The 288,358-nt window shown below is 41.2% G+C and overlaps 2 protein-coding genes and 1 pseudogene across 5 annotated transcripts; 2 read left to right on the forward strand and 1 right to left on the reverse strand.

Moving 5' to 3' along the window:
- Positions 1-1,985: 1,985 nt before the first annotated feature.
- Positions 1,986-4,708, forward strand: Usp27x (ubiquitin specific peptidase 27 X-linked). The gene has a single exon (XM_021153713.3). The coding sequence runs from the start codon at positions 2,236-2,238 to the stop codon at positions 3,550-3,552; it is 1,317 nt and encodes a 438-aa protein (XP_021009372.1). The 5' UTR covers positions 1,986-2,235; the 3' UTR covers positions 3,553-4,708.
- Positions 4,709-59,917: 55,209 nt separating this feature from the next.
- On the forward strand, positions 59,918-232,806 carry Clcn5 (Cl-/H+ antiporter 5). Of its 4 annotated transcripts, XM_029473283.2 has the most exons (15): positions 59,918-60,073; positions 62,317-62,480; positions 79,364-79,432; positions 168,899-169,045; positions 202,352-202,503; positions 205,050-205,149; positions 208,197-208,384; positions 215,352-215,474; positions 216,082-216,288; positions 220,144-220,224; positions 220,458-221,000; positions 223,048-223,234; positions 224,575-224,973; positions 225,119-225,335; positions 226,796-232,806. In XM_029473283.2, exons 2-15 carry the CDS (start codon positions 62,465-62,467, stop codon positions 226,884-226,886), a joined length of 2,520 nt encoding a protein of 839 aa, XP_029329143.1. In that variant the 5' UTR covers positions 59,918-60,073; positions 62,317-62,464; the 3' UTR covers positions 226,887-232,806. The 4 variants fall into 4 exon arrangements, with proteins under 4 accessions (XP_029329143.1, XP_021008539.1, XP_085694428.1 ...); XM_021152880.3 differs by lacking the exon at positions 79,364-79,432; XM_085838302.1 differs by lacking the exons at positions 59,918-60,073; positions 62,317-62,480; positions 79,364-79,432 and adding an exon at positions 124,447-124,461.
- LOC115030210 (small nucleolar RNA SNORA40) lies at positions 151,185-151,265 on the reverse strand (annotated as a pseudogene).
- Positions 232,807-288,358: the final 55,552 nt, after the last annotated feature.

Raw genomic sequence — 288,358 nt, forward strand, 5'->3', positions numbered from 1 at the left:
GCTGTTTGTTCTGGACTCATTCTTCCTGGGCTCTATGATGCTCTTTTCCATACAGCGGGCCCCCAGACTCTCTCCTCACTGGCAGCTCCAAATTGGCAGCTTCCTACGTGCTGCCCACCCGAGACTCTGCTAAATCTTAAGAGTCTTAGACTTTGTAGTTTGGGTTCCTTTCAGCGTAAGGGAGGTGCAACCTGTAGGAACAGCCTTGCAGTGTCTGGTTTCCCCTGCTGGCCTTGGAGTGACGGTTTCTGCCCACAGGCTGCTCAGTATCTGGAGTGCTGTATCTGGAGGCCAGCTGTCAACCAGTCATCCCACCCCGGGCCTTTGGAGCCTGAGTGGGAGGCAAGGAGCCAGCACAGGATGGGCTGATAAGTTACTCAAAGAGACATGTCCCTTCAGGTGGAGCGGCCTTGGGAGCACTGTTGTCCCTCTAGATCTGGGGTCCAGGCTGGTCCCCAGTAAAGTTTGAGCTTCATCGTTTCTGGGAGAGCAGGAGCTGGACCTAGAGGGGAGACTGAGACATGTTGGGGGCACGTTCAGCTGCTGGAGGCAGGTTCAGCCGCTGGAATGATGGATGTCGGAGCTCCCGCCTTTATTCTCAAGTACCACCCTGTGAAGGGATATTTTATGGCCTCAGAAACGTTTCTAGACAAGACAACCCTTCGGCCCCCCGCCCCACAGGCTAGGGGAAGCTGCACCCTTGAGGGCAGTACTAGAGGGGAGGAGACCGCTTAGGGGGTCAGAGCAGCGATTGGAGCGGAGAGCTGGAAGCGCCTTAAAGAGACTGCGCGGTCCCCGCCCCACTTCCCGCCAGCCTCAATGAATTAGAGCTGTGTTTCCCAAACTTGCCTGATCACTAGCAGTTTCTCCGGCCCTAGTTAGAGATCCAGGTTCCGGAGTACCTCCCTTCAAGAGTCTGATTCAGTAGGCCTGCGGGTGGAGCCGAGGAATCTGTAATTTTAACACGCTCCCCCACGTGATTGTCGTGAACCAGCAAGTTTGGGAAATATTGAATTAAAGGAAACGGGGCCTGGCTGCAGAAGCGGCCTCCGCTAGGGGGCTTCGGCGGGAGCATTCCCGGGGGCGTCGCCTGCTTCCGCTGCCGCCTCCTTCAGTGAAAGTCCCTTTTGGGTCCAGCTGCCACAACCACCGCGCTCCCTCAGTCCGGACGGGGACACCCCAGGTCTGCGTGGCCCCCGCGCCACCACGCCCAGTGGCCGCCCGAGCCCCACGAGCAGGGGGAGGAGCCGCAGCCAGTGGAGGCGGAGGAGGCTGGAGGAGGCGGAGACGGCGGAGACGGGAGAGAAGGCATAGAGGAAGGTGGAGGCGGAGAAGGTGGAGGGGAAGGTGGAGGCGGCCGGGAAGGTGGACGCCACCGGGAAGGTGGAGACAGCAGGGAAGGTGGACGCCACCGGGAAGGTGGAGATCGCGGAGGGTCCGGGCCGCGGGGCTGAGCTCAAGCTGGAGCTGGAGCAGGAGCCCAAACCGGAGCCCGAGCCGGAGCCCGAGCGGGAGCCCGAGCCGGAGCCCCAGCCAGAGCCGGAGCCGGAGCCCCAGCCAGAGCCCGAGCCGGAGCCAGAGCCCGAGCCCGAGCCGGAACCCGAACAGAAGCCGGAGCCCGAGCCGGAGCCCGAACCCGAGCCCTTACAGGAGCCTGAGCCTGAGCCTGAGCCTGAGAGGCAGCCCGAGAAGGAGCCGAAGGATGAGAACCCAGCGCAGAGCGGTGTTGGCGGCAGCGGCGACGAGGTTCCTCCCCCCACCCTTCCCTCCGACCCTCCGCGCCCCCCTGATCCCTCTCCGCGTCGCAGTCGTGCCCCGCGCCGCCGACCCCGGCCCCGGCCCCAGACTAGGCTTCGTACCCCGCCGCAGCCTAGGCCACGGCCCCCACCCCGGCCCCGGCCCCGGCGTGGTCCTGGGGGCGGATGCCTGGATGTGGATTTTGCTGTGGGGCCACCAGGTTGTTCCCACGTGAACAGCTTTAAGGTGGGAGAGAACTGGAGGCAGGAATTGCGGGTTATCTACCAGTGCTTCGTGTGGTGTGGAACCCCAGAGACCAGGAAAAGCAAGGCAAAGTCGTGCGTCTGCCATGTGTGTGGCACCCATTTAAACAGACTCCACTCTTGCCTTTCCTGCGTCTTCTTTGGCTGCTTCACAGAGAAACACATCCACGAGCACGCTGAGACAAAACAGCACAACTTAGCGGTAGATCTTTATTATGGAGGCATATACTGCTTCATGTGTAAAGACTATGTGTATGACATAGACATTGAGCAAATTGCCAAAGAAGAGCAAGGAGAAGCCTTGAAATTACAAGCGTCCACCTCGACAGAGGTTTCTCAGCAACAGTGTTCAGTGCCCGGCCTTGGGGAGAAATATCCCACCTGGGAAACGACCAAACCTGAGCTAGAACTTCTGGGGCACAACCCACGGAGAAGAAGGATCGCCTCCAGCTTTACCATCGGCTTACGAGGACTAATTAATCTTGGCAACACGTGTTTTATGAACTGCATTGTCCAGGCCTTGACCCATACGCCAATACTGAGAGATTTCTTTCTCTCTGACAGGCACCGGTGTGAAATGCCCAGCCCTGAGTTGTGTCTGGTCTGTGAGATGTCTTCGCTCTTTCGGGAGCTGTATTCTGGAAACCCATCTCCTCATGTGCCCTATAAGTTACTGCACCTGGTGTGGATACACGCTCGTCATCTAGCAGGGTACAGGCAACAGGATGCCCACGAGTTCCTCATCGCTGCGCTAGATGTCCTGCACAGGCACTGCAAAGGTGACGATGTTGGCAAGGTGGCCAGCAACCCCAACCACTGTAACTGCATCATAGACCAAATCTTCACAGGTGGCCTGCAGTCTGATGTCACCTGTCAAGCCTGCCATGGTGTCTCCACCACTATAGACCCATGCTGGGACATTAGTCTGGACTTGCCTGGCTCTTGCACATCCTTCTGGCCCATGAGCCCTGGGAGGGAGAGCAGCTTGAATGGCGAAAGCCACATCCCAGGCATCACCACCCTCACGGACTGCTTGCGAAGGTTTACAAGGCCAGAGCACTTAGGAAGTAGTGCCAAAATCAAGTGTGGTAGTTGCCAAAGCTACCAAGAATCTACCAAACAGCTCACTATGAAGAAGTTACCAGTAGTTGCCTGCTTTCATTTCAAACGGTTTGAACACTCAGCAAAACAGAGGCGCAAGATCACTACTTACATTTCCTTTCCTCTGGAGCTGGATATGACACCATTTATGGCGTCAAGTAAAGAGACCCGGATGAATGGACAGTTGCAGCTCCCAACCAATAGTGGGAACAACGAGAATAAGTATTCCTTGTTTGCTGTGGTTAATCACCAAGGAACCTTGGAGAGTGGCCACTACACCAGCTTCATTCGGCACCACAGGGACCAGTGGTTCAAGTGTGATGATGCCGTAATCACCAAGGCCAGTATTAAGGATGTGCTGGACAGTGAAGGGTATTTACTGTTCTATCACAAACAGGTCCTGGAACCTGAGCCAGAAAAGGTGAAAGAAATGACTCCACAAGCCTACTGAAGCACCACACAGGCCTACCTAGAATGGAAGATGACACTAGTACTACACCAGGCATCGAGATTTAATTGATTTATGTGACTGAGGCTGATGGGCCTTGCCGAGTAAGAATTGAACAGTATCCAGTGTCCCAAAAAGTCCTGATCAGAAGAGAAATAAATAGGAGGGGAGGGAGAAGAGGCTCTAGTCTAAGCAGTCATGTGAAGGAAATTAAGTGGCAGGAATGTTCTGGATGGGGAAGGGTAGGCAGAGCAGGGAAATTGTGACACTGGTTCATATCCTATATTCCTCCAAAAGATTGTGTGGGAAGGTGTAGGGGGGAGGGGGGTGGTGTTGGGGTGTGTGTGTGCTCTTGTAACCGTAAAACATCTTTCTCCATGGGTGTTTCAGCTTCAATTGACCAATCATGTAACAGCCACATGTTTGTGGGGGGAGGGTACTGAAAAAGTTTCTTAAAATGTAGCCCATTGTGTACATGGGGATGAAAGCAGAGACATGGAGGAGACCAGGATATCTCATTGACAAACACCTTTGCCAGTTTCTTTGTATTCGTGATTTTTGTGCTATAAAATGCAGTATTAAAAACAAGAAAGCTCACCTGGGCTAGCGAAAGAAGAAATAACCGGGCTTATGGAAGGGGAGCAGCAGTTGCTCCAAAAGTAGAGAGGGCTAGAAATGCTGTAAGATAAGCAATTAACAAGGACAGGCCTCAGCTGACAGTGTAGGTGTGTGTGTATGTGTGTGTGTTTATGTGTGTGTGTGTATTTTTTTTAAGCTGTATGATATACTTGAGCAAATCAGTGAACCTCTTTGTGATTCTTTTCTCATCTGTATCATGCAGATAATTCCTACCTTAAAGGGTCGTTGTTAAAGATAAATGATATACAATGTGTCAAAGTCAAAGGCTTGAAACTTTGTAGAGACTCAGTAAACTGTTTGTTGGCTCTGAATCTGAATTTTATTTGGACTGGGCCAGAATGTATCGGAGGTGAATACCAATCCCACCTGAGACCTGTGGACAGAAATGACACCACCATGTCACATGCAGTCATAAACAAGATCAATCTTAACTCTTCCCAGGGCAGTGGACCCCACTGTTGTGTATAGGCCACCATAATCAGTGTCATACCTCAGATTGATTGGGGGCAGAGGAGCACAACTATCACATTTTGTCCCTTTAGAAAGACAATGCCATTGTTTTAATGACTCAGGCATCCACCCAATAGTGTTTGGTGGTTTGGGGTGTTTTGTTTTGCCTTCAGAAAGCATTGTGAGCGTAGCTTCAGTATTTACCAGCAAGCAGAGATCAGAAGACTTCCACAATTCAGGGCTCCATCAGCTTAGCGATGCTGGCAGAATGGCTTGCTCCACTGGACAGAGCAGCCTGCAGAGAGGTAAGCTGAAACAGATGGGAACACCTAGGGATAGGGAAAACTCCGTGCATCCTTTCCTCAGCCCTGGAAAGTCCTGGGAGTCAGCTCAATGTGGATCAGATGCATGGGCATTGGATCCGTTGTCTCTAATAGAAGGGGTGGGGTTCCCAACAGCTTCCCAAGTTTACTTAGTGGCCAACTCATTTGGAAATAGAGACTTAGATGGCTGTGGGTAGAATCCATTGATCTCATAATTTTTGTTTATTTTGATATAGGGATTGAACCCAGGGCCTTGCATATGCTAGGCAAGCACTCTGCCACTGAGATGTATCCCCTAGCACATCAGAGTCCTTGTGAAAGCAGGAGCAGCGTTTTCTTTTGGATCCTGGGTTACATCTTCAGCTCCTGGCACATAGTTCTTGGCATATAATGAGCAGGTACTTAAAATATTTACTGGATGGATGGATGGATGGATGGATGGATGGATGGATGGATGGAACATACTCCTTCCTTCCATTATCCAAATGTTTTTAGCACCACAGTCCTCAGAAGAACATGGTTTGCTGTTGTTTGGGGTTTTTTTTTTTTGTTTTGTTTTTTTAGGATGGGGAGATAAATGGACAGTTTCAGATACCATTTGGTCAGTTATTTGGCCAATCTGGGGGGATGGGATTGGTAGCCCTGTTGAGGAAGACACAGCTATGTCCCCATTCTTCATATCTGCCATGTGAAGAATTCACTCAGATGTGTGCCAGCAGATTTTGACTGCTTGCACAGAAATTGTCCTTTAACATTTCCAAGTGTTTAATTTGGAAACAAATTCAAACTCACAGAAAATGTATAAAAATAATAAAAACACCCTTTTGCACTCCTCCCATTAACATACCCTTGATCATCTCATATGTGCATTTATGTGTGTGTGTGTGTGTGTACAAACCCAATATGGATAAAGTACATATTTCAGGACCCTTTGTGCCAAAACACTTCAATGGGCATTTCCTAAGAATAGACATGTTCCATATATCACCATGTGAAACTTTAGACAAGAGAACATTTTTTTTTTTTTGAGACAGGGTTTCTCTGTGTAGCCCTGGCTTTCCTGGAACTCACTCTGTAGACCAGGCTGACCTTGAACTCAGAAATCCGCCTGCCTCTGCCTCCTAAGTGCTGTGATTAAAGGTGTGTGCCACCAGTGCCCGGCACAAGTGAACATTTTTACAATGTTTAATCTGTCATTTTAAAGCCATGTTTCTCCCTTGACCACTAAATATCCTGAATATCATTTCTCCCATCATAGGATCTGGTCTAGGGTAAGGTGTTAAGGGTTTGTCAAGTACCTTCAGTCTCCTTCAACCAGGAACATTTCCACAGCCCTTGTCTTACAGCATACACATTCTTTAACAGAAAGTTCCTCATTTTGAGGTTTTTCTGATATAGAAGCATTCATGTAAATGTCCTGCACTCAGGAATAGTTGTAAGTGGAATCCACTGATTGATGAGCAGTGAAGCTGAACTCCTTGTTCCTTTGGTAGAAGGCACAGACCACCAAGGCATCTATGGCTGGTACTTCCTGGCCATACCTCACATCTGTGTCTGAAAAACAACAACCAACACCCTGTCCTTCAGCAACAGACCAACTGTCCCACTGCAACACCTAGTCCTATGTCTTTGCTCATTACTAACCCCCGAGCTGAGTCATGGAAATATGATGGTGGTCCAGGGAACACTTTTAAATCATGCCACTGTGGGACCCAGAACAGCATCTTTTCAGCAGGTATGTATTAGCCTGGAGTCCAAACTGAGATTCAGGCATGGGCATGCCTGACACATGACCAGACATCTTCACAATTGGGGGTGCCAAGTGGATCAGAAGGTAACACTCAGGCATATTCACTAATGTTCTCATGTTGAGTACACAGGTAGTGGTAGTGTAGGGGAGAGAAATAACTACATCTTAAGCAGCTATCTGGACAGAGTACACAGAATAAGGAAGAATGTTCTGCAAGATGGCGAAAAATAAACTGCCTTGTGACCTATTGAGCTATGAAACACAACTGGGTTATTTTTACCTGAGCTGGTATTTCTATGTGAGCACATAGGTACAAAATCCAGTAAAGCTCATTCTTTGCTTCCACATACAATCATAATTTGCAGAAAGAATTGGTTCCTGTATATATGATCTGGCCCTAGAAGAACACAAGTAAAAGATGGCTGCTTGTGACTAAGATGTTTAGTAACCCACAGAACTGACAATGAAGGACCACAGGATACAGTCCTACATTACACCCATTACATGTTCTTTCTACAGTTTCTTGGCTGTAATCTGATTGGAGTTCCAGAGTTTTGTCACTGCCAGTTTCCTGGAATAGCCAGATGCTAGAACTGACTCTGGCCTGCAGGTCACTTTGGTAAATGCCTCACCATACTCTGTGAGGGCCCATAAAGGATGCTATCAACTAAAAGCTCTTTCCAATCAGAAAACAGTGGCATCCATACACCACAGGTCGTCACTGTGGTAGAACCAGTGCTGGGAATTGCTTGCTCCAATTTACATTTCACACCTAGGAGTGAAGGCTCAGATCCTCTTGACAGTATGCAGCTCAGGACTCAGAGTAGTCTGTCATTTCACAGTTAACAGCCCCTGCAAATTGCCCATGTATTGAGCAGTTTTTGTGCTGGAGTGCATTAAACAGACAACATGCACATATTATTTAGAACATGATGAATTTCTGCAAAATGAACACATCCCTGTAAAGAGCATTCAGGTTGAGAAACAGAGTATGCTGGTGACTGGGAATTGCCAATCCTAACTTTGTTTGGTGTGGGTCAGCATTGCCTGGCTTTGTATGGAGGCAAAATTAATTGGTCAGGATGAAATCTTTTATGTGGGGCTTCTTTTGCTCAGTATAGTTTGGTATAGTTTACCAATTCCAAGGAATCCAGGCTGTTATGAAGTTGGATTTCAGGGGTATCTATAATATCACTCAGGTACCCCCACCCTCTTTCAGCAGAAGCTTGGGTAAATATCCAGAAATATCACTCTTGGACAATATTACCAAGTTTTCCCTGATAAGTGAACAGGATGCTATGCATAATAAGCTCTCCAACTAACACATGTCAGAGTCACAAGAATTATATAGTTATGAACTGATGGCTCACTCATAATCGGAGGGTTTGAGGTTTACTAGGTAGGGAATGCATTTCTGCCACATTCCCAGGTGATGGTCATGTTGACTCTCAGACCACATTTTGGGAGCCACTGATCTTGCCTTTTTGATTTTACTTCGTGGTACTTTGAAACCTAAGGATTCTACAAAGATGCTCTTGGGGACACCTTAGGAAACAAGGGTTGGGGGAGGAGTGGTTTAGTAATCGAGGACCAAACAGCTCAACCACATTTCAACCACAGCAGTTACTTTTGTTTTATATTTTGGGGGCTCCTAGGAATATTTGAGGAAAGGACTCTGCTACTAAAATGTTTAAAGGTTGCCAATCACTGTGCTCAGAAAATTTATACCTTGGGACAATGATATAGTTGAACTACATGGTTAGTAGCTCTGGAATATAATCCAACATCCTACAGAGATCAACATTTTATATGCCTGTTATCTAGATGCTTCTGGAGGGGGGCTGCTTCTTTGTCTCATAAAGAAGTGTTTTTTTTTTATGTAGATAAAATTGATAAGGAAAAAGTGTAATTATAAAGGTGCAAAATCATGTGTGTGAAGTAGGGCTTCTGGCAACATTGCCATGATATGAATAGCACCTCCCCCAGTACCAACACATATTAACATGAGATGAACTGGAAAGAAAATTTAAATTTCTGTAAAATGTCTAGAAAAACAAAAAGAAGCCAGCAACACTGCAACCACGCAATATGGTTTTAGTTCCAGGTATCAGACCCTAGGGGCTAGATGCTTTGAGCTGTGAGTCAGTGCTCACAGAGGTATCAGCAGCACAGCTTCAATGCCACCAAAGCAAGAAAAGTTGCAGCTGCTATCTTAGGTTGAAACCTTTAGTAGATTGGCTTGTCCATTAAATGGGAGTTAGACAATAAGTAATTGCTGGTGCTATGTTGAGTAACCAAGACAAAGAAAATCCCTGGGTCTGTCATGTTGTGAATGTGGACGTCTAAATTTACCACCCCCCCACCCTGTGTCTTATGGGATCCAAATGTTGAAACATTAAAATATATAGAACATAAGCAAAATCAAACAATACATTTTGACAAACCAGGCCATGTAGAAGCTTCATAGAAAAATAAATATCTGCTGAAGATGTGCTTAGAAACAAGCAACAGTAAGCATACAGTCCCTGCAGGATATATGCACACATGTAAATGTTGCAGTGAAACCTATTAATTACTACACTTAATATGTGTTAATAGTAATAGTAAGAGAATTGGTTGCTTTCTGGGACCAAGTCCAACAGATTTTGTTCAATTTCAAGTGTTCAGCCCTGGATGCATGCACATATGAGCAAAGCTAAATCATGGGCTATATACACACTATGTGCATATATGTGCATATATACATATAAACAATCATTCTTTTTAAAAAGAGATCATGAATTTGGGAGGGGGAAGAGTGGTGAGAGTAATGCAGGTGTGATGCTCAAATATGAAATTCTCAAACTAGAATAGATGAAAAGAACATAAGGGTGGGGTGCGGTGGGAAATTCAGGTCTCACAAAGATACGATGTGCCCTGAAGATGAGTCACCAGTTGGCACAAGGAGAAGAAGTACTGATGAATGAAGTAAGTACAATTTCAGAAAACCAATGCTATGAACCTTTAGCTAATAACAGACTCACATGAAAATACTGAGAGCTGCACTTCACATAGAGAGAAATGGAAAGGTGAGAGGAGTGAATGGGAGACAAGGGTCAGGGAAGAAAAAAAAACCTATAAATGTGAGGAAAGCAAACTGAGTAACTATATAAAACAAAAATGCTATGATGATATGCACCAAATGTCCCAACTACTTGGGAGGCTGAAGCTGAAGGATTTTCTGGAACTCAGAGGTTAAAAGTCCAACCTGGATAAAATAGCAAAACTCCATCTCAAAACCAAACAATATCTGTTGTAGTGGCAGCTCATTTCAGCATGTGGGAGGCTGAGGCAGGTGAATCAGGATTGCAAAGCTAGCCTTGGCTATATAGCGAGTCCCAGACTAGCCTAGAGCCTGAAAAACAAAAAAAGACAAAACCCAACAAAACAACCTAGTAAGAATGCTGAATAAAAGTATAAAAACAAGCTGCCACTAAAAACACTGGAGTGCAAAACCATGCCAGACAATAGAAGATTGCTAATATTGGGAGCATTTTAAAGTTCTCATATTGTTTGAAAGACAGTAGGAATATTGCCTGAGGTTGCACTGTATTGTCAAGAATGTTTAAGCATCTAAGAGAAGGGACTTTTTGTGGCTGGCAAAAGCAGAGTTGGTAATTTGATTCAACCTTTCTAGTAAAGTAATGAAAATTGCTGGATAAAATCCCTCAAAACCACTTTAAGGCAACAAAGCACAGAGAGGACAGAAAGTTCCAGGCTAATTATTAGATGGAAGCTTGTAAGCAGACAGGTAAGATGGCCACTGGAGTACATAAACCAATTTGTTCGAGGGCATTTACCTATATTGTATGTCTGAGCACCCATACTTTCTATGTATCTAAGAGTTAATAATACACATTTTCCCTCAAGCACACTGGGATATTGAGCACATTCTTTGTTATGAAGAAAAGTTCAGCAAATACCACAGAAGTGGTTTCATTCTCACAATTCCCTAACCATATTTGTGATTAAGTTAGAAATAAAGAGCAACAGTAAAATTCCTTAATGTTTTAATATTTTAGAAACTCAACTGGGTTGAGGGAAAACTCACAATGTAAACAGAAACTATTAAGAACAGATGAAGATACAGGAGTCAAAACTTCTAGGAAATAGTTAACGTACTGCTCATTACTAAATAATGTAATTTCACAAGGTAGGAAATCCATACAGGAGCTTCATGAAAGCTGAAGACGAAGTATAATCCCTGTGAGATCACACACGAATGGAACAGATAAAGTCACAACACAAACAAGACAGATTTCTGAATAGACAAGGGGCACAGTTCTAGACTCCATAAAAGAACAGAGGGGAAGGCACATGAGAAAAGTATGGAGACATAACAAGAAAGCTAAAAATAGCTGTAAAAAATACTACAGCCAACTTGTTTACCAATAAGTATAAAATAGTTGGTAATGTGGACAATTTTTTTAGAATATAACTATAAAACTTGAAAATCATGAAGTCTAAAAGGCAAATATTTTTAAAACATCAAATCAGTAGTGTAAACGCACTCTTTCTTAGAACTGTAAAAACACGTTTTCTAAATTGGTATCTGCCAAACCTTTCTGTGTAAAAGCTATTCCAGGAAACTGAAGGAAACCATTGCACATCATCTGATGCAACTATTCTGTGATCTTTTCAAAAGTGGGTAAGAGCTGTATCAAGAATATTTTCGCTAATTTCATTTATAAATAATAAAATGTGAAAAATACTGGCAAGACAACTTAGTGGTGTATATGAGAATGCTATATTATGATGACATTTTATTTATTTTAAGAAATCACAGGAAAGCTTAATGCTAGCAAACCTAATGAGGCTTTGGTTAGCCTTTCCTCCACCCCTAGACTTCACTATTATGATAGTAAAGGGATCCCAAGAGGGCACATGCAGCCAAGAGGAATGCAATGATAAACTAATGTGAACCTATGAAACAGCTCTGCTTTCAGTTCTGACACGTAAGAGACTTAGACATCAGCACTAAGTTCCCTACAACATGAGAATTGAGTAAACTGAAATGATTCACCTGGAGCCTAGCAGAGAATTGAAATCATGGCAGAAATCACTTGCAAAATTTATCCTGAAATCTGGAGAAGGCAGATCCAAAAAAATTCAGTGCCCGAGATGTGTGTAACTGCAACAGGAGATTGTGGAATCTGTAAATGAATGGTAAGACCATATACTTGACTGGTAATTTGGACAGTTGCTGGAAAGTAAGTGTGGAGTTGCATAAAGCTGAGATCATCTGACAGGCAGTGGGGGCCACAATTCCAGAAGCCCCACACTTTCAAAGACTTTCCCTACAATAACCTTACCTAGTTTTCATGGTGTCTGGGACTTTGATTAGTGTGACAAAACACCATGACTAAAATCATCTTACTAGGGAAGTTGGGGCAGAAGCCTGGAGGCAAGAGCTGATGCAGAGGCCATGGTGTGTGTGTGTGTGTATGTGTGTGTGCTGCTTACTGGCTTGTTCCCCATGGCTTGCTCAGCCTGCTTGCTTGCTCTCTCTCTCTCTCTCTCTCTCTCTCTCTCTCTCTCTCTCTCTCTCTGTCTTTCTTTCTTCCCCCTTGGATATTTTCTTTATTTACAATTCAAATGTTTTCCCCTTTCCAGGTCTCCTCTTCAGAAACCCCCTATCCCATCCTCCCTCTCCCTGCCTCTATGAGGGTGCTCCCTCACCCACCCACTCCCATCCTCCCACCCTGGTATTCCCCTACACTGGGGCATCAAACACCCTCAAGCCCAAGGGTCTCTCCTCCCACTGATGTTCAACAGGCCATTTGCCACCTATGTGGCCAGAGCCATGGGTTGCTCCATGTGCATTCTTTGGTTGGTGGTCCAGTCCTCCGGAGCTCCGGGGGGTCTGGCCTGTTGACACTGTTGCTCCTTCCATGGGACTGCAAACCCCCTCAGCTCCTTCAGTCCCTTCTCCAACTCCTCTGTCAGGACCTCCGAGCTTAGTCCAGTGGTTGGCTGCGAGTTTCCTCCTCTGTATTTGTCAGGCTCTGACAAAGCCTCTCAGGAAACAACCATATCAGCTATATCAGCAAGCACTTTCCAGCATCCACAATAACGTCTGGATTTAGTGGCTGTATGTGGGATGGATTCCCAGGTGGGGCAGTCCCTGGATGGCCTTTCCTTCAGTCTCTGCTCCACACTTTGTCTCCATACTTTCTCCTGTGAATGTTTTGTTCACCCTTCTAAAAAGCACTGAAGCATCCACATTTTGGTCTTCCTTCTTCTTAATACTTCATATGGTCTGTGAATTGAATCTTGGGTATTCCAAACTTTTGGGTAATATCCATTTATCATTGAGTACATACTGTGTTTGTTCCTTTGTGACAGAGTCACCTCACTCAGGATGGTATTCTCAAGTTCCATCCATTTGCCTGTGAATTTCATGAAATCATTGTTTTTAATGGCTGAGTAGTACTCCATTGTGTAAATGTACTACATTTTCTGTATCCATTCCTCTGTTAAGGGACATCTGGGTTCTTTCCAGCTTCTGGCTATTATAAATATGTCGGCCTGCTTTCTTATAGAACCCAGGACCAACAGCCCAGGCAGGGATGGCATCACCCACAATGGACTGGGCCCTCCCACATAAATCATCAAGAAAATGCCCCATAAGCTTACCCATAGGCCAATTTTGGTAGGGACATTTTCTCAATTGAGGTTCTGTGTTGCAAAATAAAAGTAGCTTGTGTTAAGTTGGCATAAAACTAGCCAGCAATGTGAACTTGGGAAAAAAGCAAATAGGCTACCAACCAAAACCAAACCAAACCCCAACAAAACCCGATAGGGCCTCTAATAGGTATATAATTTAATACAAGGTATTTCTCTACAACAGAAGTCTACCCTTTGGATCAAGGAAGCTTCATCATAGGATAACGCAGAGACGTCATCTTAGATGACTTCTACCCCACTTCTTGAATAATCCCCTAGTTGTAACAGAGAAAACTTATTGGAAATAAAGTTAAAATGCCACACGAAGGGGGACAGTTATTATGGAAGATACTTCAAATTCCTGAGAAAAGACAGAAACATTCATGTAGGCCACAGTGGTTAAGACTCGAGCACACAAAGAGCATAAAATGTAATCAGAAGAGTATAGGCCAATGCCTTCCCCAGCACTGTACTGTCACATCAGCTAGCCTCCTACACAGCCTTAACATGGAAAGAACTGCAGGACAGATGCTCTCTGAGGAGCAATATGCAAAGAAATCCCAAAGCAAGGAAGGGAAACTAAAATAAGGGCATTGAAGGACTTGAAGCCTCTTGTCATTTCAGCCCCAACTGGCAGTAAACAAACTTTATATCTATTGTCTGTCTCCTGTTCATTCTGGCTCCCTAGAGAGCTCTCACTAAGAAAAGGCAGAAGACTTATCTAAAACACGGATGGCTCAGATATACAAAAGCAGCAACAGGCAACAAATCACAAATCCAAGAAGCACAGGGAATACCAAGAAACAGAAAAATATCAAAGCAAACTCCCTGAAGCTCACACCTAAGCATACCCAAGAGAACCAAAGACAGTGCCCACGTTGAAAGAAAGCAGAGAGAGAAGCTGCATGCACAAGTGACTTCACAGTTCTGGGGACGCCATGCAATGGACATTTGCAAGTGCAGATGTGTGGACAGAGGGGCATAATGTAGGACACACTGTGACACACTACAGCTTCCATGATGAGATGTTTTCTATGCTTTGTTTTGTTGTTAGTGTGTGTTTTACTTTGTGGAGGAGGTTACAAGGATGTAGGGCAGATATGAGGGAACTGGGAGATGAACAGGACCGGGGTGCATGACGTGAAACTCACAAAGAATAAATAGTTAGAAATAAAGAAAAATAATACATGTAAAAATCTTCAACAAAATAGTAGTACTTAGAGAGGCAGCATATTAAAAGGAATGTGTACTGCAGCTAAATGGGATTTATTCTTTGATGCAAAGTTAGTTCGAGTTGTGAATATCAGAGACTGATTGCCTGGTATGCACAAGACCCTGGGCTCAAAAATCATTGCTACAAAAATGATATGGAAATAAGTCAATATAATGTACAGTATTAATATAGTAAAGGGGAACATGTTATTACCACAACAAATTCAGAAATATACTTAACACAAACCAGTCATGAACAAAAAATGAAATGATAAGAAAAAATTAGAATCCTCATCCATTGGCAGTAGGAATATATAGAGAACATCTGCTTAGCAAACAGCTTGTCATTTCCTCAAAGTGTTAAACATGGAGTTACCATATGGTCTAGCAAGTTGACTTCTAGGTATATTCCCAAGAGAAACAAAAACATATACTCACACAAAACTTATGTGTGAACATTAATAGCAGCCTTATTCATAATATCCAACACGTGGGGAAAAATCCAAATGACTGATGAATAAGGAAACATAATGTGCTATACCTATGTAACAGAATGATGGGTATATCAAGGACAACATACTGATACAACCGGAATAAATCCTGAGAACTTCATGTTTGGTGAAGAGTTAAATACAAAAGGCTTCAAATTATATACTAGTAGTTGCTTCACATTGACAGAGAGGAAATAAGAATGTCTGGCAATACTGCTGGAGAGATGGTTCTGTGATTAAGAGGACTTGCTGCTGTTCCAGAGTACCTGGGTTTGATTTCAGCACCTTCTTGTTGGCTCACAACTGCCTTTAACTCCAGTTCCAGGGGATCTCACAACATCTTCTGGTCTCCTATGTATGAGGCACACACATGGTACATAGACATACATGCAGGCAAAACATCCATTTATGTTAACACACACACACAAAGAGTGACTGGAAATAAACAGAATTTCTTTGGGAGTAGTGATAATATTCTGGAAGCAGTATTGATTTCTCCACAACCATAAGGACATACTAAAAGTGTGAGTTTTGTGGTATATAAATTATATTTCAATATAAAAATGTGGGCTATACTAGCAAGTTTTATCCAAGAACTGTGAAGATTCAAAGAAATGATACATGTATGTTCTTTAAGGTACTTCCTGGCACCATTCCAAGTGCTCTTTTGAGGAGGAATCCTGGGCCTGGGCACAGTGGCATAGGCCTGTAATTCCAGCGCTCAAGAAGCTGAGGAAGAACTGGTAATAAGGACACATGCTCCACTATGTTCATAGCAGCCTTATTTATAATAGCCAGAAGCTGGAAAGAACCCAGATGTCCCTCAACAGAGGAATGGATACAGAAAATGTGGTACATTTACATAATGGAGTACTACTCAGCTGTTAAAAACAATGAAATTATGAAATTCTTGGGCAAATGGATGTATCTGGAGGCTATCATCCTGAGTGAGGTAACCCAATCACAAAATAAGTCACTTGATATGCACTCACTGATAAGTGGATATTAGCCCAGAAACCTAGAATACCCAAGATACAACTTCCAAAACACAAGAAAATCAAGAAGGAAGACCAACTCTTGGATACCTCATTCCTCCCTAGTATAGGGAATAAAATATCCGTGGAAGGAGTTGCAGGGACAAAGTTTAGAGCTAAGGCGAAAGGATGGACCATCCAGAGACTGCCCCACCCAGGGATCCATCCCATAATCAGCTACCAAACGCAGACACTATTGCTTATGCCAGCAAGATTTTGCTGAAAGGACCCTGATATAGCTGTCTCATGTGAGGCTATGCCAGTGCCTGGCAAATACAGAAGTGGATGCTCACAGTCATCTATAGGATGGAACACAGGGTCCCCCAATGTAGGAGTTAGAGAAAGTACCCAAGGAGCTAAAGGGATCTGCAACCCTATAGGTGGAACAACAATATGAACTAACCAGTACCCTCAGAGCTCGTGTCTCTAGCTGCATATGTATCAGAAGATGGCCTAGTCGGCCATTATTGGGAAGAGAGGACCATTGGTCATGCAAACTTTATATGCCCCAGTACAGGGGAATGTCAGGGCCAAGAAGTGGGATTGAGTGGGTAGGGAAGCAGGGCGGGGGTTGGGGGGAGGGTATAGGGGACTTTTGGGATAGCATTTGAAATGTAAATGAAGAAAATATCCAATAAAAAAGAAAGGAAAATGTTTATTACATAAACTAAAAAAAAAAAAAAAGAAAAAGAAAAGAAAAGAAGAAGAAGCTGAGGAAGGGAGGCTGGTTAAGAGCATTGACTGCTCTTCCAGTCCAATTCCCAACAACCACATGGTGGCTCACAACCATGGGATCTGATGCCCTCTTCTAGTGTGTCTAAAGACAGTGACAGTGTACACATTAAATAAATAAATAAATAAATAAATAAATAAATAAATAAATAAATCTTTTTTAAAAAACAAGAAGCTGAGGAAGGAGAATCAAGAGTTCCAGGCCCCTGTGGTACAGATTGAGACCCTCTGTAACCTGACCTTTGGCTACTTTATGAGTTCCTTATTCTACCACCATTTTCCATCCCTATTCCATTTTCTCAACCCCTCCCCACCCCCAGCACTAGGTAGGCAAGAGGGAAGCCTAGAGGGGAAAGGGGCAGTGATATCATTAGACTACTTCCTGCTGATTCTGGATGTTAAGTTCTTTGGCGCAAGTTTGATCTTTGTGTCAGGCTATCTAATTTCTTCTTGTTGTCTCTTTGTGCACAACTACTTGACAAACTGCAACAACAACCAGCAATCATCAGCCAGCAGCAGCAGCAGGTGGAGCAGCAGCAGCAGGTGGAGCAGCAGCAGCAGGTGGAGCAGCAGCAGCAGGTAGAGCAGCAGCTGCACTCCTCTCGGGGCCCAAGCATTTATATACCCTCTCCAGGAGTCCCCAAAATTTCAAGCACACTCTTGCAGAAAACTAGCTGCAGCTGGAAAAATCATAGCCCTGCTAGAGTACGAGGCAAATCATAGTTAGGTGCTGTGGACAATCTGAAGCAGCCCTGTATCCCACACCTGGGATTAAAATAAAACATATTATGATATTTGTTGGTTTTTTTTTTAAAAAAGAAACCAACATGCTCACAACAACCCTCTCTTTAAAATGTGAAGGAAAAAGAAGAAAAGAAATAAAATGTACAATTTCTAGGAATTTATCTTCCAGTTATTCATTGCCCAGATGTAGATAAGCTTCTGTAGATACATCTTTGCACATACATGAAGTTATTAAAACACTGGAAACAACCAAAATTTCTTTCAGTAAAGGACTGCCTAATAACTTATGGCACTAAAATGCAGCTGTTAAAAATGAGAAGACTCTGTCACTAATATAAAATAATTTACAAAATATATTAATTGCCAAAAGCAAAGTGTATAAGAGTAACCATGAAATGACACTATCACACGTGAGTGCATTACCTATTTTTAAAGTGTGGTTTTTGTTATATGAACTATATATGTACATCTGGTATGTCTGTCCACATACTTAAATGAAAATAAACAGCTTTACTTTCAATAAGTCACCTAATCTGTGTACCTGAGCCTCCACCTCACCAGTTATTACTTTTCTGATTTATCCAATGTAGTGTGACAATCTTTGGAGTACAAGGATATCAAAGATTAGAAGCTAGTTTTCCATCATCTGTCTGTATAGTGCACTTCTTCACAGCCCAAATGACCTCAGTGTATCTGTAATGATTCCATGCCATATTTGGGACACATAACTTATTCATAATGCTGCATATAATTCTATTTGTTGAGAATCACTATGTGGTAAGACAGAAAAAAATGTATGATCAATTGCTGGATAGAAGGGCAGATAAATGAACCCATTATGTGTCAGATATTATACATGATTCTAGGTATCTAGCAGTAAACAACAAAGGTGAAAACCTTTGCCTTCAGGGAGCTGATGTGGGAGAGGAAGAAGCCCAGGACTAGGAAAAACAGGTACAAGGAGGTTGGAGTCATCGTACAAGTATAGGCCTAGATAGAATTCGACCATTGATAAGAATAAGAAGTTGGTCTGAAACAGAAAAATGAAGTAAATTTGTCTATGGAACAGCTTAGTTGAGTCTCTTGCTCATCCTTCCACCCCAAATGAATACAAAAATCCCAGAAAAAACTGGATGACTCCTCATGAGGTATGGCATCAAGGGCTTGAATTAGATGGATCTGATTTAATCAGTGGCTCAGGCAGCATGGGAATGGAGGCAATAGAGCATTTCTTTTGAGAGTAGAATCATTTTGATAGATATTGTTTAGGATTTCTGGTGCTTGCTGATAATAAAATCCAGATCAACTCTTAATAGTTTTCATTATTATTTTAAAATGATTTCAAATTAAGGACAATACACTTTTTCATTACCATGCCATCCAGTCAGAAGGCTGGCACCTGCACCCCTGCCCTTGGTAGCTGTATTAGTGCCTGTACTGGCTGGTCTTGTGTTTCAACTTGACACAAGCTTGAGTTATCACAAAGAAAGGAGCCTCCCTTGAGGAAATGCCTCCATGAGATCCATCTGTAAGGCATTTTCTCAACTAGTGATTGGGGGGCAGGGGGACTAGCCCATTGTGCCACCCCTGGGCTGATAGTTCTGGTTCTATATGAAAGGAAGATGAGCAAGCCAGGGGAAGCAGGCCAGTAAGCAGCATCCCTCCATGGCCTCTGCATCAGCTCCTGACTCCAAGTTCCTGCCCTGTGTGAGTTCTTGTCCTGACTTCCTTTGGTGATGAACAGCAATGTGGAAGTGTAAACTGAATAACCCTTTCCTCCCCAACTTGCTTCTTGATCATGATCTTTTGTGCAGGAATAGAAACCCTAAGACAGTTCCTTTTCTTTAGTTTTGATAAAACACAACAATGGCACCTTATAGAAGAGTCTATTTGGACTGGAGTTCCAGAGGGTTATGAATCAATCATGGTGGAGAAGCAGGGCAGCAAGCAGCAGGCATGGCTTCTGTAGCAGAAAGCTGAGAGCTTACATCTTCAAAGACAAATGGGAAGCAGAAAACAAACTGTAAGTGGCACAAGGCACAAGTGGGCATAGGCATTGAGGTGTCAGATGCTCAAGCCAGACCTGCTGACTGCGGGTCTGGATGTAGAACTCTTAGCTCTTCCTCCAGCACCATGTCTGCCTGTACATCACCATGCTTCCCACAGAGATGATAATGGACTGAACCTCTGAACCTGTAAGCCAGCTCCAATTAAATGTTGTCCTTTATAAGAGTTGCCCTGGTCATGGTGTTTCTTCACAGCAATAGCAATATCTAAGACAGATACCCAGCCCACCAAATTATGAATGGTAATCGAAAAGGAAGCAGTTCAAGGACCACGCATACAACCTGTGGGAAATGAGGAAAAGAGATAGCAACCCAAGCATAGATAAGGGGAGGCTCTTCTCCAGGAAACACTGGAAATATTGGAGGCATCAAATGCAACAGATACATGATGGCTCTTTAGGAGGGTCCAATGTGAGATTGTAGGGGTTCATTTAAGGTTCAGATAAGACACTGACATATTCAGAAGTCACATTTATAAATCTCAGAACAAACAGGAGAAGAAAAATAAATTACAAAGCTATAATAGCCAAACAAAAACATAATTTAAAAAAAAGATGGAAACCACAAGGAAAAGGCAGGAGGAAAGCATACAAGCAAATTGAAGATTACCAAAATCACCATGGTAACAGACAAACTACAACAGATAAAAAGTAGATAAGGCTGTTGTGAGGAGTCACACATTCCATGTCAAATACACAAGTTTGAGGTAATAGGTCTATCCTCCTTCAAAATCAAGAAAGGGAGACCGTACTTCCAGGGATAAAGAAGAAAGATAGCAGAAGTTTGTTCAGAAAATCTGAAGTGAAGCTGAACTGCTTCAGATGGGCATCAGATTTGGAATACATTTGAAACGATCACGAAAAGGGACTTTTGGAACCTCTGCAAGACCACAAACTCCTCCTGAAAATGCATGGAGTCAAAGCTACTGTTACAACAACACTCTTATCATTCTCTCAATCAAGCGCTCAGAGGAGTTTTGCTGAGGCTAAATGACCAATAATATTATAAAGGATTGTATGTAGAAGCAGATGTGAGCATCCAGCTGTCTTCTATTGAGCCAGATAAAAAAGAGCTTTGCAAAACAATGGAATTAAAGTTTTTGCTTACTTCTGAGCCACAATTAATTTCTCTAAAAACACTTATATAATGTACGATGTCTTTCTGGTATGATCATTTTTAAATGAATTAATGAAATAAAATTGGAAGTTGTTATTACTTTCAACTTGTAGGATGGAAAATATCAGTAGATATAACCCACAAAAAGAAAAGATCTTTAGACTGTTCAATAACCTTTCATTTTTTTTTTTAAAATTGACATGGTAAATTCTGACTTTGTTGGTATACAGTTTGACAAATTAATCCTTGTATAGGTTCATGTAACTATCACTACAATAAAATAAAGAGGCTCTTTCCTTCCTTTCTCTTTTCTTCCCTCCTTCTCCTCCTTTCCTTTTATCTTCTCTCCTTCTTCTCTTCCATACCTTATTTCCTTTTCCTTTCTCCTGTTCTTTCTTGTTTTGTTTTAATACAGTGTCTCATTACATAGCCGAGACTCTCCTCAAACTGTTTTTTTTTTTTTTTTTTGTTTTGTTTTGTTTTGTTGGTTTTTCGAGACAGGGTTTCTCTGTATGGCCCTGGCTGTCCTGGAACTCACTTTGTAGACCAGGCTAGCCTCGAACTCAGAAATCCACCTGCCTCTGCCTCCTGAGTGCTGGGATTAAAGGCGTGTGCCACCACACCCAGCTTCCTCAAACTGTTTTGACTTAGCCTTCTGAATTCTGAGGTTACAGGCATGTGTGCCATGTTCAAACCAAAAATGTTTTATTATCCAAGCAAGACTACATTTTGCTGTTCCTTTGTTATACCTCTGCCCTAAGCCCTGAAACCACTAATACCTTCTCTGTCATTACAGTTCTAGGTTTCCGCATGCTACATAAATGGAACTGCAGAATATGGAACATTCTGAGACATACTTCTTTCCTTCAGCATACTGCCTTTGAGATTCGGTTTGTTATGTTTGCCCATCTCAGTGTCTGACTAGTACCAGTTTGCTTATCCACTCACCCACTGCAGACCATTTAGATTGTTTCTGCTTTGGTGCTATTACAAACAAAACTATGGTGACCATTTTCGTTTGTCTCATGTGACTATTTCCTGGAGGGAAATGCCCAGGGGGAGGATTGCTAGATCATATGGTAAGCATATGTTTAACTTTGTGAGGAATTTGAAATTGTCATCCAAAGCAGCTTTATCATCTTGCACTCTGAAAAGCCTGTCAGTGCTCTGGTGGCTCTGCCATATTGCTGCCAGTTGGTTTGGGTCCATATTTTTAATTCTCATCATTTTAGTCAGTGTGTGTAGTGATATACACACACATGCCCTCTTTGTTCACAAGAGTCTTCAAGTCCTCTGGCCAGATTTGAGTGAAATTTTAGTTGTCTTACTGTTATGCTGTAAGTGTTGCTAACGTATGCTACAAATATGCCTTCAGTCAGGTGTACGATTTGAAACTTTTTTTTTTCCTGTCTTCAGCTTCTGTATTCTCTAAACAATGTCTTTTGCAGAATCATAGGTTTTGAGAAAGTCAGTTTTAGCTCATCTAACATCAGGTTACTGCAGTGTTTGTCCTTTGTTTGCTGTGGAAAGTTTCATAGTTTTATGTTCTATATTTAGGTATCCCATTGATTTTGAATTAATTGTGTGTAAGACATGGGGTTAAGGTTGAAGGTTAATGTCAATTAAAGATATATAACAAAGTAAAATATAATAAAATACAACAAAATATGACATCAAAGTTGGGTGAGACAGACAGAAGAACAATAGCCCAAGAGAAGGCATAGGAATCAAAGGCTCACTTGACTGCGTGCTCAAGAATCCCATAAAAACACGAAACTGGAAGCCATGGCATATGACATATAGCAGAGGATCTGGTACAGACCTGTGTAGGCGCTGTGTAGTCTTGTGAGTTCATATGAGCTTTGGTCATTTTGATTTAGAGGGCCTTAAAAGCAAAAATTCCTGTGGTGATAAAATGAGTCCTAATGGCATTCTGCTACACTCAGATCAGTGTCTTTCTCAGCCATCATCAGAGAAGCTTCCTCTTACAGCAGATGAGGACAAATAGAGAGGCCCACAGATAAGCATCACACAGAGAGTGAGACACCTTGGAAAACACGGCCCTAATGGGATGTCTACATTAAATCCCTCCCCTTAGTGCCCAGGGAACTTTGTGGAAGAGGAGGCAGAAAGACTGTAAGAGCCAGAGAGTTAATAGTTTTGTTTTGTATAAAATAATTTGGTTGTGCCAAAATCATTTGTTGAAGAGACCATTTTTTTTCTCCACTAAATTGCATTTGTATCTTCATCAAAGATCAAATTACCATTGGTGTGGGTCTTTCTGGACTCTATTCTGCGTTAATCATTACATGTGTTCTTTTGTCAGTACAACACTGTCTTGGTTTGTTTAACTTCATAGTGATTTCTCTCTCTCTCTCTCTCTCTCTCTCTCTCTCTCTTCTTTCTTTCTTTCTTTCTTTCTTTCTTTCTTTCTTTCTTTCTTTCTTTCTTTCTTTCTTTCTTTCTTTCTGTTGCTGTATCCAAATTCCTAACAAGAGACAACTTACAAGAGGAAAGACTTATTTTGGCTCACAGTTGGAGCAGAAACAGTACAGAATGACTGGGAAGATGGCAGTGGGAGTGTGTGCAAACTTCTTCATATCTTGGTTGATTAGGATCAGCAAAGAAAAAAGCAGAGTCAGGCTACAACTCCTGAAGACTTACCTCCTGCCCCCACCAGTGGCTCACTTTCTCCAGCTAAGCCCCCATCCTCAATGCTTAAGAGCATCCCCCAGCTAGAGAGCAAAGATTCAAACATGATCCTGTTGAGGATATTTCACATCCAAATTAAATCTTAAAATCAGGTAGTATGAATATTTTGACTTTATTTTTTTTAAAAAATGGTCTTATTTTTGTTGTCATTCTTTCATACAAATATTGGTAATCATTTGTCAAAGGTGATAGAAAATATTGTTTGGATTTTCATTAGAATTGTGTTAAACATACATCAATTTGGGAAGCATTGACATTATTATGTTGGTATTCTAATAAATGAAGTTAATATATTCTTATATTTATTTTGGCCTTTGCTAATTTTTCCATTAGCATGTTAAAATTTTTAGCATATACTTTTGGGTTATAGATTGCCAAGAATTTTAAAGTGGTAAACACAATGAAAAATTCCATGATACTATGATATTTATCTTCCTGCTCAATCCATTCTCTACTTCTAGACTTTTCCAGTAACGGCTCCCTGAATTCTGTCTAGATTTTATGGAATTTAGCATGAGAGACAGGACAGACTATGTTTACTTTATATTACCCTGAACAAAAATGTAGCAATTTCTCAGTGTCTATGGCTCTTAAGGTGAAAAAGCTTGAGAAGCAATAGATCTGGGGGCTAGAATTTTACTCTATTTCTTTTTTTGTTTGTTTTTTAATTCAGGGTCTCATATAGCATAGGCTGGCCTCAAACTTACTAAGTATCAAAGGATGACCTTGAATTATTAACTGTCCTGCCTTTACCTCCCACGAGCTCTGATGACCAACATGTACCAGCATGCCCAGTTTATACAGTGCTGAGGATTGAGCTCAAGAGCTTGCTCATGTTTCACAAACATCCTACTAGCCGAGCTATATTTCAAGCCACTGGCACTGGAACTTTAATATACTTTCAGAGGTAGAAGATGAGTCTATGGACCAAAAACTGATTTCCATCCATGGATCCATGAAGTAGCCTTTCTTACAAAGGAAACTGGCAAAATTTTAACCACAGTGCCTAAAAGTGGCAAGGAAGTTTCCCAGTTGTCCAGGACAATGAGTGAGGGGGAAAAAAAGAAATTCAAAATAAATTAAGAAACAGAAAAAAATCTTGTCAGGCAGTGGTGGCACATGCCTTTAATCCCAGCACTTGGGAGGCAGAGGCAGGCAGATTTCTGAGTTTGAGGCCAGTCTGGTCTACAGAGTGAGTTCCAGGACAGTCAGGGCTACACAGAGAAACCTTGTCTCGAAAAACCAAAATGAAAAGAAGAAAAGAAAAGAAAAGAAAAGAAAAGAAAAGAAAAGAAAAGAAAAGAGACAAAATTCTTAAGTGACTATTCAGAGAGATTTTAAAATGGAGGGAAGAAGGAAAACTATAGTTAAAAGAAGACACAGGATTTTCTTCTCTTCACTTGACCAAGGTTTATCTTCTTGCCATAAACAACTAAAAAGAATGGAGGAATTATAGTAAAGGCTTTGTGCACCAGGCAGCAGAGCATATTGATACTTGAGAAATAGAAAACTAAGTGAGCCCATGAGCACTGCCAGGATCTCATCAGAGTTTAACTGTCTCTCTGCACCAAGGAGACACTAGTGAGTGCTGGAAATCTAATGTGTAGGAGCACACTGACTAGCTAACAATGTGTACTGTATACTTGAAATTCACCAAGAGAGAGCTCAAGTGTTCCAAACACATGCTCTCTCTCCCTCTCCCTCTCCCTCTCCCTCTCCCTCCCCTCCTCTCCCCCTCTCTCTTTCACACACACACACACACACACACACACACACACACACACACACACACACACAAATCATGTTATCCACACTTGAATAAATCTGGAAAAAGAAAGAAAAATAAAGTCATTAGACTCATAGGGTATATGTGGTATGGCTGATGAAGAGTTGTGGAAAAGGGCGGAAGGGAAAGAAATAGAGGAGGAAAGAGGGATATTTTAGAGTTTCTATTGCTGCAATGAAACACCATGACATGACAAAACAAAACAAAACAACAAAGTTGGGAGGGGAAGGGACACTTAGTGCTATGAATTTTCCTCTTAGTACTGCTTTCATTGTGTTCCATAAGTTTTGGTATGTTGTGTCCTCATTTTCATTGGATTCCAGGAAGTCTTTACTTTCATTCTTTATTTCTTCCCTGACCAACTTATCACTGAGTATAGAGTTGTTCAGTTTCCATGTGTATGTGGGTTTTCTGTTGTTTTTGTCATTATTGAAGACCAGCCTTAGGCGTGATGCTCTGATAGGATGCATGGGATTATTTCAGTCTTCTCATATCTGTTGAGGTTTGTTTTGTGACCAAGGGTAAAGTACAGAATTCCCAGGATACAATCCACAGAACTTAAGAAGTCTAACAAGCCAAAGGGCCTAAGTGAGGATGCCTCAATACCATGTGGGAGGGAGAAGAAAGCAATCACAGGAGCTGGGGGAGGGATCTGGGTGGGTATGGAAAGGTGACAGGGAGGGGAAAAGGGAACATGATTAGGTATTGATGGGGGAATGGGAATGAAGCCCCGAGGGCCAGCAGAAAGAATGAAAACAGGCAACCTTAGGAGGTAGGAAGTAGGGGGACTCCCTAGAATGTACCAGAGACCTGAGAGGGTGAAACTCTGAGAACTCAAAGCAGGGACCTTAGATGAAGTGTCCTACAGTGGGAAGAGGGAACTTGTAGAGTCCATCTCCAGTAGAAAGGCAGGGCATCAAGTAGAGGGATGGGGTTGCCATCCCACAGTCAGACACTCTGACTCAGAATTGTTTCTGTCTGAAAGAACTGCAGGAACCAAAATGGAGAAGAGCCTGAGAAAAAGGGTGTATGCCGCAGACCCTCTGGGTCCCTGTGTCTGCGTGGAATGGGGTCTCTCGTCGCGGGTGGGCAAAGTGTGGATGAGCGAGTGACAAACAGGCACACACAGGAGAGTTCGTGTGTAGAATCTGAATATAATTTTACAATTTGAGCTTCAGACTTTTTATACAGAAGACAATAAAGAAGTTGGGTGACATACCCGCAAGGTACAAATGAGGTAACCGGATGCTTAATGATTCTTACACAGAACAGAGGAATGAAAACACAAAGATCGGAAGGAACTGGGCAGTAAAATAATTGAGACAAAGTCAGCCCTATCTAAGGTCAGCTATAGTCTTAGAAGCCAGGTGTGAGAACTTTTCACTCCTAGGGCAAGGGCTTTCACACCCAAGTCATGTTTCTAACTAGGGAGTTCCGTTCTAGCTAACCATCTCATGAATAATGCAATACTCTAAAACCACAGCCTGATCTGTTTCCTAAACCATAGTAAATTCCTGTAATAGGTGTAACTCAGCTATAATACTAAGCATCTATTCTGGTTTCCCCTACCGTCAGAAACTTCTTTCTTCCTAGGTGATGGTAGATTCCTGTGAAGGGCAGTGACCTAACTTTTAGTCAAAGAGATAGTGTAATACCAGGGGCAGTACTGAAATCCAAGCCCAAGGTCTTGCTAAGGACAAACTAGGACTGTTGGAACACTGGTTTAGCTATGTCAGAATTCAATCTTAAAAGGCACTTATGATAGGAAAACACTGAAAGAGAGCATGTGGATCCATACACTAGACTAACACGGGAATGGAACACGGGAATGAAAAATTACTGTATGGGTAGGGAACGCTAGACTCCAGGAGGAGAGCTTCTTTGAAACTCTTTTGCCTCATGAGTGACTTTTAAGCCTCTCGGCTTGTCCAGTTGACTCGACCAGAGAGCGTAGCAGGTGTACAGGCCCAAATTGAGATCCAGCTCAGGGGGAGGCCCCAAGGCCTGACACTATTACTGAAGCTATGGTGTGCTTACAAACAGGGGCCTATCATGACTGCCCACCGAAAGACCCAACAAGCAGCTGAAAGAGTCAGATGCAGATATTTGCACCCAACCAATGGACAGAAGCTGGTGACTCCTGTGATTGAATTAGGGAAAAGATGGAAGAAGCTGAAGAGGAGGGTGACCCCATAAGAAGACCAGCAGTTTCAACTAATCTGGACCCCTGGGATCTCTGAGACACTGGGCCACCAACCAGGCAGCTGATATGAGGCCCCCAACACATATACAGCAGAGAACTGCTGGGTCTGTGTTCAGTCAGAGAAGATGCACCTAACCCTCAAGAGACTGGAGGCCCCAGGGATTGGGGGGGGGCTGGTGGAGTTGGGGGTTGGGGGTTGGGGGTTGGGGACGTACTAGTCGAGATGGGAGGAGGTGTGGGATGTGGAACAGTCAGAGGGTGGACCAGGAGAGGGATAAAGTCTGGACTGTAAAAAAAAATTAAAGAATTAAAAAAAATCTCCAAAAATTATTCATTGATCCTGGCTAATAGGGAAATGGAAATCAAAACAACTGTGAGATTTCATCTTACCCCAGTCAGAAGTCAAAGTCAACAAAACAAGCAGTAACAAATGCTTGAGGGGTTGTGGGGGAAAGGGATCTCTTATCTACCCTTGGTAGGAATGCAAACTGGTCCATCCACTCTGGAAATCGGTGTAGAACAGTCTTAAAAAGATATACATAATGACCCAGCCACATGACTTCTTGGCTTGTACCCCAAAGCCTTGACATCTTATTCCACAGACGCTTGCTTAGGGATTTTCATTGCTGCTCTATTTGCAATAAGTAAAAACAACCGAAATGTCCTTCAACTGATGACTGTATGAAGAAAATGTAGTACATATATACTAGCCAATACTATTTACCTGTAAAGAAAAATGTAATCATGAACTCTCCAGGTAAGTGGATCAAACAAGAAAATCTCATATTGAGTGAGCCAGACCCTGAAGAACAGGCATCACGTGTTCTTTCTCACATTGGCTTCTAGCACCAAATCTTCAGATGTGAGTACACAGCCTGGAGTAACCATAGAAATGAGGAAAATTAAAAAAAAAAAAGACCACCTTTGGAGTGAGGGAATGGGGGAACAATAGAGAGGGGCATAACATACAATTGATATGAGGAAATGGGGGACACTAGGGAGAAAGGGGAATGAGATATATACAGAAGAAGGAGTGGGGAGGGCAAGACAACAGTAAGGGTGTCTAAAAATATATAAAACACATATGTCTCTTTCTTCCCCTGCCCTGCACTATTTTATTAAAAATTTACACGTGGGCTGACAGTGCTCCCTACAAGTGCCAAAGACCATCTAACCAAACCCCAACACTAGGCATGAGAAGCCCTCTTTAGAGCTGTTGGTCGGAATTATCCAAGAGACCTTCCAAGCAGTCCAGACTGTTATTGTGGCTCCTGATTGTCCCCCAGAGGTGGAAGACACCATGTACTTCAGATGCAGGGCCCAGAGGCCCCTGAAATGGAACTGACCTGAACGCCTCCTCTTTGAGAACTAGTTTTCATGGTACCAGAAGGCTTCATGCAAGTTTCCAAAGGAGGGAAATGTAGTGGTAAAAATCTCCAACCCAAATATACCCTGGCAAATGAAAACACAGCTCAATTCATGTGACTACATGCTGCTTGCCTAGATTGGGCAGATCTACTGTTAGACCACATCTTCCACATCTACGAGACCCCTTAGAACTTGTGGTTTCTCCAGGCCTTCTGCTTCTGCTTCATTTTTCTTCTTCTCTCTCCACCTTCCCTTTATCTGCCCAATCATCAGCTCTCCTTTATTTGACAAATTAAGGTGGGAGCAGGATTACAGGAAGTCACCTGAGTGCTGACTTGTTCGCAGCCCCTCTCAGGAGAACGGAGTTAACATCAAATGTAATTAACCTCAGGGCTATCCACAACAGGGAAACAACCAATCCTATGCAGATATGATGCTGATGGACCACAATGACCATCATGACACAGTAACTCAAAGGGTGCTGTAATGGTATGCATAGGCTGGTGGTTACCAAAATCTCTCTGATTTGACTTAGCAACAAGAGGGAGACCATGCCTAGTACTGGATACCTAACAAACTACCCAGGACCTTGGAAAGGGGAACTTACAATCATCACTTTACTAGGGTTATTACAAATAAAGCAGAGAAAAACCATGAGGTCATCTTAGTTTTAGGTAAGCAACTAAAATTTAATTCCTGTTCATAGTTTAAAACCAGCAAAATGCAAAAGATACTGAAATGAAAAAGTATATCTACCCCAACTTACAGTTATTATTAACTGTAATATAATAATAACTTAATATTATTAACTATTGATGCCGATGCTCTTATCATTGACACAGAGTCTCACCATGTAGCCCAGGCTAGCCTCAAGCTCACACTCCTTCCCCAGCCTCCCAAGTTCTGGCATTACAGGTGTGTCATACATGACTGGCTCAGTATCATTACTATCGAACATGATACTGGAAGTTCTAGTAAATGAACTGTGCTGGCTTCCCCCCACTCCACTTGACACAAGCTAGAGTGATCTCAGAAGAGGGGCTCTTAATTGAGCAAAATGTCTCTGTTAGATTGCCTGTAGGCAAATCTGTGGTGTATTTTCTTGATTAATGATTGATATGGGAGGGCTCAGTCTACTGTGAGGGGTGCCACCCCACCCCCATGAGGTGATCCTTGGTTATATGAGAAAGCAACTTTAAAAAGCCATAGTGAGAAACCCAGTAAGTAGTGTTCCACTTAGAGTTCCTGCCTTGACTTCCCTCAGTGATAGAGTGAAGGATGAAATAAACTTTTTCCTCCTCAGATTGTTTTTGCTCATAAGGTTTATAACAGCAATGGGAAAGCAAACTAGGACATGCACTAAGAGATAAAAGGAACAAATATTTAACAAATTAAAAATTATAATTTAAGTAGAATAAGAGATTAGGCTGGGCAGTGGTGGCGTACGCCTTTAATCTCAGCACTTGGAAGGCAGAGGCAGGTGGATTTCTGAGTTCAAGGCCAGCCTGGTCTACAGAGTGAGTTCCAGGACAGCCAGGGCTATACAGAGAAGCCCTGTCTCGAAAACCAACCAACCAAACAAACAAACCAAAAACCAAAAACAAAAAAAGATTATATATGATATATATAATACAAATATATTATATATATGATGTATGTATCATATATATGATTCCTAGACTGTTGCAATTCATTAACTATAATTTAAAAGAAGGGTGTAGGGGCTGCAGAGATGGATCAGCCCCTAAAGGTATTTGCTCTTTTTATAGAGGTCCTGAGTTCTGTGCCTAGCACTCACAAGGTGGACAAAACCACTCATAACTTCCGTTCCATGGGACTGTGCATGTACATAATGCACATACAGACGTGCAGGCAAAAACTCATGCACATTAAATAAGTAAATCTAAAAGAAGGATCCAATTTTCAGTATAATAGAAGCTACAAAATATCTAGAATTAGCTGTAAAACCATAATCTCTCTCTCTCTCTCTCTCTCTCTCTCTCTCTCTCTCTCTCTGAATGGGCCTAATTTTATTTTGACCAACCTATTTATTTATACTTCTGTTTCCATTCAATAAGAGTTTTTGAACACCTAGTATATCATAGATACTGTTCTGGATCAAAGAAATGTAATGATTAATGAAACAAAGCTTTAGCCATGATGTTATATAGCAAAGAAAAGACATAAAACAGAGACCCAGAAGCGGGGAGCTTGACAACAGGATGTCTAGGGGAAAGGGAGAGATTTCCATAGAGAAAGAGTAGCAAGTACAAAGGCCCTGAGATGAGAAGACCATGGCAAGTCTAAAACCAGGAACATAAAAGCACTGCATCTACAAGAGTGGATGAAGAGAACAGCTGAGATGAGACTCTGGAGTTATGCGTGCAATGAGTTATAAGTACCTCCCTTGTAGCGCATCCTTTTGTTTTTTCAATGATGGGAATTTAACCTAGGGTGCCACACATGGAAAGCAAGCACTCAGTCAATCATTTATAAACCTCAGCCCCTGAACTTTCACTTGAGTAAGATGGGGGAAGGTATTGAAGGGTTTTGAACAAAGAAATGGCATAATTCAATTTGTGCCACAAAAGACTTCTTATTATAACTTCTTTCATGTGAAGAGAATATACAGGGCAGCAAGGCAGAATACAGAGCAGCTAGGAGAATACTGGAGTCATTCAAGCTAGAGATTATGATGTCTAGGAACACTGTGCTCATGATGGAGAAGGTGGAAAGTAATACAGCCCGAGTGTATTTGGAAGTGAACTCAGAATGTTTTGGCAATATGGAGTTTGAATGCAGGAGACAAAAAAAAGTGTCAAACTGAAGAGATTTTGGGATGGAACCAAGGTTAAAGTTATGGTGGACATATTTTGGCTTGAGTGACTAGAGGGACAGTTTTCTAGAAACAGGTATGGGACATATTGGATGGAGCTAATTAAGTTTGAGATATTTATTAGACATTCAAGTTGAGATATCAAGAAGATAATTACATATGGTCAAAATACTAATTATATATGTGTATATATATGTATATATATACTATCTATCTATCTATCTATCTATCTATCTATCTATCTATCTATCTATCTATCTATGAAAATGTCCCAATGAAACCCGGTACTGTGTACAGAAAGGTAATATACATATACAAACACATGTATGTATTATGTACACATGTATATATGTATGGTGGTTTGAATAAGAATGGTTTCCATAGGCTCATATATTTGAGTGCAGTATCATCAAGGAGTGACACTCTTTGAGAAGGATTAGAAGGTGTGACATTGTTGGAGGAATCATGTCATGGAGATGGGCACTGAGGTTTTTTTTTTCATTTTTTAAAAATTTTTAATATTTTTATTACATATTTTCCTCAATTACATTTCCAATGCTATCCCAAAAGTCCCCCATAGCGCCCCCCACTTCCCTACCCACCCATTCCCATTCTTTTGGCCCTGGCATTCCCCTATATTGGGGCATATAAAGTTTGCAAGTCCAATGGGCCTCTCTTTCCAGTGATGGCCGACTAGGCCATCTTTCGATACATATGCAGCTAGAGACAAGAGCTCCGGGGTTCTGGTTAGTACATCATGTTGTTCCAACAATAGGGTTGCAGATCCCTTTAGCTCCTTGGGTACTTTCTCTAGCTTCTCCATTGGGAGCCCTGTGATCCATCCAATAGCTGACTGTGAGCATCCACTTCTGTGTTTGCTAGGCCCCGGCATCGTCTCACAAGAGACAGCTATATTTGGGTCCTTTCAGCAAAATCTTGCTAGTGTATGCAATGGTGTCAGCGTTTAGAAGCTGCTTATGGGATGGATCCCTGGATACGGCAGTCTCTAAATGGTCCATCCTTTCATCACAGCTACGAACTTTGTCTCTGTAACTCCTTCCCTGGGTGTTTTGTTCCCAATTCTAAGAAGGGGCACAGTGTCCACACTTTGGTCTTCATTCTTCTTGAGTTTCATGCGTTTAGCAAATTGTATCTTATATCTTGGGTATCCTAAGTTTTGGGCTAATATCCACTTATCAGTGAATACATATTGTGTGAGTTCTTTTGTGATTGTGTTACTTCACTCAAGATGATGCCCTCCAGGTCCATTCATTTGGCTAGGAATTTCATAAATTCATTCTTTTTAATAGCTGAGTAGTACTCCATTGTGTAAATGTAGGGCACTGAGGTTTTAAAGCCCATGTTCCACCCAGCTCTCTCTCTTGCTGTGGCTTGCAGATCAGGATGTAGCTCTTAGTTAGCACACCACTGCCATGCTTGTAGTCATACTCCTTGCCTTGATGAAAATGGGCTAAGTGCAAGTGTAAGTGTACGTCGGTAAGTGCGTGTCCCTAATTAAATGCTTCCTCTTATAAAGTTGCTGTGGTCATGGTGTCTTTTCTTCCATGTGGCATTTAGAATAGTGACTAAGACATATGCACATGCATACTCATGTATATATGCATGCACATGTAAATATATTGTAGAATTTTATTCAGCTATGAAGAAAAATGAAACTATGTTCACAGGACAATAGATGGGACTGGATAGCATCATGTTAAAAAAAAAAACAAAACAAAAGCCAGACTCAGACAAATACCGTGTCTTCTCCTCCATGTGGAATTTAGGGGTGTGTGCAAGAGCCAAAGGGAAATGTCATAATAAATCTTATTATTTTGTATAATTAATATACACTAGTCAAAAAAATCTCAGGCTAAACAGAAAATAAAAATGAAACATGTAAAAAAAAAGCTCAAGGACATTCTTTAGAAGAAACAAAGATATTTATTTCTTTAAAGGTTATGCTTTTTAAGTATAATAGCATGATTTTTCCTTAGATTAATATGAAGTATTTTTAGCAATAGTTTCTTATAATAAATTATCACAACATTATTTTTTAAATGAATACAGAGGACTAGAGAGATGGCTCATTGTCTGAGAGCACATAGTGTTCTTGCAGAGGATGGAGTACAGTTCCCAGCACCTACAGTGAGTGGCACATAATCACTTATAACTCCAGATACAGAGCATGTGATGCAACCCTCTGGCAATGCACACACACACACACACACACACACTGAAAAAAATAACTAAAAGAGATATGTAATATGGAATTTAGAGGAGAAATTGGGCCTAGACAGAGACTTTCCTTATTTTTTTGCAAGTGGTCAGCGATATTTATTTTTCAATTAGAACAGTGTCTTCTAGGTTCACTTCATGTGTCACAAATGGCACAATTTCCACCCACCCATCTACACATATATTATTATATTATATATTTTTCTATATTAATGTGAATATTCCCATGTTCATTAAGATCTGACTATATATATATATATATATATATATATATATATATTTATACACACACACACACATACACACACACACACACAGTAGGAGCAGGAGGAGCTGTCTCTGACTTTGTTGCCTGCCTTTGAATCCCTTTTCTCGAGCCGAACTGCCTTGTCTAGCTTCAATAGAAGAAAATGCACCACCCAAAAGAATATATAATGATGCTTTGAGATGCAAATGCTTTAAAAATTATTATCACAACCAATCTAGGTAGCATATTTACCACCTCATATAGTTACAGTCTCATTTTAGCAAAAATACTTCATGTATATTCTCAATAAATTTAAAGTAAATAACATTATTATTGATTCTAGTCATTCTGTGTAATAACTTTCTATGTATTCATCATATTTTTAATTTTGTGTACTTTTTGGCTAAAAATATTCTCCCTTCTTTCATCTTCTATACTTCTGAAATAACTCATTCAACTCTCTGTTACAATTGGGTCTACTTTTCAAAAATATTTTATAATTATTTAAAACAAAATTTAAAATATAAATATATTCTGATCATTTTATTCCCTTCCAAGTCCTTCCAGATACTCTCCCCATTCCTACCCACCCAACTTTAAATTCCTTCTCAAAACACACAAACAAACAAACACCCTACAAAAATGACCCCCCCCCCCAATGAAGAAAACAAAATAAAACAACCTTGATATATAAAGGGAGGTTATTAGAGTGACTTACAGGCTGTAGTGCTAATCCTATATTTTTCCTCTTTTGGTTTTTTGAGACAGGGTTTCTCTGTATAGCCCTGACTGTGCTGTAACCCACTCTGTAGACCAGGCTAGCCTCAAACTTAGAGATCTGCACACCTCTGTCTCCTGGGTGTTGTGATTAAAGGTGTAGGCCACCACTGCCAAGTTTAGGTCTCTTAATCCAACAATGACTGTCTAGGAACAGAAAGCCCAAGAATCCAGTTGTTGCTCAGTCCAGGAGCCTGGACAACTCAGTTGGTCTTCAGCGAACACTGCAATCCTGTAGAAATAGGCTCTAATGCCAGTAAAGGAAGAAACTTGGTACAGAGGAAAGAGTAAGCAGGCAAAGAGCAAAACCTTCCTTCTTCCATGTTCTTCCATGCCCAGTAGACGTGTGTCCTAGTTTAGAGGGGGCTTTGCCAGATCAAAAGATCTGGATTAAAGGTTTGTTTTCGTACCTCAAAGATCTGGATTAGAAATGGATCTTCTGACTTCAGATTAAGCAAGACCTCCTCACAGTGTGTCCTCCATTTCTGGGTTTTAGTGAATACCAGATATTGTCAAGTTGATAACTAAGGACAGCCATCACAAGTCCACTCCTTATCATTTGATACACAATCACATCTCCTTATTTCACAATTAATTTCCAAATGAAAACAATAACCAGGTCATAATAATGCCAAAACATGATATAACTATCCCTTGTAGATCACAAGAGGCATTATAAATTTAGAATAGGTGGCAATGTCTCTTGAGTATTTGAAATGTCCTTTAGTATTTGAAACTTAAGCATAATAAGCATTGATAGTCTATACATTGATGTTATGTCACATGGTAAACGAAAGGGGTCTGAAACCCCATAGGAGGAATAACAATATGAACTAACCAGTACCCCCCAGAGCTCCTTAGGACTAAACCACCAACCAAAGAAAACACATGGTTGGACTCATGGCTCTAGCTATATATGTAGCAGAGGATGGCCTAGTCGGTCATCAATGGGAGAAGAGGCCCTAGGTCCTATGAAGGTTCTATGCCCCAGGATAGGGGAATGCCAGGGCCAGGAATGGGAGTGGGAGGGTTGGGGAGCAGAGGGAGGGGGGAGGGGATAGGGGATTTTTGGAGGGGAATCTAGGAAAAGGAATAACATTTGAAATGTAAATAAAGAAAATATCTAATAAAAAATAAAAATAAAAAAAGAAAACTGAGGAAAGAAAACACAAATATCTGTACAAATGCATTTTTGACAAAATACGATGTAAACACTCATGTCAGTTATAATCCTCACTTCTGCAAATGGTCTCATGACCTTAGCTGGTATTTATAACTACCTTCCTCTACTACCCATTCTGTATTTTCTCCACCCTCTGCAAGCACCTCAGCAGATCTTAGCTCTTTTTCTGGAGGAGTGACCCATACCTCTATGCTCTTAGTCATCCTGCCTGAATTAGGCTACTGTGGTTTCCCACTGACTTTAATCACAGGACATGGTAGCACCAATAGATGCCCTAAAGGATTTCCTGCACGCCAGGCATAACCTTTCTAACCTCCATTGTGGAGAGGCGATCCAATTTCCTCATGGTGATTTGGATCAATCACCCCTCCTAACGTTGTTATTCTTTTCTTAACCTGTTGGCTTAAGGGCATCAGAAACCCAAAGTGTCCAGGGGAAGTCTGAGATTCCAGTTCAATGGGAATGTTTGCTGTGGATCCTGGCTGGAGTACTTCCTGCTCTGGAGCCAAAACTTCTAGGCCACCAGAACTTAGGTTTGAGGGAACTGGAACTTAAAATTTCCCCAGTGGGTGACAGTGAATGGAACCATTTCCTTTTCTACCCCTTAGTTCTTGGACCCATGGATCCTGGATTTGGGAAAAACCATACCATATACTGGATGCTGACTTAAAGCATATAGTACATTCTGGTGAACTCCACCCCAGCCCTCCAGGTTGCTGCATCCTAATTAGCTCTATAGATTTATAACTGGGCCTTCAAAGGCTATCTTTCTATCAGACCAGATGCTTCAGGATGATGGGGAACATGGTAAGACCAGTGGATTCCATGATTGTTGGCCCACTGTCATACTTCTCTGGCTATGAAGTGAGTTCCTTGGTCAGAAGCAATACTGCAGGGAATACCATGATGGTTGGTGGATAAGGCACTCTGTAAGTCCATGGATGGTGTTTTTGGCAGAAGCTTTGCATGCAGGTAAGGCAAATCCTTAACAAGAATAAGTATCTACTCTAATAAGGATAAAGTGTTGTCCTTTCCAAAGAGGAAATTGTCCAATGTAGCCAAACTCATCAGATTGCTGACTGGTCACCCTGGGAAATGGTACCATATCTGGGGATCAGCAGCAGCTGTATCCAGGTAAGCCTTGGTGAGTGGAAGTCCATGTTGTCAAGCCCATTCATAACCCCCATCTCTGCCACCATGGCTACTTTGTTCATGGACCCATTTGGGCAATGACAGAAATCGCTGGGTAAAGAGGCTGGCTGTTCACAGATAGGCTATCCTATCTACTTGATAATTGAACTCCTCAGCTGAAGTCACCATTTGCTGAGCATTTACATGGGACACAATTATCTTCACAGCCTTTGCACATTCAGAGAGGTCTCTCTACATACTTATTTCCTGGTGTCTTTCTCACCAGTTTTCCAATCATACCCTCTCCAAGTCCCTGACCATCCAGCCAATCCATTGGCTATAGCCCATGAATTTGTGAACAGGCTATTTCTCTTTCCAGACAAAAATGTATGAGCATGTCTATTTCCCAAAGTTCTGCTCACTGTGAAGACTTCCCTTCAGCAATGTCTCTCAGAGTTGTCCCAGGGAGGAGTTGTAATGCTGCAGCTGTCTACTCCTGGGTGATGTCTGCATCACTTGCAGCCTTAGTCATTTCTTTCTCAGTCAACCAATCATAGGGCAGATCCATGAGTCTATAGGTGCCTGTTCGACAGCAGTGTAACAGGAGTAGAAACCATAGAAATTTGAGCAACTTCTACACATAACTTGCTTGTGCCTTCAGGATCTGCTTAGGGCTGATCAAGTATATATCACTTCCATTTGATAATGGGTTACTGTTGTGCACATCTTTATGACTTAATGGGTCAGATAATACCCAGTTTATGATGGGCAGCTCACATCACATGGTAACTTAGTGTCCTATTGTCAAACATTCAGTTTCCACTAATGTAGGCTCAGATTTTTCAAATTCTTCTTTTAATAAGGGTTCTTAAATGATTTAACCTCCCTTCTAGCCCACCACCCATAAAGGTAATGGAAAAGAAACATTATTAGGATATGGGGGGAAGTGGACCTGTTTAGAAATAGTTTTTGGGAGCATTCTAATCTGTGTTGTCAGGATGTATACCAGCAGTCTAGTTCAGTAGTGTCAAAATAGCAAACATGAATCAGCAGTGGTGGTAAAACCCAGCAGAAACAGCCAGGCCTTTGCCAAATTGTCACAAGTCAGCAGGAGCAATCAGGACCAGCATGGATACCAGCAGAAGTTCTCTGCTGTGCCTCCCTCAACGAAGTGAAGATTGGCTAAGACTCAAGACCAACAAAGCATTGCAAAGCTAGCTATGCATACCCCCCCCCCCCGTCACTGTCCATTGAGTCCTATTTATACTTCCTCCAAACATCATGTGTCCTCCTATGGGTCTTGCCTCACCACGTGAGTCTGTCTTAGCAAAACTTCATGTGAGTCTATATCAGCTACCCTCTCTCTGGCAATTGGTTTGAGTCCTGGAAAGCAGCAAGAAGCCACCAGAATACCATCAGAAGTTTTTTGGTGCATTTCTTTCTATGAAGTCATGACAAACAATGACTATTAAGGAGTGGCAAGGCATGCCAATACCATTCAGTGTTGTCCATCATGTGTTGGGGCCTTCTTAACCTCATGCATCCCTTCACACGTTTGCTTTAGCAAAACATCCTTTCACCTATATCTGCTTCAGGAAAACACCCTTTGACATAACTGACTTTCCAAAGAAACCAGAAGTTTCCACTTCACACTAAGGCCCAATAGCAAACAAATAGCTGTTTTTCTTTTTCTTTTTTTTTTCTAGAACAAAGTAGGACATTTTATTTAAAATTCACATTTATCTCTTTATATAGTACTCCAATAGAAAATAGAAAATAACTCCATTTTCTTCTTTTTTTAATATTTTTTATTACATATTTTCCTCAATTACATTTCCAATGCTATCCCAAAAGTTCCCCATACCCTCCCCCCCACTTCCCTACCCACCCATTCCCATTTTTTGGCCCTGGCATTCCCCTGTACTGGGGCATATAAAGTTTGCATGTCCAATGGACCTCTCTTTCCAGTGATGGCCGACTAGGCCATCTTTTGATACATATGCAGCTAGAGTCAAGAGCTCTGGGGTATTGGTTAGTTCATAATGCTGTTGCACCTATAGGGTTGCAGATCTCTTTAGCTCCTTGGATACTTTCTCTAGCTCCTCCATTGGGGGCCCTGTGATCCATCCAATAGCTGACTGTGAGCATCCACTTCTGTGTTTGCTAGGCCCCGGCCTAGTCTCACAAGAGACAGCTATATCAGGGTCCTTTCAGCAAACGCTTGCTAGTGTATGCAGTGGTGTCATCGTTTGGAGGCTAATTATGGGATGGATCCCTGGATATGGCAGTCTCTAGATGGTCCATCCTTTTGTCTCAGCTCCAAACTTTGTCTCTGTAACTCCTTCCATGGGTGATTGTTTCCAATTCTAAGAAGGGGCAAAGTGTCCACACTTTGGTCTTCGTTCTTCTTCAGTTTCATGTGTTTTGCAAATTGTATCTTATATCTCGCTATACTAAGTTTCTGGGCTAATATCCACTTATCAGTGAGTACATATTGTGTGAGTTCCTTTGTGATTGGGTTACCACACTCAGGATGATGCCCTCCAGGTCCATCCATTTGCCTAGGAATTTCATAAATTCATTCCTTTTAATAGCTGAGTAGTACTCCATTGTGTAAATGTACCACATTTTCTGTATCCATTCCTCTGTTGAGGGGCATCTGGGTTCTTTCCAGCTTCTGGCTATTATTAATAAGGCTGCTATGAACATAGTGGAGCATGTGTCCTCCTTACTGGTTGGAACATCTTCTGGATATATGCCCAGGAGAGGTATTGCAGGATCCTCCGGTAGTACTATGTCCAGTTTTCTGAGGAACCGCCAGACTGATTTCCAGAGTGGTTGTACAAGCTTGCAATCCCACCAACAATGGAGGAGTGTTCCTCTTTCTCCACATCCTCGCCAGCATCTGCTGTCACCTGAATTTTTGATCTTAGCCATTCTGACTGGTGTGAGGTGGAATCTCAGGGTTGTTTTGATTTGCATTTCCCTGATGATTAAGGATGTTGAACATTTTTTCAGGTGCTTCTCTGCCATTCGGTATTCCTCGGGTGAGAATTCTTTGTTCAGTTCTGAGCCCCATTTTAATGGGGTTATTTGATTTTCTGGAGTCCACCCTCTTGAGTTCTTTATATATATTGGATATTAGTCCCCTATCTGATTTAGGATAGGTAAAGATCCTTTCCCAATCTGTTGGTGGCCTTTTTGTCTTATTGACGGTGTCTTTTGCCTTACAGAAGCTTTGCAGTTTCAAAGGGAGAACAGTTGTCTACAGATGATAGTAGAGCTTTGCTCCAAAATCCCAAAGGTCTCTTCTGTGATTCACCTACAGAGGCCTGCCAGAAGCTCCAAACAGCATCTCTATCTGCCACTGACACCTCAAGTATCATCAGGTCTGCTGGATCATATGGTCCAAGTGGTAGAGCAGCCTTCACAGCAGCCTGGACCTGTTGAAAAGCTTTCCCCTGTTCCAGGTCCCACACAAAGCTAGCAGCTTTCTGAATTACTTGGTATATGTGAGGAATGTGCTGCCCCCAGAATCCAAATAGGCCCATTAAATGTTGTGCTGGTGGGAGGGTAGATAAGATTAATAACTTATCTGTCACCCTAGAAGGAATCTCTCTCTCTCTCTCTCTCTCTCTCTCTCTCTCTCTCTCTCTCTCTCTCTCTCTCTCTTTCTCTCTCTCTCTCTCTCTCCATGCTCCATACCACTGGATTCGTAAGAATCTCACTGACTTCGAATTTTGGTTGGATTTATTTTCCCATCCTCTGATACTCATATGTGTTACTAGTGAGTCCAAAGTGGTTGCTACCTCCTGTTCACTTGGTCCAATCAGTATAATGTTATCAATATAGCACACTAATGTGTTATTTTGTGGAAGAGACAGATGATTAACATCTCTTCTAACTAAGTTATGACACAGGACAAAGAGTTGATATATACTTGAGTTAAAACTGTAAAGATATACTGCTGGCCATGCAAATTGCTGAAAGCAAATTGCTTCTGGTGGTCCTGTGGACAGGTTCCATGAAAAAGGCATTAGCTAGATTAATAATTGGACATCATGTACCAGGAGATGAGTTAATCTGCTCAAGTAAGGACACCATGTTTGGTACAGCAACTGCAATCACAGTTACTACCTGATTTAGTTTTCAATCGTCAACTGTCATTCTCCATGATCCATCTGTCTTCTCCACTGGCCAGATAGGAGAAGTAAAGGGAGAAGTGGTGGGAATCACCAAGCCTGCATCTTTCATGTCTGATGATGACAACACTGATTCCTGTAGTTTCTCCAGGGATGGGATACTGCTTTTGATTCACTATTTTCTTTGGCAGAGGCAACTTTAAAGGCTTCCATTTATCCTTTCCAACTATAACAGCCCTCACTCCACAGGTCAGGGAACCAATGTGAGAATTCTGTCAACTTCTAAGTATGTCTATCCCATATACAATCTGGAACTGGGGAAATGACCACAGGATGAGGTCAAGGACACACTAGATCTACTATGAGTTGAACTTTGCCCAAACTCCATTAATCACCTGTCCTCCATAAGCTCCTACTGGAGGCCACAATGTTTCTTGGGATCTCCAAGAATCAGTGTCAATTCAGAAATGGTATCCAATACACGCTGGAAAATCTGATTGTTTCCTTTTCCTCATTGTATAGTTACCCTTGTAAAAGGCCTTAGGTCCCGCTGCAGAAGAACTGGAGAAAGGCTAACAAAAAAGCTTTTAGGTGTTTTATGAAGGCCCTTCCTCAGGGAACCTGGCCACCCCTTCATTCAAGAGGTTCTGGGTTGGCAAACTGGCTCAAGTCTGGAAACTGATTCACAGAGATTCCCTTTTGCCATGATGTAGCCTTTCTTTCATTTGAGATTTTTTTCCTGCTTAGACAGAGTTTTAAAAATAAGTAGGCTTCATATCTATTTCATCCCTGAAAACACTGTGATTGATTAGCCAGTACCAAAAGTCCATATGAGTCATAGTATCATAAAATTCACTTTGCTTGTGCTGACCATTACAGGTTAGGCCATTATGAACACTTGTTTTGTCTATGCTGCCCATTATGATAAGATCACCTTGTCTTTGGCAATTCAGGGCTGCCACTTGGTCCCTGGTACCTCAGGGGCACAATTAAACCCATTGCATTTAACTTATTCAACTGTGCAGCATTATCTCCAACCCTAAGGTCTGGCACAAGGAAAAGGGCACTGACAAAGCTCTTCACATGTTTTTGTGCCCCTCTCAGCAGTTTGCATCTTATAGGATTAGTGAAGAGCATGTCTTTTGGGCCTTTCCATTGTGGAGGATTAGGCTTTACACAGTGTATCCACTCTAACACTGCAATTTCCCTGAGCCTTAAAATCCCTTCATCAACACTAAGCCAAGAGATATCAGGCATCTTCAATTCCTTTTCATAGACCTTTTTTTTTTAAACAAATGAATGCTTCAGCCAATCATTCTAATAAATGTTTGACCGCATTTTTAACAGTGTGGGTTTAGAATCTCACTCAGAGAGTCCATGATCAATAAACTCAGCCTGATACAGTTTTGTGTTCCTTTCACCATTGTAATAGGTATTCCTGGTTGTCAACTTGACTATATCTGGAATGAACTACAATCCAGAATTGGAAGGCTCACCTGTGATCCATATTTTGAGGCTGGGAGATACAAGTTTCTGACTTGGATCTTGGCATGGAGATCTTGAGGCATATTGGCTATGAATCCCAGGAGACTAAGGCAAGTAGATCAGCCTGGAACAAAGCAAGTCCCAGATCCAGGCATAATGGTGCACATCTTTAATCTGGGCCACACCTTCTGCTGGAGACCTACATAGGAACATTGGGAGAAGGAAGATTCACTCTTCTTCGCTTGCTTGCCTTGTGGGACTGAGCAACTACTGGATCCTTGGACTTCCATTCACAGCTGACCATCGTTGGGGAGTTGACTACAGACTGTAAGTCATCATAAAAAATTCCCTTACTAAATAGAGACTACTCATAAGTTCTGTGACTCTAGAGAACCCTGACTAATATAACCATTATCCCACACCATTAAAATCCATTCATACACATATTCCCCAGACTCCTGTTTGAATGAATTAACAAACTCATTAAGCTCTTTAGTAGTGTAGTGCAGTTCCTCAAGGACTACACTTTCCACTTCCCTCTAGGGGCCTGATTTGTCTTAAGTCTGGTTATAAGTGTAGAGGCAACTTTTTGGACCTTGAGGCACATCAGTATTGTCTTGTCCAGCATTTTCTTCAGAGTAAGTCACTTTTGGCTTAGCAGACAATGAAGGATTAGTTTCCTCAAACAAAGGTGAAAAAGGAAATATTTCAAGGGATAGGGCATAGGGTAGAGAGACTCTTTCCTCAGGTGAAATAAAACCTTGAGAATCTGATGGTTCAAAACTGTCAGCTTCTGTAGAGTCCCCCCACATTTCCCCATCCCACGTTACAGGATCCCAACTAATGCCCTGACTTTAATCATTGAAACCCTCCAAGGTTGGGACTTGAATTTTCACTGTACTTTAACCAACCTTATGCTAAGGGCTTCAGTATGATTTTCTAAGGCTTGAGGTCTGTGGCTGCTGGATAAAAGAGTCTCTTCCAGGACAGACTTAAAAACCTTTAGACTGTTGATGAACATGAGGATCTGATCAATTTTATCACTGAATTTACTGTTGTCCTTCACCATATTCTGAGATGGTAGAAGTTAATTTTCTCATGGAGTGCATTCCTGTCCTTTGTCAATTTATTCAGAGATGCTAGGAGCAGCAGACTGGCATCGTCATTTGCCTTATGTTTTCAAATTGTCAAAATTTTTATACACAGAGTCAACAAATCTGTTGCCACCCACAATTGAGAATCAGGATAATCAAGTGCATTTATCTACTTAAGTTTGTAAAACATTTCACACCATGGGCTTTTAGCATTATCTGAGATCCCAGGAGAGGCATCAGTAACTGGAGAGGATTCAGTAATCATAAGTGTTAGCAAATTGGAAAGCCTATTCCAGATACATAAAAGATTCATTCTTATATTTCCGTTGCTCTAGAAATATTCCTCGTACCAAAATCTGTATTAGTCAGAGTTCTCTAGAGGAACAAAACTTATAGAATGAATCTATATCTATATACATATAGAAAGGATATTTATTAGAATGACTCCCAGGCTGTGGTCCAGCTAATTCAGCAATGGCTTGCTATGAATAGAAAGTTCAAGAATACAATCTACGAATTGAGATATATCAACTGGTCTTCAGTATATTCTTGGATCCCAAAGAAGTAGGATCTAATGCTAGCGAAGGTATGGACTTGTTAGGAAGGTAAGGGCAAGCAGCCAAAGTGCAAAAACTTCCTTCTTACATGTCCTTATAGGCTTCCAGAAGAAATCTTAGCCCAGATTAGAGGTGAGGCTTTTCAGCTCAAAAGATCTAGAATACAGGTGTGTCTTCCTATCTCAAAGATCCAGACTAGAAGTAGATCTTTTGCAGACAGGCATATGGACATAGAGTCTAAACTGGAGGTCTCTTGATAAAGTCCCTCCCTTCAGAGCTCCCCTCAGAGCTAGGGGAACCCCACGGAAGAGGGAGAAGAAAGACTATAGGAGTCAGAGGGCATGAAGGACACCAGGAAAACATGGCCCACTAAATCAGCTAAGTAGGTCTCAAATGGGCTCACAGGGACTGAAATAGCAAGCACAGAGCATGCATGGCCCCGCACTAGGTCTTATGCTTACATGTTATGGCTGTTAGGTTTCTACTTTTGTAAGACTCTACAGTGGGAGTGGGTATAGCTCTGACTCTTTTGCCAGCTCTTGAGACTCTTTTCCTTCTATTGGGCTGCCTTGCCCAGCCTGTATATAAGGGTTTTGCCTTGTCTTATTGCACCTTGTTCTGTTCTGTTTGGCTGTTGTCTCTCGGAGGCCTATTCTTTCTGAAGAGGGAACTGGGGGAGGGGTGGGTCTAGGGAAGAGGAGAAGTGTGTGAGGGGAGCTAGGAGGAGTGGAGAGAGGGGAAATTGTGATTGTGTTGTATTGTATGAGAGAAGAATTCACTTTCAACACAAAAGTAGATCTTTTAGTTGTAGAAAATTTTAATCCTGACCTGAGGTTTCTACCCAGCCTTGATCATTTAGTTACCAGATAAAAGACATATACAACTTTTGTTATTTACAGAAAGCCTTAAGCATCACAAGAAATGGCCAGATATCTGCCCTCTATGTTATTAGAGTCTACTTTTGTATTGATACCCTGGAGGTATAACTCTGTCTCATCTGGCCAGCCCCCAGGGCCACGCTTTCATGACACACCTAACTCTCCCTCCTCTTTACTTTCTTCTCTTTCCCCTGGTTCTTCTCCAACTGACCCCAAACCAGGAATCCTAATCCACACCCATGTCTCTTATAAATATAAAGTTTGTGTGTGTCTTTTATCTGGGAACTAAATTATCAATGCAGGGTAGAAATTGCTGGGTTGGAATTAAGTAATTCCTACACCATCTTTTGACTTCAAATTAAGCAAAAATTCCTCATAGGTATGCCTCACTATTTGGGGGCTTTCATTATTTCCAGATGTAATAAAGTTGATAATCAAGAATAGCCAACCCCCCCCCCGTCTTAGTCAGGGTTTCTATTCCTGCACAAACATCATGACCAAGAAGCAAGTTGGGGAGGAAAGGGTTTATTCAGCTTACACTTCCACACTGCTGTTCATCACCAAAGGAAGTCAGGAGTGGAACTCAAGCAGGTCAGGAAGCAGGAGCTGATAATGCAGAGGCCATGGAGGGGTGTTCTTTACTGGCTTGCCTCCCCTGGCTTGCTCAGCCTGCTCTCTTATAGAACCAAGACTACCAGCCCAGAGATGGTCCCACCCACAAGGGGCCTTTCCCCCTTGATCACTAATTGAGAAAATGCCTTACAGTTGTATCTCATGGAGGAATTTCCTCAACTGAAGCTCCTTTCTCTGTGATAACTCCAGCTGTGTCAAGTTGACACAAAACTAGCCAGTACACCCCCAACACACACACACACACACACACACACACACACACACACACACACACACACAGGGAGAGAGAGAGAGAGAGAGAGAGAGAGAGAGAGAGAGAGAGAGAGAGAGAGAGAGAGAGAGAGAGAGAAAACAATCAATTAACTTACCAGCAAACCAACCAAGTGTAGAGTCCATTGTTTGTTAGTTAACCATTTACACTTTCCCAGTAATTATAAATGCCAGTTCCACTGTTAACTTTTACCTTAGTGTCTAGGTTTTCATTCATTCATTCATTCATTCATTCATATTAAAAAATAAAATATAATAAGATAAAAAACTACCAAAATATAATAAGATAAAAAACTACCACATTGAAGTAGGACAAGACAAGACAACAGAAAATCAGCACCCAAGAGAAGGCACAACTCTCAGAGACTCACTCATTCACACTCAGGAATCCCATAAAAACACTAACCTGGAAGGTATAATATATATCCATAGGACCTGGCACAGACCTATGCAGACCCTGTGAATATGCCTTAGTCTCTGTGAGTTCCTATGAGCTTGGCTTATGTTGATTTATAGGGCTTTGGTTTTTGCTTGTTTGTTTGTTTTTTTGGTTTTTTTGGTGTCCTCCATTCGCTCTGACTCTTACACTATTTGTACCTCCTCTTCCACAGGGTTTCCTGAGCTCTGAGGAAAGGGATATGATAGAGGCATCCCATTTAGGGCAGACTGTTCCAAGGTCTCTCATCCCCTGTGTAATGTCTGGCTGTGACCCTCTATGTGTGCTACCATATGCTGCAGAAGGAAGCTTGTTGAATGATGACTGAACTAGGTGCTGACCTATGGGTATCGCAGAATGTCATTAGGAGTCATATCAGCACTGTTCTTTTCCCCCTCCTTTTGTTAGACCAGTATTATTTAGTTTTATCCTAGTTCCTTGGGCTATTTAGTCTCTGATTCTTTATCACCCAAGCAGTATCAGGCTTCTCACGACCGGCCAAAGTTCTCTGGATTCAAGAATGAAAAGACACACAAGTGCAGGGTTATTTTTAATATGCCTTATTAGCTCAATGACTGGGCCACTCCTGAACCTCCACGTGGCTAACACACTCCCCTCCGATATTATTGAGTTGATACTTGCTAAATCAATATTTTATCTCTGCTACCCCAGACCCAATCAGCTGAGTGGCCCCTGGGGCCACTTTCCTGGCTTCTTCCAGGTGGTCGGGCTCTTAAGTCTGATCTCTCTGCTTCCCTGTCATAGCGATTCTGCTCTTTCTCTCCTAAGTTTTCTCTCAGGAATCCTCAAAGTCCCGCCTCTATTCCCGTGTCCAGCCATTGGCCATTGGCTCTTTATTGATCAGTCAAAAAAGCCAGCTGTTGGCTGGACCTGCTGTGGACCTGCTGATTCGCATGTAAGCACAAATCAGTCTCACTTGGTGTTTACTCTTGTTTTGTGGCCACATGCAGAGTAGTTTCCTGTACGAAAGCCATTAGAATGTAGGGGTGAAGGCTCTATGTAGGTGCCAGCTGCTCATCTTTCCCATGCTTGATGTAGTGTTGTCTTCAGCAATGGGGCCTTGCTGTCAGTTTGTGGAGAGCAACCTTTAGTCTTGGCAACAGCCTGAAGTTTTTGGTGAGTCCCATGGGACCCCTTTGGTCAACAACTCAATTAGATGTAACTCAGTCCTGGTATTGGAAGCTTATCGGTGAGTTGTGACTTTGTATCCCCCATTAATTGATAGTTTCCTTTATACCACCTTCATATATGTATATATTTTAGGAATATTCTTCTGCATTCAGTTTCCATACTACCCCTCAAATGGCTCTTAATTTTACCTACTTCTCTCTCCCATAATCCCCCAACCCCTACTCAATCCTCCTGTTCCATCTCTGTTATGCATTAATAACTATTTTATTTCCTTTTTCTCATGAGCTCTATCTGTTCCCTCTAGTCCCCTGCTCTGTATCTACCTTCTGTGGCTCTATAGATGGTAGGTTGGTTATCATTGACTTAACCACTAATAGCTACACATAAGGAAATACATACCATATTTATCTTTCTGGATCAGAGATCAGGATCTATTCCCCTATTTCCCAACCAGCAATAGATGAGTGTTCCCCCTTGCTCCACATCCTCTCCAGTATGAGCTGTCACTTAGGTAATTGATCTTAGCCATTCTGACGGGTGTAGGATGGAACCTGAAAGTAGTTTTGATTTGCTCATGTCTGATATTGCATCTTTAAGTGTTTTTCAAACACTCGAGTTTCCTCTACTGAGATGTCTCTGTTTGGATTTGTGCTCTATTTTTATGGGATTACTTGGGGTTTTTTGGATGTATAGTTTCGTGAATTTTTTTAATATATTTGAATATTAGCCCTCTGTTAGATGTGAGGCTGCAAAACATCTTTCCACATTCTGTAGGCTGCTGATTTATCAAAATGAGAGTGCTCTTTGCCATGCAGAAGTGTCTCAATTTCATGAGGTCCTATATATGAATTGTTGATCTTAGAGCCTGTGCTATTGCTTTTCTGTTTATGAAGTTTTCCCCTGTGCCAATACCTTCAAGGTTATTTCCCAGTTTCTTTTCTATTAGTTGTACTGTATCTGGTTTTATGTAGCACTCTTTAATTTGTTTGGAATTGAGTTCTGGGCAGGGTGATAAGGATGAGTCTATCTGCATTTTTCTACTTGCAGCCATCCAGTTTGACCAGAACCATTTTCTCCAGCGTGGATTTCTGGCCTCCGTATCAAAAATCAGTTGTCCATAGGTGTTTGAATATATGTTTGGAATTTCAATTCCATTCCATGGATCATTGTGTTGATGTTTATGGCAACACCATGCTAGTTTTATTAATATAGCTTTGTAGTAAGTATGACTTGAAATTGGGGATAGTGGAGCCTCCAGCAGTTTTTAGTTTTTGATTGTTTTAGCTCTCTCTCTCTCTCTCTCTCCGTCTCTCTCTCTCTCTCTCTCTCTCTCTCTCTCTCTCTCTCTCTCTCTCTCTGTCCATATGAAGCTGAAACCTGTCATTCCAAGATCTGATGTTCCTGTTCCTAAATTTATTTCTATATTTCCCTCAGTTTGAGTTTTCTTTCTTAATTCTCTCTTTTCATTTTTTTCGGGTCTTGAACTGTTTTATTCATTTGTTTTATTTACTTCCTTCCACTGTTTCTTTGTGTTTTCATAGATTTCTTTAAGGGATTTACTAATTTCCTCTCTAAGAACTTGTATCACATCCACAAAGGTTATTTTAAGGTCTTTTTCTTGTGCTTTAGCCATGTTGGAATATTCAGGGACTTCTGTGGCAGGGTTGCTGGGCACTAGTGGAGACACAGTGTCCTGGCTGGTATTGATTGTGTTTTTAAGATGGAACCTAGGTATCTGGGATTGGGAAGATTGTAATTTTAGGTACTGAATTAAGGTCTTATCTTTAGCTCTTTGGTTTTTGTTCCTTCTCTGGTCCTTAGGAATGTGGTGGTTGTGTCTTCCCTGGCAGAAAAGTCTTGTGGGATCCTGATAGGTGTGGGCACTGAGGGTTCCAGGTGAAATGCTTCTCTGGTTATTGGGACCTGACACCTAAGAATGGGGATGGACAAGGAGTGGTGGCGCAGCTCTACAAGAAAGAGGAAGGCAGCATGTTCTGCCAGGATCTGCTTAGTTAGTCCCTTTGGAATGGTGCCATGGAGTGAGGAGGCTTGACAGCAGAAAGTCTGTTACAGAGCTGGGGATAAGACTGGGGCATTGGATTTGGCGGAAGAGGTGAAGATCTGCAGATAGTGTGTTTGCTTCCCTGGTCAGAGTGGCCTGTGGGTTCTTTGGAAATGTACGATGGATTTGGGGGCTAGGATAAAGCAATGGGCAGGAGGAAAAGAAGTTTGGAGGGGCAGATCTGTATGATCCTCTGGAGATGGGTACAGGAAGAGAAGGGGGGGCTGCAGTAGGTGTTCTGCTGCACATCTGAAGATGAGGTTTGGGGATTGGATTTGGAGGGTCAGGAGTTTCCTTGGCAAGATTGGCCTATGACTTCCCAGTGAGTGCCTGCTGGAGTTTTGGGTCTGGATAAAGTAAGAAGGGGCAGGAGTGAGGTTGGGGAGATTTGTGTGATCCACTGGTAATGAGGGAAGGGGGAAGAAAGGGAGGCTGTAACAGGTTGCTGTTGCAGAGCTGGGGATGTGACGGGGGCTATGATTTGGAGGACCATAGGAGAGGTGAAGGTTTGCTGTTCATCTACCTGCTGGAGTGGCCTGTGTTGTGATCTGTTTATCAATAGCAAATAAACCTATGAGGCTCAATGAATTCGTCTGAAGAATGCGCATAGAAATGTAAACAGGTTGTCAGAGAGATGGCTCAGCAAGGAAAGGGCTTGTAGCACAAGTCTGACAACCTGAGTTCCATACCTGGAACGTATGTAAAGGTGGAAGGACGAACTAACTCCACAAATTGTTTTCTGACCCCCAAACATGAATGGAAACATGTATGTGCCTACATATACATATCACACACAATTATATTAAATATTTTTAAAGACTTAGGAATATTTTCAACTGTTGTGTTCAAGAGGAAGACTATACTTTCTCTTGTTTGGGCAGTTATTTCCTATGTAGCTATTTGTGTGGTACAGTGTGGCTTTTATACATGTGTGCAATATATAATGATTAGTTCAGGGTAATTAGCATGTTTATCAGATTCAAACATTTAATTTCTTTACTTTGAAAGCACTTAAAACCTTCCCTCCTAGCTATTGTGAATTTGCCAATAGTTCTTTTTAAGTGCCCTGAACACACGCTACACTTGTAGCTACCTTCTGAGGAGCACCAGAACTCTTTTTTTATTTGACTTCCTTCTGTGTCATATTCTCAAATGGCTCTCAGATGGAAAGAGAGCCCAAAGCCACAATCAGAACCCACTCGAATCCTTTCCTAGTTTGCTTATCTTCTTGATCCAACTCAGACCAGGATTTATCAAGAATCCCAGAGTTAGAGTCTTTCACGTCGGCTTTCAGATTCGCTCCCCCCTCTTTTCATCCCTTAAGCCCCTGTCTGTTTTTCTTTGGCACAGAATATTTTATCTACTCATTTACATTCAGTTATTATCAAGATTCTGACAGGTACCTGTCTTGTGTTTCAAAGACTTTAGTGCACACTTCTAATATTGAAACTGGAGATGCTGAGGCAGGAGGAGCATTGTGAGTTTGAGGCCAGCTAGCCCATCTATAAAGTGATAACCCATCTACAAAGAAACAAACAATAGTAACAGTAGAAACCCACTAAACAAACAGAAAGTATTTTAGTTTCTGTCTCCAATTAATTCTGTTTTTACCCATCGTGATTTCGTTATGGGGTTACCTGATCCTTCCACACCCTACCCTCTCAGTTCCCTGACGTCCTCTTTTCAAGTCATTTCCCAACCCTTTTGCAGCTCCTTGTATCCATCTTGTCATTATCAATTTCTCTTACCTCTTTCTTACATCCTTGTAGTTGAACATAGCTGGGGGGGGGGGGAGGGAACCAACAAAAAAGTGCACTCTCACTTTAAATTCAGGACCATAAACCTCAAGTGGGCACTTAATGTTGCCAGGAAATCACATAGTATTATCCTAGTCCATTTGCACTGCTGGTTTCCTAGACAACTACTTCATACCTTCTCCTCTCCCTTCAAACCTTTAACACCTCCGCATACATCCTCATTTTCAGCCCAGGACCTGACTTCCGGTTTCAGAGAGAAAATAGAGGCAATCAGAAAACAAAGCTCACAAATTCGGGTTACCGAATCTCCTCACACACTTAAATCAGTGCATATATGCTGCCCCCCCCAGTACTGCTTGGAGAGAGGTAGCCCCTCCACTTTTCATGACATTGCCTCCTGGCAATTTTCTCTTCTCTTGCTTTCTTCAGGTTCTTCCCCATTAGCTACAATCATGTTATTGTCTCCCCCATTAAAAGCATTTTTTTAAAAAAAAATTATTTTGAGTCAGTATGCTTTAGCTCTCATTCATCCCACTTTTTTGCCCCCCCATTACAGCAAGATTACTTGCTAAAATTATCCATTGCTAAAATATTCAATATCTGTAACTCTGCTCTTTCCATTTTTTGTACCCATTTATTTTGAATTACATAAATCCATGGAAAGTTGCAAAAATAACACAAAGAAGCCTTTTGTAAATTTCACTTAGGCCTTTCCAGCAGTTACACATTGCTGGCTATACAGTGGTGTCAAATCTGAGAAATCAACATAGATAATAATGCATATTCATGGTTCTACGCCACTGCATCACATATGTAGATTGGTGTAGGCTGATGATAACTAAGACACAAGTGTGCCAAAAACCATCATCCTTCTCTACCCAGTTAGAGCCACATTCCTTCTCTCCCACTGTCCAGTCCTAACTCCTGGTAAGAATGAATCTCTTCTCCATCTCTGTAATTTTCTGATTTAGAAAATGTTGCATAGGGCCAGTGAGATGGTTCAGCAGCTTACTGAGAAAGCGTGATCCCCTGAGTTTGTTTCCTGTAATCCATGTAAAGGTAGAAAGAGGGATGTGACTCCACAAAGTTGTCCTCTGATATTCATACCCTTGCTATGATATGTACTTACATGTCCTGCATGCATGCATACACACACACACACACACACACACAAAAACAACTATGCATTAAAGAAATAAAATGCTATACAAATGAAATTCTACAATAAAATAACCTAGCTAACTTAAATTTTTTATGTGTATAAATGATTTGAATGCATGTATATCTATGTATCATATGTGTGCAGTACACATGGATTCCAGAAGAGGGCAGCATATCCCCTGAACTGGAGTTACAGAGGGTTGCTAGCTTCCATGTGGATGCTGGGATCAAACACTAGTTCTTGGCAAGAGTAAAAAAATGCTCTTAAATTTTCATTCAGTGTATTTTGATTATATTCACCCTTTCTCTCCTAACTTCTTCCATATTCTTCTCCACCTTCCTACCATTTTGTTCTTCTCCTTTATATAATCTATTCATTTGCTAAGAATTTCCACTTTTATTCATTTGAGCCTATTTGTGATATCAGTTTGAAGCATTTTTTCCATAGAGCAGTTCAAAATCCTTTGAATTATCGTTTCAACACCTGTGCCACATGGACCATAGTATTGGTTGACTTTTCTTTTAGAATTTGAGTTTCTCCTGGAATGTTTTATGGCCCTGCTCTTTCCTGTTCTCTCCCTGCTCTTTTACCCATTTCATGGTGGGTGACAAACAAACAGTTAAAGAAAACCAAAGTCTGACCTCCTCCTTCCCTGAATCCACTTGGTTTTTGAAACTCCCAGTTACTTAGGACACAAACCGTGGCCATTCTTGTTTTTTTCCTACTATCGCACATCCAATCCATCAGCAAATCCTGATAGGGCAGCCTTGGATGAAAATGCAGGCTCTGGCTACTTCTTATCATCGGACTGCAATCGTCTTGCTCCAAGCTTCCATTATCGCAGAGTTGTTTTCTCTCTCTCTTTGTCCTCCCTTTGTAACTCAGTAGCCAGAATAGATCTTGCAGTCATTTCAGGAAAGAAAGCACATCTTGTTGTTGTTGTTTTCCTACCTGCTCTCATGCCTCCCAAGCCTTCCAAGCCTTGGATGAAACATGAAAAATAGCTAAAATCTTAACATGGCTGGGCAGGATCTGGGAGGCTTGGAGTTTTCTAACCTTGGTACCAACTTCTGTTTTCCTAGCTCACTGTTTCTACCATGCTACTTAGTCCCCATCTTGTCAGGCAAGATTGTATCTGACCACCTTCCCACTTTTTTTTTCTCCTTTACCTGAACAATTAGCAGCAAGCCCAGGTTTCTGTGCCACTCACAGACTCTACACATTGAACTACATCCATGGCCCTAGAACTCAAATTATCTTTTTGTAAGAGCAGAAAGCTTTGTCTACTCTCTCTCTTTCTCTCTCTCTCTCTCACACACACACACACACACACACACACACACACACACAGAGACAGAGAGACAGAGACAGAGACAGAGAGAGGGGGGAGGGAAAGGGTGAGGGAGAGGGAGAGGGAGAGAGAGAGAGAGAGAGAGAGAGAGAGAGAGAGAGAGAGATTTATAGGATAAATACATCTCTTAAGTCTGAGCCCACATGTTTGTAGCATTGCATAGCATGATTGCATGTGCAGTTAACAAGGTGTTGTTAACCAAGGCCACAGTAAAAACATTTAGTGCAACACAAGCCAGTATTGCTAGATACCCTTAACTCATTATTTGTCTCCTCTTGAATTAATTTTTGTTTGTTACATATTCAGAAATCCTTTACTGTTGCCAAGTTGTTGTTGTTGTTTTTCCTGATCCTCACATTCAGCTCTGTGACTCCCATATAAAGTAGTGACCAACAGTTTAAGAAGCTGCGAGCTAGGGAAATCTGTTCATTGCCTTTTATTCTGCCTCATTTTTCTCAAACTAACCTTGACATTTCTTGAGCACTCTAGATGTTTGGCTTTAAAATTAATGTCCCAGCTGGTACAGTGCATGCTTAGCAAAGTTTAACCCTTAGCATCACAAAAATGAAGACAAAAGTGGCATTGGGAGATAGCACAATAGTGAAATACAAATAATACCAGAAGCATTCAGGCTTTCCCTTTCATGGCCACACAGCTATCTCTTTGGGCCTTTACTTGCAGTGTTAATTTGAAGGTGAAAGAAGTGCTTGTAGCCATGATGGTTCAGAGAGCACAGTGATGTGCTTTTGTGACATGAGTGCTTTTTCGTTATGTAGACGATTTCATCATATCACTTACTTATAATTGACTTTTAACACATGTTGTCAACTCATTCAGCATTTCATATAATTTGTTTTGATCGTATGCACCTCCCTCTACTCCTTTCTCTACTCCCTTCCTTCTCCACTCCACCTCCCTACCTCCCCTCAACTTTGTGTCCTTTTTTCCTTTTTAAAGCAATAAACGATCGAGTCCAGTGTGTGCTGCTCATAAACTCTCAGGTACGGAGCCATCTTGTGGAGCATGCTAGACCTACCATGAGCTATGCTCTTAAAGAAAACTTGACTCTCTCTTCTTCAGAAACCATCAGCTTGCCATGGCACGTTGGTCAGGGGTGAGCACGTACTCGGGGACCCCTTCAGAGTCCATGTTGAAATGTTGAATAGCTTGATTTTGTGGGTCTTACGTATGCAGGCAGCCACAGTGGTTGGAGTTCCTGAGTGTGGGGACCCTGACGAATTCAGAAGACACTGTTTTACTCTGCTCTTCCCCAGGCTTTCTCCGGCTCTTATGATCCTTATGCTCCCCTTTTGTACACAATCCCTGAGGCTTGATGTGCATCGAGGGTGTGTATGTGTGCACGTGTGCACGTGTGTGTGCTGTAGACGGCCCCTTTTCTGTCTGAGCCTTCCATTCCCTGACATTTACTTTCTGCATTTTGACCAGTTGTCTCTGCACTAAACACTGTCCCCTCACAAAAAAACTTCTGAAGATGTCTGAGAGCCATGCTAATCTATAGGCAGGGAGAGGCTTTTGAAGGCACTCAGGTACTGTGTCCATTTAAGCAGAATCAAACTCATAGCTTATTATATAGGCCACACTGGCCTGGAGCTCAAGATCGCCCTGCTTTAGTCTGCAGAGGAGTGGGGTTACAGGAATGAGTCACCACATCCAGACCACAATTTGTAGCTTTTAAAGAAACCATTAACTTTGCTTTATTAGCAGCACAATTTAATTTCTTCGCTTAGAAAAATAGACATTTACATCATGTCTCTACAAATATTTCCCCTTAAATCTAAAGACCTTAATCAAGGAATCTTCCTCACTACCACCATCACCGCCGCTACCACCATCATTATCATTATCATTATCATTAGTACTAGGTAACATTTGTTAAGTGCTGATTGTTAAGTGTTTATTGATACATTTAAACATTATATAAGAAACCTGGAGAGTGAAACCTGGGAAGAAGAAGAAGAAGGAGAAGGAGAAGGAGAAGGAGAAGGAGAAGGAGAAGGAGAAGGAGAAGGAGAAGGAGAAGGAGAAGGAGAAGAAGAAGAAGAAGAAGAAGAAGAAGAAGAAGAAGAAGAAGAAGAAGAAGAAGAAGAAGAAGAAGAAGAAGAAGAAGAAGAAGAAGAAGAAGAAGAAGAAGAAGAGAAACAGAAACAACTAATACGTCTCTATGGCTGGGTTGTTTTGAGCCTATGCAGTCTGACTTTAGAGCCCGCTGTCACGAATCTTTTCTTTTTTTAGCTCATAAAAGATAAAATGAAATGAAATGTGTGTGTGTGTGTGTGTGTGTGTGTGTGTGTGTGTGTGTGAATTGGGTGTGTTTAAATATTAGAGCCCTCCAAGCTGTTGGCGGTCAGTGGCGACACCACGTGGCCATATTTATGTATTGCAGCCACGTCATACTCTTTATGAGACTCTAAGCCTCTCAAATAATCCTACAGATCAAGCAAAGGCTCTTGCCTTGGAGGGATAAACTTGCTTCCAGTCAGCCTGCCCTTTTTCATGCCCCTTTATCAGAGGAGACTCTTTTGACCGTTACTTGTATTGTAGTTCATCAATCCACAAGCGAGGTCTGGTTTTTCTATCCTGAAGTGTTGAGAGGGACAAAAAAGACAGAAAAGAGAAACTTCTTCAAAAAACCAAAACCAAACCAAACCAAACCCAAAACCAAACCAAACCAAAACAAAACCACACCTGAACCTGATTTCTGTTCTTAAGGACGAGTTCTAACAAAAGGATTGCCTTGTTCAAACGTTTTTACTATTGGGCATATTGGTAAAGTGCGTATTTACCATGCACAAATTGTATGTGTGTGTGTGTGTGTGTGTGTGTGTGTGTTGTGTGCTCACACATCACACATCAAAGCAAACCTCCTCAATTCTTCCCCCAATTGTTTCTGAATCAAGTAGGAATGTCTGTCCAGCATTCCCAGTCCTTCTAATTTAGCCTCGGTTCCTTTCCATTCACACCACACACAACCTCTATGCTTCAATACTGTAGTGTGGTATGTAGTAATAGGCTGGAGTGTAGGTGACTATGGTGGTTTAAAAATCCCCTTTGTTCTTTACAGTCACAAGCTAGCAGCATCTTTACTGTCTGCCACTTGTCATCATCCACTAGTATTGTCATCACTAAATCACTCCATGTGTGTGGAGGGCATAAACGGAGCTGGCACACAGAAGCAGCTTTGATTTGGGGCTCAGGTATAGAGCTTTAGATAAAGGCCTACCTGGATCCAACATTTCATATCTACTCCAGGGTTCCCAAGAATGCAGAACTCTGGATTCACTCCACAGTCCAGATCCACACAGTGATGATCAGGTGACAACCCTGCCTTGTTTTGAGCTTATGGAAGCATGGCTTCTTTTGAAATTCATCTAACGTTTAGTCTTCTCCCATGACCCTATCCTTTTTCTCTGTGTGATGACCATTTTTTTCCTGTTAGGCTTTGTATTAAAATAAGCCAAAAGCTTCATTGTGTTTGATTATAGCTTTATCTCTGGAAGCTTTGCATGGCTTGGGCTCAGATACAGGTTTTATATTTCCAAACCCTTAACTTGTTCAAAGTAGGCATTCAAAATTCACTGTGCATACATGGCCTTACTGAATTTTGGTCCCTTGTGTTAACATTGCTGATCTTCCAGGCAAGATGCGCCTACTGGTGTAATAGTGGCATGATGATGGCCACTTTCTGATTGAAACCTATATCACAGGAGAGAATTTTATGCCTGATACTATAACTCCATGTCTGGGTGAGTCCTTGGGTAGAACCTGCTATTTTAATTTAGCTAAATGATTGCCTTCCAAATATTAGTGTCTATAGCTATAGATTTGGGCTGTTCTCAACCTTGGTCCGAGGAGCTTCTTGTTGCCATGAAACACAGAAACTCACAAGTGGTCAAAGTTCTGAGAAGAGACTGAGTGCTCAGCCCCAAGTCTAAATGACAGAATTCTCAACCCTACCCCCCACCCCCAATTAGGCCTAAGGGCCATCTTAGAAGAGGAGATTGAAAGAATGCAGGAACTGGAGGATGCACAGGAGTGCTGTAAAAGACTGTCCTTTGTCCACAAGGTCACTGAACTCCTGAACAAGACCAAGCCACCAACATTCCTACAGAGATGGGAGAGGTGATATCCAGGCTCTATTTCTTACCGAGATGCCATTGGTAGTTCGTAGCTTCCCACCTGGGGAGAGAGAATTGCTCTTCTTTGAGGGTGTGACCTCTGGTAGGTTTTTCCTGGTCTGTCGAATGATCCCACACTCTTGCAAATATGGGCAACACTAACTGGATTTATTGGGTTACTAAAACAAGAAATTTGAAATTATGAGGGGAGGTGTTGGGGGAAATATGGATTTCTTCGGGAGAATTGGAGGGAGCAAATGGGAGCGTATAAGATTATAGTTTATTGTATACTTGTATAAACATCTCAAAGAAAAAAGTCTACGGGTGTGGCACAGGTCTACAATCCCAGCGCTTGGGAGGCAGAAGCAGCTGAATCTCTGTGATCCCAAGCCCAGTTTAGTCTACATGGTGAGTTTCAGGCATCCAAGGCTAAATAGTGATTCCCTGTTGCAAGAAAATTAAACAGATTAAAAATTTTTTTAAAAATTAAAAAAAAATACTATTTACTACAGTGGGTTCTGAATTTGAAGACTTGGCTTCTAGGTAGATTACTTGTGTTGGTGATGTGGATTCCAATCTTAGTTCTTGCAATAAATTAATAGCTGCGCTCCATTTGTGTAACCTGTTCATTCCTCACAAGGATAGGATATTTCTTCTAATTATTTGGAATGGCTTTGGAGACAGAGAGACCTCAGTTGGAATCTGAGCTTTATTTTGCGTTTTGTTTGTCTGTTTTTGAGACAGCGTCCTGCCTTTAAACTTACAATATAGCCTAGGATGACCTCGCATCGATTCTCCTGCTTCCAACCTCAAAGAATCGGGATTAGAAGTATATGTCACCTTGAGTTTTCGCTTGGCAATGATTAAATTGGCAATAATACCTATAAGTAACTGCACTATAGATTTCCCTGTGTTGGATTAAATTGGCCCCTGCAAGCACCACTGTATTTGATCACTATTCCTGTTGCTACTACAGTGTGAGATTGGAAAAGCTATGCAACCTTCCTGTGCCTCTGTATTTTTATGAGGGAAAACGGATAATGACACACTCTTCATGAGTTCTTGTGAGCATTAAATGCAACGAATAAAGTATAGTAGCCAGAACAATGCCCGTCATATGGGAGGCTTAAATTTGTGGTCTGATGTCCGCTGTGGGCAAGATGCTCAGGATAAACAGTTTGTTCTAAAGACAAAAGCAAAACCGAGGTAGGCAATCTGCAAACAATGAAACCGAATGGAGCATTGCTTTTTTTTTTTCTTCCCCAAATGCAACTGACACGCCCCGCATTTGGGTTGGATCCGCCCAGTCCTCATTAAATATGGCTGCAAGCCCGACTACCCTATTGCGGTTGCGCATGCCGAAGCTCCTCCCAGCTGCTGCTTCTCGGTGGCGCTTTCCCCCCTGGCTGGCCCGAGGTGCCTGGAGCGGGCCCTCCGTGGCGCGCATGCGCAGACGCCGTCTTGGCAGAGCTAATACTCCAAGGCGCCTGTCACATGAGCCTCGCTCCCTCTCCGCTCCCCCTCCTCCTGGCTGGGCTGTGTGAATGAAGCTCTGCCGGCTACGTGGGGCGCTAGCTCTACTCGCCGTGTGGAACGCCAGAGCCGACTGAGCGCGCTGCCCACCGCCGGTGGACACGGGCTCCGCCGCGCCGGACCTCGGTGACAGGTAAAGGCAAATGGGCTTCCCTTCCCCAACAGGTCCTTCCCTGCTCACCGGCCGCCGGCCCACCCGAGCAGCCCCCCTGGTACGGCGAGCAGGGAAGAGTGCTCGCCTGCCACCGCGGTCGGTCCCCGGAGCTGGCGTTCCCTCTGCCCGGCCGCCACTGAAGGAGGTGGTGGACAGGCTGGTTCCTGCCAGAGCGGGGCGGCATCTCCTCGGCAGCCCAGCCCTGTTCTGGGGAGCAGGGTCCCCAGGCTGCCGATCGAAGTTTCCTTGCCAAGCGGCGCCAAGCCCACCCAGCTTTGAAAGCGGGGAGCTTGGCTGCCCGCGTCGCTTCTCCAGAGGACAGGGTTGGGGCGGCGTTCGCTGGGAAAGCGCAGCCGAGGCCAGGTTCGGCTTGCTCCTGCTCTGGACCCGCCACAGGTTTCTAGGGCTTCTTAGCGAAGTGCAGTCCAGACGGTCTGGGCGAAGAAGTTGGTGTGCGTTTTCGCCCTTTGCCGCCCAATGCGCTTAAGCTGCTGCTTCCAGACGTTGGAGCCCTGCGCTCCAGCTCCTTTCCAAGTAATGGAAAGAAAGCCTTAGCTTAACTTTGACGCGCTTTTTACCTTTATGAACGTTTCAGAACAAATCAGTTGACTGAAGTTGGACGTGTGTCCCTGTGATAACGTCAGTGGAAGCTGCGCCGAGTAAAAGAGGGGAAATCCAGAAGGTGAAGCATTAAAAACCAGTGAGACTCCCCTTTACACATACTTCATAAATGTATTAGTAATTTCCCGGGTTGAATTTCAGAGCTGTTAAATTTACTCTTGTTCCACGACGTGCTGATCAGTACTTCTTAACAGTAAAATAAGAGGGGGATGGGGAGCCGGCTTAAACTAAGCCATGTTCCAGGTAAACTCATTGGAGCACTTTTTCCTGGTGAATTCATCCTTAGAGTTTAAGTTTCTTAAGCTCTCTTTTTCTTGGATTTTAGGAGCCTCTCCTCATCCAAAGCCCAGTCTTTGTTGGAGTTTTGAGGACTGGCACACACATGAACCCTTTTTGTTCTTTAAAGAAAAAGAGGTCATTAAAGAGGGCCAACACTATTCTCCAACTAGTATTAGCCTTGAGCATTTGGGCTTTAGCTTTTCCACTTCAGAGTTGCACACGTTGGTTATGTAAAAATCAATGGAAATAGGAATTCACCTCAGGACAAAAAGGTGAGGGCCTTTCTGGAAAAAAAATACAAATTAGCTTTTATGCCCAATGAGGAAAATAAATTATTAAAAAACTTGTTTAAATATACCGGGTGCTTAATATATGAAACTTCCAAACCAAACTAAGACACCCCACCCCCCAAACTGGTAATCACACCCGTTAATTTTTCCTTTGCTTTCTAACTCCTGTCATATAACTGGAAACTATTGTTTTGAGACTGAATTTAAAGATTCCAAATTGATCAATACGTGTGTATGTGTGTGTGCTCATGGGTGGGAGCTTAGCTTTATATAGTCACTTCTTTCTTCCCATCTTTCTTGGGATTCTTGGGATTGAAGTCAGCCTTGAGCGCCAAGCTCTTTTTAACTGAGGAACCTTCTCAACAGCTTTGGATTTGAAAATGCATTCCTGGGAGTTAGCTAACTTACTTTGATTGTATTAATATTAATATTCTAGTTTTATGTTTTTCTTTGTCCTTGACTCATTCCCTCATTATACAAACAATAGAATATGTTCACGATAGGAATTTTGCAAAACGAGGAAAGTACAAAATAAAGTGGAACAGAAGAGCCTCTCCCGCCCCTCAACTGCTATCATCGCTTCTTACTTTTTATTACGCTCCCTTTTTTGTATGTAAGGTTTATTTTAATACTTTATTCACAGAGTCTTCTCTATTTTCTACTGATGTGTTCATGTAACACTGCATCTTTATGGACAGAAGAATTCATTCACTGGAGGGTGGAACTTTAACATAGGCTATCACAATTCACCTCAACCAACCCTTTACTCAACCCATGATGAGTGTCCAGCCCCATTTACAGCTCCAGTCCCAGTGATACATACAGGATCCTACAGCAGTGAATGACAGTGTTAACTGATGGGAGAGCTCCACTCTCTCACCAGCAATACCTCACTGCTGCGAAGGGGGGAAACTTGCCGCTGCTTATGTATGCTGTCTTTGAAAGAGAGGTTGGGGGGGGGGGCAAGGGCTCAGTTTCAAGAATTTGAAATTCTTCTCTTGCAATTTTTATTCTTCTGTTTTACATTTTCAGGTTTGGGGCCTTAGAATCTTGCAGAAAGCAGAATCACACAGTTGCATCTCCATCTATACCCTCCTTTAAGTCCCCCTCCAAAACCTGGGGGGGGGGCACTGGAAAGCTCTGAGCCTGTGACCCCAGTGTGGGAGAAGATAAGTACAAGATGGCCATGTGGCAGGGTAAGAAATTAACACTTATTCCTCTAACTGGTTTTTCCTCCTGCTGTCTTCCACCCCCACCCCACCCCCAGTGCCAGTGGCTGCCAGCCAGCTGTTTCTTTAATTTAACCCTTTCTTTACCAGGGCAGTGCACATTCATTTAAGAGAAGCTAGAATATTCAATTGATTCTCAAGTAGATGTTAGTGGGGAATCAGACAGATGTTTTGAGAAGAATTTCCTTCCATTAAACATGTATTCCTGGGGATTATTTGTGAGGCGATGATCCATTTTCCCCTATTTGTGGTTTTCATTTGTTTCAAGCAAATTCATATTGTAAGATTCTTAAAAATAGACTTTTTTTTTTGGCGGGGGTGGGGATTGGCAGTTGACTAGCTCATTGATTTTATATTTTGGTGCTAGAAGGAAGATGCTCATTTTCATGTTATAACGTACCCAAGAGCCAAGCTCAACAATATTTTAGGTGATAAATTATATCTCTTGTTATGAGTTTCTATCTCGTGCAAAGTTGTTATTTTTAGTGAGGTTGGATATCAGTCTTCAGGATGATCAGAATTTTCATTAACATGTTATGATGACTACAGAAGAAATGCGAGTTTAAGAAATTATCGACAAAAACTACCGAGCTATGTCTGTGACCCACAAAAGGTTCAGGACTGCTTACACGAAATAGAGTTTTAAAAAGATAGCTTCAATATCTGTGAATGGCCAGAAGCTAGATTTGTCTGGGAGGTGCAAGAGCCTTTTAAAAATGTTCTCTTGGGTTTGTGATTTAAAACATGCACATACCCAAATGTAACAAACAGTTTTGATATACATGGATTGTCAGTTTAAAGATGTGTTTTGAAAGGAGATTTGGCTTGGATGCTGGATTTGATGGGTATTTCTCACAGTGAGGTGGCTCAGTGGGTAGAGGTGTTTGCCACCAAGGCGGACAACTTGAGTTCTGTCCCTGAGATCCATATATGATGGAAGGAGACAACAGATTCTCACAAATTGTCCTCTGACCTCCTCATCTGTGGCATGTGGTGTGTGCATGTGCGTGTGTGTGCGCGCGGTTAAATCCTAAGACGTTCTTTTCCTTCACCAAGCAGACTAGAGACAGGAGGAAAGCGCAGAAGCTTGGGTTCTTCTTGCTCTGGGAAAGGCAGACTTAGGAATAAGCTGTGCCCCAGTAAGTATTACCATAGGGAAAGGTGTAAAGTGAGATGCAAGCCTAGAGGAAAAGCATGGCGAACTTTGAGGTTTGAGTTGCTCTAAAACTGAGTAGGAGGTGGCCATATGGCTACGTGAGAGAATCGCGTTCGAGGCAGACAGAGCGGCACTGTTCAGGAACTTCCAGCTTGCTTTGTTTGCCTGGTGTGAGATGAATCAAGGAAAGGAGTTGGAGGCCAGAAAATAAAGAACCTTGTATGTTCTAGGAAGGCTTTTTATACTCTCTCCTGGAGACAAAGATTCTAAACAGGGAAGTAACAGAAGCAGATTTGGTTTTAGAAAGATTCCCTTTGGCAGCAGTGCTGAGCTGAGGGGGTGCTGGAGACAGGAAAAGGCTGCACTCATTGAGAAGCTTTCTCAAGTAGAGGTTCAGGGGAGAGGTAGTAAGGGTCTGAGAAGAGAAGCAAGGGGAGTGCACTTCGAAAGCGTATGGTGAGTTCCTGCATGCTGCAAGACAGGACTGAAGAGGTGACCCTGGACTGACGGCCAGCTTGGGTGTGGAAGCTACAGTGCCCTTCTCTGAGATGGGAAACATGAGAGGTGGCTGGAGGGGAGGCTAGCTGCTGGTGTACTAAACTTTTGACCTCCTTAGCTCCTTTTGATTCCTTTGGGCTGTCAGGTTGATGTTTCAAAGGCATTTTTTGAAAAAGTATCCAGTCCAGAGTGTGTGCAAGTGGGGACTGCTTTTGTTTCTGGTGATGTGTGTGAAGTTTGTAGTTTTCCACTCCAGTTGTTCTGATAGTTGTTAATGATGTCTGTAAAGTGTTGATGATGACTGTAAAGTGTTGTCATGTCTAATGATTAATAATTATTAATAAATGAAATGTCATATTTTCTTAGCAACATTTCTTAAGAGCTGAGGCTCTGCAACATGATCTGCTTAACTTTAAAATGGACTGAAACCTCATTTTTTTGATTGTTAAGAGGGAAGGGTTCTACATAATTTAGCATTTAAGATCTCCGCAGTTTAGTGGCTGTTTGGGGGCAACTTTTAAAGGGGAAATGATAGTTCCAAAGTTAGCCACGTGAATCTGGATCGAACTATTGGCTTTATGGCTTGAGAGCTGTGAGGCTTTGGGCAATGTATTTGAGCCCTCTGTGATTCATTGTCCTCCTTTGTAAATGAGCATGAGAATAGAACTTACTATATACGGTTGTGAAGATGGTTTGAGTTAAACTTAATACTATACAGCTGTATACCCATAATCTAATCATGAGACACTTAGAACGTAATTTAGTGTGTAAATGTATTCATAATTTAGTAATAGCTATTCCTACTACTGCTGTCACCTGATAGTACTATTGTTTTACTTTCGTTTGGATGGGACTGGAGCCTCATTCTGAAGATGTCATTTCAGGTTGTCTCTGGAAGCCTAGCAATATAATAGTCTGTTTGGCTCTTCAGGTAGAGGCTGAGATATGAGGAGATTCTTAGGAAACAAGAAACTCCGTTGTAGAGTCCAGAATGGCCAAGATCAGATAGGTATTACTTGAGCGGAAGGAGAGGACTTGAAATCAGTCTTGGGATTCTCTGTTATGTTCTTTTCATGGGTTTATGGAAGAGGGAATGTGTGACTCTGTCCTCAGTTCAAGGAAGCTTTTGCATTCATTTCTTGAGGCAATTAGTTGGGAAATCTTAAGAGCTAAAAATCTCAAACCTTCCCTTTTTTTTGGATCATTGTTGACTAATTCTTAATGGAACATCTGATCAGAAATCATGCACCTCTTCGACATGGCCAATGGTATTATTTTGAGCTCACTCAATGGAGTGCTAATGCATAGTCTGGCTACCTTAAACAGAATATGCAGAGGGTGCATTCATATTTCTGATAACTGAAAGTCAGTTATCAGGGGGTTTGGTCTAATGATTGAGAAAACACCAAAGAGGAGACTTGCTAGTTCGAAGTTATAAGGAGACTCGCGTTCGTTATTTATAACTTTACTGAACCCAAGTTACATACTGGATACTACTGGGCCCCACAGATGCAGTAGTCTAGGAAAACAGCTACAGACTCTGAGCTCCTGGAATTTACCAACTAGGATAAAGGTAACATTTCAAATTAGTAAAATAGTTTATTTAACAAACTTGCTAAAGTAATTTTGAAAAAATATATATCTACATACATTTAGAAGGATTCAAATAGTTTTTAGTACTAAAGGAGGGAGGCTAGCAAAATTTTCTGTGCTTTAAAACATATTTCTGCTCAGGTCTCACCCGCCCCTCCATTGGAATTCATTCCTAAGACTTCAGCATTTAAAGGAGCCTTGTGAACAATTCTGATGTCTAATCTTGTTTAAGAACTGCTTCACTAAGTAATTCAACGTTAAATGAGAGTGAAATGATGAAAGAACTGAAAACTAGGGAATGACATAATCTCGAAGAAGATATTTATATGCTTAATAGCAAAGGTAGACATAATAAAGAAAAAGATTAATATCATTAATTATGTAACAATTTAAAACTTCTGCACATACCACAAATAAAGTTAATGAGAAAACTAGGAAGAATTGCATGCGGTCCATTGCATTTAACACAGGAAGAAAAAGCACGTGACTATTTTACTAGAAAGGCACACAGTGGCTGGGAAGGAAATCTGCACAGAGAAACATATAAACGAAAAGCGTACTCTCCGTGGTTGTGGAAGAAAGGGGAATTAGAGTAGCATACAATTTTCTCCAGTATAATTTTGCAAAGATTAAAAAAAAAATGAATGGCAGAACTCAGAGTTGGTAAAAAAAAAAAAAAAAAACATGAGGAAGCAGCTGTTCTCACACACGGCTCCTGAAAATGTCAACGGAGAAATACTTTTAAAATGTTTATAGTTTGAGTGGCTGAGTAGGTAGTTATTTTCTTCTCTCTCTCTCTCTCTCTCTCTCTCTCTCTCTCTCTCTCTCTCTCTGTGTGTGTGTGTGTGTGTCTTCTCAAGACAGGATTTCCCTGTGTAGCCCCAGCTGTCCTAGAACTCGCTCTATGGGCCAGGCTGAGCTCAAACTCAGAGCTCTGCCTGCCTCCACCTGGAGAGTAGTTTGATACATATTAATTTATCCTAAGGAAAGAATTAAAGATGGTGCTCCAAGGATATATGAATGAATATATTAACTGTAGCATTTTCAGTGTTTGGAAAATTGGTGACATTTCTCTTCTATTAAAGTAATACAGTGGAATACTGTAGTTTCTAAAAGTGAAAAGTGACAGTGCCCTACTTAGTGGCTTAGAAATTGATTTATGATCTAGTGTTACCCGAGGAGAAAAGCAGATTTCAAATGATTAATAGTTAAAAGTCTGGTTCAGTGTGTGTATTAGTATTTCTCAACTCCACCCTCACTAAAATAGTAATTGATAAGATAGTAGCTAGGCTAATAGTTCCCAACTCCTGTGCTCATTAGTATCATTGTGGATTTAAAAAAAAAAAAAAACCCTTGAAACTGGGGCTGGAGAGATGGGGCTGGCTCAGCAGTTGAGAGCACAGGTTGATCTTCCAGAGGACCTGAGTTTGATTCCCAGCACCCACATGGTGGTTCACAGCCATCTTTAACTCTAGCCCCATGGGAATTTAACACTCTATTCTGGCTTCTGAGGGCACGGTGGTACAAAGGTGAACATGTGGGCAAAATAGCCATACACATAAAATAAAATAAAATAAAATAAAATAAAATAAATTCAGGCCAATTTAATCTGATTCTCTCTAGGTGTTGTGTATGTTTTTGTGTCCACAAATGCATAATACCAACAAAAGTCTGAAAGGAAAGCCAGGCATGGTAATACAATTCTATAATCCCAGCCCTTTGGAGGATGAGGCAGGAGGATTGTCCTGATTTCAAAGACAGCCTGAGCTATACCAGATAGCCTGGGCTATACTGTGAGGCACTATTTCAAAACAACAAAACCAGACAAGAATTATCTGCAAGGATACATACAAAATTATTTAATAGGTGTAGCTCATTAGTAGAATGCATGTTTAGCATATGCAGCGTCCTAGGATCTATCCCCAGCACTGCAAAACAGTATTAAATTAAAGATACTGAGATGCACATGTCTACAGTCTTAGCACTCAGAAGGCTGAGGCAAGAGGAACACCTGGGTTACGCTGTGAAATCCTGTCTCAAACACAAAACAAAATAAATTATACATTTACTTTATTACATGGATTACTTGTTAATTAAAAAAACTTAATTTCTGAAGGAAGTATACACACGCACATATGCACGTTTTTACCATATGATATTTATAGTACAAAAACTAGATATAGTTTCAATAATGGGCAATGCATATAAATTATGGCAGGTCTATATTGTATTGTATTTGGCCATAAAAAATGAAGTCTAATGGCCTGTTGTTGTGATCCCAGTACTTGGGTGGTTGAAGCAGGAGAAATAAGAATTCTAGGCTATCCTAGGCTACAAAGCAAAACTTGTCTAAAAAAATATCACGACTGATGTGGTAAATGCTTAGGAGAGAAACCCACACTAGAAGGAATGCTCCAAAGAAAGCGCCTTTCTCCAAGTGCTAGGCTGAGCTTACGTTTTTCTCTTTCTTTGATACATTAGCTTATTTTTCAAATTTTGTACAAGCAGTGTGTATTGCTTTTAAAAGCAGCGAACAAGTAATTTGGAAAGGAGACAGAAAAGACTGTGGACTTCCAAAGAATGCCTAAAACAAGTAGCCCACAATTGGGTGTCTGCTTCAGTTATGTGTCCCATCATACCTCTGAATAAGAAGAAAAAAAGAAACCAGGCCCCAGAGTGTTTGGTTAGAGCAGGCTTTTTGCTATTAATACTTCCACAAGGACACTTAATTTTTTGGCTGCCTCTACAATTGATTTAAAAAAAAAAATCTCTTGGGAGAGTGAAAGTGGGGACAAAGTGCCTGTGCAAAGCAACATGGGAACTGACAGAGCATCTGATGAAAACTACATGTGTGAAAAGAAAGCAGCTTGTACTAGAATTCATAGTTGCAATGGGAAACAAGTCTGCAGGCCTCGAATGCGAAAACTAGAAATTTAGACCTTGTAGGTTGTTCTTGTCTTTCTCATCATAGTGTATTTGTAAGTATTCCAATACTCTAGTGATTTGGCTAACACATGGTAGGCCAAGATGGAGTGTTAGAAAGTAGTTCAGGAGTTGATTGCAGAGGTTTGCTGTGAAATCTGGATCGTCTGGCTTGCTAATTGGACCATTATTACCTAGAAAAACCCATCTGCTCCCGACTTGACCAAATAGTAGCATTCTTTTGACTCTCAGAGTCAGGTTTTATGGTAGTGGCAAAGAAGCAGCATCCGCCCCATTTCCCTCTCCGCCTGGCACAGTGCCTCCCTGTGGCAGGTGCTCAAGAATTGAGTTGTCAATTACAAAAATACAAAGAAGCACTTGGGAGGCAGAGGCAGGCGGATTTCTGAGTTCGAGGCCAGCCTGGTCTACAAAGTGAGTTCCAGGACAGCCAGGGCTACACAGAGAAACCCTGTCTCGAAAAACCAAAAAAAAATATATATATATATATATATATATATATATATATATAATCAAAATAAGTAAACAAAGGCATTTTGTCTCACTTTATCACTTTTCTCCAATTCCTCAGAGGGCTCAAAATGAATGGGGAATGAATTTTGATGGCAAGGATTGAAGCAGAAGTAAAGGAAAACACCTTTTCAGAAATGTTATTACCATCTAAGGTTCTTTCCCAAGCACACAGCTGTGGAGGAAACCCAGGGCCTGGTATCTGATATGACTGGATTTGAACCCACTAAAATTATCTCCCTTTCAAAAGACTAAGTTGTTTCATTGTGGGTCAAATATAGTCTTAGGGAGAAAGTCGCTTGGCTTCTGTCCTGGCTCTGTCACTGTTAGCAGTTAGCTGTTAGCTTTGAGCAAGTTATTTAATCTTAAGTGCCTCACCTTCATCACCTATAAAATGGGGTCAGTAAAAATAGCTACTAATTAGTCTATTAGTGTAACAATTGTTAAAGGGTGACTGGAAGGATTGAATGAGTTAATATACATTTATAGCCCTTTCACCGTTGCCTGAATATTGTTCAGAAGTCACAAATGCTACTAGTATGCAAAAGATACATATAATATATATTATGTATTTATGAACGATAATATTTACTCCATATAATTGTAGATGTGATTGAGTTAACCATAGAATTGTCAGTAGCTGTAGCATAAGAAATACCTATTGAAGGGTATTGAAGGGGCACTATTATTCTGGAAAGTGATCTTTCGTGTTATCCAATTCAAATGTTTAATCTTGCAAAGGAAGCAGCTGAGACCTAGTGAGTTACTCAAGGCCACACAGTTGTCACAGAGTACCTACAGCCCAGTCCTGGGGCTCCTGATAATGACTCCCCTTTTTGTCTTATTTGTCTATTTATCCCTATATTACTGTGTTGTCTGCATTTGAGGCTGTGCTAAGGTGTGTGTGTGTGTGTGTGTGTGTGTGTGTGTGCATGGTAGTGGGGTGGGATTGAATCTAGGGCATTAGACACGCTATGCAAGTACTCCAGCTCCCTACCCTCGAGCTCTATCTCCAGAACATTTACATTTTATTTTCACTTTGAGGCAAGGTCTCCTTCACTTGCTTAGGCAGGGCTTGAACTTTTGGTTTCCCTCCCTCAGCCTCCTGAGTCTTGTTGGAATTGCATGCAGATTGGGTATCTGCCAAATGTTGATCGTTCCTTACTGTGTCTTACTGCTAGTGTGGAGAGTTTTCCTCTAGCTCTGAAAAACAATTCTCCTCAAGAGGTTTCTGGGATTTTTGTGTGTGTGGGGGGGTTGTTAGTATGCTATCATTTTTGAGATAAGTTGTGGTTCTTAGGTTTTAGCCAGAATTATGATTCAGAACTTCCTGTTTCATGTAATGCTGCTGTCTGTCATGGGTAGGGCAAGGCAGGACCTAAATGCTTTGCTTTGGGTGGCAGCAAATGGCAGATTCTTTTTCCTACCCCAGTTATTTATAGACTTGAGGTAAGACTAAAGATTGTATTGAGTAGCTAATAGTGTGAGCTAAAGATCTTTGTAATATATTGATGAAGCATATTTGATGCTTTTCAACAACAACAACAACAACAACGAACAACCTGTCTGGCATTAAGTGGCATTCTATTGTATTTATTTAGGATTTCTGTCCTGACTACTTCCATGAGAAGTAACATGGGAATCACAGCATAGAGCGATTAGAAAGTATTCCAAGGTAGGGACCATCCTGTAGAGGTGAAGAAGTTACTTTAGGTAGGTGAGACTCTTTGACTCTGAGTTCTCCTTTCATTTAGTTATCAGCTTGCCCACCTACCTGTTCTTTGGTAAAACCAGCCTTTTGATTCTTTGGGTGTGTTATGTACTCCAGTGTGTAGCCCTAAAGGGCACTGGCTTTATTTTTCTAGTACTTCTCTTACCAAGACAGAGAGCATTTAGGACAGGTACCATCCACTGATTTGCTCACAGAATCTACCTTTAATTAGTAATAGCTGCTTGACCTTTCTGTCAGAATACCATGGTAATGAAATGACATAAGGCATGCTAAGGTGTTTTCTTAAGCGAGAAGCAACCAGTGTTACTCCCTCCGGTCGTCCATTATATTCTATGCAGGGATGCTGATAGACATTTAGGGTCACTAGGAAACCTAATTCTCTGTTATACTAGCAAACTCTCTCAATTAGGCCATCCCATGCCATAAGTACATGGGTATATTAAGTTCTTACATATTCCAAACCTGTCTCCTTCTCTAATGCTGTTATAACTCATCACGGGTGAGTGGGAAGTACACTGTGTCACACTACTATGTAGCATGCATCCTGGTGTTAGAGATAATTATGGGTACTGTTGCCAGGGAGTTAGGAGTTTTCTCATCTACTCGGAATCTACCCACTAAATCTTTGAATCGAAAAACAAAAGCCAGGTGGTGGTGGTGGTGGTGGTGGTGGCGGAGGCGGCGGCAGCGGCGGCGGCGGCGCACGCCTTTAATCCCAGCACTTGGGAGGCAGAGGCAGGCGGATTTCTGAGTTTGAGGCTAGCCTGGTCTACAAAGTGAGTTCTCAAAAAGAAAAAAGCAAGAAAAGAAAGAAAAGAAAAGAAAAGAAAAGAAAAGAAAAGAAAAGAAAAGAAAAGCCATCATTTAAGAGCTGGATTAGTACTGGAGAAATCTCACCCCCTGAATTTGCATTTGGGTGGAGGCAGGGCAAATCACAGCAGGGTGTACCTGCCACAACCATAGTTGGTTTGTAAACTGTTAAAAGAATTGTTAACCAATGTAAGCAAATGGTCTGTAGTTTGCTATTATTGTGTTAAATAATCTGGTTCCCCATTTCTGCTTCAGGAAGTTCAGACCTGAGAGTTGACTTAAAAGCCTCCCCCCCCCCCCCCCCCCCGCACATTTGGGGACAGTATAAATAGTTAGACTCCATTGGCTTGGAAGTCATTCTGAAAATGTAAACTGTAAGTACCTTTTGGCTCAGGGAATATGTTTTAAAGAGGAACTGCAGGAACATCACTTACTACAATTAATATAGCTGGCAATAATGAAGTAACCAACATCCTTGCAATAATAAGTGATATAATAATAAGTATATATATATACACACACTAATAATAATAAGTGTGTATATATATAAATACATATACACACATACATACATACTATAGAAGCTGTTCATTTAATTAAAAGGGGCACAGGATATCTATATCTAGTGATAGGGAATGGTAACCAAGATACATTTTTTTTAAAGAGAGATGGCTTCATGTGGTCAAGTCTTAACCTTCCTACTTCAGCTTCTCAAGTGCTGGGATTGTAAGTGTACAACACCATGCCTGGCTTATGATACATTTTAAGTGGGGAAAAAGATGCAGAACACTGAATTATAGGACCCTTTTGGACAAGTGAAAGAGAGGGAATATTATGAGATAGGGCTTTCTAAGTCTCCCTTCCATTCTTCTCACTTCCTTCCTCCCTTCTCTTCTGTTGGGAATAGAACCCATGGCCTTGCACATGCTAGACAAGCACTACTGAGCTATACACACCTCCAGTCCTCTTAGCATGTCCGTGTGTGTGTGTGTGTGTGTGTGTGTGTGTGTGTGTGTATGTGTGTGTGTGTGTGTGTGTGCATGCATGCTTAGGAAATGTGTACAATATTGCAGAAGTACCAGTTCCAAGTTCCCTTGAATTAGAAGTGACAGGGTTAGGGATTTTCAGTTTTCTCTCGGTGTGTATTACTACTTGATTTAACAACACTCATATCGGCTATATCTTTGAATAACAAAGTTTACAGGAAAATTATTCCTGAAACTGGTGAATTGGTTGAGCTAGGAGGTTACTTTGAGGCATAGGAAGCTACGTCCAAAAACTAATGGCCTCTAGAAAAGCCACCAAGGATGATGGCTGGACAGACAGATTAGGGGAAATGTTTATTAACTATTAATGCTTAGAAAAAAAAGTAAGGGGGCTGGTGAGATGGCTCAGTGGGTAAGAGCACCCGACTGCTCTTCCGAAGGTCCTAAGTTCAAATCCCAGCAACCACATGGTGGCTCACAACCATCCGTAATGAGATCTGACTCCCTCTTTGCAGTGTCTGAAGACAGCTACAGTGTACTTACATATAATAAAAATAAATCTTTAAAAAAAAAGAAAAAAAGTAAGAATACATTGTTGAAATTATGTTTTTATTAGCCTTTAAAAATGAAATCATTGTAATTATAGCATGACTTTGATATCTGGGTGTTTTAATATGTAAGGAGCATAGTAAATGTATTCCAGATCAAAGTTAAAAGTTGAATGTGTCAATGTCTGGAGTAGTAGCTGCCATTCCTTTTTTTTTTTTTAAAGCACATTTTTTATTAGATATTTTCTTTATATACATTTCAAATTTCAAATGCTATCCTGAAAGTTCCCTGTACCCTCCCCCCGCCCTGCTCCCCTACCCACCCACTGTCACTTCTTGGCCCTGGCATTCCCCTGTACTGGGGCATATAAAGTTTACAATACCAAGGGGCCTCTCTTCCCAATGATGGCTGACTAGACCATCTTCTGATACATATGCAGCTAGAGACACGAGCACTGGGGGATACTGGTTAGTTCATATTGTTTTTCCACCTATAGGATTGCAGATCCCTTCAGCTCCTTGGGTCCTTTCTCTAGCTCCTCCATTGGGGGCCCTGTGTTCCATCCAATAGCTGACTGTGAGCATCTACTTCTGTATTTGCCAGCCACTTCATCAAAATCTTGCTGGCATATGCAATAGTGTCTGGGTTTGGTGGCTGATTATGGGATGGATCCCCGGGTGGGGTAGTCTCTGGATAGTCCATCCTTTCATCTTAGCTCCAAACTTTGTCTCTGTAACTCCTTTCATGGGTATTTTGTTCCCTATTCTAAGGAGAAATGAAGTATTTACCCATTGGTCTTCTCTCTTCTTGATTTTCTTGTGTTTTGCAAATTGTATCTTGGGTGTTCTATGTTTCTGGGCTAATAGCCACTTATCAGTGAGTGCATATTTAATGACTTCTTTGGTGATTGGGTTACCTCACTAAGGATGATATCCTCCAGATACATCCATTTGTCCAACAATTTCATAAATCCATTGTTTTTAATAGCTGAGTAGTAATCCATTGTGTAAATGTACCACATTTTCTGTATCCATTCCTCTGTGTTGAGGGACATCTAGGTTCTTTCCAGATTCTGGCTATTATAAATAAGGCTGCTATGAACATAGTGGAGCATGTGTTCTTATTACAAGTTGGAACTTCTTCTGGGTATATGCCCAGGAGAGGTATTGCTGGATCTTCCGGTAGTACTATGTCCAATTTTCTGAGGGACTTTCAGACTAACTTCCAGAGTGGTTGTACAAGCTTGCAATTCCACCAGCAAGAGGTGTGTTGCTCTTTGTCCACATCCTCAACAGCATCTGCTGTCACCTGAATTTTGATCTTAGCCATTCTGACTGGTGTGAGGTGGAATCTCAAGGTTGTTTTGATTTGCATTTCCCTGATGATTAAGGATGTTGAACATTTTTTCAGGTGCTTCTCTGCCATTCGGTATTCCTCAGGTGAGAATTCTTTGTTTAGCTCTGAACCCCATTTTTTAATGGGGTTATTTGATTTTCTGGAGTCCACCTTCTTGAATTCTTTATATATATTGGATATTAGTCCCCGATCTGATTTAGGATAGGTAAAGATCCTTTCCCAATCTGTTAGTGGCCTTTTTGTCTTATTGACAGTGTCTTTTGCCTTACAGAAGCTTTGAAATTTCATGAGGTCCCATTTGTCAATTCTTGATCTTACAGCACAAGCCATTGCTGTTCTGTTTAGGAATTTTTCCCCTGTGCCCATATCTTTGAGGCTTTTCCCCACTTTCTCCTCTATTAATTTCAGTGTCTCTGGTTTTATAGTAGCTGCCATTCTTGTTTAACTTGTTTGAATATTGTTCATGAACTTTAAGTTAAAATTTCTTGATCCTCTGACTTAAGGATCTGAGATGGAGTGTAAGTATAAACTTATGCTTGAAGTCGAGACAAGTAGCCTAATATTTACCTTGTAAGATTTTGATTAAATCTTCAAATCTTTCTGGACTTATAGGGGGCCATATGCCCCCCAAAGAAGACTGTGGCATGTGATAAAAGGAATCAAAGGGATGTCTCTCTGAATGTCCCTTTGATTTGAATATTCCCTTGCTGAATTATGGGCATTCAGAAGCAGGAATGGTTAAGCAAGAGATGAACTATAAGAAAGCAACTTTGATGAATTGATTAAGAAGGAGGACACGCTTTCCTCCCGTAATTGACAAAGCTCTGTAAGAGGTAGATGCTAGAAGCTTGAGTGATACGCTTAGTAGATGTTAAAAAGAAAAGGATGAAGTCACTTAAGGCTGTACGTGGGAATAGAAAGCCCATAAACAGAGTGTAACTTTTGCTAGGTATGGTGGTATATCTTGTAATCCTAGTACTTGGGAGATAGGAGGATCATGAGTTCAAGGTTATCCTTAGCTATACAGCAAATTCAAGACAAGCCTGCATTTCCTGTTTCAAAATCCCAATAAAACAACTGTGTAACTTAGGAGGATTTTCTAGGGGAATAAGAGGACTGAAGGAGCTTTCTAGAAGTGGTTTGGGGTTGCACTTGAACCTGGACCTAGAGGTTATGCATAGTGAACAAGGATAGGAAGTGCTCACCTTTCCCAGTGATAGCAGAAGCTTTTGGCCCCCGTTTAGACCAGGTGAGCTATAAGTGGGCTGACTTTATGTGTACTTGAAACCTGTACTTGGCTGTCCTGGGTAATGGATGTTGCTTAGATTTCCCACCCTACAGTAATGTATTTTGACTCAAAGAGCATCAAGAAAGAGGAATACCAACAACAACAACTAACATTTATTGAGTACTTACCAGGGGTAAGTTAAAGTGGTTCATGTGGATTATCTTTAATCTTCACAATAACTATTTAAGGGCCAGGAAGTAGGGCATAGAGTGGTTGCATTTTATTCTGCAATTGGAACTGGTGGAGCATGGCTCCATGGCTACCTCATTATGGATCCTGTGCTCTTGGTGACATTTTATTCCTAGGAGCACAGTGCCCAAATTCCTGTTTCCACTGCTTCCCTCACAAAAAGGGTGACGGCCAGTTAACAGACGTAAACTTCCTATTGTAGCCCTGTTGTGCTGGTCTTGTAGTTTGGGTTGTTAGCCTAGCCTTTAACACCTGAAGCCATCTCTCCAGACCATCTTGTTGTGGTCTCAGTATCAAATGAAAGGATGAGGGCAGGTGTGTAAGAAAGGTTACAGAAGCTTACAGGGTCTGTGAATAACTGGACTCTATGTCTGTGGCAAAAGTCTTCATTCTTTCTGAGTTTAATCTTGTGACTACCTTGTATTTGTCAGACTTTAGTAGATAGCATATGTAGGACCAGGCAGATTCAGAAGCAGACAATGCCCTCCCCCGAAAAATGCTAGTCTGAGGAAGTTCAAACACCTGCACAAATATCCATAATAAAATTAATGTGAGAGATGCATCTCAGGAACATTTTGGAATTCTGATTTTTTTGGAGGGATTTGGAATGTCCACCAAAGGCCCATATGTTAAAGGCTTGATTCTCGCTGGGCAGTGGTGGCACAAGCCTTTAATTGCACCACATGGGAGGCAGAGGCAGGTGGATTTCTGAGTTCGAGGCCAGCCTGGTCTACAGAGTGAGCTCCAGGACAGCCAGGACTATACAGAGAAACCTTGACTCAAAACACACACACACACACACACACACACACACACACACACACAAATTAAAAAGGCTTGATTCTCAGCTCATGGTGCTGTAGGGAGGTGGTAGAATGCTTAGGAGGCAAATCTAATGGAAGTTACATAATTTGAAGATATGCCCTTTAAAGAAATTTTGATTGCTTTGCCTCTTTTTTTTCTTTCACTTTTTTTTCTTTCAGGCAGATAGTAGCCTCCTCTGTCACCTGCTTCTGCCATGTGTGTACTGTGCTTAAAAACGGTGTACAGGCTTGAAAACGGTGGGCCAACAATACATTGGCTTAACAATACAGAGTTAAGTGTAAGTCCATTCTTCTCTGGTGTTTGTTCCAGTACTGGATAGGTGACTAACCCAAGTGCACAGAAGCTTGCCAGTTCTGCAGAGGCGGCATGTCAAGCCCACTGTGTAACCTTTCTTTTAAAACTTGTGGTTATTAGTGACTGAGTACAGGGCTTAGTCCTTGGGAGCCAGAACATGTGAGCACGAGAATGATGTGGGTGACAGGTATCATATAGTGGATGCTTTGTTCAATAGTTCAAGCCAGTGTACTCATGTTAAAAAAACATGTCACAAGTCCTAGAAATTAAATATCTTACTCTCGAATATTAGCTACAGAAGTCATCAGTTGTGTGAAAACATTTTTTTATTTTTGTTTGAAAAACATACATGGGTCAATTCATCTTGCAAGAGTATATTTCACTATGTATATATTAAATGCAAATTAACTCGAGGCTTTGCCTCTGCATAACCCAGGTTGCCCATGAAAGTTGCACATTATGTTATATATTATTATAACGAGTCTGTGTCAAAATTAGTGACACAGTGATACTTGATGATGCTTGTATCAACTTAATTCCAAAGGAATTGAAGGTAGCGGTACTAGACAACTTATAAGTGGTTTTCAGCCAAGGATGGTTTTAGTCTCTAGGGGCACTAGCAACATCTAGAGGCATTTTGGTTCTCACAATACTGGAGAGGTCTTACTAGCAGGTAGAAGAGCAGGAAGAGACTAGCTATTTTATATTTTACTGGCCAGCCGTCTGCAACAAAGAATTCTTTGTAGATAAATAGTAGTGTCAGTATTGGCTAGAGCTGAGGGACCTAGATTTGGGAGATCTTGGTAATGATCCTTGATGTCCTTAGTGTTTTTGCCAGTATCCTAGAGTTCTAAGCTTTGCTACCTAGTTGAAAGCTGGGGGGTGGGGGTGGGAATGACCACTGTTTAGATTTCTGTGATCGCAGCATCAATACAAATCGGATAGATGAACCGTTTGTTTGTTTTCCTAAATATTCTGGTTATATGGTGATTATTTACCATTAGCTTATCTGTAAACATTATCAATATTTATTCCACCCCCCAGGAAACTTTATTTCAGAGCTAAACAGGGGAGCTAAGACTTGATGAAATGTTATTTTGACGTATTTTCATATTTAATAGATCTTATCATAAACTGAGACACAACAGCTCCAGAGTGGCCCAGCCATGCTAATGATTTACTCAAGATTGAAGGCAGACATCAAACTCTTTGATGCCAAAAGCCATAGTTCCTTCCCTTCAATATTTGGCCTTGGTTTCTGTATTTTATCTTTGTTTTTTTTTTGTCTCCTAAAGACCACAATAACGTTTGACAAAAGAGTGGATATTCTTGGGTTTGGACATTGTGTAAATATGGACAAGATTATTCAACCTGCTGTGTTTTACAAAGCATGAAAACAACCTAAAATATTTCATAGTAGATATAAGTTACAGTATTCACCCATTGACACAGATGAAATATTAGAGCAGATGCTGGAGAGTTGGCTCAGCGGTTAAGAGCACTGACTGCTCTTTCAGAGGTCCTGAGTTCAATTCCCAGCAACCACACTGTGGCTCAGAATTATCTGTAATGGGATCTGATGTCTTTGTTTCATGTGTAGATATATATGAAGACAGAACACTCATATACACAAAATACGTTAAATAATAAATCTTTAAAAAAAGAAATATTAGAGCAAATAGGGATGGAGCTTAAAGGAAGTTTTAGCGTAAAGTGACAATATAACATAGCTGGATAACATTGCTCCAAGCTTCCATTTTGAAGAAAACCTGTTGGGCTGACTCCCAAACTCTATTTGTCTAGTAGTTTGGATTTTTAAATGTGCAAAATAAGAATTTTTTCCATTGCTTTCAGCTGCTCTGCCTGCCTTAACAGATAACTACTGAGACAAAAAACTAGAACTGACATTAATCTGCTTTATGAACTTTGAAGACATATTGTTTTTTAGCTATTTTTTAAAAATGGATGATTATTGTGGTAGTTAATAGTTACTAAGCTCTTACAGTTTTCCACGTACTATTTTAATTATAGTTAATTAATTAATTAATTAAGTGTGTGTGTGTGTGTGTGTGTGTGTATACAACTTGCTGCATTTGGTTTTCTCCTTCCACCATTTGGATCCAGGAATGAACTCAGGGAGACAGGCTTGGCCGCTGGACCATTTACCCACTGACTCATCTCGCCAGCTCCCAGGTACCATTTTAAATCCTTTATACACATTTCCCAGTGCAATCGAGCTGTCAAAGGTTAGTAGTAATATTCTTCTTTTTAAACTGCAGAAAGTGGGGCAAAGAGAAACTAAGTAAAAAATTTCCATAGCTAATAAGTAATTCCTGGTATAAATGAATATATGCTGTAAGTATAAAATGTACAGTGGATTTCAAAGACTTGATATATAGAAGAATCTAAAAGCTATAATAATGTTTTTATTGGCTACCTATAGAACTGATACCATTTTCTATGTATTTATTCAATAAAATACAGTGTTATATCTCATTTCACTTATTATTTTCTTAATGCAGTATCTAGAAAATTTAAAATTGCCTGAATGGCTTTTGTTTGTGTTAGACAGTATTGCCATAGAGTGTTTTATCAAGCCAGCTCTGAGAAATGTGCAGGATCTCACCCTTGTATCACATCATATACACGAGACGAAAGCAGAGGAAACAGAAAAAAAAAGTTCATTACATTGGACTGAAGCTAGATGCTGCATTCATTCATAGGAAGATATCACACCTACTCTCTAATGACTGTTGTATTAAGGGGTGAGGAGCAAGAGAGTTTTAAGTTTAGTTTACTCCCATCTATTGAGCAATGGTGTAAAGCATTGTGTCAATATCGTGGCTCATCCAAAATCATTGACTTGAATCTTTCCATCAAGAACTTAGAGTCTAGTAAAAGGATTACACTTGTAGAAAGAGTAGTAGAAGAATGCAGACTCCTAAGAGAACAGTAATTTGAAGCTAGATTAAGGATGGAAGGCTAGGGAGGAGGTGACATTTGAGCTGGTTGAAGAAAACTAGGTAGTGGTACCCTCCTTACTCAAAGGGAGGTGCAGATATTGGTGACAGGTCCCTGAATTTGGATGGTTGCTCACCAAATGGAGTTTCAGTGTGACACATGTTAGAGAGAAGTCAGAGAGCTTGAAATGTGCATTTGGGGTGATCTCTTTGTATTGCCTGCTACACATTCCCCATCTCCCTGCTTTCTTGTACTCACATAGGAACTTCCTATTACAGAATAGCTGTTTGGATTTGTGAACTCCTGGATCAGCCAGGCTGCAAGGGTTCGTTAGATGCATAGCTCATGGTTTCACTTACGTTTTTGGGTACTAGAGATGGACAGGTGAGCGTGTAATTCCATGTGTGTTTTTTTAAGCTAGGGTCTTACTGTGTAGCCCTGGCTGGCCTTGGGGTCCTTTATGTAGACCACGGTGCCTTTGAACACCTCTGTCTCCTGGGATGAAAGGTATGCACTGTTATGCCTGGAAGATGACTTGTTTGTTTTAAAACTAGTTAAAATGGCCCTGTCTTGAAATTAGATTTAATTTAGATTTTTTTCTTGTCCAATCTCTTAGGCAAATTGTAGCTCCCCTCACAGGAAGCAGTAGGTAATAAGACAGAGAGGCCAGGAAGGCTACTCTAACAGAAACTTCTTTACGTTGGTTGAAGTGGGAAGGGTAAAAAAAGATCTTCTTACTCCACTAAGACTACTTTGTTCAATTCTTGCCAGCTACCAGGTATTTAACAAATTGGCTCATTTACTGTTCCTGTATTCCTTTTTTTCTTTTTTGAGGCATAATGTAATGTAACTAGGCTGGCCTAGCATCTTCCTTCCTCCATTCCCAAGTACTAGGCTTATATGCATGAAGCACCGTGGCTGGCTGATTGCTTTGGTTTTGTGTGGAATATATTTGGCACTTAAAAAGCAGCTTTGAGGAGTTGGAGAAATGTCTTAGTGGTTAAGAGCACTGACTGCTCTTGCAGAGGACCCAGGGTAAGACGAGTCCAGTTTCTAGCTCACAATCGTCTATACCTCCAGTTCCAGAGGATCTAATGCTCTCTTATGATGTTCTTCTGTTCATGTATGCATATTGTGAATGCAGATACACATAGTCACATACACACCGATACATAAAATAAAATAAGGGAAAATTTAAAACTTTGAAAATAAAAGAATATGGTTTTCAAGATTGAAATTTGGAGGGAAAAGAACTTTATAATGAACTAGTAGTGGTTCTTCAGTTTCTAACTGCAAGCAGGTTGTTTTATTAAGTTTTTGGCTTGTTGGTTTTATGCTAATAGAGTTTTGCTTCATTAATATAGAATCTGCTACATTGATTCCCTCCTGCTCTCCAGAGGATAGTACTCAGCTAGTTGATTTTTTTCCTTTTATAGAATCCAAAATGTTAAAGCTATGAGATGTTACAGTAGCTGTCTCTTAGTGAGAAATGATAGTGTACTTCTTTCCTTTTAGAAATTAGAAATGATTATATAATCTATTCTTGTTAAAAATCAGGTTTTTTTCGACAGTCTCATATAGCCCAGGCTGGCCTTTAACTTGCTATATATCTGAGGATGACCATGAACTTCTGCTTGTCCCTCCCAAGTATTGGGAATACAATAGTGCACCACTGTCCCCAACAAGTCTTTCATTTTATGTAATCAAGTGTATTAGCCTTTGCTTATGTAGTTACACAGTTTGCGATTTTTAATATATGTTGCAACAGTTGGTGGAAACAAGGGTTGGAATAGGAAATAATACATACACACTTTTCCAGGCATACCTGTAGTTTCATGAAGCTTATTATTTTACAACATAAAATGGCACTAACGGACTTTCAAGCTGCAAATTGTGGCACAGCCAAAGTCTAATCTTTTTTTTTAATCTCTGTCTGTCTTAGTTTCATATCCTGTTGATGACATAAAATATCCTGACAAAAGCAATTTAGGGGAGAGTTCATTTGGCTCTCAAGTCCATCGTTACAGGGAAATCAAGGCAACAGGAACTTAAAGCAGCTACATCCATAGTCAAGAGCAGAGAACAATGAATTAATGCTTTTGTGCAAGTTCTCACTGTTAAACAATCTAGGATTGCCTGCCCAGGGAATGCTGCCAACCACAGTGGGCAGATCTACTCAGTAACCAAGATAATCCCTAAATAGACATGCCCACAGGCTAGGTAAGTATAGATGATCCCTCATTGAAATGCAAATGTATTTAGATTCTATCAGTTTGACAAAACTGAATACCGGCCACCTCTCTGTCTGTCTATCGACTATCTACCATTATACCAAAGGTCTGTCTTAACCTGCCTGATACTCTTGTAATGTACTTTCAAACAATATGATTGGGAGCTTTAGAGCTAATATTAGCTATATCCTGAAACTGTGTAGTTTTTTTAGTTCAAACTGACCTATCATTCAAAATTCCTAGAACCCTGTTACCTGTGTATATCTTGGTTTAGTGTAGCCTTCGGCTAAGATGAATAGACCACTCACCCTGCAGTGGCCTTTGCCAGTGACTGTGGTGATTGTTGTAGTTATTCAGAGGCATTGGCTCTGGAGTGGGCCTGCCTGAATTTGATTTCTAAGTCTGACACTTGGCTAGCTGTAGCGATAGCCTAGGGCAGATCAGTTAAGTCCTCGATGTTGTAATTGAGTTCTCTCATCTGTAAAAGGATAATAGTGTCCACTTCACAGGACTTTTATGATGGTTACATCAGATAATGAAATGTACAGTGCCTAAACTGTCTATTAGTTTGTCCTGAGTGCTTTTATAATAGTTATTCCAGTCTCGTGAAGATTAAAATGTTGGAAAGTCCTTCTTTATGTCAGGCAGAGCTCCAGTCTATTTCTGATCTCTCTCTAACCTCTAGTGCCAAGCCGAAGAAAACCGTTTTCCTTCCTTTTCTCCCTTTCTATGTTGTAACTGGGCATAATGGCCCACACCTGTAATCCCATCACTCAGAGATTGTGACAGGAAGAGTGAGGTGAGCTGGAGGTCAGCCTGCTTCCACAGTTATAGGGCAACCTAATCTATAGTTTGAGACCCTGTTTTAAACCTAACCCACCTCCCCATACACACAAAAGAAATAGGGGGAAAAGTATGCTGTAAATGGTAAAGCATTATGTTGTCAATAATGAAGTTTAATAATCCTACCATTGTTTTATGGCATATGTAATAGACTAACTTGTCATGTTTACTGGTTATATTTCATTTTTACCAGGCTAAATATCTTGTATTACTTTTAGTGTTTTTTTTTTTTTTTTGAGACAGATCTTTTGTATCAGTCTGGCTTCAAATTCTCTGTGCAGCCAAGGGTTGCCATAAACTTCTGATTTTCCTGTCTGCACCTCCCAAGTGCAGATTATAGGCATGTATCACCATGCTTGGCTACTATGTTATTTGTACAATAGGATCTTTAAACACTTAGTTGTGATTCTTTTCTCCAAGACCTGATTTATTGTATATATTCAGAGCACAATGATGATATAGTAGATAACTCCACTCCACTCTCTTTAATACACACACACACACACACACACACTTTATCGCTGGGCATGGTGGCCCATGACTGTAATCCTAGCTGAAAGGCTGAGGCAAAGAAGATTTTAAGTTTGAGGCCAGCCCGAACAATTAAGCAAGAACCTCCAAGAAAAAGAATACGTACTTTATTAAAGAGACTGAGTGTTGTAGTAGTTTGAGGAATATTATCGTTCTGTCGATTACAGAGTCTTTTGCAATGCACGTTCACTAATCTTAAATTTTCTTGGAAACAGAGTCTCACTATGTAGACTAGGCTAGCCTTGACCTCACAGCAGTCCATCTGCATGTCTCTTGAGTACTGGGATTAAAGGTGTGTGCTATCGCATCCTTGACTGTTTTAAAACTTTCATTCACATATTGTTTTTTTTAAAGACATGTTCTCCTGAATCCCAAGATGACATTGAGTTGCCCATCTCTACCTTCTGAGTATTGGGACTCGAGGTTTGCACAGCACACCTGGTTTATGTAGTGCTAGGGATTAACCTCAAACTTTTTGCGTTCTATGAAAGCACGCTATCAACTGAACTACAGATGCAGCTCCTTTGGATGCTGGAGACACATCTCGATTAATTTTTTCAGATTTTTTTTTGTCCTCTTCTTTGTGTCAGACACTGTGCCCTAGGTAGGAGATTTAAAGTGGTTCTTTCTACCTTTCTCACTTTTACTTTGCCTGTCAACGTTTTTGGATTCTAGTTCTCTTTGAAAGCAGATCACCCGTGTCTCCCTCTTTTATACATGCTTTGCTTCTGGTATTTTAATAGTGCTAAATGCAGAGTCCCGAGGCCTACAAGCCTGTGAGGTAAACATTGATCTATTAGTTACTATTCTTTAAAAAAACATCTTTTTACACTGTTAGAGTGACTATGCCTTTAATCCCAATATTTGAGAGGCAGAAACAGGAAGAGCTCTGGAGTTTAAGGCCAGCATGGTCTACTTAGTGAGTTCCAGGCTAGCCAGAGCTACATAGAGAGACCTTTCCCTCAAACAAACAAACAAACAACCCCAAACAAAAAATGCACTCTTTTTATTTTAAAATAATTATACATTCAGGTAATTATAGGAACTGCAAAGAAGTTACAGGCAAGGTCCATGCACTTCTTCCTAGCTTCTTTCAATAACAATAATAACATCATATGTGAACTCTATTACAACAGCAAACCAACAAATGGACATTGGTAAACTCTACAGAGGTGTGAGGAGGATGAGACTCAAGTCAAAGAAAGCTTTAGTATGTGTATTGCTGTATGCAGCTTTATCACATGGCTGTTAAGAGTGGTTCCTGTAAAGAAAAATTGTCTAAAAATATTGGAAGTCAAAATACTGAGCCAGTGACATTGGCCCAGTCTACAGTTCTCACGACCAGAGCCTCTACCTCATAGAGATCCACCTGTCTTTGGCTCCAAAGTGCTGAGATTAAAGGCATGTAATACCACACTGTCCACTTTTGTTTTTAAGGTGTTTTGGAAATGTTACAGCTTTGGAAACCTGGGCTGTTAGTTATCAAACTATAGCCTTCCTTCATCATTCTAATCGGCCATATTGTGTGTGTGTGTGTGTGTGTGTGTGTGTGTGTGTGTGTGATACTTGGCATCAAATTCGGAGTCTCACATGTGCTAGGCAAGTACTCAACCACCATGATTTTTTTTTTTTTATTTTTGCAGAGATCACCAGCAAAAACTTCTTAATCAGGAATGCAGGTTACCTTCTAACCACAAGTGCTATATTTTGTTAGGGTCCATGGAGCCAAATTCATTTGAAACTGCACGATTGCCCATAGGTTAGCATCTTTTTCATGTTTGTCCTGCCATTACCAGTGTGAAAAATTAGCCCTGTCATATAAGGTGGGATAGAAATAGGAACTGGATCATTCTGCTGTGGTCCTTGCTCACTTGCTGTCTCTCCATCACCTGTTCACATATATTTTCTACTCAGGGTAGATTATCTTACATGGAAGAATGTGCACCTGTTATGGCTACATCAGTTCCTGTTGCATATTAATATGATTTCTGTTTAGTCATGCTGTGGTCTTTAGTTGCCTCAGCTTTTTTTATTTCTTTACAACTGGGGGGGGGCAGGCGATGTGTGGATACTAACATTATGAGACTGCCCTTCTACTTTTTATTCTTCTAAAACATTGACCTACTAAAGGGTCCCTGTGATCACTTATGGAAATTCTTACACCCAATATTCGTGGGGTATGTTCATACCTATGTCTTCGTTGTTCTGTCTATAGTTGTTACCAAGAAGTGTTTATGATAATCTGGACATGGTTCCTAAAGTTTCTTTCACTTCAGCTTTTAACTAATCACTTCTTCTTTCTTGGCCAAATTCACTGAGTTTCCAGTTCCTCTGTTGCTTCCTCAGCATCCTAAAGGATGAAATGTCTCTGGTGTAAATTCAACACAATCCCTTCCCATTTCATAACCAGAGCATTTCCTGGATGACACTATTTTCCCCTCTGATCTCCTACATCTTCCTGAATCTGTGTTCTTTGGTTTAAAAAAACCAACCCACGTGTTTACAACCATTTCTCTGAAGTTTTTACTCTTGGTGACACTGTTCCCCACCCCACCTCACAACTCTCTCAGATGAAGCTGTTTAGTCTGCAAATTCCTTATTCTCAAGAAAGCTTCCAGAGCCAGAGTGTTTTTCAACACTCCCCCGACCCCCACCGCTTTTGACATTCATGTTAGCAGGTACTGGGCAGGCACAGAGCAAATTTTTGGTTCCTTGCTTGACTTTTTTCTTTGATTCCCTTGGCACCTAAATTAGTCTTGTATACCATGCTGACTCCGGGCATCACTGAAGAGTTTCCAGATGCCCCACATAACTCTTCTTGATTTCCAGTCATATGACCTTCATTTCGACTTTGCCCAAGCAACCTCATTTGGTCACACCAATGCATCATGTCATCATCTGGAGCTGTTCCACCTCTGTTGTTCCCTTTCACAGAGTTTCTTTGAGTGCTTATACACTTCCACTCCATCTTCTGTTCTCCTTGACTTCTAGCCTCTCAGTCCCATGTCCATTCCCACCCAACGAACATTCCCTACTTTCACTTGGCTCCGCCAGCCATTTGATACTAATTCCCACAGTATCCCCAATTCCCTCACGTTCTTCTTGTTCCGCTGCACCTGCCCTGCCAATCCCCAAACCTAAATGGATTTTAGCATCTGTTTTCTTCTGTCTGGTTCCCAGGCTTCTGAGTAAATACTAGGGAAAATTGCCTCACCATGCTCATTATATCCATGACCAAACTATGATTTCTAACCACAGCTGGATCCTGAACAGCCGCTTACTAATCCCTTTACACATTCCTAGTTGGTGTCTTTTTCAATTTCCCACAGCTGCTGTTCCATTTTCTTACCATGTCTTCCAGCCCTTTAATTTAGTCCTCTCTTTCCCCGACTCTGGTCACCATGTAATCCAGTTCTCTACCTCCTTGCAAAGAGAGAGCCATTGGTCACAGATGCTCTTTTCTTTCAGACATATAGATCCATGGCTGCTTTGCATTTATGTGGTCTTTCCCAAGCCTGACGTTGCTCTTCACCTTACCTATCCTCTGATGACACCTCTAAGGTAGGCTGTTCCACTGACAATCTTTCTTCTTCCTTGTATCTGTTGTATTTTAAAAACAGCTCATTTTCTTTTGAGTTGCAAACATATTGAAGAATTTACTCTTGAACTTCCTCCAAATCCGTTTGGTTTTTACCAGTGTCAGAGACAAATGGGCTATCTGTTCCCTTTGCTTTATTTTAGAATGCATTGAAAGAATCATCTATATTTCCTCCCCTTTCAGTCTACACATAATGCAGTATGGTTCTCCAGTAGTGTCTCTACTAAGAATTAATTTTTCACGGTTATCATGGCTCACAAGTTCAGAGTAGGTGTCACAGGATACAGAGAGCACAGGTGGGAAGATGTGTGTGTGTGTGTGTGTGTGTGTGTGTATGTGTGTATGTGTGTGTGTGTGTGTGTGTATGTGTGTGTGCACTTGAGGTTCCCTGTTTCTGTTTAGGAATTAAGAGAAGTAGGGGAGGTATGAAATTCAATAGTGTACTTTTCTTCTGTTTCAAGGATGTTCATAATGTGCTGCAATACCCACAGTACTTCTTTCTCTTTGCTTTTCACTCCCAGCCAAATATTATTTACCATGGTTCTTTGGTTTTTTTGAGTCCCATAAGAACTACTTTTTGACTACAGGTGATGTTGGTATTGATGGAGGTGGTGATGATGATGATGATAGTGTTTGTGTTTTTCTTTGTTCTTGTGGGAATTATGTACAATGTATTTTGATCATATTCATCCCTCCCTACTCCTTCCAGACTCACATGACCTTTCTTACTTACCCAACTTTGTTTTTTAAACCCATCAAGTCCCATGTGTGGCTGGCCTGCTACTGAAGTATGGGTAACCTACCAGGGGTCACACCTTTAAAGAAAACTGACTTTCCCTCTCCCAACATCGATAGATTCCTAATAGCTCTTTAACTAGAGCTGGGACTTTGTGCTCATCTTTTCTCTCCATGTTGGGATTTTTCTGGCTTGAGCTTGAACAAGTCCTGTTTTGGATACCTACTGTGGTGGTGTGGTGTGTGCAGTCTATAACCTTTAATTTAGTAAAGTAACTACCTAAGATTTCCAAGTCAATAGAAATAAAGGTGAAATATTTACTTGCCAATGACGGTTCAGAGAGGGCAGATGTCTTGACTAAGATTACATAACAAATATGAAGGTGCACAGAAGTTGAATCCTGGTCAGTGTCTCTCCAAAGCACTTTTCTTTAATCAATATACCACTTCCTTCCATGACCCAAGTGCTAGATACTGCCTCAGCAATTCTTGATAACTGTGATGTCCCCTTTGTTTTCTTTTTGAAAAATGATTTGTTTTTAATTATGTCTATATGTGTATATCTGTGTATGGATATGTACACATTAGTCTAGGTACCTGTGGAGGCCAAAGGGATTGGAAACCCCTGGAGCTGGAGTTGCAGGCTGTGGTGAGCCACCCAGACTTGGTGTTGGGAAATACTCACAGGTTCTCTGCAAGAGTCATATGCATTCCTTACCAAGGAGCCATCATCTTTCCATCCTACCTTTACTTTTTTGTAATCTAGGAATTCTAGTGACCTTGTTACCTGTACACTAAAATCAGTGTCTAGACTCCTCCAGTTCTAGGTCAGGTCTTGAGAAAGCAGGGATGCTCTTCTGTGATGAGTTTTCATTCTATTCATAGTTGGCGTTTGTTTGGTTTGGTTTTTTTCTCGACATTTCCATTTAAGTTCATATTCACCATTTTAGCAAATCTATAGCAAAATGATTTCTTCCTGGTGTCTGTGAAATTTCCTCCACCCCTTATCAGAAATCCACAATTTTAAGATCTTAGTCATCATCCAGAAAAATCATATCTTGTTCTTCAGCATTGTCAAAGTAGCAAGATGTTCATTTCCCGTCTCCTTTCTTCTGGTCACAAGCCATGCCTCTCAACATCAAAAGGAGAAACTCTTCTTGGGAAAAAGCACTCGTCTTTGATGAGGCCACACCCTAGCTTCATTAACCACATCCCAGGGAGAGCCTCATGCTTAGGAGTAAGTCTAGCCAGCACAAGTTGGAACCCATGCTGTTTGTTTTTTAAGAGGGACAGAACATGAAGTTGGGTGGGTAGGGAGGTAGATGGGAGGCCCTGGGAGGAGTTGGGCGAGGGGAAAAATACAACAAAATATATTGTATGACATTATCAAATAACTAAACAGAAACAAACAAAGTGAAAATCTTCCATATGTTCCTAGGCCCTTTAGTCTAAGACCTAAGATTTAGTCTAGACCTAAGATTTCCAAGTCAATAGAAATAAAGGTGAAATATTTACTTATGTAACTGTATCTCTGATCTTAATATCTGTATGATTAAAGAGGAACTAGAAGATTCTCAGCATCCATGCCAAAGCCACTGAAAGAATAAAAAAGTGTCTGTGATATGAGAATCAGATGAAATGAAAAAAGAAAGAAAATACTTGCTCTGTTGCCTGAGCTGACACAAAGAGAAAAGCCATTCCTCTCGAGGGCTTGAAGCAGCTGTAAGATGCTACAGAGGTCTTTCTCTTTCAGGGACTATTCCTTCCTTTCTTTATGATGTCTCGAGGTCTGATTTACTTCTCTGTTTGTTGTGGGCATCCCCAATTCCTGAGTTGTGCTTGCCTCTTAACAGACCCAGTTTCCAGTGTATGACAGCTTTTCCTAGCCCTCAACCAGTGACCATCTAGAATGGATTCCACTGTCCTTAGGCTCTCCTTACAGTTCCTAAATAGGCAAGCACAGAAGCTCACTTCTGCTCTCGTGTTAAATGGCATTCCTTGAGTGCAGTCCTTTGTGAAGAGCAAACAAATCTGACTTTGTCAGACTACAGGCCTGTCCTTGATGATCTTTAGATGGCTACTTCAGCCCCCTTTTAAATTTAACTGTTTTGCTAAATAGATCAGGCTGGCTTCACACTCATTAGTGCTGAGGGTAGTCATGAACTCTGCATTCTTCCTGTCTCAGCAGGAAGTTTGACATTTGTCACTCCGAATCCTGCTGATTTTGCTTAGCCAGCTGGATGGAGGACCTCAGTATTTCCCTCCACAAAGGACTGACTAGTCAACTAATGTCAGAATTATCCTGAAGCCCCGTTATATTTTCTACTGAGGCAGTTTAGAATATAGTATATTCTTCCTGTTTGTATTTATCTTCTAAGGAGTATCTGCATTCATTACCATTTTGACAGAAATTAAAGTTGTAAGTCTGCAGTTAAATAGTACTAATATTAATCTTGCGCAACTTTATTAAAGTTGATTAACTGGTTAGGTGGTAACTGTCTTATATGAAGCCTTTATTCTCTACCCAAAGTTTTAACTGACTGTATAAATAACAACAAGTATGTCTTTTTGTTTTGTTTTGTTTTATTTTTTGGCTTGGAAAGATGTCCGATGAATAGCCATTTATTGAGCTCCATGTGTGTGTCAGAAATTGTCAACTAATTGTTTCTTAAAAATGAATTGCTTTCTAAGCACAAGGTCTTTGAGCTGGGTCTCTGTTTGGTGAGGTGGGGAGTAAGTTGTTATCAGTTCCAAACAGAGCAGCAAAACTACATCCTGGATAATGTTCTTTAGGAAGAATCACCATAAGAGAAGTAGGTAAGAGGTTAGTTTTTGACTGGAAACCTCATTAATTCAGTCTGGTTTTAAGTAAACAAACTATATTTTAGTGAAAAGTGCAGCTTGGATAAATGTTTGACAGTGGATACTTTAATGAATAAGTGGCAATATGTTTATTCTCATTTTGCTTAAGTAGGATGGACTGTTCTAGGCTTCTAATCACCATACAAATATTAAGTTATTCATCTTCACGACAACTTTATAGAACGAGCTATTTTGGCCTCAGCCCCATCTTTCTATGGTTTTAGGGATTGAGTCCAGGGTCTTCCACATGTTAGGCTCTACTGTATCCCCCAGACCTCGTTATTTTGACTTCTTTGGAGCCAGGCTCTCATTTGTATTTTCCAGGCAGGTCTTCAACCTATGATCCTCCTGCCTTTCATCCTCCTCAATATCTGGCACTAGAGGTATGTACCACCATGCTTGGGTCACTCTGGCCCTCCATCTTTACATGTGAAGGAACTGAGTCACATAGAATCAGTATCTTGCTCTGGTCTCTGTGGCTATTAACTATGCTGGGATTTGAGTTCAGTCTGTTTGTTTACATAATCTCTGATGCTGCAATAAACTGTAAAATGTTTTCTTGCCTGTGAGGTTAATTTGCTTGAAGATATTTCTTTTGTCCCTTGAAATCTTGCCTCTGCTATCAATGAGTTTATTGGAACTCCTTTATTCCTGTATGAAGATTATTTTGCATTCAACTCTAATTTAGATTAGGGCAAACTCTTTATTGCTGGTCTGTGATTAAATTTGATGATTTTATGACATTGCTTGAGCTAGCTTTTAGAGTGAGTGCACTTGATATGTGTCAGGTACATGTCTCCAAGGCTGCTTCTCTCAAGGCCAGCACAGTAGCCACTTCCTGAGCCCGGTCTTTTCCATGGCTCTTACAACAACAGATTCCCACAGATCTTACTTTATCCTGCCTCAGTCTCGTCATGACTGAATCTCCAAAGTCCAGAGGTAAACGTTTCTTCAACTTTATCAGTATGTACAGCGACTGAATAATACGTCACCTATAAGTGTCTGTGCTCCTGAGGTGTTCAGCAAGATTGAGCTAGGTCAGTCAACCATCAAAATCTTGCTAGGTCAGTCAACCATCTTGTGTTATTTGGAAGGTCAGCATATCAGGTCATACTCATATCAGGTCATACTCATATCAGGTCATACTCATCCTGTTCAAGACCTAGCACACTGAAGTCACAAGCTAGAGGATCTATCTATCTAGTGTTGGTCTGGTGATTTCTGAGAGTTTGGCCCCGATAATACCTGGAGTCTTATCTACTCTTATCAGCTGTACTCAGACATAATAGCATACAGTAAACCTAGGTATGTCCATATAGGATGTCCTTTATTTCCCACCAATATTTTGTAGTTTTCAGTGTAAGTATGGGTGTTAAATGTCTCTTTTCATGTGTACTCCTTGGTTGGTGGTTTAGACCCTGGGAGCTGTGGTTGGTTGCTAGTGTTGTTCTTCCTATGGGGTTGCAAACCCCTTAAGCTCCTTCAGTCCTTTCTCTAACTCCTCCATTGGTGACCCCTGCTCAGTCCAATGATTAGCTGCCAGCATATCTGCCTCTGTATTTGTCAGTCTCTGGCAAAGCCTCTCAGGAGACAGCTATGTCAGGCTCCTGTCAGCAAGCACTTGTTAGCATCCACAATAGTGTCTGGGTTTGGTGACTGTATATGGGATGGATCCCCAGGTGGGGCAGTCTCTGAATGGCCTTTTCTTTATTTGTCTCCTTATTTGCTTCCATGGATGACCTTGTTGGGCATCAGTGGGAGAAGAGGTCCTGTAAAGGCTTGATGCTCCGGTGTAGGGGAATGCGAAGGCAGGGAGGCGGGAGTGGATGGGTGGTTGGGGGTACATCCTCATAGAAGCAGGAGGAGAGGGGAATGGGATAGGGGATTTCTGAGGGAAAAATCGAGAAAGGGGATAACATTTGAAATGTAAATAAATAAAACATCCAATTTAAAAAATGTCTCTTTTCAGGTTTATCACTAAGTGATTTAAAATGACATATTTATGTTTTGTTCATAGTATGTTGAAATAGAATTGATCTGTAGATGTTGTGCCAGCAAGTTTTTATGTCAACTTGACACAGGCAAGAGTCATTTTCTTTTTGGTTTTTTCGAGACAGGGTTTCTCTGTATAGCTCTGGCTGTCCTGGAACTCACTTTGTAGACCAGGCTGGCCTCGAACTCAGAAATCCGCCTGCCTCTGCCTCCCGAGTGCTGGGATTAAAGGTGTGTGCCACCACGCCCGGCTCTAAGAGTCATTTTCAATGAGAGTACCTCATCTGAGAAAATGCCCCCAATGGATTGGGTTGGGGACATGCCTGTGCAGCATTTTCTTGATTGATGATTGATGTGGGTGGGCCCATCCCACGGTGGGCGGTACCACTCATGAGTGGGTGGTCCAGGAGGATATGATAAGGAAGCAGGATGAACAAACCATGGGAACAAGCTAGGAGGCAGTAGTTCTTCTCCATGGCTTCTGCATCTGCTTCAGCCTTCAGTTCCTGCCCCTCCCCTCAAAGATGGAGTGTGACCCGAGAGTCATAAGTCCTTTGGTCCCCAAGTTGCTTTTGTTTTTTTCGTGGCATTTCACCGCAATAGTAAACCATAACTATAACATATAAACTAAGACAGTTGTTACCTTTATATCCTGCAACATTATGGAATTCAGTAGTTCAGTAGCTGGTCTATAGATTCTTCATAGAGATAAGCATGCCTCTTGCCAATACTACTTTGCTGTCTTTCTCATCTACATGGTTTTATTTCTGTCTTACCTGATTGCACTGGCTGGAACTGCCAGGACAATATTGAGAGGTCGTGAAAGCTTGCGTTCTGATCACTAGAAAGGAGGGTTTTTGTTGTTGCTGTTGTTTATTTTTTCCTTCGTGCTTTCTCAGGTTGGAGAAGTTCCATCTGTCAGGTGAATGTTCTCATCTGTTCCTAGTTTGTTGAGCGTTTTTAAGTATGAGACACAAATGTTAGATTTTCAAGTGGATTTTCTGTCTTTCTATGATCGGACACTTTATTAAAAAATCTTTTAATCTGGTGAATTAAATGGATTTTCCTCAAAGTGTTATCAATCTTATATTCCTGAGGGACCTTACTGGGTCTTGATTATAAGTTTTACATATTGTTGTATTACAAAGGATTCAATTAGGAATCTGTACACGTATGTTTATGAAAAGTGCTATTGGACTTTAGTTTCCTTAAAATATTTTCCCCAGGTATTGATATCAGGTTAATACTGGTCTCATGGAATGGGTAAGAAAAAAACTCTCGACATCTTCAATGTTGTGAGGCAGTATAGCTGGTGTTTTCTCTATTGTAATTATTTAGGAGAATTCCCTAGTGAGGCCAGCTGGATTTCGAGTGGGATGGTAAGGGCTGTATTTTTAACTATCAAGCCCAGTTCTTTAGTAGGCATATTATATTCCTATATTTCTTATTTGCTCTCTTTTTGTAATTTGTGTCTTTAATGAAATTTGTCCATTTTGTCTGTGTTTTCAAATCTATTATAATAAAATTTTTCATAGTATTTTTCTACATTTAAAAATGTTGTGGAGTCCCAGAATGATTTTTCCTTTCTCGTTCCCAGTAGAGTGATACCTGTCTACTCTTGGTTTTTCTGGGTCCTGTCCAAGGTTAGAAGATGGTCTATTTAACTGAGAGTCTCACTGAACTGCCTTATCATTTCCTTGCTTTTCTTTCTTTCTATGCTTTCCTTCTCATTGGTTACCACTGTGGTATTTTTAGCTTTTCATTTTATCTTGGCTTTCACTTGCTCTTTTTCTGTTAGTTTTACTTTTCTTCCTTCCCTTCCCTCCTATACCCTCCCTCCTTTTTCTTTATAGAGTTTCATGTAGCCCAGGCTGGCCTCCAACTCCCTATGTAGTTAAGGCTGACCCAATTCTTTATCCTCAAGCCTCCACTTCCTAAGTGTTGGTTGGTGACCCATCTGCATCACTGTGCCGGCCTCTGTTAATTTCTTTGGGTGTAAGATGTTGAAATGAGAGTTTCGTGGTGTAAATGTCTCCTCATGTGCTGTTTAAGTTACATCCCTTAACTTTTACCTTTCTTACTGTTTATTTTTGGTTATTTTTTTCTTGAGAACTATAGCTCATACTGGCCTGAAGTTGACTTCCAGACTTGAGACAATTCTCTTCATCTTCCCAAATGCTGGGATTATCAATGTGAATGTCTTATGACAGTCACCTGTTAATGGTTTCTAAATATTTAGAGTTTTAGTACTTGTCTTTTATGCTTTTGATTTCATATTTAGTGTTATTTTAGATTGAGAATAAACTGTATGCTTTGGATTTTTAAAGCCCATTCAGACAAAAATTAAGTTCATTTATATTTGCATTTGGACCCAAGATATGGTTTATCTTAGTACATTGTCCACGTCTATTTGAAGGGAACAGATATCCTATTCTTAGGCGGAAGGTTTGGTAAGTGTCAGCAGGATACAATTGTTTGCTAGAAAGTTTCAAACTTTCTCTCTTTTTCTGGTTTTCTATTTGTTCTATTAATTGTTGAAAGAGTGGTGTCGAAATCTCCAACTGTAATTATGTTGTGGAGTTATTCATCTTTGTTCATAGTTTTAGCTTCCCATATTTGAAGCTTGGTTGTTAGGTACCTACACATTTAGCATTAGTGTGTTAATTGATTGTGCCAACTGATCAGTTTTTGTGCCTGCTGGTATTGTTTGTTACACAATCTACTTTTCAGCATTCTTTTGGTTAGTGTTCATGTGCTGTTTACTTTCTTGGTATTGTACTTTTAATTATTTGCATCATTATATTTAGATAGCCTTTTGTATATAGTCAGTACATTCTTACTTTTTAAATCCAGTCTTCAGATTTCTACCTTTAATTCAATTGTTTGGAGCATTTACAATTTGAAATAACTTTATTGAGATGTACTTTTCATATTATACAATTTGCCCATTTAAAATGTACAATTGATTTATTTGAGACAAAATGGTTTTATGTGACCAAGACCATATTATGTAGCCCAGGTTGGGCTATAACTCAAAGCAGTTTGCTTGCCTCTCTTAAGTTCTAAGATTGTACTATCTGCTGTCATGCCCAGTTAAAAGTGTACAGTTGAATAGTTAAAAACTACATTTATAGTCGAAAAACCATCACAAACTATAACTTTTAAAAGAAAATTTGTACTCATTAGCAGTGAGTTTTTATTTCCTCAACCCCATCCTAGGCAACTGCCAATCTACGTCTTGTCTAAAGACCTGTCTATTCTAGACATTTCCTATAAATGGAACCATATGCTATGTGGTCATTTGTGCCTAGCTTCTTTTAACTGAGCACATTTATTTTCAAGGTTTACCCGTGCTGCAGCAGGCAAAGTACTTCATTTTATGGCCAAATAATACACCATTGAGCAGCAGCAGCACACTTGAGCTAGCCATTCATCACTTGATGGATGTTTGACTTGCTTCATTTTTCGCCCATCATGAATGATGCTACTATGAATATTTCCCTATAAAGTTTTGGGTGGACATAGGTTTTCATTTTTCTTGGCTGTATATCTAGGAGAGGAATTTCTAGGTCATGTGGTAACTATGTTTAGTATTCCTGAGCAATTACCAAGCTGTTGGCTAGAGCAGCTGCACACTGCATCCCCAGCAGCCATGTATGGAGGCTAGAGCAGCTGCACACTGCATCCCCAGCAGCCATGTATGGAGGCTAGAGCAGCTGCACACTGCATCCCCAGCAGCCATGTATGGAGGCTAGAGCAGCTGCACACTGCATCCCCAGCAGCCATGTATGGAGGCTAGAGCAGCTGCACACTGCATCCCCAGCAGCCATGTATGGAGGCTAGAGCAGCTGCACACTGCATCCCCAGCAGCCATGTATGGAGGCTAGAGCAGCTGCACACTGCATCCCCAGCAGCCATGTATGGAGGCTAGAGCAGCTGCACACTGCATCCCCAGCAGTCATGTATGGAGGCTAGAGCAGCTGCACACTGCATCCCCAGCAGCCATGTATGGAGGCTAGAGCAGCTGCACACTGCATCCCCAGCAGCCATGTATGGAGGCTAGAGCAGCTGCACACTGCATCCCCAGCAGCCATGTATGGAGGCTAGAGCAGCTGCACACTGCATCCCCAGCAGCCATGTATGGAGGCTAGAGCAGCTGCACACTGCATCCCCAGCAGCCATGTATGGAGGCTAGAGCAGCTGCACACTGCATCCCCAGCAGTCATGTATGGAGGCTAGAGCAGCTGCACACTGCATCCCCAGCAGCCATGTATGGAGGCTCCAGTTCTCATCCTTGCTCACAGTTGTTACTGTCGATCATGTTATTGTTCCATTTGAGTAGGCATTCCTTAATTTCTTTTAACACTGGTTTGGAATTTTACCAATACAAACTTTGTCATTTTTCTAGTACATTTACTACTAAGTATTTTATTTACTTTCATGAAATTCTTAAGTAGTTGGTTTTTTTTTTTTAATAGTTGGTTTTTTAAAATACCATTTCAGATTGGACAGTGTATAAGATTGCATGGAGTTTTTTTTTTACTGGCCTACTGACCTAGTAACACACAATCCTAATGAATTCATTTACCTGGTCAGATTGGCTTTTTAAAAAGTGAATTTCTGAGGACTTTCTGTATATTAAGATCACACCAGCCTCCGCATGGTGGCTCCCATTTGTAACTCCAGCACTTAGGAGTCAGGAGTTCATTGTCATCTTCAGCTGCTCTTGGAAGTCTGGCTGGGTTACCTAGTTAGATCCTATTTCCAAACAAACACAACAACACAAAAGCTTATGGCAGCTCTAGTTAGAGATACTTTCGCTCTTTCTCCTACCTAATTGGCCTGGCTAGAACTTACAGCACCGTATTGAATAGCTGTGTGACTGTTTCTGAAGCTAGCATTTGGTCCTTTAACCTCTAGGCTTTTCAGAGATAAGTCTTTAATTAATTGGTTTTATGTTGTGAAAGGGTATGAAACCTGTGCTGTAGAGGGAGCTGAGTGAGTGTGATCAGGGCTCAGTGATCTTAGCCCTGTGTAGAGCTACCCCATAAGTGGAAGATGCTAGGATGAAGGGAGAGCTGGTCATTTTTGCTACCAGCCTACAATGGAACTCTGGTGCTCTGGGGTGTGGGGAAGAACCAGAAACAATAGCAACCCACTCCTGATTGGGAGCTGGGAGAAAGAAGCATCCGAATCTTCTTGGCTACTCGGGTTGGCATCATTGTAACCTAGAAATGAGGGCTGATGGTAAAAACAAAAGTAGGTTAAGATGAGATTCCAGCCCTGCTCCCTGTTCATGTTGAGATTTACTAGATTTCCTGGAATGTGTGCTTATCTGCTGTCTGAATATCCTTGGGAAAATCTCCAAACACTTGAAGGGATTGCCTTTAAATTACCTTTTCTTAAAAACCAGTTAAACTGTTGTTCTTCTAGCAAGACAAGTAGCCAAGGTCCTTACTCTGCCCTTGTTGAAGGTCCAGGGAAAGCCTTGAGCTCAGAATTTTAAAAATGGAAATTACTTAAAAATCTGGACAAATGGAGCCAAGAACACCCTTCCGTCCTTTGCTCAGATTCCCCTATTTTATTTTTACTTTATGTTCTCTGTGACCTGCTCTGCAAATTCTTTATCTGAAGATAAAGGCATACAGTTCATGACTAGTTTATCTTCAGACCATTGCACAAGTGTGCGGTTCTTAGGAATAGAAGCTCTTTTCCTATATAACTATAGTAAAATGATGATTTTTTCAGTAAATCAGCATTGACTGATTTCATTTAGCATAAAAATTTAACTAAAAAGTTTTTATTGTTTGAGAAATTCATACATGTGTACAGTTTTTCCTTTGTTTTTACATTTTATTTTGTCTATACTGTAAGTATTGTGGTACAGTCATTGAGGACAGACACACTTTAGGTATTTTTCTGCTGAACATATGTGTCATAAAATTCTGAGGCAACCAATCCAAAGGTTGAAAAAAATACTGTCACTGTATCAGCTCAGCAGATCCTGCCAACATCATCTGTGACAAAGGCAAAATGCATTTTCCCCACTCATATCCAGTATGAAGAAACACTGAGGAATTTACTAAAGATAAAAAGCTCAGGAAATATTACATCTAGGCCTCAACCCAAGGATTTCTAATCCCCAAGTCTAAACTTTTCCGGTCACAATTCTTTGCTGAATAAGCTTTCAGGTGTCTACATGTGACTTTTTTTGTTATTGTTGTTGAGTTTTACAGCAAAAACAAAACAGAAAAGGAAAGGAAAAAAGAACCCCATTCCCTATCTGTTAGCACTCAGTTTCTAGCCACAGCTAACCATCTGCCCACTTCTCAGTCTCTATAAATTTACCTACAGTGGATGGTTCACATAAATGAATAATACAATATGTGGCTTTCATGTCTGGCTTTTTTTCATTTAGCGTAATGTCTTCAAGGCCCCTCTGCTGTAATACGTATTGTGTGCCTCATTCTTTTTATTGCTTAATATTCCAGTTTTTGGATAGACCATATTTTGCTTGTGGATATGTGTTTATTTGTGTTTTTAAACTATTTGCTATTAACATTTGTACATATTTTTTGGTGGAGGAACACTTTGATTTCTTTTGTGTAGTAATCTATTCCTGGATTGACTAAATACCATGTTAAATTTTGAGAGCAATAGCAAGGGAGAAGTATAACGCTGGTAGGGTGTTCTTCTTTGTCTTTCAATATTATCTTTCTCAGTCAGTCCCATTTTATTTATCATCTTTGACTTGGCCTTTCTTTTTTCCTGTTCACTTCTTTCCTTTGTGAGAGATGCTCTGAGGCAGAGAAATAGCCATCAATAGGAAGTCTTGGTTTTATTAAATAGATTTAAAGATGGAGAAATTAAGACTCTGAGAGAATACGTAACTTGTCCAAAGTCACTCACAGCTTAAAAGGCAGATGTGACATTTGAGATATGCTGACCTTTGCCTGGTTCCATAGCTCATTTATGTTGCCTGTGTCCCAAATGAGGTGTTTATGAAGTATTCAAAGACAGATCTTCCTTGAGACAACAGAAATGGATGTATGAAGGAAGAAGAATGAACCATCACTGGATGCCAGAAGGAAGAATGAATGCCAGGATTCTGAGGAGCATATGGGAGTGGAATATGCAGGAGGTAGAAGGAAGCAGCTCTGGGGTGTTGAACACAGGAGGATTTGATTGAGAGAAGCGATGAGTTCATGAATATTTACAGTATTCACTTAATTGATAGTTGAGGCATTTCATTGTGCCAGGGAAAGTACAGGATGTTGGCAGTACATTCAGGAACACACTTGCCATGGCTCTTGCTGTAGTAGAGCATGTGGCTTTAGTAAGGCAGGCAGATTAGAAACAATTGTAATCAAGCATAATGAGTGTGCTGCCAGGAGGCGAGAAGACAGTGATTCCTTGAGGGTCTGAGGTTGATAGAGAAGTTGACAGTGGCACGAGTTGAGGGCACAGGTGGAGGCCTCAGACTGTTAAAGACAGGTAGTTGGAGATAAAAAGATGGAGGAATCCCTCACAAGGAAGCATAGTTGTTAGTGCTGTTTTCTTTCACTTTTTATTTATCTACAAGGGAAAGGATAGGATTGCCCTCAGCCATATGGAAGAAATGATGGTTTTTAAATCTCATTTTATTTGCCCTTGTGTCTTTAAATATAGCATATCTATTGTCTGGAGATCTCATCTCCCATCAATTGTGTATTATGGATGCCTGCCTATCTTTATTATCTCCTTATAGAAAGCATACCATGAGTCCTAGCTCCATGTCTCAATAGTCTACTGGGCTTGCTGATCACATTCTGTCTTCGAATCATTGTGACTATGCTAAAAAAATAGACGTGTTCATCACCTCAAGTCTCTTCATAGTACCTGATACACCACAGTATGGATGTGTGGACAAATTCAAAAGGACCAGATTAGGAGAAAAAGTTCAATTTTTTTTTTTTAATAAAAGGAGGAGCCACCATTGCTTTGTTGAAAGAAAGTTAGGTTGTCAGTCTAATAAACTATTTTTTTATATAATTTTTTCGTGAGACATGCTTTTTTCTGTGTAGCCTTCTCTGTCCTGGAACTAGCTATATAGACCAGGCTGGCCTGAAACTCATAGAGGTCTGCCTGCCTCTGACTAATTTTTTCTTAAATAGGAATGATTTTGCAAGGAATTTTTCCTTTTATTGAAAATATTTTTTCCTCACATAATATATCCGGATTATGGTTTTCCCTCCCCATTCTCCCTCCCACTGGATCCACTCCCTTTCTGTCTCTCAGAAAACAAACAGGCTTTTGTGGGATAGTCATAAAATAAGGTAAACCAAAGAGCTCACATTGGAACAGGGCAAAACAAATAAATGCAAGGAAAAGAGCCCAAGACAAGGCACAAGAGTCAAAGACCCCACTCAGTCACATACCCAGGACTCTTCAGGGACCTTTTGACAATTTCCAGTTGTCTGATAGCTAGGGACATCTAGTGACATCTTGTCTGAGATAGCCTTCGGCATCAAACAGTATTCAGTCAAGGTTGTGAAATCTACTTTCTCTCGTTTCCTTAAAGCAGTGGTTCTCCAAGAGTGGGCCTCAGCAGGGGCAGCAGCACCTAGGAACTATTCACAAGGAAAATTCGTAGGGCAAAACCCCGACCTAGTGAGGGAGAAGGTTCTGGGAGTGGGGCCCAGTGCTGTTTTGACAAGCCCTCTAGAGGGTTAGGATGCATGTTCAAATGTGAGAACCATGCAGAAAGTGAGAAATAATCTCTTTAGTAACAGAACCGCAGGGAAGCAAGCCAACAAAGGAATGTCAAAGGTGGTATATTAGGAAAATCCACAGGAAGCAATGGCTTGCAGGTTGAAGTGCTTATTGTTATCAAGTGTTCCTGGAGATTTACTAAACTGGAGAAGAGCAAAGGAAGGGACATGGTCCTAGTTAAGACTGCTGAAATGGATGGAGATGATATCATTATGAAGTAATACGTTTGAGCAGGGAGGGGTCCTGAAAGCTTTTAGTTTGCAGTCATATCTGTCAGAGAACTTACTTTAGAATTTATATTTAATATTAGTCATGTGGGAATAACTTGCCAGTATGATTCCCTCCCACACAGCTGGTGTTAATATTTCTGTATTTTCTTCCAAGCTTTGTCTCTGTGTATAAATATTTCTAGACAGTACATATCAAGGCATTCTCAAAAGGGCAGGACTTTGGTGTGGCAGGAAGGGTATACTTGACTCCACGCTCAGTTTATCCTGCATTGGAAGAGGGTTTTGTCTGTCTGTCTGTCTGTCTGTTTGTTTTTAAATTTGATGTAACAGGTGAAGCACACCTCAGGTAATTTTGTCATCTGAGAGAAAAGTAGGAAAAACTTATGCCTTAAAATCCAGTTTTTCCCTAAGTCCCAGTAAGGAAGAAGAGAACATAGATATGATTGTGAATCAATAGGCCTCCTTTATGGAGGGAGCTTGCATCATAAATAGCAGCTACACACCTATACTTCTCGTAGATTATCCATTTAGATCATTTTCTAAAGTTTTGAATTGAGGGGAGGCTAGGGCCAGGGAAGGGGTTTAGAATATGTGTGTCTGTAGAGAGGGGGAAGCTAGGACACAGGGAAGAATTTTAGGATGTATTTTTTCATGGGGGTAGGCCAGAAGGGAAGGATTTTTTTTTTACCCTAATATTGCACACACACTTGAAAGAAAGTAGTAGCTGTACTTAGACTACCTTTTCTCTCAAGATCTGAATCTGGCAACAGTGCAGTGAATGTACGTGTCCTTCAGAACCCAGGGAAACTGACAACTACCCACTTTATAGACGTGGGAACCTGCAGTTCATTGAGGTGAAATACTAGGGTCTGACGTCAAGTAATTGTCAGTGTTAGAATTTTAAAGTGTGATGTTTTTCTCTAAGCCTAGTATAATTTCCACAGTTATGCAGTTATGTGGTAGAATCCTTAGAGTATCTAAGACTCCTCTGTTCTTCCCTTTATTAGACTAAATCAGTGGTCCTTACCTAAGTCTGTATATCAGGACAAGAGAGCATTCTCAAGTTATCTGTGTCCTCATGGACTCAGTGCATCTATGCAGGGATCCAGGAATGGAGGGAAGGAGAGGAAGAGGTGATGGATGGATGGATGGATGGATGGATGGATGGAGAGGGAGGAGGAGAAGGGGGACATCCCTCTTGTGCCTTTTCTCTTTTCCCAGAAGTCTAGGATGCTAGAAGGCTGATTTTAAATTTGTAGAGCAGGTGGTGGGCAGGGCTAGGCCAGCAGCAGTGAGCCAGTTCAGCTGTGATGGTGACAGCTGCGCCTCTTCAGTTGCCCACAACCAACTGATCTCAGTCACTTGGAGGAGGGACGGGGTGTAAAAGGTTCTTTTGTGTCCAAGTGCAACTGGCGTGGAGCTCCCTATGTTCAGATTTTATCTCTGCTACAAACCAGTGGTGTGACCATGGGTAAGTTGGCTCCTTAAATTCTCCAAAGACATAGAATATGTAGTGGATACACTCATAAGATCTTTGTGGTCCGAGGGAAGTAGTTTAATTCGAAGCCATACAATTCTTAGTAACTGTATACCCAGTGTTCATTTTGCAGGCATTTGACCTGTGCTGCAGCTACAGGCCTGACACTCAGGAAGGCTTTGTATGGTTTGAAGCTCTACTGTTGTTAGTTGAAAATTCTTAATGATTTTGGAACAAGGGGTCTTATGGATTCATTTAACACTGGGTTCCTCAAATTATGTGCGACTTGTGAAAGTGCTTAACTATTTTGAGTATTTCAGCTGTTGAATGAGGAGTGTCTTGAGATATATGAGTGTGTGAACTGAAGATCATCCAAAGGAGCTACATTTTTAGCTTCTACAAGGCTTAAATTTTATTGATTAAACACTGTTTCCTTATGGAGAGGGGAAGTATTATTTAAGAAACCTAAGTTTAGGATCAACTCGGCCCCTTTGATAACCATTTGTCATCTGTCCCTACAACTTGTTTATCATTTTTGTGTAATTTTGAATCTTGTGAAAGGATTCCCCTTCCTCCCTCCCTTCCACCCTCCCTCTCTTCCTGTCTCTCTCTTTCTCTCTCTCTCCCTTCCTTCCTCCCTCCCTTTCTCTCTCTCTCCCCCTCTCTCTCCCCCCTGCCTCTCTCTCCCTCTCTACCCCTCCCCCTCCCTCCCTTTCTCCCTCCCTCCCTCCCTCCCTTCCTTCCTTTCTCCCTTCATGTTGCAGATCAAACCCAGGGCTTTGGGCATACTATGCAAAATGCTTTACTGACCTACATCAATGGCCTTCACCGTTGCCTACCTGATTACTCTATCTGCTTACTTCTTGGGTCTATAAAGGTGCCTTTCCTGAGCTCATGTTGTTGACTTGAGTGTTTCCAGGTATGACTGTTCATGTTGGCTGTCAATCGACACTTCTGTTTTTCAGATTTTGTTTTTCTCATTAGTAATTAGCTTTGGCTTGCATACATGCTACACCAATGTGCTACTAATGATTTATATCTCACTCTTTGTTTTTCTTTAAAAACACTTGAGACATGGTCTCACTAAGTTGCCTTGATGTCCTTGACCTCACTTTGTCGCCTAGGTAGGTGTTGAGCATTGCAGTCTTACTGCCACAGCTTTGAGCTGCAGAGATTACAAGTCTATGTCACTAGACTCAGCTTTTCCTCCTCTTCCTCCTTCATCATCGTCTTCTCTGTTGTCTCTTTTTAAAAATGCTTTTGACAAGAGAAGATATGTAAAGAATTTATTTGGTGTAAGGTGAGGCTCTTAGCTTTTGCTAACAAAAGGCTCTCCCCTTCGATGCCTATATCTGCAAAATGTGTGAGACTGTCTACAAATATCTGCTTATAGTTTTTCTTGAATGCTAACTAATAGAAAAACGCTTGAAAAGCATAAATGGCTGCTCCACATCTTTTTGTTTTTGTGGTGCTGGGGCAGAACCCAGGGCCTTAAAATTCAAGGTAAGTGTTCTCTACTGCTCAGCTACATACTATCCCTGCTGTTTAAGTGTAAGTGCTCATGTCCTTTCTTTACACTAGTAATTGATTTGGGTGTTGGGGATTGAACCTAGGGCCAATCTTGACTTTTAAAAGCCATGTACATATATTAATTGCTTCTGCTTATAGCCTCGATCTGCCTGTCTTAAAAATCTCCCTTGAAAATTCTTATATAAAAATTTTAACCCCTATTTAAATTTAAGTGTACCTTTTGTTTAGGTACTGTCATTTGTTGAAGAGAAAGATTTGGCTTGTTGACTACCCCTAAATGGCACATGTGTGTGTGTGTGTTAGAGAGAGACAGATAGACATGGAGACAGATGGAGACAGACAAAGGGAGACAGAGACACAGACTCACAGACTGATGGAGACAGACAGAGAGAGCACTTTCTTTCTATGTAGCCCAGCTAATTTGAACTTGCATTCTTCCTATTTCATGTTCCTAAATATTGAGGTCATAGTTTTAAAAGAAAAACGAAGAGTGAGATATAAATCATTAGTAGCACATTGGTGTAGCATGTATGCAAGCCAAAGCTAATTACTAATGAGAAAAACGAAATCTGAAAAACAGAAGTGTCAATTGACAGCCAACATGAACAGTGCTACATATTTTTCTGAAAAGTAAGTTTTAAATTCTGTCCCTCCCTCCCCCTCTCTCCCCCTTCCCTCCTTTTGTGTGTATAAGTGTGTATAAGTATGTATATCTATGTGTACACACATGAATACAGGTATCCATGGGGGTCAGAAGAAAATGTTGCATCCCCCAGAACTAGACTTACAGACAGCTATGAGGTGCCAGACATGGGTTCTAGCAATCAAACACGAGAGAGAGAGTCATTGCAAGAACAGTATGCAGTCTTATGCTCTGAAGCATCTCTCAAGCAGTCAAGGCAAGAGCGAAATGTATATGGAAAGGTGGATTCCCAGAGAGGATAGAAGGATTAGTGTGCATTACTGGAGGCGTTGTAGTCTAATGGGAACAACTGAAGTGCAAGCTTCTATGGTGGTTTGAAGAAGAGTGGCCCCCATAGGCTTATGTATGTGAATGCTTAATCATCAGAGAGTGGCACTCCTTAGAAAGATTAGGAGGTGTGGTTCTCTGCAAAAACAGCAAGCGTTCTTAACCACTGGCTTTCTCACTGTGACCTTCTTTCTAGCCCCTTGTTCCACTTTGATAGGCCTTCATAATTATAAATTTGGATCCTTGTCTCGTTTAAAATACATTTTAATCATTTTCCTTTCCCTTATAGAACCATGATTTCTCACGCTGTGACCCAAATGCATGGTGTGAACTTGGCTTTCTCTCTTCAATCTTTCATACAGTTGAAGTTGCTTACATCCTATTCTAATTTCCGATTTCATGGTTGTCTTAGTCAGGGTTTCTATTCCTGCACAAACATCATGACCAAGAAGCAAGTTGGGGAAGAAAGGGTTTATTCGGCTTACACTTCCATACTGCTGTTCATCACCAAAGGAAGTCAGGACTGGAACTCAAGCAGGTCAGAAAGCAGGAGCTGATGCAGAGGCCATGGAGGGATGTTCTTTACTGGCTTGCCTCCCCTGGCTTGCTCAGCCTACTCTCTTATAGAACCCAAGACTACCAGTCCAGGGATGGTCCCACCCACAAGGGGCCTTTCCCCCTTGATCACTAATTGAGAAAATGCCTTACAGTTGGATCTCATGGAGGCATTTCCTCAACTGAAGCTCCTTTCTCTGTGATAACTCCAGCTGTGTCAAGTTGACACAAAAATAGCCAGTACAATGGTTAATGCATTGCTCTGTCTCTAGGCCTTATCTGTGTCTTACGCCATTTTTCCCCCTGGAAGCTGAATCATTATACTGTACTCCCCCCCCCAAAAAAAGAAAAAAGTAATGATAAACAAATCATAAACTGGTGTTGAAATTGCAACAAAAGCCACCATGATACTCAGTTTGTCCGAGCTCAGAGTTAATGCTTTAGTCTGAGCAGGTTTTCACTCTACTTACTTATTTGTTCAGTGAATTCTTTTTTTTTTTTTTTAAGTCTCAACCCTACGTTTTTATTCATTCCCAAGATCTAAATAACTTTAAAAGTTCCACAGTCTTTACAAATTCTTACATATTAAAATTTCAATCCGGGGCTGGAGAGATGGCTCAGTGGTTAAGAGTACTGATGCTATTCTAGAGGTCCCGAGTTCAATTCCTAGCAACCACATGGGATCCGGTGCCTTCTTCTGGTGTGTCTGAAGACAGTACTCATATAAATAAAATAAATAAATCTTTTTGAAAAAATGTCAATCTCTTTAAAATATCCAATATCTTTTAAAATTCAAAGTCTTTTTACAATTCAAAGTCTCTCAACCAAGGGCTCCACTAAAGTACTTTTGTACTTCAAGAAGGAAAAATATTAGGGCACAGTCACAATCAAAATCAAAGTCTAACCATCCAATGTCTGGGATCCACTCATGATCTTCTGGGCTCCTCCAAGGCCTTGGGTCACTTCTCCAGCACTGTCCTCTGTAGCACTCTAAGCTCAGGTTGATCCACTCCACTGTTGCTGCTGTTCTTGGTGATCACCCTAAAACACTAGGGTCTTCTGCTGTAACTAGGCTTCATCAACAGCCTCTCATAGGCTCCCTTCATGGTGTCAAGTCTCAAACACTTTGCATGACCTCTTCAGTCCTGGGCCATCAACTGGAACTGAGGCTGCACCTTCACCAATGGCCTTCCATAGCCTCTCACAGTGTCAAGCCTCAGCTGTTCTTCATGACCCCTTCATGCCTTGAAAACCAGTACCACATGGGTGATTCTTACACATTACCAAGTCCAGCTGCAGCAGGAGGTACAACTTTGGCTATCTCTGGAACACGGCTTCTTTGTGCTCTCAGAAAACTTCTCAGAAGATTTCACCTCAGTGATGCTGGTCTCTTCCTAATTACCACTAATTTATTAGTTCCAGCTAATCAGAATCATTGTCCCAGTATTCTTTTCTATTCTGGACTCTAAAGCCAGAGCCATGTGGCCAAAGCTGCGGAGTTCTGCTGTTTGCTGGAGCTGGAACATGGCCCCCTTGTTCTATTACATTATTATCAGTTTCCTGTTTTCCAACTCCTTTACTGCCTAAGCTTGGCTGTCCTGGAACTTGCTCTGTAAACTGACTTTGAACTCAGAGACTGCATGCCTGTATCCTAGGTCCTGGTATTAAAGGTGTGGTCCACCAAGCCTGAATTTAAATTTTCCTTCACCTAGAACTTGCTCTGTTCTAGGCTGGTCTTGAACTCAGAGATCTGCTTGTCATTGCCTCCTGGGATTAAAGGCTTGTACTACCATGCGTGGACCTAAACTTAGCTGGGTGGGACCTTGCCCCAAGGTCACTACTCCCTTAATTCAATTTAATATCCTTGAACACAGGATTCATCTCCATTTTACTTCCTGACTCCCATTTAATACTTAATGTTAGCATTCTGTCTAAGCTCCACCCCACAGTCACCTGGCAACAGCCAGGTATGCCTGACCGACTATAAAAGGGGCTGCTTGCCCCCCCTTGCTCTCTTGCTCTCTCTTGTTATTGCTCTTCCCTTTCCCCCTCTTTTTTCACATGCTTATGGCCAGCCTCTTCTCTACTTCTCTTCTCTGTCTCTCTCTCTCTCCTCATCTTTCTCTGTCTCTAGTACCCTTTTAACTCTCCCATGCCCTTAATAAACTCTATTCTATACTATACCATCATGTGGCTGGTCCCTCAGGGGGAAGGGATGCTTCAGCATGGGCCCGCTGAGACACCACCTTCTCCCATACCTGACTACACCTCCATAAAACATATCTCCCCTATCTTTTTATAAACACATCACTTAAACCCCATATTTTGTATTTTCCTTTTTCATCTTGCTACACTTGTTCAAACTGCTCTTAATGAGACTTAACCAGAGAACAAAGTCTCTGCTGGGCTTTTTTGATTCATCCTTTGTCAATACAATTAATATAAATCTCTTTACCTTAGCCTCAGGTAGATTCTTCAAACAAGGGCAAAGAGCAGCCACATTCTGCACTAAAATACCACAGAAACAGTCTCTACACCACATTCTGAAATTCTTCTACGCTGAAACTTCTTGGACCCAGTCTGCACAGTTCAAATTACTCTCAGCAACAAAGCCTTCCATAGTCCTACTAGGATGACCCATTCAGCCCCGTTTAAAGCATTCCACCACTTTGCAAAGTCGAAGTCCACATTCTTCCAAACAAAAGGATGGTCAGGCCTATCACAGCAGTACCCCAGTTCCTGGTACCAACTTGTCTTAGTCAGGGTTTCTATTCCTGCACAAACATCATGACCCAAGAAACAAGTTGGGGAGGAAAGGGTTTATTCAGCGTACACTTCCACATTGCTGTTCATCACCAAAGGAAGTCAGGACTGGAACTCAAGCAGGTCAGGAAGCAGGAGCTGATGCAGAGGCCATGGAGGGATGTTCCTTACTGGCTTGCTTCCCCTGGCTTGCTCAGCCTGCTCTCTTATAGAACCAAGACTACCATCCCAGAGATGGTCCCACCCACAAGGGGCCCTACCTTCTTGATCACCAACTGAGAAAATGCCCCACAGCTGGATCTCATGAAGGCATTTTCTCACCTGAAGCTCCTTTCTCTTTGATAATTCCAGCTGTGTCAAATTGACACACAAAACCAGCCAGTACACACCTAGTCCTTTAATCACTGTGGTAGAAATAGGCTAGGCAGGGATGTGCCAGCTCCTTCCTGCTGTGATTCTTCCATGGAATAATGCTGGATGGAGGATCTTTGATCAATGCAGGTATGAAGCCAGGAAGCCCTCTGTTGTGGATTGCCCTGGTGCTGTGTGTATTTTGACGTTAATTCCGCTTCCCCAAGAGGGGCTGCTTGGGGTGAGGAGTGAATCCTGTCCTCCATCACATATTCCCAGTGAAGTCTTTAAAGTGGAAAGAATCATGAATCAAGACTCTTGAGCGAAATCCAAATGCTAACAGATTTGTTTCTTTCTCTGACTAGCACCTGAAAAGAGCAACAGTTGACCTTTGAGCAGAATAGCGAAAGGGTACTGAGAGGAGTGCTTTGTGCTATGGTTACTTGTATTAAAGCTAAATACAGAGCCCCAGCAGCTCGCATGTTCTCAATTTCCAAGTCATCAGATTCTCAGAGGCATCATTTAGGAAACTAGTATAAGTCCTTGGGCCCAATTTATTTTGCCTTCCAGTGTCATGACTTTGAGCTTCTTAGAACCATTAGGCTATGTCCTGGCAGGAAGGAGGACAATTGGACTGGTTTCTCTGTTCAGCGAGTGTAGTTTTTTTTTTCTTTTTCCTTTCTTTCTTTCTTTCTTTCTTTCTTTCTTTCTTTCTTTCTTTCTTTCTTTCTTTCTTTCTTTCTTTCTTTCTTTCCCAGAGTGACAGTGATGAAAAACTGCCATTAATGCAGATGGCCTTTAGGGACATAATGGAAAATTTTAGAATAAACATTGAAAAATCTCTTTGAATGTCTTAAGGGGCCACAAGGAGCACAGATGTGAAGGATCCCCTTGCTCCTCATGTGGGTCTTTCCGGTATCTGCTTTCAGGATTTCTTTTTTAAATTCCAACAAATACAATCATATGAAACAGGATGGGAGAAGTATTTTTCCTATCAAGGGCTGCTGATCACTGAAAGGATTCACTGAAGGGTCACGGGGGAATAACAGCGGGGAGCAAGTTTTAGGAAGTAAAGGCATAGACCAGGTTTCATCCATCTGTCTGTCTGTTAAATTAGGAGAAGAACATAGAGCTCCTCCCAATGAGCAAAGCAAGTAACCTGCAAGAAGAGCTTCATTTTAGGCTACTGGCAGCTAGGAGAGAGAACAGGGAAACAGCAACATATTGAATGACTTCCGTAAAGACTGCTCTCTTGCAAGAAGAGCGCGTGCAGCTAGACCATACTAGCTCTTGCTCATCAAAGCATTCTTTGAGTTGTAGCACAGGCACACATACAAGACAACTTGACACATTTGAAATCCCAACTGTTTATATTATTATGTCCACGGTCACAAATTCTTCTTTTGTTTCTACTTGTATGTGTGCCAAATGAGGAAGTCTTGTTGCTTTTTATTGCTTGTTAGGCGTGGATTTTTGTTTTGCTTTTATTATCAGCACTCTCTCCTTTTTTTTTTTTTAAACCGGTCTCATAGCCAAGACTGGCATTGAACTTACATCCTTAGCTGTTTGAACTCATGATTCTCTTGTCCCTATTTTCCTAATCCTGGAATTAGAGGTATACATTAGCACTCCAGGCCTAGGTTTTTCTTTCTTTTCTGGTGTTTGTTTTGAGACTCTGATTCCTTTGACCTGGAATGTCATAGTATGTAGCCTAGACTGGCCTTGAACTCCAAGTGATCCTTGCCTCATCCTGCAGAGTGCTGTGGCTGTGAGAACCACCATTGTAGGAAGACTTTTTCAACTAACATTTTATTTAGTAATTTCTGTGCATCAGTAGGACACAGATGCCTATTTTGAGGGCTGAATTAAGGGGTTGCCTAAGTTCCTTAGGAGTCTGCACAGTCTTCTAGATCTATTGAAGTATAATTGGAAGAGAAAAATATCTGTAGTTATTATAAATCATTTGAGACAGAGATTATATGTTTTGTTCATGTGCAGATACCTCAAATTGAGGCACCAGTGAATCAAATAAATTGAAGTAATGGTTTAATCACATTTGGGGATTTTAAAAACATGTGAATGAATAGAGCTGTGAGAGAAACGTGCTTGGTACAGAGTCCATTTGATAAAGAAGTAAGGTCTATTTTCAGGCAGGCATGTTCCCTGAACTGGGAGTACTGCATCAGAACATATGTTATTTATTTGATAGGCTCTTTTTCCTACCTAACACTGTAGGTGTCCCTGATACATCATAATCATTTACTTGTGCATTGTTTCATTAGTTCTTCATTAAAAACATCTGTCTGTAACCTTTGAGGCGCTATCATTATATTTTGAAGGCAAGCTTTTGGGGTGTCATATTGTCATGAAACAGTGAAAGGATTTGAAAACTATCAGGGTAAAACTAAAGGCCTAAATTACTGTCATCTTTGCCATACTTAGTCCTCTCAGTATATATGTGCTCATCTAGAATAATTCTGAGTAGGGTGTGTGTATATGTGTGTGTGTTGTTCTCTTTGATGTGGTAAAAGGGATTTCTGCCCCTTCCCAGTATTGGAAAGATGTTTAATATAGGAATAGGAATGTTGTTTATTTTTGTAATTTGCTTTACTTTTTGAACATATTATTTTAAATTTTTGTTCTTAAATATCTCAGCATTTATGCTACATTATTCTATGGTGTGAGGATAGTGCTCTTTAACTCATATTACTCATTATTTTTCATACTTGTTTATAATGATCAAACGATTAATTAAGAATTGGGAATATACCTCAGCGGGAGCCATCTTGGATCCGGGACTCCTACGAAAGTAGTCTGCACAGGTGAGAGTGTAGACTACAGAAGCTAACAGCTTCTGGGACAGGCGGGAGCCACAGAGCTTCTGAGGCAGCCCCCTTTTCGGGCTCCAGACATCCAGGTACCTTCCCGGCCAGAGGATAGGTGTCCGCCCGGCCCTGGAGGGCTTTGCCTCAGCATCGGCGGGAGACATCTTGGTTTTGAGACACCGCCGAAAGTAGTCTGCACAGGTGAGAGTGTGGACTACAGAAGCTAACAGCTTCTGGGACAGGTCCTGTTTTGGGCCTTCATCTTTGGCCAGGAGGGAGGTACGAACGCCAGATATCTGTGCACCTTCCCTTTAAGAGGAGAGCTTGCCTGCAGAGAGTGCTCTGACCACTGAGACTCAGAGGAGAGAGCTAGTCTGCCAGGTCTGCTGATAGAGGCTAACAGAATCACCAGAGGAACAATCTCTAACCAGAGACAACTATAACAACTAACTCCAGAGATTACCAGATGGCGAAAGGTAAATGTAAGAATCTTACTAACAGAAACCAAGACAACTCACAATCATCAGAACCCAGCACTCCCACTTCGCCCAGTCCAGGGTACCCCAACACACCCAAAAAGCTAGACCTGGATTTAAAGGCATATCTCATGATGATGGTAGAGGACATCAAGAAGGACTTTAATAACTCACTTAAAGAAATACAGGAGAGCTGCGGCCTAGCAAACACAGAAGTGGATGCTCACAGTCAGCTATTGGATGGATCACAGGGCCCCCAATGGAGGAGCTAGAGAAAGTACCCAAGGAGCTAAAGGGATCTGCAACCCTATAGGTGGAACAACATTATGAACTAACCAGTACCCCAGAGCTCTTGACTCTAGCTGCATATGTATCAAAAGATGGCCTAGTCGGCCATCACTGGAAAGAGAGGCCCATTGGACTTGCAAACTTTATATGCCCCAGTACAGGGGAACGCCAGGGCCAAAAAGTGGGAGTGGGTGGGTAGGGGAGTGGGGGGGTGTATTGGGGACTTTTTGGATAGCATTGGAAATGTAAATGAGGAAAATACCTAATTAAAAAAAAGAAAGAAATACAGGAGAACACTGCTCAACAGGTAGAAGACCTTAAAGAGGAAGCACAAAAATCCCTTAAAGAATTGCAGGAAAACACAACCAAACAGGTGATGGAATTGAATAAAACCATCCAGGACCTAAAAAGGGAAGTAGACACAATAAAGAAAACCCAAAGTGAGGCAACGCTGGAGATAGAAACCCTAGGAAAGAAATCTGGAACCATAGATGCGAGCATCAGCTACAGAATACAAGAGATGGAAGAGAGAATCTCAGGTGCAGAAGATTCCATAGAGAAAATCGGCACAACAATCAAAGAAAATGGAAAATGCAAAAAGATCCTGACTCGAAACATTCAGGAAATCCAGGACACAATGAGAAGACCAAACCTACAGATAATAGGAGTAGATGAGAATGAAGATTTTCAACTCAAAGGACCAGCAAATATCTTCAACAAAATTATAGAAGAAAACTTCTCAAACCTAAAGAAAGAGATGCCCATGAACATACAAGAAGTCTACAAAACTCCAAATAGACTGAACCAGAAAAGAAATTCCTCCCGACACATAGTAATCAGAACAACAAATGCACTAAATAAAGATAGAATATTAAAAGCAGTAAGGGAAAAAGGTCAAGTAACAAATAAAGGCAAGCCTATCAGAAGTACACCAGATTTTTCACCAGAGACTATGAAAGCCAGAAGAGCCTGGACAGATGTTATACAGACACTAAGAGGACACAAATGCCAGTCCAGGCTACTATACCTAGACAAACTTTCAATTACCTTAGATGGAAAAATGAAAGTATTCCATGACAGAACCAAGTTCACACATTATCTTTCCACGAATCCCGCCCTTCAAAGGATAATAACAGAAAAAAAAACAAACAAACAAAAAACAATACAAGGACGGAAACCACGTCCTAGAAAAAGCAAGAAGGTAATCCCTCAACAAACCTAAAAGAAGACAGCCACAAGAACAGAATGCCAACTTTATCAACAAAAATAATAGGAAGCAACAATTACTTTTTCTTAATATCTCTTAATATCAATGGACTCAACTCCCCAAGAAAAAGACATAGACTAACAGACTGGCTACACAAACAGGACCCAACATTTTGATGCTTACAGGAAACTCATCTCAGGGAAAAAGATAGACACTACCTCAGAATGAAAGGCTGGAAAACAATTTTCCAAGCAAATGGCATGAAGAAACAAGCTGGAGTAGCCATTCTAATATCTGATAAGATTGACTTCCAACCCAAAGTTATCAAAAAGACAAGGAGGGGCACTTCATACTCATCAAAGGTAAAATCTTCCAAGAGGAACTCTCAATTCTGATTATCTATGCTTCAAATACAAGGGCAGCCACATTCATTAAAGAAACCTTAGTAAAGCTCAAAGCACACATTGCATCTCACACAATAATAGTGGGAGACTTCAACACACCACTTTCACCAATGGACAGATCATGGAGACTGAAACTAAACAGGGACACAGTGAAACTAACAGAATTTATGAAACAAATGGACTTAACAACAAAAGGATATACCTTCTTCTCAGCACCTCAAGGTACCTTCTCCAAAATTGACCACATAATTGGTCACAAAACAAGCCTCAACAGATACAAAAATATTGAAATTGTCCCATGCATCCTATCAGATCACTTTTTGGATCACTTTTTGGATCGCATTGGAATGTAATTGGAAATGTAAATGAGGAAAATACCTAATAAAAAAAATAAAAAAAATCCAAAAAAAGAAATATACACTTGACTTCTATGTGGTTCAATTGTATTGCTTCTCTTTCATCATAGTCTCTTTCTGTGTAAACATATGACCATTTCATATTTATTATAAATGCTTTCACATCTTCACTCTGAGTAAATAATCTTTTTTTTTTTTTTTTTTTTTTTTTTTTTTTGAGACAGGGTTTCTCTGTGTAGCCGTGGCTATCCTGAAACTCAGAAATCCGCCTGCCTTTGCCTGCCAAGTGCTGGGATTAAAGGTGTGAACCACCACCACCCAGTTTAAGTAAATAATTCCTATGAAAGAGTACATTTCCACAAAGTTTCCTTATGTTAAACCTGATGATTATATTGCTTTGATTGTCTTATTTAAGCACATGGATTCTTTCATCATTTTTGTTGCTAATATGTTTTTTCTATCATAACAACAATGAAATAATTCTCCAAATATGTTTACATTTGTTTCTGTTGTGTTGAGTTAATCACTTTACTATTTTGTAAACAATAATTAGGCTTTGATCTTGACTGGTTATGTAAAGATCATTTCTAGTGTCTTTATCATTGTAGAGTGTTCATATTCACTGGTTTATAATTTATTTATAATTATTGTATAATGATAAGTATCTGAAAGTTTCAAATTTTCACTTGGCAGTGAAAGTTTTGTTTAAATTTATTTTTTCAGTTGATTTCAGGGATGGTTGAATGTGAAAAGATACTTTCAGTTTCTTAATTTATGGTGATCTTTCACTTTTTTACTGTTGTGTGTAGTGATTCATTTATTTCTAATATTGGGTGAATATGTCTGAAACCAGAAATGTTTTAGATTTCAAATTTGCAGGTACTTATGGTACCTTGGGGATGGGATTCATTCATTTATGCCTTGTTAAATAGCTTTAGATACATTAGTCTGAAGATAATTTTACATAATGTTTTTACTATTTTTCATGACATGAGTTTCATGGTATAGGCTTGTCTTACAAAGAGTTAGATTTGGAAGCATTGCAGCATTCAGATGAGGGTTAGAGCCACTGCTAGGCTGTAATCTAATGGTCCTGTGCTTTAGAACCATCGTCTCACGTGCTTGTTAGGTTGTTCATCTTATTCTGTTTGGTTGTCTTGTGTTATTTCATAGTATCTTTTTGTGTGTGTGCCTATATGTTGTTGGCATATCTGCATGTGGAGGTCAGAGGACAAGCCCCAGGCATTGGTTCTCTCCTTTTACCCTGTGGGGTCAGTTGTCAGGCTTGCCCGCAGGCGCCTTCACCTGTTGAGTCATCTCACTGGCTCCATGTGAGGAAGAAGAGTCTTCGGAGTTATAGTTTGATTCCATCTTTTTTTTTTCATTTTTAGTTCATATAAAATTTAGTTATAGGATAAATTAGGAATCTATCATTCTGTCTCTTAGATCATTTCCAAAATGAATTAATGAAAAATTCAGTGTTTCTTTTTGATACATTTTTAGACAGGGTCTTACTGTGCAGTTCTGCATGGCCTGAAATTTTCTATACAGACAAGGTTGGATTCGAACTCATAGAGGTCACCTGCCTCTGCTTTCTGAGTGCTGAGATTAAAGGTGTGTGCCCCTGTTCCTATCTATAAATATGTTTCTTTAGTGCTGGATTTCTGTGCATGTTAGTTTCTTTTCTCGTCGCTCTGACGGAAGCAACCTAAGGAAGGGTTTGTTTGGATGTATGATTTGAAGGGAAAGGCAAGATGCAGGGAGCATAAGGAAGATTGTCATATTGTCTGTGAAGTCAAGGAGAGGGGGGATTCCTGGTTCTCAGCTCGCCTTATCCTGTTCTTTTTATTTTCAGTCTGTAACTCCAGTCCAAGGGGGTGATACTATCCCTATTTCAGATGGATCTTCCCCTCCTCATTTGAACCCCTCTGGAAATGCATAGGTAATCTCAAGCTAGTCAAGTTGATAGTAAAGATTAACCATACCAGTATGTTTACTATGTTGCTAATGTTCCAAAACAGAAAATTCCACAATAAGGAAAAGTTGGAGGCAGGGTCCTGAAAAGGTAACAGACACAGAAGCTGATGAGAAAACCAGCTGACATGGCCAACACACTTTGGAAGTGATATAATATATTGTTATATATACAGTATGTATATATACAGTCATATGTACATAAAATACCCCATTGGCCAAAATTCATCCATATCATCTGCTTATTGAAATTTCAAGAAGGTGACCTGTTAGAAACTGAAGCCACATCATTGTTTGCTCTTCCTAAGTTTGTCAAAGCTTGCTCATAGATTCCTTATATGTAGGTCTTTTCTTATCTTCTGCAGCTATCTCCGTTGGGGATTCAGCCGTGCATTTCTTATACAAGATATATAGTATCTCATCTTGTAAGACCATCTCTTAACTAGATTCAGAGTCGTGTGTACCTTTGAGTTACTAACCCCAAAGCACTGTTAAAAGAAGTCTGTGATACTTAAAATGTGTTTATACATGTATGAGATTATCAGAGGGTAAATTTAATAAAAGTTAAAAAGCAATCTTTTAAATGCTGCTTATTAAATTGAGCCCAGCCAGGCACAAGTTTAGCAAGGGGAAAAACAAGCACTTTCCTCTGTGATGCCCTTGGCAAGATCTCCATGCCGCAGATTGAATGCTTCCAGACTGCTGCAGTTACTTTATGTGACAGTGTTTCCAAGGACTCTTCAAATGCCCTTCTGGAAGTCCTCATGGAAAGGCGCAATCTTAATCCTGCTCGGTTTAAAATCTCAGGTACCATGCTGTTGGCTGTGTCTGAGAAGGAGGACCAGGGAGGCAGGGCCCATGGCCATTTTAACATGCACTCACTCAAGTGTGAGGGGATGTCAGGGAAGAAAGGATGCAGGCTAGTTTACAGATTACTTCGATTTCAGGAGTTTTCATGTTTTAAGTGTTGCTTTTCGAACCCATTTTACTTTCTGTGCTTACAACCCCAATCCATCTCACCTCGCAGAAAATCACCTCCATCCTGCAAGGCAACCTTCTGCCTCTCCTAATTTCTTACTGTGTGTCCCTTTGTTAGGACTTAGTTTTTGCCTTTGGTTCATCAACAGACCCTGGGTTCCTATTATGCTTTTTTATCCCCATATAGTCAGCAAATCTAAGCATTACCCCTCCAGGGCTATTACTGTCCATCACCCTGACCAGGAAGTGTTTCAGGTTCAGATGGTGCCTCGTATTTCCAAGTTACTTGAATCCCATTAGGGCTGACTAGGTTTCTTTTCTCTCTTTCAATTAAACCCAACAAACCTGTCCTACAAAATAACTGGTTTTGTCACGTCCCTTCCTTATCCATGAGTATTTATCGACTGAACCAGAAACTATTGTAATTTCCTTAACTTTCAAGGCTATCAGCATCTCCCCTCACTAATTGATCTTTTCTTAACTCAGCACTTTAAAATACCCTAGAGTCTCCAGTTGTAGGTGGAGTCACCACCACTCCTTGAAACAGCTGTGCTCAAAGACCCGCTGTTCTTAATTACGGTTTTAGCTTCTTTAAACCATTACAGGTTGTCATTTTTGCAAAATATAATAAAAACCACTGTAGAGTAAACTTATGAAGCCACATAAAAGATAAGGTTCATTATTATTAGATTTATAAGACATAAACTCACTGTCAAATTGCTGTAAAACTTCCGTAGTGCTTGTTGATGTCTGTACTTATTTCCATAAACGTAGATAATAAGGAGCTTGGGACTGGCATAAGCCTTGAGCCGCACATTGAGTAGCATTGGCTCTACCTTTTGCCTTCTCACCGTGCCTTGGTCTCTGCTGAGTCTCCTCCTCTACCCTGGTCTGCCCTGCGAGGCCCTGTCTCCTTTCAGCTGCTTTATCTGCGTGGGTTACCTTGCAACTCCATGAAGCTATATTGAATGGATCTAGTTTTTTTCAACTCTTATACTGCTCTGGAATCCCTTTAATACTATAATGCTCAGCACTGTTATTTTATTTTTATACAACAATTCATTCTGTTAGACTACCCGACTTAATGCCTTTGTAAGGAGTCTGAACTCCTACAAATAATGAAAGATTTCTTCCTTTCTGAAACCTACATACTGTATCTTAGCAGCTGGCCATATAAGTCTTTCAATACATATAAGCCAAAGAAATGAAGCAGTCTTTTTTCAAATGAAAGTATCTCATTTTATTGCCTCTAAAAATGTGTTGTCCATAATATATAAGTAGGTATTTAAGACATGTATTTCAAAAGTATACTAAACTGATTGATTATGGTCTAGGCACATATAAAACACTTAACCAATATTATTTTTTATGGGACCTTTTGGTCTCTGTAGAGTTGACTACGGTGTAAGATTTCCCTGGGGTATTGTACCTGTCTTAGACATTTTATCCTGATTCACACCAGTTATATTTACTCCCAATTTTATAGACTGTCATGTGTTAGGAGTGTTGTGAGACTTCAAATACTTTTATTTGTCCGGTTTTTACCTGTGTGTGAACACACAATTCTTCTTAGAGCCTAGAGAAAGCAATAACCCAAGAGAGTATCAGCTGAGAGAGCTGAATTGGCCTGTTGCAGGTTAGATCATCATCCAGTCTCCACCCCTGCTGATTGGCCAATAGTTTCTTCTTTATGCATTAGTTGTAAGGTCAGGATTTATTGCTGGTGTCCCATTGCTCCATCTCAGCCAGTGAATTCTCCTGTGCCATTTAAACCCTTGTGCATCAAGGCATTTGATGATGTGACCACTTTGGACAAAGGATACTGAGAAATTTTGAAACTTGCAAATTAAACTCGAACACGCATGCACAGTAGTGGTCAAATCCACAGTTACAGCTCAGCGATTGGCCATAAAGTGAACATAGGTGTGTAACCACAAGTGGTGAGAATTTGCTTGGGAGCTTTGTTTACCTTCTTTCACAGCCCTAAGAATGGCTTCTTAACCATATGGCATTAGTGAGGGTGTAGCTGATGATGAACTGTAAGCAATAATCTGTGTGCAGAGGTGCTGCTCGCTGGAAGGAATGAAGCCCTTGACTTGTTTCTTTGTCCTAAGAGCATTGATGCCATCTGTCTGGCAGCCCAAACTCTGACAACTGCCCAGATCTGTAGGGTTTTTTCAGTTCATTTATTTAAAAGAAAAAAAAAAAAAAAAGACTTCCAGGTGTTTTCGATTATATTTAGTTGTGGTTTGTGGCAGATTTACGAGCTGGCTGTCTACATCTTGACTTGAGCCACAGAATCTACAGAAGGTTCTCAGTGTATTTCTTCTTGGTTTTTTTCTCTCATATCTATGTACACATACATAAAATATTCAGATAGGCAGGGCCTCTGTGTATGGATTACTATTAACACTTAATAATAAATTATACAGAAAATATTTTTGCATCTCAAATTTCAGTATGAAAACAAAATAGCAAAATTCTCACTTTCCAACTATGAACTTTCAAATGGTGAGTTTTCTCATGCTATTTGTGTCCTATCCTAGAATTAGACATAACCCTCCTGAGGTTCCTGTGGCTAGGAAACCTGCCTGTTTTCTTGCCAAAGACCTTGTGTGGCTTATAGGGTTGGCATTTTAATCAGCACACAGTAAAATTCCTGGTGATCACCGAGCTAGGTTGCACATACCTGTAATTCCAGTGCTTGGAATGAAACCTGATCAGGAGTTGAGATCATCCTTGGCTATCCAGAACCACCTGAGACCCTGTCTTAGAACAAACCAAAGCAAATTAAATTTAAAAGCTTACTGAGATACAGACTTAAATTACCCTAAATCTTAAAAAGAAAAAAAAATCTAGCAATGATCTGAGCGCATCACTGATAGGAAACTCTGAGATCTCTGTTTAGGAAGAAAGAGAACATACTTAAATGTCATTGTTAGCATTTGACTCAACGAGAAAAGTGCTCACACTGATAGTCTGACATAGTTTGAACACTTTACTAGGCCAGTCTGCTGAATGTTTTGCCCATTTCTTTCTTACCCCTCCCCCTGCAATAATTTCCTAGCTAAATGTTACATTAACCTTGAGATAAACACTAGCAGGTTCCGAGTTTGCCTGCCTATATGATTCATTAAGGAATATATTGTAATCACAAGGGTTGGCGTCTGTGGGGCTGTAACTTTTCCTTGTTGTCGTAAGTAGTTAACTAAGTTCTGTTTGCCCGTGAAAAGCCAGCGCATGAAGTTACATGAAGTAGAGTACAATCGGGGTGTGTGGCTGCCAGGCTGTTTCCTTGACTTAACTACGGAGGACTTGTTATTTGGTGGCTGAGTGATGTTGAGCAATAGGATAGTTTAAACAGACTTAAGAATCCAGCAAGACAAGTTAGAAAAGAAGACGGCTGTGAACTTCTGGCCTTTGAGAGATATGTGCTGGGCTCCAGTACATTTGGGCCTCTTCTTTCCTTGATTTAAGCTCTTGAATTTAAGGTTTCTTCCCACACCCACCTCTCCACCACCAGGGTCATTTTTAGAGCAGTGTTTCTCCAGAGATGTAGAGAAGGAAGGGTTTCCGGTTTTCCTTGCCTTTTCTTTTAAGGGCTTTGTTTAAACCAGGATGGGGTCAGGGAGAAGCAGTTTTCCCATGTGTAAGGGGAGTATCTAGTTGCCTTTTGTGATCTTTTGTTACAAAAGTTCTATAGTTGTACATGTTTAACATTAAGTGATGTGTATTTGTGTGTGTGTGTGTGTGTGTGTGTGTATGTATGTTAAATTCTATAACATCAGGAGAAGCGGAAGTTGGATGAGTGTAATAAGCCTCATGGGGTCTTTTTGATTCAGTATGTGATCACTAAGGAGAGAAAAAGAAGTACAATTTTTTTAAATTAAGTGATTTATGTGTGAAATCCTAGCACATCCTTGGCTGAGGCAGGATTAAGTGTTCCAGGTCAGTCTGGACTACATAGTGAGTTCTAGCCCAGCCCAATGTTTGAATTATAGCAAGACTTTGTCTAAAAATATTATTATAGTTTGAACAATCATTATCATATGATCCAAAAACTTTTCTTGAGCAACCATTGTGTGTAGCACTGTGGAGGATGCTAGAGAACTATGCCTTGAATTCTGCTGTACAGTAGTGCTGATGTCAATATAATGTAGTAACTGCCATGGTCCAAAGGGAGGTTAGGGAAGGAAGAGAAGAATATCAAGGAATAAATGAGACTTGGGCTTACCTTTAATTAACACTTGCTATTTAGACATGTGGAAGGAGGGGGTGACAATCCACTGTGTCTGAGAAATACAAGTCTGGTTGGAGATTGATGGTGGGAGATGACCAAGGAAGTAGGCTTCACTGGAGAAGGCTGTGGAGAGCTGCCAGGCAGGGAAGGAATTTAGCTAACAACAGGGGATGAGGTTGGAGAGGAATAACTGAGAAAAGGGTGTAACACAGTCAGATCCTAGGCATCTGAGCAGAAAGTAGTAATAGAATGCAGAGAGATGGGGCCTAGAGAGACGGTTCAGTGGTCAAGAGCACTGGCTGTGTTTCCAGAGGAGCTGGGTTTGATCTCAGCACCCACATGATAGCTCACAACTATGTTTAACTCCAGCCTTATGGGACTCCACACCCTCCTCTGGCTTCCACAAGCAAAAGACAGTCACACAATACACAGATGTACTATAGGCAAAATACTAATACGCATAAAATAAATATGTTTTAAAAAGAAAGGAAAGAGATAAGAAAATATTGGACACAAGCAAGTCCAGAGTTAGTGATAAATTACATTTATGAGACTAAAGGGGGAAGGAGCAAAAAAAAAAAAAGACCCACCTAAATAGCTAAAACAAAATTAACACTAGTGATTGCAGGGAACATTGAGAGAGAGAGAGAGAGAGAGAGAGAGAGAGAGAGAGAGAGAGAGAGGAGTCTGCCTTTGAGGAAGTCTAATGACTTCATCTTAGATATGGGATTCAGGTCCCAGCCTTGTTATTTGGTGGTAAATGGCTTGAATTAGGCTGTGGCATGAATGAGAGAGCAGGAATTAGATATTTAGAATTTGAAAGTCATTAGCGAATAATGATGTCTGAATGTCAGAACAGAACTTTGAGTTGATTAGGAAGATGTATTCATCTCACAGATGAGGCATATTAGGAATATTGAGGGGGAGATGGCAACAGAAATTGAAAGGAAAGAGCATTAGAGAGGTGCACAGGAAACCCAGAAAGCCTTGCGAGATTTACACAAATGAAGATGAGAGAATTTTAAGAATTAGGGAGCTATTATAGCATAGTCAAAGAAGGAATTAAGGGGAATAGCAAGTTGCTTGGTTTGTTTTTAAAAATCATTGTAGCTTATTGATATTACTGCTTTATTAAACCCTCTTTGTAAAATGATAACACAACTAATAATACTGTATTATTTGATACAGCCCTGTTCAGTCTTATATTCCATTCTGATTGAGAAGATATTCCTAGAAATATCTATGATTTTTTTTCTTGCTGCTGAAACCCTGAAAGCAACATATTTTAAATTTTTATTGACTTAATATTTATTTATTATTTATTATCTTTGGGAGGCTTGCCCTTTTCTGAAGGGAAATGGAGGAGTGTATGGGAGGGAGCATACACTTATGAGGTGAAGGGGGAGGGACTGGGAGGAGAGGCGGGAAACTGCAGTCTGGTTAGAATATGTGAAAGCAGGAAAAAAGCAAATGGAATTTATATGAGCATTGTATTTCTATCATTCTTTCTTCCTGTTCCTCCCATCTTCTCCATCCCTTTTCAAATACATCTCCTCTTATTGTTTCATTTTTGTGTTTATGTATATAAGTTTATAAATAAACCTGCTGAGATCATTTACAGTGCTGTTTGTATGTGCTCAGGGCTGACCTATTAGGAGTGGCTAACCTATCAATCAGGGGCTCATCCCTAGAGAAGGCTTATTCTCTTTCTCTCCGTAACCACTAATTGCCCATAGCTCTTCATATATGGATAAACCCGTGTGAAAATTTCCCAGCCACATTGGCTTGTTAATTGGTGTTGTCATTTTTTTGTTTAGGTCTTATTTAGGGAAGCATCTTGTTGAGATTTCCTGGGGGAAGTTTCCCTGTCATTTATAGAAGGTGGTATCTTGAGTCTGCTGTGGAGCAAACACATATGTGTGGCAGAAGCCTTTATATACTCTCTTAAAATATATAACACCAAGTCACAAAATTCAAGCAAAATAGGATTTGTTAAAACAGTTTCAGCAGATTTTCTCCCCCTACTGAAAATATTTATTCATAATATCTTTTTACTAGGGAGCTCGGAGTGGAACCCGGGACCTTACATGTTAGGTAAGTGCTGTATGGGCACTGAGCCACACCCCTAGCTCTTTATCAACTTTAGGATGGAGGAATTAAGGTGTAGAAGTGTCAGGCATATATGCTCTTAAGACTCAGCTCAAATCAGACAGGGGTGGGAGAATCTAATTCTCCAGATTATTTAATATTTTTTCTTTTCTCGGTGAGTGAATGAAGAGTAATTTTTAACTCAGTGTGTCTTATCTGTTGGACATCATTTCAGATCAAGACTTATTCATAAACTTGTATCATTATGGAGTAAGATGTGGGCAGTATTTGTCATGTTAGTAGCCACCACACCTTAGGTGGGTGGCTAGAAATGAGACTGAAGGATGGAGCTTGTGTCATGCAACACGACACACCCTGAAACCCTCTTGAATTAGCAAACCACTTTATCCATATTGTGCAATATGGATAAGGAGAAATGACTTGACTAGCTGCTGATAACACATTTGGGAGCTCTTGAAATGGCAATACTTATAAGAAAATGGGAACCGAATAGGTTTATTTCCTAACAAGTTAAGGAGACCCTACCTGTATCTGAGGTCTGGAGCAATAGCAGTCAGTCTCTTCCCTTGGGGAAAAGTAAGGCACAGTGCAAATAACTTGAATGCAAAGTAAGATGTGTGGAAAAGCTCTATGAGACATTCTGAACAAAGACATACTTAGAGTTTTGGAGGAAATGGGAAGTGCAGAGGACTGACGGCTCCTAAGAAAAAGCCTAAGCAGAGAGACAATGAATCTACTCACTCTGCCCCTTAGCCAAGTGGTGAGATGTAATGCATTTATGTACCAAGTGAATGATGTAACTGTCTCTATTTTTAGAGGGGACTTGAGCTCATGAGTAAGCTCCTTCCAAGTTGTCAGGATTCTTTTGTTTAAGTTTCCCCCGAGTAATAAAAATGAAATTCACTCAGATGCCATTGTTATCATGTATCATGTTTTGGCTTTAGAATTACTGGCATTGGGAAATGAGAAAGGTATTAGTGTTTCATATTTTTTGGGGGGGATCACCAGCACAGCACAGGTAGCCTGCCCAGGGCCGGCCGGAAGCAGCAAAATACATTGAATGCCTTGGTGCATGTGCAGTGTACAGTATTGTACTCTCTATTCATAACAGTGCAGCATGAGCTTTACTGCAGGGTGCTAGGACCACCCCACTCCTGCTGCTCATCTCATTGTTGGCTTGAGCCAGTTTCTGTGTTAGTGCTGGAGTCCGTGGCATTTTCTCTCTCTGTCTCTCTCTCTGTCTCTCTCTCTCTATATATATATATTTTTTTCATGTGCATGTGTGTGCATGCATGTATGTGTGTTATGTACATGTGTGTATGTGTGCAGGTGCATGTACCTATGCACATGAGAGGGCTAGTGAGATTGCTCTCCTCTGTTACTGCCCACTTGTTCTTTTGAGGCAAGATCTCTCACTGAGTGACATCTTGTATAGTGCATCTGGTCTGACAGCCAGCAAGCTCCAGGATTCCTTCTGTTTTTATTCTTTTCAGTGCTGGGGTTACAGGCCTATGTGGGAGCATCCATCTATTTATATGGATGCTGAGATCCAAACTTTGGTCTTCATGTTTGTGCATTAAGTGCTCTTAACTGCTGAGCCACCTTTCCATCTTTCCTTTTGGCATTTTTTCTGTAATCTTGCTTAAGCTTGACCATTCAAGGTCTGTAGATCATTGAAAGTATACCTTGCACTCATTTCTGTTATATTGGTTTGGTGATCATCTTTATGGCAGAATGGGTTGCCAGTTCAGGAAGGAGTTTCTGACATCTCCTGAATCATTCCTAAACTCTCTCAATTTATTCTCCAACTTGAGAAACTTTGGTACTGCCCATTGCCTGTAGCCTCTCTCTCACAGCCAGCCTAGTCATTTAAATATCGTCATCAGAAACTGCCTGCCCATCTGGACTAGCTGCCTTGCTTGAATAACTGATTTTAGTCTTATCCAAGTAGAGAACTCCATAGATAGGTCCTTCTCTTGACATAAATGGTCTTTCCCACCATCTTGGTTGTTCTTTACTCAAACCTATTTGGTTTGAGCAGCTCTAAATTCTTGGGTTTTTATTTCTTTGTTTACTTACCCACTGTTTTGTGTAAGTAGTTCAGGTTCAGCATATCCTTTTATCTAGGGTAATTCTATCCTTGTATTAGGAAGTCATCAAATCAGGCTGACTCGTAGCTTTTCATAGGACCATCACTTGAGGAGACACTTTAGGCTCCTCAAGGATAGTGACTATATTATACATATCAAGTCCCAAAATGTATATCTTGCTTTTAGGGTATTCCTGATTCTGGAGGGACCATTATCTCAAGAAATTTTAAGAGCTAGTTTTCTGGCTTGTTCTGCTGGTATGTCCCTACTACAGGTGTCAAAGACACACTTTTAATATTTTGTCTGGCATGTGTCACTGTTGTATAGATCCATCCTCACAATGTACCCAGTACCTTACCTCCTGGATGCATGCATATGGCTTTCTCAGTCTCTGATCTATTTTTGCCATATTATCCCTCAAGATTTTAATTGAAGATTCCACATCTAGGTCTGTTTCCTTAGTTCTCTTTCTCTCTCCTTTAATTGCATTTGTTGAACATAAAAGTGTGAATATATCTATAAGCAAGCTGCTCTTGGGATCCCAGATAAGAATGAAGATGAACTCTTGGGGTACAAGACATTTGTGGGTATCTTTTAGTGACAGATCCCCAGAGAGGCCTATTTTGCTGCTCCTGGTGCCAACACTGATGGGTCATTATTAGCATTTATACTGTTCCAGATACTGATGCTGGCCATAGTGTTCCGGCTAGTCCTTACAGTGACTCTAAGAGTCCACAGCTGCTGCTATGTCCATTTTATTGATGAAAATGCAGGTATGGAGAGATGAGATGTGGCTGTTAGTGGCAGAACAAGGAATCCCAAAGCCTAGGCTATGTTCTGCTGCTTGAGTGACACAAATGCTGGAGGTATGTGGAAGCTTCGGTCCTATTTCTTACTGTCATCTTTTTTGCTTAGACATGCTTAGATATTCTTCACTCTTCCATGACACATCCTCTTTCCTGCCATGAAATAGGCATCCATGTGCGTGAGATGAACCTTCTCATGAGCAGACATGCCTATAAGTCACAGATCCAAACCCCTCCCACTTCCAGTCTGCTTGGCACCTCACAGATCACTCTCCCATGTTAGTTTTGCATTCCTTTTTCCATACATAGTGTTTATGGATGAATGAACCTTGCTGTGCTTTTCTGCTTGAGCAAAGAACCTCCCATCCTTTCTGTATGTCTAACTGTAGGAAAGGGAACATTACAAATTCTCCTTCTAACTGTGCAGTTTGCAGGAGAGCAAGATCTATCTGTCCATCTGTCTGTCTATTCATTTGTCCATTCATCCATCATCTATCATGTCTATTTGCCCTTCCGTACATTGGTCCAGCCAGCCACCCAGCATCTGTCTGCCTGCCTGTCCATCTGTCCATCCATCCATCTGTCTGTCCACCCACTGGTCCATCCGTTGGTCCATTCATCCATCCATCATCTGTTTATCCATTCATCTGTCTGTCTGTCCATTGGTCCATATACCCATAATCTATCATAGATTATATCTGCCTGTCCATCTGTCCATCTGTCTGTCAACCCATTGGTCCACCCATCCACCATCTATCATCTGTCCTTATCTCTGTCCCTCTGTCCATTGTTCCATCCATTCATCATCTATCATCTCTGTCCATCTGTCCTGTCCATTGGTCTGTTCATCTATCCATCCATCTATCTACCATCTGTCTATCTATCATGCCTGCCTGTCTATCTGTTCATCTGTCTGTCTGTTGGTCCATCCATCCATTCTGTCCATCCATCCAATGATCTGTCTGTCTGTCTGTGTGTGTGTCTGCCTGCCTATTATCTATCTATCTATCTATCTATCTATCTATCTATCTATCTATCTATCATGAGATGGGACCTTGCTATTCAGCTGTCCTGGTATTCTCTACTTAATCCAGAATAGCTCCACTTAAGACAATTCTCCTGCCTCAGCCTCTGTAGTGGTAGGACTAAGCCCAGCTTCAGTAAACCTTTTTGTTATTTTTCTTACTTATTCACATTTTCCTGACATAGCACAAGGTTTACTGGGCTTGAGCCTTTGTACGTGTGTGTGTGTGTGTAGGACCACAGATACATACAGTCTAAGGCATCTGACTCATTCATTCTCATATCTTGAATGGTGAAATAAATGTGTGTATTTTTTTCATCCTCCTTTTTATACCTGGAGCTTATAGGAGGGTGAACTTTGTAGTGTCCCTTACACACACACACACACACACACACACACACACACACAAAACAAAAACAGAAAATACAGTAGTAACACCAGAACAGAGAAAGCCCAGGCCCCTTTTCTGTTCCCTGGAAGCAATGAAGACTGGGAGTTATCAGTGCTTTTCGTGTAGACTTGGTTATTATGATGATACCCTTCTCAGCCTCAGGTGGACACACAGATGATATACACATAGGTATAAGAGAATGAGGCCACGTATCACCCCATGCCTCCTTATTCTGATGTCTGTGCACATCTTCTGTCAGTGAGGGAGACAAGAAGAAACCCATTTGTCTTACATGTCTCACATGCTGATCTGTGAGCTGTATTGATTCTGTCCCACACATGGAGTCTATGGATGTATAAGCTCTCTGAACTGCACTCTTGTCTTAAGTGTGCTGTCTGAGTGTCATGCCTGCATGCATGTAGGATGATGAACTTAAAAGAAGTTATTTCTGAAACACATATGCATTTTCCCTGTCTCTTGCCTCCATATACACACCTATACATGCACATGCATTGTGGTGGTTTGAATTCGTATGACCCCATAAGCTCATATATTTGAAAGCTTAGTTACCACGGAGTAGAACTCTTTGCAAAAGATTAGGTAGTGTGATCTCTTTTGGAGTAGGTGTGGTCTTGTTGAAGGAGTTGTGTCAATAGATATGAGCTTTAAATTTTCATACACTCTCACCAGGCCCAGATTGATTTTGTCAGCCTGTCACTTGCAGATCAGACAGACGTGAGCTCTCAATTCCTTCTTCAGCACCATGTCTTCTTCTATGCTGCCATGTTCCCTGTCATGTTGATAATGGACTAACTCTCTGAAACTATAAGTCCTGAATTAAATGCTTTCTTTGATAAGTTGTCTTGGTCACGATGCCATTTTACAGCAACAGAACCATAACTAAAACAAACACACATTTATGATAGTCCATGAGATTTCTTTGATTGTATTTTTGGTCCTGGTTAACAGGGTATTGCACTCATGGCCCTGCACATCTTAGGTGCATACCCTACAACTGACCTGGACCCCAGCACTCCCTCCAGCTTTCCTGTTGTATTTTTCCTCTTTCATTTCTCTTCTCCACTCACATATATGAGTCCAGTTTTCCAGAAAGTAGATCCACATCACCTTTTGTTCTCATCTACTTTTGAGTATACACAACTTTGGGGTTTGCTAGATAGGCACAAATATTCTAGCTTGTTTTAGTACTAGCCTTTTGATCTTGGAATAGCAATTTACCTTGTGTCTCAAAGTTTCACAGTATATAAATATGGGTAACTAGGTGTACTAACCTTGTGGTGTTGTAAATATTGAAACATGGAATGACAGTATTCAGTTCAGGACCCCAGCCCACAGGATGGTCCAACTCACAGTCAGGATGGATCGTCTCTCCTTGGTTAAGCCTTTCCAGAAACACTCTCACAGACATGCCTAGAGATATGTCTCCTAGGTGATTCTGAATCCAATCAAGTTGATAAAATAATGAAGATTAACTATCATATCTGGTTTAAGCTTTGGACTTTTTCCACTTCTCATCAATCCTGAGCTAATCTGGTCTTGCAGCCGTAAGTACATACCTCCTTCGTAGGTATTTACTTTCATATTTATGTTGCTGAATTCCATATGTTTTCATTCAATTGTATATTAGACATCTGCCCCAGGTGTCTCATAAGCATCTAAAACTTTAATGCATCCAAAGCTGAAATCCTGGTTTTCCTCCCTTGCCTTTCAAAAAAGACCAGCTCCCCTTCCAGTGTTGTATAACAATAGCTGCATCCCCTAGGTGCTCGAGCCAAGACTACAGAGCATTTGAGTAGGCTAGAGTCTCTGGCAGTATCTTTGAAATTTATTTTTTTTAGACTTTAAGTCCAAGGCATTATGAAATGTAGTTGGCTGTACTTTTAAAACGTATGTCCAATCTAACACACATTAGAAGTGGCTAATATCCCATTGCCTCTGGTACGTCCACCTTCATTACCTCTTCCCTGGGCTCAAAAGCCTTGTGCTCTACCTTTTGTGTGAGCACACAAATCTGATGAGGAGATAAAGCCCACTTTTCCGGCTTTCTTTCTGATGGCTCACATTACACATTCTCAGTTTTCTTTTTTGTTTGTTGAGTTTTATTTTGATCACATGATTGTACAATGTAAAGCAGACAGGTCTCCAACTTGCTATTCACCTGCCTCAGCCTCTCATTGCTGAGATTATGGAGGGTGTACTGCTACACGCAGATTATATCCTATAACCATTCTTTCTAGCTGTTCTTTAAGTATGACCTGGTGTTGTTTCATCTGTAGAACAGGGAACATGATCATTACTTCATAGATATTTGTGGGAACAAATTAGCTGTATATGAAAAGTACTTAATGTTGCAGATTGGTTCTAATGTTATTTGTGTTAATTTGGCTCCTGAAATCATATAGGAACCCACATGTCTGTGCTGAGGGTCTCTCTCTGCTCCTAGTTGTCTCTGATTGGGAAATAAAGTTGCCAGTGGGCAGTGACTGGGCAGGGAGACAGAAGCCAGACTTGCAGGATTCCCCAGCAAGAAGCACAGCAGAGAAGGAAGAGGGGATTCCACAATGACAAGGGCATAAGTGACAGACTATTCAGGGAAGGTACAGGAAGGAGAGACAGCTGAAATGTAGGTACAAAGGGGAAGGTGGCCCCAGAAGGGCTGCCCAAAAGGGTTCAGGACAGCAAAGATAAAATGTAGATTTAATAAATGTTAGCTCAGGAATGTGGGAGGGGAGTGTGTTAGCCATGTGGAGGTTCAGGAATATCCCAGCCATTGGACTAGCTTAGGACATATTAAAAATAAGCCAACATGTATGTGTCTTTTAGTCATGAATCCAAAGCACTTGTGCAGGTATAGAGGAGGCACGCACACTCACTGGAAATATAGAACAGCTCCTTCAGCTCCTTTGGTCCTTTCTGTAACTCCTCCATGGGGAATCTTTGCTCAGTCCAATGGTTGGATGAGAGCATCCACCATAGCGGGAACAACAATATGAACCAACCAGTACCCCCAGAGCTCTCAGGGACTAAACCACCAACCAAAGAGTACCCATGGAGGGACCCATGCATCCAGCTGCATAAGTAGCAGAGGATGGCCTTGTTGGACCTAAATGGAAGGAGAGGCCTTTGCTCCTGAGAAGGCTCGATGCACCAGTATAGGGGAATACCAGGGCAGGGGAGTGGGACTGGGTGGGTTGGTGAGCAGGGGGAGGGGGATGGCAAAGGGGGTTTTCAGAGGGAAAACCAGGAAAGGGGATAACATTTGAAATGTAAACGAAGAAAATATCCAATCAAAAAAAAAAGAAACATAGAAGAGCTTAACAAATTACCACAACTTAATACTCTACCAAGAGAAAATATAAACTGGCATTGGGAATAAAAAGAAAAGAAAGAAAAGAATATTAAAAACTGGAAGAGGGAGCAGTGAGTGGAATATAAAGTGAATAAATAAAATGAATAATTAAGAGTATAAAAACAAATAGTCCATAGGAAGTGAACATTCCTAAAGGCATATATGTGCATGTTCACAAATACTTTTTCATTGTGCTATGTCTAAGGCAGTCCTCATACCTTTCAGGACCAACATACAACACAGACAAAGACACACTGTTGTACATGCATGCTGATTTGTACACAGGAGAGCACGTCTACAGATTTGCTTTTTCTCTTCCATGCCTTGAGTGTAGGACCGTTGACATCTTAATTACCCTCCCACACCCAAGGCTTGCAGGAGAGCAAGCCTCCTCTTCTCTCTCCTGTGCATAGGCATGACTGCATATACATCTACAGCAAAGACACGTCTCCTCTCTCTCATGTGCTCTCTCTGTGTGGCATATATATATATATATATATATATATATATATATATATATATACATATATATATATATATATATATATATATATATATATATATATATATACACACACACACATACATACAGCATTGCCATTTGCCATCTCTTCCAAGTGACTTTCCTGCCTGTAATGCCCCTCTTGGTCCGCATGTGTGTGTTCCTCCTGCCTTACCCACCATCAGTTTCATGTAGCTGGTTTGTTGTCTCTGTGTGATGCCTGGGCTGCTTTCTGTTGCTTTTTCCATAGAAAGTACCTACCTGTTGTGCCAAGAGAGTGAACCCTTCCCTGCTCCCTCTCTCACATCCCTTGCATGGTGGAGGGTGAGCTCTCTGAAAACCCCTCCCACATGCAGGGTTTGCAGGATGGTGAGCTTCAGCTTTCCTTGCTCTCTTGTGCATGGTGGACATATGCATACACAACTTCATAAAGAAACTCCCTCATACCCAAGGAAACAGCCATCTGTCCTTTCTTCCACCTGACATGCACATCTCACAGTTTTCTTTCTCCAGGGAGGGCTCATGTGTCCCATGCTGCCTTCGAACTCCCTGCATAGCTAAGGATGATGATGGAGCATTTTTTTTCGAGACAGGATTTCTCTGTATAGCCCTGACTGTCCTGGAACTCACTCTGTAGACCAGGCTGGCCTCAAACTCAGAACTTCGCCTGTCTCTGCCTTCTCAGTGCTAGATATAAGACTGGAGTGGCTATGCCTGGCTTGATGTTCCAATTCTGATCTTCATGCCTCTTTGTCCTGAATGCTAGGATTATAGGAATGTACACCTGGTTTCTGCTGTGCTGGGGATCGAACCCAGGGTTCATTGAGTTCTAGGCATACTTTTATCAACTGAGTTATATTTCCAGCCTTCTTACCTTCTAATTCCATACTGTATTTTGTACAGAGTATGGACCCTTACCTTTGGTGACAGTTATTGCTTAGAAGGAAGGAAAGTCTTTTGAGCAGGTCTTCCTTTTCCTGTATATAGGGGAGCAGAGAGAGCCTTCTCGGGACTCTCATTCTCAAGTTAGCTGGAAAGAAAGCCATCTAGCTATTTATTTCTCATAAGCTTATGCTATGAGGAAATTTGCACCTACTTCTTTAGATCCATTTGTTCACATATATACTAGATTTCAGGGAGTGGAAAAAACCCTCACTGTGTCATGCTTTCCCACATATATTCTTTGTGCAGGAGAGTGTATGATAGCTTTTAGACATTTATTTGGATAGTTCTTTTTTGTTTGACACTGAAACTCTTTCTCTTGAAAGTTGGAACTTTTTTCCTCATTTTCTTCCAGACCTAGGGTTCACAGCTGATTTGTTTGGTAGGCTATTCAGCAAATGTCGCTTGGTTATCTTTTTTACTTTGAGTATTTCCCTATGCCCCACATACACAGGAGTATTAGGGAGATGAAGGCAGTAAACAAAATGATTAAACACACAGTGGGTCATTGTTGCCCAGGAGAATGAAAAAGCAAGGGGAACAGGTATGTAATGGCATGGAGGGACAATAGTAGGGAAAGTGGTGGCGTTTCAGTTTCCAATGGAGTCTTTAGGAAAGGCTGCTGTGTTCTGGGAGCATCAAAGCCATTGAAGCAGCAGCAGAAGTACGTGGAAAGGGTTCAGTCATAGATGGAGGGAGGAGTCCTGATGATTAGTGTGAATCCAACAAAAGCCATTGTGCCATTCTCATGGTTAGAAATAATTACCGATTCTTTGACATCATATACCCATTGTTCAAATTTCCATTTCTTTTGGAGGTATCATAAACTAGGTTCTAAATAAGACCCTTGCATTAATTTCATTGGCCAGTATTTTAAGTGCCTTTGAATTATAATTCCATCTTTACCTTTTTCCTCATAGTTATTTGTTGGAAGAAAGTAGGTCATATATCTGTGTGGCTTTCCACAGTCTTGTGTTTTTATGAGCACATTCCTCTGATGTAGTTTCCATGCTCCTTTTCTTTGCATTTCCTATTAATTGAGAGTTGTATCTAGGAGCCTTATTAGATTCAGGCTTAATTTGTGGGGAGGAAAGAACTGCCTCCATTCAGAGATACAGGTCTTTGTGTGGTACGGTAGTTTGCCATTGATGCTCAAATCCTAGAGGCATTATTTCATTAGCAGTTGTAGAATGATGGCATTCCACTATTCACCCTCCTGTTAATTGTTGGATAACTTCTGTAAAGTAAAACTTCCCCTCATTTACTATTTGATTACCTACTAATAACAGTTTTCCTAAGAAAGAAAAGCTAAATGCTTGACTTTCTTATCAGGGCTAAAAATGAGTTATTGTAAAGATATGCATTCAAAAACTATTTTGATAAACACAGGGATTTAAATGTATTTAGTTTTTCCCTCATTGCAGTTCTTCTCTGCAGTGAAGCTCAAATTTTCCATCTTCTGCCAGTGTGAGCTTCTTCAAATATGGTGTCACGTGTCTGTACTGCTGCACTTAAGGTATGCAGACAGGACTATTATTGCAAGTTTCAGGCTACCATAGGCCACTTAGTGAGTACTGTGCCAATATAGACCCTGTTGCTGAAAGTCAAGCTTAGTTGGCCTTCAGTCCTTTGTCTCCAGTAGTTACTTGATAACTTCTCTGCCTTCAAGGATGCAGCAGTGCTTCTTACTCATTGTCATCATCACTCTGACATATGACATGCTTTCAACAAGCGTTTGTTTCCTTAAGTCAGATAACGTATTAGAGTTCAGATATTATGTGGGCATCAGAGTTCTCATTGCATCTGGATTGCTAGTTGTTTTTAAACTTCTTCATGATCAACAGTATTAACAAAATGTTTGTCTCATACTGTTAGTAATAGATAAAATATATTATTCAGCTTAAGTTCTTATTTATAATTCAAAGTTAGAGTTATTAGGGATTTAGATAGTTAATTGTTTCATAACCCTCATTTTGACTGGGCAAATCAGGAGAGTTCCAGAGGCTGACTAGGAAGCCACTGAAATAATATAGGTATTGTGAGGTCTGACAGAGGCTTGGGGCAAGGTGGTGATGCTGACAGTGGTGAAAAATAGTTATGAATGTACTTCAAATGTAGAGCAATTTGGATTTTCTGAGGTTGGATATGAAGTATGAGAGAAGTAGCCAAAGGCAAACTTCTTTTTCTTCTTTCTTGTGAATGATTGTATGCATGTCTGGGTACCACCTCTACCTCCTCTTTAATCCTTAACACCTTGAGCTTTGCCAGTGCACAGTACCTGGGCAAGGACTCACAGAGAGCAAGCATCGTCTGCACAAAGAAAGCATGTATTTATCATTTCTCCTAGTGCAGAGGTTTTTGAGCATTTCTTGAATTTGCATGTCCAAAAGTAGGCAAAGCATGAGGGCTTATGAATGTATTGTGTGCTAAGGTTTGTATCTAAGAATAAATTTCTTATTCTCATAAAGCTTCCTCCTTTCATATGTTCAAGGGTTTATAAAAAGTAAATTTTGTCTTAATTTCTCTATGCAATCCTTATGATCCACCTATTTTGTCTTCTCCTTCCATGTGATACCTGCTGCTAGTGTTTTCTACATGCAGTATATAGAGCTGGGATTCAGAAAGAATTTAAAGATGGAAGGCTCTCTTGTTTGCCTGTGTGTATTTATAGCTAAGTATTTCTTAACAATGGGAATTTCTGAGAAATATGGTTGTTAAGTTATTTTTGTCGTTGTATGAATATTATGGAGTTGCCTAGTTACTGTTCAATTGCTGAGAAGAGACACCATAACCAAGGCAACTTATAAAGGAAACAATTTAATTGGGGGCTTATTAAAATTTCAGTGTGAGTCTATGACCATCATGGTAGGGAACATGGCAGCAAGCAGGCAGGCATGACGCTGGGGCAAGAGCTGGGAGCTCATATCTTATTGCAAGTTATAGGCAGAGGCAGGGGAGATATTGAGAGAGAGAGAGAGAGAGAGAGAGAGAGAGAGAGAGAGAGAGAGAGAGAGAGAAACACAAACAAGCTTGGGCCTGGCTTGGGGTTTTTGAAAGCTTAATGTCTACCCCTAGTGATCTGCCTCCTCGAACAAGGCCACACACCTTCTAATCCTTCCCAAAACAGCTTTACCTACTAGGGACCAAGCACTCCAATATATGAACCTGTGAGGGCAATTCTCATTAAATCACCATGGGAGTGTATAGTTAAATTAATAAGGATCACTAGGTGATGAAATCTTATGTGACTACTATTGTATATGTACTTTGTGGTTTACCAAACACCATGAAGTATGTGACTATAGTTCTTATTGTATGATAGTGTGCTGATGTGTGGAGCCAGGGGTAAGTTGGGCAGTCCAGTCTTTGTAGCAGGTGCATACAGGAGGATGAGAACCATCCTCACTGTGTACGATCACATATACATGCCTGAGAAGCTGCAGAATGAACCTCCTTACTTTAGCCTCCACTTTCTAAGTCTCAAACCTGATTCATCACGTTCTCAACACACATAGGCAACCTACAAATGTCTAGGCACCTGAGACATCCCACTGACAGCTTAGCAGGAACAGAGTCCTGCTACCCTGACTTTGTTCTCTTACACCTCTAAGGAAGAGCAGTGGGCTCTCTTGGTTTTCATCTTTGATGGAGCTGTTATAGGAAGGTATACTTGTTTGTTAACACTGACACTTTTGTAAACACATACCTAGACAGTCATAGATATGCTTTTGCATAAGCTGGGTACATAGGAGAACAAATATGAAAGAAGCCCATCTATAGCTAGGTATACACCATATACAGGCCCATGAGCATAGAAGGTTTCTTTTGTTGTTTGATACACTTGTTTTCTCATAGAGAAAATGCCTTACTGTCATTCATTTATATTCTCTCTCCCCCTTCTCTACTTCCCCCCTCTCTCCTTAGTCCTGACTCTCTTCCCTCTCTGTGACATATACTAGGAAAGTGAAAGATTGAAACTTGTGATTTTGTCTTTCATATCCCTCACAGGAAGGGGTGTGAACTTCCATTGATTTAGGCACATTGAAGAAGAATTACCAGAGAGCCAGTCCTTGCATTGTCTTTTACAGATTCTCCATGTCACTGATATTCATGCCTCCTTCACCTGGCTTTTGCATATATGAGTATGACCATACTATTGTAAACAGGACATTCATTTAGACACATATGTACAAAAATGGGAGTGTAAGAGGTAAAAATAATAATAGCCAGGGGCCAGGTACTGCATCCCACTCTAGGCTTGCATCTTACTTAATTTTCTTGGTACTCTTTAAAGAGATAGCATTTGTTATTCTCATTTTTTAGAAGTAGTCCCTGACCTTGGAGAAAGCAGGTAGATTCTTTAATCCAGTACATGGTGAAGTATAGGTTTGAAACAGGGTTTGTAGATACCAAACTCCACAGTTTCTCTGTCTTATCCATGATGGTGGTAAGGTCCCCAGCATCACCCAGCCCCTTTTAGAAATACAAAATCTTGAGCTCGCTAATGAGAAACCTCTGTAAGCTATCTTATTACCAAGTCCTCCAGGTATCTGAAGTAACTTTAACAAGATGCTGATGTGTGTTAAAGGATGCCAATCTCTACTGCCATCTTGTGAGCTTATGGCCTCTTCTCTCTGTCTCTCTGTCTTTTTTTTCTTTCAGTATTTTGTATCTCTGGCTTTATATTTTTATAATCTCAGAACAAAATATGAATGTATTTATTTAGACAGGTTTCTCTGTCTCTGTCTGTCTATCTGTCTGTCTGTCTCTTTGTCTCTGTGTCTGTCTGTCACCCTGTCTCTGTCTCTCTGTGTCTCTGTCTCTGTCTCTCTCTCTCTCTCTGTGTGTGTGTGTGTGGTGTGTGTGTGTTTGTGTGTGTGTGTGTGTAGGGTGCAGAGGTCAACCTGAGGTGCTTCCCCTTTGGGGACATCTACCCTGTTTTTTGAAACAGTCTCTAATTGGGACTTGGCACTCACCAGTTAGGCCAAGGGATCCACCTTTCTTTGACTCGTCATGCTTGGCTCTTTTATGTGGAGGCTGGGAGTTGAACTCAGGTGCCTAGACATACTTAATGTGAAGCTCAAGAACCTTGTCTTCTTTCTCATCACAAATAAGTACCTTGTGTCAAAGGTGAGCCCATGCATTCATTTGCTGTGAGCCTTTTGTCCCGCTTCAGTTCTCTGATCCTTGCTACCTGGGTGAGAGTGTTCCTCAGCAAGGATTCTGAGAGCCAGACCTTTGTGTTTGTAAAGGACAAAGTGCATCTCTCTTTTCTCCTTTAGTGTGTTGTACGAAAGCATATTGACCACACACAGGAAGGGCAGGTTCCTGAGCCTTCTTGCTTGCTCCCCCTCTCGAATCCTTGGAACCTAGGTGTGAATGCTGCTTCAGTGCAACACACCTGTTCAAGGATTCAAAGAGGCTGAGCCTTGTCTGCGTGTAGAATGGCCCATACTTGCACATCTCACCTGCCACCTTTCCTTCTCCTCCTCCCACCTGGCCACCATTTGATTTTGGTTTTAGCTGTCAGACTTCGTTCTACACATTTTCTAACGGGAAAATGGTCTTTATCATGTTTGGTAGACATGCTTCTATTCTCAGCATGAGCTTTCTTGATTCCCAGTTTGCTAAGTGTCAGATCATGTGATGAGGAGCACACATTAGGTGCTGCTACTCAGGCAACCCGTATGTTACATCCAGTGATAACCCCTGTTCCACAAAGCTTGAATTGCATAAAGGCATTGGAAAGGAATGGAGTATCCTCCTCCACTGTGCCCTCTTTCAGCATGTATATGCATTCTCAGATCCCAGCCTTCTTGCTACCTTCCAAACATAAATCAGGCCCCCACAAGTTCTCAAGTATGATCTGGGAGAGATACCATTTTGTATACATAGAAGTTTTCTCTGAGAGAGGATGCTCATGGTGGGGAGGGGGCAGATACATAAATAAATCAGGGATGTCAAGCTTGGGTATAGGTGGTGATGCTTGGCTGAACCAGGACCAGGAAAACTAAATATTATATACAGAACCACACAAACATGGTATAGGTGCCTGGACCTTCTGCTCTGCTCATCCTCTCTAATCCTTTGTCCCTGGGTGAAAATGCTATTTGTATGCAATGCACCCGGGCAAGGATTTGGGGAAGGTGAGCCTGATCTGCATGGAGAAGGACAGGAGGTCTGTGCATCATATTTCATCTGTTTGCTGCTTGCATACTTCTTTTATGCCTCCCCCCACCTTCTTTCCTTCTACAAATACAAAGGGCATGGTGCATGGGAGAGTGAATGTGACAAATTTGGCCTCTTCCCACCTAGATTTTATAGGTAGAACTTTATTTCCACCTATGACCCTAACAGGTATCAAGAACAAGTGGGGCACATAGTAAACTCTGTATTGACATAAGTGCGCAGCTTTTCATTCTAGTTCTCATACCGACACCTGGAAGAGAAATTCTTCTTTAGTTCAACTCTTGGAGGAATGCACAGGGCAAGAACAGTAAGCCTTCTTGTTGAACCCACATGCCAAGGGCATAGGTGCAGGCTGTGCCTTTCTAGTACTTGCTCCTTGGATGAGTGTGCTTTCCGAATGCAATACACCTGGGCAAGGGTTCAGGCATTGAGTTATCTTCATGTAGGACCTTTATGCCCCCTTCCACTGTTTCCTGTCTATTTGTTCAGTATGGCAGGTACAACTAGGGAGTTGGTCCACAGGAGTATGAACCACATGTGGTTCCTTCCTTCAGGGAGCAAATGGTCCAGGGAGAGTGAGCTGTGTCACATCCATTATGCCTGCATGAGTGGACTGTAGACTGGGACTTCATGTACACTGTCCACATGGATTCTTGCATATTTTCACACAGTCCCATATAAATGCAGTGTATACAGAGGAAAGGATTCACAGATTTGTGCCCACAGAGAGGATTATCTGACCTGATTCATCAGGAGCATTAATCCTCAGCACAAGTGCTGTTTTCAATAATAAGTCCTGTCCAAGGAATCCAAAGGGTGGCACTTCGCCTGCACTTTAAAGGACAGAGCCCCTGTATGTTCACACCCCTGTTCCTTTCCTTCCTTTCACAAATATTCAGGTATTCACTAGATGATACAGGTCTGTTAGTCATAGAGGATGTAGCAGGAAACAAAATGAACAGAGGTGCTACTCTCTTAGGAGACTAATAAACACACAAAAGATCCTTGACTATTATAGACTCACCAACTGCTGTTCAAAAGAATGACCTAGGTCTATTGTTCCTTGTTTTCTATTCTGTATGAATGACTCAGTGCAGGGTCTGATAGATGAGATTTCTCAAACTATTCCCCCTCCTATGGCCCTAGATATGCCTAAACACATGGGCCTACGTGGAGAGGAGTCACTCGCTCACAGGAAGAGTGGATATGGAGCCGATTGTGTTGTTCCCTCTCCTGCCATCCTCATCCCTTCAGCCCGAAGACCAGTAGACTAAGTGACTTCCTGTCAACTACCATCACTACTCCCATTTGAAGACAGGAGCTTACTGTCTTACTGTGTAGCTCTGTCCCTCAAGCTGATTTTCCCATATCCACCTCCATAGGTCATACTTTTCTACACACATTTGCAAGCTGGCCTGGGCAACATGTGATCCAAAAAGAAAAGTGAATCTCTTTCATGTTAAAAATAGTAGTCTTTATATCATGTATATTTTTTATTCAGACGAGGGAGGTCTTACTAAGTAGCTTAGTCCAGCCTGGAACTTACTGTCTATTCCAGACTAACCCAGATCTCTTGGTTCATCTGCCTCAGGCTCCGAGTGCTGGGATTATAGGTCTGATGTGCCACTGTGTCTAGATGCTTCATGTTCTGAATGACCATTTACAGTGGTGCTTCTCAAGGCAGGATCCCTGAACCAGCAGCATCACCGTCAAAGTGCGGAGTTCTACCCCTGACCTATCCGGTCATAACACATAGCAGTTTATATTCTTTTTAAGCCTTCCAGTTGATTCTGATGATCACTCAAATCTTATAATCACAGAATCCAGCCAGGTGAGGGGCTAGAAAGGAAAGAGTTCCCTTCTTTCTTATATATGTTCATGCAGGCTGTCTGGGAGAAGCTCATCTTGTCTCTTCTGCCTTCTCATTCCCACACTTGATGATGGCATGTGGCTAAATGAATATGCAACAAAGAGAGAGAAACTGTAGCATGATTTCTGTAGGCATGTACCTAATATTATAGACAGACACATAATTGGTGTACAAAACCAAAACCAACACAAACACTTTCTGTGTGCATGGATTACACATGAGAGTGAGCCTTGTCATCATGAATCTTCTGCCAGGTGATTTAATTAGCACATGTTGACTGTTCACTATGCTGTGCTATGTGTTGTTGCAGGAGTGTTCCGCTGAAGAGCATAGCTTTCTCCAGAGGAGAGATGTGTGGTGAAATTTGCTTTCCTACTGAGAGAGCAGCCATTCAGGGAGCTAGGAAGTAAGACTTCTCAGTCTCGTGTGTGTTTCCATGTGGATGCACATGTGACATATGGAAGTATAGATGTAGTTCTGAATACCTAAAAGGCAGGAGGGGAGACATAATCACAGTCTATGCTTATGTGCATTGAACTTTCTTCTTACACACTAAAACCCCAGGTTTTGTTCACCCTTGCCTGTTATTAAAGACCTGGCATGCATGTTTTTTGTTTTTTTTTTCATTTCATTTATTTTATTCCTTTTCAGATAAAATCTTACAATATAGTCTGGCTGGCTACAATTTCATAATTTTCCTGTTTTACTCTCCTGAGTGCTGGTATTTAAAGGCTATGCCATTTTGCTTTGCATGGATGCTCTTATCAGTACACTGGGACTATGCAAAAATACAAACCCTGAGCCTTACATACTTATAGGAGAAGCTTATGCACCACTTCTCATTCTTTTTCTTGCTCTTTTAACAGGTTGCTTATATTTGTATTTTGTTCTGGTCATCCAGGTTGATTGAATTCCTAATGTTTGGTAGCGCTGCAGTGAACTAAGCTGTCTGAAATGCTAGCTCTACTGGGCCTATGGAGATTAAGCTTCTTCATGATACAGCTTCCAGGGTTAGAAATGAGCTCAGGGTATTGGAATGTAGGCCTTTTCTTCATTAGTTCATACGTAGAGTATACCTGTGCACACACATGGGGTATGTACGTCGAGATAAAGCCTTCTGCTTGCCTCCCCCACTCTGTTGTCTTTGTCATCTAGATATGAATGTTATCTTGTTGACAACATTCTGCTCTTTGACGGTTAGAGGGGCCTTTTACTTCCTTATAGAAGGGCAATTACCTGTGAATCAGTGCTTCCTCATTTCTCCCCCAACAAGTCCAGGTTTGCTGACACCATGCTGAGCAGGTGGTAATCCCCAAGATAGGCTAGCTCTTACCCTCAAAAGAGATGTGGAGGGAGTGGCATCTCCATGTTTTCAGTTGATGGTGGGTCACAAAACGGGACTTTTTCTCTACAGGAACACACAAAGTGTAAGACTTTTCATTTCTGCTTTCATATTGGTGTACAGTACAGTGCTTCCTGCCCCCCCCCCCCCGCACATGCACATTGAGTACTCAAGGCCCTGGTCCTTCTCCTCTGCTCCCCCTCTCTAATCCTTGCTATCTGGGTGCTTAGTGCTATCTCAATGCAATGCACCTGGGCAAGGGTTCAGAGAAGGTGAGCTCATCTGCATCAAGAAGGACCAGAGACCCTGTGTGTCAGCCTATCCCTCCCTCCTTCTTTCCCTCCCTCCCCCCTTCCTTCCCTCTCTTGAGTAAAATAGTTGTTTGAGTGAGTCATATATATCAGGGAACCCCCTAACAGATTATTTAAGAGATTTCAGGTACTCTAGTTGGCTTCTTTCTACAACTAACATAAAATACTCAGGTACCTGGAGCGTGTAGGCTTTTTCTGTATTCTGTCCTGTATGGTTGGTTATACAGGATGAGGTCAGGAGTCCAAACCTGATATGTTTCTCTACTTCCTCACAGCCTAGAGGTGAGTATTGTCGCAGACATGGTTTCCAGCTAAAGATTCACTGGAAGGACAAAGAACTATTAGATCTGCCTTCTCCCCTCCCCATTGTCTAGTTTCTACTGTATATCGGGCATTCAGTTTAATGTTGAGAGTATGGTAATGGATGTATAATAAGGGCCAGATTACTGCATGTAGTCTCTGGTGGGCACCTTTAGGGAACAAACTCCTTCTGGATCAACAGTGTACATGGACACAGTGATGAAGACATCAAATAGTGATAGCTGTAGAGTACAAGCTCAAATGCCTATACAACCTGCAAATGTGCAAATTCCCCACACATGTACATATTTTTCTTCCTACAACTATTTTTCTTCACCATACCCTTGGAGGAATATTTTTTTCTTTTTTCTTTTCTTTTTTATCCTTTTCCCAATTTCTTTTTTTTTAATTAGGTATTTTCTTCATTTACATTTCCAATGCTATCCCAAAAGTCCCCCCATATCCTCCCTCCACTCCCCCCCCCAACTCCCACTTCTTGGCCCTGGAGTTCCCCTGTACTGAGGCATATAAAGTTGGCAAGACCGATGGGCCTCTCTTTCCACTGATGGCCGACTAGGCCATCTTCTGATACATATGCAGCTAGAGACATGAGCTCTGGGGGTACTGGTTAGTTCATCATGTTGTTCCAACTATAGGGTTGCAGATCTCTTTAGCTCCTTGGATACTTTCTCTAGCTCCTCCATTGGGGGCCCTGTGATCCATCCAATAGCTGACTGTGAGCATCCACTTCTGTGTTTGCTAGGCCCCAGCATAGTCTCACAAGAGACAGCTATATCAGGGTCCTTTCAGCAAAATCTTGCTAGTGTATGCAATGGTGTCAGCATTTGGAAGCTGATCATGTGATGGATCCCTGGGTATGGCAGTCTCTAGATGGTCCATCCTTTCATCTCAGCTCCAAACTTTGTCTCTGTAACTCCTTCCATGGCTGTTTTGTTCCCAATTCTAAGAAGGGGCAAAGTGTCCACATTTTGGTCTTCGTTCTTCTAGAGTTTCATGTGTTTTTCAGATTGTTCTTGTGTCTTGGGTATTCTAAGTTTCTGGGCTAATATCCACTTATCAGTGAGTACATATTATGTGAGTTCCTTTGTGATTGGGTTACCTCACTCAGGATGATGCCCTCCAGGTCCATCCATTTGCCTAGGAATTTCATAAATTCATTCTTTTTAATAGCTGAGTAGTACTCCATTGTGTAAATGTACCACATTTTCTGTATCCATTCCTCTGTTGAGGGGCATCTGGGTTCTTTCCAGCTTCTAGCTATTATAAATAAGGCTGCTATGAACATAGTGGAGCATGTGTCCTTCTTACCGGTTGGAACATCTTCTGGATATATGCCCAGGAGAGGTATTGCTATTCTTAGAGACTCTGTATTTACAGGAGGTTTTACAGTTTGAGCCTGTAGAATACCCCTTTATCATTCAAGACCTGTAGGCAAGAGATGGAAATGCCTTGAGATGTCTACCATAGGTTGTTCTGGAGTGAGGAATAGGGAGGTGTCTATCTTTTTGCTAATCTTATATGCAAAGCATACAATGTGGAAATTAAAAGTTCCTAGACTTTTATATCGGCATATAGTGTAGTATTATGTCTTCACTTCTGTCTGTCTGTCTGTCCACCACTTTCTTTGTCTATTGCATTTACTTAGGGTTTTGTTCCATAAAGGCCTTTGCGTCTACTCTCTTATACAGGCTGTACATACATTCTAAGATTGTATTTTCTCCCCTCCACTGTTCTTGCTGCTTAGCACACTGTTCTGTGATAGGAATTTTAAAAACAGGATTCTTATCTGATGTAGACAGTGCATAGTATCCTTAGATTACACCCTCATTCATTTATTCACTCAATAATTCATTTACTTGTTTGTATTTTGGAAACAAAGGGTCACTATGTAACCTAGACTGGCCCTGAATTCATAGCACTCCTGCTGGATGCTGGGATTATAGGCGTAATTACCACTGCCACTAGATCCATTCATTTTTTTTTAATTTTTGTAGTAACAAGATTGAATGAGTGTTTTATCTTTACATTACTTCAAGATTCTGTCATCCTTTCCATGTTAATAAAGGGCAGTAGTTCATGACTGTAAGCACAATGGAGATCTCAGGGCTTCCATTCTTAAATTACTACAGGAATTTCTGCACGGAGGATGATGACTTTTTTTGTTTTATTTTTAAGATGGAGTCTCGTGTAGCCTATGCTGGCTTTAAGTCCCCTGTATAGCTAAGGATCTCTCCATCTTCCTGGGTCTACCCCTGGTCCCACCCTTGCAGGGTATTTGTTTTATGAGCACATATATGAACCATGCGCATGTTGTTAGAGCTCCTGAACTGGAGTTGCAGATGATTTTGCACCACTAGGTGGATGCTAGCAACTGAAACCGGAGGAACAGCAAGTTCTTTTAAAGACTGGGCCATCTCTCCAGCCCCCTTACAGGGTACTTTTTAACACCAGTGTTTCCTTATGAGTAAACTGCAATTTGGTCTACTTAAGTTTTTTTTTTTTTTTTTTTAAACTAACAGAATCAATTAGGAGGGAACAGTCTTAGGTTTATCTCAACAGCTGACTGGAAAATATCAAAGTTTCCATATAGTTCTTACCTCAGCATTCCTTGTTCTTAACATCTTCTGTTAGTGTTTCACACTTGTTACTAACAATGAACCAATGTTAATACATTGTAATATGTTGCAAAAGTTCATAGTTTATATTAGAGTTCTCTTTTTAAAACTTATTTGTTTGAGACATTGTCTTGCTGTAGAGCCTAGGCTGGCTTGGGCCCCAGGATCCTCCTGTCTTAGCTTCCTGACTTTACAGGCCTCCACCATTAATCCATGCCATTTTTTGGAGACAGGTTCTCACTATACTGCCTAGTTTAGACTGGAGCTTATGGGCTTGCGCTGTTAAGTGTTTGGGCACATAGGCAGGCACCAATGTGCGTGGGGAGGGTTTCCTTCTATGCTGTGTAGCCTATGGGTCTAGGCAAATATATAATAACATATATTTACCACCTACCTTTTGTTTTTTTTTGTTTTTTTTTTTTTTTTGGTTTTTTCGAGACAGGGTTTCTCTGTGTAGCCCTGGCTGTCCTGGCACTCACTTTGTAGACCAGGTTGGCCTCGAACTCAGAAATCCGCCTGCCTCTGCCTCCCAAGTGCTGGGATTAAAGGCATGTGCCACCACTACTCAGCTTTACCAACTACCATTATAGTATCCACTGTACCCCACCTCTTCACTCTGTTCTCCTCTGCTACCCTAAATCTTTTGTAGGCACTGCTCATTTTATTGTTTCCACAGTCTTTGGAATCATACTGTGTGTCTGTCACCTTTTCCCAAGGTCTTCTATTTTAACTCATCCTTCTGCACTTAAGGTTCCTCAATGTCTTTTCATGCTCTATGATTCCTTTGTATGTATTGTTGTATTTGATTTTATAATGATCTGTTCAATACTTTCACATTTATGGTCATAAGAGATACTGGTTTATGGTTTTCTTATTTTGTATGTAATTATGGTCTTAGGCTAATCCTGGCTTCATAGAATGGAGAAGATTGTAAAGAACAAACATGATTTCTGCTTAAGTGTTTAGTACAGTAGAATACACTGGTGAACTTGTTTGTGTTTTCTAGTTTGGAGTTTTATTACTGATTCAGTTTATTTAAATAAATGCAGGCCTGTTTTCACAATCTAGTGTTTCTTGTATGAATTTCAGTGGATCAATTTTATTTTTCAAGAATTATTAATTTCTTTCATCTAGGCTATTGTAGAGGACCTTTAATGCAGCAACATGACTGCTCTGATAAGGGGTCTCATTCTAAACCTTCTAAGTTGTGTGATCTGCTGGAATACAGACACACCTTTAGTCCTAAGAGCAGATGCAAGTACATCTAATTGAGTTCAAGGCCAGCCCGCTATAGAGCAAGTTTCAGGTAAAGAAAACTTAGGTACATGCCTTTAATCCCAGTATTCAGGAGACAAAAGCATGCAGATCTCTGAGTTCTAGTAGAGTCAGTTCTGTTTAGTCAGTTGAGTACAGTGCAACAGAGTTCAGAGTCAGTTGTGAGGCAGTGCAATGCAATTGGAAGTCAGTTTTGAGGCAGTGTAGTAGAGTTAAGTTGGTGGCAGTTGAATTGGTGACATTTCAGTTCCTCGAGTTCAGAGACAGCTTACCTGGACAGTTTTACAGACAGATTGCAGAGAGAACAAGGTAGACACAGGAGAAGACAGAATGAGTTACAGAATGAGAAGGAGCCAGAAGATTAGATCAGATTGCTAAAGGTAGTTTGAGGCTTGGCAGAGCAATTAAGTCAGAAGCTGTGAGAAGCAAGTTTGAATCAGTTTGGAGAGAAGTTTGAGCCAGAATAGCTGCATTGAACCAGCCAGCCATAGTTCAGAAAGAGCTAGAGAGGGTGACCTATTCAGCAGTAACTCTCTGACACAACAGTTGTATCAGGCAAATAAAAGATACTTTTACAGGATATAATAAACATCTAGACCTAGAACTGTTAATAATATGCTCTATTATGTTTGAAATGTCCATGCAGCCAATAGTGATGGTCTTTATCTTCCTTTATTTTTAAGATATAGTCTTACTATGTAGCTTCTTAGTCTGGCCTTGAACTTCCTATGTAATCTACGTCGGCCTTAACTCAATGATCCTTTTGTTTTTACCCCTCTAAGATCTGGGATTGCATGTGCTACCGTATTCAGCTTTTATTTTGTCTTTGGCATTAGTGATTATAATTGCTATTCCTGGTTATCAACATGATATATTTGGAATGTATTACAATCCAGGATTGATCCAGATCTTGAGGCTGGAAGACACAAGTTTCTGACCTGGATCTTGACATGGAGATCTTGAGGTATAGTGGCCATGAATAGCTTAGGCCCAGGCAAGGTAGTACATTCCTTTAATCCCAGGATACTGAGGCAAGGAGATCTTTGAGTTCAAAGTCAGTTTAGGACAAAACAAGTCCCAGATCCAGGTGTGGTGGCACACATCTTTAATCTGGGCCATACCTTCTGCTGGAGACCTACATAAGGACATTGGAAGAAGGAAGATTTGCTCTTCTTCGCCTGCTTGCATTTACTTGCCAGTATATCTCTTGGAATCTACTTGTACAGAAGACCAGCTGAAACCCTTGTGGGACTGAGCAACTACTAGAGTCTCGGTCTTTCCATTCACCACTGACCATTGGGGTAGTTGGAATATAGACTGTAAGTCATCATAATAAACTCCCTTAATATAGAAAGACATTCCATAAGTTCTGTGACTCTAGACAACCCTATTACAGTGATTTTTATCTTTTTTTATCCATCTGACTAATTTATTAAACTTATTAAACTTGTTATTCTTCTTTTCAAAGGACAAGCATTTTATTTTGTTGGCTTTTCTATTGATTTCTGTGTTAGTCAGATCTCCATTACTGTGACAATATATTAGTGAGAAATCAACTGGAAGAAAGGTGTGTTTACTTTGGTTCATATTTCAAAGATTTTAGTCAATACTTGGCTAGGTCCACTGCTTTGGAGGCCAAGTAAGGTAGAACATAGAACAAAACTGCTCCTCCCATGATGGCTGGGAAACAGAGAAAGCAAGGAAGAGGCCAGGTCCTGGATATACGCTTGCATGGGATAGTCTCAGTTGATAGAGGGCACGCCTCACGTATGAGCTGGCCTGGGTTCAATCCCAACATTAAAAAAATAAAAGGTGCATTCTTCCAGGACATGTAGTGATGTAGGCCCACTCCTCTGGTTTCTGCTGCCTCTCAGTAATGGCATTAAAATAGGAATTCGTTGATGGGTTAATCTGTTTATAAGGTCAGAGTCTCACAGTCATATCACCCTGCACAAGCTCTACCTCTGAATCCTTCTGGGAGTCAGGTTTTCAACAGTAAGCTTGGGAAGCTTTCAAATACAAACACTTACTCCTCTTCCCCTTCTCTAATTTTGGTTTACTTATGCAGTCAGTATATTCTAGTTTTCTAAAGTAGAAATGTGAATGATTTTAGATACTTCTGCTTTGCTTTGCTTTGCTTTGATTTATCTATGTAGTGTTAAAATTTTCATTTTACCACATACCACCTTCTTTTCCACTACTTCCCATCCTTTCATTTTGATTTCCTGTGTTTTGGCTTTGATATATTTATATATAGGCTTTTTTGTTTGGTGTGTTGGGTAGAGGCATTTATCATCTTCACTGTATTTTGAGCTTTCTCAACTTATTTTTGCATTGATCATTAATTTTAGGGAATTTTTGCTTATTATTATTATCATTATTTCTTGTGGGTGCATGTATGTGTGTGAGCACATGTATGTGTGTACATGCGTGTGTACATGTATGTGTGTGTTTGCATGTGCCTATGTACATATGGAGAGGCCAGAGGACATAGATACCATATTCTATCACTCTCCACCTTACTCCTTTCAGACAGGATCTCTCACTGAGCCTGAAGCTTGCCAATTTGGCTAGGGAGGCTGACCAGCATACTCTAAGGATGTGCCTGTCTCTGCCCTCTAGTGTTGGGGCTGCAGACATGCACAGTTATGTGCAGCTTTTTCGCATGGTTGGTGGAGATTTGAATTCAGGTCTTCATGTTTGCTGCTAGCACTTTTACCCACTGAACCCATTCCCTAGTTCAAGTCATTATTATATCACACATTTCTTTTGTTATTTATTCCCCCTCCCCAATACTCCCACTGTGTCTTCCCTATTTATATCACAGTTCTTGGACAGTCTGAATTTTAGAAATGTTAATTTTTAAAGCCCACTCACTTTTCCCTTTGTTGTGTCCAGTTCATTCATGAACCCATCTAACGAGTTTTAATTTCTCTTCCAATGTATCTTATGTCTAGCATTTCCTTTCCTTAAAAAGTCAATAGATTTTTATTTAAGGGATTTCACATGTAATTCCTTCACTGTCCAACAATGTCATTGAAGTTCAAGGTTTTGTTAGACCCTTTCTTGATGCTTTATCCAGTTGTCTACTACAATAAGCTTGGGGAAGCCTATAATTCTTTCATTCTTTGATTTCTTCATGAATTAAAGATACATAAATGACAACTTCAGAGTTCTCTGTTAGAGATATTTAGAAATAATTTCTTCAAATAATTCACTTTCAGAATAATTTTTAAGATAGATTTACCTCTCACTTTCTGACATCCCATATATCTCTTTTTTTTTTTTTTTTTTTTTTTTTTTTTGGTTTTTCGAGACAGGGTTTCTCTGTATAGCCCTGGCTGTCCTGGAACTCACTTTGTAGATCAGGCTGGCCTTGAACTCAGAAATCCGCCTGCCTCTGCCTCCCGAGTGCTGGGATTAAAGGCGTGCGCCACCACGCCCGGCTCCCATATATCTCTTAAGAATTGAGCTCAGAACATACTCATTCCAGACACATCAGAATACAGTGGATCTGTGAATAGAAAGAAAATGGCAGTACTACAACTATACTGAAACAAGCATCCTTTCACAGTAAGACAGGCATCTTCAACTCCTGACCTCATGCTGGAAACAAGCTGCATTGTCAACACTATTATTCTTTTGAATTCTTTTCTGTATCATATTCCTTCTTATATGTATCAAAATTCATGCTGAACAATGGATTCTCGGTTGCAAGAAAGGATTTATTTATTTATTTAATATTTATGTAATTTTTGAAATTATAACATAATTACATCATTTCCTTTCCGTTTCCTTCCTCCAAATCCTCCCTGTGGGTATAAGAACAAAGCTTAGCATATAGTTAGGGATTTTTCTGGTTTTGTATAGTGGTGGTTGTAGGTTCTCTCCCAGGATCTATGATCTCACCAGCCCCGATTAGTTGAGTAGGTTTCCAGTAATCAGCATGATTTCCCTCTTGTGGAGAGGGTCTTACGTTAAACTAGACAGCTGTTGGTTACCACAAACACATGTAAGCTGCTGCTACACTCTTAGGTTATTGTACCATTCTGATCATTGTTCTGGTGACACAGCCGGTTAGGACTGTTCGTTTCTTTCCTCCTGTGCAAACCTGCTTGATGGTTTAGTCATTTAGTGGATTCATTGCAGCTCTATTCACAATAGCTAGGGAATGGAACCAACCTAGATGTTCATTAACAGATTAGGAGATAAGAAAACTGTGGTACATATGCACAATGGAGTGTTGGTCTGCTGAGAAAAAGTGAGATCGTGAGATTGGAAGGTAAATGAATAGAACTGGAAACGGTTATGCCGAGTGAGGTAACTCTGGCTCAGAAAGACAAATGTTGTATGTTTATTCTTCTATAAATCTAGCTTTAAATCTTTTGCATGTTTTACCTAAAAACACAAGCAGAAGCCAAGAAATTAAAAAGGCATCTTTTAGAGGCTAGGGCATGATAAGGGAGGGAGGATGGTAGATTATAGGTCAAATAAAAACAGGGAGGAGAAATACTGGGGGTAAAAGGCTTAAGTGGGCAGAAAAGAATGAATATTGAGGATGGTAGGGGGTGAGAGTAGAGGCCTAACCCAAAGGATGGGTGTACAAACCCTGTATGGAAGCCTACTTTCTCACGGCTCAATTAAAAATTGCTTGGAAAACAGTAGAATACATGTGAAATGGCAGAAGACAGGACTATGTTGAGATAAAAAGATTAAATAGGAATGGGAGAGGGAAAGGACGTGAAGAAGTAGTGGGAAGTTTATCTAAAACTAAGTATGTAAAAAACAAGGGTTCAAATGGAATTACTGTGTTTGCATGAACAGTGCTGCTCCCAGAAACAATGATATTAGTTGAGATTTATATGCCTTTCAATACAAGGCATGGGATAACTGTGAGTTATAGGCTCTTCATGTCTGGAATAAATATGATATTCCATGTTCTATTAGAGTTTGCTATATTTTACTTTACTTTTTAAAGACATGCTCTTACTCTGTGGCCCAAGATGCACTAGAACTCACTATGTAGCCAAGACTGACCTTGAATTTCTATGGACCCTTCTGCCAGTCATAATGGCACCCACTTGTAACACTAGCAACTTAGGAGGCTGAAGCAGGAGGACCATGAGTTCCAGACCAGCCTGGGCTATATATACAGTTCTGGGTCTGTCTAGGTTGCATAGCAAGACCTATCTCAAACAAAACAAAATAATAATATATAGATCTAAAATAATTCAAATTAGATGCTTTTATTTTTGCTACAGTTAGACTTTCTAATGCATTGGTTGTGTGATGACATTTTAAAGCCCTTTTCTTTATCTCTTGACTCATATTCTTTCCACTCCATCCTTTACTTTGTTCCTTGAGTCTTTGAGGGTTGGTATAAATGTCCTAAATGTCCTTTGGGGGATAAAAACCCCACCTATAACTTATTTCATGAACCTTAGACAGGCTTGTGTCTTGGTATTCATTACCATTTGTTGTAAAGAGAAAGTATCTCTGATTAGGACTGAGAGTGTGAATATAGAGATAGATATTTAGAAGGCAGCTTGATGATAGGTTCATTTAGCTAAACAATAGTAGTAAGTTCTCCCATAGGTTATAGGACCTCCTCAGCCATGGGTCATTAACTGTATTTTTAGCCAGGCATGAATCCCCTTTGGGAAGGCTCAGAACCAAACAGAGAGTGCTTGGTTGCCCCTCTAACAGTTATTCTTCTATTGCACATTTTTACACATCTTGCCTGGTAGGTTGTAGTTCCCAGGGTCGTCATCTGGTAAGACCATTTATGTCTTTCCCCCCCATCAGTTTACATTGAAGCATCTGGGCTGATGAGAGCTGGCTAGCATAGAGGAAGCTTTCAACACAGTTACAGTTTGACTTCTCTGTATTACAAATAAGGTCAGTGGTGAGTGACTTCAGCATGAATCTTAGCAGCTAGTTCTGATGGGCAACCAAAAGATATGTTAATATCCTGAATTGTTTTGGGAGCTTCTGTTGTCTCCGTTACTAACAGCTTATGAAGAGGTACTCCATACCTTTAATTGGAAGTTTTTTTTTGTTTTTTTTTTAACTATCTCATGGCTATTAGAGATAGCATTATCCAGCCATGCATAATGGCTATCACCTTTTATAATTTTTAATGGCTTTCCAATTAGTAGGTTTCTATATAGATACACACCCTTCATTTTGGTTAACCCTCTCTCATTATCCCCTTATCTCTTCTATCCTACTGTCCTTCCTCTTCTTAAATTTCCCCTCTGCTTTTACATCACCTGTGTTCTGTTATGCCCTCTCCCTTGAACCATACTCTACCTCAATGACTGTATTCTAGTTTCCTGGCTTTTGCAGCTATCCTAATTTAAACACACATACACATAAACTATAAAGATTAGAAGCTAAGATCTGCACATGAGGTAGACTATGCCATGTCTGTCTTTCTGGATCGAGGTTACCTCATTCAGTATAATTATTTAATTTCCATCCATTGACTTGAATGTTTCATAATTTCATTGTTTTTTACAGTTGTGTAAAATTCTGTTGTAAGTACCACATTTTCATTTTCCATTTATGTGTTGCAAGATAGCCTGGCAGTTTCCATTACTTAGCTATTGTGACTAGAACAGCACTGAACGCTGTTGCAATATCTCTTTAAGAGGTGATAGGATCCTTCGGGTATATGTTAAGGAGGACATAACTGGCTCATTTGATAGATTGGTTTTGAGCTTTTTGAAGAACTTCTATAGTGATTTGTATAGTGGCTGTAATAGTTTGCACTCATCTCAGTAAATAAGGGTTCATATTCCCCATATCCTCTCCAGCATTTTTTGTTATTGATTTTTTTACAATAGCCATTCTGACTGCATATGAGTTTCAACGTCAAAAATTTTTTCACGCGCAGTTCCATTATGGCTAATGATGAATATTTTAAAAACGCTACTAACCACTTGTATTATTTATTTATTTATTTATTTATTTTTAAAGACAGGTTTCTCTGTATAGCCCTAGCTGTCCTGGAACTCACTTTGAAGACCAGGCTGGCCTCAAACTCAGAAATCCACCTGCCTCCACCTCCCAAGTGCTGGGATTAAAGGCGTACGCCACCACGCCCGGCTTTATTGTTGTTGTTTGTATTTTGGGTTTTTTTGGTTTTGTATTTCTTATTTTAAGAATTATTTACATAGATCCATGCCCATTTTTTATTGGTTGGTTTGTTTTCTTGATGATTAGGTTTTTGAATTTTTTGTATATTAACAATATTAATCCTGTGCTGGATGTTTAACTGAGAAAGACTGGAACTCAGCTAGCTGAGAGTAAACTCTTGACCCTTCTACCCTACCTTCCTGAAGTGCTGGGATTTCAGGCATATAATTACAGGCTTGCCTTTCGGTATTAAGTGTGATGGTATTTTGTTTGTTGGATTAAATTCCAATGTTCTACATCATGTCTAAAAAAGAAACCCTCTACATGGACTAATTTAGCTCAGAACGAAAGTAAATTAAAAATTATTAAAAATATATTCTTGGGACTGGTGAGATGGCTCAGTGGGTAAGAGCACTGACTGTTCTTCTGAAGGTACAGAGTTCAAATCCCAGCAACCACATGGTGGCTCACAACCACCTGTAATGAGATCTGATGCCCTCTTCTGGTGCGTCTGAAGACAGCTACAGTGTACTTATGTATAATAATAAATAAAATCTTTGGGCCGGAGCGATAAGGGACTGAGTGAGCGAGGCCGACTGGAGCGTGCAGAGGTCCTAAAATTCAATTCCCAACAACTACATGAAGGCTCACAACCATCTGTACAGCTACAGTATACTCATATACATAAAATTAATAAATACATCTTTAAAAAGATCTATTCTTGACATCTGCTTTTTGAAACTGGGTCTTGCTGTATAGTCCAAATTTGTCCCAAACGTAGGCCCCAGACTCCCAAGAACTGGCATTATAGGCATATTCTACCACACTCAAATGAATTTGACCTTTTCTTTTTATCTCTTTAAGAATTTTTTGACATGTTGGCTTTCTTCTTTATGAGGGTAGAAGGCTTTATTCTGGCTTACACTATGATCATTCCACCGTGCTCGGGAAGGCACAGCCGCAGGACTAAGCCTCCAGCTCCTCACACTGTATCTGTCAGATAACTGATGCAGGCATTCTTTACCCTGAATCCAGTCCTGCATTCCTGAACTAACTCCCTGTTAGATAGGGCAGCCGTCTTTCAAGGAGATTTGATATGCAGTTTGTTAAAGTCTATTTAGGAATTTTATATGTAGATGACAAAGTGAAAAGCATTTATAAATGTAGCGTCATCTTTGTCAGGCCTGACAGTCCCTTATTCTTGACCTTCTAGATACTACATTGTCACATTTACTTTAATTTTGCTTTTTGAGATAGGATCACACCACACTTGCCTCCAACCCAGTATCCCCTCACCTTACTTAGCTTCAGTTCTGGTTGTCCAGGCACGTGAGACTACCCTCAGGTTATTTGTCACACCTTTGAAAGTCTGTATGAGAAAACATGTGTTGCTTTATCTAAACAAAAACATCTAAAGAAAAGCTACTCTTCTAAGAGGAGGTAGCATAATGTTTTATCTGACGTTTTAAAGCCACTTAAAGTAAATTATCTCTTGCTTATTTATCTGTTGGGAATGATCCAAATGCTATAGACCCAGGTTGTCAATTCTTTTAAAAGTATTTACAGAAAAGATTAGCTTGTCGTTGGCTTCATTTCACAATTGTCTCTGGCTGATATGACTTTTCTCCTTCTTATCAAATTCTTGTCCAAGTCTGGCTTTTCCCAGCTTAGCTCTTTCTCTATGTCAACACATTTTACAGTGCCTTGTCCCTGTAACTGAAGTGTACACTGGAATATTCTAGGGGTTAGTTTATGTTTGGTGAAATGCAATTACTTTACAAAACATGGTAAAGTTTTGGGTTGAGTATTAATGTATTTTATTTTCTTAGTTTTCATTTATTTGTTTACTGAGGCAGGATCTCCAAGCCTGGCCTGTAACTTACTATGTAGTTCAGGATGGCTTCAGAATTATAGTAATCCTCCTGCTTCAACCTCCTGACTATTGGGATAATAACTGTGAACCATCACACCCAGCTTTTTCCATTTTAAATAACTGAATATATATATATATATATATGAGAAATGCTTATATATATATATATATATGAGAAATGCTTATATATAAGCATTTCTCAGCTCTTGCTTTAAGTACTATAATTACCTATAGATATATAATCCATATAAATAAAACCTTGGTAGAGGATGAGCCTCCAATAAAGACCACAGGGTGAAAAGCATCTGAAATAAGCATTTTATATGGCATCTCAGAAATGAATATCAGATATCCACAGTTCATTTCTGTTTCTCAATATAAGAGAATCAAAACAGAAATTGGAGTATAAGCTAGAGTGTTTTTGAGCCTTCTGTTAGTGACAGGCACTGAAGAACACAGGTTTTATAGAAACCTGTGCTAGAAAGATACTGAAGTTTGAAGACATTTGTTGGGACTTTACATTCTCGTTCTTGGGCTTTTTTTTTTTTTATTGTTTTTTTGTTTTTGTTTTGTTGTTGTTTTGGTTTGGTTTTTTGAGACAGGGTTTCTTTGTATAGCCCTGGCTGTCCTGGAACTCACTTTGTAGACTAGGCTGGCCTTAAACTCAGAAATCCGCCTGCCTCTGCCTCCTGAGTGCTGGGATCAAAGGCGTGAGCCACCACACCGGACAGGATTAAGATCTTTAATCCCTCCAGGTACTAGAATCTTTTGGGCCATTTGCATGGCACGGGCTTTTCCCTACACATGTTTTGCTACCAGTTTGGGTTGATGTAGAGAAGTTTCTAGTTCTTGTTTGTGTCATTGGTTTGTTTCTTCCATATGCTAAACTTGATACTTCTGAGACACTGTCCCTCCCCCACCCGACCTGTTCTTCTTCAACCCTGACAGACGGTTTCCTGTCTGTGCTGCCATTACCTTTTCTATCACAGTTAGGGACATTTTCAGATTTCATTTTAAGTAATACCTGTAATTGCATTATTTAAAATCAGTGTAATTAATGTATGCGATGCCTCTTTCCCTGTGTCGTGAAGAGACACCACGGCGAAGACCATTTATAGAAGAAAGAGTTTATTGGGGCTTCTAGTTAAGAAGTTGAGTTCATGAACATTATGGTAGAGAACATGGCAGCAGGCAGGTAGACATGATGCTGGAGCAGTGGCTAACAATTTAGACTCTTGATACGTAAGCAAGAGACATAGAGAAAGGCAGAGGGATAACTGTCAGTGGTGTGGGCTTTTGAAACCCCAAAGTGCCCTTAGTGACAAACCTGCTCCAAGAAGGCCAGACTTTAATCCTTCACAAATCCTTCACAAATAGTTCCACCAACTAGGGACCAAACAATGAAATAGACTGTAGGATGTCTTTCTAATTTAAACCATCACCCTAATTTAAATACCCCACCTACTTCCTCTATTCACAGTCTCCATTTTCCATATTTGAAATATCTAGCACCTGTAGTTACTCAGAATGTCATTCACAGGCCAATAAATATTTTACTGGAACAAAAATGAGAGCTGAAAAAGTCTGATGCTTCTCCTCGCATGTTAGTGCTGAAATACATACTGCACTCAGTATTTTAATGTAAGGGATTGTGTGTGTGTGTGTTCTTAGCTGACTCACATATTGGCTTTTATATACTTGTTTTTGTTAAATAAGTTAGTTGTTATGGGAATATTAATTTATTTAAACCAATATACATCAGTCCTTACCGTAAAATAGGAGGACAGACAGTCATACCATAAACTAACACCACCCTGTCCACACCCACCAGCTGGCCCTTGTTTTGGTCCAATACAAATTCTGGGAAGGTGTACGCCTTCCCTTTTCCCTCTTCCTCTTTTTAAAAAAATAGTTATTTCATTTTCTTTATGATTTTAATATGATTTAATTATAATTATTTCCCCTTTCCCTTTCCTCCCTCTAAATTCTCCCTTATATCCCCTTTATTCTTTTATCAAATTCATGTGCTCTCTTTTCATTAATTATTGTTACACACACACACACATATATATGCATTGTATATACACACATATTCCAAAATACATAAATTGAATATTAAATTTTACTGTCAAATGGCTTCAATTATCCAATCAAAAGACACAGTCTGAACAAATCAAGAAACAGAAGCCATCTTTCTCTTTTAACTAAACCACCAGCATTGAAACTAGAAGTAGCAAAGGGTTTCCCAGCTGGTTCCACCTCTCCCTTTTTTAGCATACAGCTGCCACGTTTGCTGCCTAAAATAATATTTTTAATCGTTTTTCTTGGTGGAAACCATAGTGCCTCCATTTGGCCACCCACGTCCTCCAGTTTCTCACAGACTCCTTCCCTGTATTCTAGTTAAGTAAGAGTAAATGCTAGCTTCTGGCTATTATAAATAAGGCTGCTACGAACATGTGTGGTACATTTACACAATGGAGTACTACTCAGCTATTAAAAAGAATGAATTTATGAAATTCCTAGGCAAATGGATGGACCTGGAGGGCATCATCCTGAGTGAGGTAACACAATCACAAAGGAACTCACACAATATGTACTCACTGATAAGTGGATATTAGCCCAGAAACTTAGGATACCCAAGATATAAGATACAATTTGCTAAATGCATGAAACTCAAGAAGAACGAAGACCAAAGTGTGGACACTTTCCCCTTCTTAGAAGTGGGAACAAAACACCCATAAAAGGAGTTACAGAGACAAAGTTTGGAGCTGTGACAAAAGCATGGACCATCTAGAGACTGCCATATCCGGGGATCCATCCCATAATCAGCTTCCAAACACTGACACCATTGCATACACTAGCAAGCGTTTGCTGAAAGGACCCAGATAGAGTTGTGTCTTGTGAGACTAGGCCGGGGCCTAGCAAACACAGAAGTGGATGCTCACAGTCAGCTATTGGATGGATCACAGGGCCCCCAATGGAGGAGCTAGAGAAAGTACCCAAGGAGCTAAAGGGAACTGCAACCCTGTAGGGGGAACAACATTATGAACTAACCAATACCCCAGAGCTCTTGACTCAAGCTGCATATGTATCAAAAGATGGCCTAGTCGGCCATCACTGGAAAGAGAGGCCCATTGGACATGCAAACTTTATATGCCCCAGTACAGGGGAATGCCAGGGCCAAAAAGTGGGAGTTGGTGGGTAGGAGAGTAGGGGGGAGGATATGGGGGACTTTTGGGATAGCATTGGAAATGTAAATGAGGAAAATACCTAATAAAAAAAAAGTTACCCCCCCCCGAAAAATAAAAAGAGTAAATGCTAGGCTGGCATGGATCGCCAAGGCTTGGCTCACTTCATTTCCCGGGCCTGGAATAACCTCTCTCCTCCATGCAGCCTTCTTTACCATCCCACTTTCCCTCCATTCTCCATATGCCAACTATATCCTTACTCTAGCAGTCCAGCACAGCCGTTGTGTCATTTAAGGCTTTTCCCTACCTAGATCATAAATTCCTTGTCAGTTAGTGACAGAGTCATAAACTCCTTTTGTATCCCCAGTTCCCTTCCCTGTTAGTATAAGATTTGTGAAGTGTCAGCCATATATATGTGCTGATGAGCTGTTAACCCTCCCTCCTCAACTGCAGTAAACATTTTATTGAACACCTATTCTGAGACAACATGAAATTGCTAGAACAACATAAATGGGGACACAGACTAAAGTGAAAGAAGACTATGCAGTCAACATGGGAGTCTGAACAAGGGAGCATTGAAGGAAAAGCCTGTTTGAGCTGCCCTTACATGGATTCAGTAGCATTCCCCAGACTGAAAAGAAATGGGGACGAGGCTAGTCAGGATTCCACATAAAGCAGCTAGCTTTTGTAAGGACACTGAGGCATAAAAGTACAGTAATTTCTTCCATATCTGTGGAGAACTGGTTTCAGTGCTCCTGCCCAAGATATCAGGTTCTTTATAAAAAATGGCATACAGTACTTACATATGACCTATATACGACCTATATTCATCTATACTTTGAATCATTTCTACATTATTTGTAAATGTTGTGAAGTTATAAATTTCTTTAGAAATTTGAAAATTATTAGTAAAATGTAAATGCTATGAAATTCTTTGTTATGCTATATTTAGGTAATAACAAAAAGTAAGTCTGTCATTTCATCACTATAGAACTGATTTTAAAAATATTTTTGATCTATAGTTGGTTGAATTGGCAGACACAACACTCAGAAATATAGAGAGCCAACCAGATATGGCCTATCTGTAGGAGTAATAGTAGGCATATGTCAGTTCTGCTACAAAAATAACAACCACATAACACTCTCAACACTTTACCTCTCTTTAGCCTTCTATTGCTTGACTGCAACCCCAGTATTAGATGGGAGAATGAAGAAATCAACCCCCCCCCCCCACTTAGGTTCTTCCTGGCATGCCACCAATCCTGGCTGACTTCTGGCTTTTAGTTCATCTGCAGGCTTGATTTAGTCCAGGTATACCTTCATTGGACTGAAAACATCATAATCAAGTCACAAGGTATTATGGCTTGGAGTTGTATTACACATGAGTCCAAATATCAACTTTAAAAATATTATTTACTGTTTGTGTATAAGGTTGACCACTTTGTATTGGTTAAACAGCAAGAGTCAGTAGGTTTTATCTACATATTTGTATGTTTTTCTGTGTATATATAATAATAATAATAAACCAGTTTGAAAGAGAGTGAGGGGATATGGGAGGAGTTGGAAGGTGGGAAGAGAATGGGAGATGATGTAATTGTATTTTAACTAAACTATATTAAAAGACAAGGAAAAATTTCATTTGTTTGTTTGTTTACTGGTTCTGGGACTTGAACCTAGAACTTCACTCATGATATTCAAGTGCTGTACCACTGAGATGTATTCTCATGCCTTCTAACACTTTTTCTTTCGAGACACACCTCACTAAGTTTTCCAATCTGGCCTTGCACATACTCTGTAGTACATACAGGCTTTGCATTTGTAATCCTACTGCTATCTGCCATAAATAGGATTATAGGCTTGAACCACCTGGTCCAACTCAAATGTCAACTTTAAAGAATTTTGTTTATTCATTCCAATGCTTTATTTTTTTCTTTTGAACATCTTTACATCTGCAAAATAACTGTAAATGATGTATCAAAATGAATTGGCTACAGGCAAATTGCACATTCACCTTTCCTGATGGTATATATTTCCTTTGTTGAACTCCTCCTCATTCATCTGTTTAGCTTGAGTTACTGGCTGCGGCTTTCATTGGCTCTGTCTTTCGGTGCATTTACTAAGAAAACACTTTACAGTGCAAACATGGAAACAAATGGCTGCCTCAGGAACAGTTTCATCGTAGGTAGCTCACTTTAGCTGTGTTGTTCCATGTCTGTGCATTATAGGAAAGAGTTTGTAAGGTTCCTGTGGGGGAAAATGAGAAGTTTTCCAGCTATTGCTTTATTGAGTTTTCTCCTGTGTTATTTTGTTCTAACAAATTCTCAACACAATAGGTACACACATCTGAAACTGAACACAGGATGCATTCCAAAGCCAAACATAAATTATTTCTGGACTTCCCATACTTTCTTTCCATGATTTATGTGGTTAATAGAGTTGCTGGAACGAGGTATCTTAAATCATGTTCTAAATGAAACAACCACTGGGAAGGAAAGAAGGAAAGGATTCTGTCACCTTACACATTCTTTTGCCTTTGTTCAGAGGTATCCGCCATATCATTCTCCCAGGCATTTCATATTATCTCCCTCTCACTTGTCTTTCTTTCTCTCTCTCTCTCTTTTCTTTTCTTTTCTTTTCTTTTCTTTTCTTTTCTTTTCTTTTCTTTTCTTTTCTTTTCTTTTCTTTTCTTTCTTTCTCCCCTCCCCTCCCCTCCCCTCCCCTCCCCTCCCCTCCCCTCCCTCCCTCCCTCCCTCCCTCCCTCCCTCCCTCCCTCCCTCCCTCCGTCCCTCCCTCCCTCCGTTGTTTTGAGGCTGAGTTTCATGTATCTCATACTGGTTTTGATTTCCAAATCCTTCTGCCTGTTCTTAAGTGCTGGTATTAATGACCTATGCTATCGTGCCTTATTTCATTTAATAAATTTAAATTGAGAGAGAAATCGAGGTATATTACTCTGTTAGCCCATTTTTTTCTCATCAACTAAAACAAAGTTTGTTTCCAATTGAGAGTTTTAGAAACCTAGAAAACCCTACTAATTGAAATTGAGGATTTTTTGTAGGTTCATTGAAAATATGAATCCTAGAATCAGATAGCCATTAATTATGAATATTGATGATACTTTGATTTAAAAGGAACATTGGTATCTGGGGTTGGAGAAGGGTAAGGACCATGCCTTCTTTGGCTTTTATGATCTGTGTATAATTTAATATTTTTAGTACTGTTCTGTTTTTTTCAGTCTTGTTGAGTTTGAAGTAGCAGCAAAGTGTTATGTGGAATTCTTATGAACTTAGTTAGGAATGGTCTTGAGGAAGAGGTGAATAAAGTCTTTAGATACAGATTTCATATCCTTTAATATCATATCAAAATTCTTGAGAGTAATAGAGCATCATGGTACATGCCTATATTCACTACTTGTGAGACAGAGGAAGGATAATTACAGATTCAAAGCCAGCCTGAGCTACATAGTGAGAGCTTTGTCTCAAAAACAACACAAAACCAGAAATGCTTGCCACCAGAAGCTTCATATTTTAAAATATTTGAGTATATAATAAAATATCTTTGAGATATGACTCAAGTCTATACACTAATTTGCATTTTATATATACCTTATACATGGTTCAAAGATCATTTTATACATTTTAGTATACCTCAGGTTGACTGCAACCTATCAGAGGATACCAGATGTTGGATTTCCATTTCTGGTATCGTGTTGAAACTCAAAATGTTTCAGAGTTTGAAGCATTTCACATGTAAGATTTGGGGATCAGAAACAGTCAATGTACAGTAGGTTTCGTTAAAGGACAACTAAAGTAAATGAAATTCAGGCTGGGACTCTTATCACAGTCAGATGGGAACTGAGATCTAGTTTTGAAGTTTATTGTTTCTAGAGGAAACCTATGCATGTAATTGGCCTAGGTTACAGAATTAAGGCCAAGTGATGTGAGAAGGTATATGACCGGGGTGTTGGAGACTGTATATATATGTATATGAAAATAGTTAAGGAAAAAGGAAGATATAAATTTGAGGGAGAGCAAGGTGAAGCCACCATGAAGAAGTTCCTACTGAACAAATTTGAGCAATTTGAACCTAAAAATGACAGCAGTTGATTAAGACACACTGGCTAAAAGAATATTGTGCTTACATGCAAATACATAATGATTAAATTAAATATTTTATAAGAAAGAGTTTATTAGTGCCAAAATATCACATCATAAAATAACCACTGTTACAAACTGACATTCTGTTGTTGTACCTCTTGGTATAGGCCTAATCCCAGTGCTTACACAGTAGAGGCAGGAAGATCAGGAGTTCAAGGTTATCTTCAGCTTCATAGTAAGTTTGACCTAAGAGTTTATATGATAACAAGTAGGAGATTGCCTACAAACCAGTTGTGACCTCTAATCTTCGAAACTGTCAAATCCATGAACCTCATGAAAAGGCTGAGGAAGTACCCCAAGAAAACATTACATATGCTACCCTTTCTGTCACTTCCTGTCAAAGGACATTTATTCCTTTTTTTCCATACAGGCCAGCCTGGAAACCACAGCAGTCCTGCTTCCCCATCCCCCCCCCCCAAGTATTGAGATGATATATGTATGAACTATTTCATTTGGGTTATTGTTTTCCTAATTTTGAAACCCTCCAAAGGTTAGTTGAAAAAAGTACAGAAATTGAAAGAATTAGCAATTAATGAAGAAATATTTTTTTGAAGAAATCTACTGAAGTCAAATTTAGAGCAAATACAGAAAACACAGAGCTATGAGAGAAAACCCATAGGTAGGTGTTGTAGCTCGGTCATAGTGTGTGTAAGGTTCTGGATTTAATCTTTAGCATTACCCTCAAGCCGCCCAAAATACTGATGGAAAACAAAGGTTCAATACAGCATTTCCAGAAAGGGGGCTATGTTCTTGAGGAATGGAACCAGTAGAATGAATATGTGCATATAAATGGGATTTATTAGATTGGCTTACAGGATAAAGTGTGGATAGCACAATAATAGCTGTCTCACATCTGACAGTCTGAGAATCTAGTATTTGCTCAGTCTATAAGGCTAAGATGGATGTTTTAGCAGTTCCAGTCTGGCATTGAAGGCCTGGAGAATTCCAGGAAAACTACTGGTCTTCAGTCTTTGTTGGATATCTGAAGAAGTTGGTTCCAATATCAGCGAAGGAATGTAGTAGTTGCAGAAGCAGAATAGATGAACTTGCCTACAACAGTGAAAGCAAACAGGCAAACTCCAAGTTTCCTTCTTCCTTGTCCTTATGTGCGCTGCTACCAGAGGGTGCCACCCACTTTTAGGGTAGGTCTTCCCACTTCAAATCAACTCATTGAGAAAATCCCTCGCAGAAATGCCAGAAGCATCCACACTTTGGTCTTCCTTCTTTTTGAGTTTCATGTTGTCTGTGAATTGTATCTTGGGTATTCAGAGCTTATCAGTGAGTGCATACCATGTGTGTTCTTTTGTGATTGGGTTACCTCATTCAGGATGATATTTTCTAGGTCAATCCATTTGCCTAAGAATTTCATGAATTCATCATTTTTAATAGCTGAGTAGTATAGTACTCCATTGTATAAATGTACAATGTTTTCTATATCCATTCCTCTGTCGAGAGACATCTGGGTTCTTTCCAGCTTCTGGCTATTATAAATAAGGCTGCAATGATCATAGTAGAATATGTGTCCTTGTTCTAGGTTGGAGAATCTTTTTTTCTGTGTTGGAGAATATATGCCCAGGAGTGGTATAGCTGGGTCCTCAGGTAATACTATGTCCAATTTCTGAGGAACCACCAGACTGATTTCCAAAGTGGTTGTACCAGCTTACAATCCTACCAACAATGGAGGAGTGTTCCTCTTTCTCCACATCCTTGCCAGCACTGCTGTCACCTGAATTTTTTTTTAAATATTTTTTTATTACGTATTTTCCTCAATTACATTTCCAATGCTATCCCAAAAGTCCCCCATATCCTCCCCCCCCCACTCCCCTACCCACCCATTCCCACTTTTTGGCCCCGGCGTTCCCCTGTACTGGGGCATATAAAGTTTGCATGTCCAATGGGCCTCTCTTTCCAGTGATGGCCGACTAGGCCATCTTTTGATACATATGCAGCTAGAGTCAAGAGATCTGGGGTACTGGTTAGTTCATAATGTTGTTGCACCTACAGGGTTGCAGATCTCTTTAGCTCCTTGGATACTTTCTCTAGCTCCTCCATTGGGGGCCCTGTGATCCATCCAATAGCTGACTGTGAGCATCCACTTCTGTGTTTGCTAGGCCCCAGCATAGTCTCACAAGAGACGGCTATATCAGGGTCCTTTCAGCAAAATCTTGCTAGTGTATGCAATGGTGTCATCGTTTGGAGGCTAATTATGGGTTGGATCCCTGGATATGGCAGTCTCTAGATGGTCCATCCTTTTGTGTCAGCTCCAAACTTTGTCTCTGTAACTCCTTCCATGGGTGATTGTTCCCAATTCTAAGAAGGGGCAAAGTGTCCACACTTTGGTCTTCGTTCTTCTTCAGTTTCATGTGTTTCTCAAATTGTATCTTATATCTTGGGTATTCTAAGTTTCTGGGCTAATATCCACTTATCAGTGAGTATGTATCATTTGAGTTCTCTTGTGATTGTGTTACCTCACTCAGGATGATGCCCTCCAGGTCCAACCATTTGCCTAGGAATTTCATAAATTCATTCCTTTTAATAGGTGAGTAGTACGCCATTGTGTAAATGTACCACATTTTTTGTATCCATTCCTCTGACCCTAAAAATGCCACCAGAGAACTCCTAGACCTAATAAACAGCTTTGGTGAAGTAGCTGGATATAAAATTAACTCAAACAAGTCAATGGCCTTTCTCTACACAAAGAATAAACAGGCTGAGAAAGAAATTAGGGAAACAACACCCTTCTCAATAGTCACAAATAATATAAAATATCTTGGCGTGACTCTAACTAAGGAAGTGAAAGATCTGTATGATGAGAACTTCAAGTCTCTGAAGAAAGAAATTAAAGATCTCAGAAGATGGAAAGATCTCCCATGCTCATGGATTGGCAGGATCAACATTGTAAAAATGGCTATCTTGCCAAAAGCAATCTACAGATTCAATGCAATCCCCATCAAAATTCCAACTCAATTCTTCAATGAATTAGAAAGAGCAATCTGCAAATTCATCTGGAATAACAAAAAACCTAGGATAGCAAAAACTCTTCTCAAGGATAAAAGTACCTCTGGTGGAATCACCATGCCTGACCTAAAGCTTTACCACAGAGCAATTGTGATAAAAACTGCATGGTACTGAGTTTTTGATCTTAGCCATTCTGACTGGTGTGAGGTGGAATCTCAGGGTTGTTTTGATTTGCATTTCCCTGATGACTAAGGATGTTGAACATTTCTTTAGGTGCTTCTCAGCAATTCAGTATTCCTCAGTTGAGAATTCTTTGTTTAGCTTTCTACCCCATTTTTTATAGGGTTATTTGGTTCTCTGGAGTCTAACTTCTTGAGGTTTTTGTATATATTGGGTATTAGCCCTCTGTCGGATGTAGGACTGGTAAAGATCTTTTCCCAGTCTCTTGGTTGCCATTTTGTCCTATTGACAGTGTCCTTTGCCTTATAGAAGCTTTGCAATTTCATGAGGTCCCATTTGTCGATTCTTGATCTTAGAGCATCAACCATTGGTGTTTTTTGTTCAGGAACTTTTCCCCTGTTCGAGACTTTTCTCCACTTTTTCTTTTAAGGGGGAACAAAATACTCATGGGGGCAAATATGGAGATAATTAGGAGCAGATACTAAAGGAAAAGCCATCCTGCGACTGCACTACCTGGGGATCCATCCCAGATACAGTCACCAAACTCCAACACTATTGTGGATGCTAAGAAATGCTTGCTGACAGGAGACTGATATAGCTGTCTCCTGAGAGGCTCTGCCAGAGCCTTTCATATACAGAGTGGGATGCTTGCAGCCAACTATTGCACTGAGTGTGGGGTCCCCAATGGAGGAGTTAGAGAAAGGACTTAAGAGGTTTGTAGCCCCATAGGAAGAACAACAGTATCAACCAACCAGACCCCCACAGAGCTCCCAGGAGTACACATGGCTCCAGCCACATATGTAGCAGAGGATGGCCTTGTCAGGCATCAGTGGGAGGAGAGGCCCTTGGTCCTATGAAGGCTTGCTTGATAGATGCCCCAGTGTAGGGGAATTGAGGGCAGGGAAGTGGGAGTGGTGGGTGGGTGGAGGAAAACCCTCACAGAAGCAGGGGAGGGGGATTGGATAGAGAATTTCTGGGAGAGGAAATCAGATAAGATGATAACACTTGAAATGTAAATAAATTTAAAAAATAAATTAAACAAACAAAAGAAATGCCCAGAGGCTTGCGTTTTAGTTGATTCCAGATTCAGTTGAGTTGATACCCAAGATTAACAATGGTTAGTGATGTGATGACAGGGAATGTGGAGTTATAAGAGGAAAAAAAAAATCATGATTTAACCCTTAGTTGTAGCTGTGCCATATATTTGTTTCATTTTTAATTTTAGATTTTACATTTTTTAAAAGATTTATTTATTTATTTTATGTAAGTACAGTGTAGCTGTCTTCAGACACACCAGAAGAAGGCGTCAGGTCCCATTACAGATGGTTGTGAGCCACCATGTGGTTGTGGGATTTGAACTCAGGACCTCAGGAAGAGCAGTCAGTGCTCTTAACCACTGAGTCATCTCTCCAACTCCCAGATTTTTACATTTTTTTGTATCTGTATGCACGCTTTGTTTGTATGTATGTACATGTATCACAGCAATGCTTGGTTCCTGCACAGGTGAGAAGAAGGCATTGGCACCCCTGAAATTAAAACTGTAGATGGTCGTGCACTACCATGGGAGTGCAGGAAACCTAACTCAGGTCCTTTGCAAAGCACAAGTGTTCTTAACCACCAAGCCATCTGCCCAGACTCAATTGTTATATATTGTATGCATTGCCCTGTATTGTGTGGCCCTGTCTGCTGCTAATAAGATAAATAGTGGTAATTTTATGCACAGTGTGAGTGCCTTGAGAAATAACAAGCTTCGAAAGTGAAATAAGCCCTGAAGTTGGCGATTTTACCATGCAATTATGTGTACTTACCACAGTGAACAAGTACACTGGTCAGGAACTAATTGTTCATTGTTATAAGGCCAATACTTTTCTTTCTACACAGGAGCCATGGATAACAGAGGCTTTCATCAGGGGAGTTTTAGTAGCTTCCAGAGCAGCTCTAGTGATGAAGACTTGATGGACATCCCAGGGACTGCTATGGACTTCTCTATGAGAGATGATGTGCCGCCTTTAGATCGAGAAATAGAAGGTATTGCTATTGCTACTTTTAAAGCTATTTTTAATTTGTATACAGTAGGCACATAGCCTTGCGACTTTTAGTACATTCTTGTAGCCAACACCGCTGAAAGGATATAGAATTGTCTTGACCCGTAGAAAAATTCTTTCTTGCTATACCTTTGTTGCTCTTAGACCTCTGTCCTCCCTAGTCCTTGGTACCACTGGTCTTTTCCCTACCCTAGTAGGTTTTTCCCCTTAAGGAGATCATATTAATGAAATCTATATTATTTTACCTTGTGGGGATGTGGGGTGTGGGGAAGGTGGAGCATGCATGTGGGCCATGGCATGTATGTAGAGGATAAGTTAAGGTATCAGTTCCTTTCTTACACCAGGTAGATTCTATGGGTAAAATTATAGTCACCAAACTCAGCAGCGAGTGCCATTGCCCACAGAATCATCTTCCTAGCCCTCTGGCCTGTGTCCTTTTTGGAAGACTAAATTCTTTTACTCATCTCACTGCCTTGAAGGCTTATCGTTTTCTTGCTTAATGCATACCCAGGAGTGGAAGCCTTGAGTCACATGGTAAATGTGTTTGATTTTCAAAGAAAATGCCAAAATATTGTTCAAAGTGCTCATGAAATTTTGTATCTTAACTTGCTCTATATGAGCATTCTGTGTGTTCTACATCTTTGGCAGCTCTTGTTATTATCAGTAATGTTTATTTTTGTTTTCCTAATAAGTATGCACCATTATCTCATGATTTCAGTTTTCTTTTCTTAATGGTTAATGATAAGCAGCGTATCATATGTTTATTGGCCAGCATTATAGATCCTCCTTGATGAAGTAGGTGCTCAAATCTTACATTTTTTTATAAATCTCTACTTTTTATAATTTTACTTTTCATTAACAGGAAATTATCAGAAAAGTTGGGTTCTGTTTCAGTGGTTACCTGGTTACCTACTTACACTGCCATTTCTATAGCTATATACAATGCTGTGGTATGCACATGCTTTGTTCTCACGTAACCAAGCTTCTAGTGATATACATTTTAGTTACTCCCAACTTTGTCATTACACATAATACTACAGTGAACAACCGTATTATATGAGTGTATGTGTCTAGATTTGTGTGATTTAGCTACTTATCTGTAGCTGTGACAAAACACTGTAATCAATGAAACCTATAAAAACATGTTTAGTTGCCTTACAGTTTCAGAAAGTTAGAGTCCATGACGGTAGAACAAAGGCATGTTGGTAGCAACAGCTGAGAGCTCTCATCTTGATCCCAAAGTAAGAAGGGGTGGGGAGGAAGAGAGGGAGAGAGAAAGAATGAGAGACAGAGAGACAGAGAGACAGAGAGAGAGAGAGAGAGAGAGAGAGAAAAGAGAGACAGACAGGGAATCGAGAGTGTTTTGAAATCTTGAGGCCTACCTCCTGTGACACACTTACTCCAACAGGGCCACACAACCTCCTAATCCCTCCCAATCAGTTCCACAAATTGGGGACCAAGCATTTAAAAACATGATTCTATGTGGGCCATTATCATTTAAACCGCCAGGCCACTATGTATATGTGTATCTTTTAAGCATCTAAGAGAATTTTTTTATAGCATGAATGTATGACTGTTAATTTCTTCCACCGCATTGGTATAAAATATCTTAATTTTCATCTTTACAATGTGAATAAGTTTTATTGTTAGTTTTCTTTCTTTTTTCCTTTATTTTTTGAGACAGCGTCTTACTGTGGCTCTCTGGTTGACCTGAAACTTGCTATGTAGACCAGGTTGGCCTTGAACTCATAGATATCTGCCTTTTGAGTGCTAGAATTAAAGGTGTGCACCACAACCTCTGGCATCTATTATTTCAAATTTCAGTTTTAATTAGTGAATGTGAACATACTTTCTTATATTTGCTAAATAGTTTACTTTATTTTCCTGAAAGCTTTCTGTTCACCTGATGTTCTTGTTTGAGCCATTCAAGTGTCACTAATTTTTTTGTCTAATATTGTTTGACTATATTTTTCCTCTTTTGCTTTCTTTTTCTTTCCCTCCCTCCCCCTTCTCCTTCCTTTGTTTGAGATAGAGCCTCACTCTTTTACTCAGAGAGGCCTAGAACTATGCAACCCAGGCTAATGTCTAACTTGTGGCAATTGTTTGGCCACAGTCTTTCTGGTGTTTACTATAGCTATGAACCACTGTATCCAGCTGGTTTTTCTTTCCAAACATTTATTTTGAAGGTTGGCCTTAAATTTATGATGCATCTAAGAGTGACCTTGAATTAGTGATCTTCGTACTTTCATATCTGGAGTCCTACGGTCTATAGGTGTGTGCCATCATGCCCACCTCAACTTTGTTTTGTTTTGTTTTTAATCTGAAAGAACTTTTTATTAGTCTTTTCTTTTGACATCTGTATTTCTTGTTGTAATTAGAAAGACCTGGGCCTAGGAGTATGATGCTAACTAAGCTTGACGACATAATTAGGCCCTATTTTCAAAGAAACTCTGTATGTATCATTATTATTATGTGATTATTTATGCTATAATCTATAAGTGCTATAGCTCTTACAAGAATTATTTCATGTCCATTTGTCTGTGTAAAGAATCAGAGTTTACAGAAAAGTGTATTTGAGCAGGCATTATGTGACAGATACTATTTCTGGAGAGACCTGAACAAATCTCTCCTTAGTCCAGATAGGGAGCCCATGATAGATCCCACCAAAGGCTAACTTGGTGAACTAGTGAGTTTTATTGGCATACAGGACTATAGGTGAGGGGTTATTTATAGGAGTAAAAATGATTCAGTGACAACTGTGTCAGTAAAGCCCACTCCAGCATGGGTCACGGCTTATGAAAGCTGGAGCTCCCTATGCAATTTGCAGGCAACTCAACAGATTTGGAGTGGACTGTAATCCCATCACTTGGGACATTGAGCCACAAGGATCACCAGTTCAATGTCAGGGAGTGGGCTACATAAGGAAGACTCTACATCAAATGCCAACAGCAGCAAAATAAAATACATCAAGGATAGAGGAATGGCATAGGTATTATAAGCACTTTGTTGATCTCGGAGAAGATCTGGGTTCAGTTATCAGTAGCAACATGGCAGCTTACAACCATCTGTAACTCCAGTTTCATGGAATCTGATGCCCTCTTCTGGCCTCTGTTGGAACCAACATACATACAAGCTAAAGACCCATGCACATGGGCCGGAGAGATGGCTCCATGGTTTAGAGCACTGGCTGCTCTTCCAGAGGTCCCGAGTTCAATTCCCAGCAACCACATGGTGACTCACAACCATCAGTAATGGGATCTGAAGCCCTTTTCTGGTGTGTCTGAAGACAGCTACAGTGTATTCATATACATAAAGTAAATACATCTTTTTTTTTTTAAAAGACCCATACATGTTTAAAAAAGATACACCCCATCACTTTTTTAAAGGAAAGATAGGGAAGGATTCCAAAGATGTGTGGTGATTTGAATAGGTTTGGCCCCCATAGAGTCATGTGTTTGACTTCTTGGCCCTTAGGGAGTGGCAATATTAGGAGGTATAGCCCTATTGGAGTAGCTGTGGCCTTGTTGAAGGAATTATGTCACTGTGGGGGTGGGCTTTGAGGCCCCGTATTCTCAAGCTACACACCCAGTGTAGCACTCAGTCTTCTTCTGCTACCTGTGGATCAAGATGTAGAACTCTTGGCTCCTCCAGCACCATGTCTGCCTCCATGCCATGCTTCCTGCCATGATGATAATGGACTTAACCTCTGAAGCTGTAAGCCAGCCCCAATTAAATGTTCACCTTTATAAGAGTTGCCTTAGTCATGTTGTCTCTTCACAGCAGTAAAACCCTAAGACAACCTGACAAAGTTGGAATGAACATAGCAGTATGAAAAGGGTTTTCAGGCATGTGATGCATGTCTGTAATCCTAGTACTCCAGATCATAGACAGGAGAATTTCCAGAAAATTGAGACTAGCCTGGTCTACATAGTAAGTTATAGGTCCGCTAAGATTCACTAATGAGAGCCTACCTAAAATAGCCAATCTCCCCTCCTCCCAAAAGGAAGGAAAGTACAAAGAAAGATAACATAACCTTAGGTTCAAAGGCAAGATGTGTTGCTGCACACTGGTAATCCTAGCACTTCAGAAGCTGAGGTAGGAGGATGGAGAGTTCAAGGACAATCTGGACTATAGAAGTAGTTCAAGCTGTAAAAGACGACCTTGTCTCAAAAATCAAAATGAAATCGGAAGCAAGGATGACAAGAAATTTGAGTAGGAAAGGTACCTCAGGAGCTAGCCTGTGAATTTAAAGTTCATAAAAGAGGAGGTATTTATGCCTTTATAGTTATGGGTTTTCTTATTAGCATAGTTCTGAAAAAGCAAACATATGTATGTACATGCATTTACAAGCATAGTATGTTAGTTATAGCAGTAACTGGTTTTAGTAACTGGTCATTAGTCTATCACTAAACTGATACCTCAATATATGCCCTCAATATATGAGACCAAAACTCACCTATCAGTGTAGTAAAAAGAGTTGCTTATGGCATTCTCAGCAGGACCTTTCCTGTATTCATTTGGTAGCAGTGCATAATCAGGGTAAGTCATTACTCATTATTGCCATTTCATGGGCTAGAAAACTGAAGCCAACGATGCCTTTTGATATTGCCTATGATCATATAATATGTTTTTAAATAAGTAGTCCTCCACCACTTTTCAGTAGATTCTTAGAAGCGTTACTGCTTACAGTTCATTCAGATCTGTCCACAAAGTAAAGAGGCTTCTTTTTATGAGACACATGCAAAAATTAGCTCACTTACCTTATATTCTGTTGTGGTGCAGTTTTCTTGCTTTGCTTTCAAAGTCTTTCTTCCTTATTTAATGTCTTATAGGATTTCCTAGTAAAGAAACCATTAATAGAAAAAAAAAAGGCCAGAAAGTTACTGAAACGTGGTGAAATTATGTAGAAAATGCCAGATTTTTTTTTCTTTTTGCTTTTTTTTTCTTTTTGCTTTTTTTTAATTTTTAATATTTTTATTACATATTTTCCTCAGTTACATTTCCAATGCTATCCCAAAAGTCCCCCATACCCTCCCCCCCACTTCCCTACCCACCCATTCCCATTCTTTTTGCCCTGGCATTCCCCTATATTGGGGCATATAAAGTTTGCAAGTCCAATGGGCCTCTCTTTCCAATGATGGCCGACTAGGCCATCTTTCGATACATATGCAGCTAGAGACAAGAGCTCCGGGGTTCTGGTTAGTACATCATGTTGTTCCGACAATAGGGTTGCAGATCCCTTTAGCTCCTTGGGTACTTTCTCTAGCTTCTCCATTGGGAGCCCTGTGATACATCCAATAGCTGACTGTGAACATCCACTCCTGTGTTTGCTAGGCCCCGGCATCGTCTCACAAGAGACAGCTATATTTGGGTCCTTTCAGCAAAATCTTGCTAGTGTATGCAATGGTGTCAGCGTTTAGAAGCTGCTTATGGGAAGGATCCCTGGATACGGCAGTCTCTAAATGGTCCATCCTTTCATCACAGCTACGAACTTTGTCTCTGTAAACACCCTTCCCTGGGTGTTTTGTTCCCAATTCTAAGAAGGGGCACAGTGTCCACACTTTGGTCTTCATTCTTCTTGAGTTTCATGCGTTTAGTAAATTGTATCTTATATCTTGGGTATCCTAAGTTTTGGGCTAATATCCACTTATCAGTGAATACATATTGTGTGAGTTCTTTTGTGATTGTGTTACTTCACTCAAGATGATGCCCTCCAGGACCATCCATTTGGCTAGGAATTTCACAGATTTTTTTTAACTGAGTATGATAGCATGCACTAAAAAGTAAGTTCCATGGAACTTAAAAGTTAGTAAAAATGGTTCTTGTTTTCCAGATGGCTATGTAGGAATTGATTTATGAAGAATGAATATATCATTTATGCATGGCAATGCTAAACACATCCAAGATAGTCTATAAATTAGGAAAAAAAAACCCACTCAGGGTGAGGGGAGTGGAAGAGGAGTCGGGAGTTACAGGAAAACATTTGGAGCTGTGCTTGTCCTCCATCTGTTCTCCCTTACCTGGGCAAGGCTGGCAGTACATTCATTTATTCTTTTCTTTTCTTTTCTTTTCTTTTCTTTTCTTTTCTTTTCTTTTCTTTTCTTTTCTTTTCTTTTCTTTTCTTTTCTTTTCTTTCTTTCTTTCTTTCTTTCTTTCTTTCTTTCTTTCTTTCTTTCATCCATCCATCAGTATATATGGAGCGCTCATCCATACAAGAGGTTAGCACTGGGCAGTCTCATATTGCTACTGAATTACAGAAATGGAACCTGTCTTTTGGAGGTTCAAGCCTTCCAGGGTGAGTTGTGTGGATAGATGGTGCCACTTAGAGCAGCAGGGGTCAGAGTGGGTATAAGGAAGGCTATCTAGCTAGAAGTCTAGATGGCATAACATTGTGTACACTTGGGGTTCTTCTCTTAGAGCCAAAGCATCACCAAGTGATTTAAAAGCAGAAGAGTGATATGATCAGATTTGAGTCATAGAAAATTGACAGTGCAGAGGGCAAATTGAGGGCAACTCTGGAGATGGTGAAATTTTTACTACTTAAATTCTAGGCAAAAGAGCCAGGCGTGGTGGCACACACCTTTAATCCCAGCACTCAGGAGGCAGAGGGAGGCAGATTTCTGAGTTCAAGGCCAGCCTGGTCTACAAAGTGAGTTCCAGGACAGCCAGGGCTACACAGAAAAATCCTGTCTCAAAAAACAAACAAACAAACAAACAAACAAACAAACAAAATTCTAGGCAAAAGATCAAAAGGCCTGAATAAAGGCAAGAAAACCCAAGAGGACAGGATAGTGGATTCTGGAGAAATTGTAGAAGAGACATTAAAAGGGATGACAGTACTGGGGTGAAATAGAAGAAAATCGGGGTACCTTCAAAGCCAATGCTGGTTCTAGAGTTCTCTCTTACCAGCTACTGAGTCTCTGAAACTTCCTACTATGTCAGAGCAGAGATTGAATATAGGTGATAGAACAAAAAGCTTCACGGGACATGAAATCCACTAAGGAGACTACAAAGCAGTTTTTGTTTTTCCAAACTGTAAAGAACTCATGGTTCTTTAAAAACACAACAAACCTTGGACTCTAGCTCCTGATGAAACCCACCTTCATCACCTCAGAGCCCTGGCCTGAAATCCAAGCACTCAGGGAAGATGAGACTAGTGGGTTCTAGACTAACCTGTGCTTCATGCAAAGATTGTCTGAAAAAGCAACAGACTTCTCCTCAAACTATGTGACCTGGCCAAATGTGCGTAACTCTCTTAAACAGATGTTCTGGGAAAATGGGTGGTGAGGTCTGAGTCAAAAGTACCATGGGGACACAAACCACATGAGCCTTAAACAGTAAATCTTTTTGGCTTTGTTGCTGTTTTGGGGTTGGTGGTTGTGATACAGGGTCTGACTTTGAAGCTGAGGTCGGGCTGCTACATACTGTATGGTATAGGTTGCCCTCAAATGCTGTGCATCCCTTTGCCTAAGTTGTGGGTTATATGTATAAGCTACTAGGCCAGGCCTTCATTATGCATGTGATGATATTCACAGGCTTAAAGCTGCCTGTACTTTACTTCATAGGAAAACGGGGAGATTTCACACCCCATATCCGTTAGTGTTTCATCTATCTCTTTATGTTTATTAAAGTTTATATTAAACTCAGATTTACTTGGTGTTACCTCACAGCTCAGCCACATTATCACTTTCACAGAGACATAGTTTTGTCACCTTAGGCCCCATGTAGTTGTGACACATCCTTGGGTTTTTCCTGTTTTCAGTGACCTTAACAGTTGTGAACAGTAGTCAGGTATTTTATAAAGTGCCCCTCCTTTTGAAATTTACCCCATGTTTTCTCCTGATTAGGCTTCGCTTGGGGCTCTGGGAGAAGAAGACCACTGAGATTAAGTGACCCACCAACATGACATACTGTTGTTGATGGTAACTTTGATCACCTGACTGAGTTTTCCTTCCTTTCTACACTGAACTCCTCAGAAAGGAGTGGGAAGCCCACTCCTTGAGACTGTCCAGGGGAGCTTTGTCTACTCTCCCAGTCATTTATTTATTCCATCATTTGTATTGTTCTATACTTCAGGTTCTAGTCTATTCCTACTTTCTTTTGTTGCTTACCTTGGTTAAGTCATGAGGATCAAGGCCAACCTGGGCTACATAACAAGCTCCTGTATCAAAAAGGCAAAAGGATTCATCAGAAGTGGTGAGATATCTCGGTGCATAAGGGTGTGTGTGCCCAAGCTTGAAGCCTTGAGTTCCATCTCTAGGTCACATGTGGTAGAGGGAGAGAACTGACTCAGGTTTTTCTCTGAAATTTACATGTGTACACAAATGTACATACACACAACATAAAGAAATGGTTTTCTAAGATTCCTTAAAGTCTTTATGTGAGTTAATAGCTAATCCATTTCTTTTAATGGATGACAGTCCATTGTCTAGATATATCACTTTTTAAAAATCCATTCACTTACTGGGGAATATCTTGATTGCTTCTAGGTTTTTATTTTTTGCAGTTGTAAAAAAGGTGCTGTAAATATCTGAGTGAAGTTTCCTTTTTCTTTGGGGGGGGGGGAGGAAAGGGGAAGGGGAAAGGGAAGGGTTTATTTCAGTCACACTTCCGTATAACAGTTTATCATCAAAAACAGCTCGGGCAGGAACTCAAATAGGGAAGGAATCTGGAGGAAGGAGCTGGTGCAGACTCCATTGAGTCCAGGCTTATTCAGCTTGCTCAGTCTGCTTTCTTATAATGAACCCAGGACCAGTGTCCCAGCGGTGGCACCACCCACAATGGGCTGGATCTTCTTCCACTTATGGGTCACTAATAACTAGTTCAGAAAATACCATACAGACCTGCTTACAGTTCTGTCACTTAAAAAAAAGAATACAATAAAATATAATGAGATAAAACAAAAGCTAACACATTAAAATTGGACAAAACAAATAAACAAAAAAAGGGGGAAAGAACCCAAGAGAAGGCCTAAGAAATCATGGCCCACTCATTCACACACTCAGGAGTCGCATAAAAACACTATACTGGAAGCAATAATATACACAATGGATCTGGTGCAGACCCTGTGAGAGCTACGTAGTCTGTGAGTTCATATGGGATTTGAGCATGTTGCTTTACAGGCCCTTGTGCTCCCAGTGTCCTCCATTCCCTCTGGCTCTTATACTCTTTCTACTTCCTCTTCTGTGGGTACTCTGAGCTCTGAGGGGGATGAATTGGATGGAGACATCCCATCTAGGAGGAGTGTTCTAAGGTCTCTCACTCTCTGTGTAATGTCTGGCTTTGGGTCTCTGTGTTTGTTCCCATCTGCTGCAGGAGGAAGCTGCCATCTAGTTCATTTTGATAAGGGTTTGTCAATCTTATTTTCTCAAATAACCAACTCTCTGTTTCAGTGTTTTCTTGGTATTTGGTTGGTTTGTTTTATTGATTTCAGCCCTGAGTTTGATTGTTTTATGCTGTTTAGGCATTTTGGGTGTACTTATGTCTTTCAGTTCTAGAGCTTTCAGGTGTGCTGTTCCTTTGCCTGTATGCGATGTCTCCAAGTTCTAATGCAGGCACTCAGTGCTGTGAACTTTCCTCGTAGCTAGCACTGCTTTCACTGTGGTTGCTCTCGCAAGTTTGGCTTTGTTGTCTGTTCCTTTTCATTCAGTTCCAGAAACTCTCTCTTCCTTTCTGTTTTGACCCATTTCTCACTCAGTAGAGTTACTCAGTTTTCATGAGTTGATAAGGTTTCTCTTGTTGATATCCAGCTTTAATCCATGGTGTTCAGATAGGATGCAGGGTATTATTTCAGTTTTCTTGTAGCTATTGAGACATGTGTTGTGCCTCAGCATGTGGTCAGTTTGGGATACATTTTCTTTTCTTTTTTTGGTGGGGGTATTTATTTCAATTACATTTCCAGTGCTATCCCAAAAGTCCCACACACGCTCCCTCACCCACTCCCCCACCCACCCACTCCAACTTCTTGGCCTTGTCGTTCCCCCCTGTACTGAAGCATATAAAGTTTGCACGACCAATGGGCCTCTCTTTCAACTAATGGCCAACTAGGCCATTTTCTGATTAATATGCAGCTAGAGACACGAGCTCCAGGGGGTACTGGTTAGTTCATATTGTTGTTCCACCTATAGGGTTGCAGATCCCTTTAGCTCCTTGGGTACTTTCTCTAGCTCCTCCATTGGGGTCCCTGTGATCCATCCAATAGCTGACTGTGAGCATCCACTTCTGTGTTTGCTAGGCCCCGGCCTAGTCTCACAAGACACAACTCTATCTGGGTCCTTTCAGCAAAATCTTGCTAGTGTATGCAATGGTGTCAGTGTTTGGAAGCTGATTATGGGATGGATCCCCGGATATGGCAGTCTCTAGATGGTCCATCCTTTCGTCACAGCACCAAATTTTGTCTCTGTAACTCCTTCCATGGGTGTTTTGTTCCCAGTTCTAAGAAGGGGCAAAGTGTCCACACTTTGGTCTTCATTCTTCTTGAGCTTCATGCATTTAGCAAATTGTATCTTATATCTTGGGTATCCTAAGTTTCTAGGCTAATATCCACTTATCAGTGAGTACATATTGTGTGAGTTCCTATGTGATTGGGTTACCTCACTCAGGATGATGCCCTCCAGGTCCATCCATTTGCCTAGGAATTTCATAAATTCATTCTTTTTAATAGCTGAGTAGTACTCCATTGTGTAAATGTACCACATTTTCTGTATCCATTCCTCTGTTGAGGGGCATCTGGGTTCTTTACAGCTTCTGGCTATTATAAATAAGGCTGCTATTAACATAGTGGAGCATGTGTCCTTCTTACCGGTTGGGACATCTTCTGGATATATGCCCAGGAGAGGTATTGCTGGATTCTCCTGTAGTACTATGTCCAATTCTCTGAGGAACCGCCAGACTGATTTCCAGAGTGGTTGTACAAGCTTGCAATCCCACCAACAATGGAGGAGTGTTCCTCTTTCTCCACATTCTCACCAGCATCTGCTGTCACCTGAATTTTTGATCTTAGCCATTCTGACTGGTGTGAGGTGGAATCTCAGGGTTGTTTTGATTTGCATTTCCCTGGTGATTAAGGATGCTGAACATTTTTTCAGGTGCTTCTCAGCCATTCGGTATTCCCCAGGTGAGAATTCTTTGTTTAGCTCTGAGCCACATTTTTTAATGGGGTTATTAGATTTTCTGGAGTCCACCTTCTTGAATTCTTTATATATATTGGATATTAGTCCCCTATCTGATTTAGGATAGGTAACTATCCTTTCGCAATCTGTTGGTGGTCTTTTTGTCTTATTGACGGTGTCTTTTGCCTTGCAGAAAAGCTTTGCAACTTTATGAGGTCCCATTTGTCCATTCTCGATCTTACAGCACAAGTCATTGCTGTTCTATTCAGGAATTTTTCCCCTGTACTCATATCTTTGCGGCTTTCCTCAACTTTCTTTTCTACAAGTTTCAGTGTCTCTGGTTTTATGTGGAGTTCCTTATTCCACTTAGATTTGACCTTAATACAAGGAGATAGAAATGGATCAATTCGCATTCTTCTACATGATAACCGCCAGTTGTGCCAGCACCATTTGTTGAAAATGCTGTCTTTCTTCCACTGGATGTTTTTAGCTCCCTTGTCGAAGATCAAGTGACCATAGGTGTGTGGGTTCATCTCCGGATCTTCAATTCTGTTCCATTGGTCTACTTGTCTGTCGCTATACCAGTACCATGCAGTTTTTATCACAATTGCTCTGTAGGTCAGGCATGGTGATTCCGCCAGAGGTTCTTTTATCCTTGAGAAGAGTTTGTGCTATCCTAGGTTTTTTGTTATTCCAGATGAATCTGCCGATTGCCCTTTCTAAATCGTTGAAGAATTGAGTTGGAATTTTGATGGGGATTGCATTGAATCTGTAGATTGCTTTTGGCAAGTTAGCCATTTTTACTATATTGATCATGCCAATCCATGAGCATGGGAGATCTTTTCATCTTCTGAGATCATCTTTAATTTCTTTCTTCAGAGACTTGAAGTTCTTATCATACAGATCTTTCACTTCCTTAGAGTCACGCCAAGGTATTTTATATTATTTGTGACTATTGAGAAGGGTGTTGTTTCCCTAATTTCTTTCTCAGCCTGTTTATGCTTTGTGTACAGAAAGACCATTGACTTGTTTGAGTTAATTTTATATCCAGCTACTTCATTGAAGATGTTTATCAGGCTTATGAGTTCTCTGGTGGCATTTTTAGGGTTACTTATACTATCATATCATCTGCAAAAAGTGATAATTTTGACTTCTTCCTTTCCAATTTGTATTCCCTTGATCTCCTTTTGTTGTCTAATTGCTCTGGCTAGGACTTCAAGTACAATGTTGAATAGGTAGGGAGAGAGTGGGCAGCTTTGTCTAGTCCCTGATTTTAGTGGGATTGGTTCCAGCTTCTCACCATTTACTTTGATCTTGGCAACTGGTTTGCTGTAGATTGCTTTTATCATGTTTAGGTATGGGCCTTGAATTCCTGATCTTTCTGAGACTTTTATCATGAATGGGTGTTGGATTTTGTCAAATGCTTTCTCTGCATCTAACGAGATGATCATGTGGTTTTTGTCTTTGAGTTTGTTTATATACTGGATTACATTGATGGATTTCCATATATTGAACCATCCCTGCATCCCTGGGATGAAACCTACTTGGTCAGGATGGATGATTGTTTTGATGTGTTCTTGGATTCGGTTAGCAAGAACTTTATTGATGATTTTTGCATCGATATTCATAAGGAAAATTGGTCTGAAGTTCTCTATCTTTGTTGGGTCGTTTTGTGGTTTAGGTATCAGAGTAATTGTGGCTTCATAGAATGAGTTGGGTAGAGTACCTTCTGTTTCTATTTTGTGGAATAGTTTGTGAAGAACTGGGATTAGATCTTCTTTGAAGGTCTGATAGAACTCTGCACTAAACCCATCTGGTCCTGGGCTTTTTTTGGTTGGGAGACTATTAATGACTGCTTCTATTTCTTTAGGGGATATAGGACTGTTTAGATCATTAACCTGATCTTGATTTAATTTTGGTACCTGGTATCTGTCTAGAAACTTGTCCATTTCATCCAGGTTCTCCAGTTTTGTTGAGTATAGCCTTTTGTAGAAGGATCTGATGGTGTTTTGGATTTCTTCAGGATCTGCTGTTATGCCTCCCTTTCAATTTCTGATTTTGTTAATTAGGATGCTTTCCCTGTGCCCTCTAGTGAGTCTGGCTAAGGGTTTATCTATCTTGTTGATTTTCTCAAAGAACCAGCTCCTCGTTTGGTTGATTCTTTGAATAGTTCTTCTTGTTTCCACTTGGTTGATTTCACCCCTGAGTTTGATTATTTCCTGCCTTCTACTCCTCTTGGGTGAATTTGCTCCCTTTCGTTCTAGAGCTTTTAGATGTGCTGTCAAGCTGCTAATGTGTGCTCTCTCTAGTTTCGTTTTGGAGGCACTAAGAGCTATGAGTTTTCCTCTTAGAAATGGTTTCATTGTGTCCCATAAGTTTGGGTATGTTGTGGCTTCATTTTCATTAAACTCCAAAAAGTCCTTAATTTCTTTCTTTATTCCTTCCTTGACCAATGTATCATTGAGAAGAGTGTTGTTCAGTTTCCAAGCGAATGTTGGCTTTCTATTATTTATTTTGTTATTGAAGATCAGCCTTAGTCCATTGTGGTCTGATAGGATGCATGGGACAATTTCAATATTTTTGTATCTGTTGAGGCTTGTTTTGTGACCAATTATGTGGTCAATTTTGGAGAAGGTACCATGAGGTGCTGAGAAGAAGGTATATCCTTTTGTTTTAGGATAAAATGATCTGTAGATATCTGTTAGATCCATTTGCTTCATAATTTCTGTTAGTTTCACTGCGTCCCTGTTTAGTTTCTGTTTCCATGATCTGTCCATTGATGAAAGTGGTGTGTTGAAGTCTCCCACTATTATTGTGTGAGGTGCAATGTGTGCTTTGAGCTTTACTAAGGTTTCTTTAATGAATGTGGCTGCCCTTGTATTTGGAGCATAGATATTCAGAATTGAGAGTTCCTCTTGGAAGATTTTACGTTTGATGAGTATGAAGTTCCCCTCTTTGTCTTTTTTGATGACTTTGGGTTGGAAGTCGATTTTATTAGATATTAGAATTGCTACTCCAGCTTGTTTCTTCAGACCATTTTCTTGGAAAATTGTTTTCCAGCCTTTCATTCTGAGGTAGTGTGTATCTTTTTCCCTGAGATGAGTTTCCTGTAAGCAGCAAAATGTTGGGTCCTGTTTGTGTAGCCAGTCTGTTACTCTATGTCTTTTTCTTGGGGAGTTGAGTCCATTGATATTAAGAGATATTAAGGAAAAGTAATTGTTGCTTCCTATTATTTTTGTTGTTAAAGTTGGCATTCTGTTCTTGTGGCTGTCTTCTTTTAGGTTTGTTGAGGGATTACCTTCTTGCTTTTTCTAGGACGTGGTTTCAGTCCTTATATTGGTTTTTTTCTGTTATTATCCTTTGAAAGGCGGGATTCGTGGAAAGATAATGTGTGAACTTGGTTCTGTCTGGAATACTTTTGTTTCTCCATCTAAGGTAATTGAAAGTTTGGTTGGGTATAGTATGGCAATACCTGGGCTGGCATTTTTGTTCTCTTAGTGTCTGTATAACATCTGTCCAGGATCTTTTGGCTTTCATAGTCTCTGGTGAAAATTCTGGTGTAATTCTGATAGGCTTGCCTTTATATGTTTCTTGACCTTTTCCCCTTACTGCTTTTAATATTCTATTTTTATTTAGTGCATTTGTTGTTCTGATGTATTATGTGTCAGGAGGAATTTCTTTTCTGGTCCAGTCTATTTGGAGTTCTGTAGGCTTCTTGTATGTTCATAGGCATCTCTTTCTTTAGGTTTGGGAAGTTTTCTCCTATAATTTTGTTAAAGATATTTGCTGGCCCTTTGAGTTGAAAATCTTCATTCTCATCTACTCCTATTATCTGTAGGTTTGGTCTTCTCATTGTGTCCTGGATTTCCTGGATGTTTCGAGTTAGGATCTTTTTGCATTTTCCATTTTCTTTGATTGTTGTGCCGATGTTCTCTATGGAGTCTTTTGCACCTGAGATTCTCTCATCCATCTCTTGTATTCTGTTGCTGATGCTCGCATCTATGGTTCCAGATTTCTTTCCTAGTGTTTCTATCTCCAGCGTTGCCTCACTTTGGGTTTTCTTCATTGTGTCTACTTCCCTTTTTAGGTCTTGGATGGTTTTATTCAATTCCATCACCTGTTTGGTTGTGTTTTCCTGCAATTCTTTAAGGGATTTTTGTGCTTCCTCTTTAAGGTCTTCTACCTGTTTAGCAGTGTTCTCCTGTATTTCTTTATGTGAGTTATTAAAGTCCTTCTTGATGTCCTCTACCATCATCATGACATATGCTTTTAAATCTGGGTCTCGCTTTTCGGGTGTGTTAGGGTGCCCTGGACTGGCCGATGTGGGAGTGCTGGATTCTGATGATGGTGAGTGGTCTTGGTTTCTGGTACCTTTACCTTCCGCTATCTGGTAAACTTTGGAGTTAGTTGTTATAGTTGTCTCTGTTTAGAGATTGTTCCTCTTGTGATTCTGTTAGCCTCTATCAGCAGACCTGGCAGACTAGCTCTCTCCTCTAAGTTTCAGTGGTCAGAGCACTCTCTGCAGGCAAGCTCTCCTCTTACAGGGAAGGTGCACAGATATCTGGCGTTCGGACCTCCCTCCTGGCCGAAGATGGAAGGCCCAAAGCAGGACCTGTCCCAGAAGCTGTGTTGCTTTGGCCTGTCCCAGAAGCTGTTAGCTTCTGTAGTCCACACTCTCACCTGTGCAGACTACTTTTGGCAGAGTCTCAGAACCACGATGTCTCCAGCTGATGGTGAGGCAAAGCCCTCCAGGGCCGGGCAGACACCTATCCACTGGCCGGGAAGGTGCCCAGATGTCTGGAGCCGAAAAGGGGGCTGCCTCAGAAGCTCTGTGACTCCCGCCTGTCCCAGAAGCTGTTAGCTTCTGTAGTGCACACTCTCACCTGTGTAGACTACTTTAGGTGGAGTCTGGGATACATTTTCAAAAGGTGCTGAGAAGATGCTATACTCTTTGAGTTTGGGTAAACTATTCTGCAAATATCCTTTAGGCCCATTTGGCTTACCACATCATTTTTCTCTAACAATTGTCTGTTTAGGTTTTGTGTGGTTGATCTGCTGTTGGTGAGAGTGGAGTATTAAAGCCTTCCACCTTCAGTATGTAAGGGTCAGTATGTGATTGAAGCTGGAGAAGTGTTTCTTTCAAGAACTTGGGTGCCCTTGCATTTGTGGCATAGATGTGAAGAACTGCAATATCCTCCTGGTAGATTTTTTCCATTGGTAGGAATTAGTGTCCTAGGAAACTATGTCTTCCTGATTAGTTTTGGGTCTATTTTGCCAGATACTAAAATGGCTACACCAGCTTGCTTTTTAGGTCCCTTTGCTTAGACTGTCCTTTTTTCCCCCATTAATTTTATCCCTAAGGTGATGTCTGTCCTTGATATTATGTGTGGTTTTAGTCTTTGTCTTTTTATTGGGAGAATTGAGAGTACTGATATTGAGAGAGATCAGTGACCAATAACCATTGATGCCTGTTATTTTGTTGTTGTTCTCTCTCTTCTCTCTCTCTCTCTCTCTCTCTCTCTCTCTCTCTCTCTCTCTCTCTCTCTCTCTCTCTCTCTCCCCCTCCCTCCCCTTTCTGTGTGTGTGTGTTTTGAAAATATTTTCTTTGACCTGGGATTTTTCTTCCTGTATTCCTATTGTTCTTAGTTTTGGTCTTTTCATAGTGTCCCAGATTTCTTGGATGTTTCATGCCAGGATTTTTTGTTTTGTTTTGTTTTATGTTTTCTTTGACTTCATGTGTGTCTACAGAGCCTCAGATTCTCTCTTCCATCTCTTGTATTCTGTTTGTGAAACTTGACTTGGTGCTTCCTGTCACAGTCCCTAAATTTTTTCCTTCCAGATTTCCCTTGGTTTTGGTTTCCTTTATTAATTCTATATTGACTTTCAGGTCTTGAATGGTTTATTCATTTCCTTCCACTGTTTGTGTTTTCATAGATTTCTTTAAGGGATCTCTTTGTTTCCTATTTAGGTGTCTTCTACCATGTTCAAAAATGCTGTTTTACAGTCTTTTTCTTTCTTGTGTTTTTAGCTATATTAGAACACTCAGGGCTTGCTGTGGGAGGGTTGCTGAACTCTAGAGGAGACATATTGTCGTGGCTGTTATTGATTGTGTTTTTATGCTGGCATGTAGGCATATGGGTATGGGAAGATTGTAATTCTAGGTCTTTGGTGGGTGTTTTGTTCCTTGGTTTCTGTTTCCTCTCTGATTCTTAGGAGAGTGTTGTCTGCCTGTTGCCTGTGGGAAAATCTGGGGTAAAATGTGTTTCTGGGCATTGCTCCCTGAGACTTAGGAGTGGGGTTAGGCTTGTGGTGGTGGAGGGTCTGTACAAGGAGGAAAGTAGGGTGTTCCAGCAGAATCTGCTTAGTCCCCTGGGAATGGGGGTAGAGAGTGAGGAGATTTGCCCAAAAAGTCTGCTTCAGCGCTGGGGATGTGGGAGAACTGAAGCTCTTCAGTTTGCCTGACTGCCTTCCTGTTTGGAGTAGCTCCTGGTTTCCTAGGGAGTGCTTGCTGGAGTTGAAGGCTGGGACAAAGTAATAAGTTGGGGGAATAAAGTTTGGAAGTGAAGATCTGTGTTATCCTCTGGAGATGGGTGTAAGATGGATGGGAAGGCAGGCTGCAGAGCTGGAAATGAGACTGGGGGATCAATTTGGAGGAGCAGAGGGAGAGAGGAAGATCTAATTAGCTACCTGATTACCAGCCCAGCCCGGCCTGTGGCTTCTCAGTGCCTGCTAGAGCTGGGGAGGAGGTGGGGGTTGGGAATGTCAAATAGAAGATTTGGGGGAGGGAGGGAAGATCTGTGGGATCCACCATGAGATTAGGTGGGAAGAGCCTGCTGCAGGTGTTCTGTTGTTGATGTGGGAATGAGACTAGGTTTGGAGAATCAAGGGAGGGGGGTTAGATCTGTATTTAGATCCTGCTTCTCTGGCTGGAGTAGCCTGTGGGCTAACTGGGAGTGCCTGCTGGAGATTGGATCCTTATCACAGCCCCAATCTCCAGCAATTGGGGAGGGAGGTCAGGAGAGGAAGATCTGAGGGCATCCACAGTCTTGGAGCAGGGGTGGGGGTGGGGTTCTGCAGGTATTCTGTTACGAGTTGCACGTGGGACTGAGAGATTGGATTTGGAAATCCAGAATGAGAGGTGAAGTCTGCAGTCGGCCTACATGCTCCCTCCGCTGGGCGATTTCTCACTGCTGAAGTTTTCCTTATAGGTTTTTAACTCTTTTATTGTCTTGTTAATGATTACATCACACTTTTATAATGATTTTTATGCATTTTAAAAAATTCTAATTCTACCATTTCACTCATCCTTTCCCCTCTCCAATCCCTCCCATGAACTTATCAACTCTCAAATTCATGGCCCCTTTCTATACTTTTATATATTCTTGTTCCACCTCCCCCCCCCCCTCTGCTGACCCCTTGGGACTGGCTAACCCTTTCCAGGGTATTTCTCTGGGGGAAGATCATATCCCCTGCTTTCAGCATTTCCTTAATGCCCATAATTATTTGTTACGATTGAGTCTTAAGGGCTCTTTGTGCTGTGAATCCCACCCCTTTATTAGATCTATGCTTTTCAAGCTCATGGCTTGGCTTTTTATTCTCTTAACGGTAGTTTTTGAACTGGAGAAATTGAAAATGTTTTAATTGTCATAGATCAAACCTAAGCCTTGTGTGTATTAGACCAGCATTCTACCCTTACACTACACCCCCAGTCTGCATATTTTAATGTAATCATTTTTATTGTTTGCTTGTATTACTTATCTCATGTATCATAACTAACCTAAATGAAAGATGTAAAACTTCCAGGAGCTAACATAGAAGAAATCCTACCATGGTCAAGGATTACTGATACTTTTTAACCTATAATCTGAATGGTATTATCTAGTTTGAGTTAATGTCTGTGCCATCTCTTTTTCCTTGAGTCAGTGCTGTTGCCCAGGTTGATCCTAACAGGATAAATGTGTCCCCCGCCTTCTTCAGGCTACCTGGGTAATCAAGCACAGCTGGATGTGGTTAATGTGTGCCCAGACTTTGCAGTCCTTGAAAACAGTCTTTGCTGCGTCCATTGAATTAGTTCTCCGTTTTCATCATAGATTGGGTACATCATATTCATGAGTCTTTTGGGCTCTGTATCCTGTTCCCTTTATCTGCTGCATCATTCCTTTTGTCGATACCATTCTGTGTTCCCTGAGTTTGATCCCTTGTAATGCCAAAAACAAAAAATCACCTTGTTTTGATTATCTATAACTTTACAGTAAATGTTAAAACTGGTTTGTGTGAGTCCTCCAACTTGGTTTATCTCCAGTACTGTGTTGGTTGACTGTTCTACTTGTTTTTCTTTTCCACATGAGCTTTGAAGTCAGGTTATAGTGGCAACAGAATCATTTGCTTGGTATTTTTACTGTTGTTTTTATTTTGAGTTAGGGTCTCTCTACATAGTTCACTCGGGCCTTGAACCTGTGGCTTCAGTCCTTAAGTACTAAGATTTCAAGTGTGAGACACCATGCCTGGCTTCCCTGTTTTTTCTAATAGACACTTTAAACTTAATGATATAAATTTCCCTCTAACACTACTTTAGAAACAGGGTGTGTGTGTGAGTGAGTGAGTGAGTGAGTGTGTATTTGCAGTTCTTGGGTCAGAACACCAGGATCTCATACATGCTAGGTAATCACTCTGCTATTGAAGTTGAAACTACTTTTAAAATGTATTTACTACTTATTTGGTGTTGGGGACTAAAGCCATGGTCTCATACCTGCAGATCAATCAATTCTACTGTCTCAGCATCTTTTCTTTCTTATTTTTTTCCATTTTTTATTGGGTATTTAGCTCATTTACATTTCCAGTGCTATACCAAAAGTCCCCCATACCCCCCCCAACTCCCCTACCCACCCACTCCCCCTTTTTGGCCCTGGCGTTCCCCTGTTTTCTTTCTTATTTTGAGACAGAGTCTTTCTAAGTAACTCAGGCTGACATTTAATATAACTCACTGTATAACCTATGTAAACCTCAAACTTGTGATCCTCCTGCCTCAGCATCCTGAGTAGCTGGGATTCAGATGTGCATGCCTACTACCTCCTATAATATTGATAGTTTATTTTTCATTTCATATAGGTACCTCTGTGTGTGTGTGTAATATTGAGAGATGGTCTCATATAACTCAGATTGGCTACAACTTTACTATGTAGCTATGGCTTGCATTGAACTCCTTGATACTTCCATCTCCCAAGTGCTAGGTTTACAGGCCTGTACCACCATGCCTGGCTTACTTGCAAAAAAAAAAAAAAAAAAAAAGATTAAATTTATTTGGAGAGCTTTTAATCCATAGTTTAGATGAAAGTATGATGTATAATTTTCAGGGATGAGGGAGTGGAGCTCAGCTCTTCTTCTGTTGCTGTTTTATAGTTTAATTTCATTGTGTTGGGATTTATGGCAAATAACTAGGCATTGAGATGTGTTTACTACTCAGGATAACTAGGCATCACAGGGGTCAGATTCCTATTGTACCTTTGTTTCTTTCCCTTCTTAATTCTTTGTTTGCCTACATCTAACTCCTTTAGAAATGGTGTGTCTTGCAAATCTTTCAACTGTAATTTACCCTTAGGATACCAGAGCCCTGTTGGAGTGGTGCTTAAGCAATTGGATTCTTAGTGTTTTACTGGGACTGTATCTTGTGACTATGAACTTCACAAGTTCTCCAAGTGATACTTCGCACCTCTCTCCACCCTCTAGAATTCACAATCTACTTCCTTGAAGCCCTGGCCCTGCTGAGTATGTATTTCCCCCCAGGTTAAACTGGAAGGCTGGCTGGGGGATGGAATGGCAGGAATGCCCTTCCCTCCAACCAGGAATAAGGTTCAGGCAAATTACTTTCCCTCGGAGCATATTTGTCTGTTGTGTAGAAATCTCTGGGCATATTTCACAAGGACTACTTATCTCTCCCCTAGTCAAGGTCAGCAGGTCTTTCTAGGATCTTCACTGTGAGAACTTGGGGAAGATTCTGGCAGTAGAGCTTTGGTGTGGGACTGGAGACCATGGGTTTCTCAGATTGATGCTAGTCCACAGCTCCAGCAGTTCATTCGCATTGCTATTTGAGCATAGCTACCTTTTGTTATTCTTCTTATGGCTCTAACTCGCTTTATTCCAGGTAAGCAGATCATGGCTGGGAGTCTTCGGATAAACTATCTCTTCAGACTTCAGTGTGACAGTTTCTTCTGTAGCCTCAGTTCTCTGACGGGTCCAGTTTAAAAAAAAATGACTTTTTTGTATATCTAGCCTTTTCTATTCTAAGGATAACAGTAAGAGTTTCTAAACTGTTTGCTTGGGAAAAGTGAATTTGGAAGTTCTGTATTTACTGTTATTTTTGATTATATTTAGTTTTGGAGTTTTTGAGACTAGGTCTCATTCTATGGCCCAGATTAGACCAGGCTGCCTTTGAACTCATGGCTTACTCTCTGGGGTACTCCTAGCTGATTTTTTTCTGTCCAAGGGATTGAGGCTCAGAACTTTTGCATGCTACCATTTGGATTACCCCCACCCCAGCCCCCTATTTATTTACAAACAGTGAATCATCCTGTAGTGATCCTTTGATAGTACTGAAATTTGTGAGATTATTGTCTACATTACTTTGTTCAATTGATGTTAAATGGTAAAGGAGAAGAGTATTGTAGTGCTTCAGGGGCATGGACTGTATGGTACCGGGGGCAAAGATCATTGCTGTCATCAGTAGGTTCTCAAAATGTATCTGGTAACCACGTTACCATGTACCTGGAGCTCTGGTTAATCATATGCCAAACATGCTGGATCCCAGTGAGGGACCAGGTTGTTCTAATCCCCATCAATGAGCTTTCCTTTTCCAAGGATTGGTAGTGCCACTTTATAACTTTGCCAGAAGAGTTCTTTCAAGTAACTATACTGTTTTGAATTCCTCAAAGTTCAGGTCCTCTCAAATGTTTCTCAGTATAGTATTAGTGACCAAATAAAAGCATGGCTAAAATATTACCCAAAGCTCTAAGGCATCCAAAAATATAATTGTGAGAGGCAGAGGCAGTAGACAACTCCAAGGAAACAGTGTTTTTTGGGCACAGCAGGGCAGCTGCAATATGAACTCACAGTGGTTGTGATAGCATACATAAGTCCTATGCAAGCCCAAGTCTGAGCAAATCTCAGCATGGGGCTGAAATCCCAGCCCAGCTGCAGGGCTGTTCTCACCTGTTACCTGCTAGAAGATGGAGAGAGAGTTTTAGTAGATTCCACACATTCAAGAATATTGAACAGCATAAGGGAAGCTGTGTGTGTGTGTGTGTGTGTGTGTGTGTATGTATGTTGATGGGGGGTCGGAGGGAAGAAAGGGAAAGAAAAAATGGTGCAAGTATATCATCATGTTTAAAAATAAAAAAAAAATATTTAAAAAAGGATACAAAGTTGGGTGGGTACATCTTAGAAGAGTTGTGGGGGGTAAATGTGATTAAAAATCTAAGAAATTTCAAGAACAAATTTTGTGTTGTGTTGGATGTGTATTATAAAAATAATATGAATATCTGCTTTGCTTTAGTGCTGACAGATCTGTAAAATCCACCAATATTAAGGCAGTTGTATACAGCTAATGCAGTGTGGAGCTACAATTATAAGTTATACTTTCTCCCTATTGGTTGATATGTCCCTCCACCAGAAAGAGTTCCTCATTTACAAAGCCACCTTCCTGTTAAGGCTATCCTTCTAGTGATCACAGAAATTGTCTCTGGATCTGTCCCTAAATACTCCAGTGCTCTGTCTCCTGGAACATGCTTCTGCTCTTTGCATGCCCTGTCTCTATCCCTCTGTGTTACTAGTTTTCTTTGTTTGTTTGTTGTTGCTGTTTTATTTTCAAGACAGGGTTTCTCTGTCTAGCCCTGGCTGTCCTAGAAGTCGCTCTGTATACCAGGCTAGCCTCAAACTCAGAAATCCGCCTGCCTCTGCCTCCCAAGTGCTGGGATTAAAGGTGTGTGCCACCAGTGCCTGGCTCTTTTTCTTCTTTTAAAATTATTCCTATGGGCTCTGGAAAATTAGCTCAGTGTTGGGTAGAACACTTGCCTAGTGTGTGCAAGGCCATGGGTTTCATTCCTAGCACGTAAAATACTGAAATTCATATAGTCAATGTCATGTAGAAATCCCCCTCTTCTTCCTACTCCAGATATAACTAACAGGGTACCTGTCAGTTCAGTTCTTTCTGGATCTAGTTATGCCCATAGACTGACTGTCTCTGACTCTTTCAAGATCTTTCTCTCTGATTTTTGAGGGTCTTAAGATGAAATTTGTGCTAATCCTCCTGCCTCAGCCTCCCAAGGCTAGGATTATGGGCATGCATCATCATGTCAAACTCTCTTTTTCTTATCCCCACCCTCCCTCCCCGAAATGTCTCAGAGCACATCAGTCCCACAGGACTGGACTGTTTCATTGATCCCAGATTTGTAGTACTCTAGTCAGCACTGCAGTGAGCAACATGTATACTGCTGTGTCCAAATAGAGCTGGCTTTAAGAATAATTCTCAGATCAGTTATATATGTGACTTTTTTGGTCATGTTTTGTTTGCCTACGCTTTGTTTTTGAGATAGGGCCTCTTGTAGTCCAGGCTGGTATGGAACTTGCTATGTAGCTGAGTCTGGCCTTGAATGCCTTCCTTATCCTCCTGTTTCTTCCTCTTAAACACTAGGATGACAAGAGCATGCCAATATGAGCAGTATTTTTTGTTTGGTTGGTTTTGTACTATTAGAGATTGGATCCTGCGCCTTGAAGAGCTCTAACAGTGACCTAGAGCTCCAGCTATGGAGTTTAATACTCATTTTCTATACATGAGATCACATTCTTCTTGTGGATTTTGGGAGAGTCTCCTGGTTGGTATTCTCTTATTGGCAATCTCTTGTCACTATGCCTTTTTTGTTGTTGTTGTGTTTTGAATATTGATAGGGAAAACCCAGATGTAAGTTACTAGGCAGAGTCATGCTACCCAGATGCTTTCTTAGCACTGTGGTTTGTAATGTGTATTTTAGGACTGTTTTTCCCTATCCATTACATTACAAATCCTTATGTCAGCATCATAAATGTGTAACTTTCGGAATAAAGAAGGAAAGAAACACAGGGTACTGTCTGGAACAGGCCTGGTGAAGCAGGCTTGTAATGACAAACAGCCGAGGAAACTGAGACTGGAATAATGCAGGCTCAAGAACGCTGTGACCCCAGACAGCCTAGTGAGATGTGGCCTCAAAATAACCAAAAGTGGGACTCACTGATAGAATACCTGAGTCCCATGTGTGATGATGCTATAGGTTATCAGCTAAGCTTCTTTATTGCCAGTTCTGCATTTGTTTGTGTGGCATCCCAGCTAGTAGAAGCACAAGGAGAGCAATCCTCATGTTGTTTGTCCTAACATTGGCTAGTAGCACCCTGGCTCTACTGTTAGTGAAACCATGTTAGATCAGGAATGTCCAGATTCAAGCAGATGCTGGGAGGAGGACATAGAGATGGAAACCCCCACAGCTGCGAGGCAGAGGGGTATATGTAGTGGAGACAATGGATGAGTACCAGAATTTATATCCCTGCTCATCTTCAGGATTCCCCTGTTCTTTTCTGTTATGCTTTACATTCTCATTTTTGTCTCCTAATCCTCAAAAATCCCTTTAATGGCATGTATATGGAATGTGTTGCAATTCGATTATCTAGTTCCCTCATAACTCTTTCTATCGTTTGACTCTCTTTAGAGTTACAGTCAAGAGTTTTGTCTTCCCTGTCTTTCCCATGTCTTACCTGCCAGTTATAAGCTGTGCTGTGACTAAAGCCCAGCTGAAGATTCCTAAGTGAAGTGAGTACAGGGGTGTGATACTCAGATCAAAACAGGACACTGCTCAGTTGATTGCTTGTTGGATCCTGTACTGGTGTGCTGTCTAGGTATATTTGTTGATGCCAACTGCTGGACTGTGGGAAAGCTCAGGCGTTTTCAAGGGATGTAAAAGGCACTCTTTTTTAAAATATTTTTTATTAGGTATTTTCCTCAATTACATTTCCAATGCTATCCCAAAAGTCCCCCATACCCTCCCCCCCACTTCCCTACCCATTGCCATTTTTTTGGCCCTGGCGTTCCCCTGTACTGGGGCATATAAAGTTTGTGTGTCCAATGGGCCTCTCTTTCCAGTGATGGCCGACTAGGCCATCTTTTGATACATATGCAGCTAGAGTCAAGAGCTCCGGGGTACTGGTTAGTTCATATTGTTGTTCCTCCTATAGGGTTGCAGATCCCTTTAGGTACTTGGGTACTTTCTCTAGCTCCTCCATTGGGGGCCCTGTGATCCATCCAATAGCTGACTGTGAGCATCCACTTCTGTGTTTGCTAGGTCCCAGCATAGTCTCACAAGAGACAGCTATATCTGGGTCCTTTCAGCAAACGCTTGCTAGTGTATGCAATGGTGTCAGTGTTTGGAGGCTGATTGTGGGATGGATCCCTGGATATGGCAGTCTCTAGATGGTCCATCCTTTCATCTCAGCTCCAAACTTTGTCTCTGTAACTCGTAAAAGGCACTCTTTGGGAAAGAGGTTATCGAGAGATACGATAGTATTTTAGTATTTAACCACCTGAAGATAATTTATAGATGTGCAGCAACAGAACAACAGAATTACCCAAGGTCCATGGAAGTATTTCAGAGTCTCATATATTCAGCAGTATTCTTCAGAGTTTAGAGGTGAGGCCCAGTTGGCTGACACGTGCTTTTTGGCCACTGCCTTTGGTAAGTGGGGAACCAAAATAGAAAGCAAGACACACTGCCGATGAAAAAGTGCCACAAATGTTGACTAATTATTAGAGTGTTGCCTAGACTGTGCTCTTAAGCATGTAGATGAAGTGGAGTGTGAGCCTGTATGTTATGGGGTGATCACCAGTGGAAGAACCAGGGGAAGACTGGAACAGGGGAAATAGGCATGGGAGTGAGAAGTGACCCATAATGGGTTCCTCATTCCTATTGTCAAATGGGTTCCCCTTAAATGACCACAGCATGAGTGTCTCATGCTAGGCATCTTGCTGCATTTATATTCATACATGGAGTTGTGTTGCCTATAACATAGCCCCATAAACCCAAAACACAGCTTTAAAAATAACTATTTTATGGACAGCAACCCAGTCCATTTCTTTAAATATTTATTTGATAGAGTAACAAGTAATGTTACTTAAAACAATTCTTCAAGGTCTACACAGGAGTTGTTTTTTCTCCTTTCTTGTGTTTTTGTTAGTGTTTAACTGGTTCATTTAATCAGTTACTATTCAGCCCCCTAGGTAAATTTCTAATGGCTTGTTGCTTGGGGATTGGAATAAACATTATTCCCCAATCAGAATTTATAGTCCTGCATGTAAGGGGTTTTCTAGTTTTAAGCAAGGTGATTTTGTTGGGAGGGGAAGCCTGGAAAAGGCCTTCTATAGTACAAAGTGGGTTCAGTGATTTCATTTGTATGCCGCCTTTTTAAGGTAGTGTGTTTGTAAGGACCATTGCTGAGTCTTCAGACATAAATATAACTTATTGAGAGGCCAGTTCAAATTTCACTCCCCCTTTTCTGACTGGCTTACTGTATGCTTTCTCTAGAGTTGGGCAATGCAAATCAGTCTTTGAGGGAATTTTTCTTTTTATCATTTAACTGGATTTTAATGTAAATCATTTTCCTTTTAGAACATCAAATTACTTTGTGCATGCACCATTCACCATGCTATCAAAGCTTGAGACAATTTTTACTGTTTCTCACTTATTTGAGGCAAAAATCTAGACTCACTTTTCTGCCCTGATCTGGAATGTCGCCTTTATTAATTTTACTCTGCTTTCTTCTCCCTGCATGGATACATTAGATGAATTCATAACACAGAGTTTTTAAAAAGGCACTTGCATTTTGTTGCATTAATCACACCTTGCTAGTTGCTCCTCCTGCCCCCTTTGACCAGCAAGTTTTATGAGTTTCCTTTGTGTAGTTGAGAAGTCAGCCTGCAGCGGGGCATGCACAGGAGCCTCAGTTATTTGTCAGATCAGTTGCAAAGAGTTAGTGAAAGAGTGTAAGCTACTTAATCGGGCTCCCCAAGGAAAGCTCCGACGAGCAGCACCATTGCCATCTTCTTCACACATCTTAGATATGTTATACTTACCATTCTAACCCTTATGGTGAATATTTTTAAATCACATGTCCGCACTTGTTCTAAATGTTCTTTGAAAGGTCATCATTGCTCAGAGTTTTCAAAACATCACAGTAGGAATCACAACTTTGAAGCTACCAAACGATCCGGCTAGATCTATGTTGTGGAAAGATAACTCTGCTTGGCTCTAAATATTTACTTTATTATGTTTTTAATCATATGATACATCAAAAACTGGTAAGCATTTTGTGTTATTTCCCAGACTTTCAATTGATCTACACTGAGCATTCTTTATGGTGAACAGAGTACAAATCTGGCAGAGAAGGGAATAGAGGCAAGAAAAGACTCAGCTTGTCAACTGAACCCGGTGACTCATTTCTTAATCTAAATTGTAATTAAACCTCATTTTAGCTCAAAGCTACACCATGCCTCCTAACCCTCTAGTACTCAAAAGAGCTTTACAAAAAAAAAAAAAAAAAAAAAAAGGCTGGGCAGTGGTGGCACATGCCTTTAATCCCAGCACTTGGGAGGCAGAGGCAGGAGGATTTCTGAATTGAAGGCCAGCCTGGTCTACAGACTGAGTTCCAGGACAGCCAAGGCTACACAGAGAAACCCTGTCTCGGAAAACCAAAAAAAAAAAAAAAAGAGAGAGAGCTTTACTTGGGATAGAAAAGGTTCCTAGTATAAAAGTGTTGTTTACACCTTTGTTAAATCTGTGAACATCATGAGAAATTGTCAAATTAATGTTGTTAACATGGGCCTACCTATGCAAACTACACTGATATATAAACTACTTAAGTGCCCAGACATGTTATCTGTGCTAACCTGGCTGCTGTGTTCTATGTCTGCTGAAATGTGAAATTCTTTAAAACCATATGTCCTGCTTGATAATATAGGTGGCTATCAGTGGTCTTCAGATACTATAGTTAAAATTGTGATTAATAAGGACTAACTTGTAGGAGGCCTTTGAGTCTGGGAATATAATTTTCTTTTAATCTGACAAAGTAAACATTCAGTTGTGTATGAGACTCACCCTGGGCTTACAAACAACTCTTGCTTTTTGCAATGTTTTAACTCATTGCCACGTAAATATAGTTTCCACCCCGTTTGAATTCTGTTCATTAATGATCTGTTAGTTCATCAAGATGTAATTATGATGAACTAAATGAGTATAAAGTTCATGTAGAGTCTTGCACTTCATAAAATGGTGTTGCATTAACATTTCAGGATGCACTGGGCTGAAAGAACCAACTGGATTAATAACATTCAAAGCTCCACATGTAGGGTCTGATTATTGGAGCACACTGTAACTGGGTCAATGTTAAATGGCGGCTGTCCTGCTGATTCACTTAGGGAGTTAAGAGATGACAGTTTTATTCTTCTTTACTGGACTGGCCTTACTGCACAATTAATTAAGACCTGCTTAAAAATAGCCTTCTGGATAGGGCCAGAGATGGAAAAGCCTCTACAGTAATGGAACCTTAGGAGTGAAGTTACTATCAGGGCTGCAGTAGCTGTTCAGCCAGGTTGGATTAATGATTACAGAGCATGCTGCTTTCTTTTTACAAAGAGCACTCCTTCCCCCCTTCTCTACCCTCCTATCTACTTGTCTCCCTGCCTTCCTTCCCAACTTCCTGTTCCTCTCCCATCTTCCTCTGTTCCTGCCTTCCTCCCTCCCCCTTTCCCCTTCCCCCTTCTTTCTTCCTTCCTCCCTTCCTTCTTCCCTCCCTCCCTCTCCCTCTTTCTTTCCAAGACCTCACCATGTAAATTGGGCTGTCTTCAAGTTTGCAGCAATCCTTCTGCCTCAGCCTCCTGAGTTACCAGAGTTATAGTTCTGTGTTGCTATCCCTGGCATTATTTTTAGTAGCAAGGATTGAATCCAAGGCCTGCCAGGCAAGTGCTCTACCGACTAGTTTATAGCCACAGCCCTTTCTATCTTCTCGGTTGTACTCTAGGGTTTCCAAGTGGTCGGGTGCTAGTCAAGAACTGACTTTGGGGCTGGAGATGTCAATCGTTTGGTAGAATGCCTAGCATGCATGAAGCCCTAGATTTAATCCCCAGTACAACATAAAATTGGGTGTGGTAGCATATGTCTGTAACACCAGCACTCTATAATTTCAGTACTCAGGAAGTAGAAGCAGGAAGATTAGAAATTCAAGGTCATTCTTAGCTATATAGGAAGCTTGAGGGCTAGCCTGTGCCATATGGAAGCCTATATTTTTTGTTAAAAAATGGTTTTTGTGGTAATTTGATATGCAACTCAGTTTTATTGCATTTTTCTTTTAAAAAGTGTTGTACTGGGGATTTAACTCAGGACCTTGGGCATGCCAAACGTGCTACCTCAGAGCTACATGTCTAGCCCCCAAAGAACTCTTTGTATTTGTGTGTGTGTGTGTATGTGTGTACACATGCATGAGCATGCACACGCACACACACACACACACACACACACACACACACACACACACACACACACAAGAAAAGGGGAGAACAGAAGAAAGATCTCAAGTGCCATCCATCCTGTTTTCCTCTTTGCCATTTGCTTTGTCCCCTTTGAGACTAGGCTTTACTCAGCATGAAGCTCCTCTCAGCTAGGCTGGCTGAACAGTAAGTAGCTCTGGAGATGCCCTTGCTGCTGCGGGCCCCATTCAGCTCTACCAGAGGGAATGCTGAGGATTTACTTCTCAGGTCCTCATGCGCCGAGGGGAGGGGGGGCGGCATGCACTCTACCCACTGAGCTACCTCCCCTAGCCCAAAACAATGATAGCTTTGAAACAGAGGCTTGCTATGTTGTCCAAGCTGACCCAGAATCTGAGGCTCACGTCACCACCCTCACAAAGGAATTGAGACTTCAGGTATGTTCCGGGGCACATGCTTTTACAGTTTTTTTCTTTAATTATAGTGTGTACATATGAAAGGACACACAACACATATGTGTATTTTTGAATATACAATATATACATGCGTGCTTTAAAGAATAATTGAAGATGGTCACTTGTTACCATATCAGGAAAACTGACCAGCATTTCAGAGGCCTTCCTTTTGCTGCATATTCTTCACAGACTGCAGTTTTGTCTGGTAGATCCTATCTTTATGTCATTTTCTTCCTTTTGGTTGCATTGCAGTGATTCATATCCTAAAATTTAGGCTTGCCTGCCATTAGGTTCAGGAGTAGAGCCATGCTGTTATGAGCTCTTTTATGTCTGGAATCTTTCAGCATTATGTTTGTGAGATTTAAATTAAATTTTATATTATTTTATTTTATTTTGATTTTTTTTAGACAAGGTCTTGCTGTTTCACCCAGGCTACTTGTAAACTTGCTAGCCTTCTAAGTGCTAAAATTACAGACAGATGCCACCAAGCCCACACTAGTGGTTTATTTAAAATGTAGTAAATTAAAAATCGTACTAATTCTAAAGTTTCTGGACATTTCTACTTTGATGCCTGGTCCTTTCTGCTAAATGGGGTATGAAGTATAAAACTTGCCTGAACTCTCCTCTTCTGAGCTGACAACACCTCCCCCTACCCATTTGATGGCATTTGTTTAGATGAGACTACATCTTTAAGGCTTCTGTGCTAGGTTAAAAAATCTTCCTTTCTCCAAGGCCGGTCCAAGGGTCTGGTCATGTGATCTCATCGGTGACATCACACTCTGACCAACCGGGAGCACTGGTGGCTCTTTAGGTGGCGTTTGTTGCAGTTAAAAGCAGAGAAAGCAGCAAGTGCCCTTCTAAAGCTCCCCAGAGCGGGCCTCCTGTAAAAGCCCCTCAACCTAAATGAGCAAATGCGGGCTGCCAAGGTTGTTTCTTCCTTGAGGCAGAAAAAAAGAAAACTGTGAACGAAGGTAAGCAGACTGAGCCCAGCCCAGGCTGAAGCATGCTCCGGGAGCAGGGGATCTGGAGAATTGCAAGCAGTCTGTAGTAGGATTCTAATCACTGCCTGCCCGCGCATTACGGGCCTGATAATTGCCTCTCTAGCAGGAGACAGACGACAAAGGAGGATGCAGTGGTGCTCATGTTACCTAGTGATGTAATAGGATTCTCTTTTTCCTGCCAGGACTCTGTTGCAGATCTTCATTTTGCCTTAAAGCTGGGGGTGGTGGAGGAGCTCGTTTGATATATATTGTAACCTTAGACAGCTATCTGATGCTTCTTAAAATCTTTCACAAAATCCTGCGCCCCCCCCCCTTTCCGGAAAGGAGAACTCTGAAACTAGAAATTCAATGGAAGCCTTAACCTGCTTTGAAGGAGTCAGTTTCTGGTTGTTTGCTGTCCTGCGTTCATGTCAGCATTTTAAGTTGAGAATGGAAACAGCTTCATTCAGCTCTCTCCTTCCCACACACTTTCTTCTCTTTCTGCCCCTTTTCTCCCTCCAAGCTCTTGAGCGTAGCAGCTTTCTTCTTTATCAGCATGCCACGGACAGGCTAGGCTAGGCTGGGGTGGTGATTCAGCAGACATCCATTTTACAGCCAGGTAGAAGTGAAGATAGGAAAAGGACTTTGGTTTGAGGTTTTAAGATTAACTTGCTCACCTCCTCCAAGCCACTCCAGTGACTCACCCACCCGCTGATGATTAGGACTCTGCTGAGTTTTTCCTTTCAAACCTCCGAATTGCTTGTAAAAAGTGTGCTGAATTAGGCAGTCAGCAGACTTCCAGTTGGTAAAACAGGTTCCATTTATCTTGTTCATTTAAACTTCTGCCATGAATGTGCCGCTAGCTGCGTTGGGCAGGGAGGTGACAGAGAAAGAGTCAGCTGAGGCCAACTTGGGCCTTTGCTGAAGAGAGGTTGATTAGCGAATAGTCTGGACGAAGCCTTTGTCCCTGCCAGATTGGTGTTGCAAATGAGAGATTTGGCTGTGTGAGTTGAATGATGGAATTACTCTGCGGTCTCCCTGTGTGCATTTATATAGATTCCTCAATGCTGTTTTTTACATTTCTAGTTTACTAGCAAAATATTGCTCCATCAGATGATGTTGCCAAAATATTTTAACAAGTTTATAAGCAATACTTACCATGTGTCAGTACAACTGCTTAGTTTTAAATATTCCCTCATCCTTGCCATTTGTTGAATGCATTTTGGATCATCTGATGTTTACTATCACATATGTGCTAAGGCAGTGTGGGGAGCAAGAGATGGTGACGCATTTTTATAACACCAGTTACTCAGGAGGCTGAGATAGGGCAATCACTAGTTGTAGCTATGTCTGGGTAATGTAGTGAGATTTGACTCAAAGGGGAAAGGAAGACATTGTAGGAAGGCTATGATAAATTCAATAGAGAGAAACTATTGAAGATCTGATAGTCTAGAAAAGGAAGATGAAACATATCCACACCTAAGTAGCTGTAATAAAAAAACAAAAAACAAAAAAACTAAATACCAAGCAGACTAAAAACCATGCTTAGTGAGCACACTCGGATGTTGCTTAGTTCAAGGATCAAGGAAGGACAGTTCATTGCTAAGCCAAGCATTGTTGTTTAAATCTCTACTTGTAAATATTTAACTTTCGGACATACTGTGAAAAAGTCTCTACCAGCCCATTATATTGGAGATCAAAGCATTCTATCTACTGAAGGAAAATTTGTACATTCCAATCAGCTTAACTCTTGAAGAGGCCAGCATTCTTTCTTTCAAGTCTCCAACTGGGTAAAAAACCACCTCATAGGATTAAGTTACTGCCTTACGAACTATAAGATAGTTCTTGATGTGATAGATTTGCAAAGCCTTAGAGCCTTTCATCTCCTTTCCATAAACTGAAATACCTAAACTGCTCCAAGCTCCTTCCTGTCTTCTGTTCTGTAGATACTTTCCCACTACACACTAGCTTCTGTCATTTCTTTCTTTCTACTATTACTGTCCTGGGTCCCTGTCCATTCATAGTGTCCTTAGTTTCTCCTTAGTTGAGCCTCGATCACAGAAACCCGTGAATGTGACGGATATCTCAGTAGGTGATCGCATTGTACCATAACCGTAATCATCAGATAGTTTACGGGGACATTAAAAATGTTGGCTGTCCAGTGTACTAATGTCTGTTTGCTCTTCAATACAGGGAACAAGTCATACAATGGTGGTGGAATAGGCTCTTCAAATAGAGTCATGGACTTCTTGGAGGAGCCAATCCCTGGTGTAGGGACCTATGATGATTTCAACACAATTGATTGGGTGAGAGAGAAATCTCGAGACCGAGATAGGCACCGAGAGGTAAGGCAGTGATGGTGTGTGAGCAACTGTTTAGCAACATGGGGGATGGGCGTTAAAGAACTAAATTTGTTATAGACTTGCCTTTTCTCAGCCCCAGAGCTGATGGAATCTGACTTGGATTGGCAACATAGGGTTTCTTTCTTTTCTTTCTTTCTTTTTCTTTTAATTTCTCATCTTTTTTGAGATAAGTCTTACTCTGAAGTTTAGGCTGACATGAAACTCACTTATGTAGCACACACTAACTCCTGGATACTCTTTTGCCTCCCCAGTGTTTGATTAACAGAAAAGAGCCACCTTACCTGGCTTCATTTTGTAAGATGTTTCTGTTTTTATCCTTGGTTTGAAAAGTTATGCCTAGTGATTTCTCTTCCTGTAGAAGGTTGTTGAAAAGGACAGTCACAGTCTGGAAATGCAGAACATGCCTCTACATAGGTGAAAAGGAATGCCCAAGGCCTCTTCTCCCATCTCTTAACACACCGTCTCTAAAACCAAGCAAAGTAAACGGGCCTCTTTCAACGGTCTAAATAACCAAATTACCTAACCCTACACTGTACTGAAGATACAGGTTCACCTCTGTATGATTATAGCTCTTGTAAAACCATAAAACCAAAGGAAATTTAAGCACTCAGTACCAACAAAAACCACAAGACTGATCAAAGTAGCAGCCAAGATGTTAATTTAATGCATAGGTATTTAGAGCTATGGTGTAGGTTGTATAAGTTTAACAAAAGAATTTCAGCTGGGCGTGGTGGCACACGCCTTTAATCCCAGCACTCTGGAGGCAGAGGCAGGTGATTTCTGAGTTCGAGGCCAGCCTGGTCTACAGAGTGAGTTCCAGGACAGCCAGGGCTATACAGAGAAACCCTGTCTCAAAAATCAAAAAAAAAAAAAAAAAATAACAAAAGAATTTCCTCACCTCTCTTCTCACAGAACTGGGAAATTTTCTCAGAGCCTTCTGCCTGGATCCTTTGATTCTTTTCTTATTGTTATTATCTATTGTTTTATTGAGACTTTATTCAGGCTAGCCTGGAACTCACTGGCTTGATCATCTAAACTGGATAGAACTCTGATCCTTTCTCAGAGTCTGCCAAGTATTCTCACCAATGCATGAAACCCAGAGTTTTGAGAAATGCCGTTTTTTTCAGGGATGCATTGCTAGTGATTGAATCCAGGGCTTGGTAAAGGCTAGGCACTATTCTGTCGGTAAGGCATAACTTAAACCCTTTTCACTTTTGACTTGGAAACAGGCTTTCACTGTTAATCAAGTTGGCCTTGAACTTGTTTAGCCTAAGCATCCCAACTGATTTCACTTTGTTTGTTCTTCCCTCCCTTCCCCTCCCCTCTCTTCCCCTCCTTTCCCTTCCCCTTCCTTCCCCCTCTCCATTCCCCTCCCCCCTCTCCTTCTTTCTTTGAGACAGGGTTTCTTTGTGTAACATCCCTGGCTGTCCTGGAACTTGTTCTGTAGGCTGGCCTTGAACTCAGAGATCTATCTGCTTCTGAGATTAAATGTGTACACTGCCACCACCAGGCTCAGTTTTCTTTATATCGTGTCTTTTTTAAATCTTGTAATTTAGTGTCATGTAATGGGGAGGGGGTGAGCGCACACATGCGCACATGCACAGACATGCATTCACATGCCACTGGGCCATCTTGTTGGCCCTCAAAATATGTTATAAAGTTCCTTTTGATATTTTATAATTTATTATTCTTTGTGATGTTGCTGCAGATGAAGGTGGGATAAATCAATTTTCAGGATAAGAAATAGTGGTTTAAAAAAGGGAAGTACCAGTAAGAACACTGGCAGAATATTGGTCTCAAAAATATGGACATGTACCAGCAAGCTGGATAAGTGTGCAGAAGTAGTTGGTGCGAAGTCTGATGATTTAAGTCTCCTCTCTGGAACCCACATGATACGAGACAACAGACTTCAGCAAATTGTTCTCTGACCAGTTCTTGCATATTCTCTCATTCTCATTCTCTCTCTCTCTCTCTCTCTCTCTCTCTCTATATATATATATATATATATATATATATATATATATAAGCTTAAAGCTAAAATAAAACAAAATAAAAATATGAACACTGTGGCTTTAAATGGTAAGACTTAAGCACTCAAGCTTTGTGTTTGTGCTGTTATGTTGTGCTGATCTCTGAAATCTAAGGAGCCATGCACCAATATCACTTAGTATCTGGGGTGACTGAATCAGAGCCCAGGAGAGTAAACTTCAAGTTGCCTCTCAGTTCTGTCATTATTTGTTTATTCCTACAAAGCAATCTTCACTGGGAATCAGCTCTTCTTGAGACAGCTGTTATCCAGGGCAGGAAAAGAAGTCTGCAATACACAGGTTGATGGTAATAAGTGGAAGTATACCTTGGACATTACAACAAATTGGTGGAGTTCAATAAAAATTCTTGGTAAATTGGTCCAGTTAAATAATTCTCAATTGTTCTCTATTCCCAGATAGTTTATATTTTTCTGCTCAACCATTTGGAGATGAAGAAAAGATATGTTTAAAGTGAACCAATGTTCTCTTTTTTCCCCCTAGATTACCAATAAAAGCAAAGAGTCAACATGGGCCTTAATTCACAGTGTGAGCGATGCTTTCTCTGGTTGGTTGTTAATGCTCCTTATTGGCCTTTTATCAGGTATGGTAAACTAGAGAGTTTTTTCATTTAGTTTACATCCCAACCACAGTTTTCCTTCCCTCCTCTCCTACTAGTCCCTCTCCCCCTACATCCCTCCCTCCACCCCTCCTCCATTTCTCTTCAGAAAAGGGGCAGCCTCCCATGGATATCAACCTGCCTTGCATATCAAGTTGGAGTAGCACTAGGCTAATCTCCTATTGAGCTAGAGGAGGCAGCCCAATAGGGCAAAGGGTCCCAAAGGCAGGAGACAGAGTCAGAGACAGCCCCTGCTCCCACTGTTAGGAGTTCCACACGAAGACCAAACTGCACAACTATAACGTGTAGAGGGCCTAGGTCAGTCCCATGCAGGCTCCCTGGTTGGTGGTTCAGTCCCTGTGAGCCCCTCATCTCTGTGTATGAGTGTATATGCACATGAGTGTGCACATACACAGGTGGCATATAAAATAAACATTTTAAAAATAATTGCATAGACTAAAGGTTGGCAGTGTTTTCTTTTTTATTACAGGGGTCAGATGATCCTAAATATTTTACAAGTCATGAGTTCAATGATCTCTAAGCTCAGTTTGTCTGCTGTACAATGTTATGATCATTTTAAGGTAGAAACCAGCCCTAGTATCTTCCTGCTTTTGTGGAAGAGCCCTTTTTTGTGTGACACAATTTTTAAAGAATTTTTAAAAGGATCCATGCCACTCTGCTGTTGTTCCACAAAACTATTTGTATACCATAGGTAAACAAATTAGTCCGACTGTCACTGGGGCATCTTTACTGACAGACGTAATCCTCCGGACCAGATTTGGCCCTCGCATTGTAGTTTGTCAGCCCATGGTTGAGGACACTTAGCTGTACCTTCTGGCTCTTCCAGGAGAGAGGAGCATAGAGGAGGGAAGGTCATACATTTGGTGATCAGAAACACTTCAGCGTTCTCAGAGAAACCCCAGCTATATGTTGGGAGCCTGATCTCAAGTGTTGATAGTCATTGGAAAGAGGGGAAGGACAAAACATTGAAATGGCAGGCAAGGAGAAGACACAAGGCGATTCTTTGGGGGTGGGGAAAGTTAATAAAATCTATAGCTAGAGAAGAAAGAGCCATTTGTAAAAGGGAGATATAGAAATAAAGAAGACAGGACTGAGATAGTAGTGTAAAATACAAACTGCACATATGAAACAGCCAGAGGATAGAGCAAAGCACAGAACTAGAAGGCCTTGTTAATTTTGTGAATCCAGGCCGCCAATGTAATAAAACTTGGAACAGAAACATCAGGGCTGGAGTGGCCAAAAGTAGCTGTTAGAAACCGCTGGATTTGACTAGTTAATTCAAGTCGGTGGTAACACTTGCAGTACTTACCAAAACATACACAGAACATGGCCTCTCTCACCCGACAGAGTGTAGGTACAATATCCTCAACTGTTTAATGTGTTTCTTGTCAGTGACTTTTCCCCTCTCGTACACACAGGGCATTTTGTTTTTAAATGTTGGAGACCCATAACAGAGACAGTGTGTCTGTGTGTAACAGTCTGGAGATTCAGGGGCTGTGAGTTTTATAGCACCTTTAGCATTTTTCCTAAAGCAGGATTCTGGGCCATTTACTTTCTCTTGGCCAGAGTTTCTTCCTTTAACTGACATATGACAGCCAGAAATAAAGTATATTAACTATTTTAGTGCCTATCAGCTTACCAGTTATAGTACTTATGGTCCCATCTTTTATTATCTTTCCTTTCTCATCAATTTTTTTTGATGGATATTCTATATATCCTTACTTGGTTAGACTGAGACTTTTTTGAGAATTTTCTGCTGATGCATTTTTTTAAACATTTATTTATTTACTTTACATCCCAGTATTTCCTCACACAGATCCTTCCCCCATTCCCTCCTTCCCTTCTTCTCTAAGAAAGGGAACCCCCTTGGATTTGCCACCCTCCTGGCACATCAAGTCATTGTAGGACTAGGCGCATCCTCTCCCACTGAGGCCAGACAAGGCAGCCCACTTAGGGGAATGGGATCTACAAGCAAGCAAGGATTCAGGGACAGCCTTGGCTCCAGTTGTTGGGGGGACCTGCATGGAGACCAAGCTGCACAAATGCTGAGACCAATTTAGCGTCTTTATACCCTGGGGTTAGTAGACATCCAAAGTGTCTCTGGTTCCATCCAACCTTCTTTGCATACAACACTCTATACTGCTATAAATGTAATGTCCTTAGCTTATAGTCCCTTCCTGCCACTGTGCAAGTTCTTCTTGTCCATGATGCAAAATCCTGCTGTCCAGGATTTACCTGTCCCCCACAGTCTCCATCAGTTTCCCTCTATAGGCATTGCAAATAAACATCATGGAAGATTCTTCAGTGTGGGAAATTTATATTCACTCAACCTGATGTGAGGGAAAGTCACATAGCCTTTTTGTTTTACTTGTTTTTGCTTTGAGATGGAGTCTCATTATTTAGCCCTAGCTGACATGTTGAATAGACCAGGTTAGCCTTGAAGTATCAGAATACTGGGATTAAAGGCCTAGCAAGTCACATAATTGTAAACAAATTCCTTCCTTTATGGATGTCAGTCCTAAACTATACCTAAACAATCCCTTCACTATGCCAAGGAAGTTTCAAGACCAAACTCTTCCCTCTCCCCCAAATAATTTGCTTTCTCCCTAGTTCCTCCTAGTATACATATTTCACAGATACTGGTGTTTCTTTTTAATCATCTGTGTGTGTTTGTGTCTGTGTGTGGGGGGATACATGTGAGTGCAGGTGCCCAGGTACTTGGAGCCCAGAAATATTTCTAGAGCTGGAGCTACAAACAGTTATGAGCTATGCGATATGAGTGTAGGGAATTGAATTCAGGTCCTCTACAAAAGTAGGATGTGCTCTTAAGCATCTCTTCAGCTCAACACTGGTGTCAGTGTAGGGGTAGTAAGTGAATTATCAAGCAAGTCAACCATCAGAAAGAAGTTGTATGAGAACAACTAGGACTGATAGAACGTGTTCTAATTCCCAAAGAGAATTTCAGAAGTGGAATTTACCTTTGCCTTTCCCTTTCTTCCCCACTAAACCAGGTTCCTTAGCTGGCCTGATAGACATCTCTGCTCACTGGATGACAGACTTAAAAGAAGGGATATGCACAGGGGGATTCTGGTTTAACCATGAGCACTGTTGCTGGAATTCTGAGCATGTTACCTTTGAACACAGAGACAAATGTCCAGAGTGGAATAGCTGGTCCCAGCTCATCATCAATACAGATCAGGTAACGTCCAAGCACTGATTTCTATAACACTGAATTTCATCCTTCTATGTATTTCTTTTTTTGTACTGTACTTCTGGCAATTATGAAATCTTGCCCTATTTTTGTTTGTGGAAAAGAAAGTGGGACTAGCTTGTCTTCTTTTGTGGTTTAAGTTCTGCCCCATTTCTATCAAGTAAGACATGTTGGAAGCATTTTCTGCTTATATTTAAAAGTTTGGTTTATTTTAAAGAAGTCTTATATTTCTTCTGGTGCTTAGCTGTTAGTACATAGTATAGCTTAAAATTGCCTTTCTCAAACAATTTCAATAGAAATTTCAGAGGTAGAGAGCAGGTTAAGATGTAATTTCTAACAACATTATAGAATGTTTAAAACATGTTTATCATATAGAAACACAAAGCAGGTTATCCCTGAGCACTGAATTAGAACAATCAAAAGGTCTATGTTTTATGTCAAAATGCCAGAGATGTAGGAAACAAAGTTGTGTAGTCTTCTTTTATGGTTTTATCAGTACATTCATTATTGCCTCTACTGGCTAGTTTTGTGTCAGCTTGACACAGCTGGAGTTATCACAGAGAAAGGAGCTTCAGTTGAGGAAATTCCTCCATGAGATACAACTGTAAGGCATTTTCTCAATTAGTGATCAAGGGGGAAAGGCCCCTTGTGGGTGGTGCCATCTCTGGGCTGGTAGTCTTGGTTCTATAAGAGAGCAGGCTGAGCAAGCCAGAGGAAGCAAGCCAGTAAAGAACATCCCTCCATGGTCTCTGCATCAGCTCCTGCTCCCTGACCTGCTTGAGTTCCAGTCCTGACTTCCTTGGTGATAAACAGCAGTATGGAAGTGTAAGCTGAATAAACCCTTTCCTCCCCAACTTGTTTCTTGGTCATGATGTTTGTGCAGGAATAGAAACCCTGACTAAGACATTGCCTAAGCAAGTATTTTTCAACACATAATAATTTTGTGTTTCAGCTTCTTTCCTTTCTTTCAGTACTTTGTTATGTGTTAGATCTCTCCCATTGAAAAAGCATACAAAACAACAACAAAAAGAAAACCTTTTAGTTATCAGGTTCATGCGTGAAAATGGGTACCCCTTGAACTCCCTCCCTAGTCATCCATTCTGTTAGTGAAGTAGATATAAGACCAGAATATGTGCTTGTACTCTTAAAATTTATCTTTCATCTGATTGCATAGAGGTAAGGAGTAAAGGTCACTAGCAGCTGAGAAAGGAAGGGGGCAGAGAGAATTTCTGTAATGAACAGCAAACAGAGAGGAGGAAGAAATTCTACAGTTCAAACAGCAACGGTACTGTAACTGTACTTCATAGCAACTAATGATCGATAGAAGGCTGAGCAGTGGGCCCAAGGCCATGTGCGTGCTAGGTAATCAGAGCTCTAATAGTGAACCACATTCCCTTCTTATATGTTTTAAAAAGAAATAGAAGGAGTTAGAAGGCTTTAAAGAAAGAAATATGAAATATTTAAGTAAGTAAAAATGCTAATATTCTGATTTTATCTCTATACCTTATATAAACAAGTATCAAAGCATCATACTATACTTTTAAAAGCATACATAATCATAAATCAACTAAAAATAAATTTTAAATAATTTTACCATCCACCATGTTCACAAAACATTTGAGGTGGCATGTGTGCACACAAACACACACACACACACATACATACACACAGTGCAGTAAGTCAACTGAAAAGGATAGGAAAAATAATAAAGTCACACATAAGAGAATTTATTTGCATTCATATAAAACTATACTCATTGGCTTGCGGAGCAGGGTTTTATGTGTATAGTACTGTCTAGTTTTCTGTCAACTTGCCAAAAGGTCTAGTCATCAGAGAAGAGGGAGCCTCAATTCAGAAAATGCCTCCATAAGATCAAGCTGCAGGCGAGCCTGTAGGACATTTCTTAGTTAATGGGGGAGGGCCCAGCTCATTGTGGGTGGAGCCATCCCTGGGCTGGTGGTCATGGGTTCTATAAGAAAGCAGGCAGAGCAAGTCATAAGGGCCAGGCCAGTCAGCAGCACCCCTCCATGGCCTCTGCATCAACTCCCCCCAGGTTCCCACCCTGTTTGAGTTCCTGTCCTGACTTCTGTGAACGATGAACAGTGATGTGGCAGTGTAGCGGTGTAAGCCAAATACTCCTTTCCTCCCCAACTTGCTTTGGTCATGGTGTTTCATCACAGCAGTAGTAATCCTAACTAAGACGTGGATGTTTCTCAAACTGTAGTCTCGTTACATTATCGGATGGATGAATGTACCAAACACTATTCTCACTTTGTTCCTGAATGTTGGGGATAATTTTTTAAATTAAGTGTAAGCAATGGTTTTTAAACTATTCGTTTAGATTTATTTATTTTAGGTGTAGGAATGTTTGTTCCACATGTGTGTATGTGCATCACATGTGTGCCAGGTGCTCACAGAGATCAGAAGAATGCTTTGCATCCTCTGGAACTGGAATTCCAGATAGATGGTCATGAGCTATCTGTCATGTAGGTCCTGGGAATCAAACCCTGGTCCTCTGTAGAAACAAATGTTCTTAACCACTGAGCTGTCTTTCTACCTCCATAAACAACGGTTTAAAATGGAATATATATATACTCAAGATTGAACTCTGGGCCTTGTATATGTTAAAGAGTACTCTATAAGTGATTTATATCTCCTGTATTTGAAATATTTCCATCATGAAAGCCAGAGTTGGTTGCACACACTTGAGAAGTAGGAGCCGGAGGAGCAGGAGTTGGAAGTCGTCATTCTTGACTACATTCTTGAGCAGCCTGAGACCTTATCTGAAAAGCAAACAACAAACAAACAAACAAACCTTCCCAAAAGACCAAAACAAAAAAATTCCCACAAACCAACCAAACAAACATTTTAAAATCTTAAAATTACATTTATCTATTTATTCATTCGGTGTGTGAGGTGTGTGTGTGTGTGTGGGGGTGTATGTGGGGTATATGTGTGTGGTGTGGTGTGTATGTGTGTGTGTGTCTGTCTGTGTGGTCTGTGTGTGTGTGTGTGTGTGTGTGTATGTATGGGTGTGGGTCAGAGAACAGGTTTAGGGAATCAGTTCTCTCCTACCATGTAGTTCCTGGGGAATGAACCTGTGTTGTCAGTCTTGTTGGCCCTGAAAAAAAAGTTACAATTTTTTGAGCTGGGTTTAGTGGACTATGCCTGTCAGTCAGTGGCAGGAAGGTCACTGCAAATTCGAGGCCAGTTAATCTAAATATTCGGAACAATTAGGGGTACATAGTAAGATTGTATCTCAAGAAAACAATAACTATATGAACAAACCAACAAACAAGTTAGTTAATAAATTAAAATTATTTTGAGATAGGCTCTTGATAAATTACCTAGCTGGCTTCAAATTTGTGATCTTTCTGCCTCAGCTTCCTGGGTAGCTCCATGGATTTTTATTTCTTTAAAACAAAGTCTCACACTCTTGCCTAGCCTAGTCTAGAACTCCCAAGAGTCCTATCTCATCCTTCCAAATATTGGGATTAGCGGTTAGAGCTGTCATACTCTTCGCTGTACTTTGTTTTTGTTTTGTTTTGATTTGTTTTAAGGAAGAAACAAGATATCTGTTTTACTTACATTCCCAAGTACTTCCACCTTCTACTCTTGACATCTCTATATATTAGAAAGGTCTGGGCAAAAAAAGTTTAAGAAGTCTTACAACTTTAGGGCGGGGGGAGGAAGGGAAGGGGAAATGTGGCCTTTTGTCTTCTTGTGTATATGTGCAGCAGATGTGTGCCTGGTACCCATAGAGACGAGAAAAAGACATTGGATCCTCTAAACTTGGAGTTGTGGATGATCGAAAGCTGTCTCATGAGGGGAGTAGGAGTCGAACCCAGTCTCTCTGCATGAGCAGCAACCACTGAAGCATTTCTTCAGCTCCAGGAAACACTTAAAAATAGATTCCTATACTTGCTGTGCGTGTATGAGGGAACATGTATGCCATGGCTTGTAGAGAGGTCAGAGGACACTTTCTCTCCTATCACGTCTGTTCTGGAATTTGAATTCAGGTCTTCAGGCTTGACAGTAGGCCTCCTTAGCCACTGAACAATCGTGCCAGTCACTTATTTTTAAGGCAGTTACATAATCAAAAATGTTTAACACTTCATCTGGCCTCTTCCGATGGTTAACACTTTGCATATTTGCATGACGGTACTACAGGAAATTAATATATATGTATAATATATATCTCCCCCATAGAAATTATTTCCCTCTCTTTGTTGGTGGTTTTGCTTTTGTGGTGCTGAAGGTTGAGCCTGGGGTCTTGAATACGCTAGGTGAACTCTCTACCCATGACCAGGATCACCAGCTCATTTCATTTCTCTAGCTATATGTACAAATGATAATCAAAAGAAGGGGGCAGAGAGGGAGGCCGAGAAAACTGTCATTCTATCTATGATGATGTGTGCCGGCTCCCTTGTGCTGTCCCTGAATAACTAGCCCTTTATTATGGGTCCGTTCCAGGAGTTCCTTGTAAAGCAGTGCTTAAGATTTGCTCAAACTACAGATTTCTTTGGCTCTTTTTGTGAATGAAATCATTGCCGAGGGGGAAATAGTTTGTGACACTGGAAGTCCTCTGTTGCCAAGAGGTTGGCCTCCTGGTTCCTGCCTCTGGCAGCTTCTGCTGCTTTCCTTTCCACTGCCTTCCCTCTTTGTTTCCCACCTCGAGAGCCCACTGGCTCACCAGCTACTCTTAAAGGACAAAGAAAGAATTGTGCTCCGAGGACCTAAGATCATGGAAAAGTTGTGTCAAATTCACAACTTGCAGAGTCCCGATTCTCCTTGTCTAGGCCATTAAGTTCTCACAGTGCTTGATGTTTTGCAAAGCCACCTCGTCATCTGAAGTATAACCCCTGGTGTTCATTTTCCTTTTTGATAAAGCATCACCCATTGCCAGCCCTTTAATGTTAATGAATCATTCTTAGTGCTCAAAACTAAAGTTTCAAGGTGTCCTACTTCATTATCATACATACATACATACACATTATACATATGTATCAAAAGCATATTCTGTCCTTATGAAAATAAGTATTCCCTTTTTATTTTTTGGAGCATCATGGAATTATCAGGTTAGTTAGTTTCTACTCACAAACTTCTTGCTGTGTCTGTGGTAGCAATCGCTCTAAGATGTAATCATTACATGTGGAATAGTTGTTAGAAGCTCAACAGTCTATAATGGTGGTTACAGGGGCAGGGAAGGGTGGGAAATGGTGAGAAGGCAGCCAAAGGTATAAATTGGCAATTAGGTGGAATGAGAACTCTAGTTGAGAACTCAGGAGGCAGAGGCAGGCAGTAAGTTCAAGGCCAACCGGATCTACAGCTGGTTCCAGGACAGCCAGGCAGAGCTATACAGGGAAAACTTGTCTGGAAAAACAAAACAGAACAAAACAAAACAATGAATACTAAACACTAAAAATGTACTATTCATTCAAAGAAGCATAATTATGGAGGGTGACTGTAGTAATCATTTCATTATGCATATATGTATTAAAATATTAAGGCTGTGGGATCAAGAGATGGTTCAATGTGAAGAGTGTTTGCTGCTCTGCTAGAGGACCAAAGTTTGATTGTCACCCACATCCAGCAGCTTAAAGCTGCCTGTAATTCCAGGTGACCTAATGCCACATTCTGGCCTCCACTGGCACTTGCATGAGTGTGATACACATATGTGTGTACACACGCCCTAGAGCTGGACATAGTAGCTCATAGGTACAATTGGAGCACTTGGGAAGTGGAGGCAGGATGCTAAACAAGTTCAAGAGGTTCCCTCTGCTCCAGAATGACTAACACAGGTTACTTGAGACTAGTCTCAAGGCAACAACTCAGATAAATAAACAAACATGGAGGCTAGAAGGAGTATAGCTCAGTGGTAGAACTTGTGTTTTAGCATGTATGAGACTTGGGGTTAAATCTTAAGAATTCAAAACTGAAACAAAATGAAACAACACTCCCCACCAAATACCCTGCTACTTACACTAACATGCTGAGTAAACGGTTATTAAGGAACAAACCAATGTTTAGAAATTTTAGTATAATCTGTGAGAATTTAGCACCAAGATAGGGAAGGGTAAAGGAATGTTCACTCATTCCAGAAACTAGGGAAGCTATCGTAATTCTTGTTAAATTTGACATGGAATCACAGGTATTTGACTGCAAAACTGACAAAAAAAAAACACTCATAAAAAGTAAATTGGGGCCAGTTATGGTTTCCGTGTGTAGTCTCAGTTCTTGGGAGCAGAGACATGAGGCTTGCTACATGTTCGAGGCCAGACAAGGCTGGATGTCAAGACCCTGCATCATAAACTAATTGAGCCTTCCCTTGCCAAGAATTCGGCCCCCTGGCCTTTGCCTTTGGCTAGAAGCAGTTGGATCTCTGTGGCCTTGAGGCCAGCCTGGTTTACATAGCAAGTTCTAGGCCAGTGGTTCTCAATCTATGGGTCACGACCCCTTTAGGGGTTGAGTGACCTTTCCACAGGGGTTGCTTAAAGACCATCTACATATCAGATAGGGAAGGGTATGGAATGTTGAAACATGAAATGTTGAAATCGTATTTACATTATGATTCATAAGAGTAGCAAAATTATTGTTATGAAGTAGCAATAGAATAATTTAGTGGTTGGGGGGGTGGTTACCACAACATAAGGAACTGTATTAAAGGGTAGGGGCATTAAGAAGGTTGAGAGCCACTGCTGTATGCCAATCAGAGCTACATAGAGAGATATTATCTCGAAGTCAAAAGTAAATCATGTTTGAAGGGTTCCAGGTTTCAATCCTCTAAGAATTTCCTTTGATTGCAGAAAGGCATGTGATTTTCAGTACCGAGAGACCTTAAGCAATTTACTATTGTTCTTTTTCTTCCTGGCCCGCTCTCCTGGTAAAAAGTCACGGAGAAGAGCTGCTCACCCAGCTATCTACACTAAACTGCCATCTTTTTGTGTTGTTCCAGGGAGCCTTTGCCTACATAGTCAATTACTTCATGTACGTCCTCTGGGCTCTTCTGTTTGCTTTCCTGGCTGTATCTCTTGTCAAGGCATTTGCACCTTACGCCTGTGGTTCTGGAATCCCTGAGGTGAGTACAGTAGGAACCTTTTTTTTTTTTTTTTTTTTTTGCCAAAATATGTGTATTCTTGCATATACTATAGCTTGGTTGCTGCTAATCAGGGTCAGAGCCTGGGGGTGTTTATAGTAAATTTCCCTTTAAGTCTAGAAGAGGAAAGAAGGGGGTCCAAATCCCCCTCCCTACCTATTTGGGCCTCAGATTGTTTCATTGGAGCAACTACAATTTTAGTTCCTATCTGCTCTCTGACTAAGTCATAGTTCTTTGGCAAATACTCCAGGCTATATCTACTCCTCAGGCTGTTTCTTGAACTTTGACCTTATCCTTAGAACATTTTATAACCAGAGGAAGTACCTGTTCTCCTCAGCTGCTCCTGCTTCTTCATCTATACACTCTCTGCCTTACAATAGACTCTTCCCAGCTGCCACACAGTGCTTTACTCCTCCACCCCACCCCCCAGATCCCGGGATCCCATAGTGAGATCCCTCTTGGGACACGTACTTACTTATATGTCACTTGCTGAGGAGTGATAGCGTTCTTGTGCGGAGTGTAGATTTGAACTGTTTAGCCCTGTTTATTTACGTAGTCTGTTTCCAATCTCTCTGTGTTTGGCCTGCAGATCAAAACCATCCTGAGTGGTTTCATTATTAGAGGCTATCTGGGTAAGTGGACCCTTGTCATCAAAACTATCACTTTGGTGTTGGCGGTGTCATCTGGCTTGAGCCTGGGCAAGGAGGGCCCCCTGGTGCACGTGGCTTGCTGCTGTGGGAACATCCTGTGCCACTGCTTCAACAAATACCGGAAGAATGAAGCCAAGCGTAGAGAGGTAAGGACATGTGACTTTAGTAGCCACCCACCACCACCCTCCACCCTGTGCTCACTAACCCACTCAGGAGCAGAAGTACTGTGCTCTCAGAGATAAAAATTTGGGGATTTCATGAGGGTAAATTCAAATAGCTTTTAGTTCTGCAGGTTCAGTTCTAGGAGTCCATCTTCTAGCCATCTTAGTATGTGTAGATCCACAGGTGTCTAGGGATACTCAGTACAAGCTATTAATATTGTAAAAGTCTGAAATTAGCCAAAGGTCATTAAATAGGGGCTTGATTAAAAACTGTTTTTTGGGCCGGGCGTGGTGGCACATGCCTTTAATCCCAGCACTTGGGGGGCAGATTTCTGAGTTCGAGGCCAGCCTGGTCTACAGAGTGAGTTCCAGGACAGCCAGGGCTATACAGAGAAACGCTGTCTTGAAAAACAAACAAAACAAAACAAAAAAACTGTATTCTGCTCATATCATAGGAAACTATGCAACTATTTAAAAATAATGAGATGGCCCTCAGTATATTGACATGGACTGCTGACAACAGATAGCAGAAACTAAAGCTAATTTGTGGCATATTTTGAATAATTTTTTAAAAATGTATTCCTGTGTACTTATGAAGAACATATCTAGGGCTGGGGTGATATGGGTCAATAAAAAACTCTTTTTTTAAAAAAAATGGGTTCTAGTCTCCCATGTTTGCCAGGTTTAAAAAATGATTTTTTTAAAAAAAATTTATTTATATGAGTACACTGTCACTGTCCTCAGACATACTAGATGAGGGCATAGGATCCTATTACAGATGGTTGTGAGCCACCATGTGGTTGCTGGGAATTGAACTCAGCATCTCTGGAAGAATAGTCAGTGCTCTCAACCTCTGAGCCATCTCTCCAGTCCCTTAGAGCCCATTTTTTAAAGTGGTACATACTTCCAATCCCAGCAATAGGGGGGTAGAGACAAGCAAAACTCTGGGGCTCACTGGCCAGCCAGTTTTGTCTGCTTGGCAGGTATCAGGCCGCTGAGACACATTTTCTCAAAAAACCAAGTGGACGGTGCCTGATGCAGGTTGACTTCCCCATGCGCATACATGTGCCTGCACTCACATGTACCTACCAGTGTGCATGAAGATGAGCATTCGCAAAACCCCCTAATATCTGGAAATGAGTTTATTCTAAACTGTGACAAGCATGGACTTATGGTGCATGGGGAAAGAGGACAGAAGGAAAGGAGAAGTGGGGACTTGAGCTGTTTATTGTATTTATATGTGGTTACTTCTTTTTAAAAACTTCTTTTTTTGAGGAACTTGCTGTGGATAGAAGAGTGAATAGAAACAGCACATTTCGAACGAGAGTTTTCTTGCTCCTAAATGCCACACTTGATTTAGTTCCTTCCTGTGTTAGACCTCTCTCTCTCTCTCTCTCTCTCTCTGCCTGCTGCTTGCTTCAGCTCAGATGAACTGTGTCCACAGTAGTATCTCTGTGCCTGTGCTCAAATCAGCCAGGTGTTAATGTGTACTATTTTGAGGAGGAAGAATGTTCTAAAAAAAATTGTCCCAAGTCCTTGGTTACCTTTATTGTGCGATAATTAATTAAGGACCCAAGGAAGCAGTGCTTCTGGCTTGCTTTCCCTCGAAGGGTCCAAAAAAATCACAGATGGAATAAGTTGAGGCCAAGATTATTTTTATTATTAAAAAAAGAGCTCTTGTAAAACTGGAACCCAGCAATTTCTCTTGAAGGGGAAAAAAAAAACCACGAAAAGATTAACCACAGGCTCTGGAAACTGAAACGCTGGACCATTAAATAGGGAAAGTTCCTGGAATAGTCAAACGAGAGGAAAGCAAGCAGGAGTGGTAGAGGGTGTGTACGTAGACTGTCATATGGTAGAGGGACAGAGAAGCTATGTGAAATTAAACAAGCTATTAAACAAGTAAAATCATGAAAAGAATACCATTCTAAGGGCCAGGAATGGTGTTGGTTGTTGCTACCTTACAGGGATCGAGTTGAGCTTGAAACTAGATTCCTTATAAAAGCTGAACTGTTTTTCTGAAATTTGCCAGACACGGACTCTTCTGAACATCTGGATCTTCACTCTATTTTCCATAACACAGATATATCCTGAATTTTTTTCCCCTTGTGTTGCTGGGGTCTAAACCCAGGGCCTCGTGCAAGTTATCTTATCTTGTGGTTCATAAGCAGCGGCCTTATCACAGTGAGCAGACCGGTGGAAATAAAGCAGATCTGAGTTGGAAGGGGGTGCAGAGATTCCATTCAGTAATATAAAACTCAAGAGTCCTGTTCCTCCCCGTCCCGCTCCAATTTCATCCTAAACATATCCAGGAAAATCTCCTTTTACAAGTTGACTTTTGGCTTCCCTATCCTTCTCAAATGACAGTCTTTTGAGCTGCAACTTTTCAAAGCTCTCACTGTTTTGCAGGTTAGCACCAGAGCTCTCCCTCCTTGCACTCCTTAATTTCCCTAGATGGTCTGCCAGTCCTGGAGAAACCCGGACTAGAAAGCCAAAAAACCATTTATTTTGTCAAGAAATATTTTATTCTTTGAAATTCTTAATTTTGCTCAATTTTATGCTTTGAAATCATCTCTCTCCACAGCTACTAGTATTGAAGGAAATGACTTGTTCCTATTCCTTCTAGTCTGTTCCATCACTAGTGTGAGTCCTGTACATTCCCCATGCCCATGCCTCCACACACAGGGCAATCCTCTCTAAACACCACTTGTTGTCCCACCCACCCCCTTTTGTCTCTCTTTCCTGCTGATGCTCTATTCCTTTCACTTTCCTTGCAATCTGTCCTCTCTGCCCTTAAAAATCTAGTTGTCTCTATTTATGTCTCTATAGGCCACGGAGACTAGGATAGGCTACAGGGGTAGGCAATTCTAAACTGTAACTGCTTTTATGTCACTAGAGCCTTCTATAATATCTCATTAAAATGTTTCCTAAACTGGCCTCAGGAGAAAGCCCACAGGACCTGCATACAAGTCAGGACTGCTGAGAAGTGGGAGAAGTGGTCTTTCTCAAGGCTGAGCACGGCAATAGCTTATTCAGTACTGAGCAATCAGCTCTGAAAACATAATACAATGGCATTATACAGACCGAGCAGGTTCAACTTAGAAATGTCGGTGTGTATACATAGACATATGTGCATGTAATGAAAATTAGTTTTTAAAAAGAAAAAGGCCGTAAATTTGAAGGAGAGCAAGAAGGACTACATGGGAGTTTTTGAAGAGAGGAAAGGGAAGGGGGAAATGATATAATTACAATTTCAGAAAATAAAATAAACCAAACAGTGTGCTAGTGAAACAGCACAGCAAAGTACTTTATCTTGCTCACCAGACTGAAGTTCAGTTACTACACAAGGAAGGTTGGCAACGGGGCCTCAATTTAGAATTAAACACATGCCTTGATCACACAGTGAAGGCCATTTGTTTTTTGTTTAAACACAGGAACCATGTGTATTGTCAACATCTAGCATACAGTATTTGCCCTCCAAGTACATATCACTATTTATGCTATAGATCATATAAATTTTGTATTTTTGCTCCTTTTAAGATGTTTTATTAAAATATAAGTACACCCTTCCCCTCTCCTCTCTCCATGCTCTTCTATCTGCTCCACTCGCTTCTTCCCAAATTGATGGTACCTTTCTCCGTTGATTACTGCTTACACGCACATTTCACTATAACCTGTTGAATCTAATTAGTCTTGCTTATGTGGAAGTGGTTGGTTAGCCATGCAGAGTTTGTTTGTTTGTTTTTTAGTTCTTTGTGCCTATGAACATTGCTTTTAAAAATGTGATTGAATGTAAAAAAGCCATATTTTCCATTGCTGATCTTATATTTTGGATTGTAGGTCTTATCAGCAGCAGCGGCTGCTGGTGTATCTGTAGCCTTTGGGGCCCCTATTGGTGGAGTATTATTCAGCCTGGAAGAGGTAACAATGACTTTTGTCTGTACAGCATGCATATGCCTTTATATTAGAAGTCTTGACCAGTATCTATGTATGTTGCAGTCCCTGGGTATTCTGCCCAACTTGGTCCTTTGGCACGTAACCAGACATTTCTGGAAAGTTTTCAATCTTGACTATAATGTCAGCAGCCCCATCATTTCATTTGAAGCCATTTTGGCATACTGACCACGTTTGCTTTCTCACCTTCTGTCTTGTAGGTCAGCTACTACTTTCCCCTCAAAACACTATGGCGTTCTTTCTTCGCTGCTCTGGTGGCAGCGTTCACACTCCGCTCCATCAATCCATTTGGAAACAGCCGCTTAGTTCTGTTTTATGTGGAGTTCCACACCCCGTGGCATCTCTTTGAGCTCGTGCCATTCATTGTATTAGGCATATTCGGTGGCCTTTGGGGAGCTCTGTTTATCCGCACAAACATTGCCTGGTGTCGGAAGCGTAAAACCACACAGTTGGGCAAGTATCCTGTCGTCGAGGTACTCATTGTGACAGCCATCACTGCCATCTTGGCTTTCCCCAATGAATATACCCGGATGAGCACAAGTGAGCTCATTTCTGAGCTGTTCAATGACTGCGGCCTCCTGGACTCCTCCAAGCTCTGTGATTATGAGAACCACTTCAACACAAGCAAAGGCGGTGAGCTGCCTGACAGACCTGCTGGCGTGGGCGTCTACAGTGCCATGTGGCAGCTAGCTCTGACACTCATACTGAAAATAGTCATTACTATATTCACCTTTGGCATGAAGGTGAGAAATTCTCTGGGCGAATTCTGTGTGAATGTTCTGTTTGGATGTGGGCTTTGGAGGGCAAAGCCAAAGCAACCTACAATCCTGATAGTTCATGTGGTGTCAGATTTCCCCAGAAGCCCCTTTATCTCCAAATGTCCTCATGACTTGGTGGACAGTGATAACATTGTCTCAGCTCATTGATAACCTTTATTTAGGTCAAATGCAAACCTCACTGATGAATTTTTAAGGGGAATATATTTTTTCCTTTTCTATGTAAAAACATTTTTCCCATAAAAAGGGTAGTGGGGTATTCATTTAGAACATCTTCTATCAAAATACAATGTCTGACTAACATACTGTTAGCCTGAACTCCATGAGGTTGCCAATGTTCTACCATCTTCACCAGATTTTAGTTTTTAGCAACTTCATAAAGTTCAACCCAACATGGCTAAGTGAATTTTTTACAGTTACTATCAGTGCTTACTTGTTAACCAGTAGAATCCACTTCACATGTTAATATTAAAGTATTTAAGCTATCAAAATCCTACAACACTGACCAGTGAAATGGCTCTGCAGCAATAGTTCTAGCTACCAAGCCTGGAGATTTGAGTTCATTTCCCAAAGCCCACATGGTAAAAGGCAAGAACTAACTTCTGAAAGTTGTCTTCTGACCTCCACACAAACATACGCCCCCTCACATATCACAGGCAGTGTGGATGCCAATCAAAGCACATTCTTACATGGAGAAGCTACAGGTAGTCATCCCTGGAGCAGGTCTAGTGCTCTATTGCAAAGTAAAGTGACAATACCTATAATTGATTGCATATTTCAGAAATGGAGAGAGGATTTTGAATGTTCCTTGGACAAAGATATAATATTTACATGATAGATACAGTAATTATTCCGATTCAATCATTGCATGTTGTATACATGTATCCAATTCTACAGTACTTAAGAAATATGTACAATCATTATGTCTTACTTCAAAGAAGATCTTCACCTTTAATACTTGTTATCCATGTTTTGGAGGAACTGAAAATAGAAAATCAGTTAAAAGTCCATGCTAGGTTTTTCTTCATCCTTTGTTTCCCCCTACCAAACCACCCCCTATCTTCTCCATAGAAAGATATTTGAGCCAGGGCTAGGAAAAAAACCGAAAACTTTCTGGGTGCTTCTTGGGCTACTTTCAACATTGTTTCGCTGTTTTATTGAAAGGGAATCCATAGCTCCTCAGACATAACCACATTCGGTTGCATTCAAATACCACATACACACTGAGAGCCATGAGCCGTCCTGATTGTGTTTACATCACTTCCTTTCTTAATCGCAATAATTCCTAGAAGCCAAGGAACAAAACAGGAAGGCGATGAATGTGTTTGGATTAAGCATGCAGCTTAAAATTTTGTTTAATTTTCTGTTGTGTTGTTAGAGGGTCAATGGAAACTTTTTCTGTGCCATCTTTTTGGTGTGGGTGATGGGTTAGGATGCTATATATAAGTGTCATTATAAGGATTTTATGAAAATACCAGTGCTAATATTCACTAACTTTTGACTTCAGGTAAATGACTTAACCTCTCTAAGCCTTGGTGTCTGTCATTGAGGAATAATAAATGTCTAATTCCTGGGGCTATTATAGAACATCTATCAAATCTTATATGTAGACCATCCAGCATAGAACACAATAGTCAAGAAAGAGTAGATTGTTGCTGATAAAAATTCAGAATTGGGGAGAATGTCTGCATATATGAGAAATTCCATCTATTTTCCTTTTTCTTTGGGAAAGGCCTAATTTCTGCCTCCATTTTGTGTTGGTCTGGAGAGTTCAGGCTTCTTGCCTGATGGACCCCGAATCAGGGTAAGCTGCTTCGAAGTCATCCTTGCCTGCACGTCCCAGAGAACCTCTAGTCCCTGTAGTGTCATACAAGTCTTTGCAGCCACTTGGTAGCATAGTGCATAGTTAAAGTGTCGTTGGCCTGTTTGCTTCGCAGAGGGTCAATCCTCTACCCTACCATATGCTAAGAACTGTACCATTTTTCCCTAACCACCTTGTGCTTTCTCTTTGCAGATTCCTTCTGGTCTCTTTATCCCCAGCATGGCTGTCGGTGCTATAGCAGGCCGTCTTTTAGGAGTCGGAATGGAGCAACTGGCTTATTACCACCACGACTGGGGCATCTTCAATAGCTGGTGTAGTCAGGGAGCTGATTGTATCACCCCTGGCCTTTATGCCATGGTTGGGGCTGCTGCCTGCTTAGGTGAGTAGTGTTTGCTTCAAAGAAGTCACCCTGCCAGTGACATACAAATGAAGAATACTAAGAAACACAGTAGACTGCAGAGTGGGATTTTGGGGGGCATGATTATCCATTTTTTCTTGGTTTACTATTTCTCAAACATTTTAACAAAGGTAATTTTAATCTCTTACATAGGAGAATTCATCAGAAATATAGACAGAGATAGCTGCATAAGAATGTGTATCAATGTGTAATGCAGTATTATTTGTAAGAACAAAAATTAGGCAGGTGTGGCACATGCTTGTAGTCAGCCCTTGGAAGGCTAAGCCAGGAGGATCTCAAGTGCCATGCCTGCCTAACCTACATTAGTAAGACCTTGTCTGTACACCAAACTAGCCCCTGTGCCCAGCAGTGAGTACCAACTTCAATTTGAACATTCGGGAACTTGTATAATACATTATGCTCCATCCATATATTACATTATACAGCCTTTAAACATGATTCTGTTCTGTTAAACATATATTTGTGTGTGTTGCTAGGGATTAAAGCAAACTACGCTACTTGCTAAGCAAGCTCTCTACCATGAGTATACTATATTCTAAGCCTTCTTTTCAGTTTTTTTCTTAAGCTCTCATTAAGTTCTTCCAGCACGCACATGTGAGCCTTTTTGCCTCCACCACTTGAAAAACTAGAATTGCAGATCTGCACCACAGGTTGCTGATGTGTTTAGCATCTTTCAATGTGATGTTGAAGTTTCTTTCCTACGTTTATTTTATGGTGGGAAGGGGTAAGCCTGTGCCTTGGAGGTCAAACTTAGTTTATCAGACTCGACAGCAGGTAGCTTTTGCAATGGAGCGTTCTTCTTGTCCCAACCTTTTTAATTTTTCATTAATATAATTTTAAATTGGTAATAATGTTGACTATTCCAAACATACAACAGGAGAAAAACGTATGGTAAGGAACTAAACGTTATATGAGCTCACATATGTAAAAATACGTGTTTTTGTATTAGAAAAAAACTTGAAAATTTTATTCTGCTTATTGACAGCTAAATTTTTATAATGAGCATGTGCAATTAGGGAAAAAAGCAATGATGTACTTTTTTGGTTTTGTTTTTTTTGTTGTTGTTGCTTGATTGTTTTGTTGTTTTTTTTTTTTTAACCTATAAGGCTGCTTTTCCTTTGTTATTTTGAGAAATTGAAGTCATGTCTACTGGAGAGCCTTGCTTTAATGCAGTCTGGAATCTGTGTCGTTATTGCTGAGGTCCTGTCCTAGCCTCTAGTGGTTTTCTGTACGGGACCTGCAGCAGGCCTGCAATTGTACTGACTCCCATGCTTTGCTTCCTCTGTCTGTTTGCTTTGTAGGTGGGGTGACTCGCATGACTGTTTCTCTTGTTGTCATAATGTTTGAACTGACTGGTGGCCTGGAATATATTGTGCCTCTGATGGCTGCAGCTATGACAAGCAAGTGGGTGGCCGATGCTCTTGGGCGAGAGGGCATTTATGATGCCCACATCCGTCTCAATGGATACCCCTTTCTTGAAGCCAAAGAAGAATTTGCTCATAAGACTCTGGCAATGGATGTGATGAAGCCCCGGAGAAATGATCCCTTGCTGACTGTCCTTACTCAGGACAGTATGACTGTGGAAGATGTCGAGACCATAATCAGTGAAACCACGTACAGTGGCTTTCCAGTGGTAGTGTCCCGAGAATCGCAAAGACTTGTAGGCTTTGTTCTTCGAAGAGATCTCATTATTTCAATTGGTAAGGATTTTGGGAAAGGGATAAAGGCACTTGATAGCTGGACATGAAATCAGGGACACAGAAGGAAGAGAGAGGTCCAGTTAAAGGACAGAATGGAGAAGTAGCACTTCAGCTTTCTACTTTTCATTTCCTTCTCTTCCCACAGAAAATGCTCGGAAGAAACAGGACGGGGTTGTGAGCACTTCCATCATTTATTTCACGGAGCACTCGCCTCCAATGCCTCCATACACCCCACCTACCCTGAAGCTTCGGAACATCCTGGATCTCAGCCCCTTCACTGTGACAGACCTTACGCCAATGGAGATCGTAGTGGATATCTTCCGCAAGCTGGGACTGCGCCAGTGCCTGGTTACACACAATGGGTGAGCACCCTTGAGTAAAGGTAGATTGGAATGTGGGAGAAACTAAATAGAGAGGTAAAGGGGAGAGCCTCCCCAGCCCCAAATAAACAAAGACTTCTAGGCCCTTTTGAAGCCTCAAGAAGGAGGCAGATGTGATTGTATCCTTCAGGGGAGAGAATATGTTTGAGAGGTACAAACTATTAGTTGCATATTATCAGTAACTCAGATTCTCCACTAAGAAAGGATCCGTGCTCTTGTGCACAGGCATCACTGAAATTGTAATGGTGTCTGAGATGTACAGTGGCCCCTCCAGCCCTTGAGAAATGCCTTCCAAGATCACCACTGGAAACCTGAAACTGTAGCTAGTACTAACCTTCATATAAAATGTGTTTTCACTGTATATTTACACAGCTATGAGAAAGCTTAATTTTTAAGTCAGATAGTCAGTAAAAAAAACCAAAAAAGAGAAGGTAGGACAATTATAACAATGCACTATCATACAAGTTTTCGGGATGCAGAGTTCCTCGTCCTCTTAAAAAAGCTTATGTTTTGTACTGTGGTTTCAGACTATGGTTAGTCTTGAGTAACCAAAGCCATGGTTTCAAGAGATTGTTGACCAGGATGGTACCACATACCTGTAATCTCAGGACTTGTGTAGTAGAGACAGGAGAATCACAAGTCTTTGAACTTCCAAGCCCAAGGCTCTTTCCTTCCTGGAATACATGCTTTCTAGCAAAGAAGCCCTGCTATTGTTATTGGAAAAGGGTATAGGTTGTCTTGTTTTTAACACTTTATGTTAACTTAACAACTCTGTAAGAACTTCTCCTGCTTCTAAACTTTAGAGATGGCATAGTAAATGCTTTACCAGAGCTGAGTCAGAAGAAGTTCTCTAATAGGTATATGTTCAGCATTTACTGAAACCCTAACTCGTGTAAGAAGATAGATACTCCATAGATTCTGGGGAGACATGAAAGTAAATAAACATTTCTCTGTCCTTGAGGAAGGACTGTGCATGGTTACAGAGAAGGCAGGAACACACAAATGGTCATAGGGCAAAAGCAAAAAGAATAAAGGCCATAGATGAGCCTGCACAGAGCCTGCCATTGCTGGGGGCAGGGCAGAGTCTCAGCTGGCTCATAGGACCAGGGATGTTTGGGGTTGGGGGGGGGAGCATTTGAACAGGGCCATAGTAAGTAGGTACCATTCATAGGTTTAGAGAGTGATATTTAAATCAGAGGAAAATGTGGGCCCTGAGACCTAGATGTAGAAGTGTATTTAGGGACAGACTAATGGATCAGTGTGTGCTGATCCATTAGTCTGGCCTAAACATCCCGCTGTTAGCTCATTGTTCTCCAAATACAGATAGTGTTGACAAAGACAAAGTTGAGAAGGATTAAGGGAGGACAGGCATCACCTTTAGTTAAGAACACAATTTTCATTGTACCTTTACTTTGGTTTTCTTTTATGTGTTTGTCTTTCAGGCGCTTACTTGGAATCATCACCAAAAAGGATGTGTTAAAGCATATAGCACAGATGGCAAACCAAGACCCTGATTCCATTCTCTTCAACTAGAATCATGGGCTTGTTGTGGATATAAAACACAAGGACATTGTGGACCATGGATATATTTTATTAACTGGGTACCCAAAACACATTTCCCATATTTGGATGGTGAAGTCATATTAGTGTGTTGTCTGTTTCCTACAAGTTAATCGGTTGCACTACATAATTTCTGGAAAATAATCTCTTTAGGAGAAAATACAGTTAGGCTTCTGTGATACTGCATTAGGAAGGGTTCACGAAAGAGTAAACAAGATGGCTACGGTTTAATTATGTTTGTTCTTTAAAATAGTTTTTTTTTAATTTAAAAATAATCGTTAGCCAATATGCAATCACTGAAAACTATGCAAGAAAAATTCCAACTATTCTGACAAATAGTCTGCAGGAAACTCATGGTAAAAAATCCTGTGTTGGAGGGAGACTAAACTGTCATTGATGGGAAATGAAGTGTGACCTAAGGGGCTTTGCCTTTCAAGCCACAGAAAGGCAAGCCAGAAGGAAATCGCAATGGCATTTTCGAGACTGTGAAGATTCACTTGATTCTTACTCCTGTTACAGTATTTAGCATTATTAGTTTGTTACGTTTACCTTCTCAGCAGAGGACAGTGCTGCTTTGGTCTGTCTGCCCCAAGTGAAGTAGAGGGGTTGACTTTGGGGGCCTGCTTGTCTTGGTCTTTTGAAGTGCACAAAGTTAAGTTACAGAGCTTTCTCCTTGGCCGAAGAAAGGCTACTTTTCCAAATGGCAATGCTAACTAGTAGACGAGGACTTTGTTAGAAATCTGTTAGTAGCTAGGAACCATTTATTCCAGTTTTCTTGAAATGAAGATAAGTTCTGAGCAAAAGTCGGTGGCTAGGATTGTCACGGTATGTGAAGTCCTAACCCAATCTCATACCCAGATGCCACTTCCATGGATGCTCCTGCTTCAGGCTTCTGGAATAAGAACAGTATCTGGAACTGGGTCTAGGCTGAATACTGGGAAAGTGGGGAAGATTCAGAGCTACATTAGCATCCCGGTGCATTTCTTTGAAAAGACCACCAGTACTAAAATAACTGGACGCCTGTGCTCCACCCAGTGTGGCGGATGCACAACAGGCCATTGTTCCTGTGAGCATGAAGCAGGCTTGAGATACTTCCACGTGTATAGAAGGAACTGGAACGGGATAGGCAACTGCAATTACCTTGAGGTGCCATCCTTAGAAACCTAACTAGAATGCAGAGCCATCCTTAAACCTAGGTGTAGGGATGAGGCCTGATGACACCAAAGGTGCTTGTACCCAGTTAAAAAAAGGTGCCTGTCTCAATTTCCTACCACATCTGTGGCAGTTTAGAAAAATCACATTATAGAAACACCTGGTGGAATTCACAAGCCACCACCAGCATTCCAACCACCCTTTCATTTTCTATCATTTTATCCATGTGCAATTACTCTCCCTCCATTCTGTTTGCCTCTCTTCTCAGCACAGACTCCTCTTTAGGATGGAGCAGTCAGCTTAGTTAATCATTCCTATTAACAACAAAAATACCTACTAGGGTTAGTTAAATTGTAAGCCAAGGCTCAGCAGTCTCACAGCACTTGGACTAGAGGTGACACCCACACAGCCTTTTTGTTTGCCATGTGGCCCCATTGCTACTGCCATGCCTCCGTTTCCCTCTCAGATGCCCATGGCAGTGAGACTATGTTGTTGGGTGAGAGTTCAGCCTTGTTTATCTTACAAGCCTATTCCTAATCTCTCCCGCTATCCTTCTAGTACAGGATCAGCAGCCCCTGGCACATCCCTGTGAATAACCCACTCCTCCCCAGCAACTCAGTGTACCTCATTTTAAAAGTTGTTGGTCCCCAAGTCAAGAACTTTTTTTCTTAACCCCCAGTTTTTTATTGTTCTCAAACCAGAAAGTCCTTTATTATCCAAGACATATTTTGGTTTTTATCTTTACTATATCAAGGTAGCCACGAGAGTTTCTCCTTTTAAGTATATTCTTCTGGCATTTTAATGAAAACGATGCTTCAGAGGTACATGGTATCATCATCACAGCTCCGTGACTTTCTGTCTTGTTCTTTCCATGCCACTGCATGAGCACCTAGTGTATTATGTGGAGATCAAAGTTCTTGTCTGTGGATTGCAGGTTCAGTCAGTACCTTTCTTTAGTGATCCTGCCTCACGAAGGTTTGCAGGAAACATTACTGTGTCTGCTATTTGATGGCAAGGGAAGGTTTGGTCCTATCTCAGAGAGCAGCGGTGGTGGCATGGAGAGTATCTTGTTTGCCTTTGTATCTCTTCTAGTTCTTTCTTTTTGTTGTACCTAGACGAGCCAGTGTTAAGGTGCTACTCCAGAGAATAAATCTAAGAAATCAGATAACACTGTGCGAACAGATACTTTCTAGATGCTAAGCACCAGTAGGCCCTCCAAATAATTTGACAACATCCCTTTGATACCTCACTCCTTAGAAATATCATTCATTAATCTTAGTTTCTCAGGAATCCTTGCAGCTTGTATGCTAGAAATAGCTGTAGTGTATGGTGTCCATTGTCTGTCTGATCTTATGGTTTAGCTCAAAGGTTAACGCGTTCCGACAGGAGTACTCTCCAAGATTGCTAGCCTAGCACCTGGACACACAGTGGCTCTTGTCTTGAGGTAAAGGGGGCTCTTTCCTGTCATTGCCATTCCATTCCATCAATTAGATATTCCTAAAAACAAAACAAAACAACAAAACGCAAAGCCAATAGAGGTAAGTCCGTCAGTAGCCTCAAGTGACTACATACCTCAAGGGTAAAATACTGGATAATTGAAGCTTTTCAAGTGAATTGAGACAAGTTTATTTTGGTACTGGAAAAGGAAATAGCCTGATGTAAGGAAAGTGTTTACAGAAGAATGCCAATAAATGCCTCAAGAGTGTGAATTTTCCTAAGCACTATATCTGGAGGAAGTCTAGCTGTGAGGGCTAGATTTATGGATCTTTTAATAGTCTTAACTGCTAAATTTTATATCTTTACACCTTCAATGGAAAGAGCTTAATGAAGCTGAGAGAGATTGCATAGTGAGCTCAATTGGAGATTAACAAACAGAGGACTGGTGATGTGAAATAATCGCTATTAGAGATCATTTCTACTTTGATATTTGGTTAGAAACAGCCAAATTGAAACACCCTCCCCGCTCTCTCTGGTTCCAGTGTCCTGGCTTAGCCCAGCTGCAGAGGAGAGCTGATGTAGTCCACAGAATAGAGAGCCTCTGGTGGATTAGCTAAAATTGATGATACTTTGAATTGGCCAGCTGGCAGAGCAAACAATTAATTTGCTGGTTTAACTGCAAAGCAGGCCAATTGTTTTGGCACTAATGTCTAAATTGAAAGTCTTTGCAGGAAGAGCAGGGGCCTTTCTAAAGGGATTAGCCTCTGAATGCGTGGGCTCAACATTACTGTTCTAAAACCTTAATGTTTGCAACCTCCTCTGGGGTTGTCTGGGTGGTGCCTGATGGTATGAAGAAAGCCATCCCGTCCCCCCCCCCCCCCCCCCCCGTCCATACATATTAGCATAAGGTAGGCAGAGGGCTTAATCACATGCCCCAAAGGGAGAAGGAAGCCAGTCATGTCCAGGATTCCCATATGAACTAAAGCCTCAAAGCACTATTTGGCTTAACAGCAGTCTAGCTTTATGGAGACAGTCAAACCTTGAGGAGGAACACATCATCTGAATGTCTAGATGATAAACATTTGACCATTTTTGTTTTAAGCTCTTCCCTACTGTGTCCTTATTCTATATTGAAAATAAGCTGCTTTCTCCCATTGCAGCTCAGGAGCTGGGGCAGGGTTGGAGATGAGTGGGCACAGCAGAGCTGGACCGTTGCTGGCCTTTGCTTCCCGATCAGCCATTTGTTCCAAGGAGAGAAGCTCTTGGAAAAATGTGATTCACAGTTTCAAGCTACTCCCCATCCATATGCTGGCCACATTCTCCTTCCTAAGTAACTGCATCTGGGCAATGTTGTAAAGAGATAAAGGGAAGAAAAGGAGATTTTCCCATGGTGTCGGTAGGATTTTGCCAAATCCTCCAAGAAGGATGTGATATATGGACCTTCCTTCCTTCTTCCTTCCTTTTTTTCATTTGCCTCTTTCTCCTCCACCCCATGGGGCCTATCCGGTTACCCTGTCCAGCCCAACCTTACAGTTAAAACTTCCTACCTCTAAGTTGCTACCAAAGGGTCTTTGGCCTGCATGTGCACACTTGTCAAATGATGCCCTGACTAATGTTTGGCTTTTTGAGGAGAACCTGTGTGATGGTACAGATAGGCAAAAGGGCAGTCTGCCTCTGCCTCTTCCTTTGCTCCTCCTACCATGCATATCCTACCTTCAGCTCTCTTCCCATTGTTCTGACCATGTTGTTTCAATATGACTGTGGTGGGTAGAGATGCGATGACCCCCCCCCCCAAGGACAGAGAATGGAACCTCCCCAGCTGGTGAGAGGCCATTGGCAGTTTGCTCAGTCCACACTAAGGGCCAAAGCCAGAAATCCTTACTGGGAGTGCCGAGGGCTTTAGCTGTATTATACATTAGTTCAGATGTGCTGGGTTAAGAAGTAGTTTAGGATCTAATGAGAAAAAAAATGCCATTTAGTGAAATGGAGAAGAAAACAGAACCTGTGTTTTTTTGTTTTTGTTTTTGTTTTTAATCAAAGTGGTAGTGTTCAGCCTTGCCATCAAGTAGAGGGTACCTCAAAATATCTGGTCCTTGTCCCTCGTCCTCTTTCTTCCCTTTCACTTTTCTTTCTTCTCCATTGTCCTGCCTTTTTATATATAAGTATTCACTTTTTTTTAAGCTATATATTTGGTCCTTTGGGACTGTGTGATGATTAAATTGTATTCCATTCAAGATAAAACTATATGTTTAATATTGTATTCTCTAACGTTGTCTTTTGAAGCTATGCTGCTATCCAGGTACAGGCCAGAAAGGAATTGGGCCTGACAGCATCTTGGTCATGTCACCAGAGGGTGACTCTGATGTCATGATGATGACTCTTATTGATTTGACCAAGGCCAGCCTCCTGTTTATACCTCTGCCCATTCATTTCTGGCCATGGGAAATATACCAGCTATTGGGTGAGCCATTGAAGCCAGGAGGATCAGAGGGGCCAGGGGCCAGCCCATGGACACCATGTGAAGTTCTCTGTAGGAAGCTCATTTGGAGGGCTGGCTTCAGTCGCAGTAGCCAAAGACACATCTGTCTGACTGGAATTTGAATTCCTAAGACTTGGTCACAGTTCCGCTGAAGCTTATGTGTAGATATCTGTAGCTGCTTGGCATCCGGAAATGAGCTTCAACCAAAGCTAATACAGTCCCGAGTTTCCACCGGAAGCTTGGTGCTGAGCTCTTCAGACCAGTTCTTTATTAGAGGGTTGCCAATCTTTCAGCCACGCTTTTGTACCTTTATCCTCACCTGCTCATAGACATAGCCTGATCCAAAACTGTGGCTTACTGCTCACTCTGCTCTGCTCCCTGGTCATGTATAGTGACATAGTGTAAAAAGGAAAAAAAAAAAAAAAAGATTGGGGAGTTAGGTGACCTGGTTTGTATTCCCTATGCTTCTACTAACTAGCCTCAAGATCTTAACCGCTCTGTGCCTCAGTGTTCCCATCTGCAAAATGGGGATAGTGTAAATTGCCCTACCTACCTCACAGGGTTGTTGTGAGGATAAACTGAGACAATGAATGGAAAGCACTTTGACAAGTAAGTGCTATGCAAAGTGTTAAGAAATGGAAACAATCTAGTTGAAGGCAATGGAATGGACATTAGCAGAAGGGTTAATGGGATCGTCCAGCCCTTTCTCTGTGTGGCTTAAACCTAGGTTGCCATTGCTTTATACATTTTCACTTAGCACAGATTTGTAATTATGCATGAAATAAAGCACAGCCTTATCCAACTTGATTCAAGTCTGTTTCTGAAGACCTTGAACATTTCGAGTGTTGATTTTTCACCATCAAAAACACAAGGGCACGGTGTGGGACTTGGGGAATTGTTTTAAAAGAGACCTGGGGGCTGGAGAGATGACTCAGTGGTTTAGAGCACGTGTTGCTCTTGCAGCGGGCCCAGGTTCAATTCCCAGCAGCCACATGATGGCTCATAACCATCTGCAGCCCCAGTCTCAGGGCATCTGATGATCTCTTGGCCTCCACAGGCACCAGGCACACATGTGCATATACATACATGCAGGCAAAATAGTTAAAAACAAAATAAATCTAAAGTATTTTGAAAGCAACTGAAAACCACCACCAGCCTCACTTCTTTAAAAATGTTTATGGAATACTAATAATTACACTTAATAGATTCAGTGGTTCCCCTCTCACACACACACACACACACATACACACACACACACACCCCTGGCTGATTCTGGGGATGGAATCTACGACCTTGCATATTCTTAGCAAAATTTCTATTGCTGAGCTGTATCCCCAGCTACAGTGGTGGTTTTTAACTATAAGGAGACAAATGAGGGACAGCTGATAATTCTGAGGCTTTGTAGACACTTGCTGCTCCGTTTCTTATGCCTTCTTCCATGCTCTGTGTATTAGTAATCATTCCCTGATAATGGGAATGAGCTAGGGGCTGCATTTTTCTCTCTGAGTTCTTTTTCTTTTTTAGATTTATTATTATATGTAAGTACACTGTAGCTGTCTTCACACACACCAGAAGATGACATCAGATCTCATTATGGATGGTTGCGAGCCACCATGAGGTTGTGGGATTTGAACTCAGGACCTTTGGAAGAGCAGTCGGTGCTCTTACCCGCTGAGCCATCTCTCCAGCCCTCTCTCTGAGTTCTTAATGGTGTATGATAGTAACCTTTGGCAGACTTACTGCTTACAATTGCTTCAAATGAGGAATAGGATGGGTGATTAAAATGTTCCTCCGGGGTTTGAAGGGTAGCTTGGTAGTTAAGAGCATGTGCTACTCTTGCTAAGGACCTGCATTTGATTCTGATTTTATTCCTAGCACCCATAGCAGGCATCTCACAACCACTCGTGACTCCCAACTACAGGGAGATCAATATCTCTTGTCTCCCTGGGCACCAGCACTCATATGCTCAAACTCCCAACACACACACACACACGTTTCAAAATAAATATTTTAAAAGTGTCAAATGGTGTTCTCTCGTGAATGCCAGCTATCCTTCTTAGGAACCTCTTTATGATATGTTGACAATAAAATGTCTAAGGTGAAGAAGCTCTCTAGAGTTGCCATGTAAATTATCACGGGATGAGGCACAGAAAAGTGATTAAATACGCAACAGTTATTTCCACACCTCTATGAAACCTAGAAAACAAAGGAAGGCTATAATTTTCTTTGGCCTGCAGCCGACTCTTCCTTCATACCCCTTCCTTCTTTCAGCTAGACCCTACCTACAAGGCAGTTTATATGCATCCCAGGGTTATTTTATTGATGTAATATTTTCCCTATGATGAAGCTGGAGAGAAGGCTCAGGGATTAAGAACACTCATCGCTCTTGCATAGAACATAAATTTGAATCACAGCACCCGTGTCAGTGAGTCACAATCTTCTGTCACTCCAGTTTCAGGGGATGCCATGCTCTCTGGCCACTGCACAGACCTGCACTGTCTTAGGGTTTCTATTGCTGTGAAGAGGCACTGTGACCACGGCAGCTCTTATGAAAAAAAAAAAATTCATTGGGGCTGGCTTACAATCTCAGAGGCTTAGTACACTGTTGTCAAGGTCGGAAGCATGGTGGCATACAGACAGACATGGTGCTGGAGAAGAAGCCGAAAGTTCTATATCTGAATGCTCAGGCAGCAGGAGAAGAGAGAGACACTGGGCCTAGCTTGAGCTTCTGAAAAACCTCAAAGCCCAGCCCCAGTTGACACACTTCCTCCAACAAAGCCACACCCCCTAATTCTTCCAAATAGTGCCACTCCCTGATGACCAAGTATTCAAATATCTGAGCCTATGTGGCCATTCGTATTCAAATCACCACACTGTACTAATGTGACACATCCACATACAAGTAAAATATTTTAAAACATTTAAACTTTCTCCATTTTGATATTGGAAATATCAATATCTGTACAATACCTGTGTCGATATTTTGTTCCTACGAAGAACATTATTACCCTTGGCTTTACATATGATCATTTTAGGAAGGACTTCTCTGTATCAAAATAAGTCTTATAAGCCTGAAATCCTGGGCTGGTAAAATGGCTCAGTGAGTAAAAGGTGTCTGTCACCAAGCTTGAAGACCCAGGTTCCATCTCCAGGTTTTTTCCTACAAAAAAGGAACTGATTCCACCAGGCTGTTCTGACCTACATAGCTATGGTGTTGTAGCATGTGCATGCCCACACACATACAACCACCCATGCATATGTGCACAAAATAAATATTTTTAACTTGAAGGCTCCCCGGGCAGGGGTGGTGCACACCTTTAATCCCAGCATTTGGGAGGCAGAGGCAGGCATATTTCTGAGTTGGAGGTCAGCCTGGTCTACAGACTGAGTTCCAGGACAGCCAGGGCTACACAGAGAAGCCCTGTCTCAAAGAAAGAAAAAAAAAAGAACTTGTTTTATGAGAAAGTGTCTTACATAGCCCAGGCTGCCTTCAAACTTGCCACCTAGGCAAGCGTGACATTAAACTGACCCTTCTACCTGTCCTGAATACTGGGATTATAGGTATATACCACCACACTCAAATAATATTTTGGTTCCAGATGTTAGTTATCAACTTAGCAGTGGTGTGTTCCATACTACCACCCTTCTTGCTTCTAATATGATTACCTCTCAAGAAAAGAAGAAAGTGATGAGCCTGGAGGGCTGTAGGACTCAGGTGGAAACTGATGGAGCAGGATGACTGATCCATTATCTGGTCCAGGTGTGCCCAGAGAAAAACCTGAGAATGGCCACCAGATGTCAGTGCAATCATGAAACTACTGATGTGGCTAAGGTTTGTTTGGAGGTAACGGGAAGACAGGTAGGTCAAGAAACAGTAATTCGTATCTATAGCCGAGTTACAGGAATACTAAATTCAATCATAATTCTTGGTTTGTTAGACACTATTTAATGTACATAATAAAAATATATGATTTTTCTTATGAAAAGACTTTAAGAGTCAGGTGTGATGAAGCATTACTGTAATTCCAGCAGATGATTTTGAGTTTAAACCTAGCCTGGATGATAGAGCAAGATTCTGTCTCATCAGGAGGCCTGTATCACTACTGTTATGACCCAGATAGTCTAAAAATATATTGCTAGTCTTTTAAGTGTGTGTGTACACATATGTGGATGTGTTGTGTGCAAGTCTAAATACAGGTATGCACGGTGGTCAGAAAAGTGCTGGATTCCCTGAGACTGGAGTTCTATACAGTTGTGAGCTGCCCGACATGGTTACTGGGAACCAAACTCCAGTCCTCTGTAAGAACAGTGCCCTTAACCATTAAACCATCGCTCCAGCCCCTTTGAAGATGAGAGAGCCTTGATAACTATCAGTGGACAAGAGCTATAGACTGAAACTATCCCAGGCAAACACAAGTGTGATCACTATTCTTCAGGACCCTTTAGCTCCTGGCTTTCACACTATAGTTCCAGGTGACCCAAGCTCCTTCCCTAGGGTCTCAGGTTCTACCCTTTCCTTGTTCTCCTGTGGATCTTCTGGATTCCTCTCTTCACACTAAATAGCCCCCAATTGCCACTGGATAAGAGAGTTTTTTCAAAAAAAAAAATACGGAAGCAGCCAGGTGTGGTGGCGTACACCTTTGACCCCAGTACTTGGGAGGCAGAGGCAGGCAGATTTCTGAGTTCGAGGCCAGCCTGGTCTACAAAGTGAGTTCCAGGACAGCCAGGGCTACACAGAGAAACCCTGTCTCGGGAAAAAAAGATACGGAAGCAATTGAGTTTATTCTGAAAAATTCAAGGCTTACTGGACATGGTGATGAATTCCTGTAATTCCAGGTACTTGGGAAGATGAATTGAGTCAGAAGCACCAAGAGTTCCAGGCTAGCATTGGCTATGTAGCGGGACCCTCTTTCATGGTGAAACAGAAAAACAAAAAAACAAACAAAAAACCAAAACAACAACAACAAAACCCCACACGACCTGATTATTAGCATCTTAGCACCATTCTTTGTCAGTGATGAAAGCTATGTTTTGCTCTTTTCCTTATTCATCGGGTGAACTTTTCCAGAGCTTTGATCTCTCTGGACCCCACTAACTACCTACAAAGGAGGTGAGGGGCTGGAGAGATTGCTTGGAGGTTAACAGCACTTGCTGCTCTTGCAGAGGACCCCAGTTTGCTGCCCAGTACTCATCTCGGGTACCTCTTAAGTTCAGCTTCAGGATGGCTTCAGGATGGCTCTACGCCTCTGATGGCGTAGAGCACTTGTGCTCACACGCATATACTTCTGTATAAACTCAGACACATAAATGAACTTGTAAATCTTTAAAAAAGAATACCTTCCCTCATGGGGGGCATTGACATGACAAGTCAAGATTGTATATGACAACTTGGCCTTGACAATTGCCTATATGAGTGTCACCATTACTTATTTGGTTCTATCGCTATAATAAAGTATCTGAGACAACTAACTTAGACATTTTTATATTGACTCACAGTTTTAGAGGTGCCTGTCCAAAGTCAGGTTCATCTATTACTTTTGGACCTTTGTTCAGGGTGCTGAATGATAATGGTGGCAATCATGTAGCAGAACAAAGGAGAAAAATCAGGAAGAGAGAAAAGCCATTTGAGTTGACAGTCCTCTTCAGAGCACACCTTGCATGACCTAAAGACTTCCAAACAAAGCAGTCTTAATAGTACTTTGCCTCCCAGTAATTGGGGATTAGGCCTTCAGTACATGTTCTTCAAGAAACATGCAATATCTGAGCCATATGTATGTTCTAGGAAATAATATAACATATTGATAGTTAAGCATCAAGTGTGTTCAGGGCTGTCTTAGTTTTCCATTGCTGTGAAGAGACACTACAACCAAGGCGACTTACAGAAGAATAACTTTATTATGGCTTACAGTTTCAGAGGGTGAGTCCATAACTATCATGGCAGCGAGCATGGCAGCAGGCAAACAAGGCAACATGCAGGCACACATGGCCCTGAAGCACGTGCTGAAAGTTTACATCTTTATCCCACAAGCATGAGCAGAGAGTGCAAACAGGGAATGGAGTAGGCTTCGGAAACCTCAGAAAGTGAGGTTTATACTGGATAAAAATAGCCAATAGTTCTTTATTCCTTTTATTTCTCTTAAAACTTTTCACAAAGGAAAAAAAAGTGAGGTTTCAAAACTTCACTGATGTTTTCACAACTACACTGACATACCTCTAAAACCAGACCATGTCTCCCAATCCACCCCAAGCAGTTTCACCAACTTGGGAAAAAGTCCTGACACATATGAGCTTATGGAGATCATTTTCATTCAAACTACCACAACGGAGGATAAAAACAATCACTAAAAATTCCTGCCCTAAAAATGATAACGTATGCAGGAAAAATGGTTCACTCAACAAACATCCATTAAGTACCCACTTAGAGCCTTCTACTGTGGAGTGCGATGAGAAAAATCAGACCCATACCCTGGTAACCCACTAAATCACAGACTACTTCAAATGGCATAAAGCAATAGTTATTTGTAGAAAGAAAAATTCAACCTCTCCAAAACTGTGTGGGCTGGGAAGCTTCTGCTCGCTGTTTGCTCAAGCATCTTAGCTATCCCTCTCCTGTGAGCATGTTTCCTGATGACTCTGTTTCTGACACTTGGAATAAGCTGCTGTTACATTGAGCATCTGAAGGACCAAAGCAGTATGTCTCAGATGGTGAGTTAGAGGGACGCACCTACATTCTTCCCCCCTGCTTCATCTCCCACTGGACCACAGTCTATAAACCCCTTCAAGATTCACCCCAGACATCCCCCATCCTGCCAAAGTCAACTGCACTCCGGCTACTTCCTGCCTGTCATTCACCAGCCCTCCTCCCACCAATTTCGTATTACAAAACAAACATTCCCTATATGAGTGGATACCAGTACATGTGGCTGTGTGTATGTTGGGAGCAGAGGGTTGTCTGTATATATAAACTAATGTTTTACTGCACGCAGCCTCGAATTACACTACAACCCTATGGAATAGGGAAAATATAAGGGAATAAGACTTTGCTGGGTTGTGATTTTCTCAACATCTCAGGGGCAGGAAATAACAGAAATTAAGACATGGAGTTTTTTATCTCAAGTCTAATGACATTTGTTTAAAATGCTGCTGGGATAGGTGTATATATTAGGCAAGGCCTCTAACTGCTGAGCTATACTCCAGCCCTCAATGGTGTTTCTTCTACTAATCTTGCAGCTCAGTGTTCTTGTTTGTCCCAAGAGTTTCCATGCCCTAGAAAGAAGAAAGCAGGAGTCTGTCTTGATGAAGTAGCACAGTTAGTATACTGTTAGCATATTCCTGTAGATTCTAATCTAATAAATATGTATAAAGCTGGATAAGGGATCTCCAATGAATGAAAACAGTCTCAAGCTAGGCATAGCACAGGGCTGGGATTGCAGGGTCTAGTGTTTTATGTTTATTCCCTTGATATTATTTGAAGTTCCTAACCAAAAGCTTATATTACTTTCATACTTTCAAAGTAAACATCCAAGAAGGACAATATTTTATATGTGGTTATGAGGATGTGTTCATCTTATCAGTTGACAGCTAAATTTGTTTTTCCTATGAACTAATGATAAACAGTGAAACTCGAGCCCTCAGGTCCAGGAAATGGTTGTTGTGACGAGAATTCCCATCTCTCACAGGGCAGCCACATGAGTCATGCGGCATACGGTGCTGTTTTCCCTCCTAATCCAAGCCAGCAGCCAACATGACCCTTTTAAAACAAATCCCATCACGTCCTTGTCTGATGTGAAGCTCTATGGTGATTTCTCATTACATTCAGAGAACATTCAACCCGTTCGCCTGGTCTCTGAGGCTTTCTCTGGCCTTCGTCAGACATGGCCTTGCATTAAGCATTAAATTGCATCCTCTAAAACTTCATGTACAAAGCTTAACTCTTGGTGTCTCAAAAAAAAATGACCTTCTTTGGAAACATGGTTGTTGCAGATACAATTAAGGTCTTCATAGCGGTCACACTGTAGAAGGTGGGCTCCCAAATGTAAGAAGTGGACATCTGGACACAAACAGCATAAACCATGAAAGTAAAAACACAGATCAGTGTTACTAGTCCAGCAGAAGCTTGAATAAAGCTTTGTGACAAGGTGCTTCCTCATATCTCTCAGAAGGAGCTAGCCCTGTTGACTCTTTGGTCATAATGGGAGTTTTTGGAAGTATAAGAGTATACACTTCTGTAAAGCCCAGTTTGTGGTACTTGGTCTGGGCAGCTTGAGCAAACGCATGCACCACATCTCTTCCCATTCCCCCCTTCCCACAACTATTCCAAGCACACTATCTTCTTTTGGTTAGCTCTTCCCACACATCAGTTTATTGCCTCTGAATCTTTACCCTGTTTTATGTTTCTCAAAGATGGCTGGGCCCTTGCCATTCCATTTTTTTTTCATTTGTATAAGACAAGAGTCTCACTAAGTTGCCACAGCAGTCCTTGAACTGAACTCACTCTGTATCCCAGGATGGCTTTGGTCCTTCAATATTATCTCAGCCATGCAAGTAACCAGGATTCCATGCCAGCACCATCAGGCCTGATGAGCTTGTATAAGACTACAATGCACCCATGTCTCCATAGCATGTTTCTGCTAAGGAGACCTTCCACAGGGCTGAATTACTGGAAGGTAGAGGGTCCCTTTTGGAGGAGGATCAACCACATGCACTCAGTCAAGAATCTCCAATACCAGCCGGGCGTGGTGGCACACACCTTTAATCCCAGCACTTGGGAGGCAGAGGCAGGCAGATTTCTGAGTTCGAGGCCAGCCTGGTCTACAGAATGAGTTCCAGGACAGCCAGGGCTACACAGAGAAACCCTGTCTCAGGAAACAAACACAAGGTTCTAGTTCCTGCAAGCAGCAGAACTCGGCAGCTTCAGCTGAATTGAAATCTGAAAGTTGTTTTCTGGGAGCACAAAGAAGCTGTGTTCCGAGATAGCCAAGGTTGTACCTCGTGCTGCAGCTGGACTTGGTAATGTGTAAGAGACACCCAGGTGGTACTTGTTTTGAAGGCATGAAGGTGTCATGAAGAACAGCTGAGGCTTGGCACTATGAGAGGTCATGGAAGGCCAATGGAGAAGGTGTAGCCTCAGCTGTAGCTGATGGCTCAGGACTGTAGGGGTCAGGCAAAGGATTTGAGGCTTGGCACCATGAAGAGAGCCCATGAGAGGCTATTGGTGAAGCCTAGTTGTAGTGGAACACCCCAGTGTATTGGAGATGTCAGTACCATGGGATGATCACCAAGAACAGCAGCCATAGTGGAGCATAGAGTGCTACAGAGGGCAGAGCTGGAAAAGTGATGCCAACCCTTAGGAGGAGTCCAAAAGATCAAGTGGAATCCCAGACACTGAAACAAGAAGCTGTAACATTGAAATTGCCTTGGAGACTCAAAGATGTTAAAGATGCCAGAGCCATGGGATACATGCTGAGGGAAGCTGCTAACAGGGAGTGGAACCAGCCCAGGAGAAAGCAGTTTGTTGCAGTCAACAAAGATGAAAACGGAGTGGATATCTGAAGACCGCTTTGACATCAGCCATGGAGATGCAGAGTTTGGAGTTTGCCCAGCTGGTTTCCTGTCTTTCTTTGGGGATTACAGTTAAGTGATTGGATGAATCTCAGAAGAGGTCTTGAACTTTGGACTTTTAATATTGTTGAGACTGCTATAGACTATGAGGACTTTGAAAGTTGGACTAAATGCATTTTGCATTATGCTATGTTTAAGTATGGCCCCCATAGACTCATGTTTTTGAACAAGTCTATGGGGCCCAGGGAGTGGAATGTGATGGTTTGTATATTTTTGCACCAGTAAGTGGCACCATTTAGAGGTGTGGCCTTGTTGGGATAGGTGTGACCTGGTTGGAGTAGATGTGTCACTGTGGGTATGGGCTTAATACTCTCACCCTAGGTGCCTGGAAGTCAGTCTTCCACTTGTAGCCTTTGGATGAAGATGTAGAACTCTCAGCTCTGCCTGCGTCATGCCTGCCTCATGCCTGCCTGGATGCTGTCATGCTCCCACCTTGATGATAATGGACTGAACCTGTAAGCCAGCCCCAATTAAATGTTGTTTTTTTTATATATAAAAAAGAAAACAAAACAAAAAAGAATCTCCAATACCATCTTGTGTTATCTAGCTACTGTATATTATTACTGTCATAGGAACTGCCTACACAGCTCAGTGTTGGATTATTTACCTAGTGTGTGAATGCACTGGGTTCAGTTCCCAGGACACCTCAATACTATTAATACTATTGGCAATACTCTTGTCACAAACATAGAAACTTAAAACAACATTGCATTTATAATGGATGAGGTGGAATCTCTGAAAAGCTGAGACCAAGGTGTTGGCCAGGACAAGACTCCCATTTGAGGCCCAAGTCGATAAGAAAACACATCCAAGATTGCTCACCCTATTGTTGGTAGCACTGAAGGTTTTGGGGTCTGCTAGAGCAAAAGTCTCAACTGCTATTCAGCAGCTTCCCTTCTTTCTTCTGTGCTAAGTAGGATTCCCCAGAGAAGCATAGCCAACAGTTTGTCATAGGTATCTGGGAACTGAGAGTTTGATTTTTAAAAAATTGGTTCATGTAACCATGAACTTGCCAAGTTCAAAATATGTAAGGTGGATTGATATGTGGAGACTTGGGTAAAGGCTGATATTGTAGTTCATGTTCAAAGTCTATCTTCTGGAAAAATTCACTCTTGCTCAGGGAAATTCAGTCTTTTGTTTTAGTCAGGCCTTGACCTAAGCCAATATGGCCTACCCATATTATACAGCACACGTTTCTTGATTCAAATTATATTGATTTAGCTGTTAGTCTCACCTAGAACACGGTCACAAAACATCCAGAAAAATATTGGACTAAGTATCTGGGCACCAGAGAACAGTTAATTTGACCACATTAACCACTATATTTATTGTTATGGGGTCACATGACCAATCACTGTCAAAGCCTGCTAACTGAAGCACTTCACAAGATTCTGTAACAATTACAGAACTGGCATCCTGCTGTATTCTGTTGGGTAAAATCCAGTCACATGTCCCACTGACACTCAACAGGAGGAAGATTACACTAGAGCATGAATTACAGGAGGTAGGGATTGTGGAGGAGGCATGTAAGCCTTCCCACTACCATCTACCTACCCCTTGACTTCATTTCCCCCGCACATGCCAAATGCATTAATCCCCTCCCAACATGCTCTACAACCTCATCCATAGCAGAATCTACTTAAAGTCTAGAATCTCAGCATCTAAATCAGGTCCAGGTGTAGCTGCAGTCCTTTAGGAGAATTTTTTCTCAGACTGTTTACATGCTGGGATATATATATAAATGCTCTGAAATGTTGTGCTTCCCGAGACCCAGGTTTGACTATGCTTGGCCCATAGGGAATGGCACAGTTGAGAAATGTGGCCTTGTTGGAGAAAATGTATCACTGTGGGGGTGGGTGTTGAGACCCTCCTAGCTGCTTGAAAGATAGTCTTCTCCTGTTTGCCATTGGAAAAGATGTAGAACTCTCAGATTCTCCAGCACCATGCCTGCCTAGACACTACCATGCTTCCCACCATGATGATAATGGACTGAACCTCGGAACCTGTAAGCCAGCCACAATTAAATGTTGTCCTTTATAAGAGTTGTCTTGGTTATGGTGTCTCTTCACAGCAATGGAAAACCTAACTAAGACACATGGAATTTAAATTCCAGCATCCATGTCAAACAGCTTTCATTTGCCTTCAACTCCAGTTCCTCTCCTGGATTCTGTGGGTACCGACATGTTGATTACACTTGTGTGCATGTTTGTGGATGTACACACACACACACACACACACACACCTGAGTAGAATATGTGGAATATGAATAACAACTCCTAAATCCAGCAGGAGGCAGAAGCAGGCAGGTCTCTGTGCATCTGGATCCAGGCAGGTCTATATATAGAGTTCCAGGCAAGCCAGTGTTGTATAATGAAATGGTACCTAAAGTGAAGAAGCAAGACAGTACCCAAAGTGAAGAAAGACTTTCCCATCATACCCAAAGCCAAAGCCAAAAGAAAGTCATTGAGAGCCAAGAATGCAGTGCTGAAAGATATCCATAAACATAAAAAGAATATACCCACATGTTATGTAGCTTCCAGTAACCCAAGACCCTGGAGTTTCAGGGACAGAGCAAATATCCTGGCAGGCACATGCTCAGGAGAAGCAAACTATGCCATCATCAAATTCCCCCTGACCACTGAGTCAGGCGGGAAGACTGACTTTAGTGTGGGTGTCAAGTGATCTGTCTAAAGTCAGTATCCTACTCAGATGTGATGGGGAGAGGAAGGCATATGTTTGGCTGGTTCCTAGTTATGATGCTTTGGATGTTGCCAAATGTATTGGGAACATCTAAATCAGTGTCTCTCAACCTGTGGGATGAACAATCTTTTCACAGGGATCGCCTAAGAGCATCAGAAAACACAGATATTACATTATGATTCATAACAGAAGCAAGATTACAGTTATGAAGTAGCAAGGAAAATAATTTTATGGTTGAGGGGTCACCACAATATGAGGAACTGTCTTAAAGGGTTATGTCATTAGGAAGGCTGGGAAGCACTGCTTACAACTGAGTAGAGCTGGCTAATCTTAAATACACATTTTTAAACAAAATAAAAAAGTAAAAAGAACACAAGTGGTCTGCTCATATACAGCCATCATGGTAAGGAGGCTTCGGATCCCTGAGGTAGACATTTCTTCTCAAAAACAGGAACATTAAAGAGCGACGGGGCTATGGTGCTTTTGATATCAAACTGGGCAAATGCCGAGTGTTCTTTTGTTTTGGTTTGTTTTTGTTTTTCTTTTTCTTTCTTCTGTCTTTTTGAAACAAATACCTCAACTGATCTTGACCTCCTCTTGTAGCCCAAGTCTGCAAAGTGCTGGGATTACCAGTGAGCACCCCCACTCCCTGCCCCTTGGTCAGTTTTGAAGGTTTCTCTGGTTTCTTGGCTATGCCCTTTGCTCTCTGACTTATTCTTTCCTCTTCATGAAGGGAGTATGTGTTTGCAGCTGAATTGCTCCATCAACCTGCTTCTTGTAAGACCTAAGGCTCCAGTGGCCCTCTTTAATTTTGCACTTAGTGAATGCTGTGTTTCTGCGTAAACAACTTTCCCAATCCTTTTTGAAGCTTCAGTTAGATTTAAACTTTAAAATTTATTTCTATCTTTTAAAGAAAGCTCTTGCCCACACATCTGTTAGAGATGACCCCTCCCACTTTTTACCTCAGAATTTGAGATGGCTTAGGGACAGAGGTCTTACTAAAGGATGGTTAAAGCACACCTATAATCACTCGAAAGAGTCCCATACGTGACTGAATACTACTCAGGCCCTCCTATCCTTTGGGACTTTCCTTAGCTGCTGCCCAACCACACCTTTATCTTCTTCTCCATGTCATGTGCTTCCTAACAGTGCTCAGAAGCTATTTTGTTGTTGTTGTTAAAATTTAGCTTTCTTTGTGGTCCATTTGTGGCTTACCAGTTTGTCTCTCCATACATTTTTACGATAAGCATTAAGAGAAGGGAATCCGCCCACCCCTTTGGCACTTTGCTCAGAAGTCCTAATGAAGTAAGTGTGCTTGCCAAGTGTGCTCTGTGCTTCCTACAGAGCTGCAGGAGACAGCTTCACTAGGCTTTCCTCCTGCCATGTCACAAGACTGACTCCACCCCATATCTCCCTGTGAGGAGACAGTGAGAAGGTAAGCAACCTTCATCATATGGCTGTAGGCTCCAGATCTGGGAGAAACTATGTTTCTATTATTTAACCCTCATCCTAGTGTATGATGGTCCTTTGCTACGGCAGCCTTACTTGACTAATATACCTTTTGTATTTGTTTGTTTGTTTGAAGCCACTAGAACATAAAGATCAAATTCTTCTCCTCTGAAGAGAACCAAACAAACAAGAAAAGGGGACAATGGTACCCTGGAGAGCAAAGACCTACTTTTTTGTTGTTTGTTTGGTTCTCTTTTGGATGCACAAACTTATACTATAGCTCTGTTTGGCCTGGGAAAATATGCTTCTTAAAACAATAATGTTGAGTTGGGCATAGTGGCACAGTTCCGTAATCCCAGCACTTAAGAGGCTAAGGCAGGGCTATCTGAGTTCAAAACCAGCCTGAGCTACATACCAAAAACACTGTCTCAAAACAATATTTATTTTTCTGTGATTATAAAGTAAATATACAGTTATTGTTCAAAAGTTAGACAATGTGAGAGAATTTCTAACAAACTGGAGGATTACAGCAAAGATTTACAAAAGTAAAAAAAAATATATGCAATTTCTTAAATGAGAAATCACATGCAGAAACGGGCCTGGAATGATGTTGCACATGTTGCGCCACAGCAACTTAAACACTTCTTTTCTTCCTCCTTGCTTAACATTTATTGCAGCAGTGAGCTTTCTGCAGATGTCTTTTCCTTCATAGTGATTTCCCTCCTGGGTTTTTGACTTCCAAGACTCCAGCTGGTTCTGGGCCAGCTCCAGCTTGTTAGGGGCCCTGGCTCTGAGAGAAGAGGCTCTTTGCTTTTGCAGACCTGTGACAGACCATGTGATTTCGTAGTAATTATGTTGTCACCTACAACTTCCTTGGGGAAGGGGAAACCAAAAAATGACTCTTGGGACAGGTCAAAGGAGCAAACCGGCATCTGTGACCCGCTTGAGTCATGGAATCCAGTTTTCTTTTCAAAGCATACTAATGGAACCCAAACCAAAAGCTGGAATTGGTGTCCAGGGAGTAAAGCAACACAGATGGGCTCCAGGCTGATGGGAGATACCCAATGTTAATAAGCGTAAGTAATGTTGAAAAATATTGCTGTCTAATGTTGAAAAGAGCACAGCAAAAGAGATATTTCCAGATACTGTAAACTGAAAAGTAGATTGATGTGGTCGGTCTTCCTGGGGGCCAGTGAGGCAGACATGATTTGCATATCATCTTTGTCGCACGTGTGCTGCTTTTAGGAAACATTTCTGCCAAGATAACCAGGTAATTGTGCAAAACTTTATATAAAAGGATATTTATTGAAGCAGTCTCTGTAATGGGAAAGAATGGTTAGAACTGAAATATCCATCACACTGTAGGAGGTATTAGAGCATTATGGCTCAACTGTGCTTTGAAAGGAAGACAGTGCTGTGAACTGGTCTAGATAATCAAGAATAATGACTTAATGAAAGGAACGATTTGCAGAAGACTGAGTGAATTATAATTCCATTTTCTAAAATGGAAAGGAAGCAAAAACCTCTCTGTACATAGTGAGTTGAACATTTGTCCTTTTAATAGTGTATCTCAATAATGGTGTGCCATTAGGGAGAATAATCCACTTTTAAAGGAAAATACCTTGTCAAGACTCCTCTGAGGTGGAAAATAAGACCCTAGAAAGTCGGGCATCGTGGTAAAATATGGAAATTTTCTATTAGAGAGATGATAAAATATTGTAAGGAGAATGGGATTAAATATTGAAAGAGGTATTGCTGGTATCTCCATGATATTGCCCCCATCCCTTCCTCTCTTCTAAGCTTTCCATGATGTCTGCCAAGCACAAAACTGGCTGCTGTAAATGGTTTGGGTAGAAATTAAGCTGTTTCCACAAAAGGAAAAAATATTGACCCTAGGAAGTATGAAATAAATATAAAGAATAGTTCACCAGAACAGTAGGTTCTTCAAGTCAAGAAAGACCAACTGACCCTTGAGACCATAGACACCTTGGATAGAATACCAAATTTCCCAGGTCAGGAGGAAGAGAAATCTGTCCATTGACATTCAGAGGGACACACACTCAAAGACTGAATTTGCCTCTAGAAAGTAAGATTAAAGAAGATGATCAGAGGAATAATTTCATTGACTATTTTATATTTTGGGAAAAATAAAGTAACCAATCCATGCATTGCTTTTATAATCACTAATTATAAAAATGTCAAATAAGAAAAAACTATCAAAATAAGAACTATAGGAAAGTGATAAATATGTCTTTCTGGGCTTTCTTATTTCCCCTTAAGAAATGTATGCACATCACACACACACACACACACACACACACACACACAGAGAGAGAGAGAGAGAGAGAGAGAGAGAGAGAGAGAGAGAGAGAGAGAGAGAGAGTGTGTTAGTTTTGCTTCCGAGAAGGGTAGAAGGAAAGAAAGGGAGGAGCGAGCGGGTGGGCTGAGGTGGGGTGGTGAAGAGGAGACTGACAGGGCAACAGTAGAGAGCATAGCAGAAACTGAAGCCTTGAGAAGCTATAGCAACTGCTGAGCCACACAAAAACAGTGTCCATGACAGGGTGCTTAATGTTCCCAGGATCTTCACAGGGTTGCCCAAGACTAGCCTTTGATATCAGCCTTGTTACTGTGAGGAAACACCATAGCCAAAAGCAACTTCAGGAGGGAAAAGGGTGTTTTTCGCTTACACATCCCAATCCCAATCCTTTATTGAGTGAAGTCAGTGCAGGAAACTCAAGCAGGAGCAGAGGCATGAACCATGAAGGAGTGCAGCTCACTGCCTTGCTCCTTGTGGTTACCTCCGCCTGCTTTCTTATACAACCCAGACACCACCCACAGTGGGCTGGACCTTGACACTAATTATTAATCAAGAAAATTCCCCCCACAGACTTGCCTACAGGCTAATCAGATGGAGGTTGTTAGGTTTTGTTGCTGTGAAGAGACACCGTGATAATTCTTATAAAGGTAAACATTGAATTGGGGCTGGCTTACAGGTTTAGAGGTTCAGTCCATTGTCACCATGGCAGGAAACATAGGCAGCTAATGGTGCTGGAGAAGGAGCTGAGAGTTCTATATGTTGATCTGAAGGCAGCCAGGAAGAGACTGTTTTCTTCAGGCAGCCAGGGGAGGGTCTGAAATTCTCCACTGGGCAGAACTTGAGCACTAGGAGACCTGAAAGCCCACCTTCACAGTGACTCACTTCCTTCAACAAGGCCACACCTCCTAATAGTGCTACTCCCCCTGGGCAAGCATATTCAAACACATGGGTGTCTTAGTCAATGTTCTATTGCTGTGAAGAAAAACCATGACCACAGCAACTAATATAAAAGTAAACCCCTTAATTGGGGCTTGCTTAACAGTTTCAGAGGATTACTCCATAGCTGGGACCATGGCCACACACAGGCAGACATGATTTTGGAGAAGTAGCGAAGAGTTCTACATCATGATTCACAGGCAGCAGGAAGAGACACTGGGCCTGGCTTAGGCTTTGAAACCCCACAGCCTACCCCTAGTGACACATTTCTTCCAACAAGGCCACACCCCCTATTCCTTCTCAAATAGCTCTCCTCTCTGATGACTAAGTATTCAAATACATGAACCTATGAGAGGCATTTTCATTTAAACCACCACATTAAGGGTACCCTTACATGAGCCTCAGAATTAAGTCATTGCAAACAGGAACAAAGGGGAGGGGGGAGTGCAGCTGAGTGCTGAGACAGCAGCTAGCAAGAAGTAATGAAGGTAGCATTTATATTAAATACATATACAGTTACAGAGTTGTCCAGATAATTGCCCAACAGTTTTTCACTTATGTAGAAGAAATCAATTTTTTCACCTGCTAGCTGTATTAAATCCATTAGATAAATCTCCTAAATTGGATGCTGGAAAATGCCATCTTATCTTCTCTGGGCTGCAACTGTGCATAATTTCTAAATGGCTTTCATGAGTGTATTTATTTAGTCTAACATGTCATTTAGAGGGATGGAATACTTTTCAGATTTTTACAGAGTATGAAGAGGGTGATGTTTAGGTCATTTCACTCAGTCATTATGGATTGTGATGGACTTTGTGGTTATGATTCATTAGTGACACCAAAGCCTAGAGAAAGTCAAGGCTGTTTTGGTGCTGGGATGGAACCTACATGTTAAGTATCCACACAACCACTGAGCCACACTCTCAGCCACACAGTCCATGTGTCTAATGATCATTTTGAGATATGCCTTCACTTTTGTAGCCTAAATGTTTTTATGATTAATTAAGGTATTTATCCCAGTTTCCCCTCCCTCCTCTCCTCCCAGTATTTCCCTCTCTTCCACCCTTCTCCTCAGAAAAGGGGAGGCCTCCCTTGGATATCAGCCACAGGCTAAATTCACAGAATGGACTAGACCAGTGATTAGCACAACACCTGGCCTATAGTAGATATTTAACAAGTTTTGATTCAATGGATGAATTAGTAAAAGGATATTGGGGCATGTCTCACGCTGGGCAAAATCCCAAGAGAGTGCCCTAGCAGAGCAAGGCGTTGTGTTGGGAAACATGCTTACTATATTATCAGAACCCATGGATTCACCGTGAAGCTCATTTTGTCCTTAAAATGAGGACTTAGGGAAATCTCAAATGCTACTTCCATTGTACAGTAATAAACAAGGGAAGCTGGATGGTGTGATCTGTAATCAAAATCATGTGTTGCTGATCTAATGTACCTGCCTCTACTGTTCTTCCAAGGCTCTCAGTGGGTTAGCTTGCTCAATGTGGATGTACCCATCACTTCTTAGCAATTATATGGGCTGTCAATAGATTTTTAGGCACTATAAAATAACCTTAAGCTCAATGTAGTCGAAGCTTAATTACTGTGTAGATTGATATCATGTGGTTGATGTCTTAAGAATTCCCTTGGGCTCTTCTACAAAAGTCAGAAGATATTCAAGTCTCATCTTTAACTCACTGGCAATATCCTTTCTTAAAAATGTTGAATTGGTACCTGTGGCAGAAACTGTTGGATGCTATTCCAAATCTGTTCTTTCCTTCTCCCTCACAGTAATATAGCACACAGGGCTTAACTGGCATATGGCTGCATAGGGTAAATTTTTCATCTTTCATTATATCTAGGTATTGTGGTGTGACAGATATAAGGGAAGGATAAGACTTGCCAATGAAAGGCAAGTAGAATTGATATGGGCCAATCAATTGCTGAGCTACTTTAAAAATTTTAAAATATAATTATATAATTTCCCTCCATTTCCTCACCTTCCCCCAACTTCTCCCAAGTCCTTGCCACCCTTTTCCGTAATGTGCACACGCATATATATATATATATATATATATATATATATATATATATATGTGTGTGTGTGTGTGTGTGTGTGTACTATATATATGATATATGTGTATATCATATAATTTATATATACCCAATCTTCTTAATCCTCTCAGCGTTGTTCCAAAGTGTGATTTCAGGGTTGACCACAAATAATCAATAAGGGAGCTCCTCCCAGGGGGAAGACTATTTCTCCTTCTCTCTCAGCATCCCTTAGTTGCCTGCAATTCTTTGTAGCAGGGCAAGGCCCCATGATTTTTGCCCTTTCCATGTTAGCATGTTTCTCGGTGTTGTCATTGTTTTGAGTCTTGTTTATTATGGAGGGATCATGGTGGGCATTTTCCCTGTCATTTCTAAGGGACACAATCTCACTGCGAAGTCTTTTCTGAAACATTTCCAGCACCTAGGGCACAGGAGTTGTGTTGTCGATGTAGCCACTGTGGCTGCATGCCACCAGTACCCCATGACCACTTGTTCTCTGCATTTTGACCAAGTGTGGATTTGCGAAATGGTCTCTGTCTGTTGCAAAGAGATGCTTCCTTTCTGGGGACTGGGAGCTACACTTATCTGTGGATGTGGGGATAAGTATTTAGGATGCAGGTAGAAATTTTGGCTCAAGGAAATCAAAAGGGACTGAGGCAAAGGAGTTCTAGAGAGAGGAACAGCAGGATTCAAATAGTATGGAAGGGGATAATGTCAAAATGGGGGTGGCTGATTGTGGATAGAGAGACAGGTCAATAGAAAAGTGGGGGGACAACTAACTAAGGATGCTTAAATAGGCCACAAGCTGTGTTTTTAAAGGAAGGTACAAACCCACCTTGTCCCCTTTCCACTGTCTCATTGACTGAAGTGACGATAAGCACACAATACCACAAAGGTAAGACTACTTTATAGACTCAGAACAATCTGCCAGAAGCTGCCTGGCTCCCTGGCAACCGAAAAGAATGAGGCTTCCATTGCAGCTTAGACTATCATAAGAAAAATCAACTCCCATTTTGTTTGAGCCATCATTATTTTCTTTTTTCATTTTTTTAGACACTGCAATGATATCCTGTCTAATACTACACACAAAAGGTCTGTTTCCGCAGACAACTGATCTCATATATCTTGTTCGTGAAAGGTAGCTTTAATAAGTCTGAGTGGAAGATAAGGTCAACAAATATGAAATGAGCATCCATCTCCTCCCAGCATCTTTTTAGGAGAACACGCTGTTCTCTCTGTGTGTTACCAGCATCTACTGCACAGATGGTACAAAGGTCAAGGTAAGCGAGTGATTAAAGATAATGCACAGGACAGTGCCTAGAGCAATGATAAACACAGAACAAGGACCTAGTCGGTGTTTTATGATGAAACCACCCTGGCTTTCATTACTTTTGCTTCTCTCATATAAGCAAGTACACTGAAAAGATTATACCAACAGGCCTTAATATAAGTTTCTGCTGAATTAAATATGAACACCAGTTAGTAGCATCTGGTCAGATGGTGCTCCGGTGGAGCATTTGAGCTGACTTCACAGTCCTGGTAGAACGGGCATCAGAGCTGATGGTAAGTATGTTTTGAAAAAGTGTCCCTCCACGCCCCTGTGTGCCACCTACTCTTCATAGTACATTCTTCCCTTAGTACACACAGATGCCAGTTCTAGGACTCCACAGACACCACAATTTGCAGATACTTAAGATCCTTATATTAAATGTCATTACATTTGCATATGATCTATGCAAACACTTGGGAGGCTGTGGTAGGAGTAGTTTTCCAACTCACAATTGAGTTCATATGTTTGGCAGGCTCTAAGTCTAAGCTTGTAATCTAGGGACAAAGAAAGCTGACGATGCAGATTTCTGGTTTCTGGTGTCTGATTTGAGAGAACGTAGATTCGGAAGTAAAGATATGGCCAAAGGAAGAGAGCTCAAAGAAGTCATCGAACAATATATTGCCACCACAGAAACAATATAATCCAACTTGTTTTTTTTTTTTTCTGTTAGAGGAATAACTTTCCAAATATCACACCACTCTGTCACTTGATGCCTTTGTGAATTCACTCCTGTGAATTGGCAGGCATTGTTCTTTGTGGCACTAACAGTGCCATGTGGAATTTTTCACACAAAATGTAGTCAGTCAGGAAAAGAAGTTTTTTTTTTTTTCAAAGTTTGTTTTTAAAACAAGGTCTTAACATGTAGATCAGCTTGGCCTCGAACCCACTATGCAGGCAACTGTGGCCTCACATTCTCAGGTGTCTTGGTTCAGCCTCCTGATTTGTGGTGTGACAGGTTTATACCCATTTATTATGTTATACATTAAATAGATGTTTATCTCCCCCTACCTTCCTTTCTACCTCCCTTCCATCTTGATACATAGCAAGGCTGGATTTGAACTTGTGCTAATCCTCCTGTCTCAGTCTTCCAAGTGCTGTGATTATGAATGTCTTACCACTCCTGGTTTCAGTCAGTGTGTATTTACTGAGCACTTGATGTGGGCAGGTCACTGCCCCACTGTGTGAAAACTTGGACACTTCAGCCTAATGGAAATACTGTAGCATTGGAGGAGCTGTAGTAGAGTCCCAGGTGAGCTGAGGAACTATCAAGAAGGGTCCTATTGAAGCTACCTATTGTCATGGAATGTTTTCTATTAGGAAGAAAAACAAAGTTCTCATTCCTGGGGCTTTAAATTCAATGATCCCCAAAAAACCAGAGATTGCTCCAAAATATTTTTCATACTTAGGTCCAGTAATACCTGTGGTTTCCCAAGAAAGCAGAGCACATTGGCCATACTTCAACAAAAAGCCCCTCTAGAGGCCTCTTACTTCGTCGCCTGTAAACCAAGCAAACTGACTTCAGTTGATCTGATGAGGAGACACTGTAGTATCTGCATTGAGATCCCTGTGATTGCTAGCAGAAATCTATTTGGGCCCACTTAGTTAAAAGGTTATATGGTGCTGGGAGTGTCCTGCAACACAAGGTCAGTAAGAGAAGCCATGCTTTGGGAGGGACTGAAGCCAAAATTGAGGAAGTCATCAGGCACCAAGGTGAGCCTGTCACTTTTAATCACATTGGTCCACATGGTCCTTTGCCTCTCCACACTTACTCATCCTGCCTTTGACATCCTCACTTCTTTCTCTTTCCATGAGTTTGACAAAATAGAGCATTCCCACAGTGATTAGATTTTCAATTTCTGAAGGCAGTTGAAACTGATTAGGATCTCTCTTTTCTGATTACAAACGGTCTGGATGGAACCTGACTTTTCTGGTCCAGACTAGGGATTTAGTGGGCTTTAGTCAGTTTGGCCCAGGGTAAGGCTTACAGCATATGGCTGTTTCACATGGCTCTCAGGATCCTGCCTCTTTGGAAGACATGTAGGTCTTGGAGGAAGTGTGGGTGGGTGCTTGATACATCCCTCAAAACAAACACTGTGTGAGGAGGGAATGAAATCTGTGAATACTGGATAACCTTAATAATAGCTACCTTTTTTTTTTCTATCCACCTAGTGCTCTTTCTCTGTTTTCCTGGCAGTAATAGATTCCATTCCAAACTTAAATTAGTGAGCATATGATCTATGTTAGGCTGATCACAGGACTTCATATCATAGTTAAGTTCAGTTCCTTCTGCCAGTTACTTGTGCATCTTTGTGGACTCCTCTCCATCCATAATTTGTACATTTAACTCTTCCCATATTTTTAGGCTTTCCATATGGCTTTAGGAGTGATTTTTTAACCTGTCCCACCCAGCCACAAGGGTTTCTTGGCATCTGCTGACTCTGAATCTCATATCCCCAAGGAGACAAACAGAAATGTCTTTTGGGAGCCATGTGCATCACCAGATGGGAATATAAAGCTTTTGCAGAAGCCCTTTAGGTGACCTTCATTTATAGTTCCCTGGACAGAACTGAGGCTAGTCACTGGAGGAGGAGGAGAACATTGCTGTCATTGCTGTAAGCTAGTCATTGTCAGTCTATCTTATTTGAGACCAGTAGATGACATCTGGTCACTTGATCAGTGTTGGAGCTCTAATAAATATGAGAGAGAAGAATTCCTGTTCAAATTGTTTCCGGTACACTGTAAGGTCAAGGAGGATATAGGCTTACTGTGGTTTACTGGTTTACTCTGTCTGATCCTGGCTTTCTCTAATTTGAATGCACTCTCATCTGCCCCGTGGTTTCCTTTCTCCTCCCCCTTTTTGTATAATATTAGGTTGATTTGCAGATTCTACTCCACTCCCAAATTGGGGTGGAGGGAGGCATGTCTAAGATTCCGTAGTTATGTTGAAAGGAATATGTGTGGCAAAGAAAGATAAGTGAATATTTTCAAGACAAATTTGACATTATCTGCTTACTGTACCACAGGTAGAAATAGTTGTGGTAAATTTTCTTAAGCAACTGCAGTGCTCTGTGCCTTAGTTTATCAGTTTTAATAAGGAGAATAATGCTGCTATGTGCCACATAGGGGTTTTGCTAATGCTGAAATTGGATAATAAATATAAACTCCTTAGTGCACTGCTTCACAGTGTCATTAAATAGTACTAGTTATTACTGTAGCAGTTATGTATGGTATTAGAAAAGTCTGGAAGGAAACGATGCTTAGGCTAGATGGTAGATTTCAGGGAACTATTTTTTTCTTCCTTGTGCAATACTATAGGTTTTTTTTCCTAATTTTTTTTGGAGTCAAAATACTTTATTCAGAAGCTTGGGGAAGGGCTGAAAAGGTCAATGCAATCTGCTGTCCTTGGCAGGGCAGATCTTCAATGCCTCCCTGTCGTTAAGAGACAGCCTCTATTTTTCAAATATCCTACACTAAGTATGCTACTACAATTATTCAGCTAAATTGACATAGTATTAAACAGACTCAATGATTTATTGTTATATCCAATGTTTAGTACATCTCTCAACACTCATCAGAGAAGTTGCTTTGTGCATAGATAGACCCATAATAAGTCAAGATACAGAGAGCGAGAGACTATGGGATGAATAGCTCTAAATGGAATATCTATATCACACACCCGCTCCTTCTAAGGATCAGAGATGTTTGCAGAAGAAGGGCCAGAATGATTGTAGGGACCAGAGGCAGTGGATGACTACAGACAAAAAGGGAAACAGATACAGCGGGACAGCGGCACATATGAACTCACAGGACACGAGCAAGCTCAGGCCAGACACAAATATTAACATGGTGGAAGAGATGAACATGAAGCATGAAGTTTATTCCTAGAGGGGAGCTATTAGCTATTGAAAGGTGCAGAGAGGGGGGGAGGGAAGGAGAGAGAGAGAGAGAGAGAGAGAGAAAGAGAGAGAGAGAGAGAGCACTTTCTTCAAGGATCTGGCTCCTAGTAGGTAACCACACTGCAGTGGAAGGCCCATACATCCAAGAATACATGGGCAGCACATATTGGACTTGACTGATTTAAAAAGTGAGGTGGGGAGGGAAAGAGAGGTGGATCTAAAAGGAGCTGGGGGGGGGAAGGTCAATATGATCAGAATACATTTTATAAAAATTTCAAAAAATTACTAAAAAAAGATATTTAAAAAGCATTGCTTTGAGAATCAGCATATATCACTATAAGTTCTAATTTTTAAAATTCCTTTATTTGGGGCTTTATTTTGGGCTCAGCGGTTAAGAGCATTGACTGCTCTTCCAGAGGACCTGAGTTCAATTCCCAGCAACCACATGGTGGCTCACAACCATCTGCAATGGGATCTGATGACTTCTTCTGGTGTCTCTGAAGACAGCTACAGTGTACTCGTCATATATATATATATATAAATTTTTTAAAAAATCCTTTATTTCTGTGTGGCAGAAGCATACCACAGTGAATGAGTAGACGTCAGACAACTTGCCAGAGCTGCTTCTCTCTTTGCACTGCGTGCATCGTGGGGATTAAATTCAGGTTGTCAGGTTTGATGGAAAACACCCTTACCTGCTGAGCCATCTTGCCCACTCCTAACACCAGAAATTTTATTAACTAAAGTCAGTATTCTTCTCCAATATAGTCACACATCTGAAGAATAGTATAAAATGGGGGAATAGGTGCTACCTTCTGTTGGTATGACTACAGGATGGTCTGCTCGATATAGTCCTCAGACTCCACTTCAGTGGGAACAACCCCTAAGGCGGCCATGTCAGAACTACTGGGACAAAGTAATGGCATGATAACTAGGAAAATATTTTTTGCAAAACTGAAAGCACATATGGATGAAGAAATACCCAACAGTCAGCCTTAGAATTTATCAATTTAGCCAGGCCAGAGGGAACTGTACTCCTTTTTTTTTTTTTGATTTTTAATATTTTTATTACATATTTTCCTCAATTACATTTCCAATGCTATCCCAAAAGTCCCCCATAGCGCCCCCCACTTCCCTACCCACCCATTCCCATTCTTTTGGCCCTGGCATTCCCCTATATTGGGGCATAAAGTTTGCAAGTCCAATGGGCCTCTCTTTCCATTGATGGCCGACTAGGTCATCTTTTGATACATATGCAGCTAGAGACAAGAGCTCCGGGGTTCTGGTTAGTACATCATGTTGTTCCAACAATCGGGTTGCAGATCCCTTTAGCTCCTTGGGTACTTTCTCTAGCTTCTCCATTGGGAGCCCTGTGATACATCCAATAGCTGACTGTGAGCATCCACATCTGTGTTTGCTACGCCCCGGCATAGTCTCACAAGAGACAGCTATGTTTGGGTCCTTTCAGCAAAATCTTGCTAGTGTATGCAATGGTGTCAGCGTTTAGAAGCTGATTATGGGACGGATCCCTGGATACAGCAGTCTCTAAATGGTCCATCCTTTCATCACAGCTACGAACTTTGTCTCTGTAACTCCTTCCCTGGGTGTTTTGTTCCCAATTCTAAGAAGGTGCACAGTGTCCACACTTTGGTCTTCATTCTTCTTGAGTTTCATGCGTTTATCAAATTGTATCTTATATCTTGGGTATCCTAAGTTTTGGGCTAATATCCACTTATCAATGAATACATATTGTGTGAGTTCTTTTGTGATTGTGTTACTTCACTCAAGATGATGCCCTCCAGGTCAATCCATTTGGCTAGGAATTTCATAAATTCATTCTTTTTAATAGCTGAGTAGTACTCCATTGTGTAAATGTACCATAATTTCTGTATCCATTCCTCTGTTGAGGGACATCTGGGTTCTTTCCAGCTTCTGGCTATTATAAATAGGGCTGCTATGAACATAGTGGAGCATGTGTCCTTTTTACCGGTTGGGACATCTTCTGGATATATGCCCAGGAGAGGTATTGCTGGATCCTCCGGTAGTACTATGTCCAATTTTCTGAGGAACCGCCAGACTGATTTCCAGAGTGGTTGTACAAGCTTGCAATCCCACCAACAATGGAGGAGTGTTCCTCTTTCTCCACATCCTCGCCAGCATCTGCTGTCACCTGAATTTTTGATTTTAGCCATTCTGACTGGTGTGAGGTGGAATCTCAGGGTTGTAAAGCTCTACTACAGAGCAATTGTGATAAAAACTGCATGGTACTGGTATAGTGACAGACAAATAGACCAATGGAATAGAATTGAAGACCCAGAAATGAACCCACACACCTATGGTCACTTGATCTTCGACAAGGGAGCTAAAAACATCCAGTGGAAGAAAGACAGCATTTTCAACAAATGGTGCTGGCACAACTGGTTGTTAACATGTAGAAGAATGCGAATCGATCCATTCCTATCTCCTTGTACTAAGGTCAAGTCTAAGTGGATCAAGGAACTTCACATAAAACCAGAGACACTGAAACTTATAGAGGAGAAAGTGGGGAAAAGCCTTGAAGATATGGGTACAGGGGAAAAATTCCTGAATAGAACAGTAATGGCTTGTGCTGTAAGATCGAGAATTGACAAGTGGGACCTCATGAAACTACAAAGCTTCTGCAAGGCTAAAGACACCATCAATAAGACAAAAAAACCACCAACAGATTGGGAAAGGATCTTCACCTATCCTAAATCAGATAAGGGACTAATATCCAATATATATAAAGAACTCAAGAAGGTGGACTCCAGAAAGTCAAATAACCCCATTAAAAAATGGGGCTCAGAACTGAACAAAGAATTCTCACCTGAGGAATACCGAATGGCAGAGAAGCACCTGAAAAAATGTTCAACATCCTTAATCATCAGGGAAATGCAACTCGGAACTGTACTCCTAATGACTAAGCTTTTGAATGTTCAGGAATTGGATGGCAAGTCTCAAACTGAAGCCATTTGGGCATCTTGAGGCATGATGGCCTCCTCTTCAGAGCAAGTCTGGATGGAACAAGTAGTAGGATTGGAAGTCTTTGACTGTTGATCCATTTATAGGTGGAAACTGAGGACATGGGTGCAAGATCTTTTCCAAAGCAGAAGAATTCAATGAAAACTTGTCAAAGGGTTGGGGCCCAACTCAGAGGCTAGAGAGCCCCAGAGCATCCTAGTCTCAGAAAACTGTTTAAATATTAATTGGAGTGCTAGGCATAAAACTGGGCCTTTGTAATAACATTGGAACCTGGGGCTTAGATAGGATTGCAGATGAAAGAAAGGAAATGAGCATGGTTAAAATTTGAGGGCCAGTCTGTTCTATTAGAAAAGACCAAATAGAGTACCAAGGAGGAGGAGAGAGATGACAACAAGGCTCCTTAGCAGCTTTCCATATTCATTGAACACAAATAAGCAACACCGACAGATCCAGGGCTGGTGAGATGGCTCTACCGATAAACATGCTTGTGGCCAGGCCAGATGGCACAATGGGAGACAAGAATCAACAGATTCACTCTGGCAGATTGTGCTCTGACCTCCGCAAGGCTTTCTGCCATGCCCTCACATGTAAATAAATGTAATTTTAAGTTAAAAAAGGAAAAATTCCTGTATACTGGGATTTTCAGAGAGGAAACTAGGAAAGGGGATAGCGTTTGAAATGTAAATGAAGAAAATATCTAATAAAATATATTAAAAATAAAAATACCAAGTATTTTAAAAAAGAATAAGATAGGGATTTTAATTGGGCTTGCATTTTGAACGATGTTTTTTGGTAGAATGGTCATTTTTACAATATTAATTCTACTAATCTATGAACAAGAAAAAAAGGAAAATTATTTTTAAAATTGTAGAAATTAAGAAAAAGAACAGATCAAGCATGCAATTGGACAATTCTCCAGCTCAAAGCAGCCTTTCTGGTCCTCCCTTAGCAATGATGGTTGCCCCAGCAGTCTGCCTTTTCTGTGCCCATGATGTGCTGGAGGAAAGCTGTGCACTGTTTGTGCTGAAAAGGGCAAACAAGAAGGGCTCCATGGAGTCACAGCTTGCCTAGCCATTTCCAGAGAGTGCAGTTTGGGGGCCAGGGTTGTGCTCTCTTGCCTTGTGATTAACAAGACGAAGGTCTGGCTCTTGGGCTCTACATAGGCAAAAGGGACATCAGGTCCTTAAGGTCCTCTTAAACTGCTCACCTGTCTTAGTCAGGGTTTCTATTCCTGCACAAACATCATGACCAAGAAGCAAGTTGGGGAGGAAAGGGTTTATTCAGCTTACACTTCCATACTGCTGTTCATCACCAAAGGAAGTCAGGACTGAAACTCAAGCAGGTCAGGAAGCAGGAGCTGATGCAGAGGCCATGGAGGGATGTTCATTACTGGCTTGCCTCCCCTAGCTTGCTCAGCCTGCTCTCTTATAGAACCCAAGACTACCAGTCCAGAGATGGTCCCACCCACAAGGGGCCTTTCCCCCTTGATCACTAATTGAGAAAATGCCTTATAGTTTGATCTCATGGAGGCATTTCCTCAACTGAAGCTCCTTTTTCTGTGATAACTCCAGCTGTGTCAAGTTGACACAAAACTAGCCAGTACAATTGACCCCTTGTCAACTTGACACACAAACACATCACTAGTAAGCCTCAATCCTTACATTCTTATTCATCCCCAAGATCTAAACAACTTTAAAAGTCCCACAGTCTTTACATATTAAAAGTCAATCCCTTTAAAATGTCCAATATCTTTTAAAATCCAAAGTCTTTTTACAATTAAAAGTCTCTTAACTGTGGGCTCCACTAAAATAGTTTCTTCCTTCAAGAGGGAAAATATCAGGGCACAGTCACAATCAAAAGCAAAAATCAATCTCTAACCATCCAATGTCTGGGATCCAACTCACGATCTTCTGGGCTCCTCCAAGGGCTTGGGTCACTTCTCCGGCCATGCCCTTTGTAGCACACGCGTCATCCTCTAGGCTCCAGATGCCTGTACTCCACTGCTGCTGCTCTTGGTGGTCATCTCATGGTGCTGGCATCTCCAAAACACTGCATGGCCCCTTCAGTCCTGGGCTGTTGATTGCAACTGAGGCTGCACCTTCACCAATGGCCTTCCATGGTCTCTCACAGTGCCAAGCCTCAGCTGCTCTGAGTGACCCCTTCATGCCTTCAAAACCAGTACCACCTGGGTGACCCTTACACATTACCAAGTTCCGCTGCAGCAGGAGTACAACCTTGGCTATCTCTGGAATACAGCCTCTTTGTGCTTTCAGAAAACACTTCCCAGAAGATGTCACCTCAATGATGCTGGTCTCTTCTTAATCACCGCTAATTTTTTAGCTCCAGCTAACCAGCATCAATAGTCCCAGCTTTAGTAGTTCTGACTTCTTGTTAATCACAGCTGATTCTTCAGCCTCAGCTAACCAGAACCACAGAATCTTCACAATCAAAACAGTAATGGCCCTAAAAAGAGTCTTTAATTTTCCCTCTGAAATTTCACAAGCCAGGCCTCCATCTTCTGCACTGTTCTCAACATTATCTTCCAAGCTCCTACACAACATCTGACAGAGCTCTTAACAACAAATGGATCTTCAAGCCCAAAGTTCCAAAGTCCTTCCACAGTCCTCCCCAAAACATAGTCAGGTTGTCACAGGAATACCCCACTATGCTGGTACCAATTTGTCTTAGTCAGGGTTTCTATTCCTGGACAAACATCATGACCAAGAAGCAAGTTGGGGAGGAAAGGGTTTATTCGGCTTGCACTTCCATACTGCTGTTCATCACCAAAGAAGTCAGGACTGGAACTCAAGCAGGTGAGAAAGCAGGAGCTGATGCAGAGGCCATGGAGGGATATTCTTTATTGGCTTGCTTCCTCTGGCTTGCTCAGCCTACTCTCTTATAGAACCAAGACTGCCAGCCCAGAGATGGTCCCACCCACAAGGGGCCTTTCCCCTTGATCACTAATTGAGAAAATGCCTTACAGTTGGATCTCATGGAGGCATTTCCTCAACTGAAGCTCCTTTCTCTGTGATAACTCCAGCTGTGTCAAGTTGACACAAAACTAGCCAGTACACTGCCTGAAAGGCATTAGATAGCTCTGACTCATCATGCTCAGGTTCACAATGTCTGACGTGTGCTTGATCCAGACTAGTTGGTCTCTGGCTCCATACTTAGTGGAGCTTGCTCAGATCGCCAAATGAAAAGACTCCAACTAGTTTGAATGTACTGTCAACACAGGGAACAGAAAGAGAGGGAAAGGGAGAAGTAAATGAAGAGGAGGAGGGATATAAGACGAACAGACAGTAAGGAACCTCTCCCGAGTCCTGTGCTCAGAGACATCCAAGCGTAACCGAAACTGTAAGCTGTCATTGCTTAACTAACACCTGATGGGCCAGCCGTTGAGCAGCAGACTGGAATGACAGTAATCAGGGACGCTGTTCATACACCGCAGCAGCAGCTGCTTCCTATGGAAGTCCTCATCCCTGCCATGGAAACAAAGTGAAATCTGAGACCAGAAGTGCTTGAGGTGTGTCTCCCACAAGCTCTGGTGGTGGTCCTTCTAGGTACTGCAAATGAAACTGTGAAACAATCTCTGATGGGCACAGGGTTGAGGTCAGAACAGTGGTGCAGGGAAAGAGCTCATCCTGTAATCCCAGTACTCAGGAGGCTGAGACAGGAGGATTATAAATTCTAGTCTAGCCTATGCTACACAGTGAGACTCTGTCTCAAAAAACGACTAATAAGAAAAAGAAAGAAAGAAAAGAAAAGGAGCATTTGAAAATGCACTCAGATCTCTGTGACCTTAGATTGGCACAAAGAATAGAATGTAGGCCTGTTTAACGAGAGTCTAAACCCTTAGGTGCAGATCTCAGGACATCTCTAAAAGTTCACAGAAACTGATTGCTTTGGGTCTCCAGAGCTGAAGCCAACATTTTGTTGTTGTTATTGTTGTTGTTTTTATGAATTTGATACATACTAGGAAGAGAGAACCTTAATTGAGAACGTGCTTCTAAATTGGCTTGTGACCAAAATGACCTTTGGGATCATTTTCTTGATTGATGGGTGAGAGTTCCAACTGCGGTAGGTGGAGCTGCCCCTGGGCAAGTGGTCCTGCATTGTTCAAACAAGCAAACTGAGCAAGCTGTGGGAGCAAGGCAATGGGCAACGTTCTTCCACGGCCTCTGTTCCAGTTAGTGTCTCAAGTGCCTACCCTGACTTCTTTCAATGATGGCCATCAGGATGTGTTAGTCAAATAAAACTTTTCTCCCCCAAGTTACTTCTGGTGGTGTTCATCATAACAGTAGGAAGCAAGTCAGAACACCAAAGTTAATTTTGTCTTTAAATATGTTAGCAAAGAGAATGCAACAGGATACACATACACAGAGGCTGTTTCATGTATATAGCACATAAACGTATCTGGTTAGTGTTAACCAACATTCCACAGCCTAAGAACATTGGTTAACATCTGGTATTTTAATTGGGGATTTACATTCTGTGGATAAGTTATTTGAAGAATCCCATACTCCACTTAAGTGATATATATATAGTCATACCAGAAAGATTGTGAAATAGCATGAGAATCAGAAGTGCTTTAAAAAAAAAAACTTTAGTTAAATGATGATGTTCAAATTTTGTGGACTGGCTAAAATTATTTTTTTTCTTTTTTTTATTACGTATTTTCCTCAATTACATTTCCAATGCTATCCCCAAAGTCCACCATACCCTCCCCCCCAATTATTATACAGACATTTCAGTGTTTACCTGCGTGGGCTACAAGAGTCTAGCCAGTCCAGCAGCTAATTATTTTGTGGGACGCTTCTTGTAGTCCTATATCAGTGGCTTGCTACAGACTTTTGGCTTGAATCTTTTCACTTAAATATGTCACATGTAAAATGCTCTCAGGGTACCTGTGTTAACTACTTTTCCATGTGCTGTGATAAAATTCTCTAAGAAACTTCGAGGAGAAAAGGCTTATTTTGACTATCAGTTGTAGGAGATAGGGCTCACCATGGCAGGAAGAATATAGTGGCATGAACAGGAGGCAGCTAGTCACATGGCCTTCAGAGCCAGGAAGCAGAGAGTGATGGACGCGCATGCTCAGCTAGCTTCTTCTTTTTTATGCTGTCTGGGACTCAAGCCTAAGAAATAGTGCTGCCCATATAAAAGGTAGGTCTTTCCATTTCAATCAATCTAATCTAAATAATTCTGCACAAACATTCACACAGGCTAAAATCATCTAGACATTCCCTCGTCAGCCAGAGACTTTGCTCCTTAGGTGATCCTGAGCGTATATATGCAAAACCCTATCTATTCTATTCCTCTAGAATATCCTGATTAATACAGACAGAAACTTGCGATTTCACTGGAGTGTCAGAGGAGGTAATATTTTGTACTTGTTTGCTTTCAGCCTTCATATTGCTTTATATCTCTAGTGTTAGCAAGTCCTGATGATTCTGCCATTGAAGAATATATCCAGAATTCAATCATTTTCACCATGCTAATCAATGGCTATTACGTGTGTGTGTGTGTGTGTGTGTGTGTGTGTACATGTGTACCCATAGAGCCAAAAGAGTTCTTGAGATCCCCTAGAGCTAGAGTTGCAGCCCAGTTTGAGAGGTTAGATTTAGATTTAGGTGCTAGTGTTCTATGCCAATTTCCTCCTAATTGAAACATCCCCCCAGGAAGAATGAAACTCATGAAATAAAAATAAAATATCAAATATACCAGAGAGTAGAAACTTGTGAGATTCTTGAAGTTTCCTCCCCAGCTTTATAAAAGTAAAGCGCCGCTGGGATAGAAAATTGACCACCTGAGTTCAGAGGAAAGAAATGTTGTGGACCTATGGACTGCCTGCGTATTGTACAGAAAGCTCCAGGGTAGTCTTTGTGAGTCATTGCCTGTGTTGGGGTGGGCTTGCCAGTGGTGCGGCTGCTTTTCTGAGTCATCTTGCAAATAACTATATATCCACACGCCTGTTCCTAATCCCCTCAAGTCCTTGGCAGTCCACAAAGTTAGAATTCAGTGCAATCACTACTTCAGTGTGTCTTGGGTTATCTTTCTCTCTGGAGTGTGTGTGTGTATGTGTTGTGGATCCTCAGGAAGTCTGTCACACCACATCTGGGAACTGAACTCTGATCCTCTAGGAAAGCATCAAAACTCTCTTAACTGTTGATCCATCTTTCCAGCTCCTTGTCCTTGGTTTTCTTTGGCCTTTTTTTCTCTATAGAACAGCCAAAATTCTCCTTTTAAAATATCTATCACAGGTCTATGGAGACGGTCCAGTAGATCAAATTCCTTGTTCTCAAGCCTGATCTGAGTTTCACCCCCAGAGCCCACATGGTCAAAAGAGAGAAAGGACTCTTCTATGTGGGGAATGATGTAACCCTGTACGAGTGACCATTCATGACATGAACATGACCATGTCAAAGACACCACTGATTCAGACCCATGGGAAATGACTAGATCTTCCCTGGGTCATGTTCAAGTTAATGGCAGAGTCTTCCCAGGTCTGAGCACAGATGTTGACATGAATGCAGAAAGTATCAACTTCCACTTCCTCTCCCAGGACGATTGCAGCTGAGATTCACTATCCCCCTCAGTCTAGATTAGCTAGCCAAACTTCTTGTTCAGCTGTATGTGTAACAATGACTTTCCAGGCTGCTGCTTCATTTCCATTAGAGCATATGACCCACCCAATCCCTACTTTTCTGTATGCGTATCTGTTCTTCATTTCCTGTCACCCTCATCAGGCCAATCACAAAGCTGTGCAGGTTTTGACACCTGTAGTTTGTCTTCTGACTTCCATATATATGTTATGACATATGCCCTCCCTTCAATAAATAAAAGATGAATAAGTGAAAGTAAAACATCACAGAACTGGAGTTGTAGCTCAGTGGTAGAACGCTTGTATACAATAGGCTCGGGATTCAACCCCTAATACTTCAATTAATCAATTAATCAATCAATCACATAATTTCTCTGCCCAAGCATTTTCTGTTTCTTCTTTTTAGAAGCGGATGCATAAATGACCATTTGCGTGAATGTATACAAATAGCCCTCAGATGTATAAATGACTATTCTCTTTATTAACTCGTATCTCCAACCAAAATTCACTTTCTCAGGTTTTTCAGTGAAACTTTCTTTAGCCACAGTATCTAATGTTTTACATCTCCATTCCAATACTTCTTGATATATTCCTTGTTAATTTCATTCCTAAAAACTTGAAGTAATCTAGCAATGTTATGGGGGGGGGTCTCTCAGTTCTCGTTTTCTTGAAAAAAAAAAGATTCAGTCAGTAGACATAGACAGTTTAGACCAAAGTTTATTTAACAAGGATAAGCAAGCAGACACTTGGAAGAGAGATTACACACGGAGCAGCTGAATGTGGGTTCTAAATTGTGGATGTTAAACTACATACGCAAAAGAAAACCCACCAAGATTGCATTGCAATTCTTTTTTTGTTGTTGTTGTTGTTTTTTTTTGTTGTTGTTGTTTTTGTTTTTCGAGACAGGGTTTCTCTTTATAGCTCTGGCTGTCCTGGCGCTCACTTTGTAGACCAAGCTGGCCTCGAACTCAGAAATCCGCCTGCCTCTGCCTCCCGAGTGCTGGGATTAAAGGCGTGCGCCACCACGCCCGGCTCACATTGCAATTCTTAACACCTATGCTTCAAACACAAGGGCACCCAACTTTGTGAAAGAAATCCTACTATTACTTAAATCATACACTGATAGTGGGAAACTTCAATACCCCACTCTCACTAATATAGAGAGCATTAAAAAAAACCAAGAACAAAAACCTAAACAGAGAGATGTGGCAGCTAACGGACAATATAAAGCAAATGGATCTAGCAAATATTTATCATACATTTCACCCAAACACAAGAGGATATACCTCCTAATTAGAAGGAAACTTTGGAAACTTCTCCAAATTTGACCATGAATTCACACACAAAGCAGGTCTCTTTGTGGTGGCTGTGTGTTGCCTGGTAGCAAACCAGGTCTGTGGACCTGGTAGACATGGAGGTTCAGGTAAAATGTGTTTCTGAGTATTGATAGCTGACATGAATGAGGATAGGTTAGGGGTCTGGAGGGGTTCACAGGATGGAGGAAGCAGAGTGTTCAATAAGAATCTGCTTGTTCAGTCTCCTTGGAATGGAGGTAGACATTAAAGAGAGGTCAGCCCAGAAGGCCTACTATAGAAACTGGGGGATTATATCTGAAGGAACAGGAGAGGGGAAGATGTATGGTCAGCCTACCTGCTTTCCTGGCAGAAGTGGGTTAGCAGGGGATGCCTGCTGGTCTTGGAGGCTGTGGTAAAGCAAAGAGTGGAGGGAGAGCGATAAGGAGGGGAAGGTCTATGGGATCCACAGGAGATGTGGGCAAGGGGTGAAAGGAAGGCTTCTTCTGTTGCAGAGCCAGGGATGAGAATAGGGATGGCATTTGGAGGAGAGGAGGGACCAGTAACAGTTTTCAGTCAGCACACCTGATTCCCTGGCCTGCTCAGCTGCTGTGTTCCCAGGGAATGCCTACTGCTGCTGTTGGAGGACGGGATAATGGAGTGAGTTAGAGGAAGGAAGGCTGGGGGGAGAAGATATTTGTGATCTGTTGGTGAGGATGTGGTCAGAGAGGAAATGGAGTCCACAGCAGATACTCTGCTGCAGAGCTGGGATGGAGGGGGTGGGGGGCTGGGATCTGGAGGAGCAGAAGGAGAGCTGAAGCTGGGCAGTCAGTCAGCCTACCTGCTTCCATAGCAGCTGTGGTAAGACCGTGTTTTACACTACTAAGTTTTTATGCAGACCTTAAAGCACAGATGTAGGTAATTGGAGCACTCAGGAAATAATCCATCATTCTCGGAACTCTGGCCCAGGTGCCTGGGGAAGCGGCTCATCTTTCTGAATTCCCCAGTGGAGCATTCCCCAGTTGTTTTAAGGAAAGCAAGACAATGCTGAGATTACTCTCTTCTATCTATTATGCTCACTTGTCCACCCCCACCAGAGTCAGAGGACATGGTGTGGAAGGAAGAAGGGACTGGTTTGTAACCAGACAGCATTCTCAGATCACTCTCTCCCAGAAGACACAGAGCCCTCAGCACTGCCAGAAATCTTGAAGAACATCTGGCCAGGAGTTGGGATTCCTCAGGCAGAGTTTTGAGCAGCTATTACCATTTAAACTCTTCAGGACTTTTAAGTGCTTGGCTCTTGGACTAAAACAAAGCAAAACAACACCCCCCACCCCAAAATCCACACACAAAAACTCCAAAGCTTTGTGACATAACCTTCCAGGGGATTGAAAGTCAAAACCTGGGCTGGAACAATGCTATATGTCTCCCTGAGGAGAAAGGAAAGGCCTGTACGCATGTGGCATGTTCTGATCATACCTCATTTGCTTATGGACATAATAGGAATGTAGTGGAAAGATCCTTTCTCTAGCCCCAGCTCAGTAATTAATCAGCTGTGGAGTCCTCCTCCAAGATGGAATCCTTCTATTTTTTGGGCTCTGGTCTCCACATAATGAAAAGAAAGGTGTTTCACAGCAATAGAAAACGTATTGGAAGCACTTGTAAGATTCCTGGGAGCAAAAAAAATAAGAAAGAGTTTCTAAAATGCTAAGTGGCTTTATCCAATGTGCAACGGTCACTGAGAAGTGTTGGCACACACCTTTAATCCCAATACTCAGAAAGTAGAGGCAGGCAGAGTTGTGAGTTCAAGTCCAGCCTGGTCTACAAAGTGAGATCCAAGATAGCCAGGACTACAAAGAGAAATCCCATCTTGAAAAACAAAACAAAAAAAAACATACATACAAAAAATCACACACACACACAAAAACCACCAACCAAAAAGTTCAACAGTCATCTCAAGCCCTATGGTTTTTGAGACAGACCCTTGCTGTGTATCTCAGGCTGCTCTATAGCTCAGTATATAGACTAGATTGCAATCAAACTAATGATTCTTCTGTATAGCTGACACTATAAATGTGAGCCACTAGATTCGTTTGGTTTTGTGTCTTATTTGTTCAAAGTCTATGAGCCCTGTTTTCTTTTCTACCCTCTCTCCATCTTCCCTGTCTATCCTTATGAGAAAGAATAGCTTTACAGCTATGTTTGGTTTTGAGATCTTCTTTTCATCAATAAATACATATGGAAGTGCCATGGTGCCGAGTGAAACCCCAAGACTTAAACTGTCTCAAGTCCTGTTCTCTATTCCTCCCAACTGCAACATACCTTCACTTCTCACTCTCTACCTTTGGTTAATTCATGCATTGTCTCTTAAGCAAACGCCTTTTTAAAATAGTAACAACAGTTACAATGGAAACCATGTATTGCTTTCTAGTTAACACTTTTTCAAAAGAATGAAACTACATTTTTTAAATCAGTAAACATTTTATTTGATTAAAATTCTTCTACAACACTCAGACCCAGAGTGGCATCTTGAATGATGCCTTTGGCAGTGAGCGAAGATCACAGTAACAGACAACATGCCCAAAGTTCCCCCAAGAGGTCCTTTCTACCAATGAACAAAGGTAAGCATATTGTCATTTTCCTTAAAATTGTTAACGAGACGAGATACACATCAAGATGTTTTTCTAAAGTGCCACGAACTCAGATTTTCTAAAACTCCAGATGAGAATGACAGGGACAGAGGGCTGCATCAGCCTCAACAGTGAGGTCTACCCTAGCCCTAAAGAGTCCTTTGCTGCTGCGACAGTGAAGCATTTTGCTAGGAAATGACTGCATTAAAATCCAGCAAACACTGGTTTTGATTCCTGCTTTAACAGATCAATTGTCCAAATTTAGCCACATAGGGAGACACTCCAAGAGTGTTTTATAAATTGTTTTAATACCTACCTAAACTCTACTTACTAGAGAAAGAACCCAGAGCCACGAGTGTGCTTCATGGCTGGCATCCACTCTACATCTGAGCTACAATTCCAACCATTTTGCTTTTTTGAGACAGGTCCCACTATGTCATTCAGGCTAGTTTTGAACTTAGGATTCCCCTGCCTCTGCTTCCTGAGTTCAATGTCTAACCCAGTTATCAGCTAATTTTCTACTCTACCTTCTTTCTTCTCACAAATTCCCAAGGACAATCCCTAAAAACCATGAATCACATGGTTGGAGGTGAATTTAGCCCAATAATCTTCTGCTCTGTGTATGTGTAGAATGTAAATCTGGTGGACCAGGTGGTTTCCTATTATAGCCACAGAATTGTAATAGGAGGATGTCTTGACCACTGTTTGGCTATCACCAGGTTCAGCACACCAAGTACGGTGACCCCAAAGACAATGAGCCACTGCTAGTGTGATTTATCTTGTGCATCTGGACCTTTAACAATTCCTGGTTGCCAGTCAACTTGCCCTTTAAGAATTCTTAGCTTTTAGAACTGCTTGGCCCTATGACCTTCAGTGTTGGTTACCTCTTGGAGCTGCTAGTATTGGGGAATGTGGGAGAAGGGACTGTTTAAGCAGATGGTTAGGGAAAGTTGGGACACACAGAAGGGTCACAGGAACCCTTGATAGAAGACCATTCAAATAATGTGCCCCAATTTAAAGTCAACCCCCAAGGCTAATTGGAGCCAAAATGTGATTCTTTTAATTAGTGGATAATTCTCTTATTCCTGCATAGTTTGTTTTATTCTTCTATTTATATCACCTTTCTGTTTACTTCTTGATTTTAATCCTCCACAGATTTAAGTCTCAAAACCTATAGACTGTAATAGTGTTCAAGCCTTCCCTTCCTATCTACTTTACTATCCAACTTCATTTTTTAAAAGTGTGTCTTATCCTTAATTCTTATTTTTTACCTGCCCTTCTTCCCTTCCACTTCTAATCCCTTTAAAACATTTGTTTTATTTTAAATTCTGTGCACGTGTGTGAGTATGTTCACTTGAGTGCAGGTGTCCTGGGAGGCCAGAGGTATTGAATTCTCTGGAGCCGCAGTTAGCCAATTGTTAGCTGCAAACCATGAGTTTAGAACGAGCTTGGGCTCTCTACATAAGTAGTATGCTCTATTAACTGCTGGGCCATTTATCCAGCCCCAGCTCTTAATCTTTCTAACTAAAATCTGCACATCCTTCTAATTATCCTTGGTTGGTTTTCCTCCAACAGTTATTAAAGTTAAAGAGGTCCCCGTTATTAATTGACTAGTGTGACAATTGCATATCGATAATACAGAACATCTGTGGTTATGCTCTCAGTTAATATTCAACTCAGAGAATAATATAAACCTTACATCAGGGACGCTGAGAGCCTGAAGTGAGGAGTTATTTTCCAAACTACACCATGTACTCATTCGACTGGATCCAAGTCCCAATTGAACACTGCAAATATTTCAACAGAAGGAATACAGCGGATAGCAACAAGCCAAGCAACAAAATAAAAACAGGTGCATAAATCCCAATGCAGTAACGTACAAAGCATGGAACACTAATCAAAAAAAAAAAAAAAAGATTAACCCTACAGTAACAGCATTCAGTAAGAATGAATTAGATGAAATTCCAGATTGAGGATTCAAATGAAGTATGTTCAAAGACACAAATATCTGACGAAATTCAGGAAGACGGTGGATGATAGGAAAGAGGATTTCAACAAGGAACTAGAACTACTGAATAAAAACCAATCTGACATTCTGGGGGGGAAAACCCCAGTGTGCCAAATAAAAAATCCTGCATAAAGTTTTAGCAATAGACTGAATCAAGGGAGAACAGGATGTCTGAACTTAAAGGCAAGGTAGAGGAACAGGAACAGTACAACAAAGAAAAATAATTCCAAGGTACACACAGCACTCTGAGAAGACCAAATCTACAGGTTATAGGCAAAGAAGAAGGAGGAGAGTTCGAAAAGAATACACTTTCATAATAGAAATGAAACAAAGAAACTGTATTGAAGGCAGAAAGTGAAACTTGGGCGGGCTCATTAGAGTGACAGACTATTTTGTTGTGAGGTATTCACCTAAGAAGACTGCTTGGACATGGCTTTAAGCCTATAGAAAGTCTTTACTAGCAGTCTGGTGACTACACTGTGTATTCTGGATCTCAATATAGACCTGAGACTTCTCGGGACAGGCTTTTTTTTTTTTTAAAGATTTATTTATTTATTATATGTAAGTACACTGTAGCTGTCCTCAGACACACCAGAAGAGGGCATCAGATCTCATTACGGGTGGTTGTAGCTGTCTTCAGACACACCAGAAGAGGGTGTCAGGTCTCATTTCGGGTGGTTGTGAGCCACCATGTGGTTGCTGGGATTTGAACTCTGGACCTTCAGAAGAGCAGTCGGGTGCTCTTACCCACTGAGCCATCTCACCAGCCCCCTCGGGACAGGCTTTTAAGCACAAAACCCGTGATCTTGGTTGACATATTTCAGTTAACAAGAACACTTAGCCAGAAGCAGAACTACAAGAACCAAAAAGCAAGGTCAGTCCATTTAGAGACTTTCCCAGAGCTATGGGCTTTGATGGATCAGGCCTTTGTTTTGGTTTTAGCAGGTAGTGCTATCTATGTGCTGAGTTTTACTTCCATCATGGAGTCAGTTGCGCTAAGGCCTGAGGGCCTACTAAGGTCTGGGGCCCTGTGATAGTTTAACTGACACCGTAAAAGCCACAAATGCTTGAAATGATGCATTTCAAGTTCTTAATAATAACAGCTGCCAGCCCAGACTACTGCATACAGCAGAACTACCTGTCATAGTTGAAGGAAACATAAAACCGTTCCGTGATAAAAACAGAGTGAAGGAATATATGAGCACCATACCTGTTCTACAGATTATAGTTTTAGGAATCCTTTAGACTGAAGAAAAAAGACTACCTATGAGGCCATAAGAAGGATTAACCACAGCAGAATTTAAGTAGTAGTTAAGCAAGATAGGGAAAAGAAAAACATAATTGTGAGTAAGATTGATCCCAATTCCCCAGTCAGAGGACAGAAATGAGTATATTGGATCAAAAAGAAAGAACCATTTGTTATTTTGTTTTACTTCTGAGAAATGTTATTTACAAAAAGAGACAGATACTACATTAAAGTGAAAGGATGGAAAAAGTTAAGGCCATTGATCTGTTTTTACCAGCAGTCTATATAGTGCCTTCTACTACCTGCAAGAAAGCCAGCAAGGTAGAAGTTTTCTCTTAGTATTATCTTTATTTCTCCATGCCCTTTGACCAAAATGTGTGGTGTCTTAAGCAATAGGGTCTTACCATCAAATTTTAGTGGGTAGCTAAGAGCAATGGCAGTAGACTGTATTGTTTTGTGGGTCTCTTGAACACCCTGACCAAAAACTAGAGGGGCACCATGCATTTTATTTGGCAACCCAAAGCATCTGCAAGGAACATTTTCTCCATTAGAGAACATTAGAGTAGGGTAATTCTAATTACACTCTCTTTCTATCACTATTGTTCTGCTAAGCCCCCTCCCATAAGATCTATATCTATCTGTGAATCCTGTGAGCCACAATAATAATCTGCACAGCAAGAGAAACCCATAGGTCCAATAGTGCCATGAATTATTATGGGGTAACCAATCAATTTCTGATTGGACTTAAGACCTGTTTCTCAGGAGTAATGCCTGCCTGGAATTGTACATTTGGCTAACAGTTCATGGTTGGAGAGTTCATAGGCCTCCAGGCCTAAAACTACTCCTATTATTTTGCTACACAGCTATAGTATCAAACTGCCCTCTAACTTCATCTCTGTATTTTCATAGATTAGTGCAGTTGCAAAATCTTATTAGAGAATTTTTTTTGTACAGTGGAAAATGGTTAACACAGAAAATTACATCTGGTCAAAGTGCAGAGAGGGAGAATGAGTTTTCTTTAAGAGTATGACCTCTAGTTGGCCAACCATACTCTAGTGGATGGTCACATACCCATAAGTATATGGGCTGTACAAATTAGCTGTTGTGAGGTATAGGAAGAAAAAAGTAACATAAGGTATTAAATGGTTGGGGTAGGGGTGACTCTGGGATGGATTTGGGAGAACTTAGAAGGTGGAATAAGGGTGAATATAATAAAAAATACATTGTAGGCATGTATGAAATTCTCAGAGCATGAATGAAATATTATATTATTTAAAATTATGGAGAAGAGGTTTTCAAGTAAATGGACCTAGAAGAAAAGCTGGACTCACTGTTCTAGTATCTTCCCTTCCCTTCCCTTCCCTTCCCTTCCCTTCCCTTCCCTTCCCTTCCCTTCCCTTCCCTTCCCTTCCCTTCCCTTCCCTTCCCTTCCCTTCCCTTCCCTTCCCTTCCCTTCCCTTCCCTTCCCTAGACATAGATGGTCACATCATACTGATGGAGGGAATCATCCTTGAATGTGTGTGCATTCAACTCCAAACAACAAATCCTATTGAAGTAAAGTCACATATTAACCACAGCACACTGGCAGGGGCTGACTTCAATACCCTATTCTCACCATGCTGAGAACAAAAAATTAAACAGATGATTATCTAAATTCAATGGTCTCACCAGCGCTGGACCCTGCACACCACAATAACGAGCCTGCCAGTCAAGCTGGGTCCACTGCTGCAATAGTGTCATAAATGCTATTAAGTAGCTAATTGGTTTGTGATTGGATTTGAGGTCTGAACCAAAGGAGGAAAGCCATGCCTAGTTTTGTAAACATGGTCAGAATCCCATGCCTGGGAGAGTCATATTCTCTGTGGGGAACTTATTACTGTTGTTTTGCTGAATGGCCATATTGTTGAAATACCTTTTATGTATTTATGTAATACCCACAAATTTACATTGCTCTCAGTTTTGGTCAGGGAAGCTACTTTTTGCCTTGAGCACTGTTTGCTTCCAGAACTCATGACTGATCAAAGTGCTGAGGAAAAGTGACTGTGAGTGCCAGGGGAGGGAGAGGCATATTTCTGTGGGGGTGGAGTCACTGGAAGGTTGGCTATGCTCTAATGGAAGGCACCATGCCCATGGGCATATGGGTAGCACTAATTGGACTTAGTGGCACATTTTTAAATAAGTCATGAAATTGAGAGGCAGGCATGTTGGAGGACGGTCCTGGCGGAGTTGGATGGGGAAAGTGGGAAGTAAATATGATCAGAATACATTATATACATGTGTAAAATTCTCAGAGGAAATACAAATATGTTTAAAAGGCTAAAGTTATGTCTCTGTGATAGAGAACTTGCCTAGTATTTACATGGGCCTAGGGTTTAATCCCAAATTGCTTGAAAAGGCTTATTTGTTTCCATGGGTCTTTTGTAACTCATATTGTTGTGGGGTACCCACCAAAGAAGAAGATTGCTGGAATACAGATTTAAGTCAAAAGAAAGTCTTTATTATCTGGCTGGTGACTAGACTGGGGGTGGGGGTGGTTCAGGATCCCAGTGTAGCTCTGAGCCTTTCATAGGGTGAGCTTTTAAATACAAAAGACAAGTTCTGAGTTGAGATACTTCAATTAATATGAACAGTTAGCCAGAAGCAGAACTACAGAAGCCAAAAAACAAGGTTAGTACATTTAGAACTGTGGATTTTGATGCATTAGGATCTTTGTTTTAATTTTGGAAGGTGGTACTATCTACATGCTGAGTTTTATAGCCTGAATGGTTCTTCCATCATGGAGTCAGTTGTGCTAAGTAAGGTCTAGGGTCTACTAAATTCTGGGGCCCTGTTAACATTCACCACTGGTCTTAGTGAATGAGTGAACTCATGGGCTCATACTGTTAATTGGTCAGATAGTTTAAGATGCAGGGCCTCTTTTAATCCAATCAATGATCATGGGCTCATACTGTTAATTGGTCAGATAGTTTAAGATGCAGGGCCTCTTTTAATCCAATCAATGAGAATTAAATGCCCAGCCAGTGCTGATAGCAGAGTAGTTAGCCAGTGGGACCAAGAAAACAGAGATTGGTATTCATTCTTTGGTTATGTTTTTGTCTCTTTCATTTTTGAAGTTTCCCCAAACATTGCAAGATTTTTTCTAATTATATCTGCTCAATTAGCATAGAAACAACAGGTTTATCCCAAACCCTTTATCTCATGGGATGTAACTGTAAGTTTCTCTATTTTTGCAGAAACATTTCTGCCAAGGGATCTGTTGTTTTAATTCAGAAATAGAAACTTTTTATTTCTTATTTTGGTTTTTCAAGACAGGGTTTCTCTGTGTAGCCCTGGTTGTCCTGGAACTCACTTTGTAGACCAGACTGGCTTTGAACTCAGAAATCTACCTGCCTCTGCCTCCCGAGTGCTGGGATTAAAGACGTGAGCCACCACGCCCGAGAAATAGAAACTTTTAATAACTCTAGGTCCCAATCAACCTGTCTACTTAGTTTGGAAAGCATCAGAAGAGGTGCATCTAGGAAACCATTAGTACATACCCACCAAGTAGTCTCAGGGCTCAGTATAATTGCCATTATCAATATGAATTAATCCATAAGACAGAAGAGCAGGCATCAGAATAAGGGGAAGTGCCTAGACCAAAGGGTTTTGGATATTAGACAGTTTTAGCACCTTATATGTCTTCTAATGTCAATTTGAGCTTCCCCTAGTCACAGTGAGTTTTGTCAGTCAATGGGCACAGTCTTGTTAGTTCCTATCCCTATGTAGTTAAGTGCTGGATGTCTAAACATAGCCAGCAATTCTTTCTGATTTCTGGCTAGAAATGGTGAATTCTATCTCTAAGGTCCCTTACTGTGGCATAGAGTCTGATTCTTCAGGTTTTCCCTGGTTGGCAAAATCCAAATCTTTCTTATGGAATTTCCAGATTTTCATTTTATAGCTATTGAATTACATTCTCCCATTGTTCATTTTTAGGGAGAAGTTTTCTTTCTAAATATTAATCTGTATATTTTCAGGAAGCCTCTGTTTTACCACCCCAGTTTTTGCCATGGAAACTGCCTTGTTCCTGGAAACTAGGAGGCCCAGCTCCAGGGCATGCAAAGATTTGTAAACTCTCTATTCCTATCTCAAAAAATAAACTCCCATATATTTTTGCTCTCCAAATACTACTAAACTCTGAAAGTAGCCATCAGTGAACAAAGGTCAAGATGAATATGGGTGACTGGTCTACAGTCATACTAGCTAATACTAGTATGACTAGGCACTTTCTGTGACTTTCTTCCTCAGTTCCCAGGTGCAGGAAAGTGGGGATTGGACCATGTATTTATAGCAAACATAAGACTGGAAAAGATGTAGAGGGGAAAAGAATGCAAGGGCCTGGAGCCCAATGAAATCTTAAATTTAATGGGTCCATAGTCTGAAGACAGTCCAGATGGGATAGTCATCTATGGTTGCTCTCTTGACCCGGGTGTGATGAGTCCATGGTGTAATGCCAGTGATCTTCATGGAAACAGGGACTTTCAGAGTTCTCAGGGTGTTGTCCCTTCCTGGGCAAGGGCATGTTTTGGATTTAATTGAGCACAAACCTGGCCCTGACTGAGACGTCCTATGCTAGGCTGTCCAGTATAGGTGTACCATACCTTGGTCTGAGCAACTCAGAGTTTTGTGGAGTCCAGATGAGAAGCCTGGTGCAGGTTAATTACCAGAGTCTTGTTAGTTCTCTCTCTGAGAAGGATCTTTCCCTCTGGTGTCCTTCGTCAACTTGTGGGTTTGAGCTGTCCATTGCTTTTTTACTTCATAGTCTCAGGCAGCGCCATGGTATGCATGGTATACTATCAGAATATCAATAGGTGCCATTGGTCTTAGGGTCATTTGCCAGGCAGCCAGGTGGGCAGCCCGGCAGTTGAGGATAGCAATTCATAAGGAAGGCCAAATAGCCTCTAAGGAGTGATGTGAAAATACTTGTGTCCCATGTAAATGCTCATCAAAAGGTGACTTTAGCTGAGGAGGAGTTCAATAATCAAGTGAATAGGATGACCTTTTCTGTGGACAGTCTGCCTCTGTCCTCAGCTATCCCTGTCATTGCCCAATGAGCCCATGAACAAAGTGGCCATGGTGGCAGAGTGGGGCTTGACAACGTGGACTTCCACTCACCAAGGCTGATCTGGATATAGCTGCTGCTGAATGCCAGATCTTCCAACAGGAGAGACCAACACTGATCCCCAGATATATACCTTTCCTCAGGGTGACTAGCCAGGAAACTGGTGGCAGGATGACTACATTGGACCACTTCCTCTGTGAAAAGGACAATGCTTTGTCCTTAGTGGAGTAGATACTTATTTTAGTTGTAGATTTGCTTTTTCTGCACGCAATGCTTCCACCAAAACTACCATCCATAGACTTATCTACCCAACGTCATGGTATTCCATATAGTATTGCTTCTGACCAAGGAACTCACTTTGCAGAGAGAGAATTGAGACAGTTGGCCCATGATCATGAAATCTACTGGTTTTACCATGTTTCCTACCATCCTGAAGCAGCTGACCTGACAAAAAGATGGAATGGCCTTTTGAAGACACAGTTACAGTACCAATTAGGTGGCAGCAACCTGTTAGGTCGGGTCAGGGTTCTCCAGAAGGCAGTATACGCTTTGAATAAGTTTCCAATATATGATAAGATTCCTCCCATAGCCAGGATCCATGGGTCCAGGAACCAAGGGGTAGAAAACACAGTAGTTTCACTCACTACCACAAGGAAAATTTTTGCTTCCTGTCCTTGTGACCTTAAGTTCTGCTGGCCTAGAAGTTTTGGTTCCAGAGTAGGGAACTCCTGCCAGTAGCCACAACAAACATTCCATCCAATTTAGAGCTCAGACTTCCCCTGGACACTAAGGGTGTCTGATGCCCTTAAGCCAACAGGAGAGGTGACTGATCCAAATTACCATGGGGAAATTGGATTGCTTCTCCACAATGGAGAAGTTTTATCTGGCATGCAGGAGACCCTTTAGGGCATTGTTTCTCAACCTTCCTAATGCTGATCCTTTAATGCAGTTGTGTTGTGGTGACCCCTGACCACAAAACTGTTTTTATTGCTACCTCATAACTGTAATTTTGCTAGTCTTATGAACCACAATGTAAATATCTGATGTGCAGGATATCTGATATGCAATCCCTGTGAAAGCATTGTTTAACCCCCTAAGGAGTTGAGACTCACAGGTTGAGAACTGCTGCTATATAAGGACATGGAAGAAAGAAGCTTTTACTCTTTGCCTGGTTGCTCTTTCCTTGAGACCAAGTCCATTCCTTCACCGGCATTAGAACCTACTTCTTTGGGATTCCTGAAACGTCTTAGGAAAACATGGGGCATTGTTAACTATAACAATATGTATATAATGAGAGTTAAGAAGAACAATGATATGTCAAAAAATTCCAGAAGCCCCAAACTTGCCAAATTTGATGAGAAAACGTCATATATCTAAGGTACTTAATGAATGCTAAAGAAATACACCACATCTATGCTAACATATATATTCATTTGAACATATCACAATCAAATCATCAAAGGATCCTGACACAGCAAATCTAGAAAGTAGCAAGTGAGAAATGACCCATAGACACCAGAAATCCCAGAGGACCCAGAGCTTCAAAACTAAAAGGAAACCTGTCAATCTTGAATTATATACCCATGGAAAAAAGTCCTTCAAAATTAAAGTGAAATAAAGACATCACCAGATAAATAGTTATTGAAAACCAGACCTGGCTTCAGTCTGAACCTCACTGGTAACTCATATCCTCAATAGTAGGGTAATGGTGCTGTGCTGAAGCAAAATCTCATGTTTTAGTAGAAATGAGTTGGTGATAAATCTGATTTTACATGTCTATGACAACCCAGCCCACACTGAGCAAAAACTACAGTGGGAAACCTTCCCAAACAACAGGTTTAGAGGTCTTTCTGAGGAATAGGGCACTTGCTTAGGATGGTTGAGGCCATGGGTTTCATTCCTCCCACCACACACAATTATCAAAAATAGAAAACTGGGAACTCTAGGTTTTACATGAAAGAAGAGAGTAATGGAAGAACAGAAGAACAAAAAAAAAGGCATTGAATATTAAAAATATACAGTCCGATGACAGATATAATCATGATCTTCTTCAATAATGACACCAATTTGGCATCAACGGCAGACACAGACCTTTGTAGTGCTCAGAAAGCTAAGATAGCTCCACTATTCCCATCCCTGGTATGCATCCCTCCCCTGTGTGCACAGAGAGCCTATGAACAGAAGGGGCTAGCACTGTTCTGATTATGTTACTCTATGTGGCAAAAATGAAAGAATTTTGTCACTGTCAAGTCACTAATCTGAGTTTATTAAAAGCCATTCCACTTGGTGAGCCTGACCTCACCAAGACAGTCTTTAAAAGTCCATTGGACTTGTAAAATACAAGCTCTCATGTTGTGAGTCAGAATGTGGGTGAGCCACATGGCTTGTTTTTATGAACTCTGAAGGGCTGAATGTGGTCCTTGGAGACAGGAAGTAATCAGGCCATCAGATCTTGAACTGAAATACAGCATGTTTAATTGCTATCTACCGAGGTCAGAGGAACCCTTGAGCCTCAGATGAGATCATAGCCCTAGCCAGTGCTTTCAGCCAAGTGAGACCCCACCAGTGGCTCAGGTCAATAGACTGGATGTTTTTGATCTCGCACCAGATTTTTGGGTTGAAAGTATTCATCCTGATGTGATTATACATTAGAATCCCAAATTGGATAGGGGACTAATATCCAATATATATAAAGAAGATGGACTCCAGAAAATCAAATAACCCCATTAAAAAATGGGGCTCAGAGCTGAACAAAGAATTTTCACCTGAGGAATACCGAATGGCAGAGAAGCACCTGAAAAAATGTTCAACATCCTTAATCATCAGGGAAATGCAAATCAAAACAACCCTGAGATTCCACCTCACACCAGTCAGAATGGCTAAGATCAAAAATTCAGGTGACAGCCGATGCTGGCGAGGATGTGGAGAAAGAGGAACACTCCTCCATTGTTGGTGGGATTGCAAGCTTGTACAACCACTCTGGAAATCAGTCTGGCGGTTTCTCAGAAAATTGGACATAGTACTACCGGAGGATCCAGCAATACCTCTTCTGGGCATATATCCAGAAGATGTCCCAACCAGTAAGAAGGACACATGCTCCACTATGTTCATAGCAGCCCTATTTATAATAGCCAGAAGCTGGAAAGAACCCAGATGTCCCTCAACAGAGGAATGGATACAGAAATTATGGTACATTTACACAATGGAGTACTACTCAGCTATTAAAAAGAATGAATTTATGAAATTCCTAGGCAAATGGATGGACCTGGAGGGCATCATCCTGAGTGAGGTAACCCAATCACAAAGGAACTCGCACAATATGTACTCACTGATAAGTGGATATTAGCCCAGAAACTTAGGATACCCAAGATATAAGATACAATTTGCTAAATGCATGAAATTCAAGAAGAACGAAGACCAAAGTGTGGACACTTTGCCCCTTCTTAGAAGCAAAACACCCATGGAAGGAGTTACAGAGACAAAATTCGGAGCTGTGACGAAAGGATGGACCATCTAGTGATTGCCATATGCAGGGATCCATCCCATAATCAGCTTCCAAACGCTGACACCATTGCATACACTAGCAAGATTTTGCTGAAAGGACCCAGATATAGCTGTCTCTTGTGAGACTATGCCGGGGCCTAGCAAACACAGAAGTGGAGGCTCACAGTCAGCTATTGGATGGATCACACAGCCCCCAATGGAGGAGCTAGAGAAATTACCCAAGGATCTAAAGGGAACGGCAACCCTATAGGTGGAACAACAATATGAACTAACCAGTACCCCGGAGCTCTTGTCTCTAGCTGCATATGTATCAAAAGATGGCCTAGTCGGCCATCACTGCAAAGAGAGGCCCATTGGACTTGCAAACTTTATATGCCCCAGTACAGGGGAACCCCAGGGCCAAAAAGGGGGAGTGGGTGGGTAGGGGATTGGGGGGTGGGTATGGGGGACTTTTGGGATAGCATTGAAAATGTAAACGAGGAAAATACCTAATAAAAAAATAAATTAAAAAAAAAAAAAGAAAGTAAGTCATTTGGGAAGTAATCAGCCCTTAAGACTGGAACTCAGAGACAGGGATTAGTACCCTTGTGATGGAGCACCCCAACACATCTTGGGTTTTGGCCAAGTTCAAGTGTATGAGAGGAACCTGACAGAACTGTCATAACCTCTTTTGGCCATATGAAGACATATCAACACCTTGGAAGGGGTCCATGAACAGAACCTGAAATATGCCTAATTTTAGTCTCTAGAACTTCAAACAGTATCTTTCTACTGTGTATCCTCCTGGCACGCTGTGATACCCGATTGTAGAAGCCTGAATGGAATGACATACCCAATTAAGTAGAGTCTTTACTATAGAAACATCATAAATGGATATTTTGATCTGCTAACTTATTAGGTGGAAATACATACCACCTAATAAATAATATGTTATGCAGTAACAGAAAATTAATACAGACTAGAACTCAGGACTTTCTTATATCAAGTCTTAATTCTTTCTTTTTCCAGTTTTAATTTTTTGTATTAAATATATTTTGATCATGCTTTTCCTTGTCACCATCTACTTCCAGATCCTTCTCACTACACTTAACAGCAAAGTTCATAAGATGGCTGTTCATATGCTACAAAGAATTATGGAGCAATTTTGCGTAGCTCAGAAAGCATTCCAAGGCATTTTTATTAACTAGAAACATTTACATACCCACAGACTTCATATTCAGCTAGAAGATACTAGGCAGGCTTCTGGGGCAGAAAAATCATCAACAGTGAACCTATCTCACTGTGAATCCTGTGAGCCCAATAGAGGCACAAGTGTGATAAGGGTAACGAATCAGTTTCTAATTGGATTTAAGGAGGGAATTCACACTGGAAACCTGAACAAGAAGCTATGGCTGGAAAGGTCATGCACCCTAGGGGAGAACCTACTACCACCAGTTTGCTAGTTGAACACAACATCAAACTGTACTTAGACACTTGTTTTTATACTCATCCATTGCTGTAGCTCTCTCACTCTCATCTAACTGATGGTGACAGAGGCAACCAATCAAACAGAAAATGACTGACTTGGACTGCTCAGCCCCAAATGGGACATCTACATCAACCCTTTTTATGAAAGACTCAGGGAACATTGTGGAAGAGAAACCAGAAACATTGTAAGAGCCAGAGATCTGGGAGGACTCTTGTGGAATGGTGTCTTCTGAACACAACAGGGCAGTTGTGCTCATGAACTCATAGCAGCCATGGCTGCCTACACTACATAAGACCTGTGTAAGTTCAAGTCAGCTAACATTCCAGTATGGATGGAGGAGGGGCCCATTAGGTTGTTCCACCCCTAACTGAAGAGTTATTGACAGTTGCCTGAGGAGTTATTGATAGTTGAAGGCTGTTGGAAATAGCCAAGTCAGTATTCTTCAAGGAATTAGAACCTATTAGGGTGCCCATGCTCCAATGGATGACCATATCTATACCTATGGTCATACAGGCAACACTAACTGTACTCAGTGGGTTATAAAGAAAAAAACAGTATATGAAGTTTGGAGCAGGGCATAGGGATGACTAGGAAGAAGTTAAGGGGATAGCGGGATTTGGACATGATCAACATACATTGTATACATCTATACAATTCTCAAAGAATAGATAAAGTTTTATAAAATTTAAAAAATGGCTGCCTTTGAAGTTCTGGAGAATGTGAAGATCCATCATTGGTATGTGTTTCCATCTAATAAGAGCTGTCTGGAAGCTGGGCGTTGGGGTTCATAACCATCATAAGTCGCGGTGTCTGGAAAGCTAAAGCACGAGACTCAGGGATTTGCATGTAACCTTGTTTATGCTTGAGAACTGACTGGAGTAAGAGACTGCTGGGTGGCTGGAGGTGAAGAGCTCTATTGTTTGGCTTGGGTCAGCTTTACACAGTGGAATTTCCTTGCATGGCTTCAGTGAAGCATTTGAGTGCACGCAACTTCTAAGTTTATCACCCATTGCCTCAATTTTGTTTCTAGTGTAGCCCCTGTCTGAAAAAAAATCCTTTCTTTGAAGAGTGTGGATTTTACCCTGGGACCAAATCTGGGCCAGGTTTGGGGTGGGTGGGACTTGTACTTTTGTAGAAAATGAGTTTTACAACAGGGAAGTTAGGTAAAGGAACTTGTAGCATACAAATAGATCAATTTACATTAAAATCATTGACCACCTTGGGCCAGTTTTCTGACTAATACTAGGATTTAAGAATGCTTTACTTTGTTAATTCATTTATTTTAATTTTTTGGCTCAATGTACTGTGGGTTCTGAAGAAATGGTTCCATACAATGTTGGTTATGCAAACAAGAGGATCTAAGGTAGATACCCAGTACCCAAATAAAAACCAGGGTGTAGTTGTACGTGCTTGTAATCACAGCACTGGAGAGGCAGAAACAAGATACATCTCTAGCACACTCTGGGCAGCCACTCTAGCCTAATCGGTGAGGCCCAGGCCAATGGAAGATCCGGTTTATAAAATCAAGGCTTCTAAGAAATGACACTGGAATTTGATCTCTGGTATACACAGATACCCACACCAAAAACCAACCAAGCAAACTGATAAACTAGAAAGCAGTACTATCAGGAATTCTGAATGCCTCGTGTTTCCCCCAGAAGTGCGTGCAGATATATTTGAGAATATTTTATTAGTGTACAACATGTAAACCCCATAAGACTGTTCCTGCTAATGTCTCACAAAGAGCACAAGGACCAGATATAGGCTTTTGATGTCATAGGACCAGCACAGGTATCCTAAACACACCTGTTGGGGTGGGGTGGAGAAATGGCTTAGTGGTTAAGAGCACTTGCTGCTCTTGCAGATAACCCACCTTCAAACAAAACACACACATAAGGTGGAGATGGAGGAGGGGTAGGAAGAGAGAAGAAGAAAGGAGAGGATTTTGAATATTTTGGGGGGAAAATACCCACCCAGATCAGAAGTTAAGAACTGTTCTGCCAGGAGAGGAGAAAAATGAACTAATGTTTTCAAATAGGCCAAAAGTAAAAAGTTCTTTGGAAAGTTTTTCTGAGATTTTCTTTGCTACTGTAATTCTTTTGGAATTTTGCAGTGGTGGGGGATGTTTGAAGACTGAGGTAGAGTAAGGGAATCTGTGTCAACCTCCTAGTTCACTTAGGGGAGAAAGGACGTGGACGATGATGACCTTGTATTTTGTGAGGATATAGTTATACATGTGGAAACAACTTTTAAAATAGTCTGTTCTTCATTCCTTCAACCATGTCTCACATGTACAGTGTTCAGGAATGTGACCGTATCCCAGGTATTAGCACATACCTAACTATTCATTGGCTACAGTAATTGATTCAGGACTGTGTGGGTTACTTAAAATGATTTGGTCTCAAAACATTTGTCGAGAATTCTGAGTGAGACACAATTCTTTCTCTCTTCTTCCCATGAGGAAGGAAACGAACTTGGGAGCTGTTAATTACTATTTAAGATCACTAGGAGATGGCCTGCCTAAGAATGAAACCAGTACCAAGGAAGCCATGTTTCATAGCCTGTCTCCAGCCAGCCTTGCTTCTATTCTAGTTAGTTAAACGAGCCATTCAAGTTCCAATTTTATTTAAGCCAGTTTGAGATTTCTGTTTTTTGTGCTTGGGAACAGTTTTTGTTGCCCAGATAAGTTCTTCTTATGTAGCCCACACTGTCCTCAAATTTGTGATCTTCCTGCCTCGCTTCCTGAGTGTTGGTGTTGTGAGAATGTGCTGCCATACCTGACTAGTTGTAAGCACCTTTTCCTAATCTCAATGATCAGAGCCTATGACAGGCCCCCTGGACTGACCCATTCAACATTAATTATAACCTTCATTGTATGCCTTCCTATATTTTGGAGGGGAATGGTTTAAGTGTCTGCTTTTCACTTTTTGGCAGCTTGAGTTCGAAGTTAGAAACAGGACTAACTTGATTCTTGACTCTGGATATGCAGTGGCTAGGACAGAAGCAGGTAGGTCTGTTCAGTAGTGCTTGTCATGGTGGGGGATGGTGCAGCCTCAGAATCAGCTGCTAGGGTGGCAGCTGCCCTGTTTGGCAGAAGTGGCAGCTGTTTGGTGGCCTCTTTCTATGGTGTGGATTTGGGAGCATCCCTAAAAGCAATCTCTAGACCCCCTTTCTCTAGCACCACTGATGACTCCATAAGCCATTTAAATATCACTAATCCTATTATGCTGAAATTAGCTACAGATGATTCAGTTCTTGAAGTAAACTCTGGTCATAGAGGAGCCTCCAGGCCTTTGACACTGCTGTGCTCAGGGTCATGAGAGTCAGACTATGTGACAGAAATAAAGCAGACGCCTAAAAGTGTGTTTATTTCTAGGTCATCATAGTTAGTTCTCTCCCTACCACCTAAAGCTAAGACTGTTTTTTTTCCTGACCTGTCTAGACAAGTCCTAATCCAGTCTGGTAGCCTAGGAATAGTTTTGTATACTTAAATGTCATTATTCTCTTGCTGACATTTCCCTTCAACTCCACCCTCCAATAGGAGACTTCTTGACTGAGGCACATCCATTACTGTTACCAGCAAAAGGAATTATGGAGGTCAGAGGAGTCGGCATGATGCCTCTGAAGTTTGAACATTTCCAAGCATTGATCAGACTCATAAATTTCAGCTCTGTTTGACTAGAAACGATGATACCAAACAGTAATTTCCAGAAACCATCAATGCAGAAACCTTAGTAAATGAGTCACGCAGACCAATTTTTCCCTGCCAGAAATTCAGCATTTGATTATACTTTCAATTTAGCTTTTGCTTCTTGCTACTCCAGGCACAGGTCAGGACATGCAGTGGACAGTCAATAAATATAGCCTAAAGAAATGAATTTTGTACCAGCTCTCTATTGCAGGATGAGGGTTATGCTCAGAAAGCAAATGTGAGCTAGACAGAGCCAAGCCTAGGATTCAGCCAACATATCCAGGCTTTAAATGCAGGCACAAGAAAGAGGCTGTGAGAAATGGATAATTTTGATAGATAGTCCCAATAAAAGCTCATTATTCACTTAGCAAACATTTACCAAATGACAGCCACAAAGTGCTGATAATGAAGAAATGAACAAGGCATAATTCTTACAAGTTTAGTCCAGTGTCAGGATACACGGAGCACATATTGAATTCTAATTTGTGATCAGTAATTGGAATCACAAAGTGCAGAGGGAGCTCAATGGCAGACAGATTCATTGCTTAAGCCAGGCATAGTGGTTCACACCTGCAATCCTAGCACTCAAGAGGCTGGCCTGGGAACACTCCTGCAAGTTTGAAGCTGTCCTGGGATGCGTGGAGATTTCCAGGCCAGCCTGACCTACAAAGTGGGAGGCTATTTCATTATTCCTCCCCCCTTAAAAGTAATTGACTAGCTAAACTTCACTTAGGGTCTGACTATCTTATGAGGCCCACCTGCATGATTTCCTTATAAGCTGGAAGTTCTCACTGTTACTATTTAATTCCCTTCAATATCTGATGGGGCTTGTCATCCTCCACCCTCCCCAGATGGCCTGTCCTCAATAATTACCCAGAATCTTACCTTTTCTTTCTTTCTTTCTTTCTTTCTTTCTTTCTTTCTTTCTTTCTTTCTTTCTTTCTTTCTTTCTTTCTTTCTTTCTTTCTTTCTTTTTCTTTCTTTCTTCCTTCCTTCCTTCCTTCCTTTCTTTCTTTCTTTCTTTCTTTCTTTCTTTCTTTCTTTCTTTCTTTCTTTCTTTCTTTCTTTTTCTTTCTTTCTTTCTTCCTTTCTTTCTTCTTTCTTTCTCTCTCTCTCTCTCTCTCTCTCTCTCTCTCTCTCTCTCTCTCTCTTTCTTTTTTTGTTACCATTTTTTTAATTAGGTATTTTCTTCATTTACATTTCCAATGCTATCCCAAAAGTCCCCCATATCCTTCTCCCCCCCACTCTCCTACCCTCCCACTCCCACTTCTTGGCCCTGGCGTTCCCCTGTACTGAGGCATATAAAGTTTGCAAGACCGATGGGCCTCTCTTTCCAATGATGGCCGACTAGGCCATCTTCTGATACATATGCAGCTAGAGACATGAGCTCTGGGGGGTACTGGTCAGTTCATATTGTTGTTCCACCTATAGGGTTGCAGACCCCTTTAGCTCCTTGGGTACTTTCTCTAGCTCCTCCACTGGGGGCCCTGTGATCCATCCAATAGCTGACTGTGAGCATCCACTTCTGTGTTTGCTAGACC

This window comes from Mus caroli, unplaced genomic scaffold, assembly GCF_978045245.1.
Source record: "Mus caroli unplaced genomic scaffold, Mus_caroli_1 scaffold_5, whole genome shotgun sequence".
Classification (NCBI taxonomy): Eukaryota; Metazoa; Chordata; class Mammalia; order Rodentia; family Muridae; genus Mus; species Mus caroli.

Bases quoted from the DNA above. Each gene is read 5' to 3' on its own strand.
- Usp27x (XM_021153713.3), top strand. From the start codon at position 2,236: ATGTGTAAAGACTATGTGTATGACATAGACATTGAGCAAATTGCCAAA.
- Clcn5 (XM_029473283.2), top strand. The intron at 205,150-208,196 runs GTATGGTAAACT...CCACTAAACCAG, and splicing joins CCTTATTGGCCTTTTATCAG to GTTCCTTAGCTGGCCTGATA. The intron at 225,336-226,795 runs GTGAGCACCCTT...TTTGTCTTTCAG, and splicing joins TGCCTGGTTACACACAATGG to GCGCTTACTTGGAATCATCA.